General features: G+C 47.4%; 6 protein-coding genes, 3 long non-coding RNA genes and 1 other non-coding gene across 33 annotated transcripts in view; 7 read left to right on the forward strand and 3 right to left on the reverse strand.

The window, feature by feature from the left end:
* The first annotated feature begins 6,356 nt into the window (after positions 1 to 6,356).
* LOC128344604 (uncharacterized) lies at positions 6,357 to 10,436 on the forward strand. Its single transcript, XR_008315946.1, has 3 exons — positions 6,357 to 6,434; positions 8,498 to 8,594; positions 10,270 to 10,436. It is a non-coding gene; the product is annotated as an uncharacterized LOC128344604 (long non-coding RNA).
* A 3,606-nt stretch (positions 10,437 to 14,042) lies between these two features.
* Positions 14,043 to 36,835, forward strand: THEG (theg spermatid protein). 3 transcript variants are annotated; one of them, XM_053295084.1, is made up of 7 exons: positions 14,043 to 14,061; positions 16,076 to 16,240; positions 16,884 to 16,945; positions 20,424 to 20,490; positions 21,751 to 21,874; positions 24,741 to 24,825; positions 36,355 to 36,822. In XM_053295084.1, exons 2-7 carry the CDS (start codon positions 16,155 to 16,157, stop codon positions 36,549 to 36,551), a joined length of 621 nt encoding a protein of 206 aa, XP_053151059.1. In that variant the 5' UTR covers positions 14,043 to 14,061; positions 16,076 to 16,154; the 3' UTR covers positions 36,552 to 36,822. The 3 variants fall into 3 exon arrangements, with proteins under 3 accessions (XP_053151059.1, XP_053151058.1, XP_053151061.1); XM_053295083.1 differs by lacking the exon at positions 14,043 to 14,061 and adding an exon at positions 14,096 to 14,133; XM_053295086.1 differs by lacking the exon at positions 14,043 to 14,061 and having other exon boundaries at positions 16,210 to 16,347; positions 36,355 to 36,835.
* Positions 35,244 to 60,449, reverse strand: LOC128344603 (uncharacterized). Of its 2 annotated transcripts, none has more exons than XR_008315945.1 (3): positions 59,402 to 60,449; positions 54,007 to 54,107; positions 35,244 to 35,920 (listed from the first exon to the last, which is right to left on the reverse strand). It is a non-coding gene; the product is annotated as an uncharacterized LOC128344603 (long non-coding RNA). The 2 variants fall into 2 exon arrangements; XR_008315944.1 differs by lacking the exon at positions 35,244 to 35,920 and adding an exon at positions 49,753 to 50,187.
* Positions 60,450 to 60,621: 172 nt separating this feature from the next.
* MIER2 (MIER family member 2) lies at positions 60,622 to 89,369 on the forward strand. 7 transcript variants are annotated; one of them, XR_008315943.1, is made up of 14 exons: positions 60,622 to 60,645; positions 68,797 to 68,884; positions 69,091 to 69,242; positions 70,183 to 70,307; positions 72,619 to 72,749; positions 73,117 to 73,223; positions 75,443 to 75,512; positions 80,597 to 80,748; positions 82,303 to 82,384; positions 83,451 to 83,545; positions 84,034 to 84,161; positions 84,498 to 84,634; positions 85,183 to 87,626; positions 87,733 to 89,369. XR_008315943.1 is itself a non-coding variant. In XM_053295077.1 (13 exons), the coding sequence occupies exons 1-13, from the start codon at positions 60,637 to 60,639 to the stop codon at positions 85,641 to 85,643; spliced, it is 1,731 nt and encodes a 576-aa protein (XP_053151052.1). In that variant the 5' UTR covers positions 60,622 to 60,636; the 3' UTR covers positions 85,644 to 89,369. The 7 variants fall into 7 exon arrangements, 6 of the variants coding, with proteins under 6 accessions (XP_053151052.1, XP_053151054.1, XP_053151051.1 ...); XM_053295077.1 differs by having other exon boundaries at positions 70,183 to 70,308; positions 72,626 to 72,749; positions 85,183 to 89,369; XM_053295079.1 differs by having other exon boundaries at positions 70,183 to 70,308; positions 72,626 to 72,749; positions 84,034 to 84,137; positions 85,183 to 89,369.
* Positions 89,370 to 94,183: 4,814 nt separating this feature from the next.
* Positions 94,184 to 137,956, forward strand: LOC128341667 (granulocyte colony-stimulating factor receptor-like). Of its 3 annotated transcripts, none has more exons than XM_053288079.1 (15): positions 94,184 to 94,594; positions 97,050 to 97,128; positions 107,336 to 107,456; positions 109,263 to 109,444; positions 117,017 to 117,171; positions 119,464 to 119,644; positions 122,496 to 122,578; positions 123,743 to 123,911; positions 124,364 to 124,549; positions 128,997 to 129,098; positions 130,177 to 130,323; positions 132,752 to 132,895; positions 134,625 to 134,715; positions 135,120 to 135,201; positions 137,145 to 137,956. In XM_053288079.1, the coding sequence occupies exons 2-15, from the start codon at positions 97,074 to 97,076 to the stop codon at positions 137,694 to 137,696; spliced, it is 2,250 nt and encodes a 749-aa protein (XP_053144054.1). In that variant the 5' UTR covers positions 94,184 to 94,594; positions 97,050 to 97,073; the 3' UTR covers positions 137,697 to 137,956. The 3 variants fall into 3 exon arrangements, with proteins under 3 accessions (XP_053144054.1, XP_053144056.1, XP_053144053.1); XM_053288078.1 differs by having other exon boundaries at positions 94,185 to 94,594; positions 123,743 to 123,962; XM_053288081.1 differs by lacking the exon at positions 128,997 to 129,098 and having other exon boundaries at positions 123,743 to 123,962.
* On the reverse strand, positions 94,660 to 101,884 carry LOC128341668 (uncharacterized). Its single transcript, XR_008314505.1, has 2 exons — positions 101,570 to 101,884; positions 94,660 to 94,912 (listed from the first exon to the last, which is right to left on the reverse strand). It is a non-coding gene; the product is annotated as an uncharacterized LOC128341668 (long non-coding RNA).
* Positions 137,957 to 154,227: 16,271 nt separating the features above from the next.
* On the forward strand, positions 154,228 to 177,296 carry PLPP2 (phospholipid phosphatase 2). The gene is made up of 6 exons (XM_053288425.1): positions 154,228 to 154,334; positions 167,994 to 168,145; positions 169,123 to 169,400; positions 170,325 to 170,382; positions 170,792 to 170,968; positions 172,199 to 177,296. The coding sequence occupies exons 1-6, from the start codon at positions 154,283 to 154,285 to the stop codon at positions 172,334 to 172,336; spliced, it is 855 nt and encodes a 284-aa protein (XP_053144400.1). The 5' UTR covers positions 154,228 to 154,282; the 3' UTR covers positions 172,337 to 177,296.
* On the forward strand, positions 155,570 to 155,641 carry TRNAG-UCC (transfer RNA glycine (anticodon UCC)). Its single transcript has one exon. It is a non-coding gene; the product is annotated as a tRNA-Gly (tRNA).
* A 14,236-nt stretch (positions 177,297 to 191,532) lies between the features above and the next one.
* Positions 191,533 to 249,595, forward strand: LOC128347359 (transducin-like enhancer protein 1). Of its 6 annotated transcripts, none has more exons than XM_053301846.1 (21): positions 191,533 to 191,644; positions 197,542 to 197,693; positions 199,988 to 200,148; positions 201,434 to 201,497; positions 203,005 to 203,049; positions 216,097 to 216,159; positions 216,569 to 216,643; positions 223,608 to 223,803; positions 225,669 to 225,685; positions 227,899 to 228,003; positions 229,796 to 229,840; positions 231,604 to 231,762; positions 233,261 to 233,444; positions 234,349 to 234,530; positions 234,625 to 234,704; positions 239,791 to 240,040; positions 240,825 to 241,072; positions 243,649 to 243,796; positions 247,254 to 247,404; positions 247,636 to 247,712; positions 249,149 to 249,595. In XM_053301846.1, exons 2-21 carry the CDS (start codon positions 197,670 to 197,672, stop codon positions 249,254 to 249,256), a joined length of 2,382 nt encoding a protein of 793 aa, XP_053157821.1. In that variant the 5' UTR covers positions 191,533 to 191,644; positions 197,542 to 197,669; the 3' UTR covers positions 249,257 to 249,595. The 6 variants fall into 6 exon arrangements, with proteins under 6 accessions (XP_053157821.1, XP_053157824.1, XP_053157823.1 ...); XM_053301849.1 differs by having other exon boundaries at positions 233,261 to 233,396; XM_053301848.1 differs by having other exon boundaries at positions 216,569 to 216,610.
* Positions 249,596 to 250,178: 583 nt separating this feature from the next.
* The window catches only part of LOC128347360 (transducin-like enhancer protein 2), a 53,857-nt gene continuing 20,010 nt past the window's right edge, over positions 250,179 to 284,025 (reverse strand). For 6 of the 8 annotated variants that reach the window (XM_053301855.1, XM_053301859.1, XM_053301856.1 and 3 more), the window contains exons 8-20: positions 279,332 to 279,348; positions 274,730 to 274,831; positions 274,024 to 274,068; positions 273,506 to 273,652; positions 266,530 to 266,671; positions 264,234 to 264,394; positions 262,968 to 263,044; positions 259,468 to 259,717; positions 257,938 to 258,185; positions 256,074 to 256,221; positions 254,264 to 254,414; positions 252,054 to 252,130; positions 250,179 to 250,849 (exon numbers count right to left, since the gene is read on the reverse strand). In XM_053301855.1, coding sequence (XP_053157830.1) covers positions 250,742 to 250,849; positions 252,054 to 252,130; positions 254,264 to 254,414; positions 256,074 to 256,221; positions 257,938 to 258,185; positions 259,468 to 259,717; positions 262,968 to 263,044; positions 264,234 to 264,394; positions 266,530 to 266,671; positions 273,506 to 273,652; positions 274,024 to 274,068; positions 274,730 to 274,831; positions 279,332 to 279,348 — 1,673 coding nt within the window. In that variant the 3' untranslated portion in view covers positions 250,179 to 250,741. Of the gene's footprint in view, positions 250,850 to 252,053; positions 252,131 to 254,259; positions 254,415 to 256,073; positions 256,222 to 257,937; positions 258,186 to 259,467; positions 259,718 to 262,967; positions 263,045 to 264,233; positions 264,395 to 266,529; positions 266,672 to 273,505; positions 273,653 to 274,023; positions 274,069 to 274,729; positions 274,832 to 279,331; positions 279,349 to 284,025 lie in introns of all 8 variants that reach the window. The other 2 variants (XM_053301858.1, XM_053301860.1) reach the window with 2 other exon arrangements.

The following is a 284,025-nucleotide window of genomic DNA, read 5'->3' on the forward strand; positions in this document are numbered from 1 at the left end:
TTTCTGAAAGGGCAGTATAAAAATTGAATGAATGAATGAATGAATGAATAAAATAAGCATTCTCTCCGTATATATCTATTTCACCACAAACCCACAGGTCTGGGCCAGAGTGCATTTGGGAGTGATGGGGGGTGGGCAGAGGGGAAACTACTCAAAGGATCCATACTGCTTATTGATCATTCACCACAAAGGTCTGGGCCAGAGTGCATTTGGAAAAAAAGATGAAGAAAAGAAAAAATAGACTATGCAAGCCCCAATGGATTCACACAGCTTCTTGATCATTTAGAGACTAACTGGGACACACACAACACGTGTCCCTTGCTCCCCAGTTCAAACACAAAACCAACTTGAGTTTGAACAAGCACCAACTTGGTTCAGAAGGGTGGGGGGAAACAATAAAACCACAGCACATGCCCCTTGCTGGATCACAAACCAGCTTGAGCATAATGCATCTACAAAAAGAAAGAAAGAAAGAAAGAGAGAGAGAGAGAGAGAGAGAGAGAGAGAGAGAGAGAGAGAGAGAGAGAGAAGAAAGAAAGAAAGAAAGAAAGAAAGAAAGAAACCCTTAGTTCCACTTTCATTAAGTGTGAAGTACTCTATGGATAAGGATAACTTTTTCTGGCAGCTGTGCTGCAGTAGGGAAAATTCATTAGAAATCACAGGATTGACCAATTTCCTTGAAATAAAACAAAGTCCTGCCATGTTACATGTGTGCCCAGTTTCAGAAATCTAAGCCCAGCCATTATGGAAATGAAAAGGGCTGGGCAAAAAGAGGGTGTTGTTTACCAATTTTAATGAAGGCAATGGACAGATTCCTCCACATGAGGGTGGAATGATGAGGGGGGAGGGGTGGCTTCAGTTCCAGAAGTTTGGGTAACTTTCTGCCGTGAAACAAGTTACTTATAGAACTTTTAAAAGGTTTTTTTAATTCAAAAAATCATTTTTTTAAAAATGGATTGGCCAATCTGCTTCAAAATCAACACACAGAGTTCTGCTAACCTTTCCTACATCTGTGCCAAATTTCAGAACTCTAGGCCAAGCTATTCTGAAAATATAAAAGGGGGCCTCTTTGCCCTTGGGGGAAATCATGCAGCCCTCTAGGAGAGTGGGCACACAGAACTAGGCCCAGACTTCGGGGCCCAATGGCACCCCTGTCTGTGTATCCCCTGTGAGGCTTCAGAGCACCTCCAGGGGTTCAAGTCCCTCCGATAGAAAACCCTGCACTAAGTTAGCATTGCCAAATGGCAACTGATGACTACACCAGCCTGCGTGGTGTAGTGGTTAGAGTGCTGGACTAGGACCGGGGAGACCCGAGTTCAAATCCCCATTCAGCCATGACACTAGCTGGGTGACTCTGGGCCAGTCACTTCTCTCTCAGCCTAACCTACTTCACAGGGTTGTTGTGAGGAGAAACTTAAGAATGTAGTACACCGCTCTGGGCTCCTTAGAGGTAGAGCGGGATATAAAATGAAATAATAATAATACATAATAATAAAATAATATTATTCCCCCCACACACACCTATTTCCATGTTGAAGAGGGGGTGTCCTCTGAGTCCAAGCCATCCTGCTGCCAGCCAGCTGAGCTGTAATTTAATTTTGACAGTGGGGTGGGCTACCAGCCAATAGAGGCATGCAGGGGCGCCCTCCTCCTCCTCGTCCTACCCGACCAGGCCGAACCAGTAACTTTAGGGCCGCCGTTGCGCTCAGCGTTGCTTATGTGCTGAGCAGCCGGCCGGCCGCCTTCCTGCCGCCACCGTGTGCCGTGTTGTGCCGGCGTGCCGCTGCCACCACCAATCAGAAGCGCTCCCGCCCTGGCGCAACAACGATGGACGCTGCCCGTGATGGGCAGCCTGGCTGGTTAAGAGAGAGCATGTGCGTGTGGCCGGCAGCGGGAGGCAGTGAGCCGTCCGTGACTACTCAGAGCCAGCCAAGTGATTTGCAGCAGGTGGCAGCGGCAACCTCATCCTCGTCCTCTTGACTGCTCCTCTCGGACTCCATCTCTCTCTCACTGGCCCATCCCTGTAGCCCGACAAAGGACTTCTCTTCTTCTCCATTTCCCTCCTCCAGGTCAGGACTCATGAAACTTATGCTCCCACACCCGCCCTTATACGTGCCACTGTGAAGGGGAGTGTTGAATAATAATATTGTTTGTCTGTCTGTTTGTTTAGATATTATATATATATTATATTAATTCAATTTCTCTACCGCCCTTCCAAAAATGGCTCAGGGCAGTTTACACAGAGAAATAATAAATAAATAAGATGGATCCCTGTCCCCAAAGGGCTCACAATCTAAAAAGAAACATCAGATAGACACCAGCAACAGTCACTGGAGGTACTGTGCTGGGGGTGAATTTATTTATTTATTTGAAACATTTAATCTACCGCCCACTCTGAAGACTCTGGGCGGTGTACAAAAACATACAGAACAAGACAGCATTAAAATTACATTCTAAATTAAAAACTAAAGTAAGTAAGTAAATAATATCAACAACAACAGCAACAGCAACAACAACACATCAACTACAGAAGGCCACACTACTTGGGACAGCACAAATACTACGGCAATATCTTTTAATTTTTCTTTAGTTATCCTAGACCCTTGGAAAGGGCCCGATAATTAAAGTACCAAATCCAGTCAATAACATCTGGTAGACTGTGTGTAAACATCATCATCATCATCATCATTATACCTTGTATGGTATTATTGTATAATTATACCTTACAGCACCTTGTATGTTGTAAGGAAATAGTGCAGACTGATTACAAGGAAAGACACAACAAAGTTGCTGCAATGATCCATTGGAACTTTTGCAAGAATTACCAATTGCCAGCAAGCAAGAATTGGTGGAATCATCCAATTGAGAAGGTCACAGAAAATGAGGAGGCAAAAGTTATTTGGGATTTTCGAATACAAACTGATAGGCATAGCGCACAATACACCAGATCTGACAGTCATCGAGAAGAATCGGGTTCTGATCATTGATACTGCAATCCCAGGGGATAGACGAGTCGACAAAAAACAGTTGGAGAAAATAACTAAATGCAAGGACCTTCAGGTTGAAATTGAGTGGCTCTGGAAGAAGAAAACAATAGTGGTGCCAATAGTTGTTGGTGCCCTTGGTGCAGTACCAAAAGAACTTGAGCACTATCTCATAGGAACATAGGGACATAGGAAGCTGCCATATACTGAGTCAGACCATTGGTCTATCTAGCTCAGTATTGTCTTCACAGACTGGCAGCAGCTTCTCCAAGGTTGCAGGCAGGAATCTCTCTCAGCCCTCTCTTGGAGATGCTGCCAGGGAGGGAACTGGGAACCTTCTGCTCTTCCCAGAGTGGCTCCATCCCCTGAGGGGAAGATCTTACAGTGCTCACATGTGGTCTCCCATTAATATGCCACCAGGGTGGACCCTGCTTAGCTAAGGGGACAAGTCGTGCCTGCTACCACAAGACTAGCTCTCCTCTCCTCTTTTATCTCGACACCTTGGGCATCGATAAAATTACAACACATCAACTACAGAAGGCCACACTGCTCGGGACAGCACAAATACCACAACGATATCTTCTTCTTTAGTTATCCTAGACCCTTGGAAAGGGCCCAATAATTAAAGTACCAAATCCAGTCAATAACATCTGGTAGACTGTGTGTAAAAAGCATAATAATAACTTTATTTGTTAGCCAACCCATAACAAATTGTTCTCTGGGCAGCTCACAACAGAGGGTTAAAACATACAATAAACCCACATAACACATTAATTCATAACAGACAAGAAGAAAAGAAAATACAAAACGCAATACAAAGTGGCTTAAAAACTCATTTTAAAATAAAGTTTGAAATCAGATCAGATCTGACAACCAGAATTTAAAGGTCTTTACCTGGCGCATTCTATCCAGCAGTCTTTTGTATTTTGTTGTTTGGACGTTTGTCCCAGTGGGGATCCTGTAGAAGAGGGGGCGGAGTCAGAAGAAAAAAGGGAGGAAAAAGGGAGAAGAGGGGGAAATGGAATTGTCTCCCCAAAAAGCTTAGTTAGACATACAAGATTGCTTTGAGTTTATGAGGGAAGCAGCTATAAAACTGGTGTTTTATCAGTTGGCTGGTGTTTGAAATGTCTGTGTCGAGAAGGCGTGTGTTCCCCCCCACTAAAATAAAATAAAATAAAATGCACTATCTGTCCCATGGGATTGGGTGATCTAAACTGGCTGGTGTTTAAACTGTGTGTGGAGAAAGGATTCTGCATCAGTTTCCCACCCCCCCCCTCAAATTATCCTATTTTTAGCAAAGTAGGCATACATTATACCAATTAGCAAATGCAAATTTTATGCAAATTTTAATGCAAAGTTGATACTTTTGGGAGACTGTTTTAGTGAATAACACCAACTATTTCTTTCTTATTTATTTATTTATTTATTTATTTTTGGTGATGGATTTAAACTATTTTCGCCATCTGGACCTGGTGATCCTACACTAATTTGAACATAATACATTCTGTATTCTTAGTAGCAGAGTGTAGATCAGATCAGAAAAGATATGGCATTTTTTTTACCCCAGAAAAAACGAACTTATCAGAAACTTCCAGAAATCTTTGTTCTTTCAAAGAAGAATTAATATATTGCAATGATGCTTGGAGACTATAATATGCCTGTTCAGCAGAGAAGGAGGGAGGGAGGGAGAGGGAGGGGGAGAGGAGGAGAGCAAGGGAAGGAGAGAGGGAGGGGGGGAGAGGGAGGGAGGGAGACTTAGTATGCATACTTAGAAGTATGCCATATTGCATACCACTTGCTGGAAGCAGCAGCAGGAAAGCTATCACCTTCATTCCCATCTGGACTTCCAGAAAGCACCCTAGTTGCCTTTGGGCAAAGAGGCACCTTTTTAATGTGCTGATTCTCTTTATTTAGCAGGGGGAGAGTAACTGGCCCTCTCCACCCCCAGCACAGTACCCCTCCAGTGACTGTTGCTGGTGTCTATCTTGTGTTTCTTTTTAGAATGTGAGCCCTTTGGGGACAGGGTTCCATCTTATTTGTTTGTTATTTCTCTGTGTAAACCACCCTGAGCCATTTTTGGAAGGGAGGTATAGAAATTGAATTATTATTTCTTGTTTACAGGTGTTGACTGTTATATAAACAAACATTGTTGTTGTTGTTGTTGTTAGTTCTTTAGTCTTGCCTCTTAAGTCACTAAATCTGCCCTCAAGGAAAGGAGGAGTAAAATGAGGTGGGTGTGTTTGCATTTTGCAGTCTGGGTATTCTAGGCACTGAGGGCCAGAACAGATGAGACGTGAGATACCTATTGCTGGATCTCCTACTGTTCACATTTCTACCTAAAATGACTCACTGCGGGGGTGTAAGAGAGGGTAACCCTAACCCCTCACAAACCTTCGGTCACTGAGTGAATGGGTTCGAAGAACCCGGGCCGCCATGCCCCAGGGGCCACGCCTGGCACCCCAGCCAAACCTCTATATCTGACGTCAGACGCACGGGGAGTGGCCACATTTGTGAACAGAGCTGCACACCCCGTTTGGAAGTAAATCCAGCCAGCACCACGTTTGCAGCGTGGTCAGGATGGTTTCTCCCTGCTTACAAAAGCAGGGAGAGGCGTTCCCATCCAGACTTGGAGCCCAGCGCTGGCGGAAACTTCTCAAAAATGGAGCCACACTGGGCATTTGCGAGCAGGGAGAAGCCATCCAGGCCACAATGCAAATGCGGCGTTAGCAAATTTTACTTCCAAAAAGGGCATGCGGCCCCATTTGCTAGCATGGCCACACTGTTGGAAATTCTCTGTGGTGAGAGAATCCCTTTCTCATTATAGCAGAGTGCACAGAGGCACAACACAGCGGATTTAGTTAGGCATGCGTGTGTGCCGAGAGTAATTTGGAGCCAATTCATAATTTCAAATCAATATAAAAGGCATTTATTAAGGAACTCCATTCTAGATAGGAAAGTGAGGACTTAGGATCTCTAATCTATCTATCTAGCTGGATGCAGAGGGATTCTGCATCTTCTCTGCACATATGGTGCAGGGAGAGAGGCATGCCATGTTGCAAGGTAGAAAGGCAGGTAGGAAGGGAAGAGAGGGAGGAAGTTGAATCCCTAAGAGTAGCAATCTACATTTCAAAGGGATAATGTCAGAGCAGTAGAGAAGGGATGACCAATGTCTTGACTCTCTAGCCCTCTGACTTACTAGTCTGTCCTCCACTGTCTGAGACAAAGAGACAGCGCAAAGTCCTTTAACTTCCAACACACACACACACACCCCCGTGAATGACATCAGATGCAGAAGGGGTGGCTGGGGGGGGTGGAGGCCAGCAGCGGCAGGCTGGAGGGGGCCGGTGGCATCCTTACTCTGTGTGTGTGTGTGAGAGAGAGAGAGAGAGAGAGCGCAAGCATCCTTAGAAGCTATACATGAAAACCCTGTGACTTCTAAGCCTTGGTGGGGTGCGTATTCTGGGTTAATGCTCTTCTTATTTGCTATGGGTTATTTTCAAAACAGTGCAATAAGGTAAAGTGTGCTGTTGAGTCGGTGTTGACTCCAGGCGACCACAGAGCCCTGTGGTTGTCCTTGGTAAAAAAAAACAGGAGGGGTTTCCTGTTGCCATCTCCCTCGCAGTCTGAGATGATCAACAAGGTACCAACAAGCATAAACCAAAGCTGTTACAGAACAAACACTTAAGAACCCCTCCCCCATATCTTCTTGTGAGTAAATTAGTTACTACAAAAGTATTAAAAGTTCCAAAAAGAAGAAAAGAGAGAAGATATCCTCTCGTCTAGCAAAACTGTTCGGTTTTGGTTTTTGTTTTAATTCTGCCTTTTGGTTTACCTTGGTGGCTGTTGGGGTGGGGATTGAGGATACTACTAGATCCTTAATACACTGGCTCGAATCTGGTATGTGTTCTTGTTTGGCATGTGTATGTATGCCTTATTATCATAAATATTTATAATCTGATTTTTAACCAAAAAAACCCCCACCTCAAAATGGCTTGCATAGCAAAAATTTAAAGAAAATTTCTCCCACATGGCTAAAAATTATGTGTGTGGGTGTGTTAAGAATTATAGGTTGCTTGCTAATTCTAAATTGGTGTAAATGGGAATTTTCTCCATATATTATATACCACTTCCAACTTCAAGAGTCCTCAAAGAACTTTAATTAGCAAAAGACATGAGGGCAATGGTTCTTTATCCCAAAATGTCTCTCCTAAGGGCTTAGTGGCTATTTTATTTTGTTCTGTCCTTGTAATAATAGTTCATATATATTGGCAATTTACATATTCTTTTTTTCAAGTTTGTAGTGGGGTGGGGGGAAATAGTCCAAAATTTTTAAGTGGCTTCTCTCTTCTTCACAAACTGGAAAACTGAAAGTCAAGCATTTTTTCTCTCCACCCCCACCCTTGCAAAATATTGTGCTCTCTTTATATGCACTTGTTTCAAACTAAGACTTTGCAAATCAGATCATGGGGAAGCTCCCTTTTGCCCTTGAAATGCTTGCCCTTCAAATGCCAGTTCCTAAGAAATTGGGGTAACTACTCTACATGTGCCATTCTGCTGTTTCAAATGGTTGCATGGATCTAAATTGATCACAAGTCGATTGCTTTTCCTTCTGACTTGCACCATAACTGCATATGGTGATTCTATGGTGTTAAGGAATTCTGTGTGGCTGTGATTTTGGCTTCAAAATAATAATAATAATAATAATAATAATAATAATAATAATAATAATAATAATAATAATAATAATAATAGGCTTATTGCAAAAGTGGGCTGCTCGCTGCTGTGATAGTTTTGTTGCTCTTTGCACCTGTTTGAATTTGCTTCTGAGCTGACATGCTTAGGACTGGAATGCATGCAGTTAAAAGTTAACACAAATATGCATATATGTGTGTATTAGGGAACTTACATCCTGCTCTTCTTCCAAGGAGCTCAGGGTAGTGTACATGGTTCTTCCTCCCCAGTTTTAATCTCACAACAATCCTGCGAGGCAGGTTAGGAGAGGAGAGAGAGTATCTGGCCAAAGGTCATAAAATGAACTTCATAGCTGAGTAGGGAAGGACTTGAACCCAGATCTTCCCAATCCTAGTCTTAACACTTGAACCACCACACCACACTGGCTCTCAGTTGGCTGGGGTGTTGATTACAGGAGAAATCTTATGCAGGAGAAAAAGAAGATTTAAATCCTTGTTTTAGCTGTGAAGCATACTAGTGGGGAAGCAATTGTTGGATTCCTTTAGAGAGCATGAAAAGGTTTAATTATCAAAATGGGGTAGGCTGTGGGCCTGGGCCCAGGATCTTTTCAGTACCTAGCAACACCCCTGTTTGAGAAGCAGGAGCAAATTAGTTCTTAAAACATCCCGTGAAGCAACGAGTTCACCTACGCATCTTTGAAAAACACTTGAGTTGCAGGAGCAAGGTTGTGGATGAAAAAGGTTAGGGTTAGGGTGAAAGAAAGGAAAGATGGGGGTGCCTTTATTCTGAATACCCATGACAGTTCAATGTTTCTCTCCCAGGCAGACAGAGGCAAGCACACAATCTTAGGCTGACACCCGGTTGGAGGAGACGATTTGGCAGAAGTGGAAGCAAGCCATCTCTACACAGACAGAAGCGGTATGTGCAGTCGATGTGGGGATGAGGCAAGTTCTCTTTACTTGCAGGTGAATCTGCACATGAAGCCTGCTGGTGCCAAAGGCTTGAAGCTTGTGGATGCTGACCGATTGGACCCGGTGGAAGCTGGTGGATGTTGGGGGTACAGAAGCCTTCAGTATTCGGAAGCTGCTCGATTGCCACAAGGTGGAAGAGGTTGTTGGCTGGCTGATGTTTGCAGATGAAAGCTGGTGGAAGTCCCCTTTCGGAAGCCCGTCTCCAGAAGCTAGTGGATACTTGTAGATTGAAGCTGGGGAGTGTGTGTGAACAACTGGTGAGCGAAAGGATGCTGGTGGGTGTCCCCCGTGGGCGCCCTGGTGTGCGAATGTGTGCGTGCATGGGAGGTTGTGAATGTGGTTGAGGCAGATGTTTTGGCAAGTGTTCAGAAGGTGATGCCTGAAAGGACAACCAGCTGACTGAAGCAGTTGAAGCTATCAGGGGCGTATCTAGGGGTAGGGCAGGCAAGGCACGTGCCCCGGGCGCCACTTGAAGGGGGGCGCCATTTTGTAAAATCAAAAAAATAAAGAACAAATGGCTGCCGGAAACAAAATGGCCACTGTGCATGCTCAAATGGCCTCTGTGAGACCCTAGGTCATGCCAGGCCTTGCAGAGGCCATTTGAGCATGCGCGGTGGCCATTTTGTTTTGAGCATCCATTTAAAAAAAAAGATTGTTTTTAAAAATGGCCACCGCACATGCTCAAATGTTCCCTGCAAGGCCCTAGAGGCCAGCGGGGGGAGGGGAACCTTTGCAGAACCCCCCCACAGCCTTTAGGAAGCCCCCCAAAGGGGCTACAGGTAATTTTTTTAAAAAAAATAATATAATATAAGACACTGTACACATATTCAGATTGGCACTATGTACAGAGAATCAGGGCTTGTGAATACTGAGCTGAAGCTTATGAGCCAGGATTGTATTCATTTGCTCTTACTTTGCTTCTTGTGATAAGTGAGTTAAATGTGATGTCTTAATAATATGGCTATTAATGGTGAGTTTGTCTTTGAATCAGTGTGAAATCCTTAGAATTAAGGCCCACTGGGAGTTTCTTGCTCTCTTGCTCTCATTTTAACTGTCTTTTTGAAATGCTAGGATATTTTCCAAGCAGTGACACAGTTTACTCTGCATATCCTTTAATTATTTTCAGAGTATCTGGGAAAAGTCAAATTCTCCATTTATTTTTAAAACTTATGTAATGGTGATGCTACAATGCATAGTAGAGAATTAGACAGCCACTTCTGTTTAGTTTTCCAAGTACACCTCCACATAGTATTTGGGTATTTCATGAGCCCCAGCATACTGAAATTTGTAGTTTTCCAGCATTTTTTGGTCTGGCTAAGTCAACTGCTAAATAGTTTTTGAAATATTAATAGATTAACGAGCCTGACTTGTATTTTTCAGCTGATATTATGGTAAAGTTATCTGAAAGATGGGTGTCAGATATTTGGACAGGGGGCACAATTTCATTGTTTGCCTTATGCGCTATTTTCCCTAGATACGCCTCTGGAAGCTATGTGGAAGTTGACAGGTGGAAGTTGGTGGATGATGTTGCCTGGCTGAAACTGGTGGACATGCTTGGGCGATGCTCACGGATAGTGCGGATAAGCTGACCCCTTCCATGGCTGTCTGTCTTTGTCTTGCAGGGACGTCTGCAGCGGGCATGGTTTTCTCAAAACCCAGGAAGCGATCCAAAGAAATAGTGGATGTGGTGGAACCTGCAGATATCCACCATCTTGTCTTCGGAACCCATTCCATGGAGTGGAGGAAAACTTCAGAAGCAGGTTTCCTCCCGATTTATGATTATATAGCCCCTTCCTCCTTCATCTGTGTGTGTGTGTGTGTGTGTGTGTGTGTGTGTGTGTGTGTGTGAGAAGGGATGTAAGCCTTTTGCCCCTTTATCTCTCTCTGATTAAAATGACATTTATTCACCTTCCACCATGTGCGTGTCTCTTCGTCTCGGACCCAAGAAAAGAACCGTGCCCCTGGCACAACAGCAGGGTCTACAAGCATTGAGACAGAGCAAGGAGCCTCTTCCCTTGAAAGCTCATGAGTCATCTACTTTAGATCTGCTGGCCAAGTAATCAAGGGCAACTTTCTCATCTTTTGAAATGTGTTTTAATCGGTTAACAGTTTGGAAGGAGCTCTGGTGAAGTCAACAGCCACACCAGGAGGTAGAAAACTTGATTCCTCTCTAAAGACCCCTGCTAAGTTGGCAAAGAGGCACCTTTTAAGGTGGTTATTCTCTTTATTTAGCAGGGGGAGAGTAACTGGCCCTACTCACCCCCAGCACAGCACCCATCCGGTGACTGTGGCTGGTGTCTATCTTGTGTTTCTTTCTAGATTGTGAGCCCTTTGGGGACAGGGATCCATCTTATTTATTTATTATTTCTCTGTGTAAACCACCCTGAGCCATTTTGGAAAGGGCGGTATAGAAATCGAGTAAATAAAATAAATAAAATAAAAATAAAATAAAGACAACAGCAAACAAGCAAGCAAAACGTAAGTAAATAAAGTAAAACTAGCTGATCTGGTCCAGAGCATCTGCACCCCTAGTTCTCCCTGTCTCTCCTCCCCATCTTCACTTCCCCCCTCCCTTCAGCCCCAGTCCATTCTCCCCCTCCCAGTCCGCTTTCCCTCCCCGCCAACCGGTGGCACTTCCCCTTGCTGGCTGGCCTGGCTGGTGCTTTCCTCCCCTGCCTGACGGCCGGCTGCCCCACCACTGCTGCCACTGCCATTTTCTTGCCCCATTCCCGTTGCTATCCAGGCAGCTGCTTGCAAACTCTCACGAGAACTACCACACATGGGATTCGTGATGGGTATGTTTAAGAGAAATATATATATAGAAGATAAATCAACAAGAAAACAAGGGGGAAAGGACAAGGTGAGCGTGTCTGGGCTTGTCAGGGTTTGGCTTTCCTAGGGCTTGATTTCTGGCTGGCTAGGGGTATGTTTTTGACAAGGCAGTTTCAGTTTCAGTTGTGCTGAGAGCCAGTGGGAGGGGATTAGCTGCAGGTGAGTCACAGCTTGTGGGTGGGGCCACATTCCTGAGTTTCGCTCAGTTTGGAAGGAAGGAGATCATTTTTGGCCTTGAGGAGAGCCCTTAAAACCTATCTGTTTGGCCTGGCCTTGCAGGGTTTTTAAACTGTTGTTAATGTTCGGCCTGGTTCTCCAGGGTTTTTAACTGTTTAAATGTTTTAACTGTTAATTGGTTTTATGCTGTTTCTATAGTTTTGATTTTAATTGTTAAATGATTTTAATTGTTTTTATTTTGATGTAAACCGCCCTGAGCCATTTTGGGGAGGACAGTATATAAATCGAATAAACAAACAAACAAGCAAACCTTTAATTAGCTGCAACTAGGTGCAACTGCACCAAAGACCTAGCTTTCAAATAAACAAGCTGTATACATTCTAAATAGCCAATCAAACCAGTATGAAGGTAGAATGCCAGCAGGGGAGGGGGTGCTTCCCAGTATATTGCACCAAGTGTTGCATATATGACTATCTACCTAAGGGGCAGAAGGCGTGGGTGTGTGCTCGGTGCAAAGAGCTCCTATCTCCCAGGGAACAGGTCCTGGTGCAAGATGTCAGAGTTGTAGAACCATTGGGGGACAGTGACCATAGAGTGATCCAATTCAGCTTCTATGCAAGCGGAATATTGACAAGGAAGTCCAACACAGGACTGCAAAAAGTGAGTTTGAGGAGCATATTTAGAAGAGTCAAGGGGAATAACACAAACTTTAAATATATCAGAAGCAGAAAACCTGCCAGGGAGGCGGATGGACCCTTAGATGATGAGGGCATGAAAGGGATTATTAAGGAGGATAAGGAGATTGTAGAGAAGCGGAATGAGTTCTTTGCATCTGTCTTCACAGTGGAGAATACTAACCACATACCTTCTCTAGCGAAGATCCAGCTCCCTCGAGAAGTCCATAATGCTGGGGAAAGTTGAAGGAAAGAAAAGATGAGGACGACCAGCAGCAAGGTGGATGGACTCGATCACGACAGCAATGAATGCACCATGGAGAGACCTTAAAGGTCAAGCAGAAGACAGATAATCCTGGAGAGAATCTATCTATGTGGTTGCTAATAGACTTGACAGCACTTAATCAATCAATCAATCAATCAATCAGTCACCCTCTCCAGAACTGAGCTTCTCAGGCTCAGAGGCTGAAGAACTGGGCCAATTTGCGGTGACAAGGGAAGATGTTCTAAACTGTCTTGAAAAACTAAAAGTAAACAAATCGCCAAGGCCAGATGGCATCCACCCAAGAGTTTTGAAGGAACTCAAATGAAAAATTACTGATCTCCTAGCAAATTTGTTCCTATAATCAGGCTCTGTACCAGGGGACTGAAAAGTAGCCAACATAACTCTGATTTTCAAAAAGGGATGAAGGAGAACCAGCATTGCTTCTGCAAAGGATGCCTCTGAGTACCAGTTGTGGGGAGTAACAGCAGGAGAGAGGGCATGCCCTCAACTCCTTCCTGTAGGCTTCCAGCGGCATCTGGTGGGCCACTGTGTGAAACAGGATGCTGGACTAGATGGGCCTTGGGCCTGATCCAGCAGAGCTGTTCTTATGTTCTTATGACCTTTTGGAGTTCTTTGAGGGTGTCAACAGGCATGTGGACAAAGGTGATCCAGTTGGCATAGTATATACCTGGTCTTCCAAAAAGCTTTTGACAAAGTTTCCATGTGCTTGCCAGCTGCACATCTGTACTGTAACAGATATCTTCCTAGAAGAAGCATCCCCCCTTCTCCCACAGATAGGAGGAAATACCTCTTGTAAGATAGTGCTTTCCACTAGGGATGTGCACGAACTGATTTGGCAGTCCTATTCCCAACTGCTGAACCGGTTTGGAGATTCGGCGGTTCAGCCGATTCGGTGGCGGGGGGGGGTTACCACATACACCGGCCACTTGTGGTCTGACACTGACCGGGGTGGCAAGAGGGTATGCTGCTGCTCCATGCAGCGATTTTGAGCACTGAGCCAGCGGGGAAATACACGGAGGAGAGCACCCTCTCTTCTCCTTAAAGCTAACCCCACCACCACCGAACCAGCCGTTTGCCAGTTCGTGCACATCCCTACTTGCCACCTGCACTTTTATCAGTACTTGCATTAAGTGCCTGAATCATGTTTGAACAAAACCTCCTTGTTCAGAGGCTAGTGTCTACAGGCAAGCAGGAGAAAGCAGTTTCCTCCCTGCCCTGCTTGTGGGCTCCCTAGAGGCCTCTGATTGGCCACTGTGGGGAAACCTGATGCTGGCCTAGATGGCTCAATCCGTAAGGGCTCTTCTAATGTTCTTTTGGCCACTCTCAGCATGCCAGATCCTGGGACTAGAAGGGTTCCCCCAGCAACAGAAGAACCTACCAGCATCCCCATGGCAACAACTATTAGCATCACTAAGTTCTGTTGAATATCTGGAGAGCCAGGACAGGTGGGTACCCAGAAGTGGGGGGAATGGGGAGAGGGGAGAATGTGGGGTGGGAAGAGAAGACCCAGGGAGAAGGTAATGACCAGACCAGCAGCCCCTATAACCGCCCTAGGGCGAATCCTGGGAAGAAGGGCAACAACCACGACAACATTTATATACCGCTTTTCAACAAAAGTTTCCAAAGCGGTTTACATGGAGAAATAAATTAATGATGACGATGATGATGACGACAATGATGATGATGATAATAATAATAATAGATGGATCCCTGCCCCAAAGGGCTCACAATTTAAAAAGAAACATAAGATAGACCCCCAGTAAAGAACCATTGGTAGGATGCTGTGCTGGGGCTGGATAGGGCCAGTTACTCTCCCCCTGCTCAATAAAGAGAATCGCCATGTTAAAAAGGTGTCTCTTTGCCCAGCTAGCAGGGGTTGATATGTGTCTTGATCCCCAGATTGAGAGAGATGGGGGCAGTTTGTAGGATCCTCTCCCTGTCCAAATTATTATGGCCACTTGCTTTGTTTGGTCAATGACCGTAAATAAAGATTGACTTGACTTGACTATGGCCTCTTGCATTACAGACACCTAGATTCTTAATAATCCATCCATGAAGCCAGGGCTTTTCCGATGTTGCTACTCCATCATCCCCAGACACATTGAACAAAGTCCCTTGGGAGTTGTAGTCCAACAGCATTTGGGGACCCAAATTTGAGAACTCCTGCATTAACCACAATGAACTGATAGATTAGTCCTGATCTCCATAATTTGCTCACCCTGCAGTGGTCTTGGAACATAGGAAGCTGTCATTTACTGAGTTGGACCATTGGTCTATATCTAACTCAGTATTGTCTTCACAGACTGGCAGCAGCTTCTCCAAGGTTGCAGGCAGGAATCTCTCTCAGCCCTACCTGGAGATGCTGCCAGGGAGTGAATCTGGGACCTTCTGCATGCAAGCAGGCAGATACTCTTACACTGAGCTACGACCCCATCTCCAAAGGGAAATATCTTAGTGCTCACATGTAGTCTCCCATCCAAATGCAAACCAAGGCAGGCCCTAATTAGCAAAGGAGAGAATTCCTGCTCGCTACCACAAGACCAGCTCTCCTCCCCATAAGTCACATGGGGTATATTCCTGGTTAGGGTCTCCTCAAGTGGTGACAGTAAGTATTTTTTACTTCATTTATCCTGCCCTTCTTCAGGTGCATGACGGGGCCACATCATAGCTCAGTGGCAGAGCGTCTGCTTTTCGTGCAGAAGGCCCCAGTGTCAATAGCATCTTCAGGGTAAAGTTGGGAAAGACTCCTGCCTGGATCCTTGAATTGCTGCTGCCAGTCAGTGCAGAGAACACAGAGAGAAGGACCAGTGGTCTGACTCAGTATAAAGCAACTGCCTCTATTCCTATCTCTTCCATTTTAACCTTCCAACAACCCTCTTATAAGGTAGTCTAGGCTGAAAGTGTATGACGGGCCCATGCGTTTCATCCCTGAGTGGGTATGTGAACCTGGATCTCCCAAATCTAGTATTCTCTATGTGGGGGAGGGGGAGTGCTGTTCATCTGACATTTATTTTATTAACATATTAACATGCCCTGGAATCTTGGCCAGAGATTCCAGGTGTACAAATAGCAATACCTCTGGATTATTCCAGTTGTGTAAGCTACCAAAGGGAGGAGAGCTGGTCTTGTGGTAGCAAGCATGATTTGTCCCCTTAGCTAAGCAGGATCTGCCCTGGTTGCTTATGAAAGGGAGACTAGAAGTGTGAACACTGCAAGATAATCTCCCTTGGGATGGAGCTGCTCTGGGAAGAGCATCTGTGTTCCAAGTTCCCTCCCTGGCAGCATCTCCAAGATCAGGCTGAGAGAGATTCCTGCCTGCAACCTTGGAGAAGCCGCTGCCAGTCTGTGAAGACAATACTGAGCTACATAGACCAATGGTCTGACTCAGTAGATGGCAGCTTCCTATGTTGTTCCTACCAGTTCTAGGACATCCCATTGACTTTGTGTACCACCCACTAGGTAGCCGTAATTCTCCAGCGAGAAGCGTAACTGGACCTCCTAGAAGAATTGCATGCGGCGTTAACCACTCCGGTAACTCATGGCTTCAGAATCAGATCAGAAGACAGAAGATCGCATCGCCATGCTTGCCAAACCAAAAGTCTGCCACCAAATCATCTTCGACAGGTTGGAATGTTGCTTGCGCAATTCTTTGTCCCTGTGGCAACAGACCTGCAATGGCATCTCAAGACTCCATTGAAATCATGTTGACACTTGCCATTTAACGTGTCCATGTAGGTTTTTCTTTCCTTTCCTTTTGTAGCATCATGGCTTGAATCACTTGCTGATTTAGAATATTTATGGATTGCTTTTCAGCCCAAAAGTTCACAAAGCACTTTACAGAGTAAAAAAAAAAGAATGAGAAGATGGTTCGCTCGCCCAAAGGGACTCAAAAACAGAATGCAAGGGAGGCACCAGCCACAGTCACTGACTGGAGAGATGCTAGGCTGGGCTGAACAGGGCCAGTTGCTCTCCCCCTGCCAAACAGAAGGAAGCCCCCACTTGAAAAGGTGCTTCTTTGCCCAGTTAGCGAGAGCATTTGGTAGCAATAGCAGGAGCTATTCTGCCACAAAGCAATGCAAAGGAACAGAAGCCATGGCTCTTAACCTGGCATCCCATTTACATCCTGACTTTCTGCCATCCTGGCACTGACCTCCTTAACTTCAGCCACCACTAAAACACTGATACATGGGTTTCCTCTGGACAAGATAGGGGCAGCCTCACAGTGAAGGGATTTTCCTTATGCCTTCCATTCTCTATTTCTGTGCAGGCCTACAGTTTACTGGACAGATAAACTGCCCTCTTCGGTGTATCATCGATTCACCATTCCAGGCAAGTTGTTAAACCTGATTATTAGTTATTAGTAGTTATAAGTAGTTAGTAGTAGTTATTCGTTACTAGTAAAGTAAAGTGTGCCGTCAAGTCGGTTCGACTTGTGGCACCCACAGAGCCCTGTGGTTGTCTTCGGTAAAATACAGGAGGGGTTGACCATTGCCTCCTCCCGCGCAGTGTGAGATGATGCCTTTCAGCACCTTCCTTCATTGCTGCTGCCCAATATAGGTGTTTTCCCATAGTCTGGGAAACATATCAGTGGGGATTCGAACTGGCAACCTCTGGCTTGCTAGTCAAGCATTTCCCCACTGCACCACTTAAGGTGGCTAGTTATTAGTTGTTAGTTGTTATTAGTTGTTAGTCATTATAAGTTTTTAGTAGTTATTAGTAGTTGTGAGTTGTTAGTCATTAGTCGTTATTGATTTGTTATTAGTTATTAGTATATATTTACTTATTGCATTTATATAACTCCTAACATCGAAATCTCTAGGCAGTGTACAGAATTAAAACATAATATCTACCTATATAATTAATTCTCCAAGACAGTCCATCTTGGATGCAGAGCGGCACAGCTCCAGCAGTTGTCAGACTAGAGAGCCCATCAACCCCAGTCACTGCGGCTAATTAGTACCAATTCGGGTACTAATACAATGAATATTTATAGACCGCTTTTCGACAAAAGTCCCCAAAGCAGTTTAAAAGGTAAAGTGTGCCTTCGAGTCATCGTTGACTCCTGGCAACTACAGAGCCCTGTAGTTTACTTTGGCAGAAAACAGGAGGGGTGGACCATTGCCATCTCCCACGCAGTATGAGATGAGGCCTTTCAGCATCTTCCTATATTGCTGCTGCCCGATATCGGTGTTTCCCATTGTCTGGGAAACATATCAGCAGGAATTCGAACCGGCAACCTCTGGCTTGTTAGTCAAGTCATTTCCCGCTGTGCTATGGTTTTCATAGATATAAAGAAATAAAGATGGCTCTCTGTCCCCAAAGGACTCACAATCTGAAAAAGAAACATGACAGACACCAGCAACAGCCACCGGAGGGATGCTGTGCTGGGGGTGAACAGGGCCAGTTGCTCTCCCTCGTGATCAATAAAGAGAAACACCACTTCTTTATCCCCAGCTAACTGAGCAAAGAGGCACCTTTTTTAAAGTGGTGGCTCTCTTTATTGATCAGGAGGAGAGCAGCTGGCCCTATCCATCCCCAGCACAGCATCCCTCCAGTGACTGTTGCTGGTGTCTTGTTATGTTTCCTTTTTAGATTGTGAGCCCTTTGGAGGCAAGGAACCATTTCATTCATTCATTCATTCATTCATTCATTCATATCTATGTAAACCACTTCGGGATTTTTGCTGAAAAGGGGTATATAAATATTTGTTGTATTCATATTCTCACTTCAAAAAGGTGCATCTTTGTTCAGTCAGCAGGGGACGATGGGAGTCATGGATGATGGGTGTTGTAGTCCAACAATGGGTGGATGTCCCAAGTTTTGTAGCCTTGATGGGTCTAGGTCCTCCCCTGATATACGGCAGCTGCAAGGTCAAGTCCCTAGTGGCTGGAGAGGTTGGCAGCTACCAGCAACAGGAGGCGGCACAGGAGGAGAACCTTGCCCTCCAAATGCCTAGCCTGAATCTGTTAATCCAACCCCTTTGTTCCAACACTGCCCTCAGAAGCAAGAGAGAACAAGTCCATTCCTCATAAGAACAGCCCTGCTGGATCAGGCCCAAAGCCCATCTAGTCCAGCATCCTGTTTCGCACAGTTGCCCACCAGATGCCGCTGGAAGCCACAGGCAAGAGTTGAGGGCATGCCCTCTCTCCTGGTGTTACTCCCCTGCAACTGGTACTCAGAAGCATCCTGTCTTTGAGGCTGGAGGTGGCCTATAGCCCTCCAACTAGTAGCTGATGATAGACCTCTCCTCCATGAAGTTATCCAAATCCCTCTTAAAGCCATCCAGGTTGTTGGCTGTCACCGCATCTTGTGGCAGAGAATTCCACAAGTGGATGATGTGTTGTGTGAAAAAGTACTTCTGTTTGCAGGTCCTAGATTTCCTGGCAATCAATTTCATGGGATGGCCCCTGGTTCCTCCTTGGCAGCCCTTCAGATATTTGGAGATGGCTACCCAATCCCCCCTTGTTCTTCTCTTCTACAGTCTAAACAGCATGCCCAGCTCTTTCAGGCTTTCACAGAATTGTAGAGTTTATTATTTTATTTTATTTTATTATTTATTTATTTATTTATTGCACTTATATAGCGCCCCATCCAAACCGCTCTGGGCGGTGCACCACCACAACAAAAAACAAAACCTACAAATCAGTCCTTTAAAACCATCATCACAGAACCATTTAAAAACAGCATGCAACCATTAACAATTAAAACCTCATGACAGTTTAAAAACCCTGGAAGGCCTGGCCCAACCGATTTTAAGATAGGTTTTGGATTGGAAGGAACTTTGGAGATCTTCTAGTCCAACCTTGGTGGACCGGACCAGGTCCCCAAGGACCAGGGGTTAGAGCGCCTCTGGCAACTGGTATTGAGAGGCACCATAATAAATAATAATAATAATAATTCGATTTCTATACCGCCCTTCCAAAAATGGCTCAGGGCGGTTTACAAAGAAATAACAAACAAATAAGATGGCTTCCTGTCCCCAAAGGGCTCACATTCTAAAAAGAAACTTAAGACACACACCAGTAACAGTCACTGGAAGTACTGTGCTGGGGGTGAATAGGGCCAGTTACTCTCCCCCTGCTAAATAAAGAGAATCACCACGTCCACAGTAAAAGGTGCCTCTTTGCCCAGTTAGCCTCTGAGGCTGAAGGTGGCCTATAGCCACTAGACTAGTAGCCATTGATAGACCTGTCCTCAGAACCCTCACATTTGAACCGGTTCGAACCCGGGGGGGGGTTGCTTTAAGGTGCGAGGAGGGTGCCCTTAGCCCTCACCTCCCCCACCGTGCTTCCCCCTCCAACGTGGCTTCAAAAACTGCCGGCGTAGGGCAGCTGTATACCCTCTTTCCGCCCCGGTCAGCATAAAAACCGGAGTCTGCGTGTCCACTACTTCCAGCCTTACTCCAACCAGGGTGGCAAGAACGTATATAGCCGCCCCGCGCCAGCGGTTTTTCAAGCTGCGCTGGAGGGGGGAGCACAGCGGAGGAGGTGAGGGCACCCTCCCCGTGCCTTAAAGCAAACCCACCTGCCTCCTAAATTCCATGCACACCCCTAATTAGGAGTAGGAGTAGGAGGAATCGGCCGAGGGCTGAGCCTGGGTCCTTTTGCATGGTATGCAGATGCTCTCTCACTGAGCTACAGCCTCATCCTCATGTTAAAGATCATCAGAATCCGTGTCTGTGTGTGTGTGTGTGTATGTGTGTGTGTGTGTGTGTGTGAGAGAGAGAGAGAGAGAGAGAGAACTTAGGCAGCTGAAACAAATATATTAAAGGCATGCACGGAATATCCCCTCCATCTTCCTTCTGCAGTCTTGACTCCCCGACAGGAGGCTCTGTCCCGATGCAAAATGGTGAATGTGTACTACCAGGAAGACAGGTGAGGGGGACAGTAACCAGGCTGAAGTCTCCTTTGGGTGGGGGGGCGGGGTGTGGGGAGAAAACACACCTGATTTGGGGGGGGGGAATAGGATACAAAAATTAACTTGCCATGCACATCGACAGAAAGGTCTGATCACAGTCAGTCGGTTTAGCAGAAGCTGGTCAGTGTGACAGTGAGTCTTGCCAGATGGCGAAAGATTTCAATTTCAGCGCAAATAACGTCTGAAATGTTTAAGGCAGTCCTGTACCTGGTTTTTGATTTATTGATTTGATTTGGTTTCTATACTGCCCTTCCCAAATGGCTCAGGGTGGTTTACACAGAGAAACAACAAATAAATCAGGTGGCTCCCTGTCCCCAATGGACTCACAATCTAAAAAAGAAACATAAGGCAGATGCCAACAACAGCCACTGGAGGGATGCTGTGCTGGGGATAGATAGGGCCAGTTGCTCTCCCCCTGCTTACTAAAGAAAATCACCACGTTCAAAGGTGCCTCTTTGCCCAGTTAGCAGGGGTTCTAACGTGATCAAGACTCTTTCATTCCTGGCACAGGCAAGATGTTCCCCCCACCCAATTGGATATTCATCCAATTGTTTGTTTGTTACATTTATATGCAGCTCTTCCTCCAAGGAGCCCAAAGCAGTGAACATGATTATGTTTATTCTCACAACAACCCTGTGTGGTAGGCTAGGCTGGGAGATACATGACTGGCCCAGAGTCACCCAGTGAGTTTCATGGTTGAATCTGGATTTTAACTCAGTCTTCCCGGTCATAGTCCAACACTCTAACCACTATGCCATGCTGGCTCTTTTTTAAACAATTTATATTCACAGGAATTACAAAATCTTGTGGCAGCCTGTTCCACAGGCAACCCGTGGAAAAAGTATTTCCCTATGCTTTAAACATTATTATTATTTATTCGATTTCTATACCACCCTTCTAAAAATGACTCAGGGCGGTTTACACAGAGAAATAATAAATAAATAAGATGGCTCCCTCTCCCCAAAGGGCTCACAATCTAAAAGGAAACACAAGATAGATACCAGCAACAGCCACTGGAAGTACTCTGCTGGGAGTGGATAGGGCCAGTGACTCTCCCCCTGCTAAATAAAGAGAATCACGTTAAAAGGTGCCTCTTTGCCAAGTTAGCAGGGGTTCATGACAATCAGCTTTAGCAGATGGGTTTGTGTTGTGTGTGTGCGCGCTCCTTGTGAGTTTTGTGAGTTGATGTCACACTTTCCTTTCTCGGTCAAATCCAGGAGGCCCCTGCGGCCCGTGACAAGTGCAGCTCTGAGAGCAGAGGCAACGCCCAGACTGAAGGAACTGGCACAGCCCCGATCTTGCACGGACGTCTGGGAGTTAAACCGTCCCCTTTACCCCTTGGTATGTGAGCCCTTTGCTGGCCTACCTCCTGTCCACATGCACACCCTCCAACACTTCACCAACGAAACTGGGACATGCCTGTGATTTTGTAGAGCCATGGAACCTGGTCTGTAGTGTGAAGGGGGTGTGGCCAGAGTGCTGGGACCGGTGCTCTTGACCTGGGCCATCAATGATCTAGAAGTTGGGGTAAGCAACCAAGTGGCCAAATTTGCAGATGACACTAAACTACTTAGGGTAGTGAAATCCACAACGGATTGTGTGGAGCTGCAAAAAGTTCTCTCCAGACTGGAGGAGTGGGTAACAAAATGGCTAATGCGGTTCAATGTAAACAAGTGTAAAGTGATTCACACTGAAGTAAAAAAACACCAACTTCACATATACGCTGAGCTGTACCAGTGACTGACCAGGAGAGAGATCTTGGAGTTGTGGTGGACAGCTCGTTGTGTCGTCTCAGTGTGCGGCAGCTGTGAAAAAGGCTAATTCCATGCTAGGAATCATTAGGAAGGGGGTTGAAAATAAACATGCTAATGTTATAATGCTCTTGTACAAATCTATGGTGCAGCCACATCTGGAGTACTGCGTACAGCTTCGGTCACCATATCTTAAGAAGGATATTGTAGAACTGGAAAAGGTGCAGAAGAGGGAAACCAAAATGATCAGGGGCCTGGAGCACCTTCCTTATGAGGCAAGGCTACAACAGCTGGGGCTATTTAGTTTAGAAAAAAGACGGCTGCGGGGAGAAATGATCAAAGTGTACAAAATTATGCATGGAGTAGAGATGGTGGACAGAGAGAAATTTTACTTCCTCTCTCACAAGACTAGAACCAGGGGTCACCCCATGAAACTGAAGGTCAGGAAATTTAGGACCGACAAGCGGATGTACTTTTTCACTCCATGTGTAATTAATCTATGGAATTCTTTGCCATGGGATGTGGTGATGGCCACCAGCTTGGATGGCTTTAAAAGGGGCATAGACAGATTAATGGAGGACAGGTCTAGCCATGGCTACTAGTCTGGTGGCTGTGGGCCATCTCCAGCCTCAGACATGATCCTCTAAATACCAGTTGCAAGGGAGCAAGAGCACGAGAGAGGGCATGCACACACCTCTTGCCTGTGGGCTCCCCAGAGGCATCTGGTGGGCCACTGTGTATCCTGAGAGGCATCGCGTACAATTCTGACAGTGAGCGTGACACACAGCAGGTCATCCTATGTAGGCAAGTACATGATTCCAGAAGACCGGAGCAGATGATCCAAGCCCATTGGCATGAGTTCCATCATACAACTAACCACAGTTAGATAAAATAAACCAGGGTTTCTTAACCTTGGGCCCCCAGATGTTGTTGGACTACAACTCCCACCATCCTCAGCCATAAAGGTCATGTCTGGGGATGATGGGAGTTGTAGTCCAACAACAGCTGGTGGCCCAAGGTTAAGAAACCCTGAAATAAACCATGGCCAATTCCAACATATCACAAAACCAGAGTTAAACGGGGCTGAGGTTGGAACTCCGAAGGTGTGCAGCCACGGTTTGAAGCTGAAAGCGATCTACAGTTTGCCTCCCAAAACTCCAATCTGAGCCTTCAGTTTGCACTAAGGTTCGCCACCAAGACCTGAGGTTGGGCCACCAAAGCCATCATGTTCCCTTCTCTTTCCTGGATAACAGGGAAATAGTGCCCCCCCCAAGGCACACACCCCCCCCCAAGAAATTATGCTTGTGAAGGATAGTTTAGTTCTTGGGCTCTTAAGAGGGTGGTGGTGCTATTGCTATAAGAAGGAGCAGGGGCAGAGTGAGGCTAGCCGTGGCCTGGGCTTTGCTGCCCCCTAGCCCCCTACCCCTCCATATGACATCAGACTCAGGGAACATTTAGCCATGCCCCCCATGCCTGACAACAGATGTGGGGGCATGGTTTAGCTCACAAATGGGGCCAAATGACCCCTTTGGGGAGCTAAATTGGCTAGCGCTGCATTTGCAGTGCGGCCAGGAGCAGATCTCCCTGCCTTTAAAAGGCAGGGAGAGTCGCTCTGGCCGTGTTGCAAAGGCAGCATTGGCCGATTTAGCTCAAAAACGGGGCCACACAGCCCTGTTTGGGAGCTAAACCACACACACACCCCGTATCTGACATCAGATGCAGGGTATGTGTCTGGGGCACCAGGCACGGCCCCTGAGGAGCAGGAGCCCTGGTTCTTCGAACCTGTCCACTCAATGGTGGCTCCGCCCCTGGGAAGGAGTGCTGGCATGGCATCGGATTTAAAGGGATTTAAATGCCCTTTCCTTGCCGAGGGCTGGCGGTTCCGAAAAGGCACGGTCGCGCTCAGCATGCCCCCTTTAAGGCTGCGGCCAATGGCAGCCGCTCTGGTGACATGCTGGCACCTTCCCCACAGTCTGGCCACGTAAGCGCTATGGAGGGTTACTGGGATTGGCCTCGATGGACCGGGAAGAGGGAGGGGGCTCCGCTCTCCTTCAACCGCAGGTTGCCAGACCGCGGTTGGATGAAAGTCTGCGGCTCTATTTGCAGTTTGAAATTGAAACCATGGATTCCTCAACCTCCGTTTTTGTGTTACGTGCGGATATGGCCCATGTTTCTTCATGATATCTGAACCTGCCCGACCGCTCACTGTGGTTCCTGCCCCAAGTACAGCAGCCAGGCAATTCAATTATGAGGAAGAGCAGTGCATCTTGTCTTTGGGGCCACCAATTCCATACCCGCCATCATGTCCCTCTCCCTCCCCGCTGCATTCACCTGGATGGGGAAACAGGGAGATATTGGCAGGTATGTGATTCCTGGTGCACTGAGAAATGTTGCAGGCTGGGGTGGTGCTGGAGGTCCCAAGATCTTACACAGGACATTTGCTTTCTGGCCTTCAGGTGAGTAAAGGAGCACTGTCTGCCATTCCCTCCGAAAGAATCCTTGCTCTGGCCAAACCGAAGCAACTGCCGACCCCTTCCAGCAGTAAGTAAATCTCTGTTCCTGCTCTTCTTCTTAACAAGGGTGTTAAGTCTTTGCCCAAGTCTAGCTGTAGATCCTCCAGGGAGATTTCCGGTACGTGTAGGGGGTCCTGTGGGGGGAGGGTGCTCACGAAATAATAGATCTGCTTCCACTTTTAGAAGATGAGAAACATGGGAGTCGAGCTGAACAAACACAAGGGCCTGTGTGCATTGGTAGGGAAGCTCCCACTGGCTTCCCAGATTCCCCTCCCTGCAGCCAAATGGGGTGGGAGTGGCTACCCAGGCCCTCCGGGAGAGAAGCTGCCGATCTGCAGGTGCCAATTTGAAAGACCTTTTCTTCTGCTGCTCGAGGGGAGGGCACCGCTTCAGAGGTGCCACACACCTCCTGTTTCAAGCAGCCAAGGTCCCCCACCCCCACCCCACTGCTGCCGCCGTGAACTCCCAGTTGCAAAGTGTGCCTTGGTGCTATTCTCAGTGACTTTGGTAAAGAGGATTAAGCTGTTGGGCCTCCACGCTGCAAAGGAAAGCATCCTTGCGGTGTCCGTATCGGTCTCGTTGCTAAGTGGTTAACAGCGGTAGATGTGTGTTAAGCCGAAGGCAGTAGATAGGCTTTTTTTTAGGAGAACTGATGGTGGTCTGGTGGAGCCATTGCTCAAAGGGTGCACAAACATTTTGCTCCCAGTGCTTTGTCTGGGAGCATTTGGAGGGTGTGTTTGAAGCCCCAGAAAACCTTGGTTACAAATAATTGGGTTCTCCCCTTTCGTTCAGAGAGCTAAAGATGGTGTGAGAGACATACCATATGAACACGTGAAGCTGCTCTCTACTGAGTCAGGTTATTGGTCTATCTCATCCAGTATCGTCTGCCCTGACTGGCTGGATCTCTCTCCAGGGTTCCGAAAAGGACGCTGGCTCATGTGACCCTCAATAGGGCAGGGAAAACGTCCCATCCGAGTACCAGAGCTGTGCGTGCTCCCTGTTCTGCATGTAGTGGTTAGAGTGCTGGACTAGGACCAGGTAGATGCGAGTTCAAATCCCCATTAAGCCATGATATTTGCTAGGTGACTCTGGGCCAGTCACCTCTCTCTCAGCGTAACCTATTCACAGGGTTGTTGTGGGGAGAAACTTAAGTATGTAGTACACTGCTCTGTGCTCCTTGGAGGAAGAGCGGGATATAAAATGTTATTATTATTATTAATAATAATCCCCCCTGTTGTTTGTAATCGCCATGACCCCACTTTCACAAATACTAAACAAAACAGGCCTCGGATACCAAACATCTAAAACATCGAGTAAAATCAACCATCTGCTGTACATGGACGATCTGAAGTTGTATGGAAAGTCCCAGTCAGAAATCGAATCACTGCTAAACACTGTCCGTGTATTCAGTAGCAATATAGCAATGGAGTTTGGACTAGACAAGTGTGCTGCATTAATAATGAACAAAGGGAAAATAAGAAAAACAGAAGGAATAGAACTACCCAATGGAAGCAAGATCAAGAACCTGGAAGAGAAAGAACCTTACAAATACTTGGGCATTCCCCAGGCTGATAACATTGCACACACTGAAGTTAAAAGAAAAATAGGAAGTGAATACATCAGGAGAGTTAAAAAAAATCCTCAAGTCCAAACTCAATGGCGGGAACACCATACAAGCCATAAACATCTGGGCTATACCTGTTATCAGATACACTGCAGGAATAATAGACTGAACCCAGGCAGAGCTAGAGACGCTAGATCGTAAGACCAGGAAAATCATGACCATCAATCATGCTATGTACCCCTGCAGTGATGCAGATAGGCTATACCGCCCTCACAGCTCAGGTGGAAGAGGAATGCTGCAAGTCCATCAAACAGTAGAGGAGGAGAAAAGAGGCCTTGAAGAATATATAAGGGACAGTGAAGAAGATGCACTTAAAATGGTCAAGAACGAGAAACTATTCAACACCAATGAAAGAAAGCAGGCCTACAAGAAAGAACCAGTCAAGAACCGAGCAGAAAAATGGAGAAATAAGCCCCTGCATGGTCACTATTTGCACAATATAAGTGGAAAATCAGACATCACCAAGACCTGGCAGTGGCTTAAGAATGGTTACTTGAAGAAAGAAACTGAGGGTTTAATACTGGCTGCACAAGAACAGGCACTAAGAACAAATGCAATAAGAGCCAAAGTCGAAAAATCCACAACAAACAGCAAGTGCCGCCTTTGTAAAGAAGCAGATGAAACAGTGGACCACCTAATCAGCTGTTGTAAAAAGATCGCACAGACTGACTACAAACAAAGGCATGACAAGGTAGCAGGGATGATACACTGGAACCTGCAAAAAATACAAGCTACCTGTAGCCAAGAATTGGTGGGACCATAAAATTGAAAAAGTTGAAGAAAATGAAGATGTGAAAATATTATGGGACTTCCGACTACAAACAGACAAACATCTGCCACACAATACACCAGATATCACTGTAGTTGAGAAGAAAGAAAAACAAGTTAAAATAATCGACATAGCAATAGCGGGATAGCAGAATAGAAGAAAAAAATAGAAAAAATCACAAAATACAGAGATCTACAAATTGAAATGGAAAGGCTGTGGCAGAAAAAGACCAAAATAATCCCAGTGGTAATTGGCGCCCTGGGTGCAGTTCCAAAAGACCTTGAAGAGCACCTCAACACCATAGGGGCCACAGAAATCACCATCAGCCAATTACAAAAAGCAGCTTTACTTTTACAGCCTATATTCTGCGACGATATCTATAACAACAGCAACAACATTGACAATAAAATTCAGCCATCCTAGGTCCTTGGGAAGGACTAGAGGTCTGGATAAAACAAACCAGTCAATAACACCTGTCTGACTGTGTAAATAAATAATAATATCCAGCCAGAACCTTGTACACGATCAGTTCTCCCCCACTCCTTCCTAGCTCTTTACTCACATATGGTCACAAACTCCCCAAATTGGGGTGTCCTACCCTACTGCAGATCATGTGAAGCAGCCTCAGGTCTTTCCCAGCCCTATCTGAAGATACCAGGGATAGATTCTGCCACCTTCGGCTCACAAAGCTAGTCCTTTACCACTGAGCTGCTGCCCTACTGAGTCAGAGCCTCCGTCTGCCTGACTAAATATTGCCAGCACTGACTGGCAGCTGATCGCCGGTGTTTCAGATGGGGTTCTTCCCCAGCCCTACCAAGAGAGGCTTCTAGGCATTGAAACTGGGGTCCTGCCACCGAGCCACAGTCCCACTTTTCCCCGTGGGCGGCACACTCACCTCCCTATCTTCTGCTCACCGGTTTTTGTAATGCTTCAAAACCTGCAGCACCTGTTTCACCAGAGACAACCATGGAAGAAAAGGTATGCATGCACACCAGCATGGGAACAGAGGTGCTCTTACCCCTGGACTTTGGGGCCTCCTCTTTAGTCTGTCCCGGTTGGTGTGTGACTACCCAGCCGAGCATGATGATTGCTTAATTTGCAGGGGAGAGGGGCCTCCAGAGGCCTTGAGGCCCAGGCTCCAAAATTACCTAGGTGCATCTCTGCATGGGAAATGTCTCTGTCATGCTGTGCAGGCCTTACTCTGGCATCATTGATGGAAAGGGTGGCAGCTAAGACTCTCCCCAGCTAAGACTCTCCCCAGCTAAGACTCTCCCCTATTACATTAATACCAAAACCCGGTCAAGATTAGGGATGTGCACAAAATCGGTTCACCCGGTTCGGTTCGGATCCGAACCGGGTCCGAACCAGGAGGGGGTGGTTCGGTTTTGGTTTTGTCCGAACCACCCCCTGGTTCGGTTCGCATACGAACCGGTTCAAACCGGTTTGTATCAGTTTGGACACCTGAAAATTGGTAGGATGGTAGCTGGCACCCAGGGGTACCTGTCACCCAAACCCCAAAGCAATCGGACACTTGTACGATTTTTTATGAATTTTTGGGGAAAAATTTTTTTCTCATAGGATATAATGGGACTCGAACCAGGCCATTATTCCTTATTGTGGAGCACCCATGGGTGCCAACAACCATGCAAACCCTGAAGCAATCAGACACCCCTATGACTTTTTATGAATATTTGAAATATTTTTAATTATTTTTCTCATAGAGTATAATGGGACCCGAACCAGTCCATATCCCCTATTGTGGAGCACCTAGGGGCACAAAAGCAGGGTGGGTGGTAGACAGACAGGGGTGCCTACCACCCAAAAAATCTCAAGGCAATTGGACACTCCTCTGATTATTGGTGAATTGTTAAAGTATTTTTGAATTCCTCATAGAGAATAATTAGGATTGCAGCAAATGTATAGCTTCACGTCGGGGGGAAAAGGGGTGTCATAGAGTGCAGTGTGGTGGGTGGTAGTTCCTAGGGTGGGCAAGGAAGCTATCAGAATTATTTGAAAGGAATTGGGCAAAGGGGTGATTTTTAAGTGATTTTTGAAGTTTACGTGTCTTTAAGGTTTTTCTCCATAAAGAAGCATGGAGGTGTCAGCAAATGTATAGCTTCACATCGGGGGGAAAGGGGTGGCCTAGAGCAGTGTGGGGTTGGTGGTAGTGCCAGGTAGGAGCAAGGAAGCTATCAGAATTATTTGAAAAGATTTGGGCAGAGGGATGATTTTTAAGTGATTTTTGAAGTTTACGCGTCTTTGGCCTAGAGCGGTGTGGGGTTGGTGGTAGTGCTGGGTAGGGGCCGGGAAGCTACCTGAATTTTTTCAAAGGATTTGGGCAGAGGGCTGATTTTTGGTTAATTGTTGGTTTACGCGTCTTTAAGGTTTTTCCTCATAATAAGTTATAATGGAGCCCCATAAGTGCACATGGGGGGTGCTGGGGTGGCCCAGAGCGAGTGGTGGTATAGTGCACATAGGGTGCCAACCACCCACATGGGTTTCTAACCCATGGGGTACAGGGTTCTCTTGTTTCTGAGGTATTGAGTGTGGATTCTATGATAGCAAATGAGATTTTCAATGAGACACCATGAATCCACTCTAATATGCTATCATAGAATCCACACTCAATACCTCAGAAACAAGAGATCCCTGTACCCCATGGGTTAGAAACCCATGGGGGTGGTTTGGAGTTAATTACATAAGGGCGATTGGGTCTATATATTCTGAACAAAAAGCAAATATTAAGGTTAATGGAGAACTTTCAGATTATTTTAGTATTCAAAAAGGTACTAGACAAGGCTGTCCCCTGTCTCCATTATTGTTTGTATTGGTTTTGGAAATTATGTGTAGGATGATAAGGGAAAAGACTAAAATACAAGGATTGACAATAGGGACACAAAGATATCAATTAAGAGCCTTTGCAGATGATATAGTGTTATTTTTACAAGATTCTTTAGAATCAATTGACACACTATTGGAGATATTAGAATCATATGGGAACCTGGCAGGGTTCTATATAAATAAAGACAAGACAAAGGTATTAACTAAAAACATGAACAAAGAAGACATTGAAAGATTTGCTCTGAGATCTAGTTTTAAAGTGGAAAAAAAGGTAAAATATTTAGGAGTGACGCTTACCACAAACAATGCATTATAAAGACGGATTTGAGCAGATGGAATAGACTGAATTTATCATTAAGTGGAAGAATTTCTGTTAGTAAAATGAATGTTCTTCCCAAAATGTTATATCTCTTCCAGACAGTACCAATAATAAATTCAATGTCAATTTTCATCCAATGGCACAAAGATGTAAGGAATTTTGTCTGGCAAGGCAAAAAACCAAGGATAAACTTTAAAAACCTAACAGATGATAGGAAGAGAGGAGGATTTGCACTACCAAATTTTAAGTTATATTTTGAAGCGATATGCCTAACCTGGATAAAAGAATGGATTACATTAAAAAATCCAAGATTGCTGGATTTGGAAGGATTTGATTTAAGATTCGGGTGGCATGCATATTTATTTTATGACAAGGTAAAATTAAATAAAGAATTTTTAAATCATTATGTTAGAAAAAGTCTATATATGGTATGGATGAAAAATAAATTTTTGTTGGAAGCAAAAATCCCACTTTGGGTATCCCCATTGGAAGTTATATCTAGAAAACAGAAAAATATGCAACAATCTTGGCCCACGTATCGACAATTGCTCGTCCTTCAAGGAGTAAAATACAAACTTAAAAAGTTAGAACATATGCAGGATTGGAATATCTCTTGGTTCCAATACCATCAAATCAATGCTTTATTTAAGCAAGACTGTAAAAAGGGTTTTAAACAACTAAAGTCAGAATTCGAACTACAGTTGTGCGATAAGGAAGAAAAACTCGTATCCAGGATGTATGGCCTATTACTATTGGAAGACACAAGAACGGAGGTAGTAAAAACCTCAATGATTAAATGGGCCCAGGACCTTGCTTATAACATTGACTTGGAAAAATGGGGAAAACTTTGGATAAAAGATATAAAATTTACTGCTTGCTCTAATCCAGTGATTCTCAAATTTGGGTCCTCAGGTGTTATTGGACTTCAACTCCCATAATCCCCAACCAAAGGCCACTGAGGCTGGGGATTATGGGAGTTGAAGTCCAATAACACCTGAGGACCCAAGTTTGAGAATCCCTGCTCTAATCTAAAGGAAAATATTTTGAAAATGATGTACAGATGGCATCTTACGCCCCAAAAGCTGGCCATAATCTATTATGTCAAATAAATGTTGGAAATGTAAGAAAGAAGAGGGTTCCTATATACATTTATGGTGGACATGCAATAAATTGAGAGGTTATTGGGACTTAATATATAACGAGCTTAAAAAAATATTCAAAACGACTTTTCCCAAGAGTCCAGAATCAATACTATTAGGTATTGATAACAATGCTCTCCCGAGGAAATATTGGACCCTCTTCATGTACTTAACAGCAGCAGCAAGACTGACATTTGCGTGCAAATGGAAAGACAGTCAATGCCCGTCTAAAGAGGATTGGATTCTTAAAGTACTAGAATTGGCAGAAATGGCGAAATTAACATCACTACTAAGAAATAAATTTGAAGAATTTAAAAAAGAATGGGACCCTCTTCTTGTCTATTTAAAAATACATCACAAAATGGATTTTTGTCAGGCTTTTGAGGGCTAACTACAAATGTTTCAAAAACACCCCAAAGTTGTTTTCTATATGAATTACTGGGGAGAGAATGTTTAATCAATAGGCAAGATCCGGTCATTGTCAACAACACTTGTTCCAATGATGAGATGGAAGTCTTTATTGTGTGTGTTTGTGTCTGTATCATTTGTGTTTGTCCTTTTGTGTTGTGAAAATTGAATAAAAAGTATAAGGAGAAGAAAAAAAAAGGCTGACGAGTGGATGAAGCCCATTCCAACATTATTAAACAAGCTGTATTCGTCTCTATAGCCTCTGAAAGAGTGCTGGAAGTCCCTCCTCGGTGCCTTCAGTTATTCATTCATTCATTCATTTGATTTCTATACCACCCTTCCAAAAATGGCTCAGGGCGGTTCACACAGAGAAATAACAAATAAGATAAACAAAATGGATCCCTGTCCCCAAAGGGCTCACGATCTAAAAAGAAACATAAGATAGACACCAGCCACAGTCACTGGAGGTCCTGTGCTCGGGGTGGAGAGGGCCAGTTACTCTCCCCCTGCTAAATAAAGAGAATCACCACATTAAAAGGTGCTTCTTTACCAAGTTAGCAGGGGTAAGCCCAAGGCCCATCTAGTCCAGCATCCTGTGCCACACACTATTTCAACAGCGAACACTGTAATAGGATGGCAGGCATTTCCATTATCGGGAGACAGGGGGCGACCCTGTGTCTCACCCACGGCAATGCCAGTTGGAGGGGAGGAGTGTGATGAACCCTAATTATAGCAGAACCAGCATGAGCAGTAAAAGCTGAGCCCATGGAAGAGTAGCTTGACTGAGACAGTTGTTTCAGATCGAAAGCATGTCAGCTTTATTGGGGAGGTTACATTCTTGGACAGAGAGCCTGTGTGCCTGAGCTTTCTGTCTTCATCATATAGAGTAGAGCGAAAGAAGCTGGTCTTGTGGTGCATTACAAAATGCACAGCAAGCATGACTTGTCCCCTTAAGCTAAAGGGTCCACCCTGGTTGCATATGAAAGGAAGACTAGAAGTATGAGCACTGTAAGATATTCCCTTCAGGAGATGGAGTCGCTCTGGGAAGAGCAGAAGGTTCCAAGTTCCCTCCCTGGCGGCATCTCCAAGGTAGGGCTGAGAGAGATTCCTGCCTGCAACCGTGGAGAAGCCGTTACCAGTCTGTGTAGACAATACTGAGCGAGATGGACCAATGGTCTGCCTCGGTATATGGCAGCTTCCTATGTTCCTAAAGCTGCAGGCAGGCAGTAATCTCTCCCAGCTAAGGACTGAACCTGGGACCATCTGCATGTAAAATAGGGGCTCTACCACTGAGATGAAGATCCAGGGAAGAAATCTGGGACCTTCTGCATAATGCAGATGCTCTTCCCACCCGCTAAGGGGATAATATCTTGCAATGCTCACACATGTAGTCTCCCATTCACATGCAAACCAGGGTAGACCCTGCTTAGAAATTCATGCAACTCTGGGAGAGAGCCATCTAAAACCCTGACATGGGTAGGCCTTGGAGAGGAGAGCTGGTCTTGTGGTTGCAAGCATGACTTGTCTCCTTAGCTAAGCAGAGTCCGCCCTGGTTGCAACAAATGGGAGACTAGAAGTGTGAGCACTCCAAGATATTCCCCTCAGGAGGGGAAGGAGCTGCTCTGGGAAGAGCAGAAGGTTTCATGTTCCCTCCCTGGCAGCATCTCCAAGATAGGGCCAAGAGAGATTCCTGCCTGCAACCATGGAGAAGACGTTGCCAGTCTGTGTAGACAATACTGAGCAAGATGGACCTATGGTCTCACTCAGTATATAGCAGCTTCCTATGTTGCTATGTTTAATAGAGTCTACAGAAGAAGCAGTCTGGGAGTACAAATATGAATACGACGGATATTGACATACCGCTTTTCAGCCCAAGTTCCCAAAGCAGTTTACATAGATACAAATAAATAAATAAAATTACTCCCTGGTTGCAAAAGGGCTCACAATCTTTAAAAGAAACCTAGGACAGACGCCAGCAACAGCCACTGGAGGGAAGCTGTGCTGGGGATGGATAGGGCCAGTTGCTCTCCTCCTGCCAAATAAAGAGAACCACCACTTTTAAAATGGGCTTCTTTGCCCAGTTAGCAGACTAAGAAAGGCGGAGCAATAGGCCCTGAGAATTCTATTTATTTATTTATTTACTATTTCTATCCCGCTCTTCCTCCAAGGAGCCCGGAGCGGTATACTACATACTTAGGTTTCTCCTCACAACAACCCTGTGAAGTAGGTTAGGCTGAGAGAGAGGTGACTGGCCCAGAGTCACCCAGCTAGTGTCATAGCTGAATGGGGATTTGAACTCGGGTCTCCCCAGTCCTAGTCCAGCACTCTAACCACTACACCATGCTGGCTCTATCAGTCTACCAGTCAAAGAAAGCCAGATTAGAGAGAGAAACAAGAGGGGGAAATAAAGAGGAAGACCTTTCCTCACTGTCACTACTCCTAATGCCCGAGTCAATGCTCTTGGGAGTTCCATCTGTTGGAGATGCAGCTCCTGACGGCATTGACTCTTAGCACCAGCAGCCTCATTGACCACTTGGGGTCTTAGAGTTAGAGACAGCCAGTAAGGGCACTCTCTCTCTGACCTTTCTTTCTCTTCTCTGATTCCCCTTTGTTAGACTGCGAGTCTCAGGTTTCATTCTCTCCCCTGGAGAGAGAGACTTCCTTCTTCTCCCTTCCCCTCTTCCTATATGTAGCTAGCAGCCAGGCATGTAGGCCTGATCTATTTCCCGGATGGATTTCCAAAATAAACTATTTTATTTAGAACTTAGAACAATTAATTAGCAGTGCTCTCCTTACCTGGGCATTTCTGCTGCAGCTGGGTATTCGGTTCCTATGAGTTATTTCCCTGCCAACTTTATTCCCTGCCAAGTCTATTGATTTGTGCCCATGAGCATCCTTGCAGCAGCGTTCTGGACCAGCTGACACTTCTAAACCATCTTCAAGGGCAGCCCCATGTAAAGCACGTTGCAATAATGTAAGGTAATTGCAATAATGTAGAGCCTTTTGGAAGGGCGGTATAAATTTGTTAAATAATAAATAAATAAATAAATAAATAAATAAATAATTTATCAGTTACTGGAACAATAATGTTTGGGAAATCTAGAATCTTACACATTGGGCAGGTTCACACATAATGCAGCACCTCCCGTTTGCGTGCAGGTTCCAAGATTGAGTGTGTTGTGCGAATTCACCAGTCTCGGGATATTGGAACTTACACTGGAAGCAGAGGCAGCATGTGCTCAAGGGCTGTGGCACCACAAGCCAACCTGAGGTGTCCCGTTATGTGTGAGCTCAGCCAGCGTTTTCACCACTGTAGTATTTACATTTATGTTTTTGTACACATTATAAAACTGGTCATTTGTACCTTTTTTGGAAATACTTTGCAAATAAAGGCAGAAAAGGCTGCCTCTGCTGAATCTAACACATTTAGTTTTATTTATTTATTTATTTATTTATTTATTTATTTATTTATTTATTTAACACATGTGTATACCACCCAAAACGCAAGTCTCTGGGTGATTTACAACAAAACAATAAAAACAGATAAAAAGATTAAAACATTACAACAATTAAAATGTAAAATGTTAAAACTATTAAAAACACAATTAAAACAATATCTAATTAAAAGCCTAGGTGAACAAATGTGTTTTGACTGCCTTTTTAAAAGTTGTAAGAGATGAGGAGGCTCTTCTTTCAGCAGGAAGCATATTCCAAAGCCTTGGGCTGCAACGGAGAAGGCTCGTCCCTGAGTAGCCACCAGACGAACCGGTGGCAACTGCAGAGGAACCTCTCCTGATGATCTCAATGGGCAGTGTGGTTCATAGCAAAGAAGGCATTCTCTTAAGTAAACAGGGCCCGAGCTGTTTAGGGCTTGTAAAGTTATGCACATTGGGACGAAAAACCTCAACTTCAAGTATATGCTGATGGGATCCCAGCTGTCGGTGACGGACCAGGAGGGATCTTGGGGTTGTCTTGGGGTTGTGGTGGACAGCTCGTTGAAAGTGTCGACTCAATGTGCGGCAGCTGTGAAAAAGGCAAATTCCATGCTAGGGATCATTAGAAAGGGGATTGAAAATAAAACGGCTAATATTATAATATTATATTTATTATTTATTATAAAAAAGGACATTGTTGAACTGGAGAAGGTACAGAAGAGGGCAACCAAGATGATCAGGGGCCTAGAGCACCTTTTTTATGAGGCAAGACTACAACACCTGGGGCTTTTTAGTTTAGAAAAAAGAAGCAACCAGTATAGATCTTTTAAGATAGGAGTGATATGGTCCCTCCTTGATGACCCAGAGACCAACCTGGCTGCCGCATTCTGGACCAACTGCAGTTTCCGGACTACGTACAAAGGCAGCCCCACATAGAGCGCATTGCAGTAGTCCAGTCTGGAGGTGACCAGCAGATGTACTACTGTTCTGAGGTCATTCACATGCTTCTTCTTTTTCCTGCAGAGCCACACAGAAAAGGCTTGCATGGGCCCATTGCTAGGATTGCAAGGTTCGATGACCTCGCCAAACCCCGGACATACACTTTTGATGTGCGTAATCCATATAAGATTTCCAAGGCTGCTCTTGAATACGTCGCCAGCCCTCGCATTCTTGAAATAAGCCGTCCGGCAAGAGTGAGAGCGAAAGTGGCTCCTCATTGATGTTGACCAACTTGGGAAACTGATTAAAGTGCCTTGCACCCCTTCAGAGCACTAATTTGAGGGTGATATTTCAACCATTTGGAATGCTTCTTCGCTGGTGGTCTGGTTGGTTAGGTGGAACTTGGGGCCTGCTGCATCTCTGGGTGGAGGGAATAGATTTTACCACAACTTTGATACTGGGCTAGGTTTACGCATAATACAGAACCTACTTGCAAAGTCAGTAACTGACTTGTCTGTGACTATCTGAACCCACGCCAAGGTCACGCTGATAGCAGGGGCGTAGCTAGGGGAGAGAGGGCCTGTGTCCGCCCATCTCCCCAGTGGGCCCTCGGTGTGAGGGAGATAATGAAGAAAATAGGGAGGGGTGGAGCTGGGGAGCCCTCAGGAACTAGGGGGCCCGGGTTCTTTGAACAAAAGAACAAAGTTTGGACATTGTATGCTTACCAGAGACACATATTAGAAAACAAGATAGAAAATATTTGGTTAATAAGGCCTTGGGACAAGAATTTGTTTCCTCTGATAAGAAAAAAAAAAGAGGGGTAGTGTTTTATGTGAAACAACAACTTGAACCCAAGTTGATTTTTAAAGATGAAGAAGGCAGGATGCTAGCTTTGGAAATTTTAGTGTCCGGAATCAAAACGGTGATAATTGGAATTTACGCACCCAATGAAAAAAAAGTAGAATTCTATAATTATCTAGAACATAAGATGGCTGAGTTATTGAATGCTAATTTGGTTTTACTGGGAGATTTTAATGGAGTTGTCTCTACATCCTTGGATAGAAAATCTGATACTGTATGTCTGAAAGGAACCTACAAGGCAAGTTACCTAAAGCTTTTTTTGATTTAGCAGAACATATGGATCTTTATGACTTGTGGAGAATCAAAAACTCAAATGCAAAGGAATATACTTATTTCTCTGAAAGATATACATCTCATTCAAGGATAGATATGGTCTGGACATCCAAATCTATTACGCCATGTATAAAAAGAATGGATATCTTGCCCAGAACCTTCTCAGATCATAATGCAATTTGCTTTACATGGAAAAAGAATGGAACGGTTTCCTTTCGCTGGAGACTGAATGAACACTTGCTGAAAAAAACGGATGTTGTGGAGAAAGCCAAAAGGAAGTCAAAGGACTATTTTGAACTGAATTTAAACCAAGGAATAGATAACAAAATAGTTTGGGATGCAGGAAAAGCGGTTATGAGAGGTTATTTTATACAACAAAATGCATACTTTAAAAAACAAAGGGGACTGAAAAAAGAGGCATTCTTGATGGAGATTTCTAAAAAAGAAAGAGAACTTTTATGGGCCAAGGATAAGAAGATTAAGTCATTAAAATGCTTCAGCAACAGCTCTCTATGTTAGTATTCAATGAAGTTGAACAGAACTTAAAATATGCGAAGCAAAAGTCATTTGAATTTGCAAACAAACCAGGCAAGTTGTTGGCTTGGAAAATTAGAACTGAGAAAAAGAATAAGTATATATCCAAGATACTAACAAAAAATGGGCTTTCCTATGATGAAAGGGAAATAAAAAGGGAATTCTTTAGATACTATTCTGAATTATGTAAAGGAAACAAAGTAGAAGATATAAAAATCAACAAATTTCTCAAAACACAAAATATTCCAAAACTTTCTAAGGAACATATAGAAATTATGAATGCACCGATATCAATAATGGAAATAATAGAAGTAATAAATCAAAGCAAGGCTAATAAGGCGCCAGGGCCCGACGGGCTACCGGCTTCGTACTACAAATCATTTAAAGATCAAATATTACAGCCTTTGCAATGGATGATGAATGATATTTCGCAAAGTGGGATTATGCCGGAGTCTTGGAAGTACGCCAATATGGCAGTAATTCCAAAACCGGATCAAGATTTAACGCAAGTCAAGAACTACAGGCCAATCTCCCTCTTAAACAATGACTACAAACTTTTTGCCGCCATTTTGGCAAGGAGAATGAAGGTTATATTAAGACTTTTTATTTATGAAGATCAAGCAGGTTTTTTGCCAAAACGGCAATTAAGAGATAATGTGAGAACAGTTTTGAATGTATTGGAGTATTACGAAAAACACAATGATAAACAGATAGCTATGATTTTTCTGGACACAGAGAAAGCTTTTGATAATGTCTCCTGGCAGTTTATGTGGAGGCTATTAGATGTAATGGGAGTTGGTAACAATTTCATTAGGGCTATCAAGACAATCTATTCAGAGCAATATGCTAAAATTATTATAAATGGGGAACTATCAGACAATTGTAAAATACAAAAAGGAACTAGACAAGGATGTCCACTTTCCCCATTACTTTTTATATTAGTACTGGAAGTGCTTTGTAGAAATATTAGAGAAGATGATCAAATACAAGGCCCAAAAATTGGGAAACAGGAGTATAAACTAAGAGCCTTTGCGGATGATGTAGTGTTTTTTCTAGAAAATCCATTAGAGAAGATCGGAAGACTCTTGGAAAAAATACAACAATTTGGCCCACTGGCTGGGTTTTATATAAATAAGACTAAAACGAAGGTGTTGACAAAAAATATGGATCAGAAATCTAAGGATAGATTTTTTGAAATAAGTAAACTGAAAGTGGAGAAGAAAATTAAATACTTGGGCGTCTGGTTGACAAACAAAAATGCTTTGTTGTTTTTAAATAATTATATTAAAATATGGAATACAGTAAAAACTGACTTGCAAAGATGGTCTAGAATGAACTTATTTTTAATGGGAAGAATTTCAGTTATGAAAATAAATGTTTTACCTAAAATGCTGTTTCTTTTCCAGACTGTTCCTATAATTAATATTTTAACTTGTTTTAAGCAATGGCAAAAGGTCATAACCAAATTCGTTTGGCAAGGGAAAAGACCAAGAATTAATTTTAAAAATTTAACAGATGCTAAAGAAAGAGGTGGTCTTACCCTGCCAGACTTAAGGTTGTATTTTGATGCTGTTTGTTTGACGTGGTTAAAAGAATGGATAACATTAAGAAATCCTATAATACTTGATCTGGAAGGATTTGATAGAAGGTTTGGATGGCATTCATATTTGTGGTATGATAAAAGTAAAGTACATAAAGATTTCCTTAATCACTATGTAAGAAGAAGTCTAATGAGAGTGTGGGTAAAATATAAAAAATGGTTGGAACCTAAACTATCCCCGATTGAAGCTTTAGCACGTAAAGAGATAAATATGCAACTGGAATGGGGTACCTATAGGGATTTGTTATGTTTCCAAGAAAAGGGCTGTAAATAAAAAAAACCTAATTGAAGTACAAAATTTGGTTAGTAATTGGTTTCAGTATCATCAGTTAAATGAAGTTTATAAGAAGGATCTTAAAGTTGGATTTGAGGATCAAATGTCGAGATTTGAGAAGGAGCTGTGTTAAAATGATGAAAAATTAGTTTCTAAGATGTATAGGCTGTTGCTTTTGGAGGAGAGATGAAGTGGTTAAAACGACTATGATAAAATGGGCTCAAGATGTGGGTCATAATATAGATATGGCAGCTTGGGAAAAATTATGGAAAATGGATTTAAAGTTCACTGCATGTTATACTTTAAAAGAAAATTATTATAAGATGATGTACAGGTGGTATTTGACACCTAAAAAATTAGCACTAATGTATAAAAATGTTTCAAACAAATGTTGGAAATGTGGACACTGTGAAGGAACTTTTTTCCATATGTGGTGGTCCTGTAGGAAGGCAAAGGCTTTTTGGGACATGATATATAATGAGTTAAAGAAAAAAATTTAAATGACATTTCCTAAGAGACCAGAATCCTCCCTGCTGGGAATAACGCAAGAAAAGTTTTCCACAAGAAATTTAACATTCTTTATGTATGCAACCACGGCGGCCAGAATAGTATATGCGCAGAAATGGAAGGATAATGAATTGCCCTCAACAGAAGATTGGTTGATACAAATTTTGGAATATGCTGATGGCAAAACTTACAGTACTGATAAGAGATCAAAACTTGGAATGTTTTAAAGAAGATTGGAAACCATTCTTATTATACCTAAAGAACTATTTTTCTAACATTGATTTTTCAACAGGGTTTGAAATTTAGTAATATTAGCAGGTTGAGTAGAGTAAAATCGAGTTTGTAAGGTATAGGATATATGTTTTGAATTACTATAGCAATGGTTGAATTGTATAGTTAGTGATTCGCGCGGATTGGTGAGCGGGAAGTCAACATTTGTTTAATTGGATGTAACGAGATTGTTAAGATATTGCAAAATCAATAAAAAAATTTAAAAGCAAAAAAAAAAAAATTATAGCTATAGCCCTGGCTGAGAATGACCTGGTGTTCCCTGTAACAGGGGTTCCCATCATGCTCAGCTGCAATGGCCTTTGGTGGGGATTATGGAAGTTGTAATCAAACAACATCTGGGAATCCCTGCTTCAGAGAACACTGGTAGGAATCTGAGGTTCACGCAGCGCCACAAACCTAGATGGGCCCTCAACTGCTGCTTGCCCTGTGGTGTATGTTATGTCTGAATCCATTCTCTTCATGAACCTCTGGTTTGTTTCAGGCGAACCTCGCCCTCTTTGCCATAGGGGCCAGAGGCTGCGAGGTGGCACAAGGCAGGCTGGAAAAGCATCCAAGGCCTCTCTGGGAGGCTTGACAAGGCGCTGTACTTCTGGCTCAGTTCAACTACTTTCAACAAACCAAGATATGTGACTGTCTGCAGTGCCAGCTTCAGGTTCCCTCCATATCTCAGGCTGAGGGGACCTCGGGTTCTGCATCACGTATGAACCTGGCCACTGCATTTTAGAAAGCAAGGAAGGGCTTACTTTGCTCTTAATTAATTAAAGCAGTTCAGGACAGGAGAGTAGCCCCACTCTCCTTCAGATACTAGCCATAGGTTCTACAGGGGTATTTTGTATTGATTGATTGATTGACCGCCTGACTTCCTTAGACTCGAGGTGGTTTACATAAATTAAAACAACAACAACAAAAACAAAAGAAGAAGGGGGGGGGAGAAGGAAAAAAGAAAGAAAAGGGGGAAAGAAAAAGAACCCCACCCACCCACACACACATGTGAAAAACCCCACGTACCTCCCTTGGGCCTGGAGCTCTGAGAAGACCCACCTGAGATGACCTCACAGGACGGGGCAAAGTTGGATGGGAGATTTCCTCTTGGCCTTTTAGGCTTCCATCTCCCTCCTGTATTTGTGGTCCTCTGACCACCTGCGCCACGGCGGCAGTGTTTGGCTGGAAGTATTTGTGCGACTGACAGAGGAATTAGCCTGAGTGGGGTATTTATTTCAGGTGAGTGACTCAGCTTGTGGGAGGGGTCACATTCCTGAGGAGAGTCAGTTTACCGGCTGATCTTGAATACAAGGCTCAGACCAGAGGAGATTTGCACCCAGGAGTTTTGAGAACAGGAGTTTGCAAACAGATATCAAAGGAGTTTTGCAGGAGTTTAGTGAGAGAATGGCGGGGAACTCTGTAGGAAGGCACACAAGTGGCCCCCTTCATCAGAGAGGAGACACCCAGTGCAAGAATAAAGTGAGTACTACCTGACTTTTGTAATTTTCTTGGACGACAATGCTTAAAACCTTTAAATGGCTGACAACTGCACCCAGTACATAGCTTCAGGTGAACAAGCCCTATATTCTCTAAAGCCAATCAAACTAGTTATGAAGGTAGAATGCCAGCAAAGTGGGACAGGGGGTGCTTCCCAGTGTATTGCACAGAGTGTTGCATATATGGCTATCTGCCTGAGGGGCAGAAGTCGTGGGTTCTTGCTCGTTGCAAAGAGCTCTTGGCTCTCAGGGAACAGGTTCGTTCCCTCGAAGCCAAGGAGGGTGACCTGGAGAAGCTCAGGGAGGCAGAGAGGTGTATGGACAAGACCCTCAGGGATGTGACAGATAGAGGCATCCCTCTCCCAGGCTGACAGCGCTTCTGCTGTCATGGAAAGTGAAGGTCTCAGGGAAGGAGGACATCAGTCTGAGGAAGAGGGAAACACTCCCTTAGCAGAGATCCCTTCCTTGGGTGATGCACCTATATCCTCTCAGACAGAGGTTACTCCTCCAGGGGCTGGGGGCCTCTCAGTATTATTATTGTTGTTGTTTACACAGTCAGACAGGTGTTATTGACTGGTTTGTTTTATCCAGACATCGAGTCCTTCCCAAGGACCTGGGATGGCTAAATTTTATTAATAGTATTTATTGTTGCTGTTTTTATTATAGATATTGTAGCAGAATATAGGCTGTTCCCAGTAACGTTGCTTTTTGTAATTGGCTGATGGTGATTTCTGTGGCTCCTATGGTGTTGAGGTGCTCTTCAAGGTCTTTTGGAACTGCACCCAGGGCACCAATTACCACTGGGATTATTTTGGTCTTTTTCTGCCACAGCCTTTCAGTTTCAATTTGTAGATCTTTGTATTTTGTGATTTTTTCTATTTCTTTTTCTTCTATTCTGCTATCCCCTGGTATTGCTATGTCGATTATTTTAACTTGTTTTTCTTTCTTCTCAACTACAGTTATATCTGGTGTATGTATGGCAGATGTTTGTCTGTTTGTAGTCGGAAGTCCCATAATATTTTTGCATCTTCATTTTATACCACTTTTTCAATTTTATGGTCCCACCAATTTTTGGTTTCAGGTAGCTTGTATTTTTTGCAGATGTTCCAGTGTATCTTCCTTGCTACCTTGTCATGCCTTTGTTTGTAGTCAGTCTGTGCAATCTTTTTACAACAGCTGATTAGGTGGCCCACTGTTTCATCTGCTTCTTTACAAAAGCGGCACTTGCTTTTTGTTGTGGATTTTTCGACTTTGGCTCTTATTGCATTTGTTCTTAGTGCCTGTTCTTGCACAGCCAGTATTAAACCCTCTGTTTCTTTCTTCAAGTTACCATTCTTAATCCATTGCCAGGTCTTGGTGATCTGATTTTCCACTTATATTGTGCAAATATTGACCATGCAAAGGCTTATTTTTCCATTTTTCTGCTCGGTTCTTGACTGGTTCTTTCTTGTAGGCCTGCTTTCTTTCATTGGTGTTGAATAGTTTCTCGTTCTTGACCATTTGAAGTGCATCTTCTTCACTGTCCTTGATATATTCTTCAAGGCCTCTTTTCTCCTCCTCTACTGTTTGATGGACTTGCAGCATTCCTCTTCCACCTGAGCTGCGAGGGAGGTATAGCCTATCGACATCACTGCGGGGGTGCAGAGCATGATTGATGGTCATGATTTTCCTGGTCTTACGATCCAGCGTTTCTAGCTCTGCCTGGGTCCAGTCTATTATTCCTGCAGTGTATCTGATAACAGGTATAGCCCAGGTGTTTATGGCTTGTATGGTGTTCCCACCATTGAGTTTGGACTTGAGGATTTTTCTAACTCTCCTGATGTATTCACTTTCCATTTTTCTTTTAATTTCAGTGTGTGCAATGTTATCAGCCTGGAGAATGCCCAAGTATTTGTAAGGTTCTTTCTCTTCTAGGTTCTTGATCTTGCTTCCATTGGGCAGTTCTATTCCTTCCTTCTGTGTTTGTTATTTTCCCTCTGCTCATTATTAATGCAGCACACTTGTCTAGTCCAAACTCCATTGCTATATCGCTACTGAATATACGGACAGTGTTAAGCAGTGATTCGATTTCTGACTGGGACTTTCCATACAACTTCAGATCGTCCATGTACAGCAGATGGTTGATTTTACTTGATGTTTTAGATGTTTGCTATCCGAGGCCTGTTTTGTTTAGTATTTGTGAAAGTGGGGTCATGGCGATTACAAACAACAGAGGGGATAGTGAGTCCCCTTGGAAAATGCCTCTTCTAATGCTAACCTGTCCAAGTGTCTTGCCATTGATTGTTAACTGTGTACTCCACATGCTCATTGCTTTTTTAATAAATATCTGAAGGTTTTTGCTGACACCAGTTGTTTCTAAACATCTTAGTATCCATGTGTGAGGCAATGAATGAAAGGCGTTCTTGTAGTCAATCCATGCAACACTTAGATTGGTTTTTCTTCTCTTGCAGTTTTCTAAAATCATTTTGTCAATCAGCAGCTGGTCTTTAGTGCCTCTGGTGTTTGGGCAATTTCCCTTCTGTTCAACTGGAAGCTGTTTGTTAGGTAATAAGTGTTGCATCACTTCATCTGCTATTATTCCAGTTAATAATTTGAACATGGTTGGAAGGCAGGTTATCAGTCTATAATTACTTGGAACTACACCTTTTGCTGGGTCTTTCATGATGAGATGAGTTTTCCCAGTTGTTAGCCATTGTTCAATATCACCTCCTTGCAAAATGTGATTGAACTGTTTTGATAGTTGTTTATGAAGGCTTGTTAGGTGTTTAAGCCAAAAGCCATGCAGTGCATCGTTGCCTGGAGCAGTCCAATTTTTAATTTTCTTTTCTCTTTCACTTATTAATTCTGGTGTTATCATTAGATCTTGCATTTTGACCTCTTTCATCCAGCCTGCTTTTTTATTATAATCTATTGGATTGTCCCATAATTTCCCCCAGAATTGCACTGTTTCTTCTTTATTTGGTGTTTCTAAGTTTCTTGCAGTTTCTCCTATGCTTTGGTAGAAATGTCTCTGATTCGACTGAAATTGGAGATTCTGCCTGTGCTGTGTAATTCTGGCTTCATATCTGCTAATCTTCTTTGACACTGCTGTTATTTGCTGCTTTATTATTTCCAGGACATCTCTAATTTTCCTTGAATCTAGGTGGTATTTCTGGATCATATACTGTTTGGTGTTTTCATTCTTCAGCTTCTTGTCTTTCATATCTTTCAATTTACTAGCATCTGATCTGAGCCTGGAGATTTTATTTTCTAATCTAATCTTCCATTTAGGTGATATACTGCTTTCTTTTTTGATAGGTCCACTGATCTTATATCCGAGCTCTTGTGTTGTTATTATTGCTGCACTGTACATTAGTTGGTTTGTTTCTTGCAAATTATTGGTTGTTATCTCTGCAAGTGCAGCATTGACATCTTTTAATGCCTGAGCAAGTTGTTTTTTGGCAACTGTTTTTAGAGCTGGAAGTCGAACCCTGGTGGTTGTTTAGTTCATGAGCTCAGTTATTTTTTGCTTTAGTTCTTGTTGCTTTTCTGTTAAACGGCATTTGGGTTTTTGAGGTGAAGGCAAAGGGGAGGTTGCCTGGTTTTGGTTTTGAAACAGTTCAGCAACAGTGGCATCCTCGATTTCCAACACCTCCTCCACCTGCGCCTGAGCAACTTCTTCAGTTGGTGGTAATTCTTCTTCCATATCTTGAGCCTGTTTTGCTCTTTGCAGTTCTTCCAGCTCAACTCCTGTGAATACTTCATTTCTTATTATGTATCTTCTCTGGTCTGCTAGCTTTTGTTCTGTTATTTCTGTGTCTGGATTCTTCTCTTTCCAAATTTGGTACATTCTTTTAAAATAACCTCTTCTAGTTGGACTAGACTTGTAATAGCAGATCATTATTTCCTTGTTGGCATTTTTTGTATATTTTTTCCGGTTAAGCGACGTTTCTTCCAGTAACTTTGCTGTCTTCAGCCCTGGTTGCTCAACTGAAGATCCTGAGTCCTGTTGCCCACTTGCCACCAGATGTCCAGGGACTATAGCACCTGGCGTGGTCCTTGTTGACCCGGGTGACGACCGATCCGGTATAGATTTATTAAAGTTACATCTCACCATATTGTTGATGGGAGAGGCACTCTTTGTCTGGCTCCTCTGGTGAGACCTGTCCAGTATGGTTGGACCTCTGACATAGCTCTCACCTTCCTCAGAGCACGCAAGCCCCACAACCACGCCAAGGTAGTGCCTCACTGGGGGATGATGATGATGATGATGATTAATTCGATTTCTATACCACCCTTCCAAAAATGGCTCAGGGCAGTAGTGCGTGATTCGATCGTTAGGGGCATAGAGAGATGAGTCTGTGATCTTCATGTAGACCACACGGTGACTTGCCTGCCTTGTGTGAAGGTTGCAGTCATCACGCTGCATCTAGGTAGGCAGTGCTGGAGAGGAGTCAGCTGTCATGGTGCACGTTGGCACCAATGATGTTGGGAAATGCAGTCGGGAGGCCCTGGAAGTCAAATTTACGCTGCTAGGTAGCATACTGAAGTCCAGGATCCCCAGGGTAGCATTCTCTGAAGTGCTACCTGTTCCATGCACAGGGACAGTGAGACAGGCCGAGCTGAGGGGTCCCAGTGTGTGGATGAGATGGTGGTGCCAGAAGGAGGGGTTTAGATTTGTTAGGCACTGGGATACATTTTGGGGGAAGCAAAGCTGGCACAAAAGGTGCGGGCTTCACTTGAACCAAGATGGAATCAGACTGCTGACACTTAAAATCATGAAGGTCACAGAGCTGCTTTTAAAATGATGCCTGGGGGATTGCCGACAGAAACTGGGTGGTATTAGGTTTGGCCAGCAAAACCCCCTAAAGCAGTGTTTCTCAACCACCGGTCCCTGGACCGCTGCCGGTCCCCGAAGGCTTGAGTGCCGGTCCCTGACTGGGAGTCAACCCCCCCCAACTGAAATCAAGGCACTCACTTCCTCAATTTTGCACATGGCACGGAAGAGGAAGAGTATCACGGAGGCATGGAACCCTTCTTGTGCCTTGTCTCCATGTGCTGCTGAGATCTTCCTACAGCTATCTTATTCCCTATCTTTACAGCTTCAAACTGTATGCGGTGCGGGGGCATGGAGGAAAAAGTATGGCAGTGGGCGCCACTTGAAGGGCTGCTGGTTCTTGCATGCTCATTATTTGCAGCCAAAGGTTGGTTGATTGAAACCCAGCTGCCTGTTGTGGTCGAGGCGCCTTGAGAGGGAACACTGTTTCCCTTTTGCATCAGTGGGGCTTGCTTGTATGTTGTTTTCATTGGCCCCATGTAGCTTTTGAATTTTTCTAATGGCCCAACATACCCTCTCCACTGAGTAATCAGAAGCACCTCCACCCCCACCCCACACATACTGAAGACATACTGGAGACAAATTTGTTCACCCAGGCTTTTAGATTCAGGGGTTCTCAACCTTGGGTACCCAGACGTTGGTGGACTTCTACTCCCATAATCCCCAGCCATAATGGCCAAATGCCATTGTTGTTGGGGGTTATGGGAGTTTAACTGAGGGACCCAAGGTTAAGAACCCCTAATATTCCATGTTTGCAAAAGATTCCAAATTTAATTATTTTAATGCTTATATTATTTTCATTCTAAACTGCCCAGAGATGCATGTTTGGGGCAGTATAGAAGTCTGATAGATAGATAGATAGATAGATAGACAGACTTGAAACCAACCCCTTTACTAACTGCTGGTCCGGGAAACTGCGCATGAAGAATGTAGTGGTCCTTGAAACTCTGCACGAAGAATTTAGCGGTCCTTGACTCCAAAAAGTTTGAGAAACACTGCCCTAAAGTGCCATGGTGCACACGTTTCGGATAAACCAGAAGGAGACAGAGTAGAGCCAGGAGTTGAGCAGAAGGAAACACAGGACAACTTGCCAAATAGGTCCAATGATGGTAAGGGGGATAGCACACGCCAACACCAGGTGAGGGACCCGGCGTATAGGTGTCTATATACCAATGCCAGAAGCCTCCGAGTGAGGATGGCTGAGCTGGAGAGCTTGGTTACTAATGAAAACATAGATATAGTGGGTGTAACTGAAACCTGGTGGAATGGTGATAACCAGTGGGACATGGTTATTCCTGGATATAAACTCTGCAGAAGGGACAGGGAGGGGAGGATTGGGGGAGGAGTGGCACTGTATATCAAAGAAGGGATAGATTCCAATAAGCTAGAAAACCTAGGTGGACCGGAGTCCTCCACAGAATCATTATGGGTAACATTACGAGGACTAAAAGGAAATGTGTTACTAGGGATGTGATATCGCCCTTTGGACCAAAATGCTGAGAGTAACCTGGAGTTGGAGAAGCAAGTAAGAGAGGTGTCAAATTTAATCATGGTTATGGAAGGGTTTGACCTTCCAGAAGGGTTACATAAGTATTTATGAACTAGCATGAAAAGGAAAGATCGTGACATAAAATTCCATACAATTAGTAGTAGTTTATTACATGTTTGGGACAAATATACGAACAGGATAAGTCCGGAATTATCGCCTTTGGCATCTATCCTAAACTTTTTTTTTTTCATGGAGAGGAAAACTCTAGAAATTTTGCCTACTGGAGAGAGAGCGCATACAATCTGCAAAGTTTAACTACAGGAAAAACAAAAATGAAATCCATCCAGACTCTTGCTTCAGAGTAGTTCAATGAGCCCTCATGGTTTCTGAGGGACCTCATGGTCACCTGAGGGACCGCCTGCTCCCAAGGGTTGCTGCCCGCTTGACAAGGTCATCTGTGGGGGCTCTGCTCCGGAGGCCGACAATGAGAGAGGCTCAGTTGTCGTGCACGCAGGACAGGGCCTTCTCTGTTGCTGCCCCCAGACTTTGGAATGCTCTCCCAGTGGCCATTCGTTCCTCAGACTCCACCACAGTTTTTTGAAAGCTTGTTAAATCTTGGCTTTTTATCCAGGCCTTTACATGAGTGTTTCTATTGCTGCTTCTGTGTGTTTTTACCCGCGTACAGTTTTTATGTTTGTATTTTATATTTTAAATTAGATCTGTTTCATATTTTTAATTGTCATTTTTATTGCATTTTTTAACTTTTGTAAACCACCTTGGAATTGTTTTTAATGAAAGGCAGTATATAAATTTAACAATAAATAAATAAATAAAATCTACAAATTAGCACTATAGTGGAGAAAGAAATACAGAGACAAGGTAGCAAACTAAGAGACTTAACAGAATTAACAGAATTTGAAGTATTAATTACTAAAAATACCAATCATTTACTGGGACTGATATATAAGTTGCTATTGAAATAACTGTATGATCAAGTGGATGCAAAATTTAAACAGAACAATAGATATGCAACAATGGGAATACCAATGGAAGGTGAACATTAAATTTACAGCAAATAGCATTTTAAGGGGAAATTGGTACAAAATGTACTTTAGATGGTATATTACTTTAACGATGACTGCAAAGGTGGACAGTAATTACTCTGGAGATTGTTGGAAGTGTAAGAACCATGCAGGGACATTTTATCATATTGGGTGGACATGTAGCAAAGTGCAACAATTCGGTGGGGGGGGGATTACCGTAAGATGCAAGAAATTTTAAACATAAATTTTCCTTACTCTCCAGCCGCTTTTTTGTTAAACTTGACTAAATCCTATATTCCTACTAAGTATTCTGAGCTGTTTTTGTATATGATTACTGCAGCCAGGATCTTATATGCGGATAAATGGAGACAACAAATAACCCCGATAAGTGTTTATTAAAATGATGGGAATATGCCTCTATGGCCAAGGTTACTGCTTATTTACGGAATACTACAGATGAAACATTTATTTCTACTTGGGAGCCATTTCATAATTTACAATTTAGCACAGGGTCAACACCCTCTTCCAAGATTTGGTTTTTCTTTCTAAAATACATAAAATACATGTTTTTGTTGTTGTTTCTTTTATTTTCTAATAATTCTTGGCAAGGGTGGATTTGTGTGGGTGGGTGTTTCTTTGGGAGGTGGACCTCCTGATTGATGTATGTAATCATGAGATGTCTGCTAATTGTAAAATTACTTTTATTTTCTTCCTCTTCCTCTTCTATTGTTTCTTGTTTATTCCTGTTATTCTGTTGAAAAACAATAAAAAGATATTTTTTTAAAGAGAGAGAGGTGTCAAAGAGAGACAGGGCAGTAATAATGGGTGACTTCAACTATCCACACATAGACTGGGTAAATTCACATTCAGGTAATGAAAGAGAGGCCAAATTTCTAGACATGCTAAATGACTGTGCCTAATCATGGAACCAAACAGAGAAATGGCGACCTTGGACTTAATCCTGAGTGGTACCCAGGACCTGGTGCAAGATGTCAGAGGTGCAGAACCATACTACTGTGTGATGCAATTCTGCATAAATGCAAGTGGAGAATTGTCAAGGAAGTCCTACACAGATGCATTGGATTTCAGAAGAGGAAATTTCTCAAAAATGAGGGGACTAGTAAAAAGGAAGTTGAAAGAGAAAGTCAGGAGGGTCAAATCATTCCAGAAAGTATGGGACTTATCAGGGGCGTATCAAGGTTGGAGTGGGCCCCGAGACAAGATTTTAAAATGTGCCCCCCGCTCACTGAAGCTCAGCTCATGAAGTAAAAAAATCTTAAATGAGGCTGAATAGTGGTAACAAAAAGCATTATATATATATATAAACCTATGTGCCACAATAGAACATCATCCTAAATTATTTTTTTAAAGGTTTTGTAAATTGTGGACAATGCAAGTCATTTAATGTTACTAGAGAAAGACATGCTGTTCTGGTAGCTCCAGGTCTTAACACTCACATCAATTTTGGAGGATGAATACAACTGAAGGAAGCCCGGGTGGTTGCATGGCTGGAGGAGTCAGTCATGTGACTTGCCTCTGGGGGGGCCCCTCCAAGGCAGTGGGCCCCCAGACAACTGTCTCCCCTTGCCCTATTATAGTTACGGCCCTGGGACTTATTTAAAACCACAATACTAGAAGCTCAGTTGGAATTTATACCAAGAAGGAGGAAAGGCACCACCAAGTTCAGGAGGACGCCAGCATGGCTAAGAAGCAGAATCAGGGAAGCTAAAAAAAGGAAGAAGACTTCCTTCAGAAAATGGAAGTCAGGCCCAAATGAAGAAAACAGAAAGGAAAATAAACTCTGGCCAAAAAAAAACAAAAAACAACAACAACAAGACAATAAAGGATGCAAAAAGAGAGTTTGAGGAGCATATATCTAGAAGTGCCATGGGGAATAACAAAAAAATTCTTTAAATTTATCAAAAGTAGAAAACATGCCAGGGAGGAAACTGGCCCCTTAGATGATGAGGGCATGAAAGAATTAAGGAGGATAAGGAGATTGCAGAGAAGCTGAATGAGTTCTTTGCATCTGTTTTCACAGTGGCCATATACTGACCATATACCCTCATCAGAACTGAGACAGGCCTTCTCTGTAGGGCTCCTGGGCTGTGGAATGCACTCCTGGCAGAAATCCATTGAAAAACACTGAGGCTATTCACACGATGGGAGAAAATCGGGCTAGCGGAGGTTAGCCCAATTTTCTCCCATCGTGAGAACCACCGGGCTCGGCTGCGAGCCTGGTGGTTCCTATGCGGGAAACCCGCTAAACTACCCCTGCCTTTAAACTGGGTTTGCGGAGTGAGCGCACCACTAACCCAGTTTTTTAAATCATGTGTTGCCGCGGTGCAGCTCCATGCCACGGCAACTCATGAGTAGAAACACACACACACACCCAACCAGGAGGCTGAAAAGCAGCCTCTTGGCTCGGGGTTCTGCGCAGGGCATGCTGGAGCTTCCGGGGGCCACACAGCCCCGATCCTCCCAACCCCCACCGGCTCCGTAACGGAGCCAGCAGTCGTGTGGGTGGCCGCTTCGGCCACCCGGAACAGACAGCCTGCTCATGTGCGCTAACCCTCCCCAGGCGGCTCCCACTGATCGTGGGAACCGCCTCTATGGATTTCTGCCAGGAATGCATTCCGTAGCCCAGGAGCAGCTACAGAGAAGGCCTGCCGCTGAGTCGCCACCAGACGACTGAATTCATAGTCGGCTTTCAGGAGAGCCCTTAAGACCTGTCTGTTTGGCCTGGCCTTCCAGCGTTTTAAAACTGTTTTTAAACTGTAAAGCTTTGGCCTGGTTTTCCAGGGTTTCAAAAATTGTTTTAGATGTTTTAATAATGGTTTTATGTTTTTATAGTTTTTGATTTTAACAGTTAATTGATTTTAGTTTTATTTTAATGTAAACCGCCCTGAGCCATTTTTGGAAGGACAGTATAGAAATCAAATCGATCATCAAATAAATAACAAACAAATAGTTGGACTACAACTTCCATCATCCCCAGCCACACTGGCCTTTTTGGCGGAAGATAGGAGTTGTAGTCCACCTGGGGACTCAAGTTTGTGAACTCCTCCTGGGATATATGAGAGATTCCAAGATACAATGGTAGCATTTGAAACAAAATGTAGGCTCTGCTTGGGTTCTTCTTAGTTGGCTTTTGTCTTGTTTCAGCGTAAAAGTAACCTTTCAATATAGGCTTAGCTGAAGGATTTACTGCTTGGGAAGACTTTTTAATTCAGAGAAAAGGACATTGTGGGAGAGGCAGAGGCGTAACTATAGGGGGGGCAGGGGGGGCACGTGCCCCGGGCGCCATCTTTTCTGGTCATGTGGGGGGCGCCGCCATGACAATTTATTTTTATTTTTATTTTTTATTTTTTGTTAATACAAATGTTTCCTGCTCAGTGCAGCAGCGCTGCAGCAGTCAAGGGAGCGCGTCGGCACCCCCTCCACGAGCGGTCCCTTCCGCGCCGCCCGCGCGCCCCCCCCCCCATTGCTTTGCTGGCACCTGGCGGCCAGTCAGTGGCCTGGCTTGGAGGCGGCGGCGGGCGCTTGTGAGGAAAAACCTAAGTATAATGTAGTATGTTGGGGGGGCGGTGGGGGCGTGCGGGGGTGGGCGCCATTTCAGTGCTTGCCCCGGGCGCCGTTTTCCCTAGTTACGCCTCTGGGGAGAGGACAGCATTCCTCCAAGAACTGTCATCTGGCCCTTCCCCTTTGTGAAAAAACAAGCCCTCCTCTATTGCCTTTGTCATCAGGCTGCAGCGCTGCAAGGCCCCTTCATAGGCCTGAGGAGGACCAAGTACCTTCTGGACCCTCCCCTCTGACAACATCCTCTCCCTCAACATAAACCAAATGAAAACCTTAAAACAATTTAAAACCACAGTCAGGTTAAAAACCTTGGGTGGGGGAAAAATGAGTCTTTAGGGACTTTTAAAAAGTTGTCAGAGATGGGGAGGCTCTTATTTCAGCAGGGAGCGCGTTCCAGAGTCTCAGGGAAGCGACAGAGAAGGCCCGTCCCTGAGTAACCACCAGATGAGCTGGGGGCAACTGCGGACGAACCTCTCCAGGTGATCTCAATGGGCAATGGGGCTCATGGCAAAGAAGACGTTCTCTTAAAGGGCCTAAGTTGTTTATGGCTTTGTAGGTTATTACCAGTATCCCCCTCACCCTGGAAACCTATTGGATAGCCAGTGTCGTTCTTTTAGTATAGGAGTAATATGGTCTCTCTGAGATGACCCAGAGACCAACCTGGCTGCAGCATTCTGTACCAACTGCATTTTCCGGACTACTTAGAAAGGCAGCCCCACATGGAGTGCATTGCAGTAGTCAAGTCTGGAGGTTACCAGCAGATGTACCACAATTCTGAAGTCATTTATCTCAAGAAATGGTGCAACTAGTGTATCAGCTGAAGCTGAGAGAAAGCACCCTTAGCCGCCATCTGAACTTGGGACACCAGGGATTGGTTTGGATCCAGAAGCACTCCCAAATGGCATACCTGTTCCTTTTGGGGAAGTGTGACCCCACCCAGACCTGACAGATCAAAATTGTCTACTGAGTTCTGACCCCACACAATAAGTACCTCCATTTTATTTGGATCCAGTCTCAGTTTGTTATGCCTCATCCAGCCCATCACTGCCTCCAGGCAGGCATTTAGGGAAGTTATACCTTCTCCTGACGATGCTGATATGGAAAAATAGATTTGGGTGTCATCAGCATACTGATGACACCCTGCACCAAATCTCCTGATGATCTCTCCCAGCGGTTTCATGTAGATGTTAACAAGCATTGGAGACAGTATAGAGCCCTGGGGCACGCCGTATAACAGTTCACGTTTTGAAGAACAGTCTCCAAGGGAAGATCTGGAATCTGATAGTATCAACCACAGCCACTCGGCCTCCCCACCCACGTCATAAGAACCACCCTGCTGGATCAAGCCCAAGCTCAAGGCCTATCTAGTCCAGCATCCTGTTTTGCACAGGGGAGCCCACAGGCAAGAGGTATGTGCATGCCCTCTCTCCTGCTGTTGCTCCCCTGCAACTGGATTGAGAGGCATTGTGCCTCTGAGTCTGGAGGTGGTGCACAGCCACCAGACTAGTATCCATTGATAGACCTGTCCACCATGAATTTGTCTAAGCCCCTTTTAAAGCCATCCAAGCTGGTGGCCATCAGCACATCCCATGGCAAAGAACTGCATAGATTGTGCATAATTAATGTGCAAAAGTACTTCTACTTGTCAGTCCTAAATTTCCCAACCTTCAGTTTAATGGGGTGACCCCTGGTTCTAGTGCTGTGAGAGAGGGAGAAAAATTTCTCTCTGTCCACCCACTCCACGCATAATTGTATACACTTCGATCATGTCTCCACTTAGTCGCCTCTTTTCCAAGGTAAAGAGCGCCAGATGCTGTAGCCTAGCCTCATAAGGAAGGTGCTCCAGGCCCCTGATCATTTTGGTTGCCCTTTTCTGCACCTTTTCCAGTTCTACAATATCCTTCTTAAGATATGGTGACCAAAGCTGTACACAGTACTCCATATGTAGCCACACCATAGATTTGTATAAGGGCATTATAATATTAGCATTTCCCCCAAATCCCCTTTGTAATGACTCCCAGCATGGAATTAGCCTTCTTCACAGCTGCCGCACACTGAGTCGACACTTTCAATGAGCTATCCACCACGACCCCAAGATCTGATTAGTCACCAACAGCTCAGATCCCATTAGCGTATATGTGAAGTTGATGTTTTTTGCCCCAATGTGCATCACTTTACACTTGCTTACAATGAACAGCATTTGCCATTTTGTTACCCACTCCTCCAGTTTGGAGAGATCTTTTTGCAGCTCCTCACAATCTGTTGTGGATTTCACTACCCTAAGTAGTTTAGTGTCATCTGCAAATTTGGCCACTTCGCTGCTTACCCCAATTTCTAGATCATTTGTGAACAAGTTAAAGAGCACTAGTCCTATACCAATCCCTGGGGACCCCCACTTCCTTCCTACCTCCATTGTGAGAACTGTCCATTTATTCATACTGTTTCCGGTTCTTCAACCAATTACCAATCCACACATAAACCTGTCCCCTTATTCCATGACTGCTAAGTTTACTCAAGAGCCTTTGGTGGGGATTCTGGAACTTTGGCAAAAGCTTTTTAGAAGTTCAAGCTTTTTAGAAGTTCTACATCAAGTGGATCACATTTATCCAACTGGATCACCTTCATCCTCTCACCTGCTCCTCAACAGAGTACCCTGGAGAGAGAAGCTGGGATCAAATTGGGCCACCATCCTCCCCCAACCAAATCTGTGTGATACATACCAGATTGGCCCCTTCATCCATAATCAGGTCATGAATGACTTCTGACTCATTCTGGACTGACCTGGCATTACAAAGGAGCAAGGTGAAGGCAGCTCTGTGGATAGTTTGCACTGCTCCCCAAGGTCAAAGAGCTGGCAGGACAGCTGGAAGGGGAAACAGCTATTAGGTTTCTGATTTCCCTTCCCCTATAACGGCCTGCTAACCTGCCAACATTATTTTTTCTATTCTCAAGCACCACTGAAATAGTTGTCCCACAGTCAATGTACACCTCCCCATCTCCAGATAAGCCTAGACACATTATAGACTAACTTCACCCAAGACTCAACAACAAATGCTCACTCAACTGCTGCTTCGGCTTTTAAAACAGCCACAGAATATACTCTGCCCCAGCCCTCAGACCCAAACTGAAGGCTGAGCACCAATGGCTGGCACCCTTTGGTGACAACCTACCAGCGGTCGCATCTTTGGCCATGCCTCCAGCACATCCTCCCTCCTTAGAAACTCCGCCCCAGAAACCCAGAATTTCTCCTCTCATGAGAGACACCAAGACAGGGCTGATGCAACCAATGCCCACAGGTATAGACTACCAGGCAGTCAAAAGAAGGTCACTACACCAACGAAGGCAGCAAAGCAAAAGCTGAGCATAGAGCTGTCCCTCTGGCTATCCAGCCCAGGGCAGGTGTGGGTGGGAGACCACAATAAATCTCCCCGTCCAGGCTGGGGAGATGTGTTAGCAAAGTTCAAGCTTCTTAACTTCCCCCTCCAGTCTCACTGGGGTGAGAAATTACGGGGTGACTCATCCCCTTGTAGTTTGTACCTGCTGGCCTCTGGCAGTTCAGGGACTTAAGAGAGGTTGCTGTGTTGCCAATGAAAAAAAGAACAAACATACAAAATACTACCTCCGCTTCCCTCCCCATAGCCTCCCATCTCTTTTATCTTTATGTCCCATGTTTTGCTCTCTCTTTTCCAACATAATGTCCCAGGGCAAAATGTGAAAGTACCTAACACAGAAACTGTGCTGAAACTAAGCCAGGTTGGGGCCTGGTCAGTGTCTGGATAAGAGACTGCTGGGATGGGGGGATGACCCTCCCCCCCTTTTTTTACAGGATTTGCACTCCTTCTCATCTCCATCTCTCTTACATCTTAGTACCCACATGTCTCCCATTTTTCATGATGGAAAGCATCTTCAAGGATAAAATTGTAAAGCACATAGAAGAACAGGCCCTGCTGGGAGAAAACCAGCATGGCTTCTGCAAAGGTAAATCTTACCGCACCAAATTTTTAGAGTTCTTTGAGGGTGTCAACAGGTGTGTGGATCAAGGTGATCCAGTTGACATAGTATATCTGAATTTCCAAAACACTTTCGAAAAAGTTCCTCATCAAAGACTCCTGAGAAAACTTAGCAGTTATGGGATAAGGGGACAAGTACATGTGTGGATTGCTAACTGGTTGAAAGACAGGAAACAGAGGGTAGGTATAAATGGAGAGTTTTCACAATGGAGGGAAGTAAGAAGTGAGGTCTCCCAAGGACATTTACAGGGACAGATGCTTTTTAATTTATTCATAAATGATCTAGAAGTTGGGGTAAGCAGCGAGGTGGCCAAATTTGCAGATGATACAAAATTCTTTTGGGTAGTGAAATCCAAAACGGATTGTGAGGAGCTCCAAAAGGATCTCTCCAAACTGGGGGAGTGGGCGACAAAGTATCAAATGCAGTTCAATGTTGGCAAGTGTAAAGTGATGCACATTGGGATGAATAACCCCAACTTCAAGTATATGCTGATGGGATCCGAGCTGTCGGGGACTGACCAGGAGAGGGATCTTGGGGTCATGGTGGACAGCTCGTTGAAAGTGTCGACTCAATGTGCGGCAGCTGTGAAAAAGGCCAGTTCCATGCTAGGGATTATTAGGAAGGGGATTGAAAATAAAACGGCTAATATTATAATGCCTTTATACAAAACGATGGTACGGCCACACCTGGAGTACTGCGTACAATTCTGGTCACCACATCTGAAAAAGGACATTGTAGAACTGGAAAAGGTGCAGAAAAGGGCAATCAAGATGATCAGGGGCCTAGAGCACTTTTCTTATGTGGCAAGGCTACAACACCTGGGGCTTTTTAGTTTAGAAAAAAGAAGACTGCGGAGAGACATGATAGAGATCTATAAAATCATGCATGGTGTGGAGAAAGTGGATAGAGAGAAATGTTTCTCCCTCTCCCATAACCCTAGAACCAGGGGTCATCCCATGAAATTGATTGCCAGGAAATCTAGGACCAACAAACGGAAGTATTTTTCCACACAACGCATAATCCACTTGTGGAATTCTCTGCCACAAGATGTGGTGAAAGCCAACAACCTGGATGGCTTTAAGAAGGGTTTGGATAACTTCATGGAGGAGAGGTCCATCAATGGCTACAAGTTGGAGGGCTGTGGGCCACCTCCAGCCTCAAAGGCAGGATGCCTCTGAGTACCAGTTGCAGGGGAGTCACAGCAGGAGAGAGGGCATGCCCTCAACTCCTGCTGTAGGCTTCCAGCAGCATCTTGTGGGCCACTGTGTGAAACAGGATGCTGGACTAGATGGGTCTTGGGCCTGATCCAGCAGGGCTGTTCTTATGTTCTTATCCTCTAGACTCACCATTATCTTCTCCCCTCTTTTTAGCTTCTCTTCCCTCTACTACACCTTCATTACCTTTCATTTATTCCTCTTTTTTACTGTTTCTTGGAATCATTTACTTCAGTTTCCCGCAAATTTTCGTTTAGTCCTCATCCTCCATAGTCATGTCCCATGTTACTTCTCTTCCCACTCACCCAGACTTGCTCTACCCCACCTTGTTCCTCAGCTGTCCTGTTTCTCCCCTTTACCCTTCACCTCATTGAAATGGACAGCTCATTGAAAGTGTCAACTCAATGTGTGGCAGCTATGAAAAAGGCCAATTCCATGTTTGAAAGCATTAGGAAGGGGACTGAAAATAAAACTGCTAATATTATAATGCACTTATACTATGGTGTGGCCACATTTGGAGTACTGCTTACAGTTCTGGTCACCATATCTTTAGGAGGACCTTGTACAACTGGAAAAGGTGCAGAAGAGGACAACCAAGATGATCAGGGGCCTAGATCACCTTCATTACGAGGCAAGGCTACAACACCTAGGGCTTTTTAGTTTATAAAAAAGACAACCGATGGGAGCAAAGCGATCTATAAAATCACGCATGATGTGGAGAAAGTGGATAAAAATTTGCATCGCTCTCACATAACACTAGAACCAGAGGTCAACCCATGAAATTGATTGCCAAGAAGTTGAGGACCAACACAAGATAGTACTCCACATAATGCATAATTAACCTATGGAATTCTCTGCCACAAGATGTGGTGACAGCCGACAGCCAATAGCCTGGATAGCTATAAGAGGAGTTTAGATAAATTCATGCAGGATAGGTCTATCAATGGCTACTACTCTGGGGGCTATAGGCCATCTCCAGCCTCAGAGGGAAGATGCCTCTAAATCTAGCTGCAGGGGAGCAACAGCAGGAGAGAGGGCATGCCCTCAGCACTTTCCTGTGGGCTTCCCAGAGGCATCTGGTGGGCCACTGTGTGAAATAGGGTGGTGAACTAGAGGGGACTTCTTAGGCCTGATCCAGCAGGGCTGTTCTTATGTTCTTACCTCTCCCATCTCGCTCATTGTACCTCAGCTTTCCCCATGTCTCTCATCTCCCCCATTTTATTTCAGCAATCCTCACTCACCCATTTTGCTCTTTACCCTCCACCTCCCACCTCATATCCCATTTTTTGCCTCAGCTTTCCTACATTTCTACCACTTCCCTCATCTACCACCTTCATCTACCACTTCCCTCATCTACCACTTCCCTCATCTCCTATTTTTACCTCAGCATCTCTCATTTGCTCCTATTTCTCCCCTTTTACCTTCCCAACACCCTCATCTCCCCACATTTCACCTCAGCTCACCTCTCCTGCCTCAGTTTCTCTCATGTCGCTACATTTATTTGATAAATAAATTTCTCCTTTCTCCTCACCTGCCCCCATTTCTCCCTTCATGTCGCCACATTTACCTCAGCTCTCCTCACCTGGCTCCCATCTCCCCACATTTTACCTCAGCCCTCCTCAGCTGCCCGTTTCTCTCATCCCCCCACATTTTACCTCAGCTCTCCTCACCCGTCCCCCATTTCCCCACATTTTACCTCAGCTCTCCCCCATTTCTCCCCTCATGTTGCCAGATTTTACTTTAGCCCTCCTCACCTGCCCATTTCTCTCATCTCCCCACATTTTACTTCAGCCCTCCTCACCTGCCCATTTCTCTCATCTCCCCACATTTTACTTCAGCCCTCCTCACCTGCCCATTTCTCTCATCTCCCCACATTTTACCTCAGCCCTCCTCACCTGTCCCCCATTTCCCTACATCTTACCTCAGCCCTCCTCACCTGCCAATTTCTCTCCTCCCCACATTTTACCTCAGCCCCCTTCACCTGTCTCCCATCTCCCCACATTTTACCTCAGCTCCCCCTCATGTCACCACATTACACCTCAGCTCCCCTCACTCTCCCCCCATTTCTCCCCTCATCGCCTCACTTTTCACCTCATCTCTCATCATTCTCCCCTTTATCCCTCCACATTTCACTCCATCGCTCTTCACCTTTTCTCTGCACCCCTCTCATCCCCCCACATGCTACCTCAGCTTTTCTCACCGACCCCACCACCCCATCCCTTCCTCGCCCCCACATCTCTCTCTCTCTCTCTCATCTGCCCTCCCTGCTCCCCCCGTTTGCCCTCTCCCTCTGCGCTCCTTCCCCTCCCCCCTCCATCGCTGTGCATAGCGGCCAATCAGCGGGCGGCTCCACATCCGGGGCTCTCCTCCCCCCCCCCGGCCGTTCGCACTCGGCTATGGCGGAGGTGAGTGTGTGTGAGAGAGTGTCATGGGGGGGAGCAGAGTGGGGTCCCTCCTCCCTCCCCTCACCCCACAGTCAAGGGGGTGCCATAGTGGGGGAGGGGGTGGGGCTTGCGTTTGTTTGAGGGGGTGCGGGGGGGAGGAAGTGCAGGGCAGTGCAAGGTAGGGGGGCCCCCCAATGGGATTTGGGAGGAGGGCAGGTGCTGATGATGGGCAGGGTGCAGCTGGACCTCGGTTTGCTGGAGGGAGGCGACTTGGGGGGTCAGCAGGAGCTGGAGGGCTGCAGGGACAGAAATGAAGCAGCCGAGACTTTTCCAGGGGGTGCAGCTGGGACTTTGCTGGGCTTCAGCGAGGATGTGGGGGTGGAGCTGAGAGGCATGGGGTGGCTGGAATTCGTGGGGTGGGCTTCAGCAAAGATTTGTGGGTGTGAGAAGAGTTGTGACTGTTAGGGAGCTGGGGGAGACTTCTGGGAGGTCAGTGATGACTTGGGGGGCAACTAAGGGGCAGGATGTGGCTGGCGTATTGGGGGGATCCCCACAAAGACTGAAGAGTGCAGGGATGGAGACATGACTTCTGTGAGCCTTAGGAGACTTTTCGGGGGGGAGCAAGGACTTGGGGGGTGCAACTGAGGGACATGGGGTGGCCAGAGTTTTCCAGGAAGGTGCAGCAAAGATTTGGGGTTGAAGGGCCAAATAGAACAGTTTGGGTGTTTGTGCAAGGCTGGGGCAGTGCAGCTTGGACTCATGGGGGTGGGGTTAGGATTTGGGGGAGCCGGGTGGTGGGTGTGAATCAGTTGAAGTGTGGGGTGCGATTTGGGTTTGCAAGGATGTTGGGGAGCAGGGATGAAGCTGGAACTGTTGCATTGCTGGAGGGGCATCGTTGGGACTTTGGGGGTGATGGTCAGCTGAGTTAGCTAGTGGGTGGTGTGTTCTGGGGTTAGGAGTTGGGCTAGCAAAAGATTTTAGGGGTGCAGGCAATGGAAACGAAGCACTTGCAGCTTTGGAGGGGTGCAGCTGGGATGTGTGAGGTGTGTTTATTTGGAGTCAGGGGTGTAACTGGGGGAGATTAAATATTTGTGACTTTGGGGTCTGGAGGGGTGCGGCTTAGACAAGGAATGCCAGAAACTGAGGCAGCTGCAGTTTGGACATTAGGGGGAATCACGCAGGTGGTATTGAAAAAAAGGAGGCATAGATGGGCTTGTAGGGGACATCAAGAGGGGGGCTGACACAGTGGGGCTGGAAGAGGCAAAAGGGGACTTGGGGGTGGTTGTACGGGAAAAGGGCAACGGACTCAGGAGTGCTGGTGTTGAAATTTGGGGGCTGCTAGATTTGGAGTAGGTGGTGGATTTCAGGTGGAATTTGGAGGCAGTGAACGGTTGTAGCTGGAATAGGGGTCAGGATAGGGCCGTAGCTCAGTGCTTAGCATGCAGAAGGTCCCAGGTTCAAATCCTGGCAGCATCTCCAGGTAGGCCTGGGAAATACCTCTGCCTGAAACCTGCCGCCAGTCAGAGCAGATGATACTAAGTTAGATGGAATGAGGGTCCAACTCAGCATGGGGCAGCTTCATATGGACTTGGTGTGTCAGTTACTGTGTCGGTTTCTTGCTGCTGAAAGGACTTTAACTTGCATGTGTTGGTAAACTGAAATTGTTGTTTTGTAATGGGCTGGAGGGTTTTCTCAATGTGATGCTGTATTCAGTACTTGTTCTTTGGGGAAAAGCAGGATAGAAATAAACAAAAGTGTGTGTCTGAAGTTGTTGAGGTTTAATGCTTGCTGTCTGCTGCTTTTAGAGTGGAAAGGCAGCATCGGGTTTTTAAAAAGTTAACCCTCAAGTGAGGGTCAGTGTCTCCTGTCTGCACACAGGGAAGTTGATATGCATGAATGCAAAGCCCTTACTAATGCACCACTTGACAGTTCACACATACACACTGAGATCATTCACACAATCAAAAACTGCGTTCTGTCCAGGTTTGGGAGCTGTGTATGCTCCCAACTGTCAGTTGTGTGGAAGCAAGGTAAGAGGAAAACCTGGGGAGGAGTGACTCTGTGGAAGCAAGGTAGGAGGAACAGCTACCCAGGTTTTCCTCCTACCTTGTTTCCACACAATCACTTCTACCCAGGTTTTCCCCTTACCTTGCTTCTACACAACCGAAAATAGGGAGCACGCACAGCTCCCAAAGCCAGGTAGAACACAGTCTTTGATTGTGTGAATGACCTCACTCAGTAGAGGGCAGCTTCATATATTTAAGGGATGCTCATAGGTGAGTGGCAGGGCCCCTGCTTTGGAGATGGGGCCACAGGTCAGTGGCAGAGTATCTGCTTAGCATGCAGAAGGTCCCAGGTTTAATCCACACTGAGCTAGAGGGACCCATGGTCTGATTCAGTAGAACTTCCTACATCCCTTTCTTTCTGTGTTGGAATGAGAAATAGTAGGGGTGCACCTGAGGCCTGGCCAGGGAGGTGGGTCGCTAGCAGGAGGATCAGACTCGAATTTTGGAGTGGTTTTGATCATGTAAAGACATAGGAGGCACACCTGATAGAGGTAAAAACTTGTGGTTTTGGTGAGCTAAGGACAGAGCAGGTACTGACGCACCATCATTCGGTCAGGGAGGAGTTAAGGATGCCGTTGATGGAGATAAGTTGTGGGAAACTTGGAAGGGCTAAATAAATCTCAGTGGGAACAAATTTCAGCCATGAATGTGGTAGATGCTCTGTCTGTGTGTGTTGGGGTGGGGTGGGTCAGTTGGAATATTTGAGGGTCTTGGTGACTTTGGGGGTCCAGGTAGGTGGCATGAGAGAGGAAACTATGAGAAGACACTTGAAAAGGATTGTGGTCATCTGGGATTTTAGTGTTTAAATTGTGCTGGATTTTGCCTTTGATCCCTTTCTCAGTTCTGGTTCTGCACCCTGAGTGTTTTGGAGATGGGCTGGCTAATGAAATGCATGGTGTCTGTTTTAGGAAATTGACTGTATGGGTGTGCCCGTACAGCACATCTATCCACACTCCCAATTTAGTGCAAAGGAACACATGTGCTGGGCCTGGGCACACCTAGTTCCTTAACTTTGCAGGTCTGTTAAGTGGGCCAGTTGATATTCCAGGATTTCATCTGAAGTTTATCCTGGAGCATTTCCAGACAGCAGGTTTTACCATGGATTTACTGTGAGGCTTTACTGCGAGTTCGAATTTGGAAAGAAGAAGAAAAGACACAAAAAATGGATTTTTTTCCACCCTGGACATAAATTGGGCTCAACTCCGATGCACAATGAAAAACCTGAATCGTGTGTGAAGTGCTCCCCAATAGCTCTCAGGGACTTTGGGATATATCTAGCTGATATGTGAACTCACACCCTCCATGTGTGTCTGGAGGAGAAGTGAGCTAAAAGCCCCCATCTGGAAATGCTTCAGGAGAAAGTTGCTGCCATGTGGCCCCAGTGGCCAAATTCCATCATCAGAAGGGTGGTTGCATTTAGGCCACAAAGCATTTTTCAACAGCATCCCTCCAGAGAATGCATTACGGCAAAATCATCCAGAACCTATGAGAACATGGATAATGGATACCTTTTCTTCAAGAGAAACCATCATAACCAGTGAATTTGTAACGCACCTGGTTCTTATTGGCTGCTGCTGGGTCATCCAAGAGCAGGACAGAGTCTGAGATCACACCTGGATTCTGGAGCTGATTTCTCAATGGAAAGCAACTTCATTGAGACACAGCTTCCCATTCTCTTCTGGGAGATCACTTCATTCCTGAATGAATAATCATTCAGATCTAAAAAGGAAACAGAATTGGGTGTCACCAAAATATCAATAATGTGTCATTTCTAATCTTTGGCTAATCTCTCCCAGTGACTTTATGTAGTTGTTAATAGCTGGGATAATTTGAATTCTGCCATGCCCCTCAGGATAAATCTGAGTAAACTAAAGTGTGCCGTCGAGTTGGTGTCGACTCCTGGCACCCACAGAGCCCTGTGGTTTTCTTTGGTAGAATACAGGAGGGGTTTACCATTGCCTCTTCCCATGCAGTATGAGATGATGCCTTTCTGCATCTTCCTATATCGCTGCTGCCCAATATAGTCCCAGTGGGGATTTGAACCGGCAACCTTCTTCTTAGTCAAGCATTTCCCCGCTGCACTACTTAAGGTGTTCAGGATAAATCTAGGAGAGCAAAAAGTTCCTGAACATTATTTCTGGACACATTCAGAGAAGAAGTAAGAGTCAACTATTAAAATTACTACTACTGCTACTACAAATATTTATATACCACTTTTCAAAAAACATCCTCAAAGAGGTTTACATAGAAAAATAAATAATAGATAAATAACCTAGGCCCTCTTTCCTTTGCCAACTCCTCAAGGTCATCCAGTGAGATATTATTAAGAATATTTATATTCTTTTTATATTTCTGGGTACATACGTATACATGTTGCAGATGTGACCCACTGTATTATCGGATGCTGTGGAGAGACCCAAGTGAGTCAACAGAGGAACATCATCTGTAGGCGAAGACTGTTGAGTTTTGGTTGGAAACCGTTTTAGAATGAACCAAATTTGAGGTGATTCCTTCTTTAACTGTACCACCTTCTCCCCTTTCATTAGGAGGTTTAATTGACAGCCATTCATGCGGAATGATTTTCACCCTGGACCAAAAGCTTGTTGATGTGTGCAAGTCCGATGCATGCTTCTGTGTTTGTCTAAACTATTTTGTTTGTTTTTAAAACTTAAGAGGCTAAATTGGGGTTTGTTGATAATCTGGATGAGTATTCTGAAGTGTGTCTAGTGTACCTTTCAGATATTATTCTTAATAGTAACATACAGATTTACACATGAGGGGAAATGAATGTCAGCAGGTCACATTGTGAGATTCCCATTAGCGATGACTCTGTAGTAAAGTCCCTGGAATCTTGACTTTTGTTGAAAATGGGAGAGGTTATCTTGAGTTCATAGGAAAAGATTCTTGTAAAAATATCTGCATGAACCTTGGGGCAATATTCTCTGAAGAAGGTATTTCCCAGAGTCCTATTTCTGGTAGCTATTTGATTTGGGTGGCCGTCTAATTTGGTTGCATCACAGACACCTCAGGTCGGAGGCACGCTTTCGGCACCTCGGTCAACCAAAGTTCTGGTCAAGGTCAGCTAGGACTTGGGCCTTACGATCTGCTGGCCAGGCGTGGTAACCCACTTAAGGCTGAAAAGTAGAAGAAGAAATGCTACCCTACAGATGATCCTCTTGGTTGCAGCCTGGCTTAACCTTCTCAGGAATCACCACATGTAATTTATGAGGCTCCCAGTTTGAGTTGAGCGAATCCTGATATCATGTCACTATGTGTCACTGTTCCAATGGTAATGACATCGTCGTTCCAATGGGAAGAGCTCAATTTCTTGGGGTCATCGTTTTGAATTTCTAAAATCTTGGTGTTTTTCTTTTCCCCCTACTGCATTAGCAGGGCAGAGAAAAGGTTTCTGTTTCCTGGAAGCATTGTTTCAAATGCTTGAAAATTGTTGATTGATGCACTTAATTTTTGCATCCTAGCTCTGTATAGAACTGACAAGTTATTTAACGTTGTAGCCACTGAGGTCCCTTGTGCTAAGACTTTTCCACTCCTGTGCGTCCGCTGTATTCAAGGAATCCACCTCTTGTGTTGGACACAGAAATTTATCCTTTGACCCGCTTGTGAAAAGTTCTGAGTTTTTGCTGCTGTTGGTTCCTAACTTCAATCCCTTGCATCTATTGGATTCTCTCTGCAAGCAGACAAAACGGTCTCCAATGAGAATACATCCTCCGTCACTAATAAGACACTAGGGATTAGTGCATTGCAGCACACATTACACTCTTGACTTTAACTTGAAGGCATCTGTACAGAATGTTCCTAGTAGGCACGGAATTGGTATTCCCATGATCGTCTCTAGAAAGTCAGTACTCCAACATTGTGGTATCTTTTACTTTCTAAATGAGGCTGTTTTGTGAGGGAGGGATCATGTTTCTGTTGACATTTTAATTCCTGGTTCTGCTTCCATGAACATTAACTACATTGTTTCTGTAGGACCTGTGTACATAGTGATCTGTGATTGCCCAGTGACTGTGTCATCACACACCTTCCAAAATTGGCCAGATCTAAAGATTTATGTAAAGAGCGTGAAGAAAAAGAGAGGTTAGCGAAGGGAAAGATAAGGAGGGGAATCTTGAAACATGCATGCTTCCAGGTTTTGAGCATGTGAAGAGTTCTGTGTTGGTTGGAAGGCTGCCTGCTTCCATATCAACTGATAGGCTAGTCTAGAATGAATGATAGCAGAGATATTTGCTCAAAGAATAAACATTTGGAAAGTGACCATTTGATAAAACTGCAGTTAGCTGTATGCAGCCGGTGCAAACTTTGTGAGAAATAATGGTTATTGACGGAAACAGACAAATTTGTGAAACTGAGGGGGAAATTGGGCAGTGTGGCATAGGACAGGCAACCTTATATCTATTTTCAAAAGAGTTGTTATTCTTATGGATGCATAACTGGAGCACTTGCAGGCGTGAGGGAGATACTGGCAGATTCATGGTAAACTGCAGATATGTCAGTTTCACAGAAATATTGGGAACAAACTTAAGGTAGGCCCCCCGCCCCCCCAAAAACAGACCCAAAATTGCCCCAGTGTGACAGAATGGAATGGAATCTTTATGGACTCGGGGGGCACTTAACAGACAAGGCAGGTGGAACTAGTGGAACTTGGCAGGGAGGAGGGCTTGAACAAAAAGATATGCACACCAGGGATATACTGCAACATTTTGTCACGGGTCCATTCTTGTAAACCATAATTTTAAAAAGGAACAGTCATATCATTCATAAAGACAGAGGCTACACAATTGCAAAAGAAGGAAGACGGAAACATTTTGCATCTTTTTTTCTTTTTAAAAGAACAAATTTAAACACTAGCATATAAAAAAATTGATATAAGGTGTATTGAATTATAACAGCAATTAGTAATAGTCACAAGTCCTTTAGTGATTACTGAAATTATTTTAAACTCGTCTTAGTGGGTTATTTTTCTTTTTTTATATTTGTGAACCGCATAATAAATATTTTTTTAAAATATTAAATGTAGGAACAAATAAGGATAAATGGAAGCTTTGAGTACGAGTACAAACACAGAAATTCTGTGGAGAGGGAAAAGTTAATAGAAAATACTCTATGAAAGGAGGAGAAATAATCAAATTGAGATCTCCTCCTTGTCTCTCCATTCTGTTGAACGTTTTGTTTGGGAACATTGTGGCAAGCATGGTTTTCTGAACAGGTGCCAAGTTCTGTGTAGGTTTTGCTTGCTTTGGGAAAGATCTAAGGGGAACAGTGGTAATAATTGGATGGCTTTCTCGGGCATGGAATACTGCAACCAGGCTAGGGAGGTGCCCGAACTGGCTCGGGCAGCTGTGGGTGGGGATTGGTTCCTTCCGGAGGTGCCGAACCGGTCTGGGCACATCCCTATATCAAGTTTAGTTACTGGACCACCATCGTAAGCTGTGTGCTTTAAACGTTTTTTAAAATGGTTAGGGATGGGTTGCATTCTCCAGATCTTGCCGAGGCAACAGGGCTCAAGCCTGTTCCAGCCATCTACCGTGAGAACTACTATTTATTTTATTCATTCATTCATTCATTCATTCATCACATTTTTATACGGCCCAAATGTTTGTCTCTGGGCAGTTACTACTACTACTACATTTATATAACGCTTTTCAACATTAGTTTCCAAAGGAGTTCACACAGAAAAATAAATAAAGGAGATGGTTCCCTGTCCCAAAAGGGCTCACAGTCTAAAAGGCAGACACTAGCAACAGCCACTAGAGGGATGCTATGCTGGGGCTGGATAGGGCCAGTTGCTCCCTCCCTGCTAAACATAAGAGATTTGCAACCATGCAGAATGGCTGCAGCTGCAAAGCACTGTGGGGAGAAAGAGGATAGTCTGCTCTGAGATATTTTACTAGGGAACGTTGCAGCTGTTTCTTTAAAAGGGGTGTGCCCAAAAATGGGAGAGGAGGGGCTATTTAATGGGCATGGTCAAAGGAAGAACGGTGAGGTCACACGACTTAAAATGCCAGCAAGAGGAGATTCTTCTACAGAGTCTCCTGCTGTGGAGCTGTGCTAGGAGGAACTGAAGAATGTCTCTTCTCTTTTGAAGGCCTCGATCGGGAGGCAGAGCCCACGGGTGGTGTCCTATCCTGCCCGTAACCTATGCCCTGGGAGACCCAGCCTTCATACCACAGCAGGTACGGAGAGCTTGTGCCTGCATGCAGTGTGTTCCCCTTTCCAGCGGCTGCTGACTCCTCCATCTTTCCTCTCCCCAACACCCACACATGGCGTCTCCTGGGGGTGCAGTCACGCAGGGCACGCCTGCACCTAGCCAACTGGGAGTTTTTCCCCGCTACCTCTGATGGACTCAACTTGCTCATAACGAACGTTTCAATCCATGCAGTGGTGTCCATGGGCTCAGCTGACCACCGCTTCAACCTGGCTGAGATCCTGTCCCAGAACTACGGGGTGCGGGAAGAGACAGAGGAGGAAGAACACGCGCAGGGAAAAACAAAGCCTTTGGAAGAGCTAGAAAAGAGCTTCAATGCCTCCCAGGTAAGGCACGGGCTGTGTGGGTTATTTCCAAGGTTTCTGGAGCAAGTGTGAAGTTCAGAATTGATTGTTAATGAAAGGCAAGTTCCTAGTCCAGAACCAGATGAGTGTGTGCTGCACAAGAATGCTCCATCATGTTATGTGAGAAAGAAATATGCTACTTGTGAGCCTGAAACACCTACCCACAGAAGAGGCTGCCTGCTGAGTCTCTGAATGAGTCACTGCTCTGAGTTTGCCTCCTGCCAATAGACCTCTGCTGAAAGCAGCTATTTTTGCCATGCCTCTGCTTTTTGGGGGGGAGGGTGGCACAATACAATTCAGTGGCTTCCCATGCAGAGATGGGACCAAATGCTCTATGCTTGCCTTTTCCCAATCTTGAGACATGTACAGATCAGTAACTCATGCAGAAGGACAATGGATGGACACTCTGAGGACAGGTAAGTGTGTGTGTGTGTGTGTGTTTAAAATACTGGAGTGTGTCTCCAGTTTTAATTCAGGACAAAATTTGTGCCCCAACTCTCAGGAAAGAGGCTTTGCTTTTAAACATGACCTTGAAAATGTGTGGGGAGAAGAACCTGTGAACTGCCTTGCTGGAACAGCCCTTCCTTGCTATTTGCTCTCAGTTTCTGGTGCTCAGAAGTGGACTGCTCCTGCACCTGAAGGACCCATTTGGCTGTCATGGCCAAAGCCATCGGTGGACCTCTTGTCCATGACATTTCCTAAACCTTGTTGAAAAATGTTTATCATGACACCTTGTGTCAGTGAGTTCCATCAGTTAATAATGCCATTCAGGAGGTCCTCCCTTTTAAAGCTTTGCATTGTCCACCCTGGAGGGGTCGAGCTGCCCAGGCCGCTTCCTGCAACAGCTCAGTGTTTGCCGTAGTTGGTGTTGGTCCCAGGAAGCACTCCATATCTCACAACACTTCATCTTCCTCTCATTCAGAACAGTGAAATGCCATTTGAGGAGCTGCTGGCACTGTACGGCTACGAGGCCTCCGACCCCGTCTCCGAGCAGGACAGCGAGAGCAATGATGTCACACCCAACCTTCCAGACATGACCTTGGACAAGGTAAGTTGCCATTTGCGATGGCTTTCTAGGTGCATGTTCTGGTGGAGGGGTGTGTGTGTGTGTGTGTGTGTGTGTGTGTGTGTGTGTGTGTGTTTAGGAATCCGCACGTTGCGACCTGGGACTTCCAAGCTTGATGTTCTTCTAGTCTTCATGATTGTCACAATATATAAGAGAGTATTCTGTGCTGAACTAAATGAACCAATAGTTTGACGTGGTACAAGACAGTTTCATATGTTCATTATACAGAAAATTACAAGGAGGATTTTGTGTGTGTGTGTGTGTGTGTGCACGTGCGCACACACACACACACATACACACGTAAGGTGCATCGTTGACCGGGCAAAGTCATATTGCGTAGATTATTAATTTTATTGATTGACTGATTGATTTGATTTCTCGAATTTGTAGATGGCTCCAGATTGCCTTCTCTGGGTGGTTTACAAGAACATAAAACAAATTAAAAATCAAAACTTTAAACAATTTAAATCCAGTCAAGGTAGAAAGATTGGGTGAAAAAATGAATCTTTAGGAACTTTTTAAAAGTTGTCAGAGATTGGGAGGCTCTTATTTCAGCAGGGAGCGCATTTGAGTCTCAGGACAAGCAACAGAGGAGGCCTGTCCCTGAGTAGCCATCAGATGAGCTGGGGGCAAATGCAAATGAACCTCTCTGGATGATCTCAATGGGCGATGGGGCTCATAGTGCAGACATTCTCTTAAATACTTAAAATAAATAAGGGCCTAAGCTGTTTAGGGCTTGATAACCAGCACCTTGTATTTTGCCTGGAAACCTGTTGGATAGCCAATGTAGTTCTTTTAGTATAGGAGTAATATGGTCTCTCTCAGATGACCCAGAGACCAACCTGGCTACCACATTCTGTACCAACTGCAGTTTCCGGACTGTACATTGAAGCACATTGCAGTAGTCAGGTCTGGAGGTTACCAGCAGGTGTTCTACTGCTCAGAGGTGATTTATCTCAAACGTATCAGCTGAAGCTGATGGAAAGCACCACTGGCCACCACCTCAATCTGAGACACCAGGGACAGGTCTGAGTCTGGAAGCACTCCCAGACTGCTTACTTGTTCCTTCTGAGGAAGTGTAACCCCATCCAGAACTGGCAGATCAAAATAGTTGCCCAAGTTCCCACCCCGCACAATAAGTACCTCTGTCTTATCTAGATTCAGTCTCAGTTTATCCCCCATCCAGCCCATCACCGCCTCCAGGTAGGCATTTAGGGAAATTATGCCTTCACCTGATGATGTAGACAAGGAAAAATAAATGTGGGTGTCATCAGCATACTGATAACACCCTGCACCAAATCTCCTGATGATCTCTCCCAGTGGTTTCATGTAGATGTTAAAGCATTGGAGACAGTATGGAGCCCTGGGAGACGCCATATAACGGTTCACGTTTTTGAAGAACAACAGTCTCCAAGGGACACCATCTTGAATCTGTCTTAGAGGTAGGAGTGGAACCACCATAAAGTGCCTCCCACCCCCAACCCCCTCAAACGCTCCAGAAGGATGGATACAATGGTTGATAGTATTGAAAGTCACCGAGAGATCCAAAAGGGCCAACAGAGTTGGACTCCCTCTGTCAATTACACTTCTAGGAAAGTTCAAGAAATTAAATATATGTAATAGGATTTCTTATTAATGTGTTTCCAAAAGAGAAGTAGAAAAACAATTTGAAATTTGTAGGATTTCAACATCAAACATTATTCATTTTATTGTATAATGACCATATATGGTAAAATTGAATCGTATTAAATTTGAATCTGAGAAGATCTGTTTTTCTTTGACATGATGTCGTTTTGGAATTATTGATCTGATTACTGAGTGTTAAAAACCTGTTGAGAACAATAACAGTTAAAATATTATGATTTATTCAGACTAAAAGAATACCCCAAAAAACCCCAAATTATACATGGTCCCCAAGCATATTCTGTTGTAAAAGGTAGTACATTCAGCTAATTTCAGTGTTAGCATTGTTCATGCAAAATTTAGTACAAGTCATTGGGAAGTATGACTTTATTTCACACAGAGACACAAAAAAAGTGTGTGTGTGTGTGTGTGTGTGTGTGTGTGTGCGCGCACACACATATTACAATAAGCTTTAAATACTGCATTAGACAGATTGAACCATATGTGTGTATAATTGTACATAAATGTGATATAAAATAATGTTTGCATATGAGGAAGAATTAAAATACAAACTATATCACATTGATTTAATTTATAATTATCTAAATGTTCACAAAGAATGAAACATGCATATATTAAAATAATGTTTCCACCTCTTTTTCTGTTGTTGACAAAGGAACAGATTGCCAAGGATTTGCTTTCCGGGGAAGAGGAAGAGGAGACACAGTCTTCTGCTGACGATCTAACCCCTTCAGTCACTTCCCATGATGCATCAGATCTTTTCCCCAACCAGCCTGGCTGTAAGTTTGATCTCTTCAATGACTCCAGAGGAGAAGGGGCAAAGCACAATGAGCCAATCTTGCTGGGATCCTGTCCCTGCTGTGCCCCCACTCCACAGCATGAATGAATTCTTGGGGAGTTCAAATGCAGCCCTCTACCTGACCCAACCAGAAGGGCAGCTTCTACCCTCAGGTTTTCTACCCTCCAGGCTGAAGGTGGAGAGAGGGGAAATGTTTGGATGCTCCTTGTACTCAGTGTTCTGTTCTCAAAAGATTCTGCCCTTTTCCCCATGCTGCCCCTTATACCCGGAACCTTTTCCCCATACTGCCCTTTATACCTGGAACCTGCCTCTCTAAAGGTTTGGTTTATCTTCCCCTTTCCCAAAAGCGAACTTCCTTGCTGACGAAGACAAGGGTCCCTGCTCCTCCCCCTGCGCCTCCTTCTCGGCTGAGGACTCAGAAGAGGACTCCATCCCTCCCAATGACTGCAAGAAGGTCAGTGACCCACAGTCAGCTTCAGCATCCTCATATTACCTGTGGGGGGGAAGGGGCTGCTTTATTTATTTTATTTATTATTTATTTATTCAATTTCTATACTGCCCTTCCAGAAATGGCTCAGGGCGGTTTGCACAGAGAAATAATAAATAAGATGGATCCCTGTCCCAAAAGGGCTCACGATCTAAGACAGACCCCAGCAACACTCACTGGAGGTCCTGTGCTGGGGGTGGATAGGGCCAGTTACTCTCCCCCTGCTAAATAAAGAGAATCACCACATTAAAAGGTGCCTCTTTGCCAAGTTAGCAGGGGTTAACTTGGCAAAGACTTTGCCTTTGGGCTGCTGGGTGTATCCGTGGCTTGGAGCTTAACTGAGGTCTCCTATCTCGTGCTGTGTGCCCCCACACAATCCTTTGGGATCAGGAAGGGAGGTCATGGCCCTGCTGGGGGTGCCCTAGCTCTGAACCGGAGCATCTGCTTTGCACACAGAAGGTTCCTGGTGTCTCCAGGAATGCAAGTAGCTGGGCTTGGAAGGACCTGGCCACCCTGAGTGGATATTTTGGGGCTAGATGGGCCAGTGGTCTCACACTCAGTGGAAGGTGGCGAGGGGTGTGATGAGAAACATTAAAGTCCTCACACAGCAGAGAATGCTCTGGTGGTAAAGAAGTTCAGTCCAAGAGATTGTCTGGAGACAGGAGGTTAAGTTAAAAAAAAAGGGTTATTAAGAAACTAAAACATCACTTACAGAGAGAGACATAGAACAACATACTAAAACAGGCGCTAGCCTTCTGCAACAACTGACTCTAAATGACCAAGAGAGACTGAGTAACATCTCATCGTGCCTCTAGTGGCCAGAAGAAGTTACTGCAGTGCAAAGAGCAATGCCTTAGAATTCTCACTCCTAACAGAGAGTTGGTCGTCCAATAGCAAGCATCAGTTGTTCCCTTTGCAAAGAAGGGTTCACTTTGCTTTGCAGTTGGATGGGTAATTACATGCCAGCACTATCTGCTGTAATAGATTTCCCTTAAGGGATGGGGCCATGGCTCAGTGGTAGAGCACTTCCTGCACGCAAGCAGATGCAAGGGTCAATCCCTGGCATCTCCAGGGCTGGGAAAGACTTCTACCTGCAACCCTGGAGAGCTGCTGCCAGTCAGTGTAGACACTACTGGGCGAGATGGACCAAGGATCTGACTCAGTATAAGGCAGCTTCCTGTGTTCCTAAGTCTTTATGCTTCCTCAGGAGCATCCATAAATCAACTGCAAAGTGCTGAAGTTTTCTAACAGGAGCTGGATGGTCAGCCTGTCAGGAATGCTGTGGTGGTTTCCTGCACTTAGCAGGGGGTTGGACTAGAAGACCACCAGGGCCCCTTCCAACTCGAACATTCCATGATTCCATGGTGGGGCAGCCAACCTCCGGTGCTCCAGCTGTCAGACTACAACTCCCATCATCCCCCTCTCCGATACATTGGATGGATGATGGGAGCTGTAATCCTTGCCAGACTTCAGATTGGTCGCTCCTGTCCCACGTTTTATGTGCAGAAGGTCCCAGGCTCAATCCGTCAAATCTTCAGCTAAAGGGTCTCCAGTAGTGGGACTGGACTTGCTCCCCCTAAGTAGACCAAGGGGAGATATAGGAGTGATCTCTGATTCAGTGCACGGCAGCTTCACATGTTCATAAGAGGCTGCTGCTTCTGGGAGGCTACTGCTTCTGGGAGGCAGATATGGGAGTCCATATCTTGGAAAGAACCATTTCACTAGTACTCATGCTGGCAGTTCCCTGGAGACAGTCGTATGAAGCTGCCTCCTGCTTGGTGCATCTAGTTCAGTATCATCTACACCAAGGCATGACAAATCCCAGGTGCCAGGGAGCCATGGTGCCTAGAAATTTAACCATGGCACCTAAACTTGGGTATTTGGAGGAAGAGTTACTTAAGAAAAAAATTATTTGTCCCAGGCAGCTCTGTTTCTGTTCTAAAGATGTTACTTGTAGGGTCCTATATATTTGGGTTGGCTCCTAAATCTAAAGAAAATTTATCAAGGCCTGGCCTACTCTGACTGGCAGCAGCTCCCCAGGATTCCAGACCCGTTTCTGAGCCCTACCTGGAGATGCTGCCAGACTCTGAACCTGGAACCCCCTGCATGCAAGTCGTCCCTAGCTGTTGTGTGCTCAGTCAGAAGCTCTTGAATTCTCTCTGATTCCTGATGTTCTTAATTTGCAGGAGATCATGGTTGGACCCCAGTACCAGGCGGCCGTCCCCCTCCTCCACTTAAACAGGCACGGGGAGAAAGGTTGGAACCTTTTCCTTTCTGGGGCACTAACAAGAGACACACTATTAAACGCAGCTCCATCGTTATTATGTAACAGGATACAGCCACATACTGCCCTAGTTTGTATTTTCATTGTTATCCTTGCTGGGATGCAGGTAGCTGTCTTTCTGGTGGCCATGCTACCTCTGTGTGATATACATAGATATTATTAATTAATCAATTAATTAATGTAATAATAATAATAATATCTATAACAACAGCAACAACATTGACAATAAAATTCAGCCATCCTAGGTCCTTGGGAAGGACTCGATGTCTGGATAAAACAAACCAGTCAATAACACCTGTCTGACTGTGTAAATAAATAATAATAAAAATATAAGTGAAAGAGCAAAGAAAATTAAAAATTAGACTGCTCCAGGCGACAATGAACTGCATGGCTTTTGGCTTAAACACCTAACAAGCCTTCATAAACAACTATCAAAACAGTTCAATCACATTTTGCAAGGAGGTGATATTGAACAATGGCTAACAACTGGGAAAACGCATCTCATCATGAAAGACCCAGCAAAAGGTGCAGTTCCAAGTGATTATAGACCGATAACCTGTCAGCCAACCATGTTCAAATTATTAACTGGAATAATAGCAGATGAAGTGATTCAACACTTATTAACTAACAAACAGCTTCCAGTTGAACAGAAAGGAAATTGCCCGAACACCAGAGGCACAAAAGACCAGCTGCTGATTGACAAAATGATTTTAGAAAACTGCAAGAGAAGAAAAACCAATCTAAGTGTTGCATGGATTGACTACAAGAAAGCCTTCAATTCATTGCCTCACACATGGATGCTAAAATGTTTAGAAACAACTGGTGTCAGCAAAAACATTCAGATATTTATTTAAAAAGCAATGAGCATGTGGAGTACACAGTTAACAATCAATGGCGAGACACTTTGACAGGTTAGCATTAGAAGAGGCATTTTCCAAGGGGACTCACTGTCCCCTCTGTTGTTTGTAATCGCCATGACCCCACTTTCACAAATACTAAACAAAACAGGCCTCGGATAGCAAACATCTAAAACATCAACAAGTAAAATCAACCATCTGCTGTACATGGATGATCTGAAGTTGTATGGAAAGTCCCAGTCAGAAATCGAATCACTGCTAAACACTGTCCGTGTATTCAGTAGCGATATAGCAATGGAGTTTGGACTAGACAAGTGTGCTGCATTAATAATGAACAGAGGGAAAATAAGAAAAACAAAAGGAATAGAACTGCCCAATGGAAGCAAGATCAAGAACCTGGAAGAGAAAGAACATTACAAATACTTGGCATTCTCCAGGCTGATAACATTGCACACACTGTAGTTAAAAGAAAAATGGGAAGTGAATACATCAGGAGAGTTAGAAAAATCCTCAAGTCCAAACTCAATGGCGGGAACACCATACAAGCCATAAACACCTGGGCTATACCTGTTATCAGATACACTGCAGGAATAATAGACTGGACCCAGGCAGAGCTAGAGACGCTGGATCATAAGACCAGGAAAATCATGACCATCAATCATGCTCTGCACCCCCGCAGTGATGTCAATAGGCTATACCTCCCTTGCAGCTCAGGTGGAAGAGGAATGCTGCAAATCCATCAAACAGTAGAGGAGGAGAAAAGAGGCCTTGAAGAATATATCAAGGACAGTGAAGAAGATGCACTTCAAATGGTCAAGAACGAGAAACTATTCAACACCAATGAAAGAAAGCAGGCCTACAAGAAAGAACCAGTCAAGAACCGAGCAGAAAAATGGAAAAATAAGCCACTGCATGGTCAATATTTGCACAATATAAGTGGAAAATCAGACATCACCAAGACCTGGCAATGGCTTAAGAATGGCAACTTGAAGAAAGAAACAGAGGGTTTAATACTGGCTGCACAAGAACAGGCACTAAGAACAAATGCAATAAGAGCAAAAGTCGAAAAATCAACCACAAACAGCAAGTGCCGCTTTTGTAAAGAAGCAGATGAAACCGTGGACCACCTAATCAGCTGTTGTAAAAAGATCGCACAGACTGACTACAAACAAAGGCATGACAAAGTAGCAGGGATGATACACTGGAACATCTGCAAAAAATACAAGCTACCTGTAGCCAAAAATTGGTGGGACCATCAAATTGAAAAAGTTGAAGAAAATGAAGATGTAAAAATATTATGGGACTTCCGACTACAAACAGACAAACATCTGCCACGCAATACACCAGATATAACTGTAGTCGAGAAGAAAGAAAAACAAGTCAAAATAATCAACATAGCAATACCTGGGGATAGCAGAATAGAAGAAAAAGAAATAGAAAAAATCACCAAATACAAAGATCTACAAATTGAAATTGAAAGGCTGTGACCACTGGGATTATTTTGGTCTTTTTCTGCCACAGCCTTTCAATTTCAATTTGTAGATCTTTGTATTTGGTGATTTTTTCTATTTCTTTTTCTTCTATTCTGCTATCCCCTGGTATTGCTATGTCGATTATTTTGACTTGTTTTTCTTTCTTCTCGACTACAGTTCTATCTGGTGTATTGTGTGGCAGATGTTTGTCTGTTTGTAGTCGGAAGTCCCATAAGTCTTCATTTTCTTCAACTTTTTCAATTTGATGGTCCCACCAATTTTTGGCTACAGGTAGCTTGTATTTTTTGCAGATGTTCCAGTGTATCATCCCTGCTACCTTGTCATGCCTTTGTTTGTAGTCAGTCTGTGCGATCTTTTTACAACAGCTGATTAGGTGGTCCACTGTTTCATCTGCTTCTTTACAAAGGCGGCACTTGCTGTTTGTTGTGGATTTTTCGACTTTTGCTCTTATTGCATTTGTTCTTAGTGCCTGTTCTTGTGCAGCCAGTATTAAACTCTCTGTTTCTTTCTTCAAGTTGCCATTCTTAAGCCACTGCCAGGTCTTGGTGATGTCTGATTTTCCACTTATATTGTGCAAATATTGACCATGCAGGGGCTTATTTTTCCATTTTTCTGCTCGGTTCTTGACTGGTTCTTTCTTGTAGGCCTGCTTTCTTTCACTGGTGTTGAATAGTTTCTCGTTCTTGACCATTTGAAGTGCATCTTCTTCACTGTCCCTTATATATTCTTCAAGGCCTCTTTTCTCCTCCTCTACTGTTTGATGGACTCGCAGCATTCCTCTTCCACCTGAGCTGCGAGGGAGGTAGAGCCTATCTACATCACTCCTGGGGTGCAAAGCATGATTGATGTTCATGATTTTCCTGGTCTTATGATCTAGCGTCTCTAGCTCTGCCTTTATATAAATTAATAAATTATTATTATTATTATTATTATTATTATTATTATTATTATTATTATTATTAAAAAAATGTATATATCACCGCTGGGATATAGGTTGCTATCTTTCTGGCGGGCATGCTTCCTCTGTGTGAAAGATATTATTAATTGATACAAATATTTATATATCATTGCTGGGATATACGTAGGTAGCTATCTTTCTGGTGGGCATGTTTCCTCTTTGTGATATCAATATACTAATAATATTTATATACCTCTTTTCAACAAAAGTTTCCAAATTGGTTTACATAGAAAGATAAATAAATAATAAATAAGAAGGCCCTCTGCCCCAAAAGGCTCACAAAAATAAGCAAACAGCTGCCACGCTGCTGAAAGGATGCTGTGCTGGGGTTGGATAGGGCCAGTTGCTCTCCCCCCGCTTAATGTAAGAGAAATGCCATTTGAAAAGGTGCCTCCTTTGCCCAGTTAAGCAGGGGTTAATTAATAAAAATATTTATATATCACTTTTATTACCCTGGGTAGAAGCATTGAGTTTCATCCTTTTGCTATTTTGTAACTGATTGGAGTATCCCAGTCATTGGACTATCTGTAGAGTGTTGGACTAGGACCAGGAAGACCCGAGTTTGAATTCGAGCTCACAGGGTTATTCTGAGTATAAAAATAAGCATGTACCCTGCTCTGAGCGCCTCAGAGGAAGAGCGGGATATAAATGTTTAAAAATAAAATAAATAAATAATAAAAATAAACTGGCTGACCTCAGACTAGCGCTATGCTTCTGCACTAGGCTGGTACACATACCTGCCAGGAAATTTACATCGTCATGCAAATTCCCGAAGTTGTGCTTTAGTGAAATAGTTCTAGATTGTTAGCTCTTTGGGGACCGGGGACCATCTTATTTATTTATTTATTTATTTTTCTATGTAAACCGCTTTGAGAACTTGGGTTGAAAAGTGGTCTATAAATTTCCGAAGTAGTAGTTCCCGGCAGCAAAAATGGACAGAGAAAGAGGTCTCCCCGCAGGAGACGTACCACAGATTGTGCACCTGGTTGCACAAGTGCGCAGATGTTTTCGCGAGCTCCGCACTTGTTCCCAACGCTGTGGAGCTAGCTCGCACAACACGCCTGTATCAGCGCTGTGTTAATCTGGATGCCGGCCAGCCATCTCAAAGGCTCAGGAAAAGGAGCAGGTGGCATCTTGGATTGACTGACTGATTGACTGACTGATTCTCTATGTAAACCATTTTGAAAACATTTGTTGAAAAGCGATATATAAATGTAAATACTACTAGTAGTAGTAGTGGCGCCTGGATGGAGTTATAAAAGGCTTTAAAGAGCTGGAAGAGTTACAGTTCCGTCCCTCCCCTGCAGCTGCTATGTAAGGGTTGATACAGGTCAGCCGCTGTTCCCATTTCACAGATGGGAACTGAGGCTGTGGAACAGCGACATCCTCCCAGATGCATCCTGAGCTGGGGATCGGCTCAATAAAAATAATTTCATTGATGCAAATCCTGCATTGAGGTGACCCAAATTCTGCACCAAGGGAAGTCAGATTCTGCAATATATTCTGTAACTTTTACTATTTTGTGCAGTCCTTGCTTTTTGCTTTCAAGTGCACCTTTGCCATCAAAGGGACTATCAAATGTATTTTTAAAAGAGAAGGGTGCTCATGAAACTTCTCCTGAAGAATTGGAGCTGGCAGCTATGAGTTTGGGTGGGGTCTTAAACCCTAATTTCCCAGATCCATTCCCCTCTGATAGGAACCTGGCCATTGACTCAGCTCAGCCCTGTTCGCTGCTGTTTCTCTTTCAGTTTACGAAAATGATGATCAGTTGCTTTGGGATCCCAACATCCTGCCCGAGAGGGAGGTGGAGGAGTTCCTGTACCGGGCCATCAAGAGGAGGTGGGACGAGGTCTCTAATGCCAGCCTGCCGGAGGGAGAGGTGGTGAAGGACAACGAGCAAGTGAGTATGGCAGGAAATCATTCCTGTGACGGCGTGCATGCCCGGCCACCCGAGAACTGACAAGAAAAATTAGGTGCCCTTGTGAATCCCAAGCAAGGATGTCGACTGCCCCTCTGCATGATTCTCTGCTCTGCCTTGGCCTCCTTCCAGCCCCCTTCTGCTGGAAGTGGCTAATCCTGCTCCTTCAGCTACAATTGGATCAGCCAGTCGCAGCCAAAGTGGCAACCCAGAAGATGTATCTTTCCTTGGAGGTTGTGTACTCAGAAGATTCAGATTCACAGGCAGTGGGCATCCAGCATCCAGATTCACAGGCAGTGGGTTCTTCCGCAGGTGGGTGGAGTTTTTGCCCTCAAACACTCTGAAAGGGAGCTGTTTCAGCTGTACACACGAATAGTGCTTCCTTTTTTAATGTGGGCAGGGAGAGAGTGTCTTGGTGGTCAAAGGTTTCTGTTTTCGTGCTTGGTACAATGGATTGATTCTTAGATAAATTGGCAGGGCCTGTCCGAGTGTCGCGGCCAGCGTTCCCTGAAACAGGGATTCCCAGATGTTGTGGATGACAATTTCCATCACCCCCAGCTTCACTGGCCTTTGGCTGGGGATGATGGGAGTTGTAGTCAGAAATATCTGGGAATCCCTGTTACAGGGAACACTTGTCACAACCCCCATCTTGAGTTGTGTCTCTGAGGAGGCAGAGCCAGCCACCGGGTCACAGCCTGAAAGAACTCTAGTATCTGAGCCTTTCTCCAAAACAGCATCCTCATCGCCTGAGCTCCCTCCAAACGGTACCCTGAAGAGCTGGCCTCTCCCACAACCCACTCCTCAATATCGGTGCTGCCAGCAGCCTAGGCATGATGGGATGCAGCGGAGGAGGAGTGCCCAGACCAGAAAGCTGCCCATTTAAGGCTTCCGCTCTCCAGGCAGAGAGGTGGAGCCCACGAAGGGTCACCTGAACCCAGAGGTATTTGAGAGCTCAGTCAAATTGGCCCATGGAGCCACTTGGCCCATGGAGCTGTCCGTGGTGCTGAAAGCTGCCATGCCTCGCTATGCCACCTTCCGGACCTCCTGGACTCTTGTCTATGAGATGGGACAGGACAACAAGCCGAGAGAGGTCTTTCCCAACCCTGCTGTGAGATCCTTTTGACCAGAGGCCGAGCCTGGGGATGGGGAGTAGCTCACTGGCAGAGCGTCTGCTTTGCAAGCAGAAGGTCCCAGGTTCAACCCCTGGCAGCATCTCCAGGTAGGGCTGGGAGAGACTCCTGCCTGCAACCTTGGAGAGCTGCTGCCAGTCTGTGTTGACAGTAGCGAGCTTGATGGGCCAGCGGTCTGACGCGGTGTGTGGCAGCTTCCTCGGTCCCTGGGGCCTTCTGCATGCAAAGCGGGTGCTCCACCCCAGAGCCATGGCCCTTCCCCAACACTCAGTGCTCACTCTCTCTCTGTGCAACGAGGCAGTCCACTACCCCTCGCTCCTCCGTTCCCTGGCCATCTTATTCTTGCGGCCCCCACCCTTCAACCAGCCACTGGCTAACTAGCTCTATCTCTGCTCCTGCTCCACAGGCGCTGTACGAACTGGTGAAATGCAACTTCAATGCCGAGGAGGCCCTGCGGCGGCTGCGGTTCAATGTGAAGGTCATTCGAGGTGAGAGAGACCCTGGCATCCTTTTGGTTGGCAGAGATCCTCTGTTCTCTTCAGGGCCACCCACATTCTCCAGCCTGCTCCCTACGGGGTAGATTTTCATCTTGCCTTTCCTCCCAGGGACCCTAACGGTGGTACACACAGTTTGCCATCCTCCCCACCTCCACACACAGTCTTGGAAAACATGTTGGCTTTGGACTACAGATCCCATCATCCCTTGCATTCAATGATTGTGATTAAGGATGATGGGAGTTGTAGTCCAAAAAGAAGTGACCCAAGACTGCTCCCCTCCCCTCGGACACTTTTATCCTCACAAGTAACCCTGTGATGTAAACAGTGCAACTTGCTTAAGATTACTAGGTAAGCTTCATGGCTAGGTGGGGATTTGAACCCAAGTCCAGCATTCTCACATGAGGAGAGCCCTGCTGGATCTCAGATCACAGGCTCCTCTGATCCAGCATCCTGTTTCAAGCAGTTACCACAGACAACAACAAAAATCCCCTGTATCAGACAAAGAGTATGTGTCTGGAGAATGCTAACTGAATCTGTACATCTATGAGATTCAGAAATATGCACATACAACCCAGTGCAGGGGAAATGGTTGCCCCTGTTGCTTCTTGCCCTGTGTGGTCCCTTATCTTGACACTCAAGCAGTTACCAGCCAGATGGAACCTCCAGGCTTGGGAGCAGTCTACCTCTGAATAGCAGATGCCATGGGGCAAAACAGGGAAGGGCTGTTGACTGCTTCTTTGGTAGTGACCATTCTCGCACGTGCCCCTCCCCATAAGTCACCCATAAGCAGGGCAAGAGGGCACCAATTGTCTCCTGCTCTTCTTCCCCAGCGTTTGGTGCTTAAAGGTAGACTGCCTCCGAAAGTGGAGGCTTTGTAGAGCCATCGTGGCTCTCAGCCCTAGACAGAGCCATCATCTAAGCTGGATTGGACCAAAAGGCCCTCCCATTTTAAGGCAGAAGATGAAAAAAATACATAATTCAGCTATCAAAAGTCTGGGAAACCATAAATGTCATCCGTGTCCAACAACACCTCCGGGATCTTTTCCCCTTCCCGCAGATGAACTCTGCGCCTGGAGCGAAGAGGAGTGCCGGAACTTCGAGCACGGCTTTCGGGTCCACGGGAAAAACTTCCATCTCATCCAAGCCAACAAGGTAAGCGAGAGCAACCACAACATGCACATTAGTTGGGGCAAGTCATAGACAAGGTTGGTGAACGCACTGTGCAGAAGCACCGAGGTGGGGGTGGGGGGATGCAGAACATGACATTGGTGACGTGCAACTCTGTTGCCTTAAAGTCCTACTTCAGGCCTTTCCCGAACTATATGTTGGGCTGATCTTGGGAACAGTCCGTGCTGGCCACCTAGGACGACTAACAATGGAACATTAAGGCTCAGGAGCAGTCTACCTCTGGGCAAAATCAGAGAATCCCCCAGCCATTCCCATCCAAGCTTGGGAGGGTCTTCGTGGCTTGGTTCTGTGCTCCCTGACTTGCAGCTCCATGGACAATCTCCACTCCTCCCACCACCAACCCGGTCCAACTCAAACACCGAACTAGGAACATTGAGTGGAGAGTAGCACTTGAGAAACCCTCCCAGAAATCCTGGACTTAGCTTCGTTCCCTCCTCCGTCTTTGTTTGCAGGTCCGCACCCGGTCGGTGGGCGAGTGCGTGGAATACTATTACATGTGGAAGAAGTCGGAGCGATACGACTACTTCACCCAGCAGACGCGGTTTGGAAGAAAGAAGTACGTCCCCCACCCTGGAGCCACGTGCGTGGACTACGATCCGTAACGTTGGGCGCTGCTGGGCCGTAGGTGGCCGAGCATGCAGGAAGCTGGAGCATGCGCCCCGCCAGTATCGGGGCTGGTGTGTCGGATGGCGCTCCTGGGCTGATCCGCAGGGTGGCGGGTCAGTTGTCGGCGAGATGGCTTTGTGAAGGGAAGCTGGACCGCAGTTGCAGGCAGGAAAGTAGAGGAGGAACAGGAAGCCCCGCCTCCTGTAACTCCACAGTGAGTCCACAGGGGGCGCCGATGCCCCTTCTCAAAGGCATTCATTCACTCATAGTAATCTTGGTGTATTTGCTTTTTCGTTTTTCTTCCCTGCAGAGATTATGCGGATAACTTTCTAGATGGTGGCGAGGTCGAGGGCGCCAGCCGTTCACGCAGCTCCCCGCCCATCCCTTCCGCCACCAGCTGCCTGGACTCTCGCTTCAACCCTGATCACCTAACGATGGAGAGCACAGGTCAGGCTTGCAGCCTGGGATGGGGGCCCAGGAAACCTTTCTGGGCTTTCCCAAATGCACGGGGGAGGGCGAGAGCTGTCTTCCTCATAGAGAAAAGCCCTCTGAACATGTTGAGAGGCACTTCTGAGTCCAACCTCCCCAAGGGTAAGGATTCAAGGAAGTTGGGGAGGCAGCCAACAGTCAAGGCAGGCCAGAAGCCTCAGCAGGCTGCGGTTGAGTTCCTCAGGAGCCAACAAGGACTAGAAGGGCTCAGAGGCCAATGGGTAGTCAACATGCAGAGAAGGGAGCAGCAATTTACTCCTGACCCCACCAGCTAGCTGGGTAAGGAGGCACCTTTCCAAGTGGTGTCTCTTTACCCAGTTTTCTGTTCGGCAGGGGGAGAGCAACTGTCCCTATTCAGTCCAGCAAAGGGTCACTCCTAGCATCCATTTGCTGGTGTCTCCCTTCTGTTTCTTTTCATGATGCAAGCCCCTTTGGGACAGAGAGCAGAGCCGGTTTGTGTCCATTGTGTGTCTGACTCAGGCCTTGGTCTCTCCTCCCCTTCTCAGAGCCCTTGAGCATCGAGAGCGCAGGATGCAGCCTAGGCAGCACGAGCGAGTCAGGTCACGGCTACGAGTGCAGCACCCCTTCGGAAACAAACTGTTCCTTCGACCCAGCCGAGGAGGCCCCCATGGGGAGCAGCATGCCCGCTTATCTGCAACATCCGCCAACCCCCTCCGAAGCTGGGTTCTACCAGTTGGCCGCGGCAGGCAAGCAGGAACCCTTGCGATGCTCGGGGGAGGCAATTGCCGTGGACTTCACCCTCCCAGGGAACGTCACGGAGGGGCTGCCTTTAATTTCCGGCCACGTGGGACTGGACAGGGGTCCAGAGACGTTGCTGGCCCCCGCTCAAGTGTCCTTATCGGTCACGGATTTCAGCATCCTTGGCATTGGAGATGTAAATAGCTTCCTGGCCACTCAGCAGACCTGCCCGGCGCCAACAGCTCGCTCGGACTCCGTGTCGCAGTGACAGAACCCATGGATGGGACCGTTGCAGGCCAAACGTTGACTCTCGACAAAACTGGATTGCATTCCCTTGGGGGCGCGGAGGCGAGTTAGAGTGATTGGTCGATCGTCATCCTTTCCCCGAGCCGCAAGGGCAGGTTGAAATCATTGGTCGGTCCTCGCCGATCCAGGCCGCAGGAATGTCCACTGATCATTCTGCCCACCCGTGACGTTTCGATTTTTTTTCTCTCCAGCAAAACCAAACGCCTCCATTGTACTCTCGCGCAGCTTCGTTAAGCTGGATGGAGGGGAACCTGTGACCCCCATGGGGTCATCACAGACCGGGAGGCCAAAGCCATGAAGGGGCGGACAGAGTCCTCCGCCCACCCCGCACCACAACCACCAAACCCCTGTACGAGCCGAGCATCCGCTGTCGCCCGCCGAAGATGCTCCGGCACAAAGAGGGATGCCCTGGAGTGAAGAAGGGTTACCACGAGCATTTGGGAGGAGCCTAGATTGGGGTGGGGCGGACAGTCTCTCGACTCCTGGAAACGGACATGAAATGCAGCTGGCCGTAGAGGTCAGAAACGGGCTGAGGGACCCCCTCAGGTTTTCAGTTGCGGTGGCTGAAATTGGTACCTCCCTCTTCATGTTTTTCTGTTCCCCTGTATGATTTCAGGGGGAACTTGCCAAATTGTGAGAGCGGACGTCTCACGCAGGTGGAGAAGGCAGCTGGCAAGGAGGGCCTTAGAGGGTGCTGCTCCTCTGCCGAAGCGGTGTGTGCTCACAGCCCCAGCAAAGGAGGGCATTCCCACCCTGGGCACAGACGCTGCTAGCTGTCAGGAAGGGACCGTTGTCCTCGAGACAGGGCATCCTCCGCCACATGGGAATATATCCAGCCCTCCGGTGAGCCCCAAAGCATCAATTCCACGGCAGAGGGCAATCGCAGCAGGCGGGGAGGAGAGGTCAAAATCGAAAGAATGTGTTTCCTTGCGCCAGAGTTCCACTGGTTCCGAAGATGTGGAGTCTGATGGCCACAGGTTGCTGCTTCTGTGTGCCAAACGGGGACAGGTGTGAGCATGGGAAATGGGCCCCCTCTTGACTGCTGGGGCTGGTCAGGAACATTAGGGGATTGGCAAGAGGGGAGCCCATATGCACATCCTTCCCTTTCACTTTATCTATTTCCTTCCCCCTCTCCTCAGCCCCAAGTGCAAGAAAGACGTGACCCTCGCTGGATTTTGACGGTAATATGGTCAGTCGTCTCTTCTTTTTAATCGTGAGCCGTTGGGGGCAGATTGTCACGATCATACCCTCAATCCGCTCCCTTCCCCGCCGCACACACCCTCCTGCAGCCATCCAGAATACATGAATTTTTACCTTTTTCTCCTCTGCCCTCGTCGGTTCCATGATGAAGAAGAGGGTCTTGGAAAAGGTGGGAAGTGAATGGAAAGCCGGAATGGGGAAATCCAGCTCCCATTACTTTCTCCCCGGTTCATCTCTGCACGGCCTGCTCCCCACTCCAAGGGCAATTTCTGGGTGTTTTTAATGGGCCATCCTACCGTCTTTCTGTATCAGGTTGCCAGTTTAATGCACTCTCGGTCTTACTGGCTTTTTTAATCTGAAGGGATGTTGAATCCCAGCTCCCAGCAGCCACAGCCCGCCAACCGGCTGCATCGAACTACTGGAGATTCTCATAGAAACCTTGCGCTGACTGAGAAAAGCTAATACGCGAAATGGTATCGGCAAGGCACTGGCCACACCCAGCTCTTTTTCCAAGCCACCGTTTGGAGGGGTTGCAAGCGAACCTCCGTGGCTAACAGAGGTTTTTGCACAAGACCTCCGAATGCGGAATGCAAGCTCAGATCAACACATGGCTTGGGGACGAGGGATCTTTCAAGCACTGGTTTGCTGGTTCAGACATCATGGCAAGCTGTGATTTGAGTGGCAGTGGGAGGAAGGAATTGTCCTGGACATGAGGGAGGTGGCAGGAGCAGGAGTGCAGGCTGTGGTTGAGAGCAGGGGTGTCCAGCCTTGGGTCCCCAGATGTTGGACTAGAAGTTCCGTGGGTTGTAGTCCCATGGGAGTTGTAGTCCAACAGCATCTGGGGCCCCAAGGTTGGGCACCCCTGGTTTGGAGGATTGTGTAAATGCAGCCATTCTAGGAAACACCTTGAGCCTCTTGCATCGTGGCCCTTCCTTCTGTCTTGGCTAACATTCACATAAATGCCCACACATATGTCCATGCCCTCAGGAAGTTTTCTGTGGCTCAGAGAAGATAAAATAGTGTGAGGTTTGCCAGAGAACTTAAGGTGGAAAAGTCTACCATTATTTTCTTCCATCACAAGTCAGCTGTTTCCTTGGCTGTCCTTCAGTTGGCTGCTAGCAAGTAGTTCTCAATGAGGACTGGTGTGTTTACTACCAACTGTATGGCCTGAGTTGTGAGACCAATTCCTGAGCTTTGATCTTGATTGCCATGCAGTTGAGAATTAAATGGGCTTTATACAAGGGAAGTGCAAATCTTGTCCTGCATCCCACTGGGCTTTTAGCTCTGCACATTTAAACTTTTATTTTCGTCTTTTACCCATCTCAGTCCAGTTTGCTGTTGTGGATTTTGGCACGCCTATTCACAACTCTCAGGGGTGGAATTTCTTCCAAGGTACTTAGGCTTCCAATGAATGCTCTCTGGATCCTGTAGGGTTAAAAGCCAGGCACTCCTTTTTAATGTCAGTTTTATTTTGCACCTTGGGTGGTTTTTATTTTTATTTTATTTTTTGAGGAGGTGGGGAAGTTTAATATTTTCATCCCTTGCTAAAATGGTGTGTAGGCATTCTTGCATAGGTCAGAGGAAAGATCTTAAGAAACAGCCTCTCCTTGGGGGGTGAATGAGAACACAGTGGAGCAAAGCTTGCTTTCCCGTGTCATTGGAGCCAGTTCCCCTCTTTTACCCAATCCCAGAATTGAAGGGAAATTATTTGCCTCCTTTTCTGCATTCTAGTGTTTGAACACTAGATGGCAGAAGTGTCACTTGTGGTTGCCCCCTACTGGCAGGAAGCTGGAGTTGCAACTGGGAGCTCTTCCTATGTGCCCTTTGCTTCTGGAGATGGCGGACTTTTAAAAAATGGGTAGCATCCACTGTGTTCCATCCAAACTCCTTTTGTGTTTACGCTGGTTTGCAGAATCAGGAGTATCCAAACTGGATGTCCTTCCGCACCTAGAAGCTGCTGTACACGGGAAACAAAATGCAACCCACTTAATCCCCACATAATAGCCCCTCCTGTTCATGATATCATTTTTCCTAAAGGGACAAAGTTCTATGCTCTGTGCGTTCGCCACATTTGAAGCACATGCTCTTCCTCTCTCCACTGACCCTTCGCCATCTCATGAACTGTTTCCTTTGAAGCAAAACTATTTCATCCCCCCCCTTCCATTGTCATATTATAATATGTTTTATTTATATATCTAAATATTAAAAAAAAAAGTTGTTTACAGATTGTGGGGAAGTGGTCTGTCTTAAAAAGGAGTACAGTGATTGGGGAGGGGAGAGAGGCATGAGCTTGGGCAGGCTTCGTTCGAGGCGAGGGGGGTTGTCGGGATTTTGTGACGAAGCGCGGTTCCTTTCTCGATCCTCACTGCCGCCGCCATTGCTGCAGCCGGGAGCGTAGGGAGGGCCTCCACTGTGAAGTGAATACTGCCTTGAAATACCATTCACCATTTATTTATTTAATTAAAAAAAGCCTCTGTTGGAAGAATGAGTGGGAGCGTTGAGTCATTTATTACTTAAACACACACAAATGCTTCCCGTCCTGAATGTTGGTGGCAGGAAAAGGGCAAAGCTTTTTCCAGCAAGGTCGGGCCAGCCAAGGCCAAGAGGGATGCTCAAGACTGAAAAGAAGACCAGAATTTCATGAGCTCTCCGAAGTTCATTTCCAGGCAGCCCTCGCTGCTGGATAATGTTCGTTTTGAGGAAGCGAAATGAACATTATCCAGCGGCGAGGGCTGCTTACTGTGTTCCCTCTAACAGGGATTCCCAGATATGGTTGACTACAACTCCCAGCATCCCCAGCTGCAATGGCTTTTGCTTGGGCATTCTGGGAGTTGTAGTCAACAACTTCTGGGAATCCCTCTTAGAAGTAACACGGGCAGCCTGCCTAGAAACGGAGAGCTTGCCTGCCTAGAAATGGACAGCCTGCCTCTGGAGAGTTTGCCTGGGCTTCGTGGACCCTGGGCATGATATCACTCCGTGGACCTTTGCGTATGATATCACTGGGGGAAGGGGTGGCGGTGAGGGGGGTGACCCCTTTACTAACTGCTGGTCCGGCAAACTGCGCACGAAGAATGTACCCGTCAATGACACCAAAATCATTGAGAAACACTGCCTTAGACCAGGGTTTCTTAACCTTGGCCCCCCAATGTTGCTGGACTACAGCTCCCAGAATCCCCAGTCATGGCCTTTGTAGCTGGGGATTCTGGGAGTTGTAGTCCCAACAACATCTGGGGGCCTAAGGTTAAGAAACCCTGCCTTGGACTATGCTCCGGGACATCATTTGGGAACATGGTGGCTTCTATTGCAGAGAGAAGTGGGGCTGAAAACACCCCTGCCCTTCTCACATGGCCTCGATGTCCCAGCCACGCTAGACCTCTGGTCCGATGCACGGAGGAGAGTAAGGCATCCTTTCACATGACGCCCCCCTTTTGCTGAGTCTGACTCTTGGTCCATCAAGCTCCTTTGGGACTCACCCCTCCTGCTTGAACAGCAGGTGGAGGTTGCAGCTAGAAGTGCTTTTGCCCAGCTTCATCGGGTTCGCCAATTACGCCCTTACCTTGATCGGCAGGCATTAATGACAGTGACCCATGCCCTTGTCATCTCCCGCCTAGATTATTGTAACTCTATCTAGGGTTACCTTTGAAGACGATCGGGAAGCTACAACAGGTCCAGAATGCAGCGTCTCGCCTCCTCATGGGTGCTAGAAAATATGACCGGGTAACACCTCTCCTGCAGTCATTACACTGGTTGCCTATTCGCTTTCGAGCTCAATTTAAGGTCCTGGTTCTGACCTTCAAAGCCTTGCGGGGTTTGGCGCCTGTCTACCTACAGACCCGCCTCTCCCACCCAGTTACATCCCGTCCGCTCAGATCATCTCAGATGGCCCTCGTGTCGTTCCCTGATTTCCGAGAGGTTCGGGGCTCTCGGACCCGCGAAAGGGCCTTTTCGGTTGCTGCCTCGCTTCTCTAGAATTCCCTTCCCCTGCAGATTCGTTTACCCGCTTCCTTACTGATCTTCAAATCTCTACTGAAGACTTTTCTTTTTCGCCAGGCTTTTGCCCTGTTGTTTACTTCATTTGTGTGTGTGTGTTAGTTACTTTAGTTTTTAATTTAGAATGTAATTTTTAATGTTGCCTTGTTTGCATGTTTTGGTGCACCGCCCAGAGTCTTCGGAGTGGGCGGTATATTAAATGTTTCAAACAAACAAACAAATAAATAACCAACCAACCAACCCAGCAACAGCCATTGGAGGGATGCTGTGCTGGGGCTGGATAGGGCCAGTTGCTCTCCCCCTGCTAAATAGAAGAGAATCACCACTTTTAAAAGATGCCTCTTTGCTCAGTTAGCAAGGGGGTGCCCTCACTATACTGCCTTCTAGGTCTTCCGGCCTCCTTTTCTCCCGTGAGTTAACAACTAGGTGCTTTCAACAGCGTAGATCAGCATTTTCAAAGCACCTTTCAGCCCCCCACCCCACCCACCCACCTGACTGGGAATTGAGGCACTATGCAAGAGGAAATGAACACATTCGGAGAGATTTGCTTAACACTCTCTTTTCTCCAGGGATCCTCTGACCCAGGGATTCTCAACGTTGGGTCCCCAGATGTTATTAGACTTCAACTCCCATAATCCCCAGCCCCAGTGGCCTTTAGCTGGGGATTACGGGAGTTGAAGTCCAATAACATCTGGGGGCCCAACGTTGAGAATCCCTGCCTAACCCAGCATCTTCCAGGGCTCCCTTTCGGCATACAATACGAGTAGGCCTATTTTCAGAGCCACTTAACAACCATGAGGGGTTCTAGAAGGGCCCTGGAAGGCAAGGCCGACATGGAAGCATCATTATTTTCTCTGTGGGTGACACAGCAGCAAAAGACCCAAAGGTGTTATAGATTTGCATATTGGATGCTGTCGTCGTTGGGAGCGATGGGATATGGATTCGGTTGCTTGTGTATGCTTGCATCCTCCCCCCCTCCCTTTAAACTTAGGGGTGTGATCAAACCGCGGTTCGAGCACCGGTTCGAGCTCCGGTTCGGAGTGGGGAGAAGGAGCCTTCAGAAAGAGGAGAGCCGGTCCTTACCTGCTTTCTGCCGCCCCATGCAGCTTCCTGGTGGGGTAGTGCACATCCCAAGTACCCCTGCGTGGTGCCAGCACACACACACAACATCCAGTGTTGCTGACCACACAATTGGCACCCATGCATGCGAAGATGCCATGTGGGTGCTGGCACAGAGCAGTGGAGAGCAGGTAATGACCTGCTCTCCTCTTTCTTAAGGCTCAAACCCACAAAGACTACTATAAAACTTTGTCAGTGTTGTCAGAGGAATGGCAATGAAAATCGGCAGCAATGTCCTCCAAAGATTACTCCATGGAGAGACTACAGTAATGTGCTGGCTGTTAGGGTAATAGCCTAACCTAACCTTTTCCTCTGTGCAAAAATGACTGCAATTTTATCCTAATCATTCGGGAGTAGGGATAACAAAGAGGTGACAACACATAGAAAGCTCTGCAAGTCCAACAATACTATCCCCTGTTTTCCATCTCCTTTGGGATAGACATTGCCAAAAAAAAGAAGAAGAAGAAAATCACTATGAGCATTTGTCCCCTGAGATGATAGCAATGGCAAGAAATTTTGGGCCAGGCTCATGAACGATCTCTGTTGCTCCTGCGGACGGGACTGGGACCAAAGTGTTGAAATTACCCAGAAGCAGGTTTAGATTAGACTTTAGGATACATTTCTCTGAGCACTGTTAGACAGTGGAACAGTCTGCCTCATGCAATGGTGGGCTGTCCACTGTGAAGGGGGAATACCTCTTCTCAGGGTGCTTTTGGGTGGTGCATGTTTATGTCACAGTAGTAGGTGCTATCTTCCAAGAGGCATTCCCTCCAGGTGAGAGTGAAGGCAGAATGCCTCTTCTAAGATGATGGTGCATTTAGATAGTGCATGGTTATGTCACAGTATGTGCTATCTTAGAAGAGGCATTCCCTCCTGCATGAGAGACAAGATGGAAACCCTCTTCAAAGATGGCACCTGCCACCCATAGGCTCCATTGTGGTGTGTGTGTGGGTGTGTTTGTACAGATTTAAATAAATGAAGAAAGCTGCATCAGAGACATAGCAGTAACTCTAAGAAAAATCAGAGAGTCCTGAGAAATTGTCATGGCATATATCAGGGCTGCACAATTTCAGCCCTCTAGCTGTTGGACTACAACTCCCATCATCCTCACTATTGGCCAGTGTGACTGAATGATGGGAGTTGTAGTCCAGCAACAGCTGGAGCTTCTTGAAATTATGCAACCCTGGTAAATATGGAACATAGGAACACAGGAAGCTGCCATATACTGAGTCAGACCATTGGTCTATCTAGCTCAGTGTTGTCTTCACAGACTGGCAGCGGCTTCTCCACGGTTGCAGGCAGGAATCTCTCTCAGCCCTATCTTGGAGATGCTGCCAAGCAGGGAACTTGGAACCTTCTGCTCTTCCCAGAGCAGCTCCATCCCCTGAGGGGAATATTTCGCAGCGCTCCCATTTCTAGTCTCCCATTCATATGCAACCAGGGCAAACCCTGCTTAGCTAAGGGGACAAGTCATGCTTGCTAACAAAAGACCAGCTCGCGTCCCAGTGAATAATGCTCTCGAGGCATCAATATGTAAGGATTAGACTGCTAACTCTTTATCTATATATCTAACTATATCCCTGCTGAGCAAAGAGACACCTTTTAAAGCGGTGATTCTCTTCTATTTAACGGGGGGAGAGCAACTGGCCGTATCCAGCCCCAGCACAACATCCCTCCAGTGGCTGTTGCTGGTATCTGCCTTTATGTTTCTTTTAGATTGTGAGCCCTTTGGGGACGAACAGGGGACCATTTTATTTAAGTATCATTTGTTTTTTCTTTGTAAACCGCTTTGTGAACTTTGATTGAAGAGCGATATATAAATATTCGTAGTAGTAGTAATAGTAGTAGACTGCCTTTAGACACCATTGGCTGTAGAAGAACAATTGCTCATTTGTGCATCATGGTGTTCCCCACCCCTCCTTATTTTTCACAACTTTTACACTTGCAAGCTAGTGTGCATTCAGAGTTTGGATATGACATTAAGAAAATAAATAAAAATCAGTGAACGTATCCGATTGGGAAAACAGTGCACCTTTTAACCCTCCCAAGAAAGCACCACATCTATTATCCTTCTGTCTTGCTCTCCCTTCTAGAAAGCCCAGAGCAGATATCTCCATCGCCTCCCCTGGAGGTCCTGATCCACCCCTGCTTCGCTTCAACAAGGTGCTGGCTTCAAGCGAGAGGCCCTGGAGGGCTCCTCCTCCTTCCTCCTGATTGGCCAGAGGGGAGGGCTAGGCCACACCCCTTCAGCATGAAATCCAGCCACCTTTCCTCCTGGCTCTCATAACCCTGTTGTTTTCAGCTCCAGAAGGAGATCTTTCCTCTCTTTCCTGGAGCCAAGCAATCTTCTCCTGGTTGGCAAGATTCAGTCTGCACCTGCTTTCCGTGCTAGCCCTGGGCAGCGTGAGGAAGAGGTGGCCATGCCTCTGAGAAGGTGCAGAGTGCATTTCCTTGGCTAGCTACAGAGAGTCTCCACACCGCAGCTGTTAAGAGGAAGGGTCTCATTTCTGGAGCCTGTTTAGAAGCTGAGCAGAGCCAGGGTTGAGGGGGAACCCCATCCCTCCACCCTCACTTCAGAATACCAGCAGGAGCTGCTACTCAGAGGTGAGTGCTGTCTCGTGAACTCTCTGAATCTGTAGCAGTAGCTTGAATAGCAAGAGGGAGAGCCATTGCTAGGCGACAGTTTATTTATGAGTCAAAAATGAAAATCAGGAGGCATGGTTTCCTTGATTCACGTGGTTCCGGGGTCCCACCGTTGTGTCCGTTCAAACAGGTCTCAGGGGCTTTGGAAACTTGCAGCACCTGTTTATCCAAGATGGCAGCGGACTCTGTGTGTGTGCAGACCTGTTGGACAACTCTCCTCTCCTCATGCCACTCTTTGCGCTTCCAAAATGCTGTTGCCTTGTTGTAGTTGTGCAAAGCCTGGAAAACAAGGCAAACCCAAGCATGAGTGTGTGTGGGGGGGTGATTATCACACCTCTGTATGCCTAGAGCAGATTAATCGGGAATTTAGAAAGGGGGGGAGAAAGTTGGTGCTTATATTCTTCAACATTAGCAGAGTAACTGGCCCTATCCACCCCCAGCACGGTACCTCCAGTTACTGTTGCTGGTGTCTCTCTTACGTTTCTTTTTAGATTGTGAGCCCTTTGGGGACAGGGTTCCATCTTATTTATTTGTTTGTTATTTCTCTTTGTAAACCGCCCTGGGCCATTTTTGGAAGGGCGGTATAGAAATCCAATGAATGAATGAATGAATGAATGAATGAAAATAAGTATCTTTTACCACTTTAAATAAAAAAGAGGCACAGCTTCAATGCTTTTGACAGGCATAGATTCAACCGGTGGAGTACTGTAGGAACGTCGGAAGTTGCCTTAACACCAAGTCAGCTCAGTAGTGTCTGCACAGACTGGCAGCAGCCTTCCGGGGATTCAGGCAGGGGTCTTTCCCAGCCCTACCTGGAGATGCTGCCAGGATTGAACTTGGGACCTTCTGCATGCAAAGCAGACGCACTGCCACTGAGCTTCGGGCCCCCATCCCCTGGTTGCTGCAGGGACAGCTTTTCCTGTTGAATTTCCTGCCTGCCATGCAGGTGTTAAAGGGGCAAGAGTGCTAGGAATGAGGGGGAATGTGTTACCTGCACTGTTTCTGCACTGTTCTTCTGAAACTCCCCTGAAATAAGATTTCAGTGGTACCCCACTGTTGAGTTGTATTGGAGGGCTCAGGCTTTGCATGTGGAAGATCTCAGATTTGGTCCCTGATGGTATCTCCTGCTAAAAGTATCTTGGGGAACCGGTTTGGGACGGACTCCTCCTTGCCTGGAACTTTGGAGAGCTGCTGCCAGTCGGAGTGGTAGAGAACCTTGAGCTCAATGGACCTCTAGTCTGACTTGGGGAACTTCATATGTGTAATGGAAGCATCCATAATTCTATAGCAGAGCACTAGCTTTGCATGCGGATGGTCCCAGGTTCAGTCCTTGGCATCTGCAGTTTGAAAGGGTTTCTCAGGTGGGAGAGGGAAGGGGAAGGAATTAGAAAGCTGCTGCCAGTCAGAGTCTGGCCAATGGCTGGACTCAGTATACGGGGTCTTCATATGGTCATATTTCTCATTAAAGACTGGCATAATGAAAACTGTGATGAATATTTGCAACAACAAAAAAGTCTCGGCTCCAAACCTGGGTTCCTGTGTGTGTGTGGAGGAGGGGGGCGGTTGGGCAGGTCTGTTTGAAGGTAGGATAAGCAGGAGTGCAGATTCCCCCTCAGCATTTGAGGAATCCCCTCCCCTTTTACTCAGCCGTCCCCCCCCCACCTAATAACCCGTACCTTCAATCTTCAAATGCATTTTTCACCACCCCAAAAATTTAAGGGAGGAGGTGATCCTCAAGCTTTCCCTCTGTCTCTCTGGATGGGGTGGGGGTGTTCAGTGCACCCCCCATCTTCTCTACTCCGAGTCATGCCCCCCCCATACCACACAGCCATGCAAAGGCCAGCTGTTGATGAGACGCTCTTGCATAGTAAAGGGACCATCCTGGTTTGCATTTGAATGGGAGACTACATGTGAGATATTCCCCCTCAGGGGATGAGGCCCCTCTGGGAAGAGCATCTGCCTGCTTGCATGCAGAAAGTCCCAAGTTCCCCTCCCTGGGATCTCCAGCTCAGTGGTAGAGCCCCTGTTCTACATGCAGACGGTCCCAGGTTCAATCCTTGGCAGCCTCTCCAGGTATTGCTGGGAGAGACGCCTGCCTGCCTGCAGCCTCGGAGAAGCCGCTGCCAGTCAGTGTAGGCCAGGGTTTCTTAACCTTGGGCCCCCAGATGTTGTTGGACTACAACTCCCATCATCCCCCCTAGACATGCCTTTGTGGCTGAGGATGATGGGAGTTGTAGTCCAACTAACAACATCTGGGGGCCCAAGGTTAAGAAACCCTGGTGTAGACCATACTGAGCTGGATGGACCCATGGTCTGACTCAGTTCCTATGTCCCTCAGTTCATCCTTCATTTTTAGAGGAGGAAAAACAGCCAAGGGTGCTTTGTGTGTTTCTTCTTTCCTTCTCTTCATCCAAAGCTGTTGGGCGTCGTGACTGTCAACATGCGGCTCACCCTCGTGTGGATCCCAGCGCTTCTTATGGGGATCTCCTGCTCAGGTAAGAAGGGAAATGGAGGGTGCTTTTAACATGCTTAACAGCCAGAGGCCTTCCTACAGTCAACCAGGTCAATGTTAAGTCAACCAAGATCACTTGAGCCTCCCAATCCATATAGATGGATGCAATCATTTGGGGATTCTGTGACAAGAAGTTGTAACGGGAGGAGAGCTATTCTTATGGTGGCAAGCATGAATTGTCCCCTCTGCTAAGCAGGGTCCACCCTAGTTTGAATTTGAATGGGAGACTACATATGTCAGCACTGTAAGATATTTCCCTGAGGAGATGGAGCTGCTATGGGAAGAGCACCCGCATGCTTGTACACAGAAGATTCCAAGTTCCCTCCTGGCATCTCCATATAGGGCTGAGAGAGACTCATAGGAACATAGGAAGCTGCCATATACTGAGTCAGACCATTGGTCCATCTAGCTCAGTATTGTCTACCCAGACTGGCAGCACCTTCTCCAAGGTTGCAGGCTGAGTCTCTCTCAGCCCTATCTTGGAGGTGCCAGGGAAGAAACTTGGAACCTAGATGCTCTTCCCAGAGCGGCTCCATCCCCTGTGGGGAATATCTGACAGTACTCACGCTTCTAGTCTCCCATTCATATGCAACCAGGGCAGACCCTGCTTAGCTAAGGGGACAAGGAGAGGAGAGGAGAGCTGGTCTTGTGGTAGCAAGCATGTCCCTAAGTCATGCTTGCTACCACAAGACCAGTTCTCCTCTCCTCCCAGACTCCTGCCTGCAACCTTGGAGAAGCCGCTGCCAGTCTGTGTAGACACCACTGAGTTAGATGGACCAGTGGCCTGACATGGTAGATGGCAGCTGCTTGTGTTCCTATGACCAAAAATAAACTGCAAGCAAAACCACCACCACCACCCTGGTGTTTTCACTAACAAGGGTTTTGCCCTAATGTGAGGCTGTTGCACCAGCCGGTTGTGCAAAGTCTGGAACATGCATGCAGAAAAGTGTTGCGCTGGTGCCACCATGTCTATCCTTGTGCAAGAAGAGCACCATCTCGGGCAAGCCTCATATGTTTTAAAGGGGCCTTTTGTGCAAGAGCGCCGGTTCAGAAATCGCTGGCCATGCAGCTGTGCAGTCATCTTGCTTGAGTGCAACTTGGTTGCGAAAGCTGCAGCAAACGACTCAGTTATGGGTTTCATTTATCACACTGCTCGTTACGCTGGAATTGGGGAGGAGCTTCAGCAACCAAAGCAAGAACAGAATGGAATCCAGAAAGTCCAATTCCTCCCTAAGGACGGAGATCCTCTTTGGCCCCAATTCTGTCTGGCATTTCCCATCTGCCTACATCCTGCTGTTTCCCACGAAGTTTTCTTTTTTTCCTTTTCCTTTTCCTTTTCCTTTTGCTTCAGTGCCATTTTGGAAGTAACTTCAGAAAGTCCAGAGAAGCTTGGTGAAATGGGCAAATCCCTGCCCTTTTCTCCAGGCTGCAAAGGTGAATGAGGGTGGAGAGCTGGTCTGGTGGTAGCAAGCATGCCTTGTCCCCTTAGCTAATCAGGGTCTGCCCTCGTTGCATATGAATGGGAGACTAGACGTGTGAGCCCTGGAAGATATTCCCCTCAGGGGATGGGGCCGCTCTGGGAAGAGCAGAAGGTTCCAAGTTCCCTCCCTGGCAGCATCTCCAAGATCGGGCTGAGAGAGATTCCTGCCTGCAACCTTGGAGAAGCCGCTGCCAGTCTGTGTGTAGACAATACTGAGCTAAATAGACCAATGGTCTGACTCAGTATATGGCAGCTTCCTATGTTCCTATGATTCCTGCCATTTTCACTCATGCTTTCTGCGTGTGTGTGTATACACACATGCACACACACTCCAATGCTGATGCATTTGCACACAGTGAAACAGTCAAGGATTTCTTTTCTGTTCTACAACATGTTAAGATCCATGGTACATTTTAGATCATCAGACTGATTTTACATTATCAGCTTCTTCAGGTTTCTCTGAACTCACTGAAGAGTTTGTGGCAGAGGAACCTTTTTAAAGTGGTGATTCTCTTTATTGAGCTGGGGGAGAGCAACTGGCCCTATCCAGCCCCATTACAACATCCCTCCAGTGGCTGTTGCTGGTGTGATGTTTATTTTTAGATTGTGACCCTTTGGAGGACAGGGAGATATTTTATTCATTTATGTATTTCTATGTAAACCACTTTGTGAACCTTTCTTGAAAAGCAGTAATAAATATTTATTATAACATATATAAATATTAAAGTAAATAAATATTTGTGTTGTAGTAGGGGGAACAACTTCTTCCCCAATGAAACCTCAGTTCCTTAAAACACGCACAAACACATATATAAAATAAAAATTTAGAGATCAAGAAAAGAAAATAGAAGGGAGATAGCTAGATAGATAGATAAAAAAATAGGTAAAAGTGCATAAAAATTATATAATCACAAATCACACAAAGAAGAAAAGAAAGAAATTCAAAAGGGAGAATAAAGCGTATTGACTCAAGATTTTAGCACTGTGATCTGTGGCATCAGATTTGGCACTGATTTAAAAGTATTGCTTTTAAAACAATACTTTTTTAAAAATGAAGAGGGGTTTACTTCTAAAAGTTGCTGACCCCACTTTGTAAATTTCTTACATGTACAGATGCCAAAAGGTACCCAACACGTGATCAGAGCATTTCCATTCTAGTGCCTTTTGAGAATGCAAAGTGCCTCCTGTGTGTCATTGTGCCATAGCCCCTACACGCACCCTGTAAGGCAAGAGAACATTATTAGGCCCATACTGCAGATGGAGAAGACTGAGGTTGAAAGAGAAAGGGTTGCTTAAAGCCACTTTTCTTTTCTCTTTTTTTTTTTTGGTGTGGTACGTGACAGAAGTGAGATTCGAACCGAAGAAGTTCTGACGCATAACTCAGTCTCTTAACCACTATGCCGCACCAGCTGTCATGATTCAGTGAACATGGTCATGCTTTAGGAAAAAAACAGGCTTGTCTTATTCATTTATTCCCTGCTAAATAGGCAAAGAAGCACCTTTTCAAGTGGGGGCTCTCTTCTATTACCTGGGCAACAGCAACTGTCATAAGAGCACAAGAACAGCCCTGCTGGATCAGACCCAAGACCCGTCTAGTCCAGCGTCCCGTTTCACACAGTGGCCCACCAGATGCCTCTGAGAGGCCCCCAGGCAAGGAGCAAGGGCTTGCCCCCTGCAATGGGTACTTAGCGGCATCTTGACTCTGAGGCTACTAAGTTCATCACAGCATCTCTCCAGGGGGCTGTTTCTGGTGTATCCCTTGTGCCTTTTGTTAGACTGCAAGCCCTTTAGGACACAGGCATATCTTCAGGCCTTCTTGTGTTTTGAGAAATGCCCGAACTGGGCTGATGATGTCATACATCGAATTTAAGAGCTGGGAGGGACCTTAGAGGTCCTCTAGTCCAACCCCCCAGCTCAGTGCAGGAATTTGCTGCAGCATCCTGGACAGGTGGCCCTCCAGCCTCTGTCTGAAAGCCTCCAGTGAAGGAGAGCTACTTCATGAGGCAGCCCATTCCACTGTCAAACAGCCCTTACAGTCAGGGAATTCATCCAAATGCCTAGCCTGAATCTGCTTCCTTGTCATTTCAACCCCACAATTCCTTGTCATTTCAACCCACCAAGAGTCTGCAGCCTCGTTTTATGGTGGCCTTTCTCAAACCCCTCATCCTGGAACAGGCCTGAAATCATCACATAGGCTCCTCCTGCTTTCAGTGGTGGGTTAACGGAGAGGCAGGGTAGGCATTCGCCTACGGCGGCAAAATTTGAGGAGCAGAAAATTTTGCCCCTCCTAAAACTTTGCCACCCCTCTCTGTGAGCAGCGGCGGGTGTAGCAGCAAGAGTGGAGTGGGCGAGAAGAAAGTCCTCCCTTCTACGTTATATTTTTTTAAAAGGCAAACCATTTTTTGTTTAAGGTAAAAGGGTGGCAAAAAGCTTAATCCGCTCCTGCCTGCTTTACTCCTGCTTCCACCCCCCTCCTTCCATTATGTCGCTCTCCAGATTGCAAGCGCCTCGGGGCAGAGACCTGTCCTCTCGCCTGCTGTGGTCAATTCCTGCCTATGGGTGGGTGGCACCTTATCGAGAAAAGCCATTTGCTAGGGGGGTGACTTCTTTCTTCCGGGAACGGAGTGAAAGATGCACCCCTGCCTCGAGCTCCCCCTTTGGCAAGGGACCTGACCACTGTGCCCACATGGTTCCCCAACCGCCACAGCCGCTGTGCATAACAGGGAGACATCTCGAGATGTCTGATTCTGGCACGTTGGGCGAGGAAGGTGAAAATTGCTCCCAGCTGGAAGCAGATGGTTTGCGCAGCAGGAGAGGCGCAGCCTGCCGAGGTCCAAGGCAAGAGACAGGACACACAACCCAGGCTGCAAGCCGGTTAGCCTTGGGTCACCTCCCTTCCCCCCCCACACACACACTAACCCCGCCCCCCCCCCCCACTCTGCACCTTTTGTTGACAGTTGGAGCTGTTTGTCTTCCGCAGCCCTGGTAAGCCGATCTGCTTCGCCTTACTCACAGGGTGTGCGCATCTGGGATGCCGCCTCCGTTCCCCAGCACGGTCCCTTTCCACCCGTTCCGTGTCTCTCTCGTCTTGTTTATCCCCCCAGCCAGCCGCCAGAAGCCGTGTTCGGCGTTGTTCTGTAACACATATCTATATATAAGTGGAGGGAACATTGCGTCCGTTGTCATCAACTACTGGCACGGAGCCAACTCTCTCTCTCTCTCCGGCTCTTCTGGGAGCTGGGCTTCGTCAACGCGCCCCCCCGCCAACTCCCAGAAGGGGTTTCATGTCACTTGGAGGGGGGGGGGAAGGAGGAAACGGATTGGTGGCACATCTCCGGAAGCACCGCTGGCACAGCCCAGAACATCAGCTGAAGCCGTGCAAGAACCAGAACCATAGGCTGTCATTCCAAAACCATAGGCTGTTGCACACTCGCCGTGTGCTGCTATAGCCATGATCGAGTGCCCGTCTGACCGGTGCACCTCTGCATGATGAAGACACCGCTTCCCAGCTTTCTCCTAGTAGCCACCAGCTCCCGTCACCCGCTGGCTTTTATGGGCTATTAACTGGCAAACGGCACAACAATTGATAAGAGTGAAAAGTTCCATCTGTCACCTGTCACTGTGACCAAGGGTGGTGTGGTGGGGGACCCAGTGGAAGGCTTTGCGGAGGAAGGAGTATGCTGAGATACTCCTGAGCTGCCTGGAATCCCATTAAGAACATGAGGACAGCCTTGCTGGATCAGGCCCAAGGAGGCCCATCTAGTCCAGCATCCTGTTTCACACAGTGGCCCACCAGATGCCTCTGAGAAGCCCACAGGCTATATGCATGCCCCGTCTCCTGCTGTTGCTCCCCTGCAACTGGTATTGGGAGGCCTCGTGCCTCTGAGGCTGGAGGTTGTCCATAGCCACCAGACTAGTAATCCTCCATGAATCTGTCTAAGCCCCTTTTAAAGCCATCCAAGCTGGTGGCCACCACATCCCATGGCAAAGAATTCCACAGATTAATTATGCACTGTGTGAGAAAAAGTACTTCCGCTTGTCGGTCCTAAATTTCCCAGCCTTCAGTTTCATGGGGTGACCCCTGGTTCTAGTGTTGTGAAAGAGGGAGAGAAATTTCTCTCTGTCCACCCTCTCCACTCCATGCATAATTTCATAGACCTCGATCATGTCTCCCCATTGTTACTTCTTTTCCAAACTAAAAAGCCCCAGATTCTGTGGCCTAGCCTCATAAGGAAGGTGCTCCAGGCCCCTGATCAACTTGGTTGCCCTCTTCTGCACCTTCCCCAGGTCTACAATGTCCTCCTTAAGATACGGTAACCAAAGCTGTACACAGTACTCCAGATGTAGCCGCACCATAGATTTGTGTAAGGGCATTATTTTATTTTATTTTTATTTTATTTTTATTTTATTTTATTGATTGATTTCTATACCACCCTGTGGGCGGTTTACACAGAGAAATAGTAAATAAATAAGACGGATCCCTGTCCCCAAAGGGCTCACAATCTAAAAAGAAACACAAGATAGACCCCAGCAACAGCCACTGGAGGGGTGCTGTGCTGGGGGTGGATCGGGCCAGTTACTCTCCCGCTGCTCAATAAAGAGAATCACCACACTAAAAGGTGCCTCTTTGCCAAGTTAGCAGGGATTAGCAGGGATTGTAACATTAGCATTTTTATTTTCAATCCCCCTCTTAATGATTCCTAGCATGGAATTAGCTTTTTCCAGAGCTGCCGACACTTTCAACGAGCTGTGCACCACGACCCCAAGATCTCTCTCCTGGTCAGTCACCAACAGCTCAGATCCCATCAGCGTCTATGTGACATTGTAGTTGTAGATCCACAACGGCTGGCCCCTGATTCTAGACCCCTGATCTAGATAGGATGGGCTTCTTACCCTTCCCAATGTCCTGGAAGAGCCCTGATCCTGTACTCCCTGATGCTGTACTCTTGGCTGTACTCCAAGTCAGGATCATAGGAACATAGGAAGCTGCCATATACTGAGTCAGACCATTGGACCCTCTAGCTCAGTATTGTCTTCACAGACTGGCAGCAGCTTCTCCAAGGTTGCAAGCAGGAGTCTCTCTCAGCCCTGTCTTGGAGATGCTGCCAGGGAGGGGACTTGGAACCTGTAGATGCTCTTCCCAGAGCAGCTCCATCCCCTGAGGGGAATATCTTGCAGTGCTCACACTTCTAGTCTCTCATTCATATCCAACCAGGGCAGACCCTGCTTAGCTAAGGGGACAAGTCATGCTTGCGACCGCAAGACCATCCCTTGTCCTGAGGCGGACTCTGGAATGGGATGCCTCATGCTTCCAGGCAAACGTTGTACTCTCAGAACTGAGCGTCGGATTGCTACCATCTTCTTTATTCTGGGGGTTCAGAGTGGGGACTGGATGGGTCCCAGTGCAGAAATTGGGTCCCCCAGTTCTGGAAGTGCCCTGGGATATCAGGGGTTCCTGCAAGAGTCTGCCTGATCCTTCCTGAGGTCCTCCTGCGAGAAGATGATCCCCTCAGATTCCCACTGCAGCGGCTGGCAGCCAAGATGAGTGTCAACTTGATTCCCACATCCGCAACTTCATAAGCTGTCCCCACCACTGAAGCTTAACTTTTTATTTATTTATTTATTTATTTATTTATTTATTTATTTATTTATTTATTTGACATCTTTTTACAGCGCCCAAAACTTACGTCTCTGGGCGGTTTACAACAAAATAAAAACAGAAAAAGAAAAACATTAGTTAAAACAAAAACAAAAAGGTTAAAACATTACGATTTAAAAACAAATTAAAATAATATTTTAAAACAGCATTAAAACAATATTAATTAAAAGCCTAAAAGACTTTTAAAAAGTTGTCAGAGATGGGGAGGCTCTTATTTCACTAGGGAGCTCATTCCAAAGCCTTGGGGCAGCAGCGGAGAAGTCCCGTCCCTGAGTGGCCACCAGACGAACCGGTGGCAACTGCAGACGGACCTCTCCAGAAGATCTCAATGGGTGGTGGGGTTCATGACGAAGAAGACGTTCTCTTAAATAACCAGGGCCTGAGCCATTTAGGGCTTTATAGGTTATAACCAGCACCTTGTATTTTACATAAGAACATAAGAACAGCCCTGCTGGATCAGGCCCAAGAAGGCCCACATCTAGTCCAGCATCCTGTTTCACACAGTGGCCCACCAGATGCCGCTGGAAGCCACAGGCAGGAGTTGAGGGCGTGCCCGGAAACATATCGGCAGCATTTTGCCCGGAAACGTATCGGCAGCCAGTGTAGCTCCTTCAATACGGGAGTAATATGGTCTCTCCCAGATGACCCAGAGACCAACCTGGCTGCCGCATTCTACCGTGTTTCTCGAGAAGTCAGAGCATCCTCTGGCTCTATTCTACCCCGCTCGCAGCAACCCAAGCTGTCAATGCAGCCTCTGCGTTGGCCTTGGATTGTCTGCCATCCCCTTGCGGCTCTCCAATGGGCTCGATCTTGTCACGGAGTTGTTTGGCAACACAAAGGACACGTTTCCCGTGCTCCAGAATTAATCCACCATCTCCAGCCTGTTGTGTGATCTTCTCCCTAAGGTGGCTACGGCTGGAGGCTGACTTGAATATCCAAATTTCACCCTCCACTTCAGGGCCCCCAGGAGCATCATGTGATACTCTGACTCTGTTCCCCCCACCCCAGGAAGCAACTGTTAATCCTCCCATCTGTCTCCTTCCCTGGGAACAGGAGAGGCTCAGAGGGAGCCGTTCAGTGGCACAAAACTTCCTTCCACTCGCCACCCCTCTTCAATGTATGATTAATCACTTCTGTCCGTGCTTCTTCAAAACACAGCAGTGTGCTTCGCGGCAATGATCAAATTAATCTTGGCAGCAGCTCCTACCTGGCCGGTGGGTAAACTTCAGCTCCAATTCACCATTTGTTAAAAAAAAGAAAAGTGGGGGGCGGGCGGGCGGTGGAGTGGGCCACCCCAAGAGGCTCTGTGTGCCACTCCATTAATGGATCAGTTGAACTCCAGTCTATATTGTGCCCCTTCTGGGGCCCAGAAGGCTCCGACATAGGAACATAGGCAGCTGCCATATACTGAGTCAGAGCATTGGTCTATCTAGCTCAGTATTGTCTTCACAGACTGGCAGCGGCTTCTCCAAGGTTGCAGACAGGAGTCTCTCTCAGCCCTCTCTTGGAGAAGCCAGGGAGGGAACTTGGAACCTTCTGCTCTTCCCAGAGCAGCTTCATCCCCTGAGGGGAATATCTTGCAGTGCTCACACTTCTAGTCTCCCATTCATCTGCAACCAGGGCAGACCCTGCTTAGCTATGGGGACAAGTCATGCTTGCTACCACGAGACCAGCTCTCCTCTCTGAGTGGCTGTGACGGTACGGAATGGTCACATCATAAATGTTCTAGTTTGCCACTGATTTCCCTGCATTTTACAGCAGACTCTTTGGGAGTTGGGACGACAGCCACTGTAATTTCCCATAACAGGAATGACAGAGGGTGTTGACATAGCATGTCTGGGGATATCGGGGGGGGGGGGGGCAGGGCTGCCACCAGTTGCTGAGAGGAGACCACTAGTAAAGTCCCCCACCCGCTTTTGCTCCCACCTAACCCCATTTTGCACCCAAATGCTGTAATTTCAAATTCACCACCAGCATATTGGGCTCCCTGATTTCCTCACTCCCAAATGCTTATGCCTCCCCAGCAAAAGAGGTGCCACGCTTTTAATTTGAAACAGGGGTTCCCAAACTCTGGCCCTCCAGATGTTGCTGAACTGCAACTCCCAGCATCCACAGCCACAGTAGCTGGGGATGATGGGAGTTGTAGTTCAGCAACATCTGGAGGAACCTTGGTTGGGAACCCCTGATTTAAAACATACAGGCCCCATTCAAGGTCTGAATGGGGTGTAGTGGTTAGATTGTAGGACCGGGTGCAAGGTGAAGCACTGTGAAGGGACAAACATGTAATAAGTTAACAGACCGAATCTGCGGGAACAAGAGCAGAATCTGACAACCGGGGTGTGAGATGGAGTTTCACGGAGACGGACATTCTTGATGGACTTATGAAGTCTGTTTGATTCTGGCAATAGAATGTTAGCAGCTTCATCTGTGAGGGAAGTGAAAAGTCAGTTTGGCTGGGGAGGGAATTACATAGGATCCAGGGAAAGGGGCTGTGTGCTATGCAGTGGAAGGGTGTGTGTGTGTGTGTGTGTGTGTGTGTGTGTGTGTGTGTGTGTGTGAGAGAGAGAGAGAGAGAGAGAGAGAGAGAGAGAGAGAGAGAGAGAGAGAGAGAGACGGGGGCAGAGGTTTTATGGGAGGCAGATTGCTGTGAAAAGGGCCAGCTTGGACAGAAGACGAAAGGCTGGAGACAAATGGTAAAATATAGGGGATGGAAATAGAGTTAAGAATATTCACAGAGCTCTGCTGAAGCTCTACAAAAAGCCCCTGAGCAAGGTAGGGGGGCAACAGCTCTCAAATTGACAGCTTCTGGAAACTGAGGCTCCATTTATCATTGAGCTTAAAAGATAAGAGCCTCCTACTTCAAACCCTGGTGGCCAGAGGGTTGTGTCCCAGAAGCCAGTTAGCAGGCCCCAAATGCAACAGTCCTCCTCTCTGCTTTGCCTGGTAGACTGCCCCTGTCCACAGAGGTTCCACTGAACTGCCATTGCATGTAGACTGGTCTTCTATGAATTTGTTTCTAAAAGCTTGTTTTTGAAACTTGCCTTTTTGAAGCTACACCAAGAAGCCTGAAGATTGAGTACTGCATCAGCTATTGGGCAAAGAACATCACTTGCTTCTGGGATCCCGGGCTAGAGACGTACCCCTGGACGACCTACACCCTCCACATTACAGAGTAAGTGTTTTGCCTGCCTCTTGTATATAAATTAGACAATGGAAGCAGGTTGCTGAGCAAAGGTCTTGTGGTAAAGCCACTTCTGCCAAAGAACATCGGAACTACCTGGCTCGATTCGACCAAAGTTCCGCCAGCTTCAGCATCCTGATTCCAACAACAGACAGCCAGATGTTTCTGGAAGCTCACAAGCAGTGAACTTCTTCCCCTGTTCTTTGTTGCCAGCATTTAAGGTTAAACTGTTCCTGGACATGGAGGCTCCATTTAGCTGTCCCAGTTAATAGCTGTTGTAGAGCCAAAAGTGCTTGAGAAACCTAAGAGCCCTGATCTATCGAACCAAATGCCTGTTCTCGCCTAGCATCCTGTTTCCAGCAGTGGACAGCTAAATGTCTCTTGAGAAGCTCCTGGGCAGGACATGAAGGCAACTTCTGTTGATTCTCCGACCCCTATTACTTTTAACTTTTTGCTTGTTATAGTCTGCTTTTCAGTCAGAACTGGCGCCAAATTTAGGTCGACAAAAAGGCCCGATTCAGAAGTTGTGGCTTGTCTTTGGAGGTGCTCAGGTGCCAATGTTAGGACCTTTACAGGATCAGATCCAAGCTTCACCAAATCCAAAATCCTGCTTCTCACACTGGCTTCAAAACAGGAAGAAAACATCCCTCTCTTGCTTTAACCCCCTCCCAAAAACTAGCATTCAGAGTTATACTGCCTCTGAAGATGGAGGTTCCATTCTGTAAATAAGAAGAGAGGTTCTTAACCTCTCGGCTGACTCGGAACCAAGGTCCATTGAATCAGCATTCTGCTTCCATAGTGGCTAGCCAGATGCCTCTGGGAAGCCCACAGGCAGGGCAGGAAGGGAAAGGCCCTTCCCCTGTCCCTAGCATTTAGTAAATGAGGGTACACTGCCCCTGTGAGTGGAGGTTCCATGGCTAATAGCCGCTGATAACCCTCTATAAGAAGAGCCCTGATGGATCCAATCCAAAGGTCTATCTAACTCAGCATCCTGCTTCCCACATGGGCTGGTCAGAAGCCCACAAGCTGAGCAGCAAGGAAACGGCCCTCCCTTGCTGTGTGTTCAGAGTTATACTGCCTCTAGAAGCTAAAGTGTGCTGTCGAGTCAGTGTCGACTCCTGGCAACCACAGAGCCCTGTGGTTGTCTTTGGTAGAATGCAGGAGGGGTTGACCATTGCCATATCCCGTGTGGTATGAGATTATGCCTTTCAGCACCTTCCTATATCGCTGCTGCCCAATATAGGTGTTTCCCATTTTCTGGGAAACATACCAGCGGGGATTTGAACTGGCAACCTCTTGCTCCCTAGGCAAGTTACTTCCCTGCTGCGCCATTAGGTGGCTACCCTGTGTCTCTAGAGTAAAGTTGTACCCTCGAATCGGGGTCGTCTCTTGGCTACCACAGAACCCTGTGGTTGTCTTTGGTAGCATACAGGAGGGGTTTCCCATTGCCATCTCCCGTGCAGTATGAGATGATGCCTTTCAGCATCTTCCTATATCACTGCTGCCCGATAAAGGTATTTCCCATTGTCTGGGGAACATACCAGCAGGGATTCGAACCGGCAACCTCTGGCTTGCTAGTCAAGTCATTTCCCCGCTGTGCCTTATCCTGCCTCTAGTCGGTCTCAATTATTAGAGCCAATTCCCATGAATAAGGCTATCCTTTCCGAAGCTATTTTTGCAGAAACCGGCACAGGGCCCCTCCCTAGCATGGCCCTCATCTCAAACGCCTCTCCTCGTGATCTCTTGCCCCGGACCCTGGGACATGTCCGTCCTGAGCAGAGATCCTTCCCGTTTCAGACAAGCAGGGCACTGTCGGAGGGATTTTGGGCAGCCCTGGAGATGCGTCGCCCTCCAGGGACAGCGTTCGTGCGGCATCCCGGTGGAGAATCTCTTTGCCTTCTTCAAAATCAAGCTCACGGCAGGGTGGCAGTTTGGCCAGGCTAGCTCTTCGGAGGAGTGCGTTCATGGAATGAGCATCGGTAAGAGGGCTAACCGTTGCAAAAAGCTTGGGGAAACTGGGGGGGTTCACCAAAATTTATTTTCCATTGTCTTCCAAATAGTCTCCTTTTCCTTTTTATTCTTTGTACAGTAGCTGAATTTTATTGCCTGTCTGTCTGTTTGTTAAATTTCTTGTATACCGCCTCTTTCACAGACTCTAGGCAGTGAACAATAACAATAGCAATAATTAAAAATAATAATAATTAACAAAAATTAAAGGGCAAAAGCTTGACAAAAAAGGTAGGTCTTGAGAAGGGCCTTAAAAGCCACTAAGGAGGGGGCTGAATGAATCTGGGGGTGGCGGCGGGGAGAGAAGGGTGTTCCAAAGAAGAGGGGTGGCCACAGAGAAGGCCCTCCTATGGGTCCAGGCACCACACACTACACCAGGGCCCAGGACACCAAGGAGGGCCAACTGAGAAGACCTCACAGGATGGAATACAACCGGCCGAGGGAGGCAATCCCAGAGATATTTTGTCAGTTTCACCAAGCCCTGGGATCTCTAGGACTGAATACTCAGGACCTCTCCTGATGATCTCAGTGGGCGGTGGGGGTTATAATGAAGAAGGCGTTCTCTTAAATACCCAGGGCCCAAGCCATTTAGGGCTTTATAGGTTATAAACAGCACCTTGTATTTTGCCCAGAAACCTATCAGCCAATGTAGATCTTTCAATACGGGAGTAATATGGTCTCTCGGAGATGACCCAGAGACCAACCTGGCTGCCACATTCTGAACCAGCTGTAGTTTCTGAACTACACACAAGGGCAGCCCCACATAGAGCGCATTGCAGTAATCCAGTCTGGAGGTTACCAGCATATGTACCACTGTTCTGAGGTTGTTTATCTCAAGAAATGGATACAGCTGGCATATTAGCCGATGCTGATAGAAGGCACTTCCGGCCACTGCCTCAACCTGGGACACCAGGGAGAGGCTCGGATCCAGAAGCACCCCCAGACTGCGTACCTATTCCTTCTGGGGAAGTGTGACCCCATCCAGAACAGGCAGATCAAACTCATCTCCTGAGTTTCGACTTCGCACAATGAGTACCTCCATCTTATTTGGATTCAGTCTCCATTTGTTATCCCTCATCCAGCCCATTACTGCCTCCAGGTAGGCATTTAGGGAGGTTAAGCCCCCTCCCGATGATGCTGACATGGAGAAATAGATTTGGGTGTCATCAGCATACTGATAGCACCCTGCACCAAATCTCCTGATGATTTCTCCCAGCGGTTTCATGTAGATGTTAAACAACATTGGAGGCAATACAGAGCCCTGAGGGACACCATACAAAAGTTCAGATTTTGAAGAACAACAGTCTCCAAGGGACACCATCTGGAACCTGTCCGAGAGGTAGGAGCGGAACCACCTCAGAGCAGTGCCTCCCACTCCCAACCCCCTCAGACACTCCATAAGGATACTATGGTTGATAGTATCGAAAGCCACCGAGAGGTCCAAAAGGACCAACAGAGTCACACTTCCTCTGCCAGTTCCCAATAGGAGATCATCCATCAGGCTGACCAAGGCAGTCTCCACCCTATAGCCCTCCCGAAAGCCAGTTTGAAATGGGTCTAGATAATAAGTTTCCTCCAAGACTGTCTGGAGCTGGGAGGCCACCACCCTCACAATTACCTTTCCCAGCCACGGAGGGTTGGAGACAGGCCTGTAGTTGCTCAGCTCTGAGGGATCCAGGGTAGGCTTCTTCAGAAGATGTCTAATAACTGCCTCCTTAAGACGAGGCATCCTACCTTCCTTCAGATACGCATTTATAATCTCTACCAGGCTTTCTACAACAACCCCCCTGCCAGATAGCATAAGCCATGTTGGGCAAGGGTCAAGAAAACAGGTGGTAGGTCATATCATTCCAATCAGCTTGTCTACATCCTCAGGAGTCACAAACTGGAACTTGTCCAACTTAACCACAAAAGAGGACTGAAGTAATTGTGGAGATGGAATCTAATTTGACCCAAATACGACTTTCCCCCCACAAAGAATTCATTAAACACGTCACAGTGGGTAATCGATGGATCCAGATTCTGATTCCAGGGAGGAGGGGCACGTATTAGCCCTCTCACAACTCTGAACAACTCCGCCGGACATGAACTTGCAGATGCAATACAGGCAGAAAAAAATCGCTTATTTGCCACACGTGTTGCCTGAGTATAGATCTTCAAATGAGCTCTATGTTGTAATCTGTTGGATTCGAGTTGAGTCTTTCTCCACTTGCACTCCAGTCATCTGCCTCACTGCTTCAGCCCCCATAGTTATTCCGTATACCAAGGGGCCAATTTTGAAGCAGGTTGGAGAGGATGCTTAGGAGCAATCATGTCTACTGCCCCGGTGAGTTTGCTGTTCCAGTTTTCCATCAGGGCATCAACAGGATCGCCGGCAGAACCAACAATAAATCCCTCCAGGGCTTCTTGAAAGCCTATCGGATCCAATAACCTTCTCGGGCAGACCGTCCTAATAGGTCCCTCACCCCTGCGAAGGTGGGAAATGACTGTCTGTCCAAACTTAACCAGACGGTGGTCTGTCCATGACAATGGGGAAATCACAGGAGTCCCCTCCAGAGAAACACCACCCTGATCAGAGTGAAAAACCAAATCAAGTGTGTGACCAGCAATGTGGGTCGGTTCGAAACCGCTTGGGGTAGGCCCATAGTCGTCATGGCTGCTATGAACTTCTGAGCCGCCCTGGACAAATTGGTCCCAAAATGAGCACTGAAGTCCCCCAGCACCACAAGCCTGGGGGACTCCAACACCAAGCCCAAGACCAAGTTCGTCAGCTCAGTTAGGGCACATATGAGGTGTGTCACAAATTGCTGCACCTGCTGCACAGTGCTAGTTCAGAATGCAAGCGCCGTTCTGAGTGCAGCAGTCTTGCACTAACGTAATGGACATAGGCCATGGATTTTTAAAGTTGGAAAGGACTATAGAGCTCTTCTAGTCTGACCCCCCTGCTCTGTGCAGGAAAGCACCACAGTATTATTATGATGCTATTTACACATAGTCTGCTAGATGATATTGACTGGATTTGGTACTTTAATTATCGAGCCCTTTCCAAGGGTCTAGGATACCTAAAGAAGAATTAAAGATATTGTCGTAGTATTCGTGCTGTCCTGAGTAGTTTGGCCTTCTGTAGTTGAAGTGTTGTAATTCTATCAATGCCCAAGGTGTTGAGATGGTGTTCAAGTTCTCTTGGTAGCTGCACCCAAGGGCATCAACCACTATTGGCACCACTGTTGTTTTCTTTTTCCAGAGCCACTCAATTTCAATCTGAAGGTCCTTGTATTTAATTACATTCTCCGATTTTTGTTTTTTTTTTTGGTCGACTCGTCTATCCCTTGGGATTGCAGTATCAATGATCAGAACCCGATTCTTCTCGATGACTGTCAGATCAGGCGTATTGTGCACTAAATGCCTATCAGTTTGTATTCGAAAACCCCAAAGGATTTTTGCCTCCTCATTTTCTGTGGCCTTCTCAATTGGATGATTCCACCAATTCTTGCTTGCTGGCAATTGGTAATTCTTGCAAAAGTTCCAGTGGATCATTGCAGCAACTTTGTTGTGTCTTTCCTTATAATCAGTCTGCGCGATTTTCTTACAACATACAAGATGCTCAACCGTCTCATCCGCTTCCTTGCATAACCAACACTTATAATAATTATTATAGTTATTTATTTATTTACTTTATCAATATTATTTATTTATTTATCTATTTATCTATCTATTTATTTATTTATTTACACAGACAGGTGTTATTGACTGGTTTGTTTTATCCAGACATCGAGTCCTTCCCAAGGACCTGGGATGGCTGAATTTTATTATCAATGTTGTTGCTGTTATAGATATCATCGCAGAATATAGGCTGTTCCCAGTAAAGTTGCTTTTTGTAATTGGCTGATGGTGATTTCTGTGGCCCCGATGGTGCTGAGGTGCTCTTCAAGGTCTCTTGGAATTGCACCTAGGGCGCCAATTACCACTGGGATTATTTTGGTCTTCTTCTGCCACAGCCTTTCAATTTCAATTTGTAGATCTTTGTATTTGGTGAATTTTTTCTATTTCTTTTTCTTCTATTCTGCTATCACCTGGTACTGCTATGTTGATTATTTTAACTTGTTTTTCTTTCTTCTCGACTACAGTTATATCTGGTGTATTGTGTGGCAGATGTTTGTCTGTTTGTAATCGGAAGTCCCACAATATTTTTGCATCTTCGTTTTCTACAACTTTTTCAATTTGATGGTCCCACCAATTTTTGGCTACAGGTAGCTTGTATTTTTTGCAGATGTTCCAGTGTATCATCCCTGCTACTTTGTCATGCCTTTGTTTGTAGTCAGTCTGTGCGATCTTTTTACAACAGCTGATTAGGTGGTCCATTGTTTCATCTGCTTCTTTACAAAGGTGGCACTTGCTGTTTGTGGTTGATTTTTCTACTTTGGCTCTTATTGCATTTGTTCTTAGTGCCTGTTCTTGTGCAGCCAGTATTAAACCCTCTGTTTCTTTCTTCAAGTTGCCATTCTTAAGCCATTGCCAGGTCTTGGTGATGTCTGATTTTCCACTTATATTGTGCAAATATTGACCATGCAGGGGCTTATTTCTCCATTTTTTCTGCTTGGTTCTTGACTTGTTCTTTCTTGTAGGCCTGCTTTGTTTCATTGGTGTTGAATAGTTTCTCGTTCTTGACCATTTTAAGTACATCTTCTTCACTGTCCTTGATATATTCTTCAAGGCCTCTTTTCTCCTCCTCTACTGTTTGATGGACTTGCAGCATTCCTCTTCCACCTGAGCTGTGAGGGAGGTATAGCCTATTGACATCACTGCGGGGGTGCAGAGCATGATTGATGGTCATAATTTTCCTGGTCTTACGATCCAGCGTCTCTAGCTCTGCCTGGGTCCAGTCTATTATTCCTGCAGTGTATCTGATAACAGGTATAGCCCAGGTGTTTATGGCTTGTATGGTGTTCCCGCCATTGAGTTTGGACTTGAGGATTTTTCTAACTCTCCTGATGTATTCACTTCCCATTTTTCTTTTAATTTCAGTGTGTGCAATGTTATCAGCCTGGAGAATGCCAAGTATTTGTAATGTTCTTTCTCTTCCAGGTTCTTGATCTTGCTTCCTTTGGGCAGTTCTATTCCTTCTGTTTTTCTTATTTTCCCTCTGTTCATTATTAATGCAGCACACTTGTCTAGTCCAAACTCCATTGCTATATCGCTACTGAATATACGGACGGTGTTTAGCAGTGATTCAATTTCTGACTGGGACTTTCCATACAACTTCAGATCATCCATGTACAGCAGATGGTTGATTTTACTTGATATTTTAGATGTTGGTATCCGAGGCCTGTTTTGTTTAGTATTTGTGAAAGTGGGGTCATGGCGATTACAAGCAACAGAGGGGATAATGAGTCCCCTTGGAAAATGCCTCTTCTAATGCTAACCTGTCCAAGTGTCTCGCCATTGATTGTTAACTGTGTACTCCACATGCTCATTGCTTTTTTTTAATAAATATCTGAATGTTTTTGCTGACACCAGTTGTTTCTAAACATTTTAGTATCCATGTGTGAGGCAATGAATCGAAGGCTTTCTTGTAGTCAATCCATGCAACACTTGGATTTATTTTTCTTCTCTTGCAGTTTTCTAAAATCATTTTGTCAATCAGCAGCTGGTCTTTTGTGCCTCTGGTGTTCAGGCAATTTCCTTTCTGTTCAACTGGAAGCTGTTTGTTAGTTCATAAGTGTTGCATCACTTCGTCTGCTATTATTCCAGTTAATAATTTGAACATGGTTGGCAGGCAGGTTATCGGTCTATAATCACTTGGAACTGCACCTTTTGCTGGGTCTTTCGTTATGAGATGATTTTCCCCAGTTGTTAGCTATTGTTCAATATCACCGCCTTTCATAATGTGATTGAACTGCTTTGATAGTTTATGAAGGCTTGTTAGGTGTTTAAGCCAAAATCCATGCAGTTCATCGTCGCCTGGTGCAGTCCAATTTTTAATTTTCTTTGCTCTTTCACTTATTAATTCTGGTGTTATTATTAGATCTTGCATTTGTTGGTTACATTTTTCGATTTATTATTATCAATATTATTATCAATATTATTGTTGTTGTTGTCCTCAATAACATCCATATTGTCAGTAATAATATTAATCTGGTTGTGGTCCGGTTGCAGTTGGTGGCGAGCCAAAAACCGGCCTTTTCTAGGGTTGCCCTGAGGCTCTGGAACACCCTCCCAAATCAAATCAGAATCTCTCCATCTCTGGTTGTTTTTAAATGACTTTTGAAAACACACCTTTTTTATCAGGCTTTTAGTTGATGCTGTTTTAAAGTTTTTAAGTATGATAATTTTAATCTGTTTATATGCTTTTTAGGTTTTGGTGGCTGTGTGTGACTGAATTGTAAACTGCCCTGTGATTGTATAGAGGGCAGTATATAAATACAACACAGACAGACAGACATCGGAATCTGGTGTGTGCCATCTTAAATTCCATGATGGGGGGGAAAGATGAAAGGTACATTACATTAAAAATACATTTCACAGAGAACAGAGTAACCACAGCCAGTGAGTGAGTGTGTGTGTGTGTTTGTGGGTCCACACACAATGGCGGCACCTGGGGTTGCTGCCGTTGGGGAAGTACGCACTCTTCCCATCCCCATCACCAAGCAAGCTTCTGCTTCTAGTCTCGGGCACAATACGTGGAGACTTGGTGTGTCGTGCAAACCCACCAGCCTCGATACGTTCTCCTCTGTTTGTGGCACGGAACCCAACATCTATGACTTAGCTTCGAAGTTCGTAGGACGCACCTAATCTCGGCATATTGTTCCTGAGATAGGAACAGAGGAAACTGCCATATACTGAGTCAGACCCTTGGTCCATCTAGTTCAGGATTGTCTACCCAGACCGGCAGCAGCTTTCCCAAGGTTGCAGGCAGGAATCTCTCTCAGCCCTGTCTTGGAGATGCTGCCAGGGAGGGAACTTGGAACCTAGAGTGGCTCCTTTAAGGGGAATCTCTTCCAGTGCTCACACATCAAGTCTCCCATTCATATGCAACCAGGGCAGACCCTGCTTAGCTAAAGGAACAAGTCATGCTTGCTACCACAAGACCGGCTCTCCTCCCAGATCTGAAGCAGGTGGACTGAACCTGAGGTGCCATGTTATATCTGAACCCGGTCTCTGGGTGCCTGTGTCTGTGTTTCAATTCCTTGAGCCTTAATGCTTCTCCTTCCAGAAATTAATTGCCAGAAACAGGTAGAAGGCTTAGGGTGGTATAAGCTGCCTGCAAGATCTAGAACTTCCCCTGCTCACTGTGAGATATCAAGGGCTTCCCCCCCCCACCGGTGCCTGAAGAAAGTACTAAAATAGTTTGAAGAAATAGTTCTTTTCGGGCTCATACAAAGCCAGGCTAGTTTTCCTCTCTGGGTCCCTTGCAAAACCTGGCCCAGTCTACCCTCGTACACCAACTAGTTACAATGGCAACAAAAACCTGGACTGGATTTCTAAAGACTACACCCACCATTGAAATATGCTTGCTCTATTTTTCTTCCCATTCCACGTCCCAGTGAAACTGAGTCCACCGCAGCTGACAACCATCACTGCAAACAACAGCCACTGCTTCCAGCTTGAGTGGCACCTGCCCGGCAAGGAACTGGTATCCGCCTCCGAGGCCCGATACGAGATCCGATACCATGACTTGGCAGAGATGTCCTGGACGCAGGTGGGTGGCAGTTTCTGGGCCAGGTGGATCCTGGGAGAAGTGAGTCAAAAAGTAGCAGGGATTGTGGCTTTTTAATTATTTCCTTAGTATGTAAATGAGAAAGGGTCTGGAAATTATGGGGAGCAGGTGAAGGAGCTGGTGGAGAAGACTATGGGGAGATATGAGAGCTGTCTTCCCCTGCTAACTGAGCAAAGAGGCACCTTTTTAAAGCGGCAGTTTTCTTTATTTAGCAGGAGGAGAGCAACTGGCCCTATCCATCCCCAGCACAGCATCCTTCTGGTGGCTGTTGCTGGTGTCTCTCTTACGTTTCTTTTTTAGATTGTCAGACCTTTGGGGACAGGGAGCTATTTTATTTATTTATATCTTTGTAAACCACTTTGGGAACTTTTGTTGGAAAGCGGTATATAAATATTCATCATCGTCTTCAGAGATCTGAAGGCCTATTACATCGTGGAAGGACTGGACTTTTTCTCTTTTGCTTCCGAGGCCAAGACTAGAGTGCCAGTAAGTTAAAATGACAAGGCTAGGCAGTAGGAGGAACTAGACATCAGACTAGACCTCTGACTATAAGGGCTGTTGGACAGTGGAACAGCCTGCCTCATGCAGTGGTGGGCTCCCCTTTGCTGGAGGTTTTCAAGCTGGATAGCAGAGATGCTGCAGCAGTTTCCTACACTGAACCCAGGCGTGGACTAGAAGACTTCTAAGTTCCCTTTCAACCCTGCTGGGCAGTCATTGCTCAGGGCTGCAGCAGTAGAATCCTGCGCTAAGCCAGGAGGGGTGGACTAGAGGACCTCCAAGGTCCCTTTCCACTCTGCTCATCAGAATGTTAATTCACAAAGTCCCTCACTTTGCACTAGGCACTGTAGAAAGAAAAAATGATCCCTACCTTGCAATCTAATTCTGAATTGATGTTGTTTATATTGGCTGGCATCTGGACTACGTTACTCAAGAATACTATTCAGGGATTACTTTAAAAGGGCTGCTTATTTCCAACAGGACTACTCAGGAGTAATTTAGTCTGTTGGCCATCAAAAATATTTATATACCAGTTTTCAGCTGGTATATTTTTTTTAAAAAGCTCATAAAGCAGTTTTCATAGCAAAATGGATGATAGAGAGAGAAAAAATTCATTGCATTATGATATTGAATATAGGTGTAACCCCTCTTACTCAGGAAATGGGGGTTTGGGGTTCAAGTCTCTCTCTCTGTTTATATATCTGTATATTTTGAGACTGTGTATTGCCCAGTGGTTGCAAGAAAGAGAACCAAAAAAAACCCCAAACAAACCCCATTTCTTATGCCAAACCCAAGGGTTTATAAACCAGGGGCATAACTATAATAGGGCAAGGGGAGACAGTTGTCTGGGGGCCCACTGCCTTGGGGGACCCCCAGAGGTAAGTCACATGACTGACTCCCCCAGCCACACACACCCGCCCGGGCTTCCTTCAGTTGTATTCATCCTCCGAAACTGACGTAAGTGTTAAGACCTGGAGCTACCAGAACAGCACGTCTTTCTCTAGTACCATTCAATGACTTGCATCGTCCACAATTTACAAAACCTTTAAAAAAATAATTTAGGATGATCTTCTATTGTGGTACATATAAAAATTTACTAGGCTTTTTGTTAACACTATGCAGCCTCATTTAAGATTTCTTTACTTTATGAGCTGAGCTTCAGTGAACAGGGAGTGCATTTAAATTCTTATCTCTGGGCCCATTCCAACCTTGCTACGCCCCTGTTATAAACATTTGTTTTCTTTGTAGACCCGAATTTGGCAAACATGCACAGAGGTAAACTTAAAATACCCAATTACTAATTAATAGAAAAAAATTTCTATCTCAAATCTTGCCTAAAGAAGAACTGCAATATATAAGCGAGTTCATAATAGAATAGATGTTCTCCAAATCTCTCTTTCCTTCTTTGCTCAGGAACTTTCTGCTGGGCTTGAAAACTCTAGAAGTCTCTAAGAACCTTCTGCGCATGCTCCATTAAGAAAGGGGAGGGGGGATCATACACCCTTTAGTTGCCAGTTCACGAAACCTACCAACAGTACTGGTAGTAATGGTGGGGGTTACATGGGCACAATCCAATTCAAGGTTTTTAGGTTCCAGACTCATGTTTAGATGTCTGGGAGTGAACCTGCACCCTCCTCCTGAACTGCCACGTGTTTAGCCTGAGCTGGAACTCAGTTTCACGTCTGATGGAATTTGGGTTGTTGCTCTGTTTAAAAACACCCACCCAGACTCATTTGGACAGGAGCCAACCACACCTGTGTCTTTCCTCCAATCAAGGTGAATTTCACTGCTGATGAGAATGAGGCCACCTTTGCCAACATCTGTGGGGTCGCCCCCTTCACCAACTACTCCGTCTGCCTGCGTGCAAAATACCTCCACAACTCTTCCTTCCAAAGCGGCAGGGAACCCTTCTGGAGCGACTGGAGTCCTGAGGGCTTCGTGAGGACCCAGCCTGCAGGTACGGAAGCTGAGCCAGGGCAGCCTTTCCATGAGGTGAGGGGAGGCGGCCACCTCGGGGGGCAGGTATTTGGGGTGCCAGTGAAGCAACGACAAGCACCTAGCTGGTGGTAGCAAGCATGACGTGTCCCCTTAGCTAAGCAAGGTCTGCCCTGGTTGCATATGAATGGGCGGCTACATGTGTGAGCACTGGAAGATCTTCCCCTGATCGGGATGAAGCCGCTCTGGGAAGAGGATAGGTTGCAAGTTCCCTCCCTGGCATCTTCGAGATAGGGCTGAGAGAGAGATTCCTGCCTCCAACCTTGGAGAGGCCGCTGCCAGCCTGGGTAGACAGGTTCCCTCCCTGGTTCCAAGTTCCCTTCCTGGCAGCATCTCCAAGATGGGGCTGAGAGAGATTCCTGCCTGCAACCTTGGAGAAGCCGCTGCCAGTCTGTGAAGACAATACTGAGCTAGATGGACCAAGGGTGGAAAAGGTGCAGAAGAGGGCAACCAAGATGATCCGGGGCCTAGAGCACCTTCCTTATGAGGCAAGACTACAACACCTGGGGCTTTTTAGTTTAGAAAAAAGACTGCGAGGAGACATGATAGAGGTCTATAAAATCATGCATGGTGTGGAGAAAGTGGATAGAGAGAAATTCTTCTCCCTTTCCCATAACACTAGAACCAGGGGTCATCCCATGAAACTGATTGCCGGGAAATCTAGGACCAATAAACAGAAGTACTTTTTCATACAACGCATAATCCACTTGTGGAATTCTCTGCCACAAGATGTGGTGGCGGCCAACAACCTGGATGGCTTGAAGAGGGGTTTGGGTCACTTCATGGAGGACAGGTCTATCAACGGCTACTAGTCGGAGGGCTATAGTCCATTTCCAGCCTCAAAAGCAGGATGCCTCTGAGTACCAGTTGCAGGGGAGTAACAGCAAGAGAGAGGGCATGCCCTCAACTCCTGCTTGTGGCTTCCAGCGGCATCTGGTGGGCCACTGTGTGAAACAGGATGCTGGACTAGATGGGCTTTGGGCCTGATCCAGCAGGGCTGTTCTTATGTTCTTAAGGGTCTGACTCAGTATATGGCAGCTTCCTATGTTCCTAACCTTGGGTGCACAGACATTTTGAGCTGTCCCGAGCTGAGCCATGATTTAGATGAGAAAAGGGCTTGTTGCCATAGGAGATGTTACATTTCCTCTCATCCTTTTTGTTCTATCGTTTTGGGATTTCAGGCAGTGGGTGCGTCACTCTCTCCTCCGTCATTCTAGTTTAACTCGATTTTGTAAAATTAAATTCTGCAGTTGGAACGTGAGCTGTTCACCATGGATTTGGGTTTAATTTGTGACTTGCCCTCCCTCTGTGTTACCCATGCGCAGTGATGCAACGCTGCCCAGAAGCGATTGTGATGCAATGGTGTATATGATTTGCAGAGAGATTCTTTTGTGTGGTGTGTGATGGATGCCGACTTGCACTTCTGCATAGTGAGGAACCACCACATGGAAACTATCTTGATACAACACAATACATGATCACATCCAGATTGCTTTGGTGTAGTGTTTCATCCTTGCACACAAGTGTCGTTAAAGGGGAAAGGAAGGCATGGGGCCAAAGCTCAGTGGTGGATCTGCTGTTCTGCATGCAGAGGGTCCCAGGTTCAGTCCTTAGCAGCATCTCCAGGTAGGGCTGGGAAAGTCTCCTGCCTGAAACCCTGGAGAGCCACTGCCAGTCAGAGCAGACAGTGCTGAGCTAGATGGACCAAGGGTCTGACACAGTAGGCAGCAGCTTCTTGTGCTCCTATATAAAGTGTCGGAGATTCCTCAGAGGAGGCATCCCTGATTAATGGAGTCCTCAATCCAGAATCAGAGGTCTCTCCCTCCCTGCCCCGATCCTGCCCCTCAGGGAGCACCTAGATCGGAGAACACAGAGGAGGACCATGTGCCAGAGATCCCTGGCCCAGTTTCTGCTGCAGGACCACCCTCCTCCCCACCAGACCCCCATGAACAGTGCTGCCACTGAGCCAGCTCCAGATCCAGCAGCGGTGCCCAGCCGGTAGGGTTGCCATATCCAAGCTTCCCAAATCCGGGTGGCCTAATTTGCATATCATGCAAATTGTGCGGCAGCTAATTTGCATTTTATTTATCTGACAGGTTTGTATACTTTCCCCTCCGTCTCTGCCCTCTCACGTGATCGGATCCAGAGTAAAATCCGGGCAGCACATTTGAAATCCGTGTAAATCCGGGTGGAATTTAGCAGCCAGGTGGAAGAGCCAAAATCTGGGGGCTACCCTAAATTCCGGGGGACATGGCAACTCTACCAGCTGGCCGCCTACAGGCTTGCACAGGAAGGGTTTCCTCAGGAGGTGGAGGGAGTCTCCTCGTGAGGAGGAAACAGGAGCACAGCCAGCACAAAGGACAGCCAGCACAAAGCTGTGTAACACCAAACTTTACCTTTAGCACTAGATAGGAGCCTTTGAGCTCCTTTCTAAGGGCCTCCGTTGCAGCCTCCTGCTCCCACTGCAATTCCCAGCTGCTGCCTCGCTATCTCACAATGGTGCTGCCTGCCTGTGACCAGCATCTACCCGTGGAGCTTGGACAGAATGTAAAGCCCTGGCAAAGGGTGCATGTGCCAGGCTCCATACAAAATTTGGAAATAAGAAATGAAAACAATGATGCATTCCCAGAGCATTTGCTCTGCTTAGGCCACCAGGCCTGGTGATTCAGATGAGGCAGGTGGTTGTCTTTTTTGAAAGCATCTTTTGTGCTAAGCAGGAATAGGAAGAAAAGATACCTTGGATTTAATAACCACTTGGCGGGTCTGTTTGTGTCTCTTCCTGCCTCTTGTGTCTTCCAAAACGACCCCTGCAGTTCCATCCAGCGGTCCAGCGCTCTGGAGGAAGCTGGGACTTCCCGGTGCAAACGGAGACAGGGAGGTAGTCCTGATGTGGAAGGTAGGAAGAAAAACACCAACACCATGTCGGGCTTCTGTGGCAATGTGCATGTGCACATCATGAACATTAGTACCTGTAAAGCCCTCAATGGAGGTCCAAGGTCCCCATGGAGAGGAGAGCTGGTCTTGGAGAGGAGAGCTGGTCTTGTAGTAGCAAGCACGACTTGTCCCCATAGCTAAGCAGGGTCTGCCCTGGTTGCATATGGATGGGAGACTTGATGTGTGAACACTGCAAGATATTCCCCTCAGGGGATGAAGCCGCTCTGGGAAGAGCAGAAGGTTTCAAGTTCCCTCCCTGGCTTCTCCGAGATAGGGCTGAGAGAGATCCCTGCCTGCAACCTTGGAGAAGCCGCTGCCAGTCTGTGAAGACAATACTGAGCTAGATAGACCAATGGTCTGACTCAGTATATGGCAGTTTCCTATGTTCCTATGTTCCCAGTGGCTCAGGTCCAAGAGAGCTCCTTCCCTGTCATGAACCTAGTCGCCTATTAAGATCATCTGGAGAGGTTTGGTTACAGTTGCCACCAGCTTGTTTGGTGACGACTCAAGACCGGGACTTCTCTGTGGCTGCCCCGGGGCTCCGGGACACACTCCCTGTTGAAATAAGAACATCTACTTCTCTGCTTGCTTTTATGAAGACCCTCAAGACATAGCTGTTTTCCCAGGGTTTTAACTGAAATTTATCTGTTTAATGAATTTTAACTGTTTTATATCATTTTTACATTTGTTATGTGTTTACTTTGTACACCGTCTAGAGATGTCTATATCAGTCAGTATAGAAATATGAGGAATGAATGAATGAATAAATAAATAGAGGGAGGCAAACGATACACAAGAACAGAAAGGAGCTAAAAGCTGGGATACTGTGCCTGCACAGGTCCTTGTATGCAATGTGGACACTAACAAATAAAATTTGAAGATTACTAACCCGTAACAGTCCATCATCAATTGGACTGCTTCTGAACATTCTGTGACATCACAGCAGCCTGGCCAATGGGAAGTGATAGTTTTTAGCCCATTAGACATATTCTCAGAGCTGTGGAAATGTGGACAATACATATTTGAGAGATACCTTAATTGGGTTTCTGGACTCTTCCGCCCTCCCCCAAATGCAGGAGGGGTAACTTTTTTTAGCCCAATCTCTGCCCTTTCCTTATTGTTCCAGCCATTGAAGCCAAAGGAAGCGAATGGTGAGATCCTAGCATATAGCCTCTACTCCCAGAGCAAAGGGCAGTCAGCCGTCCCACAATGTCTCACTCAAGACTTGCAGTGCAGGCTCTTCCTGCCAGCCGAAGAGGAAGTGAACTTCTTCCTCACCGCCACCAACTCAGTGGGTACGTCTCCTCCAACCAAGCTTGTGGTCCTGCCATCCAGTAGCCAGAAAGGTAAGGCTCCTTGACTCCTCCATTCCACAATCATAGGATGTTGGAAGGGACCTCGGAGGTCCTCTAGACCAACCCCCTACTGGATGCAGAAATCTGCTGCTGCATCCCTGACAGGTGGCCTTTTGGACCCTCTTTCTCCTAGGCCTCCTGGGGACTACGTTGTCTCTACCTTCTCAGAATAGCTGCCTCTGTCTCATGCCCACTCAGACACCCCTCCTCTCCCCAAGCTTCCTGAGAGGTGTTCTTCCCCTGCCCCACTAAGCCAAACTGGCCTTCCAGTTCCCTCACAGCTGCTGCACTTAAGTTTCTACTTGTCAACATTCCGTAACTAACCCTTCCCCCTTGGCATTTTTGAATATATGACGACAAGTCATATTATTGCTGCTCTGTTTTGCTTCCAGCACCACCTTCCCCACTGCCAGTCCTCGTATCTTCAGCAGGTGACCATAGCCTCCTCTTGCAGTGGTCCCGTCTCAGTTTTCCGAGGATGAGTTACGTGTTCGAGTGGCGACGGCTACCCAGGAAACTGGACAATGACATTTGCTGGGATTTTCAGCGAGGGAACATCGATCATGTGATAATTACAGGTGAGGGGCAGCAGGTGAGCACTCTAAGAGGCCCTTCTTTTGCCCTTATTTCCCACTATTTCCCTGCTCGTGACTCTTGCTCCTCCCATTCAACCAAAATAGTACCGTTTTTACTGCTGCCGCTTTGTGTTTTGTGTGTTCCTGTTTTATGGACACTGTTTTATCCATCCCCAGCACAACATCCCTCCAGTGGCTGTTGCTGATGTCTGTTTTATGTTTTTTGTGGGATGTTATAGATTGTGAGCCCTTTGGGGACAGGGACCCTTTTTTTTAAAAGTATCTATGTAATAGAGGAACTTTGGGAACTTTTGTTGAAAAGCGGCAAATAAATATCCATCATATTCATATATAGGTTTTTAAACTGTAAACAGAGAGATTATTTTTGTATTTATAAAATATAATATTTTATTTTTATATGTATATTTAATATCTGTACTTTTAAAATTTTAATTGTGCATTGTTTTAATTGTAAACCACTTTGGGGTTATTTTAATGAAAAGTGGTATAGAAATTTGTGTGTGTGTGTGTGTGTGTGTACACACACACACACACTGCCCAGAGCCTTTTGGATGGGGCAGGGGGGAATGAAATAAATATATAAGTGTGTGTGTGTGTGTGTGTGTGTTTAATGTTCCTTAGCATAAGAACAGCCCTGCTGGATCATGCCCAAAGCCCATCTAGTCAAGCATCCTGTTTTTCACACAGTGGCCCACCGGGCTTCCCACAGGCAAGACTCCTGCTCTCTGAAGTGACTCTCTGCCTATTCACCCTCACGGCCTTTTATGCCTGGAATGCTATCCTATAGCATCATAGATCTTCAGCTCCTTTAAATGACCATTTTCTCCCTCACTGCCCCTTATGCCCAGAACCCCCTCCCAGAGCTGCATAGATTTCCTGTTCCCTTAAATATCCCTACCTATTCCCCTTTGATGCTCCCTGTGCCAACGGTTTCCTATAGCCCCATAGATCTCCAGCTCCTTTAAATGACTCAGCCAGGGGCGTAGCAAGGTTGGAGCGGGCCCAGAGACAAGATTTTAAAATGGGCCCCTCGCTGATACACACACACAAACACACTTCACAATATATAGTGCACTCACATCCCCATTATGAATATGGTGAATATCTAGTTCACATTGAATCTAGTTTTTTTACTCTCTGCTCCTGCCGAGCTCCAAGAGACTCAACATAATTCATAGGGGGTGCAACATGGGCAGGTGGGGAGTCATGTGATGTGCCTCTGGGGGGTCCCTTGAGCCAGTGGGGCCCCAAGACAACTGCCTCCCCTTGCCTAATGGTAGTTACGCCCTGGACTCAGCCCTTTCTTCCCTGCTGCCCTTTACGCCTGAAACCCTCTCCCGGAGTCCCCATAGATCTCTTTTTAAATTACCTCAAAGCAGAATCTTGGCAAGGTCCCACCAGCACCTTCTTCAAAGTAAGATATGCTTTGAATTAGTTGCTATACTGACAAGCCCTCAAATTCTGCTGTAGGCTTCCAGCGGCATCTGGTGGGCCACTGTGTGAAACAGGATGCTGGACTAGATGGGCCTTGGGCCCGATCCAGGGCTGCTCTTATGTTCTTATGCAATACACATAATGGATCTACACCAGATTCTTCTAGCCAGACCTTTTTATTGCGCAGATTAAAAGAAAATTAAAAACAACAAATAAGGAACAGACGTTTCAACATACAGGTGTCAACTTCAGTGTTCCATGCCTCACTGTTTAAAATCCACACTCTTATATCGCAGATACTCCCCCTAAATCTAATCAGGCACCTGATTAGTACATGAAAAAGGGAGGGGGAGGGGAGGGGGAAATTGATGACTCACAGCTTTGCCAGCTTAATATTAACTCTAGCAGAAAAAAAGGAGTGGGTGGTGTGAACTAAATTACCGCTTACACTTTAAGCCTGTATACTTTAAGATTTCTTTCAATTCTTCCTTACCATTGACCCCCGGCTATAACTTGTCTAAATACAATCCTTCCCTCATCCTCCTTTCGAGCGTACACTGTTCAGACTCTAAGATGCTTACTTTAAGGGGCATTGTTTTTCCATGGTGTTTATTTTTCATATGAACTGATTATGGCCTTTCCCTGTTTATATGTTTGGCATCTGGTAGGTGTTCTTTGAATCGAGTAACCAGATATCTTCCTGTTTCTCCTACATAATTTTCATCCCATTCTGTACGGGTCATTTTGTAAATAACTCCTTTTTGCTTACAGATCCCTTCCCCATTTTCACAGACTGGGCAGGCTTTAATTTCTCACTTTTTATCGTAGAGTCTAGCTCTTACTAACTGCTGTTTCAAAGTCTTGGTGGTTGTGTATACTACATTAACCTTGATCCCATGTGTTCTTAAATTTTTCTGGCATGGCCTAATAAAATTGTTAGAGATAAAGGAGAACTTAAGCACGGGTAAACTTGTCACATATTTGGATCCTCCTGTTTTTCTTAAGGGCAATTTATACCCTTTTGTTTCTGCTAGATTCCTAGCTGTTTCTATAGGCTGCCCCTTATATTCCTGAGGTGAAACTTCAGCTGCCCTTTGAACTATATTTTTCTCTGATTGGACTTTGATTGTTAAAGGGTGTGCTGAATTTATTATTTATTTATTTGCTGCCCTTCCAAAATGGCTCAGGGCGGTTTACTGCACGATAAAAACTATTAAAACAGGTTAACAGTTAAAATCAAACTATTAAAACACAATAAAACCAATTATTTATTTATTTATTTATTTATTTAATTCAATTTCTATACCACCCTTCCAAAAATGGCTCAGGGCGGTTTACACAGAGAAATAACAAATAAATAATAAATAAGATGGATCCCTGTCCCCAAAGGGCTCACAATCTAAAAAGAAACACAAGACAGACACCAGCAACAGTCACTGGAGGTACTGTGCTGGGGATGGATAGGGCCAATTAAACAGCTAAAAAAACCCTGGAAATCAGGGCAGCAATTTAAAACAATGTAAAACAGTTTTTCAATCATTTAAAACCCTGGAAGGCCAGGCCAAACAGATAGGCTTGTTAGAATTGCTATCTATCTATATATTTAATTCTCCTAAACATACCCGTTGCTAATCCCATGCGTGGCAGCTCTTGCGAGAGTTCATGAGCATCTGCCCGGATAGTGACGGGGAATGAAACAATAATGGCGGCCGGGCGGGTGACTGGTGAGCTGCCCACTGGGAGGAAGCATGGCGGCGGGCTGGAGGAGGAGGCTTGCTGGCTGGAACAGCGGCAGCTTGCCAGAGGAAGCCAGCCAGCCAGTGAGAAAAGGCGTTCACTGGCGGCGGGAGGTGCTGGGCTGGACAGTGGGCAGGAGGAGGTGGCTGGCCGAGGCGGCTGGTGGGAGGGCGGGTGGCCGGCTGGCCAAGTGGCCAGCCAAAAATAAACACCAGCGGTGGGTGGGAGAGAAAACGGCTGAGGCAGACTAGAGGTGCAGATGCTCTGCGCCCAGCCCAGCTAGTTTTTAATTAAATTCATTTTAGCTGGTTTTCTGTACCATTTAGTCTGTTGGTTATCCTTCCCCTAAAAAAGCATCTTAGAGTCTGAACAGTGTACGCTCAAAAGAAAGATAAGGGAAGCATTGTATTTAGACAAGTTATAGCCAGGGATCAATGGTAAGGAAGAATTGAAAGAAATCGTAAAGTATATGGGCGATTAAAGGGTAATTAGTAATTTAGTTCACACCCTCCCCTTTTAAAAACTTTTCTGCCAGAGTTAGTGTTAAGCAGGCAAAGCTGTGAGTCCTCAACTTCCACCTCCCCCCCCTTTTTCACGTACTAATCAGGTGCCTGATTAGATTTAGGAAGAGTATCTGGGATATAAGCCACCTAATGGCACAGCGGGGAAATGACTTGACTAGCAAGCCAATGGTTGCCTGTTTGAATCGCTGCTGGTATGTTTCCCAGACTATGGCAAACACATCTATTGGGCAGCAGCGATATAGGAAGATGCTGAAAGGCATCTTCTCACACTGCACCGGAGATGGCAATGGTCAACCCTTCCTGCGTTCTACCAGACAATCACAGGACTCTGTGGTCTCCGGTAGTCAATGGCACACTTTATCTGGGATATAGGAGTGTCGATTTTAAACAGTGAGACGTGGAACACTGAAGTTGATGTCTGTACATCAAAACGTCTGTTCCTTGTTTGTAGTTTTTAAATTTCTTTTAATCTACTCAATAAAAAGGTCTGGAGAGAAGAAGATAAGCTCTGCTAAACTGGAGTGACTCCCAGCATGTTTCCAACTTAAGGTAAGCTTTGCTAAGCCTGAGTTGCTCCCAGCACTTTTCCAGATTAAGATAAGCTTTGCTAAACCTTGGATAAACGTTACTAAGCCTGAACAGCTGAGGAAGAAGGCAAATCCATTATGCTGATGGAGACGCAAACTGATGCTTCATCAATGCCACCATTACAAATACTTTTCCTTCCCCTGCAGAGGCAATTGAGCCAGGATACCTCTACAGCCTGAAGATCTTTGCCCTCATTGATGGCAATGTGTGGGCTTTGGGGTCAGCCAGTGCCTACTCAAAACAGATCGGTAGGTGGGGCAGGAAGAACCTGGGGTGGGGGAAGAGAGAGACATCTCTCTCTTTCTTTTCGCTTATAAATCACTTTAGTTCAGTAACCCTGAAAGGGAGACCGATCGATTGCACTATCCTCCCGTGAGCGTAATTCACAAGAAATGTGCCACAAGCTAGAAATTCTCCGTGCTTCTTCTCTTATGACTTCTAAAAATCATCTAAAGGCCTGTCTTTTTAAAGAGACCTTTTAATGTTTTTCTCTGCAGTTTTATATCTGGTGGGTTTTTAACTTTTAAAAACTTTTTTTCAAGTTCTGGTTTTAATGGGGGGTTTTGTTTTTTGTTTTGTTTTTTTAATTAATTTTCATATTGTTATCTGTTGCACTAATTTTGTGAGCCCCCTGAGCAGTATTGTATCGGTGGGCCTGGGTCTAAATATTGTAAATAATAAATTAATTAAATAATGGAGGGTTATAAGAACTTAAGCTCAGGCCCATCACCCAGCATCCTGTTTCACACAGTGGCCCACCAGATGCCACTGGGAGCCTACAGGCAGGAGTCGAGGGCATGCCTTCTCTCCTGCTGTTACTCAACTGCAACTGGTACTCAGAGGCATCCTGCCTTGGAGGCTGGAGGTGGCCTTTAGCCCTCCGACTAGTAGCCGTTGACAGACCTCTCCTCCATGAAGTGATCCAAACCCCTCTTAAAGCCATCCAGGTTGTTGGCTGTCACCACATATTGTGGCAGAGAGCTCCACAAGTGGATCACGCGTTGTGTGAAAAAGTACTTCCGTTTGTTGGTCCTAAATCTCATGGCATGACCCCTGGTTCTAGTGTTATGTGAGAGGGAGAAGAATTTCTCTCTATCCACTTTCTCCAGGGTCCCTGGGAGTACAAAGAATCTGTCTGCAGATGAGGTTTTCTGCCACACTTCTGCCTGACGTACTGTTCTGTTTTCCCCATCTATAATAAAGGGATAATAATTGCTTACCTGACAGGTCAGCTTACAGCAGGATCATGCACATGAATCCCTTTGCACACTCCAGAAGTGCTATATAAATGCTTAAGTCTTTGTATAATGGCTTGTTGTTTTTCAGCTCCGTTTCGTGCTCCAGCATTATATCCGGTCCGAGTATGGAAATCCCAGGTTGAGGTGCAATGGGAGAAAATTCCCCTGGAGGAACAGGGTGGCGTGATCCGGAACTACACCCTCTGCTATGAGGAAGAGGGGAAGGATAACCCATGTAAGGAGACAGGACAAGGACTCCACAGCTCCTAGAGGAGTGTAGAAAAAGTGTAGAATGTGGGAGCAGGTGCCAAATCCAGCTATTGTAGAATCTCAGCTTTAATTTTAAAAAATGAAACTCAAGTTGCTAGTCCATTTGACCACATTTGAAAGAATTTGGTCAGCATCTGCTTGGAATCTCAGACAGCTGAATAAGATGGCCTGTGTTTGGGGCTAGACCTTCCAGATCCTAGCTATGACTAGCCAAATTAGAATAAATTATGCCTGATAGCAACAATGGCAGAATAAATTACGCAAACTAAGAGGAATCCTTCACATCTGCTCCATTTCTGCAAGTTGTGGAATCCAGCTTTGCTCTGATACAGAATTTAGATGGCTGGGGGGAGCATGTATATCTATATTTTAATTGTATTGCGCAGCATACACACATTTAGCTAATTTAGGTAAATACTGGTGATGGGTTGAGATTGATGGAGCTGGCATTACAATATCTGCAGGTCTGCAATATATTATTCAGAGAAACGGGAGGCCTCTGCCCTGAGGAGTTTACAAAGTTTCAACCATGGAAGAAGAAAGGAAAAGGGGAGACAAATACATAAAGTTTGCAGTTTCCATATTTGACAGATTTATTTATTGTTGAATTTATATACTGTGATTAAAATAATTACCAAAGCAGTCTACAATATAAGTAAAACAATGTACAAGCGCAACAATACACAATTAAAAGTACAAATATTACATTTAAAAGTAATGCATCTCTATACAAAAGTTAAAAAACCAATCTATATATATATAATACTCTAAGGACGTATGTAGCAAGCTCTGCCCACACAGTGCTTTACCGATCGGAGATAACAGAGCAGAAGCACTGTGGTGATTGGACAGTGGGGATTCTGCATGCAGATAGGGAGGTGGAGCCTGTGGGAGCAGAAGCGCCGTGGTGATTGGGTAGTGGGGATTCCATATGCAGATAAAGGGGAGGAGGTTAAGCTAGTACCAAACAATGTTCGCCTCTGGTTCCCCTTGCCTCTCCTTTTCTTTTCCCCATGCTGTTGAAATATTGTAACTTCCTCGGGGCAGAGGAGCTTTTCCATGAAGAAATCATGTTGCGTTTGCAAAATGCTGTCTGGCTGGGATCCAGCTGTTAACAAACACATTGAGGCTATTCTCACGATGGAAGAAAACCGGGCTAAAGGAACCCGACCCGGTTTTCTCCCGTCATGAAAACCACGGCGAACCCAGTGGTTCTCTGGTGGCTAGCCCGCCAAATAATCCCTCCCTTTAAACAGAGTTAGCGGAGTGAGTGCTGCACTAACCCCGTTTTCCCGATCGTGAGTCACCACGGTGCGACTCATGAGGAGGCCCCGGCCAGGAGGCTAAAACGAGCTTCCCAGTCTCAGGGGGGTCTCACCAGGATGCCCCGTGGCCGATCCGGCTACCCAGCAACGAGTGGCTGCTTGTCTGCGGGGAGAGTGAGCTAAGCCAGCTCTCCCCACAGAACCCTCCCAGGCTCGACACACAGATTGTATATAGAGTCTCCCTTCCTTTTCCCAAAGAAATGTAAACCATATAAACAAATTTTCTGTTTCTAAAAGCCAGACTAAAGTGGACAGTGAAACACAATAAACAAAGAGAGGACGCACATTTTCTTTCTAAGTACAACTGCACATAGAGAAGCAACACTTATAAAACTAAGGGCAGCATCATGCACGAGAAATGTTTTTGCTTTCATACATGATCATACTAAAGATAGCTTCAAGTTGGGGGGATCAAGAAAAAGGGAAGATCACTCTAACAAATGGGAAATTCCTTTTCAGTCTTTAGAAGGCACACCTGTGGGAAAAGCTTCCATATTAGACACGAAATGGAACCGGACGGCTATACTCTGTTAATTTATTCATAATCATAAATCCCCAAGCTGTCTTCATCCATGGGGGCTGGGGGCCCTAGGTCAGAGGTAGAGCCCCTGATTTGCATGTAGAAAGCCCCAGGTTCAGTCCCTGGCAGGAGTTTTCACACCTGCATGAAACCTTGGAGAGCCGCTGCCAGTCAGAGCAGACAACACTGAGCTAGGTGAAACAAGGGTTTGACTCAGTAGGAAGCAGCTTCATACATTATATTGGTTTGGGGTGGGTTGTTGGCATTTCGCATGACTTTATACAACAACCAGTTGCAGGGGAGTAACAGCGGGAGAGAGGGCATGCCCTCAGCTCCTGCCTGTGAACTTCGCAGAGGCATCTGGTGGGCCACTGTGTGAAACTGGATGCTGGACTAGAGGGGCCTCCTTGGGCCTGATCCATCAGGGCTGTTCTGATGTTCTTAACCATGCAACTCCTGGTTGTTATATAAAGATGTTGCAGCAGTTATCTAAGGAAGATACCAGAGGAGATCAGGTTGTGTCTGGAGTAACTTGTTTTGTTTTCCAGCGACATTGGTGTTGGACAGTTCCGTTCATCACTACCTCATTGAGGGCTTGGCACCTGGATCTGTTGTCAGGGTCTCCATCATGGTCACCAACGAGGGGGGAAGCACGAAGGGGCCCGACCTCCCCATCCGCACCAGGAACCATGGTGAGAAACAGGAGAGTCCTGTCCAGGAGTTGGGCTGCATCAGAGTGGAAATGCCCTCTCATCACAAATCCTCCTTGGTTGCCCTTAGAGAGGATTAGAACCTCAGTTGAAATTATAAGAAAGAAGATTTAGACTAGACAGAGAGAGGGATTTCCTAACTGTAAGAACTGTTGGCCAGTGGAACAGCCTGCCTCATGCAGTGGTGGGATCTCCTTCACTGAAGGTTTTCAAACAGAGGCTGGGCAGGGATGCTGTCTGTCAGGGATGCTGGAGCAGTTCCCTGCCCTGGGCACGGGGTTGGCCTAGAAGACCTCTAAAGTCCCTTCCAATTCTAATATTCTGTGAAATTGCAAGCATGCAGATTTAGGCTAGACAGTAAGAGGAATTCACTAACTGTAAGGGCTGTTGGACAGTGGAATAGTCTGCTTCATGCAGTGGTAGCATCTCCTCTTTTCAAACAGAGGCTGTCTGTCTGGGATATTGCTGCAGGTTCCAGCACTGAGCAGGGGGTTGGACTAGAAGATCTCTGAGGTCCCCTTCCCATTCTAAAATTCTATGAATCGTTTGTCTCATCAAACTGCAATTCCCAGGATCTTTAGAAGGCAGCTACTGACAGTCAAATCCAGATTCAAACCAGTTTAAATACTTGCCATGCAGCTCATAGTGTGCAATTTCCATCCATCTCGAATTCCCCACTGTTATGTTGTTGTTGTTTTTTATTTCTGGATTTTGTCCAAGCCACTGTGCATGTACTTTTGATGGGAGCTTTCAGTTCCTTAAGACCATTTGTGCATCTTTCCCTCCTCTTCTCAAATATGCTTCGATCAAACAAACACTACCCAACATAAGCCAATCTGGATGTGATCAAATGTACAATTTCACCAAGATTCTTCTGATGTGCTCCTGGAAAACCACACACACAATGCTCAGAAGCGCACATGGTCACATTATAACCCTGCACCGAAAAAAAAGTTTGGTTTGGAGCAGTGATATGATTGCATACGGATTGCCTTTTGGCAGTTTTATCAGCATGTATTTTGCTGCTTTTGAGCAGAACAGGAAAAGATGCCTATTAGCCAAGAAGCAAGCTCACAAACTCCAATTCTGGGATTTTGTTTTAGAAATTCCCCTGATTAAACCAATGTTAAAAAGGAGTAGGACACAGCACAGAGTGCCATTCCAAATCAATAAAGGAACAGAATGAATAAAATCCGCTGGATCCTTGCACAGTCAAGACCCTCATTGACTTTCTGGTCTCACCAGGAACAAAGGGAAATGGCTTCCCTGGCAAGGCCCAGCAAAGCCTCTTAGCCCTTTCTCCCCAGAAGAGAACTAGGAACCATCTTGGTTCTTACACCATAGGGTTGCCATCATTCTGTCTGACCTCTGTGCCTCTGCTTTCCAAAAGCTGCTTCTTCTGCAGATCTTAGCAGATGACTGCGTTTTGACTCAGGGCCGTGAAGTGCTTCACCAACTGATTTCTGCACATCGAGCTGTGGTTAGAAGCAGAAGAGCAGGCTGAGCTGTGTTGTAGTGGTCAGATGGCAACCCTTCCTGGACCACACGGAAGTCTTGTCCACAGCTGCGTGTATGGAAAGGGTGGCTGTAGTTTTTAAAATACCTTTTTCTAGTTTGAAGTCTTCAAGCTTGCCTTGGCTTTTTGGATTTTTATCCTCTCTCTCTCTCTCTCTCTCTCTCTCTCTCTCTCTCTCTCCCCCTTCTTCCGTAGATTATGGTGAAGCAGAACTGTGGCTCTCCGTTCTTTTGGTGGGATTCCTCTTCCTCGCTGGAGCCTTAGCCTGTCTCTTCAAGCAACGATTGTATGCTAATAAACATTGCATTCTCCAATATACCCTCCCTAGCTTTCTCTACCAACCTTTGCATTTCAAAAAATTCTGGGCCCTGGTGGGATTTGGCCAAGAGGCAGGGTGGAAACAAGGCAGCACAAGTTAGCAGAACCTGTGGGACTGTGTCAGCAGTGATGAGAAGAAAGTTGTTGTTGGGCTGGGTGATGGATCTGCAGCCTGTTGACTTTTTAGCTCCTACTTTTTCTTGCCAGAATGTGTTTCAAACAAACAAACAAACAAAAACACCTGGTTGGACTACTTAAAATAAAATTAAAAAGATGGATGCTTAGGAGTCCAAAAACTCAGGTAGTTTATTTCACACACCTGTCTCATTCCACTTTTTTTTTTAACTCCACGCCCCTGTTACCCCTTTTCAGGCTGCAGAACTCCCTGTGGCCCCAAATCCCAGACCCAGCAAAAAGCAACCTGGCTGTATGGATACCACCCAAAATGTGCCCGGTAAGTCGGTTTTTCTGGTGGGTGGGTGGGTGCTTTGTTCTTTGTTTTTTTAAGAACACAGGAAGCTGAGTCAGACCATTGGTTAAGCTAGCTCAGTATTGTCTACACTGACTGGTAGGGTTTCACGCGGGTGTCGCTCTCAGCCCTATTTGGAGAGGCTGCCAGGGATTGAACCTGGGGCCCTCTGCACTGGGGGACAATGCAAGGCCTGAAAGGGACCATGCTACTGGGGACATGCTATCCCCCTCGGAATCAAAACACTGACAGTGACTGGGAGTTGCAGCAGGAAATCAGGGAGGCGTCAAGGAGAGGCAGGGCTGTAATAATGGGTGACTTCAATTACCCACACATAGACTGGGTTAAATTCACAGTCAGGACATGACAAAGAGGTCAGATTTCTAGATTTGCTGAATGACCGCGAAACAACAGTTGGAACAAACCAGAGAGAAGGCAACCTTGGACTTAATCCTGAGTGGCGCTCAGGTCCTTGTATGAGATGTTAGTGTTGTGGAACCTTTTGGGAATAGTGACCATAGTGCGATCAAATCCAGCACACAAGCAGAGAGAGAATCGGCAAGGAAGTCTAACACAGGCACTTTGAATTTCAGAAGAGGAAACTTCTCCAAAATGAGGAGTTTGGTGAAAAGAAAACTGAAAGGGAAAATCAGGAGAGTCACTTAGCTCCAGAATGCATGGAGTTTATTCAGAACCACAATACTAGAACCCCAGTTAGAATGCATACCAAAAAGGAGGGAAGGTACCACCAAGACCAGAGGGGTGCCAGCATGGCTAACAGGTAAAGTCAAGGAAGCTATATAAAGGAGAAGAAGACTTCCTTCAGAAATAGGAAGGTCTGCCCAAATGAAGAGAACAGAAAGGAACACAAACTGTGAAAAAGAAATGCAAGGTGACAATAAGGTGACAAAAAGAGCGTTTGAGAAACATTTAGCTAAAAGCATCAAGGGGAATAACAAAAAAAAAAAAAAGCTTTAAATACATCAGGAGTAGGAAAAGTGCCAGAGAGACAGTTGGACCGTTGGACCCTGAGGGAGTGAAAGGGATTATTAAGGAGGTTATTAAGGTTATTATTATCGATCTTCTACTGCAAGCACTTTGGGGGCAGAGAACTGTCTTCCCATGTCTTTGCTCCATGCATGTAGTGCCTGTACCTAGATCTAGAGAGGCAGCTGCTGCTGGAGGCAAGAGCTCAAAGGGAGAGCTGACGGACCAGGAAATGAAGGGGTCTTGTGGCAGCAAGCATGACTTGTCCCTTTAGCTAAGCAGGGTCTGCCCTGGTTGGATATGAATGAGAGACTAGAAGTGTGAGCACTGAAAGATATTCCCCTCAGGGGATGGAGCTGCTCTGGGAAGAGCATCTACAGGTTCCAAGTTCCCTCCCTGGCAGCATCTCCAAGATAGGGCTGAGAGAGATTCCTAACTGCAACCTTGGAGAAGCCGCTGCCACTCTGGGTAGACAATACTGAGCTAGACAGACCAATGGTCTGACTCAGTATATGGCAGCTTCCTATGTTCGGGCAACAAAGAAACATGCTCCCCATGTTCCTATGTTTTTTGTGTCAAGGTCAAGGTGGGTCATAAACATGAATATGAATACGACGAATATTTATATACCACTTTTAAACAAAATTTCCCAAATCAGTCTATGAATGAATATAGAGAGAGGGAGAGCTCTATACTGTTCTGTTTTGTTAATATTATTGAGCAGCATCCAGACTAAATAGTACTACTTGGGAGTTACGATATAACACTACTCAGTTCCAACAAGACTACTCAGGAGTAATTTCATCTGGCTGCTACCCAATAATACTATTAATATTGTTGTTAAAATTGCCCATAGTGTAAACATTGATGATATTAATAGTGATCCAATTGATTATCATTAGTTATCAATTAATTAATCTCCCCTCACCCTTCCTCTGCAGGACTTCTCCTCCTGTGGTCCAGAGAAAGGAAGCCAAGGTTACCTGGGTCTGACCATGGGCGGCGTCTTGAGAGTCCTTCCTTCCAGGCAGAAGGAAGAAGAGCAAAAGCTCTTTCTTGGACACACGTGGTTGCTTGAAGTCGCCAACGGCTCACACAAGTACCCCCTTCCCACCCCTGCGCTAGGAAACGGGCCCACCCCCCAGGAAAACAGAAGGCTGCTCCAGAAACACACAGTGTCCTGGAACAGGGTGGAATACTCAAGAGTAGTTGTGATCCAAAAGGAGAGTGGCTTAAAAGAGCAATGGTCAGGTTTTCATAATTTGTGGTCCCTTTCCAGACACCAGGATCTTGTGAGGTCCTGCTCAGGACCCAGATTTAGCCAAGGGGTTTGGCTCCAAAATCTGACCTACGAGGCCCTCTTAGACGTTAGCTTGTGCAACAGGGTGCTAGAATCGACAAGGGAGTTTCCTCTCCTGCTGGGACTGGTGGCGGTGGACGGAGAGCACCATCCTGCCGACAGCCCACGCAGGACCCCTCAGGAAAGAAACTAGTGCATCTTGCAAGATCCTTGTAAGACCTTAGACTTGAACTGTCCAGCAGGTTGGGTTTAGCAAAGTTATCTTAAAATGGACTCTGGCAAGGTGAGCTGAGGTGTCAAGAAAGCCGCAGAGGAACTGGATCTTGCAGGACCTCATCTGATTTGCAAGGGGAAAGCACACCTCAAGTCAACATTTAATGAAAGGGTGGTCAAAGGGGAAACATCCGAATCAGAGCAAAGATGATGTAATTATTTAAAACATATAAATGTGTAGTCCTGTGGTAGAGCTTTATTTCCTCTCATGGCCAGCAGAGATGAATGGAAGAAACAAAAGAGGGGATGGAATTGAAATTCAGCACTTGAAAAAACAGTTTAAGATAACTCTTGACCTAAGCTGCTAATAGCTCAGATCTAAGGTTCTGCAGAGTGCTTAGCTTTGCTCTAGCATGCTCAGCTTTTTTGGAGTTCATTGCCAATAACTCAATGAAGGCGCAACTCATCAGAACAAGCAGAAAAGCTTTAGCACATGAACATTCAGAAAAACCTCTGCTGGAGGTCCTAATGTCTGTAATGGACACTTAATGGCACAGCACCATGTCTAGGAGAACCAATACTTATGCTTAGCCAAGCACAGCCTATATGATTCAATTTCTTCTGCAGAATAGCAGCTAAGCTCCCTTCAGCTACAGCAAAGGGTTCTTAATCTTTTTTGCACTTATGGACCCCCATCTGCAAGTGTTACCCATGGACTCCCACCCCATTTATTTCATATACTCTCATAAGGCTCCAGAAAAAAACCAGATAAATTTAAAGGTACAATTTAATGTATACTGTGCAGAATTTACCCAAGAATAGTTTCCCACAAGTTCTTTAACGTTAGAAACTGGGGGGTCATCTTAAATTCTGAGTCCTGATCCATTTTTGAGTAAATACAGGTATAAGCTATATTTTACCTCTGTTTTTAAAGGGGGCAGTCTTAAATTCAGAGGAGTCTTCTATTTGGGTAAATATGATAATTTAATTTTCCATAGGCCGCCTAGACCTACGCCAGGCTTAAGAACCCATGCTCTACAAGGATTCTAGTCCATGGTGAGGAAAAGGGGATGAACCCCAAAGGCTTATCCAAGCATTAAAACCAAAAACCTTGAGAATAGCCTGGCTCTCTGGTTATACCGAAAGTGATGTATGTATACTTATGGACCCCAAGCAAAATTTGCAAATAATTTGCCTATTAGCAGACTTTTGTTTCTGCTAATCCTAGGGGGAGGTGTCCGAATGAGCTGTCCGGGGTGCTGAAATTCCGACTGACCACTAGACATCCTGCTCAAAACTTCCTCACCTCTAAGATTTCTCCAGCCATTTCGTGCATATTTTCAGAGCTATCTTTGGAGCCAGAAAGGCGAGGATTATTATATAATCCAAATTCTGCACTCAGCTTCCTTGCATCCAGGAACAGTAACACACAATACACATGCCTACAGCTGAAACACACAGTCCATAAATGACTTGACCTGTCTTTCTGAATGACATTAGTAATCGACCATAGTATCCTTCTGGAGCATCTGAGGGGGTTGGGAGTTGGAGGCACTGCTTTGCAGTGGTTCTGCCCCTACCTCTCAAGCAGGTTCCAGATGGTGTCCCTTGGAGACTGCTGTTCTTCAAAATCTGAACTTGTGTATGGTGTTCCCCAGGGCTCCATATTGTCTCCAATGTTGTTTAACATCTACATGAAACCGCTGGGAGAGATCATCAGGAGATTTGGTGCAGGGTGCTATCAGTATGCTGATGACACCCAAATCTATTTCTCCATGTCAGCATCATCGGGAGAGGGCATAACCTCCCTAAATGCCTGTCTAGAGTCGATAATGGGCTGGATGAGGAATAACAAACTGAGACTGAATCTGGCTAAGACGGAGGTACTCATTGTCCGGGGTCGGAACTCGAGAGATGAGTTTGATCTGCCTGTTCTGGATGGGGTCACACTTCCCCAGAAGGAACAGGTACGCAGTCTAGGGGTCCTTCTGGATCCAAGCTTCTCCCTGGTCTCCCAGGTTGAGGTGGTGGTCAGAAGTGCCTTCTATCAGCTTCGGCTGATACGCCAGCAGCGTCCGTTTCTTGAGGTGAACGACCTCAAAATAGTGGTACATCTGCTGGTAACCTCCAGACTGGATTACTTTAATGCGCTCTATGTGGGGCTGCCCTTGTACATAGTCCGGAAACTACAGCTGGCCCAGAATGTGGCAGCCAGGTGGGTCTCTGGGTCATCTCGGAGAGACCATATAACTCCTGTATTGAAGGAGCTACACTGGCTGCTGATATGTTTTCGGGCAAAATACAAGGTGCTGTTTATAACCTATAAAGCCCTAAACAGTTTGGGCCCTGGGTACTTAAGGGAACGCCTTCTTCGGCATGAACCCCACCGCCCACTGAGATCTGCTGGAGAGGTCCGTCTGCAACTGCCACCGGCTCGTCTGGCGGCCACTCAGGGACAGGCCTTCTCCGCTGCTGCCCCGAGGCTTTGGAATGCGCTCCCTAGTGAAATAAGAGCCTCCCCATCTCTGACACCTTTTAAAAAGTATTTTAAAACACATCTCTTCACCCAGGCTTTTAATTAATGTTTTAATTGGTTTTAATGCTGTTTTAAAATATTATTTTAAAAATTTAAATTGTTCTAATGTGTGAGTCCCCCCCCATTTTTGTCTTAACAAATGTTTTATTTTGTTTTTATTTTGTTGTAAACCGCCCAGAGACATAGGTTTTGAGCGGTATAGAAATGTTTTAATAAAATAAATAAAATTTAAGTTTAGGCATCTCAAATGGAAAGATGTTAGAATCAGCAGCAAGAGGGATTTGCTCTACAGACCATTTGAATGATTCAATGCCTACTCCAAGGGAAAATGTGTCCCTAGAGAAAAGAAAAGAGTTCTATGAAAGAGATCAAGGCAACGGGTGGGAGCAGCAGTGGGATGGGTCCCCACAGCCTAATCTGAGAATGGATCATGCCTCCTTTCTATTTTGTATTGATAGTATTGGCTAGTGTCCTAACCCAAGAGGCATTGATAAGCTTCCCCAAAAAGTCACACTTCCTTCTGAGGAAGTGTGACCCCATCCAGAACAGGCAGCTCAAAATCATCTCCTGAGTTCCGACCCCGCACAATAAGTACCTCTGTCTTATCTCGATGCAGTCTCAGGTTGTTACCTCTCATCCAGCCCATCACTGCTTCCAGGCAGGCATTTAGGGCGGTTATGCCTTCTCCTGAGGACATGTTGACATAGAGAAACAGATTTGGGTGCCATCAGCATTCTGATAACACCTTGCACTAAATCTCTCCAACTCTGCTGTACATCCACAGTGTTAATCTAGATCAGTGGTTGCCCACCTGGGTTCCTGCCCACCTGGGTTGCTGAACTACCATAATCCCCAGCCATGATGCATTGTCGCTGTGAATTATGGGAGTTGTAATTCGGCAACATTGGGAGGAACCCAGGTTGGGAACCACTAATCTAGGAGTCGGCCACTGTCTTCAGTTGGGCTTGCTCTCAAGAAAATGTGCACAGCGTTGGGGCAAAATTTTATTTTCCTGCTTGAATTCCGCAGCTTTTGTACCTCCCTTAGGACAACTTGGCTTGCCAGCTGTTGTGACTGGGGATGATAGGAGTTGTAGTTCAACAGCAGCTGGAGAGTCATGGTTGCCTACCGGTGACAGAACGGATCTTTCTTCGCAAAGGCTCAGAAGCAATGTTTTTAAGAATGCGGCGAAGGGTTGCTCAAGACGGAACACTGTAGAGAAAAAGCACAAAAGAGCCTTGAATGAATCATTTTTTTAAAAAAAAGAGGAGAAGGGGGAAATGGGGAGAAAAAGTGCAGAGAAAGGAGTGAATCACTAGGCCATGGAATGGGGAAAATAATTGAAATCTTCCTCCGCCCAGAGAGAAGGGCGGTGTGACTTGCCCTTGAGTGGGAAAGGGCACGGCAGTGGCAGGCACTCTGTATTTTAGTTGTGCATGTTGTGTAGGGGGGATCCTGAAAGATCACGGCTGCGCTTTTGAACAATACAGCAGCAGATGGCAAACTTGAAATAAAGGTCTTGGATCTGACAGCAAGAGAAAAGGAGAAAAGCTCGTTCAGCTCCATTGTGCTCCTAACAGAACAATGCCATAAAGACAATTGTACGAAGGCTAGAAGCCTCCTGGGCTGACAAGATAGGAGGATTTACTCTCAGGAAAAGAGGGTCGTGCTTGAACGGCCCGACATGAATGGGACTTACGAAAGAGCGTGGCTCTCCTCGCTTGGCTCTGTCGGAACGCTTCTGACCTTCTCTTCATTCAGCTGTCTCTCTGGATTTTGGCATTTCGGATCATGGGATTTGGTTTCCAGAGTGGACCCCCCTGACCCACAAGGAGGTTCTCCATTATTCCATTTTTAAGCAATATGTTGGGCAGAGAACATTGGACCACAGCTTTGGAGTGGCCGAAGGCCAAAGCATATCTGTTTGGAAATGTCTGCTTTTAAATGCATTTCAACCCATTTTTAAACTGGTTTGATGTCCATGGTGCTTTGCCAGATGAGGGGCTAAGTGAAAGAGCAGGAAAGAGTTTGGTTCAGTTGAGGATGGGGCCATGGTAGAGCTTCTGCTTAGCGAGTGGAAGGTCCCAGGTTCAGTCCCTGGCAGCATTGCCAGACAGGGCTGGGAAAGACTCCTACTGGAGCTATTGGAGAGCCCCTGCCAGTCAGTATAGACAATACTGAGCTAGATGGACCAAGGGTCTGAATCCGTAAATGGCAGCTTCCTGTGTTCTTCACCTCAGCTGTAAAGATGTGATAGAATTACTAAAATAAAGTGTGTGCCGTTGAGTCGGTGTTGACTCCTGGCGCCCACAGAGCACTTTGGTAGAATACAGGAGGGGTTGACCATTGCCTCCTCCCACAGTATGAGATGATGCCTTTCAGCATCTCCCTATATTGCTGCTGCCCGATGTAGGAGTTTCCCATAGTTTGGGAAACATACTAGTGGGGATTCAAACCGGCAACCTCTGGCTTGCTAATCAAGTCATTTCCCCGCTGTGCGATCAGATGCTCTCTTACCAAAGTTTATGATGTAGCATGTACTTCCAGGTCCTAGCAGGTCGGATATCAGCTTTGTCTACAGATTCTATATGCATTCCATATGTTTGTGTGAAAACATGTATACTTTGCAAGATATGGCCGCATCAGCTTCCTGGGCAGGAAATATGTGAAAATACTTGGGGGAAAATACATTGCAATTTTTATTTTGCTGCAAATTGATTTTTTTTCTTTAATGGCAAAAAAAATATTTAAAAAATTCCAGAGATGGTTTGCAAAAGTGAGAGAATGGCAGTCAAAGGAAACCGTGTAAGGTTTGGAGAGAACGGAGAGCGATCCATCTACTCCTACAGTGTGAATTCACTAGCTGGGATCAGACCATACTCTCAAATGACCTTCTCCTGTGGTTGTAAGTATTGCACAAGGCAATATATCTGAAGTCCACTGAACACTTGGGGAAAAGGCTAATCAAATACTTAGTATTGATACATGATATTATTGATTAAGGAGCTCTGGAAATTGTTGACCTGCAAAGGGCCTCTGAAGGACCCAACAAAGAATCAATTGTTCCTCAGGGCAAGACCAGGACCTCTGGGTTGAAATAACAAGGAAGCATATTTAGGCTAGACCAGGGTTTCTTAACCTTGGGCCTCTAAATGTTGTTGGACTACAACTCCTATCATCCTCAGCCAGACATTAGGAAGAGTTTCCTGGCTGTAGGAGCTGTGGGACAGCTGTTGGACAGTGGAACAGCCTGCCTCATGCAGGGGTGGCCTCTCCTTTGCGGGATGTTTCCTAACAGAAGACTGCATAATGCATCAAGGGACACTGCACCAAGAAACTGAGTAGCCCTGATGTACCTTGTAGAACTAGCCCGTATCAGCCTCCCCCTGCTCCACTGTTGCAGTTGTAAACAATGGACACTAGGGGGCGACCCTGCTCCATTTATCTTCCTGAGATACAGCACTCACGTAGACACAGAAGAGCTTATTTGGCAGGTCTTGATTGGTTTAACAGAGGTGTTCCAACATGTCCTTTTAAAAAAAAAATTGAAAGTGTGAGAAGAGATTGCATATTTCGATTTTCGAACTTGCCCGCAGTATCCCTCTCTCCAAAAATGAAGAAAAGGTGATTTGAGTTGCACCGAATTCTTCATTCCGACGAAGAGCCCAGTGAGTCCCAGAAGCTCAAGTGCGCTCAACAAACCCAATGCCAGTTCTTGGGAGGCAGGAGATGTAGACCTGGGGAGGAGACCTGTCCTAGGTGTCGAAATAATTCAGCTACCCCGTACTTGCCTTATTCCAGCCTCCTCCCCTAGGCATACCGTTGGCCATCTCTCCTTTGCAAAGAGACCTGGCCGCCTCCTGTTTACTTAACTATACCCTGGGCTGGCTAAACAGCTCCTGGGCCCAACCCAGCAAGACCGAACACACACACACACACACACACACACACCCCTCCACTTGAAAAGAGGCACATTGCCTGGCTGGAGATCTCCAGCAAGCACATGGGCAAATATTTCCAGCCCAGATACGGCAGAGCTCTGAAGCGGTGGAATCTGATCCCAGAATTTCCTTTCAAAACCAAAAGGACAAGACAGGACGAGACTTGAGGGGGTGATGGTAGCTCTGCCCGAATAAACTTGCTGTGTCAAACACTTTAAGAATGCTTGGGGTGGGGCAGGGGGAGACACATTACCATGTTGTGGGGAAACTTTTGCAACGATGCAGTTTTGTAGCAGTCCTAACAAGAAGGGGCCCACAACAAAATATTGCCATATACCCCTGGTGGTGTGTACATGTGTCATCTGACACCCCCCCCCCCTTGTTCAGGCACAAAGGGGGGGGTTAGGCACCTCTCATCCTTGGAAGCAGAAGGCATTGTGACCATCTTGAGGGGGTATTCTTCAAGCTGAGAAATTTCCTGTCGTTTTGTTCACACCCTCCTTCCCCACTCCTCACCACTGCATTCCATTAGCTCCGCCCACCTGGTTGTCTGTTAACTGCCCTCTGGGATCACAAACATGCCACTCCATTGAGTTACATTGGGGCAGTTGGTGGTGGTGGGCAGTTTGGCCCACTTAGGTCTTCTCTCCCTTCTGATTTTTGTGAAACCCTGTTTCCCATGTTGCTTAAAAGAAGAAAGGAACTCTGCATATGGTCAGAGACATAGCCCACCATAAGACCTTTCTGGAGAGTCCTGTTCTCCTCAGCCTGCAATCAGTGTGCATAGTGCTTTACAAAGTAGGAGAAGACGTGCACTCTGGACATGCTCAGAAACACCCTGCCTTTAGCTTATTTAAACACACACACACACCTGCTTCCAGAAAGAAGCTTCTGTGTGCTCTTTCCTCACAGTAATTTCAGATTTCTCTGAGAAGGGAAAGGCATTCTGGACATGCTCAGAAGCCCATTCATTGTCCTTTAGATTCTTTTCAAAACTTGTCTTCTGATCAAGGAAAAGATACTCTGTCCATGCTCAGGGCTGTTCTGCTTGAGGAGATGCCAATATTATTGATGGAGCAAACTGGATGCAGGCTAAGCTGATCGTGACTAAGTCCTACCGAACAATTAATTAACTAACTAACTATAAATTGTACTTGTTAGCTGTCTCTGGGCAGCTCACAGCACAATGTTTTTAAAAATCCAATAAAAATACATAAAACGCAACAAACAAATCACCACCAAAAAAACCCGCCCCAAAATAAGTACAAAACATTTTTTAAACGTTTATTTTTAAAAATCAATTTTAAAATCAGCTTTTAAAAGCCTGTGTGAACAGAAAGGTCTTCACCTGGCATTTAAAAGAACAAAGTGATAATAATGCTAGGTGATCCAGCCTCACTGGGGAGGCTGTTCCATAAATGCGGTGCCACCACCGGAAAGGCCCTTTCCCTATTAACTACCTGTCTCACCTCATTGGGTAGGGGAACTCAGAGGAGGGCCTCCAAAGAAGATCTTAAGGTCCGAGTAGGGACATACGGGGCAAGGCACTCTCTCAGGTAACCTGGTCCCAAGCCATTTACTGAAGTGCATGGGACTTCAGTTAGTCATGACTAATTTGTCGTCTTTATTTCAGCGGTGCTTTGGCATTGCTAACTTAGTAACTCCTCCCAATGGGGCCAAGAAGAACCTTTTCAAGCGGGGAGCCGGGGACTCTTGTATTTGGCAGGGAGAGAGCCGCTGTTTCTATTCAGCCCAGGACAGCATCCCACCCTGTGGCTGTTGCTGGTGTTTCCTTTGGCTTCTTATTAGCCGACTTTCCAGTAGGCTTCTGAGATCACCCAGCATTCTCTGTGTGTGTCCTCCCTCCGCCCCCCCGGCATCAACTTCACAGTACCTGGACCAATATGAACCAAATTGGATGCAGTTGTAGGGGGACACATAGGGACACTTCAATGACGTAGTTTGTGATGATGTCATCCACCCCGATTCAAGATGGCGGACGCGTGAACGTTTGAGGTGGAAGTGGGCTAACTTTTGGACCATCTAACTGATTTGAACCCAATTTGGTACAGTTGGTTTGTCTGTTTGTTTATTACATTTTATACTGCTCTATCTGAAGGCTCTGGGCAGTGCACAACAACAAAACAAAAAACTAACAATCATTTAAAATAATAAACTTTAAACAATATTAAAAACAAATTTAAAAATAGTTTAAAACTATTTAAAAACAGTTAAAGACACTCAAGAACAATTTAAAAATCCTTGGAAGGCCAGGCCAAACAAGTAAGTTTGCCATGGATTTCTGCCGGGAGTGCATTCCACAGCCCAGGAGCAGCTGCAGAAAAGGCTCAGTTCCGGGTCGCCACTAGATGTACTGATGGTAACTGGAGATGGACCTCTCCAGATGTCCTCAATATGCGACAGGAATCATACAGAAAAAGGCGCTCTCTAAGGTAACCCCGACCTAAGCTATTCAGGACTTTAAATGTAATAACCAACAGTTTGTATTTTGCCCAGAAACGTATCAGCAGCCATTACAGCTGTTTAAATACAGGCATAGTATGGTCTCCAGTTTACCCCAGAGACCAGTCTGACTGCCGCATTTTGGACTAATTGAAGTTTCCAAACTATGTACAAAGGCAGACCCATGTAGAGTGCATTGCAGTAGTCAAGCCTGGAGGTTACCAGCCGATGCACCACTGTTTTGAGAACATTCTCTTCAAGGAATGGATGTAGCTGTTGAATTAGAAAAAATTGATGGAAGGCACTCCTGGCCATAGCCTCCACCTGAGATACCAGGATGAGGCCTGGATCCAAGCACACTCCCAAGCTGTGAACCTGTTCCTTCTCGGGAGTGTAACCCCATCCAGTACAGGAAATCTAACCCATTCCTCAAATTCCAATTCCCAACAATGGGCACCTCCATCTTGCATATATTCAGCTTCAATTTGTTATCCTTCATCCAGCCCATTACTGTCTGTAGGCAGGCATTTAGGGAATGAATGCCATTTCCTGATTATGATAACAAGGAGAAATAGATTTGGGTGTCATCAGCATACTTACAACACCCTGCACCAAATCTCCAGATGACCTCAACCAGTGGTTTCATGTAATCAAAAAGCATTGGTGAGAGAATAGAGCCTTGAGGGACTCCACATAACAGCTCCCATTTCAAAGAACAACTGTCACCAAGCTTCACCATCTGGAATCTGCCTGAGAGATAGGAGCAGAACCACTGCAAAGCAGTGCCCCCTATCCCCAACTCCCCCAGGTGATCCAGAAGGATACCATGGTCGATGGTATAAAACGCCACCGAGAGATCCAAAGGAACCAACAGAGTCACACTCCCCCTGTCCATTCCTTGGTAAAGGTCATCCATCAGGCCAACCAAGGCCATCACAACCCCATAGCCTGCTCATAGACTATATAGCTAGTTTGAAATGGGTTTAGATCATCGGTTTCCTCCAAAACTGCCTGGAGCTGGTTAGCCGCCACTCTCTCAATCACCTTGGCCAACCATGGGAGATTGGAGACCAGCCTATAACTATCCATCACTGAGGGATCTAGGGAAGGCTTCTTAAGAAGTGGTCTAATCATTCTTAAGAAGGAGGCATCCTACCCTCCCTCAGCGATGAGTTAATGATATTAACTAAGCCATCCCTAACCATCTCCCTGCTAGATAGAAGCAGCCAAGGTGGGCAAGGATCCAGAGAAAAAGAGGTAGGCTGCCCCAACCCAAGTACAGGTGAAACTTGGAAAATTAGAATATCGTGCAAAAGTCCATTAATTTCAGTAATGCAAATTAAAAGGTGAAACTCATATATGAGACAGACGCATTACATGCAAAGCGAGATAAGTCAAGCCTTAATTTGTTATAATTGTGATGATCATGGCATACAGCTCATGAGAACCCCAAATCCACAATCCCAGAAAATTAGAATATTACATGGAACCAAGAAGACAAGGATTGTAGAATAGAACAATATTGGACCTCTGAAAAGTATAAGCATGCATATGTATTCAGTACTTGGTTTGGGCCCCTTTTGCAGCAATTACTGCCTCAATGCGGCGTGGCATGGATGCTATCAGCCTGTGGCACTGATGAGGTGTTATGGAAGACCAGGATGCTTCATTAGCGGCCCTCAGCAATTCTGCATTGTTTGGTCTCATGTCTCTCATCCTTCTCTTGGCAATGCCCCATAGATTCTCTATGGGGTCAGGTCAGGCGAGTTTGCTGGCCAATCAAGCACAGTACACTGTATACTTTTCAGAGGTCCGATATTGTTCTATTCTTCAATCCTTGTCTTCTTGGTTCCATGTAATATTCTAATTTTCTGAGATTGTGGATTTGGGGTTTTCATGAGCTGTACGCCATGATCATCACAATTATAACAAATTAAGGCTTGACTTATCTCGCTTTGCATGTAATGCGTCTGTCTCATATATCAGTTTCACCTTTTAATTTGCATTACAGAAATTAATGGACTTTTGCACGATATTCTAATTTTCTGAGTTTCACCTGTAGTTTGTCCACATCCCCAGGAGTCACAGATTGAAATTGATCCAGTCTAGGAACATAGGAACACAGGAAGATGCCATATACTGAGTCAGACCATTGGTCTATCTAGCTCAGTATTGTCTTCACAGACTGGCAGTGGCTTCTCCAAGGTTGTAGGCAGGAGTCTCTCTCAGCCCTACCTTGGAGATGCTGCCAGGGAGGGAATTTGGAACCTAGATGTTCTTCCCAGGGCAGCCCTATTCTCAAAGGGGAATAACTTGCAGTGCTCACATTTCTAGTCTCCCTTTCATATGCAACCAGGACGGATCCTGCTTAGCTAAGGGGACAAGTCATGCTTGCTACCACAAGACCAGCTCTCCTCTCCTCTCTAATACTGCAAGAGGGATCGCTGGACAGTGGACACCCCCTTTTTAGACTCTGCAGAAACAGTGGAGTCCAAGTCTGCCTGAATGCAAGAGGTTTTATCCGCAAGGAACCAATTAAAAATGTTACAGCAGAACATAATCTCTGGGACTGATTTGAAACAGAAGGAGCAGAAATTAAATTCCTCACGACCCGGGATAACGCTGCTGAATGCAAACCTGCAGATGCAATGCGTGCAGACCAAAATTGTTGTAGTTGTAGTGAGTGACACACAGGGAAACCTGAAAAGTATAGGTTGTAATGATGTCATCCACCCCAATTCAAGATGGTGGACGTGTAAATGTTTGGGCCACAAGTGGGCTAACCTGTGGGCCGGCTAACCGATTTGAACCAAATTTGGTACAGTTGTAGTGAGTGACACACAGAGACACTTCAATGGCATGGTTTGTGATGGTGTCATCCACCCCGATTCAAGATGGCAGACGCATGAACATTTGAGACACAATTGGGCTAACTTGTGGACTGCCCAACCAATTTGAACCAAATTTGCTACAGGTGTAGAACACATACAGACGGCTCAAGGGCACAGTTGGTGATGATGTCATCCACCCTGATTCAAGATGGCGGACATGTGAACGTTGTGTTTGGGTCTTAACCCTGCTAACTGGGCGAAGAGGTGTTGGGAATCGCAGTAGCGGTTGGATCACTCCCAGCCAGAAGGTAAAGGGTTGATCCTGAGACCTGAAGAGGCATATGGGGGGTTAATGTGTACATGGATTCTCTACCAGTTTTTTCACCCAATGCATAATCCAATTTTGGAATTCTCTGCCACAAGATGTGGTGACAGCCAACAACCTGGATGGCTTTAAGAGGGGTTTGGATCACTTAATGGAGGAGAGGTCTCTCAACGGCTACTAGTTGGAGGGCTATAGGCCAGCTCCAGCCTCAAAGGCAGGATACCTCTGAGTACCAGTTGCAGGGAAGTAACAGCAGGAGAGAGGGCATGCCCTCAACTCCTGCCTGTGGCTTCCAGCTGCATCTGGTGGGCCACTGTGTGAAACAGGATGCTGGACTAGATGGACTTCCTTGGGCCTGATCCAGCAGGGCTGTTCTTGTGTTCTTATGACACACGCAGAGACTTCTCTCTCCCCATCTAAAACAGACATGAAACCCAACTAAGTTTTTCATATTTTAAAGTAAAGTTTCTTACCGTTATGAATTATGGTTCCTAGCGGTTTCTTCAGAGACAACTCTGCCCACAGGAGAGACACCTTTCAAAGCAGGTGCCTCTTTTTCTTAGACTGAGCAGAGAGAGAGCAACTGACCAAGGCCATTGATATCTCTGTCCTCCATAGATTTGTTGGATCTCCTCTTATAAGCCCTCACCACAATCCAGCAGCAGCGAATTCCATCGTTTAACTCAGGGTGTCTCAGACAAATCCAGATGGTGTTGGACTACAACTCCCATCATCCAGAGGCCATTGTGGCTGAGGACGTTGGGAACTGTAGTCCAACAACATCTGGGGACCAAGGTTTGGTAGCCCTTGGTTTAACTGCACATTGTGTAAAGAAGTTAGAACTAGTTTTTGTCTTTGTGGAATCTCCCAGGATTTAGTTTTAACGGATGACCCCGGCTTCAAATACTATGAAATCATATTTTAATTTATTCATATTATAAAAATATCCCTCTATCCACTTTACCCATGCTGTGCATAACTGTATACACCTCTCTCACTCCCCCCCCATCTTCCTAGTGGTTAGAGTGTTGGACTAGAGCCAGGGAGACCTGAGTTCAAATCCATGGAATCCATGAAGTTCAAATCCATGGAATTCATTGGGTGACTCTGGGCCAGTCACCAATCTCTCAGCCTAACCTACCTCACAAGGTTGCTGTGAGGATAGAAGATAACCCTGCACACCGCTCTGGACTCCTTTGAGGAAAATCGGGTTATAAATGTAAATAAAAAATAAAAATAAAATTTAAAAAATAATTTATTTATCCAGGCAGGAATGCTGCCAGGCTGGTGAGCCTGTCCGGGCCTGCTGGAGGCCCGGGCACAAGCAAGTGGTTCCCGCGTGGCTGTGCAATACAGATCTCAAGCGTTGCAAGCCCACGATGTCACGGGCTTGTGACGCTCGAGACATGCGCAGTTGCGCAGGAGCTGCTCGCCTGTGCTCAGGCCTCCAGCAGGTCTGGCCCAAGACCCGGCAAGACCAGTAACTTGGCCACAGCCGTGACAGAGGAAGCCGTCTCGGCTCCCACCCACCCCCCAGCGGCACAAAGAAAAGAGAGTAGTGTGGCCAGTGGTGGAGTCACCATTGAGTGGACGGGTTCAAAGAACCCGGGCCACCACCCCTCAGGGGCCGCCCCCTGTGTCTGCCATCAGATGCAGGGTGTGTGATTTAGCTCCCAAACAGGGCCATGCCTTTTAAAGGCAGAGACAGCCACTCCTGGCCAGGCTGTGAACATGAACGCAGCCCCATTTGGGAGCTAAAGCACACCCCCACATCTGACATCGGACGTGGGGTGTGTGGCTAAACGCTCCCCACACCTGACGTCTCATGCAGGGGGTCAGGCTAGGGGGGCACAGTCCCGGCAGAACGTGGGCCGCTGCTGGCCTCCTTCTGCACCTGGGCGCAGCAGTGGGGGTGGGCATGGGCAGAGGCGTAACTATAGGGGGGCAGGGGGGGCACGTGCCCCGGGCGCCATCTTTTCTGGTCACGTGGGGGGCGCCGCCATGACCAATTTAAAAATATATATATTTTTTAATTTTTTGTTAATACAAATGTTTCCTGCTCAGTGCAGCAGCGCTGCAGCAGTCAAGGGAGCGCGTCGGTGCCCCCTTCCCCACGAGCGGTCCCTTCCGCGCCGCCTGCGCCCCCCCATTGCTTTGCTGGCGCCTGGCGGCCAGTCAGTGGCCTGGCTTGGCAGCGGCGGCAGGCGCTTGTGAGGAAAAACCTAAGTATAATGTAGTATGTTGGGGGGGCAGTGGGGGGGCGCCATTTCAGTGCTTGCCCCAGGCGCCGTTTTCCCTAGTTACGCCTCTGGGCATGGGGGGCGGGCTGCAGGGAGGTCCCCCTGGAGATTTGGAGGCCCCTTTTGGAGGCCCCCCTGGAGATTTGGAGGGATAATCAACTGAAGCTGAATCCAAGCAAGACGGAGGTGTTTGTTGTTGGGAGCCGTAATCTGCAAGATGGGATAGAAAGTCCTGTTCTGGATGAGGGTACGCTCCCCCAGGAAAAATCCAGGTGCGTCGCTTGGTAGGGCTCCCGGACCTGGGTCTCACCCTGGTGCCTCAGGTTGAGACGGTGGTGCTTTCCAGATTAGACCCTGCAATGCAGGGGCGTAACTACTATTAGGCAAGGGGAGGTGGCTGCCTGGGGGCCCCCACGCCTCGAGGGGCCCCCCAGAGGCAAGTCACATGACTATATATTGTGAAGTGTGTGTGTGTGTATCAGCGAGGGACCCATTTTAAAATTTTGTCTCTGGGCCCACTCCAGCCTTGTTACGCCCCTGCTGCAACGGGGTCATGTTGTATCTCGGAAGAGTGCTTACGCAGACAGCAGGGTGCCGCTCACATTTCTGATGCCTTGTCTCGAGTTTAATCACTGTGATATAGAGCTAGGGCATTGTATATCTGGCGTAAAGAAGTTGCTGTTTAGGGGGGTTGTTAGTTTCTCCGAGACTGCCCCCCCCTTTACGTTTCAAATTCAACTTGCCTGAACAGAGGCATTTTGCTGCCGTTGAGCAGCTAGACTGGAAAGCACCCAGGAGCACATTTTACTAGCCGGGATTGATTTGACAACTCTGCCCATTCCTTGGGGAGGATGACCTCAAAACAGTGGTACGCCAGCTGCTAACCTCCAGGTTGGACTACTGCAAGGTGTTCTGCGTAGGGCTGCCTTTGTACATAGTTTGAAATTTTCAGTTAGTTCAAAATGTGGTAGTCAGATTGGTCTCTGGGGTAACCCAGAGACAGCATATTATGCCTGTTCTTAAACAGTTGCACTGGCAGCCGAAAAGTACAAAGTGCTGGTTATTACCTTTGAAGTCCTGAACGGCTTAGGGCTGGGTTACCTGAGAAAGCGCCTTTCTCTACAAGATCCCTGCTCATTGAGATCATCAGGAAGGGTCCAGTTTTGGGTGCCATTGGTTCATCTGGTGGTGTCAATCTGGATCAGGACTTCTCAGTTGACATCCCTAAGTTGTGGAATGTGCTCCCTGTGGATATGAGAACAAAGCTTGTTTTCCTTGGAAGCCTTCAGGAGAGCTTTAAAGACCCATCTTCTTAGCCTGGCTTTTAATATAGTTTTAGTTTTAATGAATTTTAATCTGGTTTAATTTTTTTTTCTAAATTTCACTGTTTTTATTATGGGTTTTTTAAATTTTTACTTTAATGTAAACCACCCTGAGCCACTTTAGGAAGGGTGGTATAAATTGTATTATTACTGCTTATTATTAATTTTTATTTTATTATTTTTAATAACAACAACAACCTTGTAGTCCTTCATAGAGGTGTTCCCTCCCTGGCAGCATCTCCAAGATAGGGCGGTGAGAGACTCCCGAGTCCTGCCTGCAGCCTTGGAGAAGCCGCTGCCAGTCCGGGTAGACAATACAGAGCGAGATGGACCCAGGGTCTGACTCGGTAGAAGGCAGCTTCCTACATTCCTATGCCCCCTTTGGCCACTGTTTCCGGGGATGGTGGGGCTTGTTTCTGTAGTCTCAAGTGGGAGGGCGAGAGCCCCTAAACTTTTTGCTCCGTTATCCTTTTCTATGATATAAACCACTCTTAGAAAAAGCGGTGTCTAAATATGGGCAGGGGCGCTGCTCGCTGGTCTGGACGCGTCGCTGCCCCGTGTGATTTCCCTTCCCGCGGCGCAGCGTCGGCGGCGGGAACGGGGTGCCACTAGGGCCGACCAAGTCGTGCGCTGCTGCTGCGCTTTTGCCTGCTGCTGCTGCTGCTGCGCGGGCCGCGCCAAGCACAGCCCAACCCGGGCCGGCCCCTTGCCCAGCCCAGCCAGCCCAGCCCCGCTCTCCCCCTCCCCCTCCCCGGGCTCCGCCTTCTTCTGGCTTCTTCCTCCTCCCGAGGAGCTTTCAACTCCCAACTTCGCGGCGGGCGAGCCGAGCTCGGGGCACTTTTGCAGCCGGGCTTGTCTGCGGGTTGCTTGGCCCGGGATGTGAGAGGCGCCCGGGCGCCCGCGCCGCGATGGAGCGCACCAGGATCTTCGTGGCGCTGGATGTCCTGTGCCTTGTGGTTGGTAAGGGCTGCCTCTCTCTCTCTCTCTCTCTCTCTCTCTCTCTCTCTCTCGCCTGCCCGCTTTCCCTCTCCCGGCCGGGGGCGCCCCTGGCTCCCCTTCCCTGCCCCCGACGTCAATCCACAAACGCCCCTTCCTCGCCGACCCAAACCCAAGGGGAGCCTGTTCCACATCCTCTTTTCCCCGCCGCCCCCAGTTAATAACAGTATCGGAATTGCTTGGCCAACCCCCCTTTTCCAAGCAGGAAACCCCAGATTTTTTTTGGGGGGGGGCGGCCTTGGCATTCTGCACTGAGCAGGGGGTGGGGTGGTCTCGATGACCTCTAAGGCCCCTTCCGCCTCCAAGGGTCTGCGATTCTAATTGCTGTCTCCTTTCCTGCTGCCCCTCTTGAACCACCACCCCCCTCCCAAAACTGCCCCCTGTATTGCTGGAGTGGAACCCCTTGAAATAGAGGGAAGGCAGCCAGCATCCCCTGACTTGGCTGGGGTGGGGTTCAGATGTGCTGGGCTCACTCCCTCCACCTTCGTCCCACCCGCCCCGTTCTGGGATCTGTGCCTTTCTGTCTGTGCATGGATGACGTTGATTCCCACTTGGGATCCTCCAAGGTTTGACGCCAAGTCAAGCCAGGGGGCCTAATCATGACTCTCTGTGTGGGTGGTGGCATTATTTTATGTATCATGTTTTTATACTGCCTGGTATGTACATCTTTTTGCTGCAGTCTCCTATTTTCCTCGTGCCCTTCCCCTCCGCCACCTCCTTCCAAAACCTAGACATCCTCCTCTGATTTGGTGCCAAAACCCCTGCCCCCTACCCTTTATTGATACCAGCTGCAGTAGGGCGGGCGGGGGGGGGGACGGGACTCTCCTTTTGTTTATTCGCTGATACAAACAACCTAACCATCCCAGTCTGGTAGTTCTAGTAACATTCAGGCGCCAGCTCAATTTCAGCTCCTCAGCCTTTCCCCTCTGCGAGGGATGGCTCCTCTCCCCACCTCCAACCCCGCCTTGCCGGTGAGCTCTCATGGGCAGAGATGTGATTCGAACCCGGCGCTTGCCCCGGATGCTCAAAAGCAAATCCCCTTGGCCTTGGTGAGGCTCTTTGCTTCGATGGAGCCCTACAAATAAGCATGGATGTTGCACTTTGTGAGCATGGTGTGTCATTCTCCTATATTATCTGAGTTGACTTTGCAACAATCCTGTAAGGTAGGCCAGCACAACCCCTGTATTGCTCTTGAAGCGGCGTTGGTGGTATAGTGGTTAGCATAGCTGCCTTCCAAGCAGTTGACCCGGGTTCGATTCGCGGCCAACGCAAAGTATATTTTTAGGAGAGGAGAGCTGGTCTTGTGGTAGCAAGCATGGCTTGTCCCCTTAGCTAAGCAGGGTCTGCCCTGGTTACATATGAATGGGAGACTAGAAGTATGAGCACTGTCAGATATTCCGCTCAGGGGATGGAGCCACTCTGGGAAGAGCAGAAGATTCCAATTTCCCTCCCTGGCAGCATCTCCAAGATAGGGCTGAGAGAGATTCCTGCCTGCAACCTTGGAGAAGCCACTGCCAGTCTGTGAAGACAATACTGAGTTAGATAGACCAATGGTCTGACTCAGTATATGGCAGCTTCCTATGTTCCTATGTGAAGCACTGGGGATATCCAGTGGGACACTGGGAGTACCCAGAATGTTGGGGGCAATATGCTAAATCATTGTAAACCGCTTAGAGAGCTCCGGCTATAAAGCGGTATATAAATGTAAGTGCTATTGCTATTGCTATCTGGGAGCAACAGTTTGCCCGTGGAGTCTGTGGCTGTGTGACTTCTAAACCCGGGTCATTTGGGCTCACATGTGTGCTGTGCCTATTGAGGACAGACACCTTAAACTGGCCTAGGATTGGGTTTTTGTTTTTGTTTTTGTTTTTTAAACTACATTCCAGGTGGTCCTGAGCATGTACAAAGTACTCCTGGGCAACCGCCTTTTTGTTTCTGAGAGGAAACGCTTTTTCAAGAAAGCCCATTGTAAAGACAGAGCTAGGGAGTGTAACAAAATAATAATGGGATTGGCCCCCCAATTTAGAAGACCGGCTCTTGTGGTTTCATAGGAACATAGGAAGCTGCCATTTACTGAGTCAGACCATAGGTCGTCCATCTACGACTACACAGACTGGAAGCGGCTTCTCCAAGGTTGCAAGCAAGAGTCTCTCTCAGCCCTATCTCAGAGATGCTGCCAGGGAGGGAACTTGGAACCTTCTGCTCTTCCCAGAGCGGCTCCGCCCCCTGAGGGGAATATCTTCCAGTGCTCACATGTCAAGGCTCCCAATCAAATGCAAACCAGGGCAGACCCTGCTTAGCTAAGGGGACAAGTCATGTTTGCTACCACAAGACCAGCCCTTCACCTGTGGTAGGGCTGCACAAATTCGGCTCTCCAGCTCTTCTTGCTCTGCAACTCCCATCATCCCCAGCCGCAGGGGCCAGCAGTAGTGGATGATGGGAGTTGTAGTCCCGCAGCTGCAGGAGGGCCGAAGTCATGCAGCCTTGACCTGTGGTGATCCAACCTCCTATAGGTGAGTCGTGGCACTTCCTTGGTGACCTAGAGGTTCCTGAGACCCATCTTGGCTCAGCCTGCCCTCTACATTTCCCCCCCTCATTCTACGCTTGTTGCTTCACAGCTCTGTGGCTAGGCAGAGTCCGCTGCTTGATTTCTACAGCACATTTTTGGCCCGTGGAAAATTGTCAGTGGTTTCATTTTACGATAATATGTCTCCCCAGAAGAGGCGACGCCATGTGGGTTGCCTGCTTTCTGTGCCAAAATGCCTAGGCCTGGTTCTGATTTTACTTCTTGATTATAATTTCCGTCTTTGGGCACGTTTTGCCTGTGTGTGCCGTGTCGCCTGATCGTGGTGAATGGCTGGCAACAGAAATGAGAATCCCTGTGCGCTTTGCAGGACATAAAACCACATTGCCAGCTGCCTCCTACTGAGTCAGACTCCTGGTCCATCTAGCTCAGCGCTGTCTACTCTGACTGGCAGCAGCTCTCCATGGGCTGAACCGGGAACCTTCAGCAGTGGCCCTGTCTGGGGCAAACCATTCCAAGTCAGTTGGTGCTCCTAATAAGGCATGTAGCACACACCAAAGGGTCTTGTGATTTGTCTAGTGTTGATGCTGAAAGGCATCATCTCACACTGCGCGGGAGGAGGCAATGGTCAACCCCTCCTGTATTCTACCAAAGACAACCACAGGGCTCTGTGGGCACCAGGAGTTGAAATTGACTTGATGGCACACTTTACCTTTATGCCCTCGAAATCGCCATCCCAGGCAACGTTGCTTAGCTGTGGGAGGGTTGGACTTGAACCAGAGGACCCAGATTCAAATCCTCTTTCGGCCATGAAGCTCACTGAGCGACTTTGGGCCCACTGCCGATCTCTCAGCAGTAACTCACGGGGTTGTTGTGAGGATAAAAAAAATGTTTGTCTCCTGCTCTCAGCTCTTTGGAGGAAAAGCAGAATAGAAATGTAAACCAATAAGACAGAATGCAAATATTAGCCTGAGCACTGGGTGAAAGGCCCTGGAGTGGCTCGGGAAATGGAGGGGTTTCTAGCCCCAGGGTTCAGTCATTTTTAGCACAGCATTCTGGCCTCTGTTGCCTTCTCTTAAAGTTTTGCTCCTTGCAGAACTTTTAAATTGAGTGTTTCTAGTCATTCGTGAATGTCTAGGCAGGAGTGTGTTTGGGACTGCTGGAAACACTTAAGCAGTGGAAACAAGCAGGCAATAACACAATGGCACCTGCTTTTCAGAAATAGACTGTCTCTAAACATGGAGGAGCCATTTAGCTATCAGAGATAGTATCCCACTGAAAATCGCATTCATGGAGGGGTAGCTCTAGACCTCCCCCTGCCATTTTTCTGAAGCCATCTGCCATCAATGCAGCTTGTGGTGGGGAGTTCCCCAGGTTAATTATGTATTCTTTCAGGGTTGTTTCTTTGTGTTGAAAACAGGTTCTGGTACCAAGGCTGGCAGCTCAGCCACGCGACCACAGGTGATGTGATTATGTTCTTGGAAAGGTAGCATTTGGCCTCCTCAGGATAACCTCCACACATGGTTGGTTTTCTGCCCACGGGATTCAACACTTGCTCTCCAGCTTTTGCAGTAAATGCGGACTTTGAGAAGGCAGGTTGGATGAAGACAACCTTTGTCCCTGCCCGAAGATGCTGGAGTACCTTTGCTCTCCAGGGAAAATTCAGAACGTTTATGACACTCGGAAATGGAATGACCTTGGAGGCGCCATTTGGCGTCTCATGGACAGGGCAGTTGAGAAATATCTGCTTCCAGATTGGCAGGACTAGGACGTTGGTTCAGAAATGACCCCAATCGCTGTTTTGAGAGTGAGAGCGAGCGAGAGAAAACTAGCCCCAACATCAGAAATGGCTTGTCCTAATAAGCTGGGGGCCAGCCACCTTCAGTGGCGCAGCCAGGAAAGGCTTGACTAACAAGCAGAAGGTTGCCAATTCGAATCCACGCTGGTATGTTTCCCAGACTATGGGAAACATCTATATCGGTGTTTTTAGCACTGTGTGTCTTTATGTCTTTTTAAAAGTTGTTGTACACCACCCAGAGCCTCTGGATAGGGCAGATTATCAGTGTAATTAATAAGATGCTGAAAAGCATCATCTCATACTGCGTGGGAAGAGGCAACGGTAAACCCATCCTGTATTCTACCAAAGACAACCACAGGGCTCTGTCCACAAGTCGACACCGACTCGACGGCACACTTTGCCTTTAATAAGCTGGGGAGGGTCAAAGGAGGCACAGCTGCCTCTGCTTCCAGGAGCTCCATTTGCTCGTCTCTCTCTCCCACCCTGTCCCAGCGTTAATGAGAGCTGTGCTGCCTGCAGGCTGGCCATTCATCAGGTAGAGCTCACCGCGCAGCTCTGCTTGATGCATGGCCAGCCTGCAGGCTACAGGCAGGGTGGGGGAGAGAGAGGAGCCAATGAGCACTTAGGCGCCCGCCTCCGCCTCGTTGGGACAAGCCTCTCCTGCCTGCTGGGCGGGGAACTGATTATTCTGCAGAATAATCAGTGAAGGGAGGAGAGCTGGTCTTGTGGTAGGGGGCATGAATTGGACCCTTTGCTAAGCAGGGTATGCCCTGGTTTCCATTTGAATGGGAGACTACATGTGTGAGCACCGGAAGAGATTCCCCTTAGAGGACAGGGCCGCTCTGCGAAGAGCACCTACCTGCTTGCATTCAGAAGGTTCCACGTTCCCTCCCTGGCAATGTCTCCAAGATAGGGCTGGGAGAGACTCCTGTCTGTAACCTTGGAGAAGCCGCTGCCAGTCCGGGTAGACAGTACAGAGCTAGATGGACCAAGGATCTGACTCGGTAGAAGGCAGCTTCCTATGTTCCTGTGATAGTTAGCCACCAACATCATCGGATCATAGGAAGCTGCCTTCTACTGAGGCAGACCATTGGTCCATCTAGCTCAGTGCTGTCTACACAGACTGGCAGCAGCTTCTCCAAGGTTGCAGGCAGGAGTCTCTCTCAGCCCTATCTGGAGATGCTGCCAGGGAGCGAACTTGGAACCTTCCGCATGCAAGCAAGCAGGTGCTCTTCCCAGAGCAGCCTCACCCCTAAGGGGAATATCTTCCAGTGCTCACACATGTCTCCCGTTCAAATGCAAACCAGGGCAGAGCCTTCTTAGCAAAGGGGACAATTCATGCTTGCTGCCACAAGACCAACGCTGTGTGTGTGTGCAGTGAGCACAGTGGCACTCGTGCAAGAGCATTGCGCAGCTGCACTGCACCACCGGGATTCTCGAAATCGCACACTTGCTCTATGGCGCCTTTACACAGAATTTCCTGCAGAATATGTGAGGCGTGCTTGCAGCACATCTGCAAACGTGCATGCACCACATTAAACTGGACGTCACGTACCTCGTTCCGTGCAACAGCCTCGCACGGGCACGGCATTCATCGGGATGGTGAGTGATGCTTTTGGTGACACACTTTCCTGCTTGTCAACCGCTTTAAAGTGGGGGGGCAGGTTCATGGAGGAGAGACCTTGACTGTGATGCCAAAGTGGAGACTCCATGTTTAGGAGCAGTCTACCTCCCTCCTGGATCTTTGGGGCCAGCGGCTGACAATAGCCATTCAGTTCATGCTCTTCCAGTAGGCTTTGCAGAAGCTCAGTCGGAGGCCGGGCGTTGTGCCCACTGGGTCTGGTTCTTACACATAACCAGACTTTGGGTAAAAATGAACTTGCTTCTGGAAGCGCCGTGCCTGGGGTGTGTGTTGTGCTCTGAATACCCACGGGAAGTGTGGGACTTGGAATAAATCTGACCACTCAATTAAAGGTCTGGTTTTGTCCTGCCTTTATTTGGAAACCTGGTCTTTTTTCTGGAAGGGGGTGTTTGGGATAGGAAGCAGGGAGTGGGAGTGGGTAGAAGGGAAGAGGAGACAAATTTGTGGAACTGGTGTCTTGAGAAGAAAGTAGTAATCCTGCGTCACAAAATGCTAAATTCTGTGACTTGGATGGATGGAGGGAACTTGAACTGCGTGTGTGTTTGCCTGCAATTTATTCTGCTTTTTCTAGCTATGGGGGAAGGCAAACCTCTCGGCATAAGGAATCCTGGTTATTTCTGTTTAGTATCCCAGCTGGCTTCTAAGTCCAGCTTAACTTCCTCCCTCATTTCCACGTTTCCAGCCACCATGAGGACTAGAAGATTGCTTTAGTGAGAGACTGGAGGTGTGGAGTCCTGTGCCCAGGGTCAACTTCTGCATTGGCGTGGGGCAATGAACCGAACATGATTTCAAAACATGGAGACCCACCAGCTTTCGCCTGCTCCTGCTGGGTTGGTCGACCATTCTCTCTTGGACTGACCTACCTTATAGGGCTGTTGCAAAGATAACATATAAAGGGAAGAAGGTCTGCCACCCCAGGCTTCTTCGAGAAAGGGTGGGATTCAAGGGTGGGAAAGGGTGGGATTCAAAAAAGAAAGGGTGGGATTCAGGTTCTGGCTAACAGGAACAACAGTAATTGGGACTGTGACATTTACATTGGTTAGATGAATCCATTACTCTTTTTTTTAATTATTAAAAATGGGCCCCCAATGAATTGAGCAATATATTAACAGAAAGATAATAGTTTTCATATAAATACTTGAAAACTGCGGATGATTGGCAACTTCATGGAAGAGGCATTCCCCACCCATTCCCCACCCAGGAGGGAATGGCCCCTGCTGTCACAGACATGCACTATCTTAGAAAAGAGATTCTTCTTCACCCTCACCCAGAAGAGAATGCCTCTTCTAAGACAGCCCCTACTTTAGCAGAGGCATTTCTCCTTCACTGTTACCCAGAAGGGAATGCTTCTTCTAAGATGGCCCCTGCTGCATCAGACAGGAGGGAATGCCTCTTCCATATAATGTATAAATATTTGTAATAATAATTCAGTTGCTTATAGTTGTTTCTAAGGATGATTCCCTGCACCATTTTGGATGTGGAGAAGTTTGGAAAAGGCATTCCTACTTCACTCTCGCCCAGGAGGGAATGGCTCTTCTAATATGATGATGAGGAACACTCCTTCAAGTGTTCAGAGTGCTTCACATGAATTATCTTGTGTCAATCCTTATAACCACCCAGGAAGCAAGCATTATTATCTCTCATATTGCAGCTGTGGCTGAGAGGGAGCATTTTCCTGAGGCCTCCAAAGGAACTCGTGGTGCCTGCTGCAGCGTAGGGATAGCACCATCTCCAAAACAAGGGAAGCGTGTTTTTTCCCTTCAAAACGATTGCTTAAGTCATGCAAATCTGCTCAATCAACAGATCTAACAATCGGCGGATCAACAGACTGAGATTTATTTCCATGTCCATAAATGCTGACTTGCCACTTCTGCGTGGGTGGTGTTTCATGTTAAAGTCCCCTCCCGATCTGCTGTTCAAATAAGACCCGGGCCAGAGAGCCAGACGATCTGGGATCAGGTTGAACCCCAAAGCCGCCAGCACAACCTTTGTTGTCAGGGGTGTCACGGGGTGTGCTTTGTTTCCTGCTACGGTGAAGAGTAGGCCGTGATAAAACAATCTTACAGAGTCGTTCTCTTCCTGGTAGTTTCAAGAGCTATGGAATGGAGGCATTCCACCTGGACTGAGAAACTTTTACTGCTTGGCTTTTCTTACGTTCCCTCGCTAACTCTCTCCCGTCACGTGATTGCAAAAACAGTTTGTCCTGGGCAAGTCTGTCTTGTTCGCAAGACTGGTTTGTGCGCCGAGGGAGACGGCCCACTCTAGCCCAAGGAACAACGTTCTTTGGCACTTTCCAGACTTTAAGCAAAGTTGTTGTTCTTTAAAGTAAGTGCCTTCAGGCTTGCCAGGTTGTCTTGCAGGGAAACATGAGTTTTTGTGTGCGTGTGTTCCATTTGAATTTCTATTGTATTGCTGTTTGCAGTTCCCTGAAATGACACTTCCCCAGGGTTCCCTCTAACAGGATTTCCCAGATGTTGTTGACTACAACTCCCAGAATCCCCCGCCAAAGGCCACTGCAGCTGAGATGCTGGGAGTTATAGTGAACAACATCTGCGGAACCTTGTAAGAGGGAACAGTGCACTGCCCTTTCTCTCTTACTACCCTTTATGCCTGGAACCCTTTCCCAGAGCCCCATGGATCTCCTGCTCCCCTAAATGACTGCCCTATTCTGTTACTGCCCTTTATGCCTTCAGCCCCTTGCCAAAGCCCTGTGGATTCCCTGCTGCCTTGAATGACTCTGCCCATTCGCCCTTCCTGCCTCTTTTGCCTGGAACCCCATTCTCCAGCTCCGTAGACTGTCTGCTCTCTTAAAATGAGTTTATCCATCCCCTGGGCCTTGAATTCCCTTGCATAGATCTCCTGCTGCCTTAAGTGACTCTACCCTTCTCTCTTGCTGCCCCTTAGGCCTGGAACCCCTTTCCAGGGCTCCATAGATCTTCTGCTCCTCCTAAATAACTCTCTTTTCTCCCTTGCTGCCCCTTAGGCCTGGAACCCCCTTCCAGGGTGTCATAGATCTTCTGCTCCTTCTAAATAACTCCCTTGCTGCCCCTTTGGCCTGGAACCCCCTTCCAGGGCTCCATAGATCTTCTGCAGCTTCTAAATAACTCTCTTTTCTCCCTTGCTGCCCCTTAGGCCTGGAACCCCTTTCCAGGGCTCACTCCATAGATCTTCTGCTCCTCCTAAATAACTCTCTTTTCTCCCTTGCTGCCCCTTAGGCCTGGAGCCCCCTTCCAGGGCTCCATAGATCCTCTGCTCCTTCTTAATAACTCCCTTGCTGCCCCTTAGGCCTGGAACCCCCTTCCAGGGCTCCATAGACCTTCTGCTCCTCCTAAATAATTCTCTTTTCTCCCTTGCTGCCCCTTAGGCCTGGAACCCCCTTCCAGGGCTCCATAGACCTTCTGCTCCTCCTAAATAACTCTCTTTTCTCCCTTGCTGCCTCTTATGCTGCCTGGAACTGCCTCCCATATATCTCTTGCTCAAATGATGCCACCCATTCTCCCTTGATGCCCCTTCTCCCCCCACCCCAAGAAAAACCTAGATGATGCCACCTCTTGAAGTTACAAAGGCTTTGCACTGAGTTTGTGAGAGTGTTTGCAAGAGGACATTTCTCCGTTCTCCTTTATCTGAGCAGGGATTGAGACTCTGCCTCCTTGAACAGCAGCCGTGGAGGATGTGATGGCTGGTTAGAACCTCCTTGTGCAGAGGCAGTATAACTCTAAAAGTCAGATGTCTCAGACGGGCAACAGCGGGCATGCCTTCACGGTATTGTTGTTGTCCACCACCCAGATAGAGTCTTTGGAAGATGCAGTATATAAGAAAATTTTAATTAATAAATAAATGTCCTGCTCAGGACCTTCCTAACTGCCTACCTGGCCAGGCTTGGAAGCAAGAATGCTTGGCTAGGTAGGCCTTGGTCTAGTCCAGCAGGGTTCCTAGGCCCACCCTCTGTACGATCATGTCAAAATGGCAATTAAGGACAGCTGAAAGGAGCTTCCATATATAGGAGTAGTTTATCTTGGCTTGTCAAATGCTAACGGGGGTGGTGGCCACTGTGAGCTTCTTAGGTTCACAAACTTGGGTCCCCACATATGGCAACTCCCATCATCCGCAGTCTGGCCAAAGGGATGATGGGAGTTGTAGTCCAGCACCATTTGGGGACCAGAGTTTAAGAACCCCTGTCTTAGAGACACCTGGCAGGACAATTTTGGAAAGAGACTAGTGGGCTAGATGGAATGTGTCTGATCCAGCAAAGTAACGTTTATATTTTTGCTCCAGATTTTTTTAAAAAAAAAATCAAGTGTGAACCACTCTTGAGTTTCTTTGTGGGTTGTCTGGAAATAGGACCTGCTACCTTACTGGCTTAATTTACCCTCTGGACCTTTATTTTTAAACCAGTCTCTCTTCGTTTCCTCTTCCTCTGCCTTTAATCCAAGCTGTCTATCCTTAGCATTTCTCCCCCTGCAGCACATCATAATGAGTTGTGTGTTTTTTTAAGTTGTTTCTGTGTTAAATGTAATGACCTCTCTTTAGCTCTCGCAAACAATCTAGTGACTCTCCATCACTCCCCGTTCCCTTCCCACCCTTTACAAAGCTTTTTCCAAAATAGCCAACTTCCACTACATAATTTAAAAACCCTTAAGAAGAGTAGAAAAGGTTTAATTTTTGACTTCCATTGCACGATTACCTCCTCTTCTCACACACACACACACACACACACCCTGCCTCACACACCTAAATCTAGTGTAACCACCAGTGGAGGAGGATGACGGAGTTCCTCCCCCCCCCTTTTGAGGTTTTGCCTGTTTTTGGATGCCTGTATTTTGGGAACGGATTAAAATTTGTGTTTAGAGATCACCTGGGCTGGGGGGGAGAACCTTATATAGTTTCTGCATGGGACAGAAGGACTCTAAATATATCTTGTGGCCACCTGGCATGAGGTTCAGGACAGACCAAGGGAAGTACGCCTTTCCACAACGCATCATTAACCTACAGAACTCACTGCCACATGATGTGGTGGCAGCCAGTTGTGTCCCAGCCCAGGTTCAATCCCCTGGCTTCTCCAGGTCGGGCTGAGAGAGACTTGGAGAGCTATTTATTTATTTATTCATTCATTCATTCATTCATTCATTCATTTATTATTTGATTTATATACTGCCCTTCCAAAATGGCTCAGGGCAGGTTTGCCAGTCAGTGGAACTGGCTGAACTCAAACCTTTCTCCCTGATGGGTTAGCTTTGCAATTTGTGGACAGAGATGTGGGATGGAAACATTTCCGCAGAAAAAAATTCCAAAATGAGAAAGCTTCTGGAAAATTTTTCCCAAATTTTATTTTTCTGTAGAAAATTTTCCATTTCTAACATTTCTACTTGGCTCCTTGAAAAACGTTTGAGGTACGGAGTGGGAAATTAATATCTTGAAGGTGTTTTGGGGGGGGGGGCGGTTAGGGTATAAGGTCAAATAATATGCCAGATCAGATCATAATCTAATTAGGGCATCAGGGAAACTTGTATAGTAATTTCTAAAGAAAAAATATGAATGTTGTGCAAATGAGGGGCAAATTTGCATAGGAAGATTTTCTGGAAAATCATCCAGAAAAAAATCCATTTCAGAATTTTCTGGGAAACTCGTATCTGTGGTTGTGGGGAGGTTTTGATGTGGGGAAGCATTTAGGAAGAGGATGTTGACATTTGTAGTCAGCCCCGCTTTCTGTTAGATATAGCGATCCGGTCTTCTGTGGCTTTACAAAGAACAAGGATTGGATTCACGAAAGACGGGTCTGTTGAAGGTTTTTGGCTGTGATAGACTGCCTTTGAACGTGGAGGTTTTGTTTGTGCTGCAAAGCAACTGCCAGGGAGACTTGTACATTCTTTGCTTCTGGGTTTCCCAGAGGCCTTTGAGCTGACCACTGTTGGAAGCAGGATACTAGATTAGCTGGACGGTTGGTTTGATCAGCAAGGCGGTTCTGTTGTGGTCCCCACCCCCTCCACCCCACGGGAAAGAAAGTGAAAAGTGGCCTGTTCCTCTTTGGTGGTGATCCAAGTCCCTTTCTTTCTTCCTCTTCCCTGTGACTGGGACCGGTTAGGTGAGTTCCTGGGAGGCAGAGAGCAGCAACCTGAGGGCTGGGTGAACTTTAATAAAAGTGGGTGGGACGCACTGAATGCTTGTTGACACAGAAAGATTCTGCATTCAGGATCTGGTTGTCAAGCCACAAGACCGGAAGCAGAGAAGGGAGAGTGCAGTCCTGGGTTCAAGTCCTAGGTACGGTTGGGTCCTAGGTTCAAGTCCTGTCTCTTCTGCAGTCTCTCAGCCTTGCACAAGCCGCTTGAGAAGCCCAGCTGGGTTTCTCAGATTCACAAATGTGTTCCTTGAGTCACTAGTCCTCATGATTGTATAGATAAGCTTGGAAATGGTGCGCCGTGGTTTTCCTCCCAACAGCCCTGTGAGGTAGAACTGCTTTTGTTCTTATCGCTCTGTCTAGTCCAGCATCCTGTTTCTCAGGGCAGCAGGCTATGGCATCTCTGCTCGAGCCAACACAGATTTACTAACAGCTGCAAAAGTGGTCATAACGCGAAAGTGGAAACTCGCTGATTTCCTCCACTGGGGACAACTGGTGGGTGAAAATATGGAAACTTGTAATCATGGTGAAACTGGCTGTATTCAAATGTGGGAAGGTTGACAACATGGTGATCATTTTTATATCAAACTGGAGTCTTTTTATTAATATTTGGAGCAATATGAGGAAAGCTGGTCAGAAAAGCTAGCAAGCATGAATTGTCCCATTTGCTAAGCAGGGTCCACCCTGGTTTGCATTTGAATGGGATACTGTGTGTGAGCACTGTAATGGGACCTCGCTGGGGGGACCACCTGCATAACAACAACAATAATAATAAATAATTAACAATAATCAATAATAATAATATTTAATATTAACACCAATAATTAATAGCCATAATGATGATGATAATAGTTGTTGTTGTTGTTGTTGTTAGTCCAAAGAGGTCTTCGTTGGGGATCCCTCCCACCACAAACCAGAGTGTTTTGTGGTTTTGTGTTAATATCATCATTCATTCATTAATAATCATCAACTCTGTTAGCCACCCCATAACAAATTGTTCTCTGGGAGGCTCACAACACAATGCTTACATGCAGAAAGTTCCAAGTTCCCTCCCTGGAAGCATCTCCAGATAGGGCTGAGAGAGATTCCTGCCTGCAACCTTGGAGAAGCCACTGCCAGTCTGTGAAGACAATACTAAGCTAAATAGACCAATGGTCTGACTCAGTATATGGCAGCGTCCTATGTTCCTAAAACACAAAATCCCATGCAACCTTTTCTTCCATTGGGTATAAGTTAATACAGTTGAAATGTCCCCCAGGATGGTTTTTTTAAGTCCCCCAGGACTAATAGTATATATATTTTATTTTTTACATCTATATCCCGCTCTTCCTTCGAGGAACTCAGAGCGGTGTACATGGTTATTTTTATCCTCACAACAACCCTGTGAGGTAGGTTATATAGCTTGATATGTTTTGTGTTCTGTGTGAAAATAAAAGGAAGAAAAAGTTTGGGAGGGGGTTGAGCAGCAGGGGAGCCGGGGGGAGCTTTGGGGTGGGAGGGCTCCCCAGTGGAGACCACTTTGAACAGCCCTCTTCTTCTTGCAGCCTCCTTGCCCTTCACCATCCTGACCCTGGTGAACTCCCCCTACAAGAGGGGTTTCTACTGCAACGACAGCTCCATCCGCTACCCATACAAGATGGACACCATCACCCATGGGCTTATGGCCGGCGTGATCATTCCCTGCGTCGTTGGCATTGTAAGGAGATCCTCCTGGTGATAATGGTCTTCCTTGAATTAATTGTATCGTGGGCCGACCTTTGGGGGGGCACTGTTTGTGGGGAGGGGGCATATACGTTCCGAAATGGATAAATATGTCCTGTTTCGGCTTGCACACACACAGACAGAAGTTTTACTTAAAGTGTCTCCGTCTATAGGACAGTTCACACGCTTGTAATTAGGGTCGAAAAACTCTAGTTTGGGAGCTGGTCTTGTAGCAGCAAGCATGAATGGTCCCCTTTGCTAAACGGGGTCTGCCCTGGTTTGCATTTGAATGGGAGACTACAAGTGTGGGCAGTGTAAGATACTCCCCTTAGGGGATGGGGCAGCTCTGGAAAGAGCGTCTGCATGCAGAAGGTTCCAAGTTCCCTCCCTGGTGTCTCCAGAGAGACTCCTGCCTATAACCTTGGAGAAGCGGCTGCCAGTCTGTGTAGACAAGACTGAGCTCGATGGACCAAGGGTCTGACTCAGTAGAAGGCAGCTTGCTGTGTGCTTATGAGCGGTCAGAGGTGTCGTGTGCGCTCAGCAACAGCTGCGTTAGAGGCTGCCTCCTACCCAGCTGCTGAATGAGGTAAGAGGAAAAGTCTTCCTCTAGGCCTCTGACCTTGGTTCTGACAGATGGTCAGCAAACAGGATGCACACAACTCTCTAATTAGCATAAGAGGCTTCTGCTGCCCTAATCATGTAAACTGCCCTTTGATGTAGCTATTCCATTGGCTGAGCTGCTGTGATGTCACGGAGTGTCCACAAACATTCTAACCCCCTTAAAGGGGAAGCCCTCCATGGTTTGGCCAAGGAAAAATCTTGCCTATTGGTCTGTGTAGGGGTAGGGAGAGGCATGCTGGGTAGACAAGGGAAACTGGAGGGGCAAAGAGGCACAGTGGTTAGAGGAAGGGGAAATAAATGGTGTTTTGTCCTTTGCCGCTTAGGGAGCCCCTGAATTTTTGTTCTTTGCAGATCTCTACTGGTGAGGCATACCTTGTTTACACAGAACGCCTCTACTCCCGGTCCGAATTTAACAATTACCTGGCCGCCCTTTACAAGGTCGTGGGGACGTTCCTCTTCGGTGCAGCCATCAGCCAGTCTTTCACAGATCTGGCCAAGTATATGATTGGGCGCCTGCGGCCCAACTTCCTGGCAGTCTGCGATCCAGATTGGTCAAAAGTAAACTGCTCGATGTACGTCCAGTTGGAGGGTGTGTGCCAGGGAAACATCAGAAACATCACAGAGTCCAGGTGAGGATGGGAGGGTGAGGAGAGAGTTGATGCCTGTGCAGTGAGAGTCACCATGTGGTTGAGGGGCTGGCTTGCTGTGATGTCACCGCAGGGCTGCGGAGGCAAAGGTTCTACTGCCATTTTCTTAGCTGTGCTGACTTCACAGCTGCTGACTAATCGGGGCTAAGCTGGAGGAGACTTTTAGGATTTAATTCGACTATCCATGATTAATGTCTTTTAAAGCTGTTTCGTTCAGTACTATATGGGGCCAGCAAGAGATTAAGGACAGACAAAGGAAGCCCTTTTCCCCACAGCACAGAATCAACTTATGGAATTCCCTGCCACAAGATGTGGTGGGTCCGTGAGCCTAGTTGGCTTGATGGGGGAGTAGGTATCTTCATGGTGGATGATAGATCTATCCAAGTCAATTTGTCATGGTGGAACCTCCATTTTTGAAGGCAATCTGCCTCGAAATACCAGTTGATGAGCAGCAAAATTGGGGAGGGCGGTTTCTTTCCTGCCTCGCTTATGGGCTTCCGGGAAGTATCTGATTGGCTGCTGTGGGAAGCAAGATGCTGGCCTAGATGGCCCTTTTGGCCTGATCCAGTAGTGCCTTTGCATTGTTATTAAAAGAAGATTAGAGTGGTTCATGGAGAAGCAGGTCTGGCAATGGCTACGGGTGTGATAGCTAAATGGAACCTTCATAGCCAGGGACAGTCTACCTCTGAATACTAGATGCTGTGGGCAAGAGAAATGGGAGGGCTGTTTCCTTAAAGCGCACTTGTGGGCTTCCCAGAAGCATCTGATTGACTGGTGTGAGAAGCAGGGTGACGGATCAGATACATCTTTGGCTTCCTCCAGCTGGGTGCTCTCTGTTTTCTTAATGATAGAAGAAGAAGAAATAGAAATAGACCTTATCTCTTCCTCTCTGTCTCTCTCTTCTAGGTTATCATTCTATTCTGGACACTCCTCGTTCGGCATGTACTGCATGATGTTTTTAGCGGTAAGCCCGACTCTTTTTCTTAAAATTTTGTTTGTTTTAATGTTTTGATTGTTTTAATGTTGTTTTTAGAATATTTATTTATTTATTTATTTTTATTTAACATATTTTTATACTGCCCAAAACTTACGTCTCTGGGAGGTTCACAGCAAGAATATTGGTTTGGTTTTTTTAAAAAAAATTAAAATGGTTGTGTTTTAAATTTCTTGTTTTTGTTTTTAAGCAATGTTTTACTTTTGTTTTTATCTTGTAAACCGCCCAAAGACGCAAGTTTTGGGCGGTATCAAAAAATGTCAGATAAATAATGAATAAAATGGGCGCGTGAATTGTTGTCTGACCTGCCACAGGAAAGCTACTGTTGGCAGCCTCTGATCTCCCTCCTCTTTCCCACCCTCCTGGGTCTCGCTTGCAGCTCTACGTCCAGGCCCGGCTAGTCGGGAGGTGGGCCCGGCTCCTGCGCCCCACCATCCAGTTCTTCCTCCTCTCCTTTGCCATCTTCGTCGGCTACACCCGCGTGTCGGACTTCAAGCACCACTGGAGCGACGTCTTGGTGGGCCTTCTCCAGGGAGCTCTCGTCGCTGTCCTCGTGGTGAGTGTGGGGCTGCGGCGTGGGGCAGGGCTAGTGTGCAGCGCTTCCAGAGCCCTGTGGGTGCCCAGCGCATTCTCTGACTCGGGAGGGCTGGGTTCGAATCCTGCTTTGGCCAGTTGCTCCCTAGGTGGCCCTTGGCAAATTGCCCTTTATTCCTCCTTCCTTTCACCAATGTGCCTCTTTGCCCCTGTCCCAGTTTCCCAAAACTCCTTTATTTTATTTATTTTATTTAAAATATTTCTATACCAGCCAAAACGTGCGGCTCTGGGCAGTTTACAATTGAAATCATTTAAAACATCAGATCAATTAGCAATTAAAATCATTGAAAACATTGAAAACCCAATATTAAAAATATTAAAACTATAAATCTAATGAGAAGCCTGGGTGAATAAATGTTCCTTTAGTGCCTTTTTAAAAGGTGCCAGAGATGGGGAGGCTCTGATTTCAACAGGGAGCACATTCCAAAGTCCAGGGGCAGCAACGGAGAAGGCCCGTTCCCGAGTAGCTGCCAGACGACTTGGCAACAACCACAGATGAACCTCTCCAAAGGTTTATCTGCCCAGCACACCTCTCCTGTCCTCATACATCCCACTGTGTGAGGCTTTCACCTTGGCCAAATCTGCTTTCCTGGAAGGCTTCCTCTTTGAGAAGTTAGAATGTTTGTGAACACTCTTAACATATGGTGAGGAGCTGCTGCCAGTCAGTGTAGACAATACTGAGCTAGACGGACCAAGAGGCTGACTCTGTTGGCAGCTTCCTATGTTGGAAACTGCCATCGTTCAGAAGCACAGCAGCTGCTTTGCATGAAGAAAGCCAGGTCAGGCTGGGACAGACCTCTGCCTTGAAACCTTGGAGAAGCTGCTGCCAGTCTGTGTAGACAAGATTGAGCTAGATGGACCAAGGGTCTGACTCAGTAGAAGGCAGCTTGCTATCTTTTTATGAGCTGTCAGAGGTGCCGTGTGTGCTCAGCCACACTCAGCGTTGGAGGTGTGACCAGTGCTAAGCTAGGTGAACAAATATCTGACGTGGCATAAAGCAGCTTCCTATGTTCCTAACCTTCTGTGACATCACAGCAGCTCAGCCAATGGCTGTCACAGGGAAGCAATAGCAATGCATAAAGATGTTTTTCCCCAGAGGTAGCTGCGAGGAGGTTATCCACTGCTCTGTCTGGAGTTTGGGGTAACAAGCCCACTCCGCAATACAGTCTTATTTCCTTTCTCCTGTCTCCAGGTCCGTTACGTCTCCGACTTCTTCAAACAACGCCCACCGCCGCCGTGTGCCGAGAAGAACACGAGCCGGAAACCTAGTGTTCCTCTCCCACTCAGTGAACCTGAGCACAACCATTACAGTTACCGCACACCTACCTGAACTGTTGTGAGGAGAGGAGTTCTTCCTGTGCTTTCTTGAGCAGAAATTTCATCTGGACTTGCCGGATGACACGGAAGATCAGTGGGAAATCCCTTCCCCTCTTTATTATTATTTCCTCTGAGGTTGCTATGCCCTTTACCACTGCAGAATTCCTGTTTCCCCAGGGTTCCCCAGCCCTGCTTTCCTGCTTCAGGGAAGCAGTGAACAGATCCGAACTCTCCAGAGTGCTGCCTAGGCCTTCTGAACCAATCCTTTCCTTGTGGGAGTCCTCAAGTCTCCGTTTCATGCATGTGAGGGTTGCCAACTTTTTTCTTAATCACTGCTCCTGTGCAGCTTTAATGCGGCGGGCTCTGCAAACATGAGCAGATGTCGATGCTCCTCTGCACAATATGGGACAATTTGGCTGCCTGCATCTGCCAATCAAGCTGCTGTTAAAAAGGCACAAGAGTGGGCCCAGGTTGGTCTCTGGTCAGGTGGCAACCCTAAGCAAGTGAGTGGCAGAGATTCTTTGGTGGGGGCGTGCAGAGTGCAGCTCAGCTCTGGTACTCTCCATTTCTAGGATGGAATGATTCCTATTAGAGGGGCAAACATCCCTTCAAGCAAGTAGCTTGCCCCCTATCCTGCCCCTCACCCATTTCTGTTTCAGAAATCCAGCTTGCAGGACATAGCTTGCCCACCCATAAATGCTCTTCTGTGCCCACCTCAATTCTTCCCCCCCCCCATTGTCATGGGGTTCCAGCCCTCCCCTCTACCACACACCCATATGGTATGGGTCCTCTGCATGGACCCCCATATGCAGAGAGGCCTACTTCACTGCAGTTTTTGCCCTGAATTAAAACATAGGAACACACAGGAACACAGGAAGCTGCCATATACTGAGTCAGACCATTGGTCCATCTAGCTAAGTATTGTCTTCACAGACTGGCAGCGGCTTCTCCAAGGTTGCAGGCAGGAATCTCTCTCAGCCCTCTCTTGGAGATGCTGCCAGGGATTGAACTGGGAACCTCGATGCTCTTCCCAGAACGCCTCCATCCCTTAAGGAGAATATCTTGCAGTGCTCACACATCAAGTCTCCCATTCATATGCAACCAGGGCAGACCCTGCTTAGCTATGGGGACAAGTCATGCTTGCGACCACAAGACCAGCTCTCCTCTCCGGGAGATGGGCGGATCCTGTGAATTGGGCTTAAACAGAGTTGATCTTCTGCATGGAATGCCCCAGGAATGGGCTCGTAGCCCAGTCGGTTTCCGAGCTGGACCCAGGGTGGAAAAGAACAGGAAGATCACGTCCAAGGAACATTCTGCAAAAGCTAAACAACATCTTTAACCATCTCTGTGCTGAGGACCGATTTCTGAAGGGGAAAGGGTTAGATCACTCAGCCCTGTGGCTTGTTGCTATATGACGTGAATCGGGACAGTTGGAATTGGTTTGGAATCCGTGCACCTGGGTGGATTTCCCCCCCAACTGGTCGTGAGTGTTGGCAACGTATGTTGGTTCTTTGGGGACCAACTGGACTGCATTTCTCTCTTTGGTCAGCAATTTCATCCCGATCCTTTTATTGCTGGGATGAATTTATGGAATATTGACTCTTCTTCCCATCGTTCTTTGCTTCCCCTCTAGACATCTAGTGCTTTCTTTTAGAAGTACTTTCAAATCCACCTCAACCTTTCGAGGAGTGGCTTATTCAAGTCTCTTCTTGTTGTGTGCTCAGCGCCTTGAGGGAAACGGTATATTTGGGGTTTTCTTGTTTTCCTCTCGATGGCTTTATGACAACGTTCCATTAATAGAGATGTTTGGGCAATGACATCGTTCTAAAATGGAAAGGGCCAGCGTGCTGGAAGTGGTTTCTCCAGGGTTTGGGCTGGGAGTGGGGGGACGTATTTAAACCTTCACCTTCCTTCTGCTGCCAGGACTGGGATCCAGAATCCATGAATCCAGTGGTATGCACATAATTTAGCATTTCCTGCTAAAAGATAACAAATGGCTTGCCAGCATTTTGAAAAGCCATCTGTCTTCGTTGCAGTGGGTCTAACTGTTGCAAGGTCCTACCAAGGACCCTCCCTGGGAATTGTAGTTTTCTTCGATGAAGGCAGGGGTTCTCAAAGTTGGGTCCCCAGATGATGTTGGACTACAACTCCCATAATCCCCAAACACCATTGTGGCTGGGGATTATGGGAGCTGAAGTCCAACAGCGTAAGTTAAGACATCTCTGGCTTGCCTTTGGGTCCCGTAAGACCCTCGAAGGTGGCAAACAACAAAATAACTGAGTAGGAAGAAAAACAAAGAGAATGAAAAACACATTTTAAAAGGCGGTTCAATGTCATGAGCTTTTTTGTGGGGGTGCTGCCATGTAAATGGGTAAAATCTGTGCAGGATCAGCCTGACCTTTTTACTTGTTTTAGGAAAACTGATGGAGAAGAAAGTGTGGGGTAATTGCCAAAATAAGGGGATGATTCCCAAATAAGCTGCATCTCATGAATGTTAGTGCCTGTTTACTCCCTGCCTCGCCAAAGAGATATTGACGCAGCCCATTTTTACTTGAAACCCATCATGGCTGTCGCCAAAGAATCCTGGGGTTTGTTATTTAACAACTAGATTCTCAGCACCCTCACCATGACTTGAGGCAATAGGCTGGAATTCTAAGGAAGCAGATTGGGGCTTGCTGTGAAGGAGAATTTGCTGATGGTAAAAGCTGTTGGACAGTGGAACAGCCTGCCTCATGCAGCGGCGGGCTCTTTTGCTGGGGGTTTTCAAACAGAGGCTGGACGGTGATCTGTCAGAGATGCTGTAGCAGACGCCTGCACGGAGCAGAAGGCTGGACTAGACGACCTCTAAAGTCCCTTCCAACCCTAACATTAACCCATTCTAACTCTATGAAGCTATTCTCACAAGCAGCAGGGATTGGGCAAAGGGAGCCCAGCCCGTTTCCTGCTACTCGTGTGTAGCGACGGGAGCCGTGCGGCTTCTGGCAGCAGCTTGATTGTGTCTTGTATCTATTTTATTGTTGTAAGCCACACCGAGCAGTGGTGCGCTGGAGAGGCGGGGTATAAATATTTTAAAGAAAATAAAGAAAAATAAGTAAGCCCACTTACATACGGAGCCTACCACTTAAATCTGAGTTTTGGGCATGAGATCGCCTGAAAAGCGGGTTAAATGATCGTGTGTCAGTGCGGCTCTGCACCGCAATGACTCACGAGTAGCCTCCCTCCCGGCATCGGGAAGCTCCCCAAAACAGGACACCCAGGGGCCAGGAGGCCCCTGAACCCCTCCGCCCCAACCAGCTCCGTGAGCCGGTATTCATCTCGGTGGCCCATCCAGCTACCCAGGGAGGGCTCCCTGCAAACCCCCTTTCGGCTCTACACACGGATCGTGTGTAGAGCCTTTATGGTGCCCACAAGGTGGGTAAACTAAAAATGCAGTGAAATAATCAGTTACAAAACCCAGCAGAGGTTTAATTAAAACACACACAAATGGCCAAACGTTAAATTTTATTTAATGTTCACAATATTTTATTCAGTCCTCAAAATAGAATTATACTACATGGAGGGTTTTTTAAAAAAAATTATAATGCTTTATTCAAATCCTTGCCAAAAAGCAGAGTTCAGGATCTGCTTGAAAGCACGGAAGATGGGAGCTTAGGAGGGATTTCCATGACTCTGGTGCCCACTAAATAAAGGATGTGGATTTTCTCTTGTATGCTAGTATTTTACTTGGAAAAACTGTGTTAAATGGAATTATAACTGTCCTGCAATCCACGGCTAACCCATGACCAAAGTTAAGGAAACCAATGTGGATACTGGAGGTCTCTGTGCCAAACACTCATCGGGGTGGTGGTGTGGGGGGGGACCAGAATTAATCAAAAACCAACCCATCATTTCTCGATGGCTTCCTCTTGGTTTCTCTCGCTGGATGTGAGCTTGGTGGTTGTGAAAAGCATGGTAAGAAACATGATGTGGGCAGGATGGTGTCGGCGTGTTGGAAGCTGCCTCTTGCATTCCAGAATTCTTGGCAGGAAGAACAGCACAGCGTGTCTGGACAGAGCAGGCCCTGGAAAAGGTGTCCCTGGAGTTGGCACACTGGAGTTAGAGGAGTGTATCCAGATCTATGAAACCAAAACCGGAGCACCTTTGGGGGCCCAGCTACTCTGTGGAGGGTGGCATTGATTTTTGTCAGGACTGCAGCACAGAGGCGGGGGACATTAAAATGAGAACTTAGGAACGGAAGCTGCCTACTGAGTCAGTTTCTTGGTCCATCTAGCTCAGTAATGTCCACACGAACTGGCAGCATTTCTCCAAGTCTCTCTCAGCCTGACCTGGAGATACCAGGGGATTGAACCTGGGCTGGGTCTTAATGCGTGCAAAGCAGATGCTCGGCTCAGTGGCCGAGCATCTACTTTGCATGTGGTACAGCCCCATCCCTAATACCCTCTTCCCACCTAACCAGAACTAAAAATGTCTTGGTTGCCTTGAACCAGAAACAAACCCTTAAATGCAAAAGGTGTTAGAGAAAGACTGTAGCTTGGTTGGAAGAGCATCTGCTTAGCATGCAGAAGTCCCCGATTCAATCCATGGCAGCATCACCAGGTAGGGTGGGGAAATACCCATTTAAAAAAAGACAAAACATGGAGAGAGGCACTGCCGGTCAGGGCTGGGAATTAACCCTCAGAAATCGTGGAGAGCTGCTGCCAGTCAGAGTCAATGCTGAGCTAGATGGACCAAGGGTCAGATTCAATAGAAAGCAGCTTCCTAGGTTTCCTATATTCCTATGATATTCCATTCAAAATGAATGGTTTAATAATCCAGGCACTCGGCTCTGAATTTTATGATTAATGGTTTGGTTTTTTCCTGGCTGTATTGTGGTGGTGTTTTTTTAAAAACTCTCTGGTAGGTATGTGTTTTGTAAAACCCTTTAGGAAGCCATTTGTTCCCAAATAACCTTTTAAAATAAATATTTAACGAAATGGTCGTGGCTGCGTCCATTCTAGAAAGTGTTTGGTTGCTTTTTGGACAGAATGCATGTGAACTGGTGCGAAACCAGTTCGAAGGCTCTGAACTGCTTTTTAAAGGTAGCGTCTGAACTGGACATTAAAGCTCCATTAAAACAAGAAATTTTGGTAAGAACTAATGTGCCTACTTTCCTTTCACTACAATCTTAGAATTACTAACTTCTGCCTCAAACATTCACGCATCCACCATCTCAAATCGGGCTGGGTGACATCATCACAAACTATGCCATTGAAGTGTCCCTAAGTATCCCTACACCTGTACCAAATTTGGTCCAAGTTGGTCCCCACTTGTGCCTCAAACATCCACATGTCCGACATCTTTAATTGGGCTGGGTGACAACATCACAAACTACGCCATTGAGGTATCCCTACAACCATACCAAATTTTGATTTATTTATTTTTTTCATTTATATCCAGCTCTTCCTCCAAGGAGAAGCCACCCAATGGCGCAGTGGGGAAATTACTTGACTAGCAAGCCAGAGGTTGCTGGTTCGAATCCCCACTGGTATGTTTCCCAGACTATGGGAAACACCTATATCGGGCAGCAGCGATCTAGGACGATGCTGAAAGGCACCATCTCATACTGCGTGGGAGTGGGTAATGGTAAACCCCTCCAGTATCCTACCAAAGACAACCAATGGGCTCTGTGGTTGCCAGGAGTCGACACTGACCCAACGGCACACTTTACCTTTCTGCAAGGAGAAGATGCACCACAGTGGTGTAGATGGTTGTGTTTATCCTCACAACAGCCCTGTGATGTAGGTCATGCTGAGAGTTAAGTGGCTGGCCCAGAGTCACCCAGTAATTTCCATGGCTGAATGGGGATTTGAGCTCGGGTCTCCCCGGTCCTAGTCCAGCACTCTAACCAGTACACTACAGTGGTCCGAATTCAAATCAGTTTCACTTGTGTTTCAAATGTTCATGCATCTGCCCTCTTGAATTGGGGTGGATAGCATCACCACAGACCACACCATTGGGTCCATATGTGTCCCTAAAATACTGGCTAATGTCCTAATGCTGCACACGCACATACCAGTTCTAGCAAACGCATGCACACAGTGCTAGCTTCTGCACTTCTAAAGGGCAGGCACATCCTTACACAAGAGTGCGGTGATTTTTTCCTGCTGTCTTCTTGCTCCAGAAGCATGGTTTGACCCATGAAAACATGTCCCTGAAGGCTGTGTGGCCCTCGGGGACATGCTTCTGCTGTGAAGCAGTGCTTCTGGAGCAAAGAGGGCATGGCGAAAATCACCGCGCTCTCGTGCAAGATCACCTGTAGTTCAGAAGCACAATGGCTAGTGCTGTATGTGAGCTTTTGTTGAAGCATGTGTGCAGTGCTAGGAGAGCTGGTGGTCTTGCGATCAGGAGCGTGAATGAGGAATACAGGAAGCTGCCCTACAGAGTCAGACCATTGGTCCACCTAGCTCAATATTGCCTACACAGACTGGCAGCAGCTTCTCCCAGGCAGGAGTCTCAGCCCTATCTTAGAAATGCCAGGGGTGGGGGGATACTTTGAACCTTCTGCATGCAGGTGCTCTTCCCAGAGCGGCCCCATCCCCAAGCGAAATATCTTACAGTGCTCACACATGTAGTCTCCCATGCAAATGCAACTCAAGGCAGATCCTGCTTAGCAAAGGAGACAATTCATGCTTGCTGCCACAAAACCAGCTCTCCTCCCTTGAAAGGGAGAGGTGAGGAAATTGTTCCCTTTGCTAAGCAGGGTCTGGCCTGGTTTGCATTTGGATGGGTGACTACAGCATTGTCTGCTGTGAGATATCACTCTTAAGGGATGAGGCTGTAATTCAGTGGCAGAACATTTGCTTGCATGTGGAAGGTCCCAGGTTTAGTCCCTGGCAGCATCTCCAGGTAGGGCCGGGGGCTTCTGCTTGAAACCTTGGAAAGCTGCTGCCAGTCAGTGTAGACAATACTGAGCTAGATGGATCAAGGATCTGACTCAGGCAGCAGCCTATGTTTTATTATGTCAGCCACTGCAAACCTTGAACCTAGTTCAAATCTCTGATAACAGCAACAGTTAGAGAAATTATTACAACCGAACTAAGGCAGAATGCACAGAATACAAACTCAGAAGGCCAGGAGACGCCCTCACCATAATTAAACTCCTGAGAAAATATTTTACCAGGCGTGGGAAAGACCAGCAGGAAAGGGTTTGCTCAACTTCGGCCCACCTGCAGATGTTGGCCTACAATTCCCATAATCGCTGGCTATTGGCCACTGTGGCTGGGGATTATGGGACTTGTAGTCCAAAAACAGCTGGGGGGGCCTAAGTTGAGCAGGCCTAGTCTAGAGGGTCATATGTGCATTGAGTTTCATAACCAGGGTGCCACAGCTGACAGGGCCGTGCATGTTGAAAACATAGGAAAACTGCTGCCTACTGAGTCAGACCATTGGTCCAGCTAGCTTTGTTGTCTACACTGACTGGCAGCAGCTCTCAAAGGTTTCAGACAGGAGTCTTTCCCAGCCCTACCGGAGGATGCCAGGGATTGAACCTGAGACCTCCTTCATGCAAAGCAGACGCACTCCCACTGAGTCACAGCCTCATCTCACAGCGCTCGCAGGTCCTCTCCCATCCAGATATACAAACCAAGGTGGACCCTGCTTAGCAAAGGGGACCATTCCTGCTTGCTGCCACAAGACCAGCTCCTGCACCGCGAGGCTTTTGGTGGTATGTTTTACTGATGCTCAAGAGGGGAGGTGCGTGCATCAGCGCAAAACCCATCCTCATGCAGCTGTAGACAGTGGGAAGCCAGCCCAGCCTGGAGCCCAATGAGACCTCCTCCAGGAGGAGATAAATGCAGCCGCTGCAGGAGTTAACAGCACTTACCAGGATCTGACCACAGCCCTTGAAGGACAGCTAGAGTTGGGCTCGCCCTTCCCCTGAAGGTTCCCTTGTGGGGTGCAAGAGATCTCCCACATCTGGAGCCCCCAGCCAGCCCTGCTCTGTCTCCACTCCTGGCACTGTTAAGAGTTGCGGCGCTGGATCGAGGCCAAGGCCCAGAAGAACCACTGGGGGAGCACCTACCTCACCTGGCTGCCTGAGACATCCCTTTCCATGGGTTTGCTTAGGAGAAGGAGGAAACGAACCCCAGGGGGCAGGCCCTGGATTGGGGCCCAATTAAATCAAGAAAGGGGTGGGACTCCTTGTCTCCCTTATAAGCAGCTCAGTGACCACGGACCTCTCCTGATGATCTCAGTGGGCGGTGGGGTTCATGACGAAGACGACGTTCTCTTAGGACTATGCAAGGCTATACATTAATTTTAATTTTTTTTTTTACATTTTATATCCCGCTCTTCCTCCAAGGAGCCCAGAGCGGTGTACGACCTACTTAAGTTTCTCCTCACAACAACCCTGTGAAGTAGATTAGGCTGAGAGAGAAGTGACTGGCCCAGAGTCACCCAGCTAGTTTCATGGCTGAATGGGGATTTGAACTCAGGTCTCCTCAGTCCTATTTCAGCACTCTAACCACTACACCACACTGGCCATACCATTTAGGTATGGACTTGCACACGGATGCATCTGGGTGGCTTTTTCCCCAGTGTCTTATCGCTGGTACCTTGTCCAGGGGTAAAGTGAGGAGTAATATGCCCACTGGGGTGGAATCTGCCAGTGGAGTTAAAAGTTCAGGGCCCATGGCACATATTCCATCCCTGAATTGAACTTTGGCATCTTCTATCTATCTATATAATTAATTCCTATAGAGGGGATGCGTGGGGATGTGGCAAGCTCCGCCCCCGCTGCAGCCATGACCAATGGCAGGCCCAGAGGGGGTGACATGTGCAAGGGCGGGAGGGAGGAGCGTGAGCCAGGAGCCGTTTGGGGCGGCGGGCAAGAGGATGATGGGCTGTGGGAGGAGGATGGGTGGCGGGCGAAGCCCCACCGCCCCGAGGAGGAGGACGGTGAGGCGGAGGGAGGCGGCGGTGGGACGGCCTGGCCTTGGTCCCCCAGGGTGAGACGGTGGCGGCATGCGGCGGGGGGCGTGGCTGGGCCCACTAGTTCTAGTTAATAAAGAACTCAGCCCACGAAGAAATTTCAACCTGATAAAGGAAGAGATGGTGGCAGGAGTGAATGCTCATCCCTAGACTGAGGAGGGGGACTTTGCTGGGGGCTGGGGGGCCCCTCTGAGTACCACACAGCTATATGGGACACTGCCTTCGACAGTGCTTGGTCCCTCTAGCGTAGTATGGTCCGCACAGACTGGCAGCGGCTTCTCCAAGGTTGCAGTCAGGGAGGGATCTCTCTCAGCCCTATCTTGGAGATGCCAGAGAGGGAACTTGAAACCTTTTGCATGCAAGCATGGAGGTGTTCTTCCAAGAGCGGCCCCATCCAATGACGGGAAGATCTTGCAGTGCTTATGCATGTTGTCTCCCATACAAATGCAACCAGGGTGGACCTTGCTTAGCAGAGGGGACAATTACCCTGCAAATGTTAGCGCCCCCCCCCACACCCTGCAGACTGTTTTTGTCCCCTCCACCCATGCAAATGCTGCGAGCCAGAACCACAATCCTGCTTCCTGCGGTGGCCCACCAGAGGCCTCTGGCAAACCCCGAAGCAGGACCCAGAGGCAAGGCATCCTCTCCAGCTGGTATTGAGAGGTATACTGCCTCTGAACATGGAGGCTCTATCATGGCTGCTGGTAGAACATAAGAACCCTGCTGAACCAGACCAGAGGTATATTTTCTCTGAACACAGTGGCTCTCCCATTCCATTGTCCCTCCCCCACCAGCAGGTGGTAAATGTAGATAGACTGTCTCTGAGCATGGAGGCTTTAATGTAGTCATGACAGGTAGGACTACTGATAGGTGTCTCCACAAATTCATCCACGAGCTAACACCCATCGCTGCATCTTGTGGCAGGGAGTTCCACATGTCCGCTCTGCGTTGTGTGAAGAAGCCCTTTGTCTTGTCTGCCCTGAATGTGCTACCTGTCCATTTCGTGTGTCTATATCGTGACCCCCAAGTAAAGAGATTATAAGGGGAAGGATAACAATGTGTCCGGAACTGTCCATGAGTCCAGAGGAAAAGGGGGGTTCCTGAGCTCCTGAGGCTCTATCCAGATGGGATCCAGCCTCCTACAACTTCTTTCTCTCTGGGCAAGGGAGGCGATAAGTTGAGGGAAGAAGAGGAAAGTCTGTTGGTTTCTGACTGCAGTTTCTGGATGCCAGAGTGCAGTCTTGAGGGTGACCAATGGTGCCGCTTGCCTAACAGCCACCTGGACCCCAATGAGTCCTGGCTGCCCCATGGGCCCAAATTCCAAACCATTGTTTCAAACTGCTCCGGAAACTAACTTCCAAGAGGGCCTGTTTAATGCACTGGGGAGAAAAGACCAAAGCCAGACGATAGAGGGCAGTGTGTGACCACAACAATAAGGTTGGTCTGGAAAGGAAATGTGTGTGTATGGGCGCATGTACATTCAATCTTCAGATCAACAAAAAACGATATTAATCTGCACCCCACAACATCCCTTGAAGGGAAGGGAAAAAACCGCATTGTCCAACACAGATCATGCAAGAGAAAAGGAATTTCTATGATTTACCAGTGCAATAAACTGACAGTGGTGTGTACTGGCTGAAGTCTTTGCATGTTGAGGGAACATAGGAACACAGGAAGCTGCCATATACTGAGTCAGACCATTGGTCCATCGAGCTCAGTATTGTCTGCACAGACTGGCAGCGGCTTCTCCAAGGCTGCAGGCAGGAATCTCTCTCAGACCTATCTTGGAGATGCTGCCAGGGAGGGAACTTAAAACCTTCTGCTTTTCCCAGAGCGGCTCCATCCCCTCAGGGGAATATCTTGCAGTGCTCACCCATCAAGTCCCCCATTCATATGCAACCAGGGCAAACCCTGCTTAGCTAAGGGGACAAGCCATGCTTGCTACCACCAGACCAGCTCTCCTTGTGTGATACAACAGTCAAGTCTGCAACTCTGTAGAAACAGCAAATTTCCCCTTTCACTCTTCTTGTTCTTTTCCTGCTCCGTCCCTGATTTACTTACAATCAAAAATTAACACTGCACATAATTACTCTCTGGAATTCTCTGCCATGGGATGTGGTGATGGTCACAGCATGGATGGCTTTACAAGGGGTTTTCAAAGACCTGGAGGACAGGTCTGTTGCTGGTTACTCGTCTTGATGCTAACTGGGCAAAGAGGCACCTTTTAAAAGTGGTGATTCTCTTATATTTAGCAGGGGGAGATCAACTGGCCCTATCCACCCCCAGCACAGCATCCCTCCAGTGGCTGTTGCTGGTGTCTACATTACATTTCTTTTTTAGATTGTGAGCCCTTTGAGGACAGGGAGTCATCTTATTTACTTATCTGTGTAAACCGCTTTGGAAACTGTTTGTTGAAAAGTTGTTCTTTTTGTTGTAGTTGGACCACCTTAAGTGGCGCAGCAGGGAAATGCTTGATTAACAAGCAGAAGGTTGCCGGTTCGAATTCCCGCTGCTACTATATCAGGCAGCTGCGATATAGGAAGATGCTGAATGCCATCATCTCATACTGCGTGGGAGGAGGCAATGGTCAACCGTTCCTGTATTCTACCAAAGAAAACCACAGGGCTTTGTGGGCGTCAGGAGTCAAAATTGACTTGACGGCACACTTTACTTTTAGTAGTAGTTGGAGCCACCTAATAGTGCAGCGGGGAAATGACTTGATTAGCAAGCCAGAGGTTGCCGGTTCGAATCCCCGCTGGTATGTTTCCCAGACTATGGGAAACACCTATATCAGGCAGCAGCAATATAGGAAGATATTGAAAGGCATCATCTCATACTGCATGGGAGATGGCAATGGTAAACCCCTCCTGTATAAATAAGAGTTCCAAGTTCCCTCCCTGGCAGCATCTCCAAGACAGGCTGAGAGAGACTCCTGCCTGAAACCTTGGAGAAGCTGCTGCCAGTCTGTGTAGACAATATTGAACTAGATGTACCGATGGTCTGACTCAGCAGATGGCAGCTTCCTACGTTCCTATCTGGAGGGCCACTGTGGGAAATGGGGCACTTGGACTGCCTGGTCCAGCAGGGCTGTTCTTATGATTTGATTATTCTTCTGAGCGTGTAAAAATTGCAGACGGCTCTGAGGACGTGCCTCCTTTTTGAGCTGTGTTGGGGGGATGCAGACTTGAAAAACCTAAATGAAATTAAGACCAATGTTGCCCTAACTAGACCCCCACCCCCGCCAAAGAAATAATAACTCCTAACTGTGATTCAAGGAGAATTTAATCTGGAGGCGTCCTTAGAAATAATGGCTTTGGGATGTAATTTCTGCTGGAGGGAGTGTGTGCTTGAAAATGGTCTTTTGGTGGGATGTAGAGTAAGTATATTAATATGTATTGATTGGAAATGTTGGTTGGCTTCCTTCCGGAAGCTCAAACTGCATAAATAAAAACCCTAAACTAAAACCAAGCAACTGTGGCCAGCTCAGCTACACCCAATGTGAAATACAAGATGTGTCTTCGCAGCCTCTCACTGAAGCAATCCCTGGAAATTATCTTCCCCAACTTTCCCCCAATATCAATCCCTTCAAATTTCCAGGACTGTTTTCAAGACTTCCTCGGAGGTCCGTGCGGATTCCTGGAGGGTTGGCATACCCAGGATGACAAAAGCTTCACCAGTTAGATTTCTGTCTGTCCCACAGCTGCTCAAGGCACAGGAGCCCCACTAGTAAAAGGCAAGGGGTTAGGGTTCTTCTAAATGGGGAGAAGGAAACCACACAACTGTGAGGCTAAAGTGGGTTGAGCCAATATTTCAGACTGATTTGAAGATACTTCTCAGCGGCCTGAGCTGCTTTGCTGCCATTGACTGTGCTGCTGTGATGTAAGAATATAAGAACAGCCCTGCTGGATCAGGCCAAAGGCCCCTCTAGTCCAGCATCCTGTTTCACACAGAGGCCCACCAGATGCCGCTGGAAGCCACAGGCAGGAGCTGAGGGCATGCCCTCTGCTGTGACTCCCCTGCAACTGGTTCTCAGAAGCATCCTGCCTTTGAGGCTGGAGGTGGCCCGTAGACCTCTAACTAATAGCCGATGATAGACCTCTCCTCCATGAAGTGATCCAATCCGCTCTTAAAACCATTCAGGTTGTTGGCTGTCACGATGAGGAACTTTGTCGAAAGCTTTTGGGAAGTCCACGTATACTATGTCAACTGGATCACCCTGATTCACACACAGGGGTGTAGCAAGGTTGGAGTGGGCCCAGAGACAAGATTTTAAAATGCTCCCCCCCCTCACTGAAACTCAGCTCACGAAGTAAAGAAATCTTAAATGAGGCTGAATAGTGGTAACAAAAAGCCTAGTAAAATTTACATTTAAGAAGTTTTATAAATTGTGGATGATGCAAGTCATTTAATAGTCAGAAAGACATGCTGTTCTGGTAGCTCCAGGTCTTAACACTCACGTCAATTTCGGAGGATGAATACAACTGAAGGAAGCCCGGGCGGGGGTGTGTGGCTGGGGGAGTCAGTCATGTGACCTGCCTCTGGGGGGGGCCCTAAGGCAGTGGGCCCCCAGACAACTGTCTCCCCTTGCCCTATGATAGTTACGCCCCTGTCCACACACTTGTTGACACTCTCAAAGAACTCCAGAAGGTTCGTGAGGCAAGATTTACCTTTGCGGAAGCCATGCTGGTTCTCTCTCAGCAGGGCCTGTTCTTCTGTGTGCTTTACAATTTTATCCTTGAGGATGTTTTCCATGTCACAGAGAGTTGGGCAAGCAGAGCAACTGCAAAACAGCAGGGAGGGCAGAACCAAGAATGTGAACTTCGCGGATGGAGGCTGTGGCTGAGTGTCATGGCATCTGCCTTGCAGGCAGGAAGGCCCAGGTTCAGCCTTTGCCAGTATCTCCAGGTAGGGCTGAGAAAGATCCTGGCTGGAAACCCTGAAGAGTTGCTGCCAGTCAGTGTAGACAGTACTGGGCTAGGTGGACCAAAGGTCTGACTCAGTGCAAGGCAGTGGCCTATGTGGAAGCCCAAGGGGAAATTGTAGAGCTTGGCTTGCTGGCTCTGACTGAAACTATTCCCGGAGACCACCTCCACCACCGGCCAATATTTCTCACCATATCAAGCCATTACCACCTCCAAGGTTGCTTTCAAGAGTCATGCAGAGATGGATGCCGATTCCTGGGAATGATGGGAGTTGTAGTCCAACAACATCTGGGGATGAAAAGATTAAGTTAAAGTATAATAGAATTGTGTGTGTGTGTGTGTGTGTGTGTGTGAGAGAGAGAGAGAGAGAGAGAGAGAGAGAGAGAGAGATTAAAATCCTCCAAATATGCAACTTCTCCCCAACATATACTGCTCAAATTAGGTAGCCTGTGGTATATACAAACAGACTCCAGTTTAAATTACAAGGCCTAGATTTTAATTTGTGTTTTTGTTTTGTTTGGGGTTTTTTTGCTTCCTTTTTAATCCCGCTCATACCAGACGATCCCTGCTCAAGGAAGCAGATTGGAAAAGATCAGTCCTGACACATGGCAGAGAGAAGGGAAATGGCAAGGCAAGATTTTCCACCATCCTTGGATGCTGGGGGTGGGGGGCAGAGAAATAAATTACCCCTGTTGCCAGCAGGGGTGTTTGGAAACCACCGATTCCTAGAGGATGTGGGGGGAAGGAAAGGGGGGGTGAAAAGGAAAAAGAACAAACTGACCTACATCTGCAGGGAACAAACATTTTTAAAAGAACAGAAAAGCAGCAGAAATGTTTATGGGATTTAGCTGCAGAAGCTGTTAGGTATGCTCAGATTGCTTGCAGATCCAGCAAAGGCCTGGTCAATGCATTCATGTGGATCCGTAGACAATAGACATGTGGGTTTGTGGAAAACCTTTTTGACTCCTGATCCTGTTCTAAAAAAAACCCTCTGCCATAGCTGACAAAACGTGACTTGCTTCTCTCTCTCTCTTTCTCTCTCTCTCTTTTTCTCTCTCCCCCTCAGTGTTCCTTGCCTGTAAAATGGGAGTGTTCATTGATTGATGTTGACTGGAGGTTTTTGTACAACCGTTGCTGCAGCAGCTTTGGACTGGAATCACTGGTCTGTAGAAACTCAGGGGTGTATTTGTGCTCGGATTGGCTGGTTTTCCCAGGGCACAACAGGTAACAGATCCCCCCCCCCCCCGGAGCACCATTTTGTGGCTGCTTCTTCCTCTCTGCCACCATTTTGCACCTGGTTAGAGACTAGTTGCTGGACCACCATAGGGTACTAGTAAAAGCAAAGTAGATCTAAAAAGCTGGAAATCTGCATGTCCCTATTGCTGCTCAGACAAAATAAGAATTGGGGAGTGGGGAGTGGGGGCGGGGGGGGATAGCTCAGTGGCAGAGGGTCTGCTTTGCATGCAGAAGGTCCCAGGTTCAATCCCTGACCTCATAATCCAGATAAGCCTGGAAAGACCCTTGAACCTGAAACCCCGAAATGCTGTTGCTAGCCAGTGCAGATTATGCTATGGTGATTATGGTGGAGAGCCAGCGTGGTGTAGTGGTTAGATTGCTGGACTAGGGCCGGGGAGACTCGAGTTCAAATCCCCATTCAGCCCTGAAACTAGGTGGGTGACTCCGGGCCAGTCACTTCTCTCTCAGCCTAACCTACCTCACAGGGTTGTTGTGAAAGAGAAACTTAAGTATGTAGTACACCACTCTGGGCTCCTTGGAGGAAGAGCGGGATATAAATGTAATAATAATAATAATAATAATAATAATAATAATAATAATATGCTGCGCTAGACGGATCGAGTGCCTGATTCAGTAGGAAGCAGCTTCCTATTTAGATGAATTAATGTATGATAGGTCTGCCGACAGCTCTTAGACAGCCAAATGGAACCTCTGTGTTCAGGCGCAGTCTACGGGGCAAGCTGTTTGTGAGTGTCCTAGAAACATTTGTCTGCCTGATGGGTTTGGTCCTTACAAGAGCTAAATGACTCCTCTGTGTTCAGAGGCACAGATGCTGCAGACAGAGATCTTGCCTGCTCCCAAATTTCTGTGTGGGCTCCTCACTGATAAACCAAGGAGATTCCCACAGTACATCCATGGGTAAATAAATTCTTCATTAGGTATTAACCATAAAAGCTAAATGAACCCTCCATGAATAGGAGCAGTCTAACTCCAACCACCAAGTGCTGGGGACCTGCAACAAGGGAAGGGTAGCTTCCTTCCTACCCTGTCTGTGAGCTTCCTAGATACACCACGCTGCCCATTTTTGGAAACTGGGTGTTGGGCTCAGTGCTTTTTGTTCTAATCCAGCAGGGATTTTATTCCCTCATCATCATTATTAGAATGATTTTTCCATAACAAGTGAGAAAAAGAGAAGAACCACATACAGAGTTCTTCCACCCATAATCTTTTCCCATAACCCTGCCCTCATCCCTTTCCCCAACCAAAACACTGGTAATGATGTGGAACAGGAATTATTTATTATTATTAAGTGTGTAGTGGCTGCTGCACCTTATACAAGATGAAATTTGAATGTAGGAACTTCAGTTAATGAAAATGCCTATATATTGTTGCTAAATAGCTTTGAATATCTGGCTGGTTTGTAATGTTAGAAATGCTGTTTGCACCCTAGCTTGTAGCAATAACATGTTTTTAAAAGGGGATGAGATTAGTTCATGGAGGACGATAAAGGTATGCACAGAGATTGGGCACACATGTTTAACAGAGCCTCCTTGTTCAGAGGCAGTCTACCCAGTGTACTGAAGATGTGCAGGAAACAACTGTGGCTTTCTTGCCCTCTCCATGGGCTTCCCAAGGGCATCCAGTTGGCCACAGGATTCTGGTCCACATAGATATTTGGTCCTATCCTGCAAGGCACTTCTAAGGCTCTTTTCTACTGCTCTTTTCTTTGGGCTTTCCTACAACTTGATATGTGGTGGTTGAATGTGTGGGCTTTTGTTATCCCCCCAATACCCACATTTATAGTGCAAGTGCCTTGGGGCTGAGACCTCTGCTTATGTGTCACTACAGCAGGGCCCCTGTGCCTTGAGCAGCTGCAGAGCAGGCAAACACACAAAGAGCCTTTCTTATTTCATTTTCTGCCCCAGGAAGAACTGCACCCATCCCCTATTAATTTCTGCCTGTCCCAAAGTTGTTTATGGGGGTGCTGCCACCCCTCCTCAAAATATAGCACCCCAATTTGATTGTCCTAGGTGACATGATTCCACGTCTAACTTGCCCCTTATTTATTAATTATTATTATTATTATTATTACTACATTTATATCCCGCTCTTCCTCCACGGAGCCCAGAGCGGTGTACTACCTCCTTAAGTTTCTCCTCACAACAACCCTGTGAAGTAGGTTAGGCTGAGAGAGAAGTGACTGGCCCAGAGTCACCCAGCTAGTATCATGGCTGAATGGGGATTTGAACTCGGGTCTCCCTGGTCCTCGTCCAGCACTCTAACCACTACGCCGCTCTGGCTCTCAATTTCAATTTCATTTTAATTGGCTCTCTTTTAATTTCAACAGGACTACTTTGAGTAATTTTCCTTCTGTCACTGTCTTGTAAACCCCCCCCCCAACTCTCCTTCTTTGAAAGGCGAATCAAATTTCTTCTCCCCCACCCCAATGGGTGACCCCATGCGCTAACCCTTTAAGGGTTAATTGGGTCCTTCTCCACTCTCTTAAGGGTTAAGCACGCCTTCCTCTTCCCTCCCCCAATGACCCAGTTCCTTAAGGATAAACCCCCCTTTCCAATAGGGCTGAGAGAGATTCCTGCCTGCAACCTTGGAGAAGCCGCTGCCAGTCTGTGAAGACAATACTGAGTGAGATGGACCAAGGGTCTGACTCAGTATATGGCAGTTTCCTATGTTACCGGTATTCCAAGTCCTTGAAAGATTAAATCAGTTCCTCAGCCCTCTGAGTCCCTCCTGTTGCCAGATTTGGCTTATTTGACAGCTTCCTCCAAGCCCTCCAGACCCTTAAGGGTTAATGGGATCCCCTGCCTCCTCGGAACCTTTTTAAGGTTTAATTCGATTTTCCTCCAATGGGCCCTTCAGACCAATCCTTCCGCTTGCTTTCTAGCATTCCCCTATTGGGGGGCTTGAAAGGGGCTAATCCAACCGCCCCCTCCCCTTAAAGAGTTAACCCAGTTCCCTTGCTTCCACTGCCCTTTAATGATTAGCCGATTCCCCTCCTCTGCTCTTCTCAATGTGTCACCCACTCCATCCCTCCAGCCTTTTTAAGGTTATTTTAAGTGCTAGTCCCTTCCCGCAACCAGCCTTTTAAGGGTTAGCTCCTCCCCTCCCCTCCTGGGGTCCTCCTAAAAACTAATACGACCCCCGCCGCCGCCCCCCAGTCCTTTAAAGGAATAAAGCCCGCTCCCTCCCCACCAGCCCTTTAAAGGGTTAACCAACCCTCCCTCCTCCTTTGGTCCTTTTAATAAGTAATCCAATTTCCATCCCCACACACCCCGCTCCGCCCTCCAGCCCTTTGCGGCTTAACCAATTTCCCTCCCAGGGCCCTTTTACGAGCTAATCCCAGCCCTTTAAGAGGTCACCTATATTCCTCTGGTCCTTTTTAAGCGTTAATCTGATGAATCCAGGCCCCCTAGCCCTTTAAAGGGTTAACCTTCTTCCAGCACTCCAATTCCCCCACTTCCCGCCAGCCCGGCCCTTTAAGGGTTATCATCACGCTCCCTCTCCAGCCCTTGGAGGGTTGGAAGCGTCTCCCCTTCTTGGGTCCCTTTGAAAACCCAATCCTCCAGCCCTCGAAGGGTTATCCCAGCTTCCTCCTCCAGTGCTTTAAAGGGTTAACCAGCGCCTCTCCTCTGTTCCTTTTTAGAGGAATGAAACCTGTTCTCCTCCTCCCCGGCCCTTCAAGGGTTAACCAGTTCCCTTCCTCGGGCCTTTGGAAAGGGTTAAATCCTCTCCCTCCCTCGCGCTCCTTTTCCTTTTTCCCTCCCCCCCTCCTCTTGGCTACATCGCGTTCTACAGATTGACACATTTCTACGGGCGGCGGGTTCGGGCCAATCAGGAGCCGCCTCGGCTTTGTGTGTGTCCTTTTTCCCTCTACTTTTTTTTTTTTAAAGAGCGCTCCCCACGTGGGGGCCGAGTGCCTTTCCTGCCTTCCCATTGGCTCTGGAGCGCTCGGCTGTGGCAAAAGAGAAGCAGCCAGACCCCACGTGGAGCTGGCGCTCCTTCATTGATCGGTCTCCCCCGCAAAGCTGCTCTGGGGTGGGGGGGAAGAGAAAGGGAGGGAGGGAGGGAGGGGTGGGTGGGGGGCTCGCACACAGAAGATAGCGGCCCTGACCCTCTCCGCCCACCCTTCCCGAGGCGGCTTGACTCAGGCCGGCCCCGATCCTGCTTCCAGCGCCTGGGTGAGTACCTGGGTTTCCCCCTCCCCCTCTCAGCGCGGGGGGGTTGGGGTTGCGATCTTCCTAGATCTGGGGAGGGGGAGCTGAGAGCTAAGGCGTTGGGGGAGCTCTTCCTTACTGCCTGATCTCTCTACCTGCTGCTGGTTGAAAACAGTACAAGAGGAAGAGGAGGAAAGAGATGAAGGAGAGAGAGAGAGACCCTATTGTTTGCCCTGAGCGGATGGGGGTGTGTGTGTGTCTGGGAAGGGGCTGCAAGTCTGAGGGTCCGGCTTGGGGGGTGGGGCGGTGAGAGTTGTTAGGGGGAAGAGGAGACTCTGCAGGAATGGAGACCAGGTGGGGGTGATGATCTCTGTATTGTCGGGGAGGGGGCTTCTGGGCTTCCAGGTGGGGAGAAGGGATGGTGAATGTGTTTTGTTTGGGGTGGGAGAAGCAATATTAGGAATAAACTCCAAGGTGTGCCAGAGATTGTCAGTGTGAGATTTATCCACGTGCAGGTACCCCCTCCCCAAATAAAAAAATAAAAGGAAAAAAGCAGATGGGCAAACAATAGTTTTGCTCCTACTTCTCTTCCTCCACCCCCAAATATTCCCCCAGAGCGAAATCCAGAATTGAAAAGATGGCTGGGACACCTTGTAATTTGACTCTGGGGTCCCCAGGTCTCAGTCTTGGTGTGGGCCCCCCCTCCCATGCATGCAAAAGAATAAAGCAGGGCTGCTGCTCCAAGCATGTGCAGAGTGCTTTCTTGAGGTGACTGAATGCTCACTGCTCCAGGTTCCCACACATAAGGGGAGAGGATAGGGTGTTCCAACAATCCTTGCCTTGAATGGGGGAGAGACTTCTTATCTCGGGCATGGGGGTGAGTAGGAATTGTGGGCTTTAATTTTTTTTATTTTTGCAACTTGGATACCCATCAGAGGGGTGAGGGCTAGGGGTCAGTGTGCTGATTGCTGAGTTGGAGGGGGGGCCTAGAATATCCATCCAGTTCAGCATCCATCCAGTTTAGTGTCCCCTCAGTATGGTTCTGGGAAGCCCACAAGCATGGCTTGAAAGTAACTGTACCCTCTCAGCAACTGGTATTTAGAGATATACTGCCTTTGAACATGGAGACTCTGTTCTGCAGTTGCTGCTAATAAGAGCTGCCCTGCTGGGTCAGGCGGAAGGTCCAGCATCCTGTCGCTGTAGTGGCCCACCAGATGCTTCCTACGGACAGAGCCCTTCCCTGTTTTCGCTCCCCAGCATATGGTGTTCATAGATAGACTGCCCCTGGAACGGAAGGTTCCATACAAGGATCGTGACACAACAGCCATGGGTAGATGACTTCGCTAGCTCGTGGCCACCTTGTAGCCAGCAGTTCCACAGGCAAGCAGTGCCCCTGTGTGAAGAAGTTGCTCCTTTGTCCATTCCAGAACCGCTTCTGTCTGTCCACACAGCATCACCTGTTTCCACTAAGGAACACAGAGCCCAATCTGCTAGGGATTTGCCTGCCTAGAGCTGAGCCTCGTCAATGCACGTCAGGGCATTTCCTTTCCTTTTCAGGGAAGGAGACCTTCCTAGTGGAAATGTATCTACATCCTTTAATGGCACCCGAAATCCATTACCTGAGGTGCCTATCTCACCTTACCTCTCCAAGGTTGCAGCCCTATCTGGGAATGTTGTCAGAGGCCAAACCTGGGTCCTTCTGCTTGCAAATCCGTTGCTCTGCTGCTGAACTAAGACCCCCATCCCCGAAGGTGACATACATGGGTCTCCCATCCAGACACTGACCACACTAAGACCTGCTTAGCATCAGCAAGGTGGCTGTATCGTGTGCCCTTGGGTCATGCTCTGGGATCCGAATCTCTATTGCATTGGCTTGGAGTCGAACCCGGGCCTCCTGGGTGGCAGGCAACAATTCTACCACTGAGCCCCCAATGCTTCCTTGAACTTGGACCCAAACCCGGTACCGGGACCCTGGTGCATGCACAGTGACTTTTGCTTAGGATAATGCAAGAAAGATTCTTGAAGGGCTTCGTAGGATTGCTTCATAGGAATCGGTTATCTTGGAATATCTCTCGGCCATCTGCTGTATTTATCCACTTCTCCCATGAGAGCCAGGAATTTAAACCTTAACTTTTTGGATTCTTTAATTACCCTGACACTATAGTCTTAAATCCACCCACCCCACCCTCTCCTCTCTCTCAGCCACGGGTTATCTTGTTTATAAACAGGGGTGGCTATCTGCCGAAGGGTGATAGATTGTAAAACTAGCCTGCTTGGTCTACTGATAGCCAGGCTTGCTTAAAAACAGAAAGAACCTCCAGGTTCCACAGCAGTCTACTTCTGAATGCCAGCTGCTGGAGGCAGATGGCTAAGTGGGAGATTGCTAAGTGGTTGAAGGACAAGAAACAGAGGGTAGGTATAAATGGAGAGTTTTCACAATGGAGGGAAATAAAAAGTAGGGTCCCCCAGGGATCTATTCTGGGACCAGTGCTTTTTAATTTATTCATAAATGATCTAGAAGCAGGGGTAAGAAGCGAGCTGGCCAAATTTGCAGATGATACCAAACTCTTCCGGGTAGTGAAATCCAAAATGGATTGTGAAGAGCTCCAAAAGGATCCCTCCAAACTGGGGGAGTGGGCGACAAAGTGGCAAATGTGGTTCAATGCTGGCAAGTGTAAAGTGATGCACTGGGATGAAAAACCCCAACTTCAGGTATACTCTGATGGGAGCTGTGATCTTGGGGTCGTGGTGGACACTTCTTTGAAAGTGTCAACTCCGTTTTCGGCAGCTGTGAAAAAGGCCAGTTCCATGCTAGGGATCACTAGGAAGGGGATTGAAAATAAAACTGCTAATATTAGAATGCCTTTATACAAAACAATGGTGCGGCCACACCTGGAGTACTGTGTACAATTCTGGTCACCACATCTGAAAAAGGACATTGTAGAACTGAAAAAGGTGCAGAAGAGGGCAACCAAGATGACCAGGGGCCTAGAGCATCTTCCTTATGAGGCAAGGCTACAACACCTGGGGCTATTTAGTTTAGAAAAAAGACGACTGCGGGGAGACATGATAGAGGTCTATAAAATCATGCATGGTGTGGAGAAAGTGGATAGAGAGAAATTCTTCTCCTTCTCACATCGCACTAGAACCAGGGGTCATCCCATGAAATTGTTTGCCAGGAAATTTAGGACCAACAAATGGAAGTATTTTTTTTCACACAACGCATAATCCACTTGTGGAATTCTCTGCCACAAGATGTGGTGACAGCCAACAACCTGGATGGCTTTAAGAGGGGTTTGGATAACTTCATGGAGGAGAGGTCTATCAACCGGCTACTAGTCGGAGGGCTATAGGCCAGCTCCAGCCTCAAAGGCAGGATACCTCTGAGTACCAGTTGCAGGGGAGTAACAGCAGGAGAGAGGGCACGCCCTCAACTCCTGCCTGTGGCTTCCAGTGGCATCTGTTGGGCCACTGTGTGAAACAGGAGGCTGGACTAGATGGGTCTTGGGCCTGATCCAGCAGGGCTGCTGTTATGTTCTTATGGCAGGGAAGATCTGTCCTCTTCTTGCCCTGCCTGTGAGCTTCGCATAGGTGTCTGGTCGCTCTTGGAAATAGGATACTGGACATGAAGCACCTTTTGGTTTATTGAGAGCTATTAACCGTGATAGCTAAAAAGGAGCCTCCAAGCCCAGAGGCAGTCTACCTCTCCAAATACTAGATGCTCAAGAATAATGTCAGGGGAAAGTTATGTTTTTATTACAACTTTATTTATATAGCTGCCCCATAACAAATGTTCTCTGGGCACTTCACAAAACCAAAACCAATGAACAACATACAATTCAAAAATGTTTTTAAACAAAACTTTAAAACATCAACACTTTAAAAAGCCTGGGTGATTAAAAAGGATCTTTAGCTGGTGCCTAAAAGACCATGCTGATTTCTTAAGATGTATGCACAACTGTTAACCAGGGTAGCTAAACCTCCACATCCTCCACATCCAAGAGCAGTCTACCTCTGGGCCACCAGCTGCTCAGGGAAAACATGGCAGGGGAGGGTTATGATCTTAAGATCTCTGCAGGTAGGGTGGTAACGTTGATAGAGGGCTATGGATAAGATTTGATTTGTCCCTTAGCAAACGGAGCCCGGCAGGCAGAAATCTGAGGTTGGTGGAGTGAAGAAGGATAGGACTATTGTCATTCGGTTTTGTGGTCAATTGAGTGCCTTGTTGATTATATTTTCTCCCTGACACTCCCTCCCCCTGGAGGAACTGATAAAATTGCAGAATTGGTAGTGATCAGGAGATCATTGCTGCCTTAAACTGGGGGCTTTCGACTGTTCTCCCCTCTTCCCTTCTTATAAAAAGAAAGGTGCCCCTGCTGCATTGCAACCAGGTGTCATGCTGGTGAGGGGAATGCATGCTTGACATGCTCAAAGGCACTCTTTCGTCTTAAATGTTTTCTGCATTTCTGGGGCTGATCCCTGGTGTGGAAAAACGGGTCCTAGGGCTTAAGCCTTGCCACCAATTTAAACCAGCAGACAAATTATCATGGACAACTGGAGGACAAGTTGGGTTTGAATGTGGCCGGTAAGAGGGAAGTGTCCTGTGAATGGGAGACCACTGGTTCAACTCCCTGGGTGGCTTCAAGCAAGCCATTATTCAGTTTTCCCTGTCTGCAATACCACTGGCCTACCTTACAGGGATGTTTCGTGGCTTACCATATGATAATGGACATGAAGATTTAGAATCATTTATATTATACATGATGATGTTCCATTAAAGTACGTAAATAAATAAAGTATGCAAAAGAAATCTACCCAGCTTGTCACAACATAGGAAGCTGCCTTCTACTGAGTCAGACCCTTGGTCCATCTAGCTCAGTATTGTCTACACAGACTGGCAGTGGCTTCTCCAAAGTTGTAGGTGGGAGTCTCTCGCAGCCCTGTATGCTGGGGATGGAACCTGGAGCCTTCTGTATGCAGGTGCTCTTCCCAGAGTGGCCCCATCCCCTAAGGGGGATATCTGACAGCACACACATGTAGTCTCCCATTCAAATGCAAACCATGGTGGACTCTGCTTAGCAAAGGGAACAATTCATGCTTGCTACCACAAGACCAGCTCTGCTCCTGTGGTGTCTGTGTCACGCCTACACCTGAAAATTAACAAAAATGGAATCTGTTTCCTTCCAAGTTACAAAAACTCTTGAACCTATTTGTGTGGGTCACAATAGCTGTGGTGAGCCATTGTTTAAGTCCAATAACATCTGAGGTCCCAACGATGAGAATCCCTGGTCTAAAGGACCTGAAAGCATAAGAAGTTCGAGCCCTGCCACGGGCAGTTCTGGAGCGGGATTCTCGTATCTATAAACTTTCTTCTGACATTCGTGTTTTATTGCCTCCTGGCAGATAATGCCTCCCAAGTAACTAGACCTCAGTGTTTTCTTGCAAGCCTGCCTCTTGATTTGGGGCATGGTGAGGGTGTGAATGAAAGAAAACAATCCAACAATTTCAGCTTGAAAGCCTTGAAGATATTTAATTATTTATTTATTTTTACATTTATATTCTGTTCTTCCTCCATACATAGTTCAGTTTCTTCTCACAACAACCCTGTGAGGTGTTCCTCATTTGCCCCAAGCGGACGAGAGTCTAAAAAAATTACAATATTGCTGTTTTTCAAAAGCCCCATTCACAAGTTATGTTCATCACTGTACAATGAGTGTACAGTGTATGTGGGTACAGATCTGTATGCATTTGAGGGGCCTGTTCCCAGGCTCACGTTTAACATGAACACAGGACCAGTCATTCACACAAACACATGTACGAGTGTACAGACCTCTGTACACTCGTACAATGTCATGTATGAATCGGGCTAAAGTCTGGGACGTTTCCAGTAACCTGCTCTCTCCCCTTCGTTTCTGTCTCAGCTTTTGTGGCCCCTAGCTGAGTCGGGGCCCGTTGTGTTCTTGGGCCTGTGGCCCCCTGACATCCTGTCAGCCAATCGGGAGCAGGAACAGCCGAGCTACAACTGCAGGCCTATGGTTTTACGTCGAGGATGTTCCCCCAAAATCGGCCCCCGGTAAGTTACCCCTGACTTAAGGTTCTGCCTGGAGTTGGCTTCCTGGTCTTCTCTGGGCTTCGAAAAACTTGCTCTAAGCAGGTTTAACAATCTGCCCTGTGACTGTTCCTTCAGTGGATTATGTGTTGTATGTCGCACATCTCGGGTGGGCCTCCAGAAGAAAGCAGACCATTTTGCACAAGATTTGGGGGTGGGGTCCTGACAAGGCCATTTTAAATTGTGTCTCTCGTGATCAAATCTTTGGAATACTCTTTCAGACAGTAGCACAGGAAGCTTCCTTATACCAAGTCAGACTTTGGGGGCCTCTGAAGCCCATCTTAAGTGGTGCAGTGGGGAAATGCATGACTAACAAGCAGAAGGTTGCTGGTTCAAATCCCCTGCTGGCACTATATCGGGCAGCAGCGATACAGGAAGATGCTGAAAGGCATCATCTCATACTGCGCGGGAGGAGGCAATGGTAAACCCCTCCTGTCTTCTACCAAAGAAAACCACAGGGCTCTGTGGGCGCCAGGAGGCGAAATCGACTTGGCGACACACTTTACCTTTACCTTTAGAACAGCCCTGCTGGATCAGGCCAAAGGCCCATCTAGTCTAGCATCCTGTTTCGCACAGTGGTCCACACAGATGCTGCTGGAAGCCACAGGCAGGAGTTGAGGGCATGCCCTCTCTCCTGCTATTACTGCTCTGCAACCTGTACTCAGAGGCATCTTGCCACTGAGGCTAGAGGTGGCCTATAGCCCTCCGACTAGAAGCCATTGATAGACCTGTCCTCCGTGACTTTGTCTGGCTCAGAACTGTTCTATCTGCACTGACTGGCAGCGACTCTCCAAGGTTACAGGCAGGAATCATTCCCAGCCCTACCTGGAGATGCTGCCAGGGCCTGAACCTGAGACCTTCTGCGTGCCAAGCAGGGCTGTGCCAGTGAGCTATGGCCCCATCCCATACTGCAGCAAGATAAAGTGGAATTAGCATTGCACAAAAAAACAAGTGCAAGAAAAATCACTCTTACAAGAAGCAAATATCTTTCGTCTGTGAATAATTCAAAATGTCAAAGTATTTATTTATCTTAAACCGCCCACAGACGCAAGTTTTGGGCAGTATAGAAATATTTTCAATAAATATATATATTTCTCCCCCCACACACACACCAATACCACCCCATCTAAAATATCTGGGTGGCTTACAATTAAAACCCAAAAATAATTAAAACCTTATATCATATAAAACAAAATAGCCATGAATAAAACTTTAAAACATAATTTTAAACATAAAATATATAAAATGTTTTAACTTTTCTGTTGTCATCTGCTGTTGTAAACCATCCAGAGACGTAATTTTTGGGCGGTATAAAAATATGTTAAATATATAAAAGTACTTTAAAACTTATTTAAATCATAAAATTCAAAAACCATCAGTATGGTAGAAAAAACCAGGTTTAGAGATCTGTTCCTGCACAGAATAGATCCCCCAATGCATGCTACTTCAGACTCCATAAACCCTACTCTCCACTCTATGTATGTTTAATGTGAGGGTTTCTCTAAAAAGGTATTGGGGTCGCTTAGACCCCAACTATAGTGAATGTGTCTTGTTTTGTTCACCTGAAGGGAAACATGGAGAAGGTATCTGGGGTTTATAAGACCCCATACAGAGACCCCTATACTGTAAACAATAATCCTCAACAGAATTTTTTTTTTTTTGGTGGAGGGGTTGCATTAAATTGGAATTGGGAACAAATAACCTTCCTTCCTGCCACCCGAAGCCATACTTTAATCGAGATTTGTCAGACTCCAGTCTGAGATAAGTGAAGTACCCTTTAAAAGTGTAGCATGTTTGAGGCATTGACTGATTGATTGATTAAGTGCCATCAAGTCGGTGTCGACTCTTAGCGACCACATAGATCGATTCTCTCCAGGATGATCTGTCTTCAACTTAGTCTTTAAGGTCTCTCAGTGGTGCATTCATTGCTGTCGTAATCCAGTCCATCCATTTTGCTGCTGGTCATCCTCTTCTCTTTCCTTCAACTTTCCCCAGCATGATAGACTTCTATAGGGAGCTGGGTTTTTGCATAATGTGTCCAAAGTATGGTAGTGTGAGCCTGCTCATTTATGCCTCAGCTGAAAATTGAGGCATATGGACATTCAAATCAGCTGAGCATTCGGCAGATGCCTCTTTTTTTCTTATTGCTAAAAGGGAAAAATGGTTTCTCCGTGAAAGGACACGGACGGAGCTGGGGGCGGGATGTTTAGCCACTCTTTGGAATGGGTGGTGATTGGTGCTCTTCCTAACCTTCCCAGGCTCACCTACAGGTGCCTCCTGTCGCCACAGCGGCAGCGGCCGTCGCTGCTGCAGCCGCCAGTGTGGTGTCGTCCAACCCCCAGTCCTTGAAGCTGACTTACCCGGAGATCTTGGACCGAATCAAGGAAGAGTTTCAGTTCCTCCAAAACCAATACCACAGGTAAGGCAAACGGTTTATCTTCTATTCCGCCTCCCCGTCCTCCCCCTCTGCCATCTTTGGCCTCCTTTTTGCCACTTCTGAAATAGCTGTCTTGAGGCAGCACAGATCTTTATTTATTTATCACATTTGTACACCGCTCCAAGCTTTCGTCTCTGGGCAGTTAACAATAGCATAAAACAAGTTAAAGTATATACAAAAGCTTAAAACAATTTAAACATTTAAAAATCATCCACAAATTAAAAAATTAAAATTAAAATTGTATGCATCTCTAATCTTCCCTTTCTGGCATATGCCTTACTCATTTGTTCCCGATGTACAAGGGGGAACGTATTTGTAGAAAAATCCAACTTTTTAGGCTACTGGGAATGTGGTTTTTTGTTTTTTTTTTTTAATTTAAGTGACATGTTTATTTGGGTAAGACTTGCCCAAATAAAAAATTTATGTATTATAATGAAAAACACTTGGATACCATTTTTCAACAAGCAACAGGTTCTCATAGCAGTGTGAGAGCAAAATAAATGCAATAATGGTTCCCTGCCCCAAAGGGCTTACAGTCTAAACAGAGACACTAGCAACAGCCACTAGGAAGGATTCTGTGCTGGGATGAACAGGGGCAGTTGCTGTCCTAAAAATGAGACCACTCTAAAAGGTGTCTCTTGGCCTAGTTAGCAGGGGAAATATAACAAGCCCCCCTCAAAAAAAGTTTCCACGACCAACTGCAATAGTCAAAATTCCACTTGTCACTCACCACCCAGTCCCAAATTCCAGCCTTTCTTGTTTAGGGCAATGTGTTATTTGAGCTTGATGTTTTGGAGTGTTTTGTTGTGTGGGGGGTATTGTGTGATTCTGCAGAAATGCAGAAAAAACACAGAACATGGAATTGTCAGGAATCTTGGCTTTCTTCCTTTTTAATTAAGAAAAACCAGGTTCCTAGACCTCATGATTGCATGGATATGCTGGAACCTATGTGGGCAATGGAATCTCAGTGAATCCAGAAGGGTGGTTGGATATGATTTGTTAGTCAAAGGCCAACATTTCCGTGGACCTTACCAGAGTTTGCACTTTTTTTCTTTTCTTTTTGCACAACTTGCAGACTGCAGGTTTAAACTACCTTGTGGTTCCTGATGGAGAACGTTGGTCAATGCTGACAAGCGATTACTCTGTCACCACTTAACTGCAGAATGCGTTCTGCAAATTGCCCGAGGGAGAAGCATCGGGTGAACGATTCAAACCCGCATCTTCTTGGGTGAAAGGTTCTCATGGTCCTTCTCTTCTATTCTTACAGCTTGAAGCTGGAGTGTGAAAAACTAGCAACGGAGAAGACGGAAATCCAGCGGCATTATGTCATGGTGAGCAGCCCGCCTGGTGCTAGGGTGGGGGCTGAGCTGGGGCATTCTTGTCTTTGCTCTGTGGGCGCGCTAACTCCGTCAGCGGGTTTCGGTAGCCTTTTAAAAAAAGCTGTTTCCTTGTTGTGGGGCGGTCTCCCCTCAGCCAATGAAGACCTCACATGGGGACTAGAGTGGGAACGGTTTCTCCTTAGAACATGTAATTCCAATTTGTATATAGGAATATCCTATTTAAAACGTTGATTTTAAACTACCCATTTTTTTTAACTTGGGATGGGCAAGGCCGGCTGTTGGAGGGCTACAGATATTTTTCGGTGGGGTGGGGTGGGGTGGGAGGTGGGGGGCCGAAGAGGCAAGTATCTGTGGCCCACCCTATTCCAGCAGTTGAAGGAGCTCTGTAGGTTTAGCATGGAAACGAGAAGGGCAAGAGGGAACCCCTGCTAACTTGGCAGAGAGGCACTTTTTAACGTGGTGATTCTCTTTATTTAGCAGGGGGAGAGCAACTGGCCCTATCCATCCCCAGCACAGCATCCCTCCAGTGGCTGTTGCTGGTGTCTATCTTATGTTTCTTTTTAAAGATTGTGAGCCCTTTGGGGATAGGGATTCATCTTATTTATTTATTATTTCTCTGTGTAAACCGCCCTGAGCCATTTTTGGAAGGGCGGTATAGAAATCGAATGAATGAATGAATGAATGAATAAATAAATAAATAAATAGGATAGCCATCTTAGAATATCTGAAGGGCTGCCCTAGAGAAGGAGGTGCAGATCTCTTCTCTCTTGCTCCTGAGGACTAGGACCCACAGGCGGAAGTGACAAGAAAGCAGACTTCAGCTAGACTTTAGGAGGCATTTGCCGACCGCAAGAGCGGTTGGCCAGTGGAACAGTCTGCCTCAAGCACTGGTGGCCGAGGAACGGGCGGGGGGAGAAAACGAGCCGGGAACGGGCAGGCAACAAAACAGTGACAGTGGGAGGGGACGCAGCAACAGACTAGAGACGCAGATGCTCTGTGCCCAGCCCAGCTAATATAGTAATAAAACCGTGAGGTAGTTCACACGACCAGGCAGGGCAGCAGGCAGGAAGACTGGCTGTACTCCCCTCCCCCCCCACCAACCCACCCACCCCCAAGACAATTGCTGGCCTCCTGTTGGTTCCGGTGGTTCTCACGTGCAGGTGCACATGAGAATATGCATCTGTGTCTGCATAGCACTTTCAGGTATACAAATCATTTCATGAGTAGTTCTTCCTGTCATTCTCACAACAACCCCACGAGGCAGGCCAGCGAAAGAGGAAGTCAACTGATGGCCAAGGCAGAATGCAAATTGGGAACTTTCTGATTCGTCGTTTGGGCTCTTGGGTGCTGTGTACATCTGCACAAGGCCGAGGCACCGATTCCTAGTGACTTGGGATATGTTGTCAAGATCCCACTGTACCCACAAATAGTATCTTTTTTAAATTATTGTTTTTAAGCGCCCTTCGCTTACTGAGAGTTCTTTCTTTCTCTCTTGCAGTATTATGAAATGTCCTACGGGTTGAACATTGAAATGCATAAACAGGTAAGTGTGTGGATTTTTATTTTAAGATATTGAAGGCGGGGCTTAATTGCAGTTTTATAGCACCACGCCTAAGAAGGAAGGAGAGGGGTCCCTGCCCTGAGGAGGCTACAATCTGAGTTTGGACAGTGGGGGTGGGCAAGTGGAGGAGGCAAGACCGGGGTTGGGGGTCAATAAGCAAACCTGCTGTGTTTCTCACCTAATGCCTGTGAGAGGCTCCCGGCTCCCAATTCTGAGATCTTTGTATGCCACGTCATAACTGTAAGCAAGGACTTTTTCCAGTTCTGCAATGGACTTGAAGATAACTGCCTCTTATGCTACTTGTCCCTAGTATTTAATGGACAAGGGTAGATTGCCCAATGCATGCAAGCTCCATTTAGCATTTGCTATTAATAAATTCTGCCATAAGAAACTTTCTAACATAGCATGTTAAGAATCAGAAGGGGCTCGAGAGGTGGTCTAGTCCAACCCCCTGCTCTTTGCTGGAGTCTGCGGCGGCGTCCCTGACAGATGCCCATCCAGCCTCCTCTTGAAAACCTCCAGCTGAGGAGAGCCCACCACTTCATGAGGCAGGCTGTTCCACAGGCAATCCCTCTGAATGAGCCTGAATCGGCTTCTTTATAAAACATAGAATGTTGGAGTGGGACGGGACCTTGGAGGTCTCCGAGTCCAGCCCCTGCTCAGGGCAGGAAAGCACTACAGCCCCTCATAGGAACATAGGAAGCTGCCATATCCTGAGTCAGACCCTTGGTCTATCTAGCTCAGTATTGTCTTCACAGACCGGCAGCGGCTTCTCCAAGGTTGCAGGCAGGAGTCTCTCTCGGCCCTATCTTGGAGATGCTGCCAGGGAAGGAACTTGGAGCCTAGATGCTCTTCCCAGAGCGGCTCCATCCCCTAAAGGGGGGGGGATACCTTACAGCGCTCACACTTCTAGTCTCCCATTCATATGCAACCAGGGTGGATCCTGCTTAGCTTAAGGGGACGAGCCATGCTTGCTACCACCAGACCAGCCCTCTTCCCATCACAGATGGTGGTTAAAAATGGACACACACACACACACACACACACCAGACCAAGAAACTGGGGGTTGGTCCAGCAAGGTGGATCCTTCCATTGGAAGAGGGACCTCTTGTCCCTTTCTCTCTCCACCCCAACCTTTGAAAAACAAGTGTGTGTTTGTGTGTGTGTGTGTGTGTGTGTGTGTGTTCTCTCTGGTGCAAAGAATTCGCCCTCCCCGGCTGCTCTGCTCGCTTCCTCTGGCTGCTCCCTGCGCTCTGCAGACGGCAGGATTTACTGCCGGCTTCAGGTGCGGCTGGCCGGCTGCCAACCGTCTGTCGACGCTTCCTCTCCCTCCCCGGGCGCGCAACCCCCCCCCCCCACGCCACTTCTTTTAACGAGAGCTCGTAAGTCTGCTCCCTGACAGCCCCCTGCGTGACAAATGGGTCCGGCCGCAGCGGGAGCCTGCGGGGTTATCACCTTGGCGTGCTGATGGATCCTTCCCCCCCCCCGCCCTCCTCCCCCTTCTCCGCGCAGCCGGGCGCCTCCCCTCAGATTAAGACCCTGCGGTCCTTCCCCGGCAGGCCTCCTTAATGCTGCTCGGCAAAGCCCGCCCCCCACCCCGCGCTCCGGTTCGCTGGCTTTACAACCCATGTGTAAAGGTCGCGCCGTTAACTTTGATGCCGGGCGAGGAATTGCCTTAATAACCGCGCTCGGTGGTCAAGGCGGCGGCGTGACGGTCTTGTGCCCAGTCCGTCTTTTCCCCTCCAGTACATAATTTTTATTTTGCTTTTGCCCCAGCTGGGGCTTCCGCCCCTGCCCTGGTGCTGCCTTTGACCTCAGTGGCCACAACAGCAATGCTTGGCGAATAATATTTAGCCGTCATGGCCTTACAACCGCCCTGCAAGGCGGGCCCCTCGTGCTGTTCCCGTGTTGAAGGTGGAGGGCCTGAAGTGGAGAAGAGATGGTTTGCCTTGCTGCCTGCTAAAGGAGCCCGTGGCAAAGGCAGGACTCGAACCTGGGGCTTTCTGGTGCATCTCCTAGCTGGGGGGAGTTCGCAGCTTCTCTGCAACAAGGCATTCTCTGTATGTTCAGAGGCAAGGCTGAATAAGAATGCCTCGAGTCGAGCAAGGCTCTTGTGTCAGTGGCTTTAATTCTCAATACAGTGGTTCACCTCTTTCTAGACTGTGCGGGAGTCATATAATCAAACATTCCTTTGTTTTGTTTTCCAGCGGGGAAATGACTTGACTAGCAAGCCAAAGGTTGCCGGTTCGAATCCCCGTTGGTATGTTTCCCAGACTATGGGAAACACCTATATTGGGCAGCAGCAATATAGGGAGATGCTGAAAGGCATCGTCTCATACTGTGCGGGAGGAGGCAATGGTCAACCCCTCCTGTATTCTACCAAAGACAACCACAGGGCTCTGTGGTCAGTCTCCAGGAGTCAACACCGACTCGACGGCACACTTTACCTTTAGCTTGTCGGGAAGAAAGCTGGACTGGATCTCTGATGAGCTAGTTATCTGGGTTCAGGGTTCTCTTTTTTTCTTCTTGCTTTAAAAAAATAACCGGAATAGGAAGCTGGCATTTACCATTGGCCCATTGAGTTCAGTATTGTCTACACAGACTGGCAGCAGCGTCTCCAAGATTGCAGGCAGGAGTCTCTCTCAGCATTTTGGAGATGTCAGGGAGAGAACTTGGACCCTTATGTATGCAAACATGCAGGTCCTCTTGCCAGAACAGCCCCATCTCCTAAGTGGAAGATATTATACTGCTCATACGTGTAGTCTCCCATTCAAATGCAAACCAGAGTGGTCCCTGCTTAGCAAAAGGGGCCATTCGTCTTTGCTGCAACGAGACCAATGTTCACTCCGTGTGAGCCCCACCTCTAGTCTGGTATGGTACAGCCGCACTTGGCAGAACATAGTCTCATGTGGTACGATCCAGACACTGCAACACAGTTCACTGAGAACCAGGTCGACGGATCCGAGTCTTGGAAGCGTTTAAATGGCATACAAGTCGGATGGAAGCCGCCACTCTGTGGACCAAACATGAATGGAAAGAATTCTTGGGAATGATCAGGGGCCTAGATGCTCAGGGGCCTAGAGCACCTTCCTTATGAGGCAAGGCTACAACACCTGGGGCTATTTAGTTTAGAAAAAAGATGACTGCGGGGAGACATGATAGAGGTCTATAAACTCATGCATGGGGTGGAGAAAGTGGAGAGAGAGAAATTCTTCTCCCTTTCCCATAACACTAAAACCAGGGTTCATCCCATGAAATTGATTGCCAGGAAATCTAGGACCAACAAACGGAAGTACTTTTTCACACAATGGCTCATCCACTTGTGGGATTCTCTGCCACAAGATGTGGTGACAGCCAACAACCTGGATGGCTTGAAGAGGGGTTTGGATAACTTCATGGAGGAGAGGTCTATCAACGGCTACTAGCTGGAGGGCTATAGGCCAGCTCCAGCCTCAAAGGCAGGATGCCTCTGAGTACCATTTGCAGGGGCGTAACACCAGGAGAGAGGGCATGCCCCTTTCAACTCCTGCCTGTGGCATCTGGTGGGCTACTGTGTGAAACAGGATGCTGGACTAGATGGGCTTCCGTGGGCCTGATCCAGCAGGGCTGTTCTGATGTTCTTAACCACCTGTGAAAATCTGGTTTCTGGTGGGCCTTTGTATGAAACAGGATGCTGGACTAGTTAGGGGTAGGTAGGGGCCTTGGGCCTGATCCAGCAGGGCTGTTCTTGATGTTCTTATGAATCTTGAAAGAGGGCCCCCACCCCCGAAAGATGTGATGTAAACAACTAGTGTGCCCACCCTTGAATTTATGTATTTATTTTTTAAAAGCTGCAGCCAGAGCAAAAGCGGAATCTCTGCCTGTAGCGTGCTTCCCTGCAGACGCTGACACGGAGTTGTGGTTCATGCCAACCCCACCACGAACCGCGATTTCACGTCCTGGCTTTGCGGCTGATCCTTATCCGTCGTTCTGACGTCCGGTGGTAACGGGATCCACATCGCGGTTCGGGGAAAGCAAACCGCCGTGGTGGATTTTCACAAAAGCAAGGCCGGGGTGGGGGGGGCAGTTTCTTTCATTGCGCCCCCGCCCCAGCAAAACAGAAAGCAGGCAGGACAGAGGGGAGCAAGGCCAGATTGGGAAGGAAACCCAGCGAGCTGGCCTGATCATTTTTCATACAGCGAGCGTTAAAGTGCCACTAAATTGAACATTAACGAGCGCCAGTGAATTGGAGGCGGCTTCCCCTCAGGAGCCGGCTGCCCATCAGTGCATTAGAAAGGAGAATCCATTACCGCAGGCCCCGGGAGAGAATTAAATCGTTCCCAGAAACTACCTGCTGCCAATTGCATTCCCGACCAATTCTTCCCCAGCCCTCTGCTTCTCCCTCCCTTCCTCTGGCTCTCTCCTTTTTAATTCCACTCCCCTTTTTAGATCTTTTGCTTAGTCTGTGCTTGCATGTGTGTGGTTTTAGAGTTGGGGGGTTTTTGGTGGTTTTTTTTTTTTTTGCAAAAGATGCTTTCATCTCCCGAGCTGGAAAAGGAAAGGCTGCTTTGGAAAACGAGGCTCCGGTTTTTAATTGCTTTTTAAAAACATGAACGGAGAGCCTTTCTTCTTCCAGGAGGAATTCAAAGCGACTTAGGAGGAAGAAATGAACAAAAATAAGCACCCTGATACATCCCCCACAATGAAATGGATACGCAGGGAGCAGCTTTCTACGGAGTCAGACCCTTGGTCCACCAAGCCCAGTATTGTCTACTCTGACTGGCAGCAGGTCTCCAGGGGTTTGGGCTGGAGTCTTTCCCGGCTCTAGCTGGAGACGCTGCCAGGGACAGAATACAGGTCCTTCTGTATGCACAGCTGTTTCGCTATAAAGCTTCCCCTAAACATGGGTCTGGGCTGTCACCTTAAGTGGCGCAGCGGGGAAATGCTTGAGTAACAAGCAGAAGGTTGCCGGTTCGAATCCCCGCTGGTACTATATTGGGCAGCAGCGATATAGGAAGATGCGGAAAGGCATCATCTCATACTGTGTGGGAGGAGGCAATGGTAAAACCCTCCTGTATTCTACCAAAAGAAAACCACAGGGGTCTGTGGGCACCAGGAGTCGAAATTGACTTGAAGGCACACTTTACCTTTACCTTTTTAAACATAGGTCTGAGGGAGGAGAGCTGGTCTGGTGGGAGCAAGCATGATTTGTCCCCTTTGCTAAGCAGGGTCCACCCTGGCTTACATTTGAATGGTAGACTACATGTGTGAGCACTGGGAGATATTCCCCCTTAGGGGATGGGGCTGCTCTGGGAAGAGCACCTGCCTGCTCGCATGCAGAAGACTCCAAGTTCCCTGGCATCTCCAGATAGAGTGAAGAGAGATTCCTGCCTGGAACCTTGGAGAAGCCTCTGCCTGCCAGTCTGTGAAGACAATACTGAGCTAGATAGACCAATGGTCTGACTCAGTATATGGCAGCTTCCTATGTTCCTGTGACTGGCCCAAGCTCTCCAGGGTTTCAGGCTGGGGTCTTTCACAGCTCTACCTGAGGATTCTGCCAAGGACTGGACACAGGACCACCTGCGTGCAAAGCTGTACCACTATATAGCTTCCCCTAAACATATGATGCTGCCAACTGAGTCAGACTCTTGGTCTATCTAGCTCAGTATTCTCACTGACTGGCAGCATTTCTCCAGGTTTTCAGATGGGGAAGGAGTCTTTCTCATTCTTACCTGGAGATGCCCCCGGGGGGCCTTCTTCATGCAAAGCAGGTCCTCTGCCACTTCACTGTGACTCTGCTCAAAATGATCAGAGAGAAACACATGAAGCTGTATCACGAGAGTGATTTCTAGAATGAACTTATTTCAATTTATTTTGTGATTTTTTTTTAAATTCCTCTTGGCATTCTTCTATTTTGCTGCCATCCTTTAGAGTCTCTGCATGAATATGCAGGATCTAAGTATGTAAAAGTCTGCTGAAGTAACATCGAGGACTGCTGGTCTTGTAGCAAGTATGAATTGTCCTCTTTGCTAAGCAGGGTACACCCTGGCTTGCATTTGAATGGGAGACTTCATGTGTGAACACTGTAAGATATTCACTGTAAAACCTAGCTGTTTGGCCTGGCCTTCCAAGGTTTTTAAACTGTTATTAAACTGTAAAGGTTTGGCCAGCTTTTCCAGGGTTTTAAAAATTGTTTTAATAATGACTTTATGTTTTTATAGTGTTTGATTGTAACAGTAAATTGATTTTAGTTTTAATGTAAACCACCCTGAGCCATTTTTGGAAGGGCAGTATAGAAATCAAATAAATAAATGATAATAAATTCCCCTTAGGGGATAGGGCCGTTCAGGGAAGAGCATCTGCATGCATGCAGAAGGTTCCAAGTTCCCTCCCTGGCAGCGTCTCCAAGATAGGGGTGAGAGAGTTTCCTGCCTGCAGCTTTGGAGAAGCTGCTGCCAGTCTGTGTAGACAATACTGAGCTGGATGGACCAAGGGTCTGACTCTGCAGAAGGCAGCTTCCCGTGTTCCCAGATTGTAGGTGTGGGGGTACAGACTCGCAGATTCTTTAAAGATGAATAAAATAGGAGTGTATTAACGATACGTTCTGATGTTAGCTTGGTTCTCTATTTGGAAAGCAGGGTAGTTCACTTGCTTCGTTACTGGGCTGCTTTGACTTTTGCAGAACCTTTTCACGTTCTTGAGTCACACATGACCTCCATAAGCATCTCTGCTTCTAAAGTTCCAAGTTCCCTCCCTGGCAGCATCTCCAAGATAGGACTGAGAGAGACTCCTGCCTTGCAGCCTTGGAGAAGCCGCTGCCAGTCTGTGAAGACAATACTGAGCTAGGTAGACCAATGGTCTGACTCAGTACATGGCAGCTTCCTGTGTTCCTAGCTGTTCCTCGTCACGGCTCACACAGCTGATCCTCTTTCAACATGTGTAGCCCAGGACAATATTTTGTTCTCTTCCCCCCCCCCCCCAGCCCCACCCCGACCAGCCTTCTCACTAGGCTCTACATCAGACCCATCTACACAGTGCAACTTCCGTTCCAGCTGCTCTCTTCAGCCACTGAACTCTCCACTGCACCTCTTTAAGCAGTGCCCACCCACCCCTCCCTGCCCGCTAGGGGTTTCCCCGTCTTGGCTGCAGGGCTCCTCTCTGCTGGACGCTTCCTATGGGCTTGAATCCCTTCTTGGTCCAGTAACATCCCAATTCCCCCCAAAAAACCTTCTCTGGCGCTCAACCTGCTTTATGCACACACGTCAGCCTCATCTCATCCCGGTCTGTGGAGCGCTGTCTCAGACCCTGAGTCCTTGTCGTTCAGCATTGTCTACCTTGACTGGCAGCCGCTCTCCTGGGCTTCAAAGAAAGGTCTTGCCCAGCCCTACCAGGAGAGGCTGCCAGGGACTGCAGCCAGGACCATCGAAGCTGTAAAATGGGTGCTCTGCCACTCCTCACCTGTGGATTCCCTGCTAAATGTATGGAGGTGTTATCGTGTGTGTCTGTGTGTGTGTGTCTGTGTGTGAGGGGGGTGAGAAAGGGGGAGTGTGTGTGAGGGGGGAGAAAGGGGGAGTGTGTGTGAGGGGGGAGAAAGGGGGAGTGTGTGTGTGAGAGAGAGGTTGGGGGTAGAAAGGGGGAGTGTGTGAGTGTGAGAGTGAGGGGGGAGAAGGGGTGTGTGTGTGTGAGAGAGAGTGAGGGGGGAGAAAGGGGAGCGTGTGTGTGTGAGAGTGGGGGGGAGAAAGGGGGAGTGTGTGTGTGAGAGTGAGGGGGGAGAAAGGGGGAGCGTGTGTGTGTGAGAGAGAGTGAGGGGGGTGAAAGGGGAGCGTGTGTGTGTGAGAGTGAGGGGGAAGAAAGGGGAGCGTGTGTGTGTGAGAGTGGGGGGGAGAAAGGGGGAGTGTGTGTGAGAGAGTGGGGGGGAGAAAGGGGGAGTGTGTGTGAGAGAGTGGGGGGGAGAAAGGGGGAGTGTGTGTGAGAGAGTGGGGGGGAGAAAGGGGGAGTGTGTGTGAGAGAGTGGGGGGGAGAAAGGGGGAGTGTGTGTGAGAGAGTGGGGGGGAGAAAGGGGGAGCGTGTGTGTGAGAGAGAGAGTGGAGGGAGAAAGGGGGAGCGTGTGTGTGTGAGAGAGTGAGGGGGGAGAAAGGGGAGCGTGTGTGTGTGAGTGAGGGGGGAGAAAGGGGGAGCGTGTGTGTGAGTGAGGGGGGAGAAAGGGGGAGCGTGTGTGAGAGAGTGGGGGGGGAGAAAGGGGGAGCGTGTGTGTGAGAGAGAGAGTGGAGGGAGAAAGGGGGAGCGTGTGTGTGTGAGAGAGTGAGGGGGGAGAAAGGGGAGCGTGTGTGTGTGAGAGTGAGGGGGGAGAAAGGGGGAGTGTGTGAGAGAGTGGGGGGAGAAAGGGGGAGTGTGTGTGTGAGAGAGTGAGGGGAGAAAGGGGGAGTGTGTGTGTGAGAGAGTGAGGGGAGAAAGGGGGAGCGTGTGTGTGAGAGAGTGAGGGGGGAGAAAGGGGGAGTGTGTGTGAGAGAGTGGGGGGAGAAAGGGGAGCGTGTGTGTGTGAGAGAGAGTGGGGGGAGAAAGGGGGAGTGTGTGAGAGAGAGTGAGGGGGGAGAAAGGGGGAGCGTGTGTGTGAGAGAGAGAGTGGAGGGAGAAAGGGGGAGCGTGTGTGTGTGAGAGAGTGAGGGGGAGAAAGGGGGAGCACGTGTGTGTGAGAGTGAGGGGGGGAGAAAGGGGGAGTGTGTGAGAGAGTGGGGGAGAAAGGGGGAGCATGTGTGTGAGAGAGAGAGTGAGGGGGGAGAAAGGGGGAGTGTGTGTGTGTGTGTGAGAGAGAGTGGGGGGAGAAAGGGGGAGTGTGTGTGTGAGAGAGAGTGGGGGGAGAAAGGGGGAGTGTGTGTGTGAGAGAGAGTGGGGGGAGAAAGGGGGAGTGTGTGTGTGAGAGAGAGTGGGGGGAGAAAGGGGGAGTGTGTGTGTGAGAGAGAGTGGGGGGAGAAAGGGGGAGTGTGTGTGTGAGAGAGAGTGGGGGGAGAAAGGGGAGTGTGTGTGTGAGAGAGAGTGGGGGGAGAAAGGGGGAGTGTGTGTGTGAGAGAGAGTGGGGGGAGAAAGGGGGAGTGTGTGTGTGAGAGAGAGTGGGGGGAGAAAGGGGGAGTGTGTGTGTGAGAGAGAGTGGGGGGAGAAAGGGGGAGTGTGTGTGTGAGAGAGAGTGGGGGGAGAAAGGGGGAGTGTGTGTGTGAGAGAGAGTGGGGGGAGAAAGGGGGAGTGTGTGTGTGAGAGAGAGTGGGGGGAGAAAGGGGGAGTGTGTGTGTGAGAGAGAGTGGGGGGAGAAAGGGGGAGTGTGTGTGTGAGAGAGAGTGGGGGGAGAAAGGGGGAGTGTGTGTGTGAGAGAGAGTGGGGGGAGAAAGGGGGAGTGTGTGTGTGAGAGAGAGTGGGGGGAGAAAGGGGGAGTGTGTGTGTGAGAGAGAGTGGGGGGAGAAAGGGGGAGTGTGTGTGTGAGAGAGAGTGGGGGGAGAAAGGGGGAGTGTGTGTGTGAGAGAGAGTGGGGGGAGAAAGGGGGAGTGTGTGTGTGAGAGAGAGTGGGGGGAGAAAGGGGGAGCGTGTGTGTGAGAGTGAGGGGGGAGAAAGGGGGAGCGTGTGTGTGAGAGTGAGGGGGGAGAAAGGGGGAGCGTGTGTGTGAGAGTGAGGGGGGAGAAAGGGGGAGCGTGTGTGTGAGAGAGAGTGAGGGGGGAGAAAGGGGGAGCGTGTGTGTGAGAGAGAGTGAGGGGGGAGAAAGGGGGAGCGTGTGTGTGAGAGAGAGTGAGGGGGGAGAAAGGGGGAGCGTGTGTGTGAGAGAGAGTGAGGGGGGAGAAAGGGGGAGCGTGTGTGTGAGAGAGAGAGTGAGGGGGGAGAAAGGGGGAGCGTGTGTGTGAGAGAGAGAGTGAGGGGGGAGAAAGGGGGAGCGTGTGTGTGAGAGAGAGAGTGAGGGGGGAGAAAGGGGGAGCGTGTGTGTGAGAGAGAGAGTGAGGGGGGAGAAAGGGGGAGCGTGTGTGTGAGAGAGAGAGTGAGGGGGGAGAAAGGGGGAGCGTGTGTGTGAGAGAGAGAGTGAGGGGGGAGAAAGGGGGAGCGTGTGTGTGAGAGAGAGAGTGAGGGGGGAGAAAGGGGGAGCGTGTGTGTGAGAGAGAGAGTGAGGGGGGAGAAAGGGGGAGCGTGTGTGTGAGAGAGAGAGTGAGGGGGGAGAAAGGGGGAGCGTGTGTGTGAGAGAGAGAGTGAGGGGGGAGAAAGGGGGAGCGTGTGTGTGAGAGAGAGAGTGAGGGGGGAGAAAGGGGGAGCGTGTGTGTGAGAGAGAGAGTGAGGGGGGAGAAAGGGGGAGCGTGTGTGTGAGAGAGAGAGTGAGGGGGGAGAAAGGGGGAGCGTGTGTGTGAGAGAGAGAGTGAGGGGGGTGAAAGGGGGAGTGTGTGTGTGAGAGAGAGAGTGAGGGGGTGAAAGGGGGAGTGTGTGTGTGAGAGAGAGAGTGAGGGGGTGAAAGGGGGAGTGTGTGTGTGAGAGTGAGGGGGGTGAAAGGGGGAGCGTGTGTGTGAGAGAGAGAGTGAGGGGGGTGAAAGGGGGAGCGTGTGTGTGAGAGAGAGAGTGAGGGGGGTGAAAGGGGGAGTGTGTGTGTGAGAGAGAGAGTGAGGGGGTGAAAGGGGGAGTGTGTGTGTGAGAGAGAGAGTGAGGGGGTGAAAGGGGGAGTGTGTGTGTGAGAGTGAGGGGGGAGAAAGGGGGAGCGTGTGTGTGAGAGAGAGAGTGAGGGGGGAGAAAGGGGGAGCGTGTGTGTGAGAGAGAGAGTGAGGGGGGAGAAAGGGGGAGCGTGTGTGTGAGAGAGAGTGAGGGGGGAGAAAGGGGGAGCGTGTGTGTGAGAGAGAGTGAGGGGGGAGAAAGGGGGAGCGTGTGTGTGAGAGAGAGTGAGGGGGGAGAAAGGGGGAGCGTGTGTGTGAGAGAGAGAGTGAGGGGGGAGAAAGGGGGAGCGTGTGTGTGAGAGAGAGAGTGAGGGGGGAGAAAGGGGGAGCGTGTGTGTGAGAGAGAGAGTGAGGGGGGAGAAAGGGGGAGCGTGTGTGTGAGAGAGAGAGTGAGGGGGGAGAAAGGGGGAGCGTGTGTGTGAGAGAGAGAGTGAGGGGGGAGAAAGGGGGAGCGTGTGTGTGAGAGAGAGAGTGAGGGGGGAGAAAGGGGGAGCGTGTGTGTGAGAGAGAGAGTGAGGGGGGAGAAAGGGGGAGCGTGTGTGTGAGAGAGAGAGTGAGGGGGGAGAAAGGGGGAGCGTGTGTGTGAGAGAGAGTGAGGGGGGAGAAAGGGGGAGCGTGTGTGTGAGAGAGAGAGTGAGGGGGGAGAAAGGGGGAGCGTGTGTGTGAGAGAGAGAGTGAGGGGGGAGAAAGGGGGAGCGTGTGTGTGAGAGAGAGAGTGAGGGGGGAGAAAGGGGGAGCGTGTGTGTGAGAGAGAGAGTGAGGGGGGAGAAAGGGGGAGCGTGTGTGTGAGAGAGAGAGTGAGGGGGGTGAAAGGGGGAGTGTGTGTGTGAGAGAGAGAGTGAGGGGGTGAAAGGGGGAGTGTGTGTGTGAGAGTGAGGGGGGAGAAAGGGGGAGTGTGTGTGTGAGAGAGAGAGTGAGGGGGGTGAAAGGGGGAGCGTGTGTGTGAGAGAGAGAGTGAGGGGGGTGAAAGGGGGAGTGTGTGTGTGAGAGAGAGAGTGAGGGGGTGAAAGGGGGAGTGTGTGTGTGAGAGTGAGGGGGGAGAAAGGGGGAGCGTGTGTGTGAGAGAGAGAGTGAGGGGGGTGAAAGGGGGAGCGTGTGTGTGAGAGAGAGAGTGAGGGGGGAGAAAGGGGGACCGTGTGGGGGGGGGCATCAGGTAGCGCTTGAGAGGGCTTTGTGTCCGCATGCATCTGCTTACTGCATGACCACTAGATATCAACCCTCACTTGAGAGTCAACTCTTAAAATACTTACACTGCATTGAATGCTCAAGGCAGCTGAGGGCACAAGAGACACAAACTGCCACCAAACCTCAAGACCTTTTTTGAAAAGCCCATATATTTCTGTATTTCTTTTTCAAATGCTAAGTAGTCCAGTTACAGCATCACGATGTGAAAAAGTTCCCACCTCTTACAAAACAAAAAACCCCAGTGAATCAAGTTCAAGTCAAAGCCATCTCCGAAACGAGAAATCGAGCCCTTCCTCACGGATCGCACGAGAGGGCTTGAGGGCAGCGGGGAAGGCAGCCGAAGCGGGCCTTCCCGACAGACGATCTGGCCGCCAGGTCAGGGCGAGTGGATTGCACGCCCAGACGGTTCTTTGCTGCCCCAGGCAACATGGGGGTCGGGACGTGGGGTCCCGGCCCCCAGAAATCCCACAATGTGCCCCATGAGTGCACGATGTATTGTGGGGATTCCCCCCCCCACCGCATCAGCTGGCAGCCTGCTCCTGTGCCAGCACCAGCTGGAAGCAGCCGGCACTCACACACCAGCAATTAGCCCGAGTTAAGGGTGCACTTGTGCCCGTAACCTCGGCTAACCGGCAGGCTCTGTAGGCGGGTTTGCTGCCACTGGTTCTCACCAGCAGCCAAGCCTGGGCTTAACTGCTCACGAGAACAGCCTCATTGACAGGTAGGAAAGAAGCCAGGTTTGTGTGAAGCGGCCTTCTGCTGAGGCAGACCCTTGGTCCATCTGTCACCCGCTCTGACTGGCAGCAGCTCTCTGGGATTTCAGGCAGGGGTCTTTCTTCGCCTTAACTGGTGGTGTCCGGGATTGAACCTGGCACCTTCCGCATGCAAAGGAAGTGCTCAGCCACTGGGCTATGGGTGTTCCGGGTGAAAGTGTGAAGCTGCTTCCTGTTGAGTCAAACCATTGGTCCACCGAGCTCAGTATTATCTACTCTGACCAGCAGCGACTCTCCAGGATTGCAAAGCTTTCTCAGCCCTACCTAGCGGCGCTGCCAGGGATTGAACCGGGGACCTCCTGCAGACAATTTAGGGGGCTCTGCCTCCATCATCTCTTCCTCTGGGGCAGCAGCTGCAGTTCTGCAACTCACAGTGGCGATCCTGTCCTGTTTCGGTTTCTCTCTCCTTGCCTCTTTTTCAGACGGAGATCGCCAAGCGGCTCAACGTCATTTGTGCTCAGCTCATCCCGTTCCTGTCTCAGGAGGTGAGTGTCTCCGGCAGGTTCCATAGGGTTGTTTCCCCACCCCTCGAATTTAAACAGTAGGATGACTTTGGAAGGTCAGGGTGGGAGGCTTACAAGCAATAGCTGGACCGTTACTCGGACTGCTAACCGAATTGCTGTTGTCATGGGGGCCTCGCCTGGGGGGGTGGAGTCCCAAGCAACTTCAGGCGGTGGGCTATACCACTTCAGGTCGCAGGGAAGAGGTAACTGAGTTCACTCCTTGCTGTGCTAACTTTCTACTTGCGGGGATTTTTATTTTTTATTTTTTTATTTTTTTGATGCCTTGGAACAGGTGTGGTGGGTGGGGCATAAGCAGAGCTATTTGCATCTCTCTGCTGATTGGATGTCTGTGTTTTTCTTCTGGGTCTGCTCCATCCTGTGCGTGCATCAGCATCAGCAGCAGGTGGTCCAAGCTGTGGAACGGGCCAAGCAGGTGACTATGGCAGAACTGAACGTGGCGATCGGGGTATGTGGACCCCCCTCTCCCATGCTGTTGGTGGAGTCCCGAGTTTTTTTAAAATATAACTCTCCCATCCCGCCCCTTTTCCTGCAATGTTGATGCTTGGTGTGACACGTTCCTTAGGAAACACATGAAGCTGCCTTCTACTGAGTCAGACCCTTGGTCTGACCAGGCCAGTATTGATGGTCACTGACTGGCAGCTGCTCTCCAGGTTGAGCTACAGCCTCATCTTTGGGTATGGAGAGCAAATTCTTTTTCTCATGAGTACTTCTCAGCTGCACACCAAATTTCAGATTTCGAGGGGGGCATGGAAACACCCCCCCATCCCCCCCGCCCCAGTACTGGGGAAATCTGAGGCCAATCAGAGACCGGCAGCTGTAGAGTTGCAAGCTACCTGGTGTCAAAAATATCAGAATGTGTATACTTCTAGCATTTGGTATATCTTGGGTTAGACGTGGAAGTTGTTTTCTAATTAATTCTGAAGCACTTTTAGCATCCAGAGCAAAAGTTCCCAACCTTGGCTCCTCAGATGTGGTTAGACTACAACTCCCATCATCCTTGTGGCAGGGGTTGATGGGAGCTGTAGTCCAACATAATCTGCACACTCAAAGTTGGGAATCCCTAATCCAGAGAAATGCTTCTTTCTTCCAAGGCAGAGAAAAACCTCACACTTAAAAGCTTTTCTTGTAACCGGTACATCTGGGGCTACATGGTTTTTTTAAACTAAATTTCAGATTTCTGCATGATTTGGAAGTACAGTCATCCTTCACAAACCGCAAGGGTTTTGGTCCTGGAAAACCCTGTCATTGGCAGATTTGTGGTTGGCGAGGCATTAAAACCAATGAGACATGGGGTTAGGAGAATCACGATCATGAAAATACCTAAAAATAAAGAAGAGAATTCTAGAAAAGCAGCATAAAATCGCCAAGAGTCAGCAAGAGGAGTGAGCAGATTGAACCTCTGAACATGTTTTTAAAATAAATAAATAAATAAAATGTTTTTGAACACACGCACCCCCAGTCACTCAAAGACACTTTTAAACCGCTCAAAGGTAAACTGTGAGGAGTCGGAAGGGACATAGGAAGCTGCCATATACTGAGTCAGACCCTTGGTCCATCTAGCTCAGTATTGTCTACTACACAAACTGGCAGTGGCTTCCCCAAGGTGGCAGGCAGGAGTCTCTCTCAGCCCTATCTTGGAGATGCTGCCAGGGAGGGAACTTGGAACCACCTTCTACTCTTCCCAGAGCGGCTCCATTCCCTAAGGGGAATATCTTGCAGTGCTCACACATCAAGTCCCCCATTCGAATGCAACCACGGCAGACCCTGCTTAGCTAGGGGGACGAGTCATGCTTGCTACCACAGACCAGCTCTCCTCAACTAAGGATCAGCAAGAGGAATGAGCGGATTGAACCTCTGAAACCCCTCCCACGCAAATTGCTAAAAAAAAAGCACACCCCATCGCTTTAAAAAATATATATGCCTACCGCAGATACACGGATCACAGCTGGCAAGACCAATCACAATTTCCCAGTCGTGGATAGTCAAAACCGTGATTGGGGGGGCAGGGGGGGCGCGACTGGTGCGAAATGACTGTACGACTTTGGCGTACCTCTGTACAGATCCACAGATGTCCTGGTCTTGCGTTGTCTTGTTCTCAGAAGAGCCTGGCAGGCATAGAACTGGGAATCGAGGCAGACAGGAAGGGAACAGGGTCTGTTCTTAAGGCTGCAGTGGCGGTAGACGTGGTTAATGAGTGGATTAGGAGAGCCTCTGAACGGAGGGGACGTGATAATGATAATGGTGGCGGATAATTGGATTTAGCACAGAGAACTGGGGATCCTGAGGGGCATGGCTGGAACCGAACGGCTCATGTGATGGGTCAGGAATTTCATGCGTGCAAAAGGAAACCTGTCACCCTGAGCTGCATGCAGATAGCATGGCGTGGATAGCATCGCTAGCCCAATGGCTAGAAATCCTGCTTGGGTGTTCGTGCTTTTTACTAGGCATGGCCATTTTTTTTTAAAAAAGTATTTACCATTCATTTGACTGGGCTTATTGCCTGCCACATCCTCAAGCAAGTAGGAAAGGGTATAGAGAAGGATAAGTTATTGCTATCAAAAGGCAGTCTGAATTTTACTTTTTAAAGGATAGTGCACAGGCTCAGATTTTGTTGAGCCTCCAAAGCTGAAAGCCAAATTTTGAATGCCTCCCTTGTTTATGCACTACATAAACTGGTGTGCATACATGTACGTGTGTGTATCTCGAACCTCATGCTCATTTAGCGAAAGATCTGCTACTGTGCTGGAGGAAAGACACACACTTAAATTATAAAGCTCCGATAGTTCGGTGCTTTGGGTTACCAGAGGAAGCTACTTGCAGTGTCTCTGTGTGATCTCCTGTTCCTGGCCATGCCTGCTAATCACCATTGTTTGGGATTGAATAATTCTGCCTTGTTTTTGCATCTGCTGTGATTGGGTCGTTCCAATGCAGAGCTGTGGTGGAATTGCCTGTCCTCAAAGGAGGCTGCCTGTTGCATTTCTGCATGAGTCTCTGTCCTTATCACGTCAGCCAGGAGTGTGCCAGAACACTGATTCAGAAATGCGGAGGGTGGGTAACTTTTAAACTCGTGCACGCTCTGCAAAAGAATTTCTATAGGCATTAAGCGTGAAGTCTGAAGGAGTTAATGACTGAAGTTTGGGGGATGCTGTCTTAAGGGCTAGAAGCATGGCAGTTTTAAAATGGAAAACTGAGATTGCCTGCCTGCTGTCTTCTGCACCCGATTCATGCGTCTGCAGCTACAGCATGCATACATACATACAAACACACTCTCGCACCCCTTAACTCTGCTTCTTCCCCATGTAATTACTCCATGGAAAAGAAAACTGGGGGAGGGAGGGAGGAGAGGTGACTTTGAAGTGCTAAAAGGATATATTGGCATGCCTGTGTTGTCAGAAGGGAAGGGACGGAACAGTCGTGTGCGTGGAGGGAGGAGGTGTGTGGAGGGAGGAGGTGAGAAACCCAGACGGGAAACCGGGATTGCGTTAGCTGAGGGAATCCCCCCTCCCCTTTGCTATTGGCTGCCTTCCTGAGAGCTTTTTTGAGTATGAACCGTGATATTTAATTTAAAAGGCTGGGGAAGCGAAAGCTGACCCAGTTTCCCAGGCTCTGTCAAAACCCATGTACTTGAAAATCCGTGAGGGGGTGGGCAGGGAAATGAGCTCCCCTTCTTAGGAGAGGATTTCTCGGTTCACTCCAGCACTGCAGCAGGCCTTTCCTTCTGTGCTTTCAGGCATGCTTCTTATGGGAGGAGAGCTGGTCTGGTGGTAGCAAGCTACGACTTGTCCCCTTTGCTAAGCAGGGTCTGCCCTGGTGTGCATTTGAATGAGAGACTACATGCGTGAGCATTGTAAGATATTCCCCTCAGGGGATGGGGCCGCTCTGGGGAGAGCACCTGCCGGCTTGTACACAGAAGGTTCCAAGTTCCCTCCCTGGCAGCATCTCCAAGAGAGGGCTGGGAGAGACTCCTGCCTGCAACCTTGGAGAAGCCGCTGCCTGTCTGTGTAGACAATACTGAGCTAGATGGACCGAGGGTCTGACTCGGTATATGGCAGCTTCCTGGGTTATAGACACATGCATGGCAGAGAGAGCTTATGGGTGGGTGGGAGCAGCTGAGTGTCCCCTGCCCCCCACAAAAGTCCCACCCTGGGTCCTGTGGCAATGTCTTCCTCCAGTATTGCAGCCTCACTGCAAATACCTTGCACTAATTCCGGGCTGGGCAGACTTGGCCCTCCAGATTTTGTTGGACTACAATTCCCATCATCCCTATCCCAAAATATTATGGCTGGGCATGATGGGAATCCCACATTACCTGGAGCAAGTATTCTCAACATTGGGTCCCCAGCTGTTATTGGACTTCAACTCCCATAATCCTCAACCAAAGGCTGCTGGGGCTGGGGATGATGGAAGTTGAAGTCCAATAACGTCTGAGGACCCAACATTGAGAATCTGTGATCAGGAGGGCCAAGCTTGCCCTGCCCTGCACTAATTGCTTCCAACGTGTGCTAATAAATGCAGTTTGCAGATGGAGCTGGGAGACCCTGTGCACGCGTGCAGGTATCTCCAGGGTTCATTCAAGTTTGGGAAGGGGCAGAAGTCCACAGAACTACCCGACTCGGGACACTGGGGTTTGCTCTGTCCTGGAGTGCCAGTGAGCATCTAGAAGTCAGTCAGTGAGTTGCACCCGAGAATGACTTGTTTTTAAACCTCTAAGTAGTGCAAGAGATTCTCATTAAGACAAGCCCACGAGGAACTCTTTATTATCTTTGTGGGCCTCAATGGGCAATCGTGGTTCCGGGCCATGGGAAATTGGACCAGGCTTACTTAGAATTTGGACTCTGACTCTACCTTCTAAGAAGGGGGAAATGGCTTAGCCATCGTGGCTAATGGGCCATCCAGTAGGAAAATTGAAGAGAGTGTATGTCACTTTAAGTGGCGCAGTGGGGAAATGCTTGACTAACAAGCAGAAGGTTGCCGGTTCGAATCCCCGCTGGTACTATATCGGGCAGCAGCGGTATAGGAAGATGCTAAATGGCATCATCTCATACTGTGTGGGAGGAGGCAATGGTCAACCCCTCCTGTATTCTGCAAATGAAAACCACAGGGCTCTGTGGGCACCAGGAGTCGAAATCGACTTGACAGCACACTTTACCTTTTATGTAAGAGAGCGTGTTCTTCTTCATCAACTCCACTGCCTGTTAAGCTCATCTGTGGTTTCACCCCTGCTAACTTGGCAAAGAGGCACTTTTTAACATGGAGATTCTCTTTATTGAGCAGGGGGAGAGTAACTGGCCCTATCCACCCCCAGCACAGGACCTCCAGTGGTTGTGGCTGGTGTCTATCTTATGTTTCTTTTTAGATTGTGAGCCCTTTGGGGACAGGGAGCTATCTTACTTATTTAATATTTCTCCGTGTGAATCTCCCTGAGCCATTTTTGGAAGGGCGGTATAGAAATTGAATTAATAATTAATTAATTAATTAATCTGGGGAGGTCTGGTTGCTTTTGCCACCAGCTTGGCTGGTGATGACTCGGAATCGGGCCTTTTCTAGAGTTGCCCCGGGACTCTGGAACGCGCTTCCTAACAAAATTAGAGTTTCTCCTTCTCTGAATTTTTTTGAGGAGGACCTAAAAAGCATCAGTAAAGGAAGATGCTGAAAGGCAGCCGTGGTAAACCCCTCCTGTCATCTACCAAACAGGGCTCTGTGGACTAGACAGCACACTTTACCTTTAAAAACATGCCTGTTTAGTCAGGCTTTTAGTTTATCGTTTTAAAGCATCGGTATTAGAGTTTTTATTGTATTTTAAATTGTTTTAATTATGTTAATGTTTTATATTGTGAATCGCCCAGGGACCCTTTTGTATGTGGCGGGATATAAATGTACTAAATAAAAATAATAATTTTAAAGAGGAGAGAGAGGGCCAGGTATGGTATGGGCAAAAAATGCTTCCTGGGGTGGTGGGGACCCATACAGGAGGGGGAGATGGACAAAAGAGCCAGTCTCCCTGAGGCAATAGAATGGATCCAAGAGGAAACTGGGCTGTATAGATATTCAAATGCAGAGATGCCAGGAACGTTGCAGACTCTGGAGGGGTCTGATCAATGGAGACCGTATTTGAGGGACTGTTGGGAATGAACCAGCTGTTGGGGGTGAACTGTGTGGTCACCCTGGTTTTAGTGGGTCAGAGAGTCTGTCTTGGACCTTCCTGGGAGTAAAAGGCATTTGTAGTGCTTCTCCCTCTTTAGGGCTTCCTAGGCTATTCCAAACTCCAGAGCTAAAACACTGCTGATTCCTGGACTGTTTCCTCATAGACACATGTCAGCCATGCCAAACACTCCAGTAGGAGTGTAGCCAGATTAAGGGGGTGGGGGTGGGGTGTTACTGTCAGATCTGGGATCCAGATCCGGGATTCAGATCCTGCAACTGTAGAACATACAGACCTCATAGGAAGCTGCCTTATTCCAAGTCTGGGAAGTCTTGGAAGCCTTGGAAGCTGCCTTGGAAATCTTGGAAGCTGCCTTATTCCAAGTCTTTTATCCCCAAGCCTTATTCCAAGGCTCAGTACAGTCCACCCAGAATGGCAGCGGCTTCTCCAAGGTTGCAGGCAGGGATCTCTCTCAGCCCTACCTTGGAGATGCTGCCAGGGAGGGAACTTGGAACCTTCTGCTCTTCCCAGAGAGGCCCCATCCCCTAAGGGGGAATATCCTTGCAGTGCTCACAACATGTCTCCCATTCAAATGCAAGCTAGGGTGGACCCTGCTTAGCAAAGGGGGCAATTCATGACTGCTACCCCCAGACCAGCTCACTTTCCCCTTATTTTAACATGGTGACGCTTACCTAGGAATCCCTCCCATGTTTTGTGTATTTGGTTGGTCTCCGACTGCCAGCACATGAAGATGGTTCATAAGATGGCTGATCACTAAAAAATAAAACCAAAAAACCCACCATGGGGTTATGCTAGGTTCCCTTCTCATGTGTTGTGAATTTGGTTTGGATCCGTCTGTCAGCACACAGGTTACAAACGGAGCCTGAACTTTGAGTGGCCGCCATCTTGAAACAATGCTCATGGAATTCTAGGTTTCACCCGGATTTGTAGCATCTCACCCAGGTTGCTTATCCCACCCAGATTTGCCTGGATTTCAGCTTTCTTTCTTTTTTAAAAAAAGCCAAACTCTAGCCCTTGTAAAAGTGGAGTTATGGAGCAAAATGTGCAGCCGCTATTCTGCTTAGAAAATTATTTTCAAGCCAATTTACATAATATGCAAATTAGGCACCCAGATGTAGAAAGCCAGAATATGGCAACCCGAGGACTGGCAAATAAAAATACACACAAACCTATCAGGGCCTGCGATGTTTATCTTAGATCCACTTGCATTTCTTTCTCAGTGTCTTTTACTCTTTCTTCTCGCCAGCACCAGTTCCAAGCTCAGCACCTCTCGCACCATGCACCACCCATCCCGCTGACGCCACACCCTTCCGGCATGCAGTCTGCAAGTCTAGCCACCTTTGGCGGTGCATCTGGGCTCCTGGCGCTCTCTGGAGCGCTGGGCGCCCAGGCTCAGCTTATCACAAAGGACGACCGAGGGCTTCACGACTCCGAGCACAGAGGTACTGATGACCTAAGGACTGTCTTTCTGGGGTCAGGCCAAGGATCAAGTGTTCCACAGTTTCCTCCAGGAAACTAAAAAGCTGGGCAGGGAGGCACTATCCCTCTCTCATTGCACTTGATATTCAAAGATAGACTGCCTCTGTCCCTGGGGGTTCCACTTAGCTCATCCAACAAACAGCCTGCGGGACTAGACCAAAGGTCCGTCTTGGGTAGCATCCTGTGCTTGTTGGCTCAGAGGCATCTGGTGGGCCACTGTGGGAAACGGGATGCTGGGCCTGATCCAGCAGGGACATTCTTAGGTTCTTATGTGTTGTTTTGTGCCCAACACCTGGAATTTAAAGATAACTGCCTCTGTTCTTGGAGGCTCTGTTTAAACTATAACAGGCAAGTGTCACTGATCTCAACCTACAGGCACCTGTGTAAGAAGTAGCTCTCCAAAAAGTGTGGGTCCCGCCAGAACTTCAGGAGGAGAACTGAGGTTCCTGAAACTTGGTGTGGTTCAGGAGCTATTTTTCTATTTGTTTGTAATATTGTGATTGTCCTTCTAGCCTTTTGATTTGGAATATGTTAACGTATAACTTCTAATTCTGTCTGGATTTATTTTTAAATATGTTCTCTAAACTGCCCTTCACGGGGTGGAATGATGCAATATACCGAAAACTGTAATTCAGTATTTCTCCCAGGAACCAGCCCTGGGTGGAAAATTAATGATGATGATGGATTAAGAACATGTGCATGTACCACATTTCAGCAAGAAGTTTTCAAAGCGGTTTACAACAAAGAAATAAAATTAGGGTTCCCTGCCCCAAAGAGGCTAAAAATCTATAACCAAAGAGGGCACAGCCACTGCAAAAGACACTCTGCTGGGATGGAACGGAGACCATTTCTCTCTCCCTGCAAAATATAAGAGAACTTCTTATATGCTTCTGTGCCTGATTAGGGAGGGCCATGCCGGTGCAAGATGAATTTACTGCACACATTAACTGATTTGTGTCCTTTTGCTAAGGAGTGAAAAGCAATCCTTTAACTTAAAAAAGAAGACTGCTGATTTCCCCGCGGGTCTACCTTAAATATTTGCATCTGGCACCAATAAATATTTTGCATCGGATGCAAATATGGTACATTGATAGAGTTTGACCAAGCCAATATTTGGCTTGTGTGTGTGTGAAACATATATATTTATACACACAAACATCCAGTGTATTAAAGGTCCGGAAGCATTTTTGCAAAAAACGGTGACTGCCTATGGAGACGAGGCATGCGTGGGCGTGTCGCACGTCTGCAGATACATTTGCACAGGTGTCAGGAAGTGCTGTATTGGTTCATGCAAGTCAGTGTTAATTGAGAGTACCAAACCAGACAAGAAAGGAATCGCCCAGCTGCGGTTTCTCCTGGAGGGACATTGCTGTTGCCACCAAGAGACACAGCAGTTTTTGTCAAACGCTGTGTCTCTCTTTGCCTAATCGCCTGGTGGGGACCATCGCTCACCCTAGGTGATGCACGCAAGCCTTAATGCATTGCTATGCACCATTGTGCTGTGGAACAGGAGGCAGGCGGTGGAGGTGGAAATATTTCCTCATTCAATTGTGTCTTCTCCCCTCCACAACACCCTGCCCGCTCAAGGGCCCCCCACAACCCCATGATTATCCATTTAGAAGTATGAGAGCACGGATGACCCCTTCCGCTCCATATCTCGCTTGCAGATTTCAAACAAATGGAAAAGGCGTGTGTGGGTGCGGGTTGCAGGGAGGGAGAAATTGCATGGGATTTCACCCCACCCCCAATATTAAAATCTCCTCTTTTTTCTCTCTCTCTTGCTTCTCCATCCTTGCCCTGTTGCTGATCTGTGTTGCTATGGCGACAGAGAGAGACCCAGGTCCCGTAAGTCTCCCCACTCTTTCCCCCTCCATTGCTTGATATTTTCTCTCTCTCCTCTCCCCCCCCCCCCCACAACCAATTGTTTAGGTTTTTAAATTTAAAAACAAAACCAAAAACATTTCCCCCCCTTTTGGACAGAAACCAAGGGCTAACTGGGTGAATATCTTGACTCTTCATTTAAAAGTGTGTGTGTGTGTTTTGATGGGGCAGGGAGAGAGAGGAGTGTCTCTCACTTTGCTGAGCCACAGCCAGAGGAGTCCTTCTGTTTAGCAACATAGGAAGCTGCCATATACTGAGTCAGACCCTTGGTCCATCTGGCTCAGTATTGTCTTCACAGACCGGCAGCGGCTTCTCCAAGATTGCAGGCAGGAGTCTCTCTCAGGCCTATCTTGGAGATGCCGCCAGGGAGGGAACTTGGAACCTTCTGCTCTTCCTAGAGCGGCTCCATCCCTTGAGGGGAATATCTTGCAGTGCTCACACAAAACATCCCCACCACCACCCCTTGTCTTAGGTACGCCCCAGGAGGAGGAGGAGGAGGGCACAGGGTCCCCGGTGGGTGGAGGCGGCAGGAGAGCAGGTGGGCTGAGTGAATCCACTGCTCAAGCGTTGTGGATAGAGTCTCATACCTCAGAAGTCCTGGGTTCGAATCTTCTCAGCCGTGACACTGGTCGCTCTGTCCTGTATGAACCTTGTAGCGTAGGAACATCGGCAGCTGCCTTGTGCCGAGAGAGACCCTTGGTCCGTCTAGCTCAGTTCGCTGACTGGAGGTGGCTTCCCCAGGGCGGCTTCAGGCCAGGGGCATTTCCCAGACCAGCCGGGAGCTGCCAGGGAGTGCACCTGGGACCTTCTGCCTCTAAAGCAGATGGCCCCATGGCCTAAGGCGTATAGCTTACAGCAGACAATGCTCACGTGGAGTCACCCATCCAAAGGCAAACTAGGGCAGACCCTGCTTAGCAAAGGGGGCAGTTCATGCTTGCTGCCACAGGGCCTGCTCCCCACCCCATGTCGGACAGTGGGTCTTTATGAGGCTGAGGACTGGCTGTCAGTGGGACAAGGATTCCTCTGGGCACAAACACACCCACACACAGAGGGTCGGGTTAGCCTTTTGGCCTCCCATAGACCCCAAGGCTTCTTGCAAAAAAATAAAATAAAAAATGACAGCAGGCTGTGGGGTGGGAATTGAGGAGGGGAGAGTTCCCCTTAACAAACTCTTTACCTTTTACCCAGGGAGGGAGGGTGGGTGGATTGGGGCATGGTGCCAGGGGTGGGTGGGTGCACTTACCCCTCCCTCTGCTCTTCCCCCTCTATCGCTCCTTTATTCCAAAGTTAATCGGGGCAGAAGAGTACCTCCCTGCCGCCCCATCGCCCTCGTTGTCCAGATACAACCACTCTTAAAGCAGCACCCCCGGCACCATCGAACCTGTGGAACCGGCTTCCTTTCAAACCGGTGCGGAGGCCCAAAGGGCCTTTGAAGCAGTTCCGTGCACATCCCTACCCTGCAGTCAGTTGGGAGGAGGGAGGGGGCAGCCCGGGGAAAGGGGAAATCTCCACTCCTTGCCCCCTCCCTGCAGCTTCCACCAAAAGCGCCCTGCCCCATCCCACGCTCCAGCGTCACGATCGGGACTTTTTTGAGTATGTTGCTTACAACAGTGTGCTCAACATCTGTGCCAATTTTCAAAACTTCTGGGGTATTTCCCCCCCCTGTAATGAATGAATGCAGTTAGGGGACTGATACAAAAATCTGAGAGTTAGGGAAATGCCCCATTAGGTGCCTATTGCACGGATCCCCCAAATTAGAATGTATATCTTGATTGTTAGTTAATAAGTATATATATTTTGCATTAAAAGCTTAGGGTCTCCTCTTTGTATCGTGCGCAGGCCAGGTCTGGCTATAAAGCCACTGCAGCAGGCATGTGTAGTAACAATCCTAACAGCAACCCTGTGGGATAGGGTAGGCTCAGAGGGAGTGTGTGTGTGTGCGCGCACGTACGCCTGGCCCAAGGTCACCCTGCGGGCTTCATGGATCAGGGAGGATTTGAACCCAGGTCTTTCCAGTACTAATCCAGCATGCTAATCACTATATCACATTGTCTTCAGTGTGGATTTGGAGGTTTCTGTGAAGTCGTATGTGGTTGCTAATCTGTTTCCCCCTTGAGGGGGACGCTCTCTCTCTCTCTCAATCTCTCTCTGATTTTTATTTTTTTCTCCGTCTTAAGAGTTCCTTAGCGCTGTCAAACGGAGAAAGGATGAGGGCCATTTCGGAGTACCTGAGCAGCAGCAAAAAGAGGAAAACAGAGGAAAAGGAATACGGCACAGACTATGTATGCTGTTCCAGCCTGCTTGGGGTATTTTGGAATGGGGGGAATGGGTGTACCCTGCTTGGGGTATTTTGGAATGGGTGGGGGGAGGTCTGTGGGACACACAGCTTTTGAATAAGCAAAACAATAGTGAAGAAGAGTGCCTCTGAGCATGCACAGTGTGTTTGTCTGGCTCAGACATCCTGTGGAACCTTCAGTTAAGGTTCATCTAACAAACTCTGAGTCAGCATCACCAGGTCATGGTCTTTCCCCCCATATTGTTGTTTGTCTGAGTCCTGCCTTCGCCTTGCCCACAATCCAGGCCTGCCTCTCCCTAGACGAGAACCCTGAAAGGGTGAAGTCATGCAAACAAACCAAGATTGCAGGTCAGACCATAGCTGGGGAAAACTGACCAACTTTAAACCTTGGGTTTAGATCAGGTCTGCTCAACTTTGGCCCCCCCAGCTGTTTTTGGACTACAGCTCCCACAATCCCCAGCCTTAGTGGCCAATAGCCAGGGATTATGGGAGTTGTAGGCCAACATTTGCAGGAGGGCTGAAACTGAGCCGCCCTGGTTTAGATCACAGTTCATAGTTTAGATCATAGACTCCCCAAAATAAGCTCCATTTGCTGACTGGATGCCGGTTCACACAGGCACAGAGCCTACCTGCGGAGTTGGTAACCAACTTGTCTGTGACTGTCTGAACCCACACCAAGGCAGGGTCCTGAGGTTCACTCATCAACGCAAACCAAGATGTGTAACCAGGATTTGAAGCTAACTTTCCATACCAAGTGCTGTTCCTACTGAGGGTTCTTATTTTAGGTATTTATTTGTTCAGCAGATTTCTGTACTGTCCCATATGCAAATCTCTGGGCGGTTCACAATCTACAGCAATTAAAACATTAATACAATTAAAACAATTTAATAGAATTCTAAGATTGTAAGCTTTAAAACTGTAAATTGAAAGCCTGATTAAGCAGGTATGTGTTCAGATTTTTCCTTAAAACATCCAGAGAAGGGGAAGTTCTAATTTTGTTAGGAAGCATGTTCCAAAGTCTCTGGGCAACCCTAGGAAAGGCCCGATTTTGAGTCATCACCAACCGAGCTGGTGGCAACCACAGCCAGATATACCCAATGATCTTAATAGGCGACACCCCACCCCCACCCAGGGGAATATTTTCCAGTGCTCACAGGTAGTATCTCATTCAAATGCAAACCAGGGTGGGCCCTGCTTAGCAGACAGGAAAATCCATGCTTGCTGCCACAAGACCATATGCTAGTGTTTTAATCTAATTTTTAATGCTTTAATTTAGGTTTTTTGATAGTATTTTAATTTAATTTTTTAAAATCAGATTTTTTATATTTTTAGCTCAATATTTTAATGTGTCTTTTTTATAACCTTGTTTTTAAATTTTATTGTGAACTGCCTCGGGATTTTCTTAATGAAAGGTGGGGTATAAATTTAACAATTAAAATAAAATAAAATATAAAGACCAGCTTTGCTCCCTGCCAGCAGTCATGTGAACACGCCTAAATTTCTTAACATCCGAGCTGGAATCTGTTGCACGCATCCTGACACCAGTTGCATTCAGAGATGAAACCAGTTGATATCTTTGCCAGAATCAGGTGGTAGGGCTTTTTCAGGACTGTAGCACGTCAGGCGGCAGAAGTATCTTGAAGAAATGGCGCATCGGAGTGTGAAACAGACACAGGGAGGAGGCCAGGCGTCCTGAGATGAAGAGCCAGGGTTTCTGGGCTGAGTGAAATAATTTTCACGCTGCGGCCTTCTCACTGCCCTGTTCTTATCTCTTCCAGGGAAGCGATGGAGACAAGAGTGAAGACAACCTTGTGGTGGATGAGGTGCGTGTATGTGTGTGGAGTGTCTGCCTTGAGCACACGCAGGGAGCAAGTTACACAGGGGTTCTCCAACTTGGGTCCTCAGATGTTGGACTTCAAGTCCCATAACCCCTGCTAACTTGGCAAAGAGGCACCTTTTAATGTGGTGATTCTCTTTATTTAGCCGTGGGAGAGTAGCTGGCCCCATCCAACCCCAGCACAGCATCCCTCCAGTGACTGTTGCTGGTGTTTATCTTGTGTTTCTTTTGAGATTGTGAGCCCTTTGGGGACAGGGATCCAGCTTATTTAGTTATTATTTCTCTGTGTAAACTGCCCTGAGCCATTTTTGGAAGGGCGGTAGAGAAATCAAATTATTATTATTATTTCTTGTTTACACAGTCAGACAGGTGTTATTGACTGGTTTGTTTTATCCAGACATCGAGTCCTTCCCAAGGACCTAGGATGGCTGAATTTTATTGTCAATTGTTATAGATATCGTCGCAGAATATAGGCTGTTCCCAGTAAAGCTGCTTTCTGTAATTGGTTGATGGTGATTTCTGTGACCCCTATGGTGTTGAGGTGCTCTTCAAGGTCTTTTGGAACTGCACCCAGGGCGCCAATTACCACTGGGATTACTTTGGGTCTTTTTCTGCCACAGAATTTCAATTTCAGTTTGTAGATCTTTGTATTTTGTGTTTTTTTCTATTTCTTTTTCTTCTATTCTGCTATCCCCTGGTATTGCTATGTCGATTATTTTAACTTGTTTTTCTTTCTTCTCGACTACAGTTATATCTGGTGTATTGTGTGGCAGATGTTTGTCTGTAGTTGGAAGTCCCATTATTATTATTACTATTATTATTATTATTATTATTATTATTAATAATAATAATAATAATAAATAATTTGCCTTGGAATATACTAAACAGAAGTTCAAGCCCCATTCCTGTTAATGGGCAGAGCATCAGGCCCTCTAGTTCTCCCCTGCCCTTTTCTTTTTTCTGCCGCCCTTTTTTCTTTTTTGGAAGGGTGGTATATAAATCAAATAAATAAATAAATAAATAGAGAAATATATAATCATCATCATCATCATCATCAATCATCATCATCATCTTTATTTATTAGCTGCCCCATAACAAATTGTTCTCTGGGCGGCTTACAACAAACCCCTGCTAACTGGGCAAAGAGGCACCTTTTAATGTGATTCTCTTTATTGAGCAGGGGGAGAGTAACTGGCCCTATCCACCCCCAGCACGGCATCCCTCCAGTAGCTGTTGCTGGGGTCTTCCTTATGTTTCTTTTTAGATTGTGAGCCCTTTGGGGACAGGGATCCGTCTTATTTATTTATTATTTATCTGTGTAAACCGCCCTGAGCCATTTTTGGAAGGGCGGCATAGAAATCGAATGAATCCTCAGCCACAATGTAGTGTAGTTCATGTGTGTAGATAACACACATGAACACGCACAGCCCACTCATGCACCACCTGATATTTTGCTTGCATGCTTGGTAGAAGGTGGCTTCATTCATTTAGGGGAGACTCCACAGGTGAGTGGCAGAGCGTCTGCTTGACAAGCAGAAGGACCCAGGTTAAACCCCTGGCAACATCTTCAGGTAGGGCTGGGAAAGACTCCTGCCTGAAGCCATGGAGAAATGCTGCCGGTCAGAGTAGACAATAGGGAGCAAGATGGACCAAGGGTCAGACTCAGTAGGAGGCAGCACTCTATGTTTTTGTTCTTTAGTATCAGTGCCAACTCTGAGCCTGGACTTGTCTTGCTTTTTCCCCTCCCAGGACCCTTCTTCCCCGCACAGTGTCCACTCCTTTTCTTCCCGGGAGAACGGGATCGAGAAAGTCTCTCTGCAGAGGAAGGAAACCGTCCAACTCAGTCCCACTTCCATGGCTTCTTCTAGTAGTGCTTCTCCACCTCGGACCACCAAAGACCTCACCACGGTCCATAATGGCATTGTTTGGATGTGGGGTGGGGAGCATGAATATGTTAAGCATCTGAAACAGCTTTTAGTGGGTGCGGGGAGGTGGGAGGCAGGGCGAGTCTGTTCTCACTTAGCACACCACAATTCTGATGTTCGGGTTTAACATTCTGTCCATAAGGTTGTATCTGTCATGTTCAGACATGCAAATCATCCAGTGTCGGACACGAAGCCCCTGGCTCCTAGCAGCTGAGCTGGGTGTTCAAAGAGCCAGGAGAATGGAATGGGCTCCTATTGGCTGAGCTGAACATTCTGAGAATGCTGGGAGAATGGAATGGGCTCCTATTGGCTGAGCTGGATGCTCCAAAAGCCGGATGAATGAAACAGGCAGCCACGGAATGTTTACAGGCGGTCACCACAAATCCCCTGAGGGGATTATGCTTTAGGCCAGACAACTAAGGCTACCATTGTGGCTCACCTGTGGACCGAAGCCCAGAAAGAGGGAGGGAGAGGAGATGTGTCAGGGCTTAGTGGCAGAGCTGGGGAGAGGAATCCCTTGGATTGCTTTCATGGGGAAAGAGGTGGTTTGGTTTGCTGTGTGTTCCTCTCCTGACACCAATTGTGGAGGCTGCGGGCTGGAAAGGCAGCCAGAGGCCTGTGGGCAGGGCGGCTGAACGGGTGTCAGCCTTTAAAGAACATAAATTTGAACATTCCTGTGGAGGAGGAGGGCTTCTGTCGTCCATCATGATGTGCCCTCTCCGTGGGGCTTGTGAGGGCTGCCACCTTTAATCCAGGCAGCCCAACTGTGGCCCTCCTGCGTTGGTTGGACTACAACTCCCATCAGCCCCTGCCACTGTGGCCAGCAGTGGGGGATTATGGGAACTGTAGTCGGAGAGCAGCTGGAGGGCCAAAGTTGTGCACAGCCTTTAATCCAGTGGTTCCCCACCTGGGTTCCCTCCAGAGGTTGCAGAACTACAACTCCCATCATTCCCAGCTACAATTTATTGTGGCTGGGGGTGATGGGAGTTGTAGTTCAGCAACCTCTGAAGGGAACCCAGGTTGGTGACCACTGCCTTTCATCGATCGATTTGGTTGCGTCAATTGGTGGAAGAAAAGCAGGCTGGTGAGCAGCGTCTCCTGCCTTCAATCCATTTGAAGAGCCAGCGTGGTGTAATGGTTAGAGTGCTGGACTAGGACCGGGGAGACCCGAGTTCAAATCCCCATTCAGCCATGAAACTAGCTGGGTGACTCTGGGCCAGTCACACATCTCTCAGCCTAACCTACTTCACAGGGTTGTTGTGAAAGACAAACTCAAGTATGTAGTACACCACTCTGGGCTCCTTGGAGGAAGAGCAGGATATAAATGTAATAATCATCATCATCATCTTGGGAAGGACTCGATGTCTGGATAAAACAAACCAGTCAATAACACCTGTCTGACTGTGTAAATAAATAAATAAATAAATAATTTGGACAGGCAGGATGTCAATGCAAACTGACTCTTTCTAAAATCTAAGCAGGTGGAGAAGGCAGGCACCCCTGGCTTGAAGTCCAGCACTCCGACCTCCCAAGGAGAAGGGACTGCACCGGGGTCTTCCATCAGCAGCACCCCACAGCTTCGGCCAGGGGTCACAAAGCAGGCGGTGGAGTCTCTTGGTAATGGGGGAAGCCCAGACGGGATGTGCGACACACACCTGTTAGACGGTGGGTTGGTGGGAAAGTGTGGACCCTTTCCTAGATAAACTGATATGTAACCAGCAAAAATCAACGGGTGTGATGAAGCACCCAACTCTTCATGGACTGTACCCCGTTAGACTAACCGCACTACTCGCACTTGAAGAGTGACTATTGAGAAGAAGGGTTCCTTGTAACCTCCTCCCTGACACCCTAGCTTTCTCTGTGCGAGGGCGTTCCAAACTTGTGAGCTCACAGCTCACAGAGCCAACTCCTACAGAGCTGCTGAAGTGCAGAACTTTTATAAGCGTGACTCATCTGGGAACTGCAGGAAACTTTCCCATCAGTTTCCTTCTATTGACCATGAGGGCTAGAAACTTGAAAACAGATATATGGGTGGCCTGTTCTAATCAGATATTTTAAGCAGGGCCTGAACTAGGTGGTTGTTTTCCACCCTTGACTGGGAGAGACACATCAATTCTCTTGGTATCTCCTTGCCTTTCCTCCTCGCCAGCCCGATAAATTGTGCAAAACATATGCTGATGTGTTTCACACGGGCAATGCGGAGAACTGTACTTTTCTCGGCACAGAATCCTGCCTCGTTTGGAGATTCTGGTTTTTGGACCTCAAACACAGAGTGAATGCAGGGCCCTGCTCAGTAACTTCTGTGGTCATCGCAGGGATGAAAAGCTTCGCATGATTGATTCTGGTCCCAAAGCTTCTGCTAAGAAAGTGGGTGTTGAGGAGGAGAAATAGCGAGAATGGGGTGTGTTGCAGGGGAGCAAAGTGGGGGGGTCCATGGACAATGCACGTTAAGCTAGTGTGGAGCTGATCGCATTAATAGGGGTCATATTATTTTGGCCCCCAGTGATTTTCTTCTGACAGACATGCCCTCCCCCACCCACCCCGTCCCCAATTCTCTCTCCCTTTTCAGCCCTGGGTCTGAGAAACCCACTCACGGTCCAGAGCTCCTATCCGGCGGCTTTCAACGTGGGTCACGTGTCTGTCAACGGCGAGATGGCGAGCAGTGGAGCCTATGCCGGATTGCACCTGGTGACCCCCCAGCTCAATGGGGCAGCGGTTGTGGGGGCTGCTACCTATGGGCGCTCCCCTCTGGTGAGCATCTCTGCGGGAGCAGCCTGTGGAGGAGAGGGCACCGTGCTCCCGTGGATATTTAATCCAGAGGGATTTCTCCTCCTGTTTTGGGTAGGTGGCCTACGACCCCCACTCACACCTGCGGGTGCCGGCTCTCTCGACGGGAATCCAAGCTGGCACGTCTTCAGGGAAACCGTAAGTGTGGCCAGGAGTGTGTGTGTGGGGGGGGGGGGGGGGTTCCAGGCAAGAGGTGTGTGGGCACATCGTGGGAGGGAGGGAGGGCAGTCCCAAGAGGTTGAAATCCCCAAGGAAGCTGATTCAGGCTAGACATTGGGAAGGAATTTCCTGGTGATGAGAGCTGTTGGACAGCGGAACAGCCTGCCTCATGCAATGGTGGGCTCTCCTTTGCTGGAGGTTTTCAAGCAGAGGCTGGGCAGCCATCCATCTGGGATGTGACCCTGAGCAGGGGGGTTGGATTAGAAGACCCGCCAAGGTCCCTCCCGACTCCAAAACTCTATGCTTCTTTGGGCGTGGAGTCTTCTTGCCCGAGCTACTGAATGCAAACTGAGTTAACGACCAGAATCTGCTTCTCGGTAGCTTTGGCTGGTGCTGTGCCAGCCACATCCCTTCCTAAAAATCGGAGCTGGCCGTCGTTGTCTGTGCTCCTGTTAGGTCTGGATTAGATTACCGCAATCTTCCCCTGTGGGCCTGCCTTCGAAGAATGCGTGGAAACTTCCATTGGTTCTTGCAGTAATGTATGAACAGGACTTAGAGGGTTAAATATTAAGCATTCAGCGTTTGGGAATTGAGCCAAGGATGCCACCCTTTAGACTGATTTCGATCTAGATCTATTCCTTCCTTTCTTCCTTCCTGTTCCGTCTGTGTGCTGTGCCTCTGATAAACAACCTACCTTTTGGGGACCTTCAAAAAAGTGAATAGGCTGCATTTATTTTAAGGGCAAGAATTAAACAGTGGCACTGAAAGGCTCTTCTTTTAAATCAATGTCATCTTATGTCGAAACTGAAGAATTTGATTATGGAAGGGGGAACTGGCCACATTATGCAGAGAGACCAGGCCTCTGCTTCTTGGCTTAATGAGTTCACAGATGAGGATAAACAGCAAAACAATCTTTCTCCGTTTGTGTGTGTGTGTGAGTAAAACTTACTTACTCCCTGTTAAGACGGTTGCTGCAACCACAACAGCCAGGGGATAAAAGTTGCCACACCCAAGCCAAGTATAATTCTGGTACGTTTCAAATCTCGTTAACAGAAGAAGGCAGGTTGGGGGAAGGGGAGATGAATCTATATCTGAATGTGGCTCAACTCAACTTTTTGATCTGAACTCAAAAAGCTGTCTGTGTCGCCTTCTTTGGGGAATGTTTGTTTGTTTAAAGTATTTGTACCCCGCTGCTCCAGTACACTACTGCTCGAGGTGGCTCACAATATCAATAAAACAGATACAATGTAAAATCAAAGATTAATAAAGTTAAACAAGTCAAAAGACCAGGCTAAAACCACATTTAAAATTGCAAAAATTTTAAAAGTTTCATATTAAAAGTTATTGATAAAAAGCTAAAAATTGAGAACTATAAAAACTAAAGAACCTAGCAGATATAAGCGGCAGACAGGGGCGTAACTATAATAGGGCAAGGGGAGACAGTTGTCTGGGGGCAGGTCACATGACTGACTCCCCCAGCCATGCACCCGCCTGGGCTTCCTTCAGTTGTATTCATCCTCCAAAACTGCTGTGACTGTTAAGACCTGGAGCTACCAGAACAGCATGTCTTTCTCTAGTACCATTAAATGACTTGCATCGTCCACAATTGACAAAACCTTTTAAGAAATAATTTAGGATGATGTTCTATTGTGGCACATAGGGGTGTGTGTGTGTGTGTGTGTGTGTGTATGTGTACACACACACACACACACAATTTTACTATGCTTTTTGTTACCACTATTCAGCCTCATTTAAGATTACTACTTCATGAGCTGAGCTTCAGTGAGGGGGGCCCCCATTTTAAAATCTTGTCTCTGGGCCCACTCCAACCTTGCTACGCCCCTGGCGGCAGATAAAACATTAAAAGGCCTCTTTTAAAAGATGTTTCTTAAATTGTGTTTTTAAAAAAGCCCTGAGGGGAGGAAGCATGGCAAAGCTCTTCTGGGAGGGTGTTCCAAAGCTGAGGGGCTACAACTGAAAAGACCGTGTCCCCTCCAACCAGATCTCTGTGGTTGGTATGGGGCCATGAGCAGGGCTTGAAATGATGAGCAGAGGGCCCAGGCAGATTCCTGTGGGCAAATGCAGTCCGACAGGTATCCCAACTCTAAGCTGTGTAGAGCTTTAAAGATCAAGACCAGCACCTTGAATCTAGCCCAGAAGTGGACTGGTAACCAGTCAAGCTGCTGCAGGATGGGTGTGCCACTCAGGAAGTGACTCGCGCCCACAACCATCCTTGCTGAAGCTTCTGCACCGTCTTCAAGGGCAGCTCCAGGTAGACTGCATCACAGTAGTCCAATCTGGATGTTACCAAAGCATGAGTGACAGAAGTCACTCATGTTCTAGAAGAGATGTTGAGGGACAGATTTGTTTGTGCATTTGGGTGATGTGAAAATCCGGGAGCAGTAAGTGGCGGATGCAGACCTGACTTTGGGACAAAGCTGTAAAGCTGCCACGGAAGGAACAGGGACACTTTTATAGGATTTGCATTTAGATAATGAACAAGGAAACTTGGAATGAGTCCATACCTCAATTGCAAAAGCTACCACAGAAATTTAGGGACTTGGAGGGAAGTGTTTGCTGTGAGGGTGGGGACCAAGGGTGTTGCTAGAATTGAGCGGATGGGTTCAAAGAACCCGGGGGCCCCAGCTCCACCCCTCCCTATTTTCTTCATTATCTCCCTGACTCCGAGGGGTTGCTAGGGAGAGGGGCAGAAATAGGCCTCCTCTCCACTAGCTACACCCTGGTGGGGACACATTTGGCTTCAGTTTGTAGACCCCAGCATAGCGTAGTGGTTAGAGTGTTGGACTAGGACCGGGAGGACCCGAGTTCGAATACCCATTCAACCATGAAACTCGCTGGGTGACCCTGGGCCAGTCATGTCTCTCTCAGCCTAACCTACCTCACAGGGTGGTTGTGAGATTAAAAATAAGCATGTACACCGCTCTGAGCTCCTTGGAGGAAGAGCGGGATATGAATCTTAATGAGGGGCTGAATGAAGGTGTTCGTCCTGTATACTATGTAAGGGCAGAGAAAGGGGAGCTTATGAAGTGACTGCAGTTTCACCATCAGCCAAAATGAGAGTGAAGTTAAAAACTGCACGGGGAAAACCCAGTGCTAGGATCAGCAAATATCCTGGAAACATGGAAAGGGAAACCAAAAACCCTCAAGGGGTGGGTAGTGTGTGTGTGTGTGACAGACAGACAGACAGACAGACAGACAGACACGGCTGAATGCTTAATAAAGGTAAAGTGTGCCCGAGTCAGTGTCAACTCGTGAATGCTTAATAGTCAGGGGTGTAGCTAGGGGAGAGGGGGCCCGTGTTCACCCCTCTTTCTGGCGCAAACCCCCCCCCCCGGACTGAGGGAGATAATGAAGAGAATAGGGAGGGATGTAGCTGGAGGGCCCTCTGGAGCTGGCGGCCCGTGTTCTTTGAACCCTTCCATTCAATTATAGCTACATCCCTGAGTCAACTCTTAAGTCCCTGTGTATACATCACTACAGTTCTGAGCACAGCAGCGTATTGGTGGTGGGGATGCCCCCCCCCCCGCCAATGGCCATCTTCAACTATCCTGAAGGCTGTTGCAAAGAGAAAGGCACAGATTTGTTCTCGGTTGATCCTGAGGACTAGGAGCAGTGGGTTGAAATTTAACAATAGAATAGCCTGCCTCATTTAGTGTCGGAGGCTTCTAAACAGGCTGGACAGCCACCTGTGAGGAAAAGCGGCAGCTCTTTCCAATGGCCCTTATGGTTAGAAGATTCTTCCTAACGAATCTTCATGAGTGTACCACTCATGAAGTGACTCGTGCCCACAACCATCCTTGCTGAAGCTTCCGCACAGTCTTCAAGGGCAGCCCCATGTAGACTGCATCACAGTAGTCCAATCTGGATGTTACCAAGCCTTACATCTGCTTCCTGATTCCAATGCATTGGTTTTGGTCCTGCCCTCAGCAGAGGACACATCCATTCCTCCTTATATGCAATAACCCTGTAGAGACTTGAAGATGGCAATCACAGCTCTCCCTCCACCTTCTTTTCTCCAGGCTAAACATACCCACAGCTACCTAATCGTCATTTCCCAGCGGAGAAATGACTTGATTAGCAAGCCAGTGGTTGCTGGTTCAAATCCCCACTAGTATGTTTCCCAGACTATGGGAAACGCTTATATCGGGCAGCAGCGATATAGGAAGATGCTGAAAGGCATCATCTCATACTGCACGGGAGGAGGCAATGGTAAACCACTCCTGTATTCTCCAAAGTCAACCACAGGGCTCTGTGGGCACCAGGAGTCGACGCCAACTCGGCACACTTTACCTTTAAACATACCTAGCTCCTTCAACTCCCCTCAATCCTCATAAGACGTTTACTTTCCTTGCTAACTGAGCAAGGAAGCGCCTTTTTAAAAGTGGCGATTTTCTTCATTTAGCAGGAGGAGAGCAACTGGCCCTATCCATCCCCAGCACAGATTCCTTCCAGTGGCTGTTACTGGTGTCTACTTTATGTTTTCGATTGTGAGCCCTTTTGGGGCCAGGGAGCCATTTTATTTATTTATATCTATGTAAACCACTATGGGGACTTTTGTTGAAAAGCAGTATATAAATATTCATCATATTGTTTCCAGACAAACCACCACCACCACCTCACTATCTTTGCTGCCCTCCTCTAGACCTGTTCAGTTCAGCAACATCCTTCTTAAAATGCCGGACCTGGAACTGTACACAGTATTCCAAGGGACATCTGACCAGCACAGCATAGAGTGGAATAATTACTTCTCGTGATCTGGACATTGTGCCTCTGTTCATGCCGCTTGAGATTGCATTCGCCCTTTTAGCAGCAGCGTCACACTGCTGGCTCGCTTTCATCTTTTTTAAAATAGCAGCCGTCTGGAAGAGACTAGGGTGTTGATATAGTAATAACCTGAAATAGTAACAAATAGGCAACCACCCCATCCTTGGGGTGGCCTCATTGAACATGTGCATCTATTCTTGCTCTTTGTAAGTGCTCTGCATATTGCCTTTGGCCACTCTCTGTTCCTGAGCGTTTTCCTCTCTTCTTTGCCCAACACCAGGCCGTACTCTTTCCATGTCAGCGCCGATGGGCAAATGCAGCCAGTCCCGTTCCCGCCGGACGCCCTCATGGGGCCTGGCATCCCACGACATGCCCGCCAGCTCCACACGCTGACCCACGGCGAGGTGGTCTGCGCTGTCACCATCAGCAACTCCACCCAGCATGTCTACACGGGAGGAAAAGGTTGTGTGAAGGTGTGGGACGTGGGGCAGCCAGGCACCAAGACCCCCGTGGCACAGCTGGATTGCCTGGTGAGCGGAGTGGGGTGGGGGACAGGGGGAGAGGGGAGTTTTGCAGGGAGGATGGCCAACTTCTCTGTTCTGCCTGTGCTCCTGTGCCTTTTAACCCCTGTGCCAGCTGCAGAAGTGCAATAGGCAAAGCTTTGTCCATTGCTGTGCTGCCATGCATCTTCCCTGGCTGCATTCCTGCTTGCCATATAGGCAGATGAGCCCTGCTAGGGAGAATAAGTTGGCAACTCAGCTTGGAAGAAGGGGCGTTGTTTCCTGCAGAATTTGGAGCTGTGAATCGATGACTGATCTGTGTTCGAAGGATGGATCTGTGCTGCCTTCAAGTTATCCACCCCCACCACCATTGTGGAATTATCCTCTGCAAGCCCATAACCAGAAATGTCGTAATGGGGGAAGGAACCAGAGGAAGGCTACGGGGCCATTGCAGGAACAGGGGAGCTTTGTTGGCAAACATGTAGCTAGAAGCGTTTGCATTCAAAGTACCTGATGGTGATTTATTTTTCTGTTCCCTGTTTTTTAAGTGGGGTGTTGGATTATAGATCATCGAGATCATGTGCGGTTTGGCCCCAGCCAAAGGATCTGTGCTACCAACAACTCATCCCCAACCAAAGGGACTAGAAACTTGGCTGTTAGAAAATCAGGGCAAGGGGCTGGAATAACTAATTGGCCAGCCTGAAAAAAAGATGCTGCTTGCTGAGGAATAATTACGTCTCCTACAGGCTCCTGAGAGCATCTGCTGATGGCAGAGGCTTACCGTATGTGACTTCTCTTTCCCTTCTCACTCCAGAATCGAGACAATTACATCCGATCCTGCAAGCTTCTCCCCGACAGCCGCAGCCTCATCGTTGGCGGGGAGGCCAGCACCCTGTCCATCTGGGACCTGGCGGCTCCGACGCCCCGGATCAAGGCAGAGCTGACCTCTTCCGCCCCGGCCTGCTACGCCCTGGCCATCAGCCCCGACGCGAAAGTCTGCTTTTCCTGCTGCAGTGACGGCAACATTGTTGTGTGGGATCTGCAGAACCAGACCCTGGTTAGGTAAGCATCGTATCCAAGAAAGGGCATGTCTGCATTCTTATTGGCTAGTCTACTGTTATGCATGGTTTATGGGGCAGCCCTTGAAAACTACTCAAACGTCAGCTGGGGCAAAATATAGCGACTAGATTGCTGAGAAATGGCATGTGTTTCTCCAGTCTGGAAACTGGTTACTGATCTTCCAGGGTAGCATTGTAATCCAATGTTTCTGAGAACATAAGCATTGTATTAAATGATGTATGTATGTATTTTATATTTATATCCCACTCTTCCTGCAAGGAGCCCAGAGCAGTATACATGGCTATGTTTATCCTCACAACAACCCTCTGAGGTAGGTTAGAAAAATAAGTGACTGGCTCCAAGTCCACCATTGAGCTGCATGGCTGAATGAGAATTTGAACTCTAGCCTCCCAGTCATAATCTAACATTTGAATCACTCTCCTCTCTCTGGTGCTGGTATTGATGAATTTATCGTAAAGCCCTAAAAGGTCTGGGTCTTAGATACCTGAAGGACCACCTATAGCAAAGCGACTTCCCTTGTCTTGCCGATAGAGCCAGGTTACCAAACATAGGACAGGGCCTTTTCTGTTGTAGCCCCCATATTCTGGCATTCCTTCCCGAGTGAGACTTGTACGTCTCCCTCTCTGGGGGCTTTCCAGAAACATTTGAAAACTATTACTACGGATATTTATATGCCATTCCTCAACCAAAGTTCTCAAAGCAGTTTACATAGAGAAATAAATACATAACTGTATTGTTCACCTGAGCTTTTGGGGCTAGTTAAGAGAGAACCGGCTAGCCAATCTTAATGGTAAACATTACAATTTTCCATTCCTCGCAATGTATTTATGTGCCGTTATAATTTACCATTACAATATTTATTGCTTGTTTGTTTGATTTTGTTTGGATATGCTGGCAAACTGCCTTGAGGTCATTTTATTTTACATGTTATATCCTCTTCTTCCTCCAAGGAATCCAGAGTGGTATTTTTATCCTCAACAACATTGTGTTGTGGGTTAGGCTGAGAGAGAAGAGACCGGCGCAGTTTGGGGGCTGAATGGGGATTTGAACTTGGGACTCCCTGGTCCTAGTCCAACACTCTAACCACTATAGTTACCCTGCTAACCAGTGTTCCCTCTAAGGTGTGCGCATTTGCATTTTTTTTTATGTCCGCTCAGTTAATTTTAGATCCTGCTCAGGTTGAATCAAGTAGGCCCCACTCTGAATGCACACGGTGCGCACACACTGCCTTGATACTGCCACCCAGAACACAACTCATTCCGCTCAGAGATGGAAAAAGATTAGAGAGAACAGTGCTGCTAACTGAGCAAAGAGGCACCTTTTTAAAGTGGTGGGTCTCTTATATTTTAAGCAGGAGGAAAGCAACTGGCCCAGGGGAGAAGCAAGGTTGGAGTGACAAGATCTTAAAATGCCCCCCTCCTCACTGAAGCTCAGCTCATGAAGTAAAGAAATCTTAAATGAGGTTGAATAGTGGTAACAAAAAGCATAGCAAATTTTTTACTATTTTTAGTAAACTTTACTATATAAAGTAAATTCTACTATATAAAATTATCTAATTTTTTATAAAAATATAAAATATTATAATATAATAAGAATAAAAAATATTATATATATATATATTGTGTGTGTGTGTAACTATGTACCATAATAGAACATCATCCTAAACTATTTTTAAAAAGGTTTTGTCAATTGTGGACGATGCAAGTCATTTAATGGTACTAACTAGAGAAAGACAGGCTGTTCTGGTAGCTCCAGGTCTTAACACTCACATCAATTCCGGAAGATGAATACAATTGAAGGAAGCCCGGGCGGGTGCGCGGCTGGGGGAGTCAGTCATGTGACCTGCCTCTGGGGGGCCACCCAAGGCAGTGGGCCCCCAGACAACTGTCTCCCCTTGCCCTATTATAGTTACACCCCTGAACTGGCCCTCTCCAGCCCCAGCAAAACATCCTTCCAGTGGCTGCTCATGGTGCCTACCTTGTGTTTATTTTTAGACTGAGGGCCCTTTTGGGACAGGGAACCATCTTATCTATTTGTTTATTCAATGTAAACTGCTTTGAGAACTTTTGCTGAAAAGCAGTATATTGGCAGCAATACACCACATTGGCTCTCACAGATGAAAGGGCAGATGCAGACATCACACAGAACTACTGTTTGTTTTAACTGAGTTTTATTTAACACATTTGGACTGGTGCCACAGGCAATCGCCAAATCTTGGTTTGTTTGCCCCTTCTCCTTTCCTCCCATGATCTCGGCCTGCCTTGTTTGATGCTATGGCACAGGTACTCGAACCACAATTCTGGACTTGGCCAGCATGTGCGACTACGGTTAGGACAACTGAACTTCAAACCTTGGGTTCAGGTTGTTGGTAGTCCCAAACAAACCACGGTTTGTTTGACTAGCACGATTTCAGACATACAAACTAACCACAGTTAGATGAATTAAACCATGGTTCTGCACGATGTCTGGACCCAACTGCTATCTTAAACGGAAATAAAAAATAAGTGCATGCATAGCTAAGAGATCCTTCTTCTATTCCCCCTGCCACTCCCCTCCAGACAGTTTCAAGGTCACACAGATGGCGCCAGTTGCATTGACATCTCTAACGATGGCACAAAACTCTGGACGGGGGGCTTAGACAACACTGTGCGGTGTTGGGATTTGCGGGAAGGTCGGCAGCTTCAACAGCACGACTTCAGCTCACAGGTAGGAGGGGCAGAAGGAAGGGGCGGGTACTCCCAAAGGTGGGCGGAACCATTCTTTGATTAGAGATGTGTTTCAAGAACAGGATGTCTAACAATTTTTTTTAAAAAAATTTGGTTTAATTCTGGTTCAGGCTTTTCCATTAAAAAAAATAACCCCAACTCTGCTTTTAGTTCTGATTCAGACACTAACTTGAAAAAGGGGCTCAGTCCCTTTGAAAGTTCTTATACAGTATATAATTTCTTGATGGAATTCTCTGCCATGGGATGTGGTGATGGCCACTGGCTTGGATGGCTTTAAGAGGGACTTTGACAAGTTCGTAAAGGACAGGTACTTTTCTGATGGCTATAGACCACCTCCAGCCTCATCTGGTGTAGCGTCAATTGGACAAGGGGGGACATTGAAAGCTGCCATGTACTGAGTCAGACCATTGGTCTGTCTAGCTGAGTATTGTCTTCACAGACTGGCAGCATCTTCTCCAAGGTTGCAGGCAGGAATTTATTTATTTATTTATTTATTAGAAACATTTAATATACCTCCCACTCCAAAGACTCTGGGCGGTATACAAAAACATACAAAGCAAGACAGCATTAAAATTACATTCTAAATTAAAAACTAAAGTAATGAACAAAAGGAAAAACCAAATAGGTAAACTACAGGGTAAAAGCCTGGCGAAAAAGAAAAGTCTTCCATTTGAGATTTAAAAATCAAAATGGAAGGAGCTAAACGAATCTGAAGGGGAAGGGAGTTCCAAAGAAGTGGGGCAGCCACCGAGAAGGCCCTTTCACTGGTCCTAGCGCCCCGAACCTCTCGGAAATCAGGGGCCGACAAAAGGGCCACCTGAGCAGATCTGACCAGACGGGCTGTAACTGAATGGGTGAGGCGGGTCTGTAGGTAGACAGGCGCCAAACCCCGCAAGGCTTTGAAGGTCAAAACCAGGACCTTAAATTGAACTCGGAAGCGAACAGGCAACCAGGAAGAATGTGAGGAATCTCTCTCACCTCTGGCCCACAGGGTCTGAGGGGCCCCCAAGGCCAGCCCCTCCTTGCCCTCATGAGCCACCCTCCTCTCCCGCTTGCCCGGGTGAGCTGCAAGCTAAGCAGCCTGCTGCGGCTTTTCCTTCTTCCTGCCGAGCACCTACTTCCGAGAGGGATGGGGCGAATGGCCGAGCCGAGCAGGGCAGAGAGGCGGGGAGAGGCTGCTGCAGCCATGTAGGAAACTCCGGTGGAGGGCTGCCTGGCCCTGATCCGCCATTGCAGAGGCGTATCTAGGGAAAATAGCGCCTAGGGCAAGCACTGAAATTGCGCCTCCTATCCAAACATCTGACACCTGTCTTTCAGATTACTTTACCATAATATCAGCTGAAAAATACAAGTCAAGCTCGTTAATCTTTTACTATTTCAAAAACTATTTAGCAGTGGATGTAGCCAGACCAAAAAATGCAAATTTCAGTAAGCTGGGGCTCATGAAATACCCAAATACTATGTGGCGGTGTACTTGGAAAACTAAACAGAAGTGCCTGTCTAATTCTCTACTGTGCATTGTAGCATCACTATTACATAAGTTTTAAAAATAAATGGAGAATTTGGCTTTTCCCAAATACTCTGAAAATAATTAAAGGATATGCAGAGTAAACTGTGTCACTGCTTGGAATATATTCTAGTATTTCAGAAAGACAGTTAAAATGAGAGAAAGAGCAAGAAACTCCCAGTGGGCCTTAATACTAAGGATTTCAGACTGATTCAAAGACAAACTCACCATTAATAGCCATATTATTAAGACATCACATTTAACTCACTTATCACAAGAAGCAAAGTAAGAGCAAATGAATAAAATCCTAGCTCATAAGCTTCAGCTCAGTATTCACAAGCCCTGATTCTCTGTACATAGTGCCAAACTAAATATGTGTACAGTGACATATTATATTAAATTTTATCTATTTATTTATTTATTTATTTAGACCTGTAGCCCCTTTGCGGGGGCTTCCTAAAGGCTGTGGGGGGGTGTCTTCAAAGGTTCCCCCTCCCCCCGCTGGCCTCTAGGGCCTTGGAGGGACCATTTGAGCATGTGCGGTGGCCTTTAAAAAAAAAAAAAAAAGTAATGGCTGCTGGAGGGGGGGGAGGCCACCACACATACTCAAATGGCTTCTGCAAGGCCTGGCATGGACTAGGACCTCACAGAGGCCCTTTGAGCATGCACAGTGGCCATTTTGTTTTCGGTAGCCATTTTTTTTTAAGTTTAAAAAATTGCGCCCCCCCCTTCAAGTGGTGCCCGGGGCACATGCCCTGTCTGCCCTACTCTAGATACGCCCCTGCGCCACTGCCCTCAGTGAAGGACGACAGCGATCCCCGGGGACTCCACACCGTTGAGCGGGTGCTGCTGCTCAACAGGGAAATGGGGAGGGGAAGGTTTGGGTGAGTTAAGTTGCCCACTCCCTTGCATCTGATGTCAGACACATGGGGTGTGGCTTGGGGTGAGTGCATTTTCCATGCACGGTGGAGGCCCCCTGGCTACCCTTTGTCCCCTGCCCCCCCGGGAATCTTGCTATGCCCCTGCTCAGAGGCAGGATGCCTCTGAATCCCAGTTGCAGGGGAGCAACAGCAAGAGAGAGAGGCATGCCCTCACCTCTTGCCTGTGGGCTTCTCAGAGGCATCTGGTGGGCCACTGTGGGAAACAGGAGGCTGGACTAGATAGGCTTCCTTGGGCCTGATCCAGCAGGCCAGTTAAGTTGTTATGAACGAGTTTCATGCAGAACAGTATTTTGCCATGATCTTTGTAACAGAACCCTAACTTGAGTACAATAACTTATTTCATTGGAGAGAAAGAAATGTATTCTTTTTTTAAAAAAAGTGTTTAACCTTTTTGAGGATTTAAAAAACAAGAAAGTGAGTCCTATAACTGAAAGGTGAGGAGTTTATTACTGAGTTGCTAGGCTTGTGCACAACCCAAAAGGTTGGATTTGGCACAACCCAAAAGGGAGAGAGAAGACTCTTGGGGTGGTGGAAGAGAAGGGTGGTTAGTGTGGGGCAGGGGAGCTTGGTAAAGTGTGTGTGTGGGGGGGATCCTTAAAGGTTTAGAGGAGGGTCCAAACCCCTTCTGTAGTTTTCAGCTACAGATTTTTCCCCCCTGCCAGACTTCTAAAAATGGCAAAAATACCCCAACTTTGTGCAGCATAGCCAGCACGTTGTAAGGTTCCCCCAATGTTGAAAGTATGCTTGCCTCAGAAATATGGATGTGTGTAACTCCTCCAAGGAAAATCTCCTGCCTACTCCTTTCTTTTTCAAGAGGGCGGGCGGGCGGGGGGGGGCGGAGATGAAAAGCGTAATGAATAGTGACTCATTTTATTTTTCTCAGGGGAAGGAGAGATGGGAAGTTAGGTTTGATCAGATGCATAGAGGGGGGAATCTGCACCCATGTGCATGATGCCTCCTCCTCTCTCTTGTACTGCCCTCTGTCCCAGATCTTCTCCCTAGGTTACTGCCCCACAGGCGAATGGCTGGCTGTCGGGATGGAGAGCAGCAACGTGGAAATCCTGCACGTCACAAAGCCAGAGAAGTACCAGCTGCACCTTCATGAAAGCTGCGTCCTCTCCCTCAAATTTGCTTCCTGTGGTAGGTGGATAAATAGACTGAGCAGAACTTTAAGCAATTCACTGAAGGAAAAAAATAGGATGATGCTTTTGAGAGCTGGGATTGATAAATCGCTTGCCAGTGAAATCCCGGTCCCTTGCCAGTGAAAAATCCCGAAAAAATTCCTGGTCCCTTGCCAGTGAAACCTCCTTGCCAGATTAATCCCTTGCCAGTGAAACTGGCCTGTTCTTATCACTTTTGTCTCCTTCTCAGGGAAATGGTTTGTAAGCACTGGGAAGGACAACTTGTTGAATGCTTGGAGGACCCCCTATGGAGCCAATATATTCCAGGTGAGGGGGGGGGGGGGTGGGCCAGGGTGGGGAATCCCATCCACTGAGGCGTGGGAGTTAAAATGTGAGAAGATTTAATATTACAGCCATGTGCTGTCTACCATGGGGACTGGAGTATGAACAGGTCTGACAGGTTTTGGTAACTGGTTAGAAAAACCTGCGTAACCTATTTGGTCTTTATAAATGGCTCAAATGAAACAAATGTATGCACCATGGGAAAAGAAGCCCGTAGGTCTATCAGTTGCTACTAGTCCTCATGATTATAGGCTGCCTCCAGGCTCAGAGGCAGGATGATGCAGAAGACTCATCAAAGACTCTTGAGGAAACTTAGCAGTCATGGGATAAGGGGACAAGTACATGTGTGGATTGCTAACTGGTTGAAGGACAGGAAACAGAGGGTAGGTATAAATGGAGAATTTTCACAATGGAGGGAAGTAAGAAGTGGGGTCCCCCAGAGATCTGTACTGGGACCAGTGCTTTTTAATTTATTCATAAATGATCTAGAAGCAGCGAGGTGGCCAAATTTGCAGATGATACCAAACTCTTTCAGGTAATGAAATCCAAAACTGATTGTGAGGAGCTCCAAAAGGATCTCTCCAAACTGGGAGAATTGGCCACAAAGTGGCAAATGCGGTTCAGTGTTGGCAAGTGTAAAGTTGCACACTGGGATGAAAAACCCCAACTTCAAGTATACGCTGATGGGATCTGAGCTGTCGGGGACTGACCAGGAGAGGGATCTTGGGGTCGTGGTGGACAGCTCATTGAAAGTGTCGACTCAATGTGCGGCAGCTGTGAAAAAGGCCAATTCCCTGTTAGGGATCATTAGGAAGGGGATGGAAAATAAAATGGCTAATATTATAATGCCTTTATACAAAACGATGGTAGGGCCATACTTGGAGTACTGCGTACAATTCTGGTCACCACATCTGAAAAAGGACATTGTAGAACTGGGAAAGGTGCAGAAGAGGGCAACCAAGATGATCAGGGGCCTAGAGCACCTTTCTTATGAGGCAAGGCTACAACACCTGGGTCTACTTAGTTTAGAAAAAAGACGACTGCGGGGAGACATGATAGAGGTCTATAAATTATGCATGGTGTGGAGAAAGTGGATAGTGAGTAATTTCTCTCACACACATAACCAGGGGTTATCCCATGAAAATGATTGCCACAAAATTTAGGACCAGCAAACGGAAGCACTTTTTCACCCAACGCATAATCGTGTGGAATTCTCTGCCACGAAATGTGGTGACAGCCAACAACCTGGATGGCTTTAAGAGGGGTTTGGATAACTTCATGGAGGAGAGGTCTATCAATGCCAGTTACTCTCCCCTTGCTGAAGGTTGCATTTAACTTATTTTAAAAGCAAGACCAGGTCTTTGCCCCCACAGCCATGTCTTTATTTGTGTTCTCTTTCTCTCTCTCTCTCTCTCTTGCAGTATAAGGAGTCGTCGTCCGTCCTCAGCTGCGACGTCTCCACGGATGACCAGTTTATCGTCACCGGCTCTGGAGACAAGAAGGCGTCTGTTTACGAGGTCATCTACTGAGAGTTAAAACTGGCAGTGTGGTTGAAACCCCAGTTCAGGCAAGGGGGAAATAGGACCCCAGTTTTCCAGCCAAAGAATACGCTGACAAGGACTCTTCCTGCGAGAGGATAATGTACTTGTGGCCCCCTCAAGCACCATCAAAGCACCCTGCTCTTTGCAAAGGGCGAAGGAAAAATCACTACTTTTCAGAGACTGCAGTTTCTTTTATTTTCCTGGCCGCAGGGGCGGGGTGGTGGGGGCGGGTGGTTGTGTGTGTGTGTTCCAATTTTGAACTCTTGGGGGAAATTTGTGTTAATTTTTTTAACCCTTTAAATAAAAGGAGGACGGTGGTAGTTGTGATGGAATGATTTCAGTATTTTTTTAAATTAAATAACAGAACTCCACCGTTAACACGCATCCAACACACCTGGATTTCTTAATGCCACCAGTGGTGAGAATTTAAGTTTCTGAAATGCACGGAAAAGTCTCAAGAGGCTGGAGAGGAACCAGGTTGGGAAGTTTAAAAAAATTACTCCACAGGTTTTTGGGGTCTTCAGAGACCCCCAATGGGGAATAAAGCATTATCTCTCTCCACTTTGTACTTGTCTCTCACAACAGGGTCCAATATTCTGTCCACCTTTGTGTCTCCCCCCACTTTTAAATTCTAGGACACTCTCCCCCACCCCCTGTGCAAAGCTGCATGAAAACTGTAGGTGGTTTCCTAAGCACACACTTGCCTTGTGAGAACAGAAGCACCCTAGAATTCTTTGCCTTGCCCAGGGGTAGAAGGTACCAAGCCAAGAAGCTTAGAAACCACAGCTACAAAAGAACAACAGAGTACAAGCTCTTTAAAAAAGTTGTGCTTACAATTGTGAATCTTCTCTGCCCCTTAACTAGCAGGGGCAAACAATTCCCTCCCCGCCACTAGACCAAGACACCTACACACTTTTTAAATACATTTACTTATTCAAGAAAAAGTAACAATTGGGTTTTGTTTGGGGGGTGGTGGTGAGGATGGGGGAGGTTGCAAATGAAGGGAAATTGTAAGGGGTGGAGGACAAACACAGTACCAATTCCTCCAGGCAACACCATTGCACTGATAGCCCACTGATTTGATCAGGTTCCACAGCAAACGTCCCCTCCCATGACTCAAACGTGGTCTTCACAGAGAAATGATGTCTGGCAGAGAGAGAGGGAGGTTGTAGCAAAGCATAGCACTTTCCTGAGCATCTCACCACTCTTCTTCTTTTTAAAAGAGTTTCTAGTCTTCATGGATGCCTGGTCACACCTTAAAGAGTGTGGGTTTTGCCTTTTGGAATCTTTGCAGTCAAAGCTGCCAAGTCCGTTTTCCAGGAGACCAGGAGAGTTCAGCAGGCAGGGAAAGGGGGAAACAGTCTTTTGCGTGGTCAAGTTCGCTCTCATTGATGTGGGAAAGGAGGCTTCCAACCAGTGTCCCCAAAGGAAGAAATGGGAGGAACAAAGAGGATGACCGAGACATTCCCCTCCTCAGTACACCAGCTCATAAACCGTGGCTTTCTTATCGCCTGAGCCTGTCACAATAAATTTGTCGTTGGCTGAGATGTCGCAGCTCAGCACTGAAGAGGATTCTTTGGACTAGGGGAAAAAACGGGGTGAGGGGAGAAGAAGGCTTTAGTTAGTGGGATCTGTCCTGTCCGAAAACTCAGGTTGCCTTGCTGGAGTAGACCAGCCTCCTTTAAAAGGTAGACTATCTCTGGGCATGGAGGCTCCATTGAGCTCTCTCAGATTAAAGCAACAGTTAGTGTTTCCCAGCTACTGCCTCTTTCTCTTTGTCCAGTGCTCACCTCTGTTTGTTCAAGGACACATCAAAAACCGCCCTGAGTCATTTTTGCAAGGGCGGTATATAAATCAAATAAATAAATAGTTCAGGGGAGCTGCTTCATTTTGACATAAACAACAGAAGGTGAAGTCTCATCAACAGACAGTAGGAGGAGAGCTGGTCTTGTGGGAGCAAGCATGAAGTGTCCCCTCTGCTAAGCAGGGTCTGCCCTGGTTTGCATTTTGAATGGGTGACGTGTGAGCACTGTTAAGATATTCCCCTTAGGGGACGGGCAGGAAGTCCCAGATTCCCTCCCTGGCAGCATCTCCAAAAGAGGGCCTGCAGCCTTGGAGAAATCGCTGCCAGTCTGGGTAGACAATACTGAGCTAGATGGACCGAGGGTCTGACTCAGTATATGGCAGCTTCCTATGTTCTACACATGCAAACAGACGGAGGTGAGAATCATATGGCAGGATCCTGAGACTGGTAGTAAAATGGGTCGATCCCATTTTTTAATCATGAGTGAAAGACTCTCTGCAAGTCGGGTTCTTAACGGAGGGTCGGCCAGCTGTTGCTGAACTTATCCCAGAAAACTGTGGCTGGGAGCTGTAGTTCAGCAACAACTGGTGGACCGCCTGTTAAGAACCACGGCTGTATGCAAAAGCACAGCAGAATCTTCCTGGTCTCAACAGGACTTTTCTCTCTGCTGCACTGCATTCCGGCTTGCAGGGAAATCGTTTTGGTGGAATGGAGCCATCCCTTCTCCCACCGCTCGACTTCCCTCTGCTGCCTTGAAGGACCAGGCCAGCACCATAAAACTAAAAAAGGCCCCAGGTTTTATGACATGCAAATTGCTTTTCTGCAACCATCTACAGTGTTCAGGGCTGGTTCCAGAGGATGGCAAAGGCCGGCGTAGGCCATGGCTTTACATGAACATCTAGCCAGCCATTTGAGACCCAAGGAAGCGACTTAACCCAGCAACCACACTCCTTTGCTGTAGATCCCGAGAGCCCCCGGTACCTGGAAGATGCTCGCCCCATAGGGTGTCCGCCAAGCATTGAGGAGGTTGTCTTTCCCCGTGCTGACAAACCATTTTCCTGCGTGGCAAGAATCAGAGGAGGGGAACAATCAGAGGCAGAGAAGGAAGAAAAAACACTGCTATTGCTAACATCTCACCCACACGGGCCCCCTCCTTCCTTTAACAATTCCAGGTCAACCAGAAACACAACAAACTGAGCCTACCACAAGCACCAGGATGTGGCATCCAACACTTGCAGTAATTTATATACAGATTGATACCTAGGGTCCATCTCTCCCTTTTCCTTCTCAATGGCAGCCAGAGAGAAGTCCACATGATCACCATCCCCCAATGTTGACCCCTCCAGCACCTGGTAGACTATCTCTAGACATGGAGGCTCCATTTTACTGTCCCGACTCAGAGTTCTGCAGAGATTACTCAGCCACAGATTTGTGTAATCTTTCCCTTTTAAAGCCATCTAAACTATGGATTTTGCCATATCCTTTGGCAGGAAATTCCTGAAGTCAGGGGTTCTCAGCTGTGGGTCACCAATTGCTCTTGGTTGAACTCCCATCAGGACTGAGCTGGATGGCTGTGGGTGTTCTTTACTACTCCTAGAAGAATCTCTAAATTGCAAAACAATACTACTACAATGATTGTTTATATACTGCTCTTCAACGAAAGTTCTCAAGGCAGTTTACACAGAAAAATAATTAAATATGGCTCCCTGTCCCCAATCTAAAAAAGAAACATAAGGTGGATGCCAGCCACTGGCATCCCATCCCAGCCACTGGAGAGATGCCGTGCTGGGGCTGGAGAGGGCCGGTTGCTCTCCCCCTGCTAAAAATAAGAGAACTGCCACATTAAAAGGCGTCTCTTTGCTCAGCTAGCAGGGGTAAACAAAACCAAAGCAAAAATGAAATCTGTGCGCCAAAATCAATGTGCCTTCAGGCTCCCATCATATCGATCGTGTATCGGCATAGTAGGTGTGGATGTCTTTTACCACTCCAAGAAAAACCTCCTTATTTCTGCTGTTTCCAGAAATCCAACAAAGAAAAAATGGCTAAGAAATCTAGAAGGGATGGAAGTAACAGGGTGATTTTCCTCCGAGTGGCAAAGGAGAACCGCAGGTGGCAGGTAGCGCACTCTCAACATGAGCTCATTGAAGAGCAGAAACCTGGGTCTTTTTTGCACTCTTCAGAAATCTGGCACAGAAAACAAATGGCTTAAACATACATGGAAAGAGAATAGCGAGATATTTTAAAGAGATGTTAAGCACATCCAAATCGATGAGAAAAGTGCAGTTTTTGAATATGCCGATTTGGATGCACAAATGTAGGGTATTTTTGCAATTTCCAAAAATCGGGGTGGGGGGGGTGGATGACAAAATATAAGGAAAGGGAATAGCAAGTAGATATTGCTCAGAATGAATTGTCCCCTTTGATAAGTAGGGTCTGCCCTGGTTTGTATTTGAATGGGAGACCACACATGAGCACTGTAAGATCTTACCCTCAGGGGATGGGGCCACTCTGGAAAAAGCACCTGCATGCAGAAGGTTCCAGGTTCCCTCCCTGGCAGCATCTCCAAGACAGGGCTGAGAGAGACTCCTGCCTGCAACCTTGGAGAAGCTGCTGCCAGTCTGGGTAGACAATACTGAGCTAGATGGACGAAGGGTCTGGGTCAGTATATGGCAGTTTTCTATGTTCTTGTGAACAGGATAGGACACTCACAACACACTGGTTTTGATGCACAAATCTGGAATACGTTGCAATTTCCAGAGATCTGGCCAATAAAAAAAATGCTTAAAAATATAAGGAATGGGAACAGTGATGAGATATTTATCAGAGTTAAATATGAGCATGTCCAAATCCACAAGGCAACAAGATGGGGCTCTCACAATACGCTGATTTGGTTGCATAAACGTGGGGTATTTTTGCATTTTCAGAAATCTGGCAGAGAGGAAAATGGCTTAAAAATATAAGGAGTGGGAATAGCAAGGGAGATATCCCTGGGAGTTTTTAAGCATATCCACACCTACGAGGCCAATGCAGTTTGAACACAACGGGACCTCGCAGCAGTCTGATTTAGGGGCACAAAAAGTGGTAGCTCAACCCCATCTGGAGTGCTAATGTTAGGAGCCCCTGTTCTAGAGCTAAGACACCTGCCTTATACGAAAGCCTTCTCTGTCACACTCAGGGACTCACACACCTACCACAGGAGGCAAACTTGAGGGAGAGGACACAGCTTTCGTGAAGGTGCAGCTGGTACTTCTCCGATTTTGTGACGTGCAGGATTTCCACGTTGCTGCTCTCCATCCCGACAGCCAGCCATTCGCCGGTGGGGCAGTAACCCAGGGAGAAGATCTGGGGTGGGGCGGGAAGAAAGACAAAAGGACTAGAATCCAGAAGGAGCCTCCTTACAGACAAAAGACCTCGTTCTCGAGTTGCATCACCAATGAATTCCATGTGACATCAGGACGGAGTCACTGCCACCCTTGAGAACCTCAGAGCAGCAGTGCGAGATCAGATCCCACTTGATTGTTATTTATTGTTAGGTTGTTATACCGCCTGTCATTCACACAATCTCAAGGCGGTTTACAAAACATTTAACATCTGTGCCTCTAGTTTGCCATCGTCCCCCTGCCCCCATCTTCTTCCACCTCCACTTCCCCCGCCCACCCGCCTCCATCCCGCCCCCAGTGCTTCCCCCGTCCACCCGCCTGCCTGCTGACTTCCCCCATCCACCTGCTGCCGCCGCAGTTTGCATCCCAGCCACCGGGCCGACCTCCCAATCTCCCTCCCTCTTCGCCCGCCTGTCTGCCTGCCAGCCAGCTGGCCACCATTCACCGCCATTTTGTTTCCTGGCCAGCTGCCGCCGCCATATTCCCCCCCACCGTCCCCGTCGCTATCCAGCAGCTGTTCGAACTCTCATGAGTGCTGCCACACATGGGATTAGCGACAGGTACGCCTAAGAGAAAGATGGATGGATGGATGGATGGATGGATGGATGGATGGATGGATAGATAGATAGATAGATAGATAGATAGATAGATAGATAGATAGATAGATAGATAGATATAAAAACAATACAAAACTATTCAATATTTAAAACAATACAAATATTAAATGGGAATATAATCCAGACAACAACAAATATTTATATACCGCTTTTTAACAAAAGTGTCCAAAGCGGTTTACATAGAGAAATAACAAACAAACAAGATGGCCTTGCCAACCTTGCCAACAAGGTCTTCTTTGTCTGCCTAAACTACCTTAAAAGGTTGTTGCAAGAATGAACATAACCATGTACACTGCACTCTGGACTCCTTGGAGAAAGAGCGGGATGTAAATGTAAATAAAATTAAGTGATTTTATTTTACTTTTAGCATTTTAATACAAAAATACTTTAAAATCATCAAAAAAGCTGCTAAATTTAAAATCTACCTAATTTAAAATTTAGATCAATAAATAGATTAAAACGCTTTTAAAAGTGTCCTCCTTCCATGCGTTATGCTGTCGAGTCGATGTCGACTCCTGGTGCCCACAGAGCCCTGTGGTTGTCTTTGGTAGAATACAGGAAGGGTTGACCATTGCCATCTCCCGTGCACTATGAGCTGATGCCTTTCAGCATCTTCCTATATCACTGCTGCCCAATATAGGTGTTTCTCATATTCTGGGAAACACACCAGCGGGGATTCGAACCAGCAGCCTCTGGCTTGATAATCAAGTCATTTCCCCAGCAACCTCTTGCTCCGTAGGCAAGTTACCTCTGCCATTAGGTGGCTCCTTCCTTGTGAACTGAAATGGAAATTTAACGGATTCATAAAAAAGTAAATCAATCAACTGGGATGTCTATAATCAGGGAGGCAACACTATTATTAATCGCACCTAACCATCTCCTTTCCCTCCACCAGCTTCACCACCCCGCATGATCAAATGATGTCTTGTGCATTCTTTCCCTCTAACCCCAGGGCTGTTCCTTCTCCCAACAGGTGACCTTCTCTGCCCCTTTCCTGGGCCCACCTGGGAGCTGAAGTCGTGTTGCTGAAGCTGCCGGCCCTCTCGAAGGTCCCAGCACCGCACAGTATTGTCCAGTCCTCCCGTCCATAGCTTGGTGCCGTAATTGGAGATATCAATGCAGCTGGCCCCATCCGTGTGACCCTGGAATTGCCTAGAGGGAAGACAGGCGTGCGGGGGGAAAATTGGGTCAGGCGTGGCAGCTACTCCCACAGTCGTTCTTCCCTCCCGCTGTGAACACCAGATTGCATCAAGACTGATAAAACCCTGCAAAAAAGCAATGTAGCAGTGCAAAAAAGCAATCTTGATGCAGTGGTATCCCGTGCTTCCATCAGGATTGTGTTGCATTTTGCTCATGTACACAAGCTCTGCTGAAGCGAGGGGAGCTGGTCTTGGGGTAGCAAGCATGACTTGTCCCCTTAGCTAAGCAGGGTCCACCCTGGTTGCATATGAATGGGAGACTTGATGTGTGAGCACTGTAAGATATTCCCCTCTGGGGATGGAGCCACTCTGGGAAGAGCAGAAGGTTCCAGGTTCCCACCCTGGCAGCATCTCCAAGATAGGGCTGAGAGAGATTCCTGCCCGCAACCTTGGAGAAGGCACTGCCAGTCTGGGTAGACAATACTGAGCTAGATGGACCAATGGTCTGACTCAGTATATGGCAGCTTCCTATGTTCCTATGAACAACGCTAAAAACACCACACAAAGAAAATCCCAATGTAGTTGTACATACAAACACAGCCAAATTGCTTTTTTGCTGCTTTATCAATGTAAATATTTATCATTTGCATAGTTGCATCAAGATTCTTGTGTGGCCACAAGCGCTCCAGATCCATGGAAGACCACCACACAGAAAGAATATCAATGCAGTCATAATCTGATTACCACAAGATCGCTGTTTTGCAGTGTTTTATATCAATGCCAATGGAATCATTCATACAGGTGCATCAAGGATTCCTGTGCTGCGTTTTGCTCTTGTGCAGAAGCACTTCTGAAGCACTTCTAAACAACACACCACCAAAAAAAAGAATATTGGTGCAGACAGTCATACATCAAGATCGCGTTTTTTGAGAGTTTAAGCAATGCCTGTGTGTGTGTGCATCATTACCACCGAGCGGGAGTTTTCAACGTTTTAAAAACAAGTGCACCCACTCTGTTACATGGTACCCCATGTAAGTAGCCAAAAATTGTGACACCCCCCAGAAGGAATAACCCTGATCTGCCTCTGCCTCCAGCTCTCTAGATCGGGGGTTCTCAACGTTGGGTCCCCAGATGTTTTTGGACTTCAACTCCCATAATCCCCTGCCCCAGTGGCCTTTGGTTGGGGATTATGGGAGTTGAAGTCCAATAACATCTGGGGACCCAACATTGAGAATCCCTGCTCTAGATGCCTGGCTAGGTTCTCTGGCTCAGCCCACCACTCCTTCAGTGACCCTGAGCATCAGCCAGCATTTTCCTGAATGCTAAGCCTGTCAGTCAGGCTGAGGGAGGGACTGAGCCTATGCAGCTAGCCAGCCAGCCAGCCATAAGGAGAGGGGGAGGGGGAGGAGGGAAGGGTGCTGCCTGACACTCCTCCCCTTCCCCTCCCAAACCCAACAATGTAGCATTCAAGTCAGGAAGGTGAGAGGGTTCTGTGTCTCCCTATGAGACTTCCAAGCACCCTTGGCTGAAAACCCCTGACGTAGAGCATGGGAAAAGACACAGATTAACTTTAAAAAAATGAACAGGGAGGAAGGGCAAAGGAAGTCACGAGAGAGAAGCTTCCTTGAAAGGAAGTGTCCACCCCGTTGGCAGAATCTATTTCGGGAGCCTTCAATTAATTATTGGGGCAAACCACTACTTCGGAATTGCCGTGCCTGGTTCCTCTCACCTGACCATCGTCTGGTTCTGCAGATCCCACACGACAATGTTGCCGTCACTGCAGCAGGAAAAGCAGACTTTCGCGTCGGGGCTGATGGCCAGGGCGTAGCAGGCCGGGGCGGAAGAGGTCAGCTCTGCTTTGATCCGGGGCGTCGGAGCCGCCAGGTCCCAGATGGACAGGGTGCTGGCCTCCCCGCCAACGATGAGGCTGCGGCCGTCGGGGAGAAGCTTGCAGGATCGGATGTAATTGTCCCGATTCTGGAGCAGGGGGAAAGTGTGAGGAGCAGGGCAAAGTGCCGAAAGGGCCCCACCCTCTGCACCTCAGGCTCTGTCACTGAGGATCTGCTCAGTCTGTTTGGCATGGGGTATATTCGGTAGCAGCCCCACCACTGTAGAACGGGCTTCCTCCGGAGATCTGAATAGATCCCCCTCACACGGTTTTTAAAAAAATCAACTTAAAGGGTTTAATTTCGCAAAGCATCCTCCCTTTAACTTAGGGCAGGGGTTCCCAATCTGTGGCACTCCAGATGTTGGTGGACTACAACTCCCATCATCCACAACCACAATAAATTGTTGCTGGGGGTGATGGGAGTTGTAGTTCACCAGCATATGGGGTATCACAGGTTGGGGACCCCTGACTCAAGGGGTTCTGAAAGCTGGGTCCCCAGAAGCTGTTGGACTACATTTCCCATCATCTCCTGCCACAATGGTCTCAGATTGTGAGTAGTTATTAGGGCCAGGTGCCAGGGCTGGGGTCAGCTCCTCTGATGGAGCCTCTGGGTTGATGTCCAATTGAACCCTGGCACCTCATGGCCACATTGGTCCCAAAGTCACAAATGGGACAAGAATCTTCCTGGGGGAAAACTATGTACAAGTTTGCCCTCTTTTGCACAAAAGTAGATCTTGTGGTAGCAAGCATGAATTGACCTCCTTGCTAAGCAGGATCTGCCCTGGTTTGCATTTGAATGGGAGACCAGACATGAGCACTGCCAGCTATTCCCCTGAGGGGATGGGGCCGCTCTGGGACGTGCACCTGCCTGCTTGCCTGCAGAACGTTCCAAGTTCCCTCCCTGGGATCTCCAGATAGGGCTGAGAGAGACTCCTGCCAGTTAGCAGGGGTCTCCAAGAGTTTCAGAGGGCTCTCTCTCCTGGCCCTTCCTGGAGAGGCATGAATCGCCCCCCTTTGTTAAGCAAGGTCTGCCCTGGCTCGCATTTGAATGGGAGGCTACATGTGAGAGCACTGGGAGATATCCCCGCCTTCGGGGATGGGGCCCCTCTGGGAAGAGCATCTGCCTGCTTGCATGCAGAAAGTCCCACGTTCCTCTCCCTGGGATCTCCAGCTCAGTGGTAGAGCCCCTGTTCTACATGCAGACGGTCCCAGGTTCAATCGTTGGCAGCCTCTCCAGGTATTGCTGGGAGAGACGCCTGCCTGCCTGCAGCCTCGGAGAAGCCGCTGCCAGCCTGTGCAGACCATACTGAGCTGGAGGGACCGAGGGTCTGACTCGGTCAACAGCAGCTGCCGATGTTCCTGTGTCCTTACCAGGCAATCCAGCTGTGCCACGGGGGTCTTGGTGCCCGACTGCCCCACGTCCCACACCTTCACGCAGCCTTTCCCTCCCGTGTAGACGTGCTGGGTGGAGTTGCTGATGGTGACGGCGCAGACCACCTCGCCGTGGGTCAGCGTGTGGAGCTGGCGGGCGAGCCGCGGGATGCCCGTGCCAATGAGGGCGTCCGGCGGGAAGGGGACTGGCTGCATTTGCCCGTCGGCGCTGACGTGGAAGGAGTAGGCCCTAGAAGGGTGCAGGGAGGGGGAGAGAAGCAGAACAGAATTGCCAGCCTGGCCAGGAAGGGGAACTGTCCAAGCTCCAGCCAGATTCAGGGGCCAGCAGCAGGAGACAGGTCAGGTTTCGCGGCAGGTAGACGGCTTCCCGGAGGGCAGAGGCAGATACGGGGTCCCATCAGGCTGCAGTTCCGAAAGACAGCAGTCCAACAGGGGAGGAGATGCGGCAAGGCTGGGCAGTCAATGTGGTTATTCGTAAATATCAGCTAAGCCCGCACCAACGTTTATATAGGGCCAACCAAGGCAGGGGGAGACAAGCTTGGCTCTCCAGCGGTGGTTGGACAACAACTCCCATCATCCCCATCCACCATGTGGCTGGGGATGATGGGGGTTGTAGTCGAACAAGAGCTGAAGAGCCAAGGTTGTCTCTACCCCACCCGACGGTCTCCTCAAATCACATGGTCTGGCTGGGCTGAGGAGTTGCAGTACCTTTTTCGGCCACCATCTGGGTGGTGCTAGAGAGCAGCAAAAACCAGGCCAAGAACTCTTTCTGCCTCGGTGCTGCTCTAGGGGGCCCAGGGATGGAGGAGGTCATTTGGAGGCCCTCGTTTGAGACTGACACACTCTCCAGAGGCATGCGATTATGTATCCCCAGCCCCCACTCACAACAATCTGCAGACTTTGACAGGGCACGACCATGTACTTCTACAAAGCCTTCCAAGTACGTGAAACTTCACAGGAGTCTTTCAGAGACAGGTCTCTGCCCTGAGAATCTTACAGTCTAAAGCCTGACAGTGGGGGAGACAAGAAAAAGATGGCGGGGAGAGACCAGGGTGGCAAGGGGTAAGCATGTGACTGCTCGGTTATAGTGAAGTCTAAGGATTAGGGAGTCTACAACTACTACTTATATACCAGTTTTCAACACAAGGTCTCAAAATGGTTTATATAGAAAAGCAAAACAAACAAAAAGGCACCTTGTCCCCAAAGGGCTCACAGTCTAAAAAGAAACACAAGGCAGTCACCGGCAACAGCTGCTGGAGGGATGCTGTACTGGGGATAGATAGGGCCAGTTGCTCTCCCCCTGCTTAATTCAAGAGAGCCACTGTCTATAAAAGGGACCTCTTTGCTCAGTCCAGCTACAGACCTTGTGGAAAAGGTAGCTTTTGAGTGGAGAGCTGGAGGAGGAGTGAGAGCGGGTGAGGCGGGCATGTTCTGAGAAGCAGTGCTAGCCATAAGGGGCAGTGAGGAAGATGGACAGTCATATACGGGAAGTGGTGTGGTTGCAAATTGAGTAGTTCAGATGCTCTCCATACGACGGCCCCCATAGCCACACCCACCCTGACAGCCACGCCCCTGCGGCCACACCCACCCCAATGGCCACCCACCCCACTTAGAGAGATGCAATGATCTGGGGAGGTTCTGTTACAAGGATAGTTCCCTATTCCTACAGAACATGAACCTCACGTGGGTCCCCACCCAGAAGGACAGCCTGGATTTGTCAAGCACAAAGGGTGGAGGATGCTCCTTGTAACAGGAGACAGGAAGAATGGCCACAAAATCAATTGTGCCAAACTGCTGGGGAAGCAAGGACAGCATCGTTTTTCCATTTAGAAAGCATCGTAAGCCTCCCGAGACCCTGGAAGAGTGCAAGGACTGTCTCTCTGCAGCACTAAGCAGCTGCTTTAAGGGAGCTGGAGAACTCTGGATCTCTGGGAAGGAGTTCCAGGCCCAGAGGGCAGCAAGGGAGACTGGACAGAGTCATTTAAGGGAGCAGGTGATCAATAATAATAATAAACTTTTTTATTATTTAATAATTATTTAAATATTTATTATATCTAATATTTAAATTAAAATATTAATTTAAATTAAATATTTATTATATTTAATATTAAATTTAAATTTAAATTTAAATTAATAATATTTTAATTATTTAATAATTATATGATGATGATTATGGTGATGATGATGATATTTACACACAGTCTACCAGATGATATTGACTGGATTGGGTACTTTAATTATCGGGCTCTTTCCAAGGGTCTAGGATAACTAAAGAAAAATTAAAGATAGCATCGTAGTATTTGTGCTGTCCCGAGTAGTGTGGCCTTCTGTAGCTGATGTGTTGTAATTTTATCGATGCCCAAGGTGTGAAGATGGTGTTCAAGTTCTTTTGGTACTGCACCAAAGTACTGCACCAATGTACAGCACCAATGCACCAAGGTACTACAATAATAATAATAATAATTATAATTATTATTATTATTATTATTATTTATTACTACTATTATTATTATTACTATTATTATTATTATTATTATTATTATTATAATATAACGGATTCTTCTCCGAGTGGCTCACCACACAGCATTAAAACATCGAGTAAACACACATGAAATCACAACACATTTTTTAAAAATACAAAATACAGTAGAAAGCAATGTAAAAACTTTTTTAAAGTCAGTTTTAAAAATCAAATTTAAAAGGCCTAAGTGAACAGAAAGGTCTTTACCTGGACGTTTTTCATAGGAGGAATGCATTCACATATCAGCCAGATTTACCCTGAAGTCCCTGCGAGCTTTCAGGGAGCACTTCACACACAATTCGGGTTTTTCAACAGGCGTTAAGAGTGCAGTCCGATTTACATACAGGGTAAAAAAAAATCCAAACCTGCCCCCCAGGGTTTTTTTTGGCAACTTTGAACTTGCAGTAAAGCCTTGCAGAAAACCCACAGTAAAGCCTGCTGTCTGGGAAAAGCTCCTGGTGTCTAAAAGAACAAAGTGATGATGCTAGGCGAACCTCAACGGGTTCATCAGTGGGAGGGACTCCCTGGCACAGGAGGCAGCAAAGGAAAGGGATAGTCATTTAATGGCACGGGAAATCTATGGGACTCTGGGAGAGGGCTCCATGTATAAAGGACCATCTGAGTGGAGTCCTTAAGGGCGCTTTCAGGAACTGGCAGATCTGGAGGGGCGAAGGTCATGGGCAGGAAAATAGTGGGGATCAAGGGCAGAGTCCTGCCTTTGGCTGTTTTGAAGCCCAGCAGCACAACATCCTTTGTTAACGTTCTATGCAGAGGGGAGCCACAGAACCCTTTAGTGGTAGGGAGCAGGATGGACGCAGGATACTGGCGAAGATGGAAAGACGGCTCAAGGATCCAAAGAGCGGCATAAGATACACCACTCTCGAAAACCCGACTCAGGCATTGACCAGTTTCCCTCTCCCCCCGCCCCCACTGCACCACAGGATCCGGCTGTACTCACGGTTTGCTGCCAGGAACAGCAGGCAAAGAAGAAGAAATGGCAGAACCCCGTAAATGCGGGTGAGACTCAAAGGCCACCTGCAGAAATCAAATGCGGGTGAGACTCAAAGGCCACCGGCAGAAATCAAGGCAGTCAGCAAGTCTCAGACTGGATCCCATAACTGGAATTATCCTCCCCGCCGCCCGCCAGAACCGCAAACTGGATTAAGCCCATTCAATAGAAGAGATCGGTTTGAGGGCGAAAAGGTAAGCTTCCATCTTAGCATCCCCCCCCCGCTACCACCTGTTTCACAGAGGGGATAGCAGCACTCCCGTCAACAGCTGCTAGCTGCCATTTTCCCCTCAGAAGCCCCCTGTGATAGCATAGTATTGGAGCAGAGGGGAATTCTGGGGGAAATATGGGATATGAACTATAAGTGGACCATCTGGCAGTTGAACATTATTCAACAGCAGCTACCACCTCCTGCCAAAGAGACCCTCCATTCAGTGTTCACGCTAACAGGGATCCCCAGATGATGTTGACTACAACTCCCATAATCCCCAAGCAAAAGCCATTGCAGCTGGGGATTCTGGGAGTTGTAGTCAACAACATTTGGGAATCCCTGTTAGAGGGAACACTGCCCCCTTTCACCCTCCCCAAAATCGCCAAAATCACTTCCCCAATTTGCCACCTGACAAAACCAGCTAATAAATTTTAGCTAAGAAACCATTTCTGTGCTTCTGGGGACTGAACCAGCATTTATCAACCATTACAATCCCAGTTTTATTACAGTTCCTCAACAGAGATACCAGTGTCTCCCAGTCTGAGCACTGGTGCCACTTCTGGAGAGCTACTGAGTGGATAAAGGAGGGGTGGTATAGTCTTCCCAGGTTCCAGAGGGCTCCATCTCACCCATGGCACCTGCTGACCTGATCTCAGTATAAACACTTCCGGGTCAGGTCTCTGGCCTTGGTTATCTGGTTCCCTATTACCACATCCAAACACAAAAGTCTTGGCTCGCATTCCAGCCCATAATAGGCTCTGCCTTGAGGATGCACACTCCAGCTTCTTGTGAGCTCGTCAGCCCTAGGATCCAGCTCCAGCACCCAACCCCTGCATACATCTCAACCAACTACGATTCCCAGACTCCTTTGGCAGATGTCATAATGGTTCAAGAGATATAAAACCAATGCAAGTCAGTATCACAGATGTGGCATTTGGGCCAGATTCCACCTCAAGTGGCCTCTTGCGATCACTCGACTGAAAAACGGTTAGCACTCCACTTACCACCGGGGAACGTCCATACATCACAGCCCCGCTGATCTGTGGGGAGAGGTGGATGCTCACGAACGAGCTGGGTACAGCCAATTCACCGTTGAGGGCAGCGTGGGGCACTATTCCGAAGGAGGACGCGTAAGAACTTGCTACACTCAGGGGGCTCCGCAGGGCTGATGCAGAAAAAGGGGGCGAGGGAGATGGAGTTGGTTCAACCAAATGGAAGAATTCTCTGCAGATTTGCAGATTATGACGCAGCCCTCACTGGTGAGACTCAGAAAGCTTGCTTGTTCCTGCACTGCGTCTCTGTCTCAGTCAGGGATTCAGACCCTGTGCTATCAGAGAGCGGTTCTGGTGACCTCGGTAACAGGGAAGATGGGTCCGAGAATCGTTCCTCTGCAATGACTGCCTTGCCAGAGACCCCCACGAAAGGGGAGCCTCAGAGACCAGAGAGGCCTTGTGTCTGAGGAGGTAGCTCTGACTCCCTTTGATAAGGACTTTTGTTCAAGACCACCTGTGGTGTAGGAAGACACATCTTCACTACCGGCCATGTCCTGGGACAACAGGAGGTTCCTCAGCCCCATCGGAGCCAGCATGTGTAGGCCAGGACAGGGCCCCTTTAAGCCCAAGCTGTTTCACCTGGAGGGAGCAGAGTCTGAAATACCCACTCTGCTGCAGGATTACTGAAGTACTCAGCCGGTGCCAGACTATTGCTGGAGCAACGTACCAAGCTCTTTGCTTCTGGTTTGCTATCCAGCCTGAGCTTGTAACCAGCCCCGCAGTGAGCTGTCCGTGGTCCTGAACATCTGCCACCTAGGCTGGACCCCTACCATTATACCTCTGTAGACGCCAGCCTGGAATGCCAGGTTTAGCTAGCAGTGGTCAAATCCAGCCCTTCAAGCAGCTCATCCCCGCAAAACCTTCCATTTGTCTCTGTCCTTCTTGCGGGCTGTGGAACAGCAATGCGCTGAGGTGGCTAGGGCTGTTTGCAAAGCAAAATCACCAAGCAACATCAAAAGATAAAGTCAGAGCTGCAACAGTTCATTGGCCGATATAAAACAAATTTGATTAAAAGGGACCACTGATTAATTTCAGGTGATAAGATTTTTTTTTCAAATGAATATATGAAGGTGCCTTACATAGCGTAGTGGTTAGAGTGTTGGACTAGGACCAGGAAGACCCGGGTTCGAATCCCCATTCAGCCATGATACTTGCTGGGTGACTCTGGGCCAGCCATGTATCTCTCAGCCTAACCTACCTCACAGGGTTGTTGTGAGGATAAAAATAAGCATGTATGAGCTCCTCGGAGGAAGAGCGGGATATAAAAATAAAATAAAATAAATAAGTAAATAAAATCTTGCTCAGTATTGTCTCCACTGACTGGCAGCAGCACTCCAGGGTTTCAGACAGGATCTTTCTCAGCCCTACCTGTTGATGCTGCCAGAAATTGAACCTGTGGCCTTCTGCATGCAAAGAAGATTCTCTGCCACCGAGCTACAACGCCATCCCCAGCACCTTTGTTGTGGCAGAAGGCAAAAGGTATGCAGAAAGCTGCCTTGTACCGAGTCAGACCATCGGGCCACCTAGCTCAGTATTGCCTACACTGACTGGCAGCAGCTCTCCAAGGATACAGGCAGGAGTCTTTCCCAGCCCCAACCGGAGATGCTGCCAGGGACTGAACCTGGGACTTTCTGCAAAGCAGGGGCTCTGTCGCCTGAGTTATGGATGCTCCTAATGAAACTATAAAGCTCCTTGCTGCTGAGTCAGAACCCTGGTCCATCCCACCCAGTAATGCCTACACTGACTGGCAGCGGCTCTCCAAAGTATCAGGCAGGAGTCTTTCCCAGCTCCACCTGGAGATTTTATTGTTATTTTTGTTGTTACACTTATGTACCACCTTTCATTAAAACAATCCCAAGGTAGAGATGCTGCCATGGATTGAACTTGGGACCTTCTGCATGTAAAGCAGATGTTCTACTACTGAGCTACGGCAGTTCCCCAATTGTTGTTTTATAGCACCAGCAGACACTAATGCCACCTTAGGAGATTCAATGAAAGAACCTCCTTTGAAGGTGGCGTCTCCCCCACCTTCTCGAAACAAAAGTATCCTTTCTTTTCCCCTTCCAAGCAATTGCTTCATTCACATGCAAATGTGAAGATTTCATAGATCCGATCATTGATTAAAACTTGTATCAGGGGACAACCCAAATCCAAATTTAAGGGATGTACACAAGACCCCACTGAGTCGTTTTCAGCACCCAACAGAGGGAAACCAGCAAAAACGGAAAAGCCTGAAAAGCCAGCTTACTGATGCTGTCTGTAGTGGACGACTTGGAGGCAATCTGTCGGATCTGGGAGGCACAACTCGGACCAGGACCGGGGGTTAAGGATTCATGGGGTGGAGACAAGTTGTCTAACTTACAGGGAGCAGAGCTAGCGGCTGTATCGCTCTGAAAGAGAAAGGAGATGGTTGATGTAAGAAACACCACCATGTTCTTTTACAGAAGTTGAAGACTGCAGTCTTCTTAGAGAGTCACAACTGGGGCAGCCCTTTCATGAGGCTAGGAGAAGCAGTTGCCTCAGGCGGCAGTTTTTTGGGCGGCAGCAGGGTGGAAAGATGTCCACCTCCACTGCCACCATCAGAGCAGCACTTTGGGGCCAACCTGACCCTGCAAGCTTTGCAGGAAGCTTTCGAAAACCTGGAGGCAGAATTAAAACAAAAACAGAATGTTTGACACCAGCTGTAATGTGTGACGCATGATGTTTTAAATAAAAGCTTTGATGACAGGGTCATTCAGACCCCAATAGCTTGGGCATTTCATTCCCCATGTCACTTTAATCAATCAATCATCTTTATTATGGTGTAGTGGTTAGAGTGCTGGACTAGGACCGGGGAGACCCGAGTTCAAATCCCCATTCAGCCATGAAACTAGCTGGGTGACTCTGGGCCAGTCACTTCCCTCTCAGCCTAACCTACTTCACAGGGTTGTTGTGAAAGAGAAACTCAAGTATGTAGTACACCACTCTGGGCTCCTTGGAGGAAGAGCGGGATATAAATGTAATAATAATAAAAATAATAATAATGGTCAAACACCAGCACAGGATACAATAAAATACAAGATCATGTGGCACTAAAATTATTATAGACCAAATTATCTTGAAGTAATTACAACTTTCATAAAACTTTCAAATTAAATATTAAACACACCACACATGCAGAGAGAACTGTTATGGCTGATAAGACCTCCAGGATTGCTCAGCTTCGGCCCTCCTGCAGAAGTTGGCCTACAATTCCTGGTTATTGGCTACTGTGGCTGGGGATTATAAGAACATAAGAACAGCCCTGCTGGTTCAGGCCCAAGGCCCATCTAGTCCAGCATCCTGTTTCGCACAGTGGCCCACCAAATGCCACTAGAAGCCCACAGACGTGAGGGCATGCCCTCTCTCCTGCTGTTACTCTCCTGCAACTGGGATTCAGAGGCATCCTGCCTCTGAGGCTGGAGATGGCCTATACCCCTCTGAAACTGCACCTTAGGGCACTCCAGTGATTTTTCCATTTTTTGCAAAAAGCTGACTCGTGCTGGGTTCTGCATGTAAATCATCCTTCAATTACTCACACATAGACTGGGTAAGAGATTCAGTGTATCTCTTACCTAGGTGAGAGATTCAGCATATAGGTGCTTATATGCCAATACCAGAAGCCTCCGAGCCAAGATGGGTGAGCTGGAGTGCTTGGTTGCTAACGCAGAAATAGATATAGTGGGCATAACAGAAACATGGTGGAACAGTGAGAACCGGTGGGACACTGTTATCCCTGGGTATAAACAATATAGAAAGGACAGGGAGGGGTGCCTTGGAGGAGGGGTAGCACTGTATGTTAAAGAAGGGCTAGAATCTAACAAGCTAGAAAACCTAGGTGGACCGGAGTCCTCCACAGAAACCCTGTGGGTGACAATACAAGGCCTGAAAAGGAACGTGTTGCTGGGGACGTGCTATCACACTCTGGATCAAAACGCTGACAGTGACTGGGAGTTGCAGGAGGAAATCAGGGAGGTGTTAAGGAGAGGCAGGGCTGTAATAATGGGTGACTTCAATTACCCACACACAGACTGGGGAAATTCACAGTCAGGTCATGACAAAGAGGTCAAATTTCTAGATACGTGAAATGACTGTGCCCTAGAACAGTTGGTCTTGAAACCAACCAGAGAGAAGGAGATCTTGGACTTAATTCTGAGTGGCACCCAGGACCTAGTGCGTGATGTCAGTGTCGATGACCCTTTAGGGAACAGTTACCATAGTGCCATCAAATTCAGCATACATGCGGGGAGAGAATCACCAAGGAAGTCTAACACAGACATTCTGAATTTCAGAAGAGGAGGAGTATGGTGAAAAGAAAGCTGAAAGGGAAAATCAGGAGAGTCACTTCACTCCAGAGTGCATGGAGTTTACTCAAAACCACAATACTAGAAATCCAGTTAGACTGTATACCCAAAAGGAGGAAAGGTACCACTAAGTCCAGGAAGATGCCAGCATGGCTAACAGGTACCGTTAAGGAAGCCATAAAAGAGAAGAAGACTTCCTTCCGAAATTGGAAGGCCTGTCCAAATGAAGAGAAGAGAAAGGAACACAAACTCTGGCAAAAGAAATGCAAGGCAACAATAAGGGAGGTGAAAAGAGAGTTTGAGGAACATTTCGCCAAAAGTATATAATAATAACAAAAACTTCTTTAAATACATCAGAAGCAGGAAACCTGCCAGGGAGGTGGTTGGACCATTAGACAATGAGGGAATGAAAGGGATTATTAAGGAGGATATGGAGGTTGCAGAGAAACTAAATGAGTTCTCTGTGTCCGTCTTCACGGCAAAGGATACTGAGCATATACCTGTTCCTGAACCAGGCTTTTTAGGGATGGAGGCTAAAGAAATGAGTCAGACAGAAGTGACGAGAGATGATGTTCTAAACTGTCTGGAAAAACTGAAAACTAACAAATCACCAGGGCCAGATGGCATCCATCCAAGAGTCCTCAAAGAACAAAGATGTGAAATTGCCAACCTCCTTGCTAAAATATATAACTTATCCCTGAAATCAGGCTCTGTACCAGAGGACTGGAGAGTAGCAAATGTAACACCGATTTTCAAAAAGGGATCCAGGGGCGATCCGGGAAATTACAGGCCGGTTAGCTTAACATCCATACCAGGCAAATTGATGGAAAGCATCCTCAAGGATAAAATTGTAAAGCACATCGAAGAACAGGCCCTGCTGGGAGACCAAAACTAAATCTTGGCTCACAAACCTTTTGGAGTTCTTTGAGAGTGTCAACAAGTGTGTGGATCAAAGTGATCCAATTGACATAGTATACCTGGACTTCCAAAAAGCTTTCAACAAAGTTCATCATCAAAGATTCCTGAGAAGACTTAGCAGTCATGAGATAAGGGGACAAGTACATGTGTGAATTGCTAACTGATTGAAACTGGTCTTTTAAATTTATTCATAAATGATCTAGAAGTTGGGGTAAGCAGCAAGGTGGCCAAATTTGCAGATGATACCAAACTCTTTCGGGTAGTGAAATCCAAAACGGATTGTGAGCAGCTCCAAAAAGATCTCTCCAAACTGGCGGAGTGGGCAACAAAATGGCAAATGCAGTTCAATGTTGGCAAGTGTAAAGTGATGCACATTGGGATGAAAAACCCCAACCAAGTATACGCTGATGGGATCCGAGCTGTCGGTGACTGACCAGGAGAGGGATCTTGGGGTTGGGGTGGACAGCTAGTTGAAAGTGTTGACTCAATTTTTGGCAGCTGTGAAAAAGACCAATTCCATGCTAGGGATCATTAGGAAGGGGATGGAAAAATAAAACTGCTAATATTATAATGCCCATAAACAAAACTATGGTGCGGCCACACCTGGAGTACTGCATACAATTCTGGTCACCACATCTAAAGAAGGACATTGTAGAACTGGAGAACGTGCAGAAGAAGGCAACCAAGATGATCAGGGGCCTAGAGCACCTTTCTTATGAGGCAAGACTACAACTCCTGGGGCTATTAAGTTTGAGTGGGGGGGGGAGAGCTGGTCTTGTGGTAGCAAGCATGACTTGCCCCCTTAGCCAAGCAGGGTCTACCCTGGTTGAATATGAATGGGAGACTGGAAGTGAGAGTACTGTAAGATATTCCCCTCAGGTGATCGAGCCGCTCTAGGAAGAGCAGAAGGTTTCAAGTTTGCTCCCTGGAAGCATCTCCAAGATACGGCTGAGAGAGATTCCTGCCTGCAACCTTGAAGAAGCCGCTGCCAGTCTGTGAAGGCAATACTGAGCTAGATGGACCAATGGTCTGACTCAGTATATGGCAGCTTCCTATGTTCCTATGACTGTGGTGAGACATGGTAGAGGTCTATAACATCATGCATGGTGTGGAGAAAGTGGATAGAGAGAGATTTTTCTCCCTCTCATATAACACTAGAACCAGGGGTCATCCCATTAAATTGATTGCCGGAAAATTTAAGACCAACAACGGAAGTACTTTTTCACACAACGCATAATCAACTTGTGGGATTCTCTGCCACAAGATGTGGTGACAGCCAACAACCTGGATGGCTTTGAGAGGGGTTTGGAGAACTTCATGGAGGAGAGGTCTATCAACGGCTACAAGTCGGAGGGCTACAGGCCACCTCCAGCCTAAAAGGCAGGATGGCTCTCAATACCAGTTGTAGGGGAGCAACAGCAGGAGAGAGGGCATGCCCTCAACTCCTGCCTGTGGCTTCCAGCAGCATCTGGTGGGCCACTGTGTGAAACAGGATGCTGGGCTAAATGGGCTTCCTTGGGCCTGATCCAGCAGGGCTGTTCTTATATTCTTAATCCTCCTGCTCATCTTCCTTCTGCCTTTCTTCAGAGGGAAAAAAGATCTCAGCACCACACAGCAGGGGATTGTGTCCATTCTAATCCAATTGTTCCCCACAGACGGAGGCGGACAGCATATGCCCTCTAGACCATCTGGGGCTCGTGAAGCTTCCCTTCCGAATCTCTAAGCTTCTCTCTTTCCTTCCTGGGGTTTCAGGCGGCCGCAGGGTTGACAGCAGAATCAATAGCCTTCTCTTCCATCGCCGCTGCTCGTCCTGATGTTTCAATCGGAGACCTTGGCAGTTTCTGGGCAATCGATCGATTGCACAGTTCGTGGTTCAACCGCGCTTGTGTGTGTGTGCGTGCAAAATAAAAATAAAATAAAATATACGGGGGAAGGAGGCAGGAGGGCCCGGGTGGGATTTACATCAGAAGCGGAACGGACAAGACCCTGGGGGAGAAATGAACTACAAGCATTATTACCCACTTGTCAGGAAAAGCTGCCCTTTCCCACCCAATCCAACCCAGATGGCTAACGCTAAGCCCCTCTCTCGTGCCGTCCCCCTCCCCCCACCAAGCCTGTGCTAATAGCAATTAATTATACATTAAAATCCTCTCAGGAATCCAAAGCCCCCGGTGGGCCACTAATTAACTGAGCCATGTAAATCTCGCGTCTGAGGAGGGGATTGGGAGAGGAAGAGCACAAGAGCAGAGAGAGGAGGAGGAGGAGGAGGGGGATTCTCTTTTCGGAAGGAGAGTCTGTCCGCCCCCTTTTCCCCCCCACATGCAAAATTTCCCCTTTCTGCAATCAAGCTAGACACAAAGCGTAGCCATGAAAAGACACTGGGGTTTCGCAGATTGCCAGGAGGATCACGCGGGGAGGTGACGGGCTGCACAAAACGTCATCTGGGTTGACTGCCAAATCGCCCGTAAGAATCCGCCAGTGTGTTGGAATGACCACTGTCTGACCCGCAGAAGGGAAATCGAGAAACGGAACCCAGGCTTCCGGCTCAGAATGCTGCACCACACACTACCCTGTGCATTGGGGCGGCCCTTTCATGAGGCGAGGTGAGACAGTCGCTTCGTGGGGCAGATGACTGAGGAGATGGCAGGGTGGAGAGATGCCCCCATAAATGCTGTCAAAGCAGTTCTTCAGGATCGATACGACCCCTCTCCTCACACTCCTTGCAAAGCTGGCAAGAAGCACGGGAGAGAAGAGGAAGCTGCTGGCTATATTCACTTCCTACGCTACTTGCAAAAAGCTTGCAAATGTCAGTTCTGAAAGGAAACCGCCCCCTCCAAGATCAAGCAACAAGGTGGAATGGGGCACCACATCTCATGGACTGCAGAAACTTGGGCCGCATAGGAAGCTGCCTTCTACGGAGTCAGACCCTTGGTCCATCGAGCTCAGCATTGTCTACCCAGACTGGCAGTGGCTTCTCCGAGGTTGCAGGCAGGAGTCCCTCCCAGCTGTATCTTGGAGATGCTGCCAGAGAGGGAACGTGGAACCTTCTGCATGCAAGCAGGAAGGTGCTTTCCCACTGACCTACAGCCCCATCCCCTAAGGGGCATATCTTACAGTGCCCACACGTGTAGTCTCCCATTCAAATGCAAACCAGGTAGGACCCTGCTTAGCAAAGGGGGAATTCGTGCTTGCTTCCACCTCTGCTGTGCATGCGCGAGTGCACACATGCATGAGAGAAGGCGAGAATCTCCAAGCTGTGCCAGTTATTAGAGTCATCGGAACCCTGTGTCATGTCAAAAAAGAACAGAACACGCACTTGACTGGGTCAAACTCGACAGCTGGGAAGCTCACAAGCAGGGCATGGAGGTGAGAACCATTTCCCCTGCAGTATCTGCGGCCAAACTGGATAGCTCCAGGGAACCCACAAGCAGGGCAAGAGGACACCCCCGCCCCCGCCCCCGAGTATGCCAGCTCAAACCAACTCTGCACACCATCTCCAGCTGTCTCGTTTCCAATCAGCTGGTCTTCTGAGATAAACTGCCTCTGGACATCGATGTTCCATTGAAACTGTGGTACCTAATAGCGATGGATGAAGCTGCCTACCATGAATTTGCCTAAATCCTAAATTTTTAATAATCACCCAGGAAGAGCTCTGCAGGACTGGAGCAACAGCAGTCCATCGAGCCTAGCATCCTGTTTCCAAGAGCAGATGCCACTGGGAAGCCCACAAGCAGGACTTTAAAGTGAAGGTCTTCACCCCTCTTTCCTCGGCATCTGTCTCCATTCATTTCAGGGGAGCTCTTCTGTCAAATGCATCTTATTTAAAGAAAAACAAACAAACAAAACATCTCCCCGCTACCTGCAAAAAATCTGTGCTCCGTATTTTTAAACGGAAATGGTTATGATTTTTTCTCCAGCCACCTCAAGTGCCCTGAAAGATTACCCACAGCTGTTTTCGCAAAAGTATTTCACGACCCTGCTTACCAAATTCTGGTCCTTTGCTTTGAGAGGAGTGGGGCTCCGACTGGATGCCAGCGAGGCTGGGCTGTCGGGGACGTCCCTCCGACTCGGCAGAGCTGGCAGCTTCGTAGCGGACACACAGGCGGGGCTGCCGTTCTCCGAAGGAGGATCCTGGACAGAGGAAGCAGACACACCCAGGAAGAAGGCAGAAAAGTGTGACAATTAAGTGTTTCAAATTTGCAGCTCACCCTGGGTGTATAATTTTTTTTAAAAAACCTGCCCACCAACATTGGGTCGAGCGTTCATTAAACAGACTGTCCGTCAGCATCGATTCCAATGGCAGAGAGGGAAAGCGTCAGTCACAGAACGCTGACGTGCAATGCCATTTTGCACCAAGAGAAATTGAACTTCAGCGACCGGCATGAATGATGCAAATTTGCTCCGTAATGTTGACAATTTTGCATAATTCATTCCGAGTCCACAGGGAACCGCTCTCGGTTAGCACTCGAGATCAATTCTGCCAGCAAAGCTGCTGCACGCACCTCATCAACGACCAGGTTGTAGTCGCTTTTCTCCGTGTCGCTTTCCTGCGGGAAACAGAAGGAAAACGCTGGGATGTGCTGGATTGAATAGGGTGTCCCAAGAGCTCCGATCTGGAAGCTCCCAAGATTACCCACAACGTCTCTGAACAATCTCTCGTATCCTTGGACACGTCATCATCTAAGTTGAATTCACTCCTTCGCCGCATCTTCTGGTCAACCACTTAATCAACCTCAACCAGTTAATCAACTCTAGTTGAGTGAGCGATTCTGGGTAACCAATTCAGCCCTCTAGTTGGTGCGACCCAAGACCACAGCACGTCTGAAGCAGGGCCCAAATGCAGCCTTCTCCAACCCACCCACCCCCTCCGCCATGTTCCTCCATTTTCTAGCAGTGGGGAGTAGAGGGGGATTGAACCGGGGACCTCCTGCATGCAAAGCAAATGCTCTTCCATTGAGCTACAGCCCTTACCCAACGTAAACTAATTTTGGTCTGTGTAGACATGGTGTAGACATGCCTTGGGTATTTGCCCTGCAGGAGATTTCCTATTACAGATTTTTTTTTCCCCCTGGACAATCAATTTGCCTGGGCTAGATTATGCAATTCCATCATGACAAAACAGTCACTCAAAACAGCAATACACATCGCCTCTGATCCAGAATGGGGAAAGGAGCCTTATCCTCTGATACACACATTCATCACACTTACATAATGCACCCCCTCGTCTTTGCCATCTTGTTTGCGCTTAAGCCCTGCGCCATCCAGGTGTTCCTCCTCTTGCAGGCTTTCCGGAGGGGAAGTGGAATTGCTCTTTCAGGCAGGAAGAAGAGGAAGAGGAGATAAATTAACTCACAGGAAGTCTCGGCAACTACACAACTTGACAAATTCAATAAAAACCTCTCTCATCGCCTCTCTTCCTGCTCCAATTGAATTCATTCATTCATTCAATTTATATACCGCCCTTCCAAAAATGGCTCAGGGCAGTTCACATTAACAGGTGGATGATTGTTTCAGTCCATTCAAAAGAGGGACAGTACCATTGGCAGTTTGTATGGGACTGGAGGATAGTGGGAGGAAGAAGGATCTGAAAAAAAGAGGATCCCATCCCCCATAGACCATGGCTGCACAAAGTTGGTCCTCAAGCGGTTGTTGGACTACAACTCCCATCATTGCTGATTGTTGGCCACTGTAGCTGGGAATGATGGCAGATGTAGTCCACCAACATTTGCGCATCCCTGCCGCAGACACTGATTCACCCTCTATCCAGCAGAATGCGATCTCCTCAGGAATAGTGGCTGACGTCAGGCTACGTTACTCCTGAAATTAAGTAGAGCAACTCTTGAGTAGCACTATTTAGTTAACAGTCTAGATGTCAACCAGTATATCTAAATTTCATGATGTCTTTGTTAAGCTAAGGAAATGACATTGCATACTTCCAGATAACAATCTGAATAATATTAAAATAATAAATTAGACAGTCTGGACGGCAAAAGAATATATAGATACTAGCTGGGCCGGGCGCAGAGCATCTGAGCCTCTAGTTCTCCCCACCACCACCACCACTGTTTTCCGCCCCTGCCCGCCCACCACTGCCTCTGCTTTCTTCCCCCGCCTGCTGCCCTTTTGTCCACCAGTGCCACTGCTTTCTTCCCCCGCCTGCTGCCCTTTTGTCCACCACTGTCTCTGCTTTCTTCCCCCGCCTGCTGCCCTTTTGTCCACCAGCGCCACTGCTTTCCTCTCCCCCAGCTGGCAGTTCGCTCGCAAACTCTCTCGAGAGCGAGCACGCATGGGATTAGCGACAGGCACGCCTTAGAGAAATATATAGATAGATAATCACGCACATACCCAGTGCTCTGTGTAAGTTACCATTCCACATGCGTGTTGGGAAAGTGCAGGATATATGCATTTGGAGAGAAAATTCAATTCCCTAAGAATTTCAGCTTTTAAAAAAACGTTTGAGAGAGTTCAGGTTTAAATAAAACAGCGGATGCCAGCAGCTTGATATTATACCCAAAGGTCCTCTCACCACAACATGTCATGATCTCATAGCATTTGGGGAGGGGATTTCTGGGAGTGATTATAGACAACTGTGGAAGGAATATCACCAATAGGTTTACCCAGAAAATCTGCCAAATAATGTCCAACTTTGCCTTTTGCGGACTGAAAAAACGAGGTGAATTTTTGCTCATCCTCAAAATTGGCAGAATGCCTACAGGTTGCATAATTCCGTGTTTGCGGGCACAGAATTTTAAACCTGGTATAGGCACAGTTCTATTTATAATCCTGTAGTTTCTCTATAGATTTTTAAAAGAAAACCTCTGGATCTAATTGCATCCATAACTGGGTATATGTACACAAAATGCATTTAATTTATACCCACCCAGTTATGGATGCACATTCAAGAAGCAGAACCTGCTTGTGATATCCAGGCCCCGATTTCAGCTTTTAAAAAAATGATTTGAAAAAACAACCACCACCAGAGCAAACTTGCTTCGGTTCATAGGGGCGGCTTCTTTGGCAACGGCGCCTTAACGCAGGGAGAATGTTTGTACAGTGGCTGAAATTAAAACAACAGTTGAATAACTGTGGACTTGAATCCTTCCCTCCCCCTTTGGGGAGATAATGAGGCGTGACTGCAATGGAAAATCCCCATCAGCCGCCCAGCCTGTTTGCTTGAAAGGACGCCTTAACCTATGCATTGCTGGAGTGAGGCGCGGATGCCAGGAAACAGGCAGGCGTTCCAGAAAATGGACAGCCAAAATGATCTGGGGAGGAGAGCTGGTCTTGTGGTAGCAAGCATGAATTGTCCCCTTTGCTTAGCAGGGTCCACCCTGGTTTGCATTTGGATGAGAGACTACATGGGTGAGTGCTGTAAGATATTCCCCTTAAGGGACAAAGCCGCTTTGGGAAGAGCATCTGCATGTTTGCATGCAGAAGGTTCCAAGTTCCCTCTTTGGCATCTCCAAGATAGAGCTGAGAGAGACTCCTGCCAGTGCCTGCAAGCTTGGAGAAGCCGCTGCCAGTCTGGGTAGACAATACTGAGCTAGATGGACCCACTGTTCCATCTAAGGTGTGTGCGCGCTCACAAGTTTTTTGATGAGAGCCAGCATGGTGTAGTGGCTAGAGTGCCAGACTAGGACCGGGGAGACCCGAGTTCAAATCCCCATTCAGCCATGAGACTAGCTGGGTGTCTCTGGGCCAGTCCCTTCTCTCTCAGCCTAATCTACTTCACAGGGTTGTTGTGAGGAGAAACTTAAGTATGCAGTACACCGCTCTGGGCTCCTTGGAGGAAGAGCGGGATAGAAAATGTAAATAAATAAATAAATAAGTCTGCTCAGTTGATTTTAGCTCCCGCTCAGGTTGAATTAGGAAGGCCCCATTCTGAATGCAGGTGCATACACATTGCCTTGATATTGCTGCCCAGAACAAAACTCACACCGCACAGAAATGAAAAAAATTAGAGGGACCACTCGATGGACCAGTGGTCTGACTCGGTATATGGCAGCTTCCTATGTTCCTATCTGGGGGTTCTACGCCCGGACCCCATCGGACCAAACTGAACTTTGCAGAGTGAGCTTTCCTGGGTTCTTTTTTCCAGAACCAAATCCCAATTGCACATCCAGTTCAAAATAGAGTTCTTTTCAAACATTATGTCATAGGTATGCGACTGCGTATATTTTTATATGAATGACTCCACATGTGTGCATCTGTGGCTTAGGACGTTCAATAATCACGAGTTCCAGTTTCAGCTGGATGATTTCTGTTTGATTTTCTTGGGGGGGGTTAACCCCATGGCGTGTTTGAGGCTTTGTTATGGTCTTGTTGTTTTTTTAAATCCAAAAACATCAACAGGATATTAAAAAAAGAGTCAACAATAAATATTTCTTTCAAGCTAGTGGTGCGTTCACTGTAGAGAGTTGCACGGAGAGCGGAAGAGGCCGGTTTTATTCGGCCTGAAATGGGTTTAAACTGGTCCCAAACCAATTTGAAGTCTCTGGACTGGAAAGTTAAAGAATACTGATGAACTTGACCCAGACTGAACTCAAATTTCCCATTGTTTGAAGCCCTGGTTCTGACATACTTTCCAGACTTAATGGTAAGAGTAGGTTAAAAATGGAAGCAGTTACTACCAATGGGACAGTGGGCTCTCGCCCTGGATTTCCGGCATTAAGCAGGGAGTTGGACTAGATGGCCTTTGAGAACCCTCGAACTCTAGAATCCCATGATTTTTTATTCATTTGTCTCTATTCTCCTGGGCAGCCAGGCTTTTCTGGAAGCTACCCTGAGTAACTCACTGTCTCCTTTGCCTTTGGAGGGAATTTTTTTAAAAAAATGAAAACGTTGCCATTAGAAGCTGTGTTCCTTAAAGTCAGGAATTTCAAGAAGCTTAGATCTGCAAGCAGGTAGTGATGGGTCCATCTCTCCTTTAGTGCGCATACGCGCAAATGCATATGCACATGAACACTAAGGTGCGGTGCCCGGCTTGGCATTTCACACACAGCAGCTTCCCCAGGTTCATTCTGAACTGTTCATATCATAGAAAGATCGATTTAGACCATATTAGCCTAACTTCAGACACCCTCTGGACCTTCGAAGTTGTGCAAGATGCACCGGCCAACATCCAGACTGGTGGGACATGATTAAGGATTAATGAAATCGATGAAACAGGTTTAATTTTTGTTTAAGTCCCACTGATTTAAATGGGACTTACTCATGACTCACTTAATCCAGATGTTGCCCCTATCACAGAGTAACTGAGAGCAATGGATAGCAGGTGGAAACTGCAAAAATTTAAGCAGAATCATAGATTTGGAAGGGACCTTGGAGAGATTACGGCCCAATTCGCTCCTCAATGCAGGAAACTGCTTACAGCACCACTGACAGATGGCTGCCCAGTCTCTGCTTGAAAACCTCCAGCAAGAGAGAGAGAGAGAGAGCCCACCACTGCATGAAGCAGGCTGTTCCACTGTCCCTGAAAGTCAGCAAACTCCTCCTAATGTCTAGTCTGAATCTGCTTCCTTGCAACTACAGCCCATTGATTCTAGTCTTCAGGAGCCACAGGAAACAAGCCCACTCCTCCAGCGATGCGACAGCCCTTCAGATATTTGAAGATGGCTTTCATATCTCCCCTGAGTCTTCTGGTCCTACCCGCAGCTCCGTCAACCACGCTTCACAGGACTTGGTTTCCAGACACCACTCCCTCGTCTTGGTTGCCCTCCCCTGAACCCACCTCTCACACTCGCACTGCCCTCTGGGAGAAGTCATACTCTTCTCACACCAACGATTCCGTTCTGTCCCAGGAATACTTACCCTGCTCAAAGCGTGTTCTGGAACACCAGTCCCAGCAGTGAGAGATCCCAATGATCAAGCACCAGACACAGAAGGTGGGGAGGGAGAGAGATATAATTAGACACCATCATCATGGTAAAGGTAATGAAAAGGGGGTTGTTTGGGATAGGGATGTGCACAAACCGGTTCGGTGCCTCCTTAGGGAAACGCCGAACTGACTCGGGCGTCCGCAGCAACAGAGCGGTTCGGCAGGGTGGGGAGCAGTTCCCTTTAAAAGCAGGTAAGTAGGTAAGACAGTAAGTACCGTCCCACCGCTTTTCCAGGCACAGCGCTCACTCTACAAAAGGCCGTGTGCAACTGCAATGCTGCTTCCTGCAGCCTGTGCACACAGCATCGGAACACACATGGCCACCGCGCATGCGCAACACCGTGCTGAATGCCAGCAACACCATGCTGAACACGTACATGGCCGCTGTGCATGCGCAGTGGCCATGTGAGTGCTGACGCCATGTGCAGGCTGCAGGGAACAGCACCGCAGCGTCTGGAAAAGCAGTGGGGCGGTGCAGGAGCAGATAAGGACCTGCTTTTAAAGGAAACCGCTCCTCACCCTGCCCGCAGCTGCCTGAGTTCATTTGGGCTCATCCCTAGTTTGGGAGGAAGGGAAGAAAATTTTGGGCAATGGAAAAAAATGTCCCTCACTCTATATTTCTGGCTGGTCCAGAGTAGATCCTTTGACCAGCACCTTGTTTTTCCACTATCCCGGGGCTCAGCTCTGAACCATTTAAGATGACAGTGCCACTGTACATGTGCAGAGTGTCTTAATCCCTCATTACCTAGAATTGCAACCAGACGTTACTTTTTCTTAAAAGCCTTTAGGCTCATGGGTGGCTAACTTCAGGCTCTCCAGATGCTGTTGGACTACAGCTCCCATCACCAATTGTGGCAGGGGGTGATGGGAGTTGTAGTTGGGTTTTTAAAGTATTGTACTTGGTTTTAAATGGTTTTAATTGTTTTTGAATAACAGTTATATTGTTTTTAGCACTGTGCTTTGAATTGTGTGTTTTTATGTCTTTTTAAAAGTTGTTGTACACCAGCCAGAGCCTCTGGATGAGGCAGTTTATAAACGTAATTATTTATTATTATTATTATTATTATTATTATTATTATTATTATTATTCCAACAACAGTTGGAAAGCCTCAGGTTGGCCACCCCTGCACTAGAAGCAAAGTATTTGCAGAAATATAGAGCGGGGGGGGGGGGAGAATACAGCTTCCCTAGTTGTTCAAAAGCAAGCAAGATTCTACTTGGTGATGCTTGTGAAATCCCACTCTTTTTCATCAGATTTTGGAGTTCCAAATTGCTGGAACACTTGAAGCAGAACAGATGCATTCAGAACCCTCTGCTATTTTGTTTTCTACTTCCAAATCACATGGTGTATGTGCAGTTGTCAGTTAACCCCTGGGCTATCTGAGCACAGAGGCACCTTTTAAAGTGGCGATTCCCTTCCGTTTAGCAGCGACGGGAGCAACTGGCCCTATCCGGCCCCAGCACAGCCACCCTCCAGTGGATGTTGCTGGGGTCTACCTTATGTTTCTTTTTAGATTTTGAGCCCTTTGGGGTCAGGGGGCCATCTTGTTTATTTTATTTTATTTATTTTTCCGTGTAAACCGCTTTGGAAACTTTGGTTGAAAAGCGATATAGAAATATTGGTGGTGGTGGTGGTGGTGGTGGTGGTGGTGGTAGTAGTAGAAACCATCAGAACCAGAATCCAAAACCTTGGCACTGCGGCCCATGTGGTGATCAGACCCAGCAGGAACAGACCAAAGTGGACCAGCAAGACTAGAAGGCCATAAGCCCTTCCCTGTCACGAATGAGGAGACTGAATGAACTGGTCTACTTCAGACTGCAGAATGGAACTGCTTTTAAAAGAAAAAGAAAAAAGCCACTCTACACAAAGAAAAACTCCCTGCAGGTAGAAAGCTAGTTCCCAAGTGAACTGGCTGCCCAAAATCCTTTCTCCCCGATGTGCTAGGCCAGTGGTTCCCAAGCTGGGTGCCTCCAGATGTTGATGAACTACAACTCACATTATCCCCATTTATTGTGGCTGGGGATGCTGGGAGTTGTAGTTCATCAACATCTGGAGGAACCCAGCTTGGGAACCACTGTGCTAGATCTTTTACTTGCAGGGATTTCTTTTAACCCAGGCCGCCTTCCACATCAACGCCCCCACCTCCTCTCTGATGCGGTTCAGATCCTCCTGACCACCTCATTCTCCTGCGTTCCAGACACAGCGCCTTTGGACACGAGCGCTCCAGTGGATAACAGCCACTGCCAAACCTCTCCTCCTTCCTGAACGTGCATTTAAAAGTCATCCCAACCAGGCCACCGCCTCTTGCAGCATCCACTTCTGGTCGCCTGGAAGAGCTCGCTGCTCGCCAGGGGTGACTAAGCCAGTGGCAAGCCTCATGTCAACACACTGGGCAACCTGTACGCAGCACCAGCAGGCCAGCTCCCAACTGCAGCACACAGGTGAAGAGAGGCGGCTTTTGATGTTTCCCAGGATTAATGGGGGATGCTTGCCAGGAGGAGGAGAGAGGCGAACAGAGGCTGGCTGGAATCCCACAATGCTTTGCAGCCAAGAAAGCTTGTCTATGGCCTGCCAAGAGGTTTTGGCTTTTATCAGGGCCTGCCTGCATGCAAAGCCATTTGCAACAAAGGGAAAATATGCCCCCCCCCGCCCCCTGACGTCCTCCCCACATAAGTGTGTTGGGGTGAACCAGCTGGGGCCGTTCCAGGTTCCACTTAGATCGCTGCGTGCATTCTGCACACAAGTCCTTTGCTCTGCAAATCTAAGCAAACTTCTACTCCAACGGGAAGCCGAGGGAAGGGAAGAAACCCCAGCAAATCAGCGCCGAGGGAATCTGCTTTCTGCACAGGGCCAGAAGCAGCTGAGCAAAATACTGTATCCCGGTATCAAGGATGCAAATTAAATCCATTTTGCACCATTTATTCTGGTAATCACAGGGCGGGAGAAGAGACTACACACAGCAGCGAAACGCAGACTTCTCCAGACCACAACCCAGCCAAGCACCAATGCTGAGGTTCCACCTTTGGAACAAGAAAGGTTTAAAAATCTGAAGAAGAAGGAGATCGCCGAAGCCAGCAGTTTATATAAAAATAAGAATAGGAAGACGGTTCTCTGCCTCCTAGGCAGTGGTGCTCTTTGGACCGGACTTCCTTGCAGGCCTGGGGGTCCTCGAAAGGGGGGGTCCGGAGGGGGCTCCTCCAGACAAGCAAGGGAGGAAGAGGGGAGAGTATCAGGACTGCCCATGCAAAATGCAGTATGTGTCGATTAGTGGGAAGTATCTTCATGCAGAATTTACTCTAGAAATTTTTTTAAAAAGTTTCCAGCTTTCCCTGAGCATGTTCTGGTGTTTTGTTTTGTTTTGTTTTGAAGTGCATTCAGCTAATATAAGTAACAGGACTGTCCATGCAAAATGTGGTGTGTGCAGGTCAGTGGGACGTATCTTTTTCAGAATTGCTTCAGAAAAATTGCATCTTATCTTGCAGGGGGGGTCAGGCAGGGCAAAAGGCCTTTAGATCCAGGCTCCAAAATTACCTCCGCCCAAGCGGGGCTTACAATCTACCCATATTTACCCAAATCGAAGAGGACTCTGAATTTGAGACAATGCTGTTCCCCAGGTCAAAAATAGCGCCCCTTAAGAGGAAGAGGTTAAACACAGGTTATACCTGCATTTACTCTAAAGGAACAGGACTCTGAATTTAAGATGGCCTCCTGATTTCTAATATCAAAAAACTTGGGGGGGGGCACCTAGTCTTGGATTCAGGTAAATACAGTAAAAAGAGACACACAAGGAGACCCCAGATACTTGCTGCTAAAAAGAAAAGAGCCCCGCTAACACACACACACACACACACACACACACACACACACACACACACGAAAAGGTGCCTCTTGGCACCTTAAGGAGAGGTTGTGTTGTCCTTTAGTACCATGCACACACATGGCCCTTCGCAAAGAATGAGAATACAGGTCCCTGCCCCGAGGGGCTTACAATCTAGATGTCAACATGAGCCAACAGAAGCGGGGCGGGGCGAGTTTCCCTCAGCATTAAATAACCACAGCCAGCCCCAATCCCTCCTCCCCAAAATACCTGGGTGGGGCCAGGCCCCCTAGGTCCCATAATGTGGGCCCTGGCACCGCTCATGTCGGAAATTAACCGCCCCAGGCTGTCGCATCATCGGGGCTCTGTCCGCAGCGATGCAGCTGTTCCCCAGGTCAAAAATAGCGCCAACCTCCCCGGCGTTCAAGAGACTTAATTAGCGTCATTAGTCACTCATGCCCACCCCCTCCGAGCTTTCCCGGCTTGAATAAACAGCTGCAGCAGAGTGGAAGGAAGATCTACTAGGGCAGTCAGTGCGGTGTTGCAATGAACCTCTCAGATTAGGAGATGAGAGGCCTGGGTTCAAATCACCAGGGTGAACCTGGGCGCTTGGGCGCTCTCAGCTTAGCTTACCTCACAGGGCTGTTGGGAGGATAAAACAGGGGCTTGGTGGGGGGGGGGGGCAGGCACATCTTGTATGCCTCCCGGAGCAAGGGCAGGATGCAAATATGATCAATAAATTAAGAATTAAGAACATAAAAACAGCCCTGCGGGATCAGGCCCAAGGCCCATCTAGTCCAGCATCCTGT

This window comes from Hemicordylus capensis, chromosome 2, assembly GCF_027244095.1.
Source record: "Hemicordylus capensis ecotype Gifberg chromosome 2, rHemCap1.1.pri, whole genome shotgun sequence".
In the NCBI taxonomy this organism is placed as follows: domain Eukaryota; kingdom Metazoa; phylum Chordata; class Lepidosauria; order Squamata; family Cordylidae; genus Hemicordylus; species Hemicordylus capensis.

Coding starts and splice junctions, on each gene's coding strand:
- PLPP2 (XM_053288425.1), top strand. CDS start 154,283: ATGGAGCGCACCAGGATCTTCGTGGCGCTGGATGTCCTGTGCCTTGTG. Junction 170,383..170,791: donor ACTGCATGATGTTTTTAGCG/GTAAGCCCGACT, acceptor TCTCGCTTGCAG/CTCTACGTCCAGGCCCGGCT. Junction 170,969..172,198: donor CTCTCGTCGCTGTCCTCGTG/GTGAGTGTGGGG, acceptor TCCTGTCTCCAG/GTCCGTTACGTCTCCGACTT.
- LOC128347359 (XM_053301846.1), top strand. CDS start 197,670: ATGTTCCCCCAAAATCGGCCCCCG. Junction 203,050..216,096: donor ACATTGAAATGCATAAACAG/GTAAGTGTGTGG, acceptor CCTCTTTTTCAG/ACGGAGATCGCCAAGCGGCT. Junction 241,073..243,648: donor CAGAACCAGACCCTGGTTAG/GTAAGCATCGTA, acceptor ACTCCCCTCCAG/ACAGTTTCAAGGTCACACAG.
- MIER2 (XM_053295076.1), top strand. Junction 72,750..73,116: donor TTTCCCCAACCAGCCTGGCT/GTAAGTTTGATC, acceptor CTTTCCCAAAAG/CGAACTTCCTTGCTGACGAA. Junction 84,635..85,182: donor CCTAACGATGGAGAGCACAG/GTCAGGCTTGCA, acceptor TCCCCTTCTCAG/AGCCCTTGAGCATCGAGAGC.
- THEG (XM_053295084.1), top strand. CDS start 16,155: ATGGCTTCAGAATCAGATCAGAAGACAGAAGATCGCATCGCCATGCTT. Junction 16,241..16,883: donor CACCAAATCATCTTCGACAG/GTTGGAATGTTG, acceptor ATTTCTGTGCAG/GCCTACAGTTTACTGGACAG. Junction 16,946..20,423: donor TCATCGATTCACCATTCCAG/GCAAGTTGTTAA, acceptor TTCCTTCTGCAG/TCTTGACTCCCCGACAGGAG.
- LOC128341667 (XM_053288078.1), top strand. CDS start 97,074: ATGCGGCTCACCCTCGTGTGGATCCCAGCGCTTCTTATGGGGATCTCC. Junction 124,550..128,996: donor CGATCATGTGATAATTACAG/GTGAGGGGCAGC, acceptor CTTCCCCTGCAG/AGGCAATTGAGCCAGGATAC. Junction 134,716..135,119: donor TGTCTCTTCAAGCAACGATT/GTATGCTAATAA, acceptor ACCCCTTTTCAG/GCTGCAGAACTCCCTGTGGC.